Source organism: Notamacropus eugenii, chromosome 4 (assembly GCF_028372415.1).
Source record: "Notamacropus eugenii isolate mMacEug1 chromosome 4, mMacEug1.pri_v2, whole genome shotgun sequence".
Classification (NCBI taxonomy): domain Eukaryota; kingdom Metazoa; phylum Chordata; class Mammalia; order Diprotodontia; family Macropodidae; genus Notamacropus; species Notamacropus eugenii.
The window spans coordinates 61,878,409-62,141,214 of NC_092875.1; the positions used below are offsets into that span (position 1 = coordinate 61,878,409).

Genomic DNA, 262,806 nt, shown 5'->3' on the forward strand with positions numbered 1-262,806 from the left:
CTGTATGTAGCTTGCTTTGCATATATCTGTTTGCATGTTGTCTCACTGTTGGGTTATAAGCTCCTTAAGAACAGTATCCCCAGCACATTAACACAGTGCCTAGCACATAGTAGACCCTTAATAAATGTGTATTGATTGATTGATTAAAATAAGAAGAGGGCATAAACTCATGTTCGGGCTTTGTTTTGGAGTATTAACATCTCATCTCCTTACCTTCTGTGATCACATCACAGCGATTATATATACCAACTAATCTGGGGAATAAAATAAACTCCCTGCTTGTACGCTTCCCCGAATATAATTAAAGAAGGGCAAGAAACTTCAGAGGGCAATTCTGAAGCTGCCAAAGGAAGCAGTTCCAGTGAGGAATCAAATGATGAGTTATCAGAAAAGGTTGCAGTGGGTTCATTGGTGACTCACAAATCCATCTGAGTCAGGGGTGGGGAACCTTTGACCTCTAGGCTACACATGGCCCTCTATGTCCTCAAGTATGGCCCTCTGACTAAATCCAAACTTCACAGAACAAATCTTTTAGTTAAGGATTTTATTTATTAAGAATTTCTGGATTTTAAAAAGATATATACAGAACTGATGAAAGTTTAGACAGGTCACAGAGAATGAAGAGAAAGATTGGACTCAACTTTATAAAAATGGTGATAATTGACAAAAAAGAGAAGGCAAAGCTATCTGACCTTTGTTTTGTTTTTGTTTTCTCAGGCAAGAAAACTGATCATTGCCTTGGAAATGGGAGAACAACCTTGGCCAGCTGACTCATGAGAAGTAAGAGATGAGAAGGCACCTGGATGCCCAGGATGAATTCCCGTGGGGGAAGGATGAAACTATTTGGCCCTAGAAGGCCACAGTAAGAAGATGCAAGGAGGCAAATTTAAGCTTGATATCAAGAACTCCTCAACAATTAGAACTACCCCAAAGTGGAATGAGCTCCTTTGAGAAGTGGGGGGTTCCTGGCCACCCCCTCCCCCACCTCTCAGAGGGCTTCAAGGTGAGATTGTACAACCACTGATCAGGTAAGCTATAGTGGGAGTTCCTTTCATGTATGGGTTGGAGTATATGGGCCACTGAGGTCCCTTCCAATTATCATATTTCAAAATAATCAGTATCATTATTAACAATTTGATGCTTACTACGAGTAGCTCCTGATTTTGTCAAAGAAAGTTTTCATAATTTTGTTGGGGTAGGAAAGATGGATTACTTTGGGATTCTACATATTTTATAGGCCTTCAACCTCTTTTGTTTCTTATTCCTAAACCATACTTTGCAACATATTTTCTACCATCGTCTCCTATGTTCATCTTTTCACTGAAGTTATTTAGTATTGAAGCATATGATGATTTAATTTGGAGGGTCTTGGGCTGCTAGGTGGCACAATGGATAGAGTGCTAGGCCTAGAGTCACAAAGACTCAGTCTTCCTGAGACTTCCTGGCCTCAGACGCTCACTAGCTGTGTGACCCTGGGCAAGTCACTTAACTCTGTTTGCCTTAGTTTCCTTGTCTATCAAATGAGCTGGTGAAGGAAATGGCAAACCACTCCAGTATCTTGGCCAAGAAAACCTCAAATAGGGGTCAAGAAGAGCTGCATATGACAGAAAAACTACTGAACAACAATTGCACGTTTTGTTTTGTTTTTTTTAACATTTTTCTATATGGGTCCCAGAAACAGATGTCGGCATCTAAACTTCAAATATTCTCATCATGGTCTTTTTGCAGATAGTTACCAGGGGCATTGCAATTTGAGATGATCAAACATCCCGTGAAATTATATTTCTAGCTGCCAACTAACTCCTTTATTTTACTTTCCAAGGAAAGTCTGTGAGCCTGCCTTTCATTTAGCTGTGAATTTCTTTAGTCTTCTGGTTTCATTTATAGCAAGAATGCCAACCAAGGTTGACGAGATTCAGTCCCTCCAGGACTATGTTCACTTATAGGTCACTGGAGAAGGAACTCACATTTAGAATACCAATAGCTAAATAAATGTTTGTAGATGGGCCAAGAACCATGTACTTCTTAGATCCTTTGTTCCCCTTTCTATCACTTTTTCACTGTAACCCTAGATGCAGAAGGGGACCACACAGGACTAAGGGCAATTCTGTTTCGCGAGTTGCCAGGGCCAGCCTACTGGTGATGATCCCTTCTGAAGTGAATGAGGTTGATCCTTGGGAAAGTAGAAATAAATAGTGGTTGGGACCACACTCAAAGCGTTTTCACAATGGTTGAAGCTCAGAAATCTCACTTTTGATTGGCATAATCCTTGAGAAATCCGGGCCCTACTTTAACACAGTTTATTTGCCAACAGCTTCTCTTTCAGGAACTCTTCCTGGTCTCCTTGGTTCCTAATATCTTTTACTCATTAGCTCACACATAATACTTGGTACATGCTTCTGTGTACTTACCATGTACATATGTTTGTATTTCTTTGTAACCCTACTGTCAATATTTCCCAACTAAAATGAAGATCAAGAATAATCTCAGGGATGTCTCTTACAAAATCTCTTGGACTTGTGTACTGACCAGTTTAAAAATTCTACGGTTTATGCTTCTACTTGGGGTGTTTTATTTCCTAACCCTTAAAACTTTAGTTTTTGGCTCCTCTTTCTTCTCCAAAAGATCCTTCAGTCCCCATACAAAGACTTAGGCTAAAAAGACAGTAAATATGTGAAAAGTTTGACTTATACAAGATAGAAACTTTTGATACCTGAGTATATATAATCTACCAATAAAACTCCCACTATTTAGAGGCTGGTATAATACTTATAGTACTATCCTAAATGGTCTCTTTGAAGAAAAAGAAGCAACCTAAAAAAAGCCTTCACTCCTTACCTCCACAATTATCCCTTCCCCATTACAACTTTCACATCTCAATTTCAATATATCATGGGTCGGCATAAGAAATTAAATGGAAATTTTGAGGAAGTTGCAGAAGAAATGCAAAGGATAGCAGATGACACAAAAAGAGTTTAGAAACTCAAAAATTCAAACAATATATGTACAGTATTGTATAACATCAATGCCCCATAAAAGAAAAAGAAAAAATTTAGACGTTTTCTCTGGTATGAAGGGAAGGCCAAAAGATTTTATGCAAATTTTCTAGGTCATGAAGGGGGTAGTAGGGGATGGCACTGTGCCCCTAACCCCTCTCAATGTGGTAGGGATAACTGTATTTCCTTCCCTCTCACTTTCTTTTAAATTTTTTGCAAGCTGGTTTCCAACCTTCTCACTCAATTGGAATGTCTCTTTCCAAAGTTACAGATGCTCTCTTAATTCACCAAATCTCATAACATTGTGTCAGTCTCCATAGTTTTTGACCATCTTCTGCTTTTGACACTGTTGACCACCCTTTCTTCTTAGATGTTCCCTTCCCTCTGGGTTTCTATGACACTGGGATCTCTTATTTTCTTCCTACCTGAATGACCTCCCCTCTCATTCTCCCCCTCCCCCACCCAAGTCACTGTCCCAGGCTCTCTTCTAATTTCTCTCTATACTCTCTTACTTGGTGACCTCATCAGCTGTCATCTCTATACATATCCAGCTCTAATCTCTCTAATGAGTTCCAGTAAATGGCATTTTGAACAGGGATGTCCCACAGGCATCTCAAAAACTCAACATGTCCCAAACAGAATTCATTCTCCTTCCCCTTCCCCAAAGTTATCCTTCATAGGGGATTTTGGAAATCCTTTGGAAGATGCCACCATTCTTCTAGTCACATCTTTCCAGTGTTATCATTGATTTCTCATTTTCATTCTCAACTAAATCTTGTTATTTCTACCTCCACAATAGCTCTCATTCACCTTCTCTCCACTCACATGACTCCACCCTAGTTCAGGCCCTTTTCACTGCTGCAAAGACTTTCTCATTGGTCTCTCAGCCTTAAGTTTTCTGCATTCCAATCCATCCTCCACATAGTCACTGAGGTGATTTTCCTATAAAAAACCGTATCAGTTTCCTACTCAATAAATTCTAGTGACTGTTTTTATCACCTGTAGGATCATAAATAAAATCCTCTGCTTAGCTCTTAAAATGCTTCACAACTTGGCCCCTTCTGACCTTTCCAGAATGATTACACCTTGGTCCTCTCCATGATTCAAGGGCTCAGTAAAACTGGCCTTCTTGCTATTCGTCATAAATATTTTCATGTCCTTGTCTCCATTTTTGTCTTTGCACTGGTGATCCTCCATATCTAGAATTGTCCCCCTGCAGCTGAACCCTCTTCTATGGTGTCTTCCTCTTCCTGTAGAACGTGAGTTTCTTGAGATCAGGGACTGATTTCTTTTTTAGTCCGTATCTCTAGTCAATCAACCAGTCAACAGTTGGTCAGTAAACATTGATTAAGTATCTGCTATGTGCCAGGCACTGTGTTAAGAACTGGGAATATTAAAAAAAAAGTAAAAGAGACTTTGTAACCTCCCAATTTAATGGAGGAGAAAACAAGCAAACAGGAATAAAAACAAGCTAAAGACAGAAGAAATAGTAAATTATTAATAGAGGGAAGGCGCTGAAATTAAGGAGGGTTAGAGAAAAGCTTTCTGTAAAGATGGGATTTTAGTTAGGACTTCAATGAAGCCAGGAGGCAGAAATGAGGAGGGAGAGCATTCCAGGCCTGGGGGACAGCCAGAGAAAAGCCCTAGTTGTTTACTGATTTATTTTTTATTTAGTACAGTGCTTTGATATACAGTAAATGCTTAATCATTCCTTTTCAATTTGCTTCCATTCGTCATGTTCACCTCTTGGAGTTCTGGGTTTTCTTTAAGACATTTCATTTAAGACATTTAAGAACATTTCTGGAGCAGGTTTTTCTTTGTTCTCCCTGAGTCTACTGCCTCTCTCCAAGGATCATCCCATTTTTGTTTGTGCTTTGCATATACATAGATACGTGAGGCTAGTTTTCCCTGTTAGAATGTAGTTGGTTTCACTTCTATCAGAATCCACAGTCCCCATGTCCACAGTCAGTAGGTGCTGAATAGATGTTCGCTGACTGAGTGGTTGATCGGATTCCTGGAGAGTTACCCTTCTCCTTTCCTCATGGGATTCACAGTACTAGTGAAGGACAAAATCCAGGCTTCTTAGTTCTGGACCCTACTACGGTTCTCAGCTTTGCAGTTCCTTGCTTTCCTCAGATCCTACCCAAGCATATTATTATTATATAATATTATATAACTATATAATATTATGTACTATGTAAGTGCTATTAATATACAAAATAATAAATTAATAATTTTAATATTAACACATAAATTAACATGCAAAAATTCATAATAAACACATAAAGGCCATTATGATCATATAATGAACATTATTATAAATGCTTTTAATATTACTAATAATAGCATTTATGTAGCACTTTAAGGTTTGTAAAGTGCTTCATAAGTACTGTCTAACTTTATCTTTATAGCACTTTTGGAAGGTAGGTGTTATTCTTATTCCTATTTTCCAGATGAGGAAACAGAAGCAGACAGTTAAGTGACTTGTCCAGGGTCTAAATACCTGAGGCCAGATTCAAATTCAGGTGTTCTTGACTTTTAGGCTAGGACTCTTTCCAGAGTTATTTGACAGCACATTCTACATTGGAGGATGGTGAGTGAATAAGGTGCTATGAGATCCCATGAGGAAGAGATCAAAGGGAATGGGGCTTTTATGTAATTTTGTTTCAGGGCCCAGAAAGTTGGTCCCAGGCCCTTCAATATTTATTTCAGAAAGTATGTATGTGCAAGTAAATATATATATATATGCATACATATAACAAATATGTTAAATATATACTATATAATAAAATATAAATGCAAGAATGGTTTGCAAACCTTCAAGTGATATATGCGATTAACAATAATATAATAATAATAATATATATGTTATTAACAATGATAATAATAATAAACATATTGCTTCTCTCTTTGTAAAGTACTTTAGGGAAAAAAGAACCCATTTCTTGCTGTTCAGCTTTCAGGTGGTGAGTCTTGACAGCTGAGCCTTTAGCATTTAGTACAACTTGGGATACAAGAAGCTCATAACCCAAGCTACTCTTGGCTAGGCTGGTCCTAAGCATACAAGTGGACCATTTGTCACCAAGGGAACAAATGTTATTAAGTGTCTTCCATGTGCCAAGCACTGTACTAAGTGCTTTACAAATATTACCTCATTCGATCCTTACAAATAGGAGGTAGGTGCTATTACTGTCCTCTTTTTACATTTCGGGAAATGGAGGCAGGCACAGATTAAATGAACTGCCCAGGGTCACACAGCTAGTAAGAGTCTGAGGCCAGATTTGAACTCAAGTCTTTCTGGCTCCAGGCCTGGCACTCTATCCACTGCACCAGCTAACCATATTTAGACTCTCTTCAGTTTGGTAAGAACTTGTGATTTGCTAGCTTATCCACAGTCCTGCTTCAGTGTTGCAGCAGAGGAAGATCTTAGTGCAGAAGACTCAGGCAAATAAATAATTGATAATGAAACACATTCTAAACCAGGAGTAGGGAACCTCCTGGCCTCGAGGTTGCAGGTTCCTCACCCCTGTTAAACAGAGCAACTCTATCTATAGTATAAGGATTGGAAAAGATTTTACTAAGCACTTTGTATGTGCCAAGTGCTGTGAATATAAATAGAAAAGCAAGATGGTGCAGCAGCATGGCGGATGGGAAGGTCTAACAGTCATTGTAATACCCTTCCAGTGTGGATGACAAAGCCCTGAGGAATCCTAAAGGTGAAAGGGAAAGTCATATGGCAATATCTGAGGATCTGAAGGGCTTAGAGACAGGGCATATAGGGAGGCCCAGTGGTACACCATTTTATCAGATTATAGCTGGGAATTCCTTTGCTTGTCCAAGTGGTATGAGTGTCCAATTCTGACCAATGACTACTGGGAAGAAGTAGTGAGCGTGGCACTGTGTTACCTCCAATGGGAAGTCAGCATCCAACAGGGGGAGGGCACCTGGCACTTTGTGGGGATTGGGTAGAGGGAGCAGGGGGAAGTGGAAGAGAAGGGTCCCCCACTCCAGACCTATCCTTCTGAATCTGAAAAAGCCCATTGGGATCTGGGTAAATGCAGCAGTCAGGAAGGGACAGAGGAGGGCAAGGTCCTGAGGAGGTTGCCCATGGCAATCACATCAAAGGGAAGTCAGAGTAAATCCAATAAGAGAGGAAACTTGGAATATAGAAGGCCAGTTCAGGTGTTTCTGCCTTCATTAAATCTTTCAAGATTCCACCAGTGGAAGTCACTGTCCCTCCTCCAGTTTCCTTAGAGCATTCTCTCCCTATAGCCTTACTCATCTTATCCTTTTCAGATGCATGTTTTCATTGATGGGCAAAGAATATGGCCTAGAATGGGACAGGAAAAATAGTAATGAGAGGTGACCCAGCACTCCAGGGCTGTCCATTACTGCACACCTCTCCCTCTCACAAAGGTTTATCTTTTAAAAACAAAACAAATAAGCCCAAAACACCAGAATTCTCCTGATGACACTAGAGGGTTGTGAGCTATGGAATCCGAGGACTTCTGAAGCACTGACATTGTTGGTCCCTGGAAATGCTACCAGAAGGTCCATAGTGGTACAGATAGGGGGTGGGGATGGGTTGACTGCCCTACTGTGTATTACCAATGAGGAACTGCATACAAGGGACTAATGGGTGTCATAAAAGGAAGGTATGACTGGGAAAGGAGGTAGACTAGTCATGTCTCAATCAACAGCAAGAAAAAAACTTATTAAGCACCTACTATATATCGGACTATATGTCACTCAAAACAAAGTCACGTGCAAGTCATCATTTCTCTGATGTCATGGTCTTCAAAAATGGAGGAACACAACCTATATGTCAGGCACAATACTAAGGGGTACAAAGACAAATCCTTAGGGGTTTATGCCTATGTATGTAACAGGGCATGGCATGTACATAAGTAAGTACAGAATAAATATGAAGGCATATGATGCAGTTCTGAAGGCAGTTAGGTGGTGCTGTAGATAGAACCCTGGACTTGGAGTCAAGAAAACCTGAGTTCAAGGGTGGCTTCAGACATTTATTAGCTGTGTGACCTTGGGCAAATCACTTAACATCTATGTGCCTCAGTTTCCTCATCTGTAAAAAAGAAGCAATACTAGCACCTACCTCCTAGGATTGTGGTAAAGATTAAATGAAATACTTATTATTTTGGAAGGAAAGGGAGTAGTAACTTGGGGAATAGGAAGGTGGAGGGGGTGTAGTGAGGAAAGGTTTCCTGTAGAAGATGAAGTTCAAGCTGAGTTTTGAAGGGAACTAGAGATTCTAACAGGCACCAGTAAGAACGGGGAACATTCTAGGCTTTGAGGACAGTCTGTGCAAAACCCCAAAGAGAGGAGATAGATCATCTGTAGGCCACTAAAGCTAGCCCAAGGGTGGGGAACTTGGGGGCTTGAGGCCACATGTGGCCTTCTAGGTCCTCAAGAGCTCTTTGGCTGAATCCAAACTTCTCAGAAAAAATCCCCTTAATAAAAGGGCTTGTTCTGTAAAACTTGGACTCCGTCACAAGGCCACACCCGAGGACCTAGAAGGCCACATATGATCTCGAGGCCACAGGTTCCCCACCCCTGGGCTAGACCACAGAATAAGTGGGAGTGCCATACAATAAGGCTTGGAAGGTAGGGTGTGGCCAGCCTGTAAAGAGCTTTAAATACCAAACTGGATACACAATTTATTGTTCAGTCATTTTTGCAGTCATGTCTGACTCTTTATGAGCCTATTTGGAGTTTTCTTGGTAAAGATACTGGAGTGGTTTGCCATTTCCTTCTCTAGCTCATTTTACAGATGAGGAAACTGAGGCAAACAGCATTAAGTGACTTCCCCAGGATTTCACAGTTAGTAAGTATCTGAGGCCAGATTTGAACTCAAAGGGATGAGTCTTCCTGGTTCCAGGCATGGCACTTTATCCACTGCACCACCTAATTGTCCACATAGTTTATGTTTGACCCTTGAAATAATAAGGAACTCATAGAATTTATTGTTAGTATGGAGGGGATGTCATGGTCAATGTTACTACAACTTAGGAAAACCGTTTTGGCAGCTATGTGGAAGATGGACTCCAATTGGGGAGATTGGAGGCAAGGATGCCAGTTAGAAAGTGATTACAGTAGTGTAAGGCAGAGGTGATGAGGAGGATTTGAATTAGGCTTGAATCTAGGCAGAGAGAAGGGACAGATGTGACAGATGTTGGAGAGACAGAATGATTTGGCAACTGCTCAGACACATGGAGTAAGGGGTGAAGGAGGTATCAAGGAGGACGCCAAGGTTGAGAATCTGAGTGACCGGAAGGATGGTGGTGGTTTTGATAGTAGTAGGGAAGTACAGGAGAAAGATGAGTTTTAGAGGGAAGAAGAAGAAGAAGAAGAAGGAAGAGGAGGAGGAGGAGGAGGAGGAGGAGAATGGGGGGGAAGGGGTGACATGGTTAGATCAGCACTTGAGAAAGTTCAATTTGTTAGCTGAGAAGATAAAGGACTAGAGTGGGGAAAAACTTCAGGCAGGGAGACCAAGCAGCAGGCCCCTGAAATAGTCCAGAAGGGAGAGGATGAGGGCTCAAACAAGAAGGGCAGCAGCATCAGAAGAAAGAAAGGGCCATATATGAAAGATGTTACAGAAGTAAAACCAACACTTGGTGACAGATTAGTTATGGGGGGTGAGAGTGAGGAAATGAGGATGCCAATGAACTTGGGAGCCTGGGTAACTAGAAGGATGTGGTACCCTAGATAGTAAAAGGGAATTTTGGAAGTTGTGAGGAGGACTTTGAGAGGAAAATAATGAGCACAGTTTTGGACGTTTTGAGCTGGATGTCTCGGGGATATCCACTTTGAGAGGTCTGATAGGCAATTGGAGATGTAAGAATGGTGGTTGGGGCTGGATAAGGAGATCTAAGAATCTTCAGCATAGAGATAATAACTGAAACCTGGGAACTTAGGAGAGCATCAAGGGAGGTAGTATAGAAGGGGAAGAGAAGAGGGCTCTGGGCGACACCCACATTTAGCATATGTATCCTAGACTACGATCCAGAAAAGGAGAGACCAGAGAGGTAGGAGAAGAACCAGTACAGAAAAGCATCACAGAAACCCAGAGAGAAAAGGGTTTCAAGGAGAAGAGAGAGATTGATAGTATCAAAGGTAGCAGAGAGTTCAAAAAAGATGAGGACTGAAAAAAGGCCATTTCAGACATGGTTAGCAATTTTGGAGACAGCAGTTGTGATTAAATGATGTGATCTGAAACCAGATTGTAGAGATAAAGAGAGAGTGAGAAGAAAGAAGGTGGAGTTGCCTATAGTAAATGGCATGGGGTATTTTCCCAAGGAGGTTAGCCATAAAAGAGAGAAGAGAGATGGGACAGCTAGCAGGGATGGATGGATGAAGTGAGGTTTTTTTCTGGGAGAGGAGGTTAGATGGAGGAGACATCTGTAGGCAGTCGGGAAGGAACCTGTAGATAGGGAGAGACTGAGTTAAGGGAGAAGATGAGTATGGTGGAGAGGGCACATAGTAGGTGCTTAAAAATATTGATCAATTGATAGGAACACTTTTGAATGTGGAGAGGTTTGCCTTGGCATGGAGAAGGGCCAGCTCTTAAAGGGAGACAGGGCTTACAGGGGAGATAGTGGCACAAGGATAAGAGATGAGGAGGAGAGAAGAGAGAACTTTCAGTAAATCTCTCCATTTTTTCAGGAAAATAGGCAAAATTTTCAGCTGAGAGACTAGGGAGAGGGGCAGCCAGGGGAAGTCTGAGGAGGGATGAAAAGGTTTGGATGAGCCTCTGTGGAGAATGAGATAGTGAGCTAATTAGAGAAGTGTAAAAGGGTTTTCTAGCAGCAGTGCGGCTGTGTAAAATACATTTGTAATGGATGCAGACATCGCAGCTTCATGATTTTCTCCACCTTCATTCAGCAGCATATGTGCAGGATCTAAAGCAGAGGATAGTGGGAGTGATCCACTGCTGAGTCTTGGCAAGGCAAGATTGGCAATAAAATATGGGAAACAAGGGACTCAAGAGGACAGTGTGAAATTAAACTGGTGAGCAGGGCTTACCAAAGGGTCAAGATGAGGAAGGAGTGTGTAGTCAGCACAGGGTTGATGCCTAGGAAAGCACCGAGAGGATTGGGGTATTGGAGGTCACAGTGAGTGAAACCAAAGAACAGGGTTTGGGGTGACTGCATTAGCATCAATATCAAATCACAAAATATACAAAAAGGCATCCACGTAGAAGATGGCTAACTAGCATGAGAAGGTAGAGATGCACTGGAATCTGCTTTACTAGTGGGAATTCCCACATCAATGAGATCAGACCTTCCTTTCCATATCCAGGAGTCTTTGTGACCATGGCTTCTTTGTAACATACACTATATAATGGTATTATAGAAGCTTTGTGTTTGTGTATTATAGAAGAATTGTGTTTGGTTTTGGTTTGAATCTCCTTCTCTGGGCCTGGTATCTTATACAGAGTAAGTGCTAATTAATGATTCTTGAATTAAAGCAGAGCAGAGAAGGTTAAATTACAATGGTCCTTAAATAAAGGGCATAGAATGTCAGAGAAGAGAGGAAACTTAGAGGTCATCTAGTTCAGTCTCCTTAAATTATAGGTAAGTAAACAGAGGCTCAGAGAAAGTTAGACGGCTCAGACTCAGGATTGGAAGCTTGGCAGATCATGTTTAGAGCTGGAAAAAATTTTAGGAAATCACCTAATCCAATCATTTCATTTTACAGATGGGGAAACTAGGGTCCAGTGAAGGTATGTGAACTGCCCATGTTCACATGTTGTTGTTTTTTGTCCTTCCTTCTCAAAGAGGACAGAGATCTCAGGAAGATGATGTCATGACTTGCAAGTAGATTGGATTTAAGTGAGGCAGGGCTGTGCAAAGTCACCAGCCTCACTTTCTCCTCCAGAGCCATCAAGGTATAGATCAAGACAACTAGAGATGGTCCTGGCACAGTGGAAGACTTTGGCCTTTTTAAGGTAAGGTCTTTCTGAGTTGTCACGTTGACTGAGGCAATGCCCATTCAGTGATTAAGGCTAGGCAAGAGTCAAGGAATGACCCCTATCAGGTACCAAGCAATGACAGCTAACTGGTGCTTGGGCTAGGATCTAAGGTTGGCCAATTAATGAGAGCCAGAGTGAATTGGGTTTAAAGCATAATCTTAAGAGAAGAATCAAGCTAGGAAACCCCAAGACATTTTGCTAGATTTCAGCCATCAAAATTTACATTCCCTTGGGCAGAGTACCCAAAGGCAAGGATATGATACCATGTGTGGGCAAAGAGAAGGGAAGGGAAAGAAATGAAGGAAGGGACAAAGGAGGAAAGGAAAGGAAGAAGGAAAGGAAAGGAAAGGAAAGGAAAGGAAAGGAAAGGAAAGGAAAGGAAAGGAAAGGAAAGGAAAGGAAAGGAAAGGAAAGGAAAGGAAAGGAGTTGATCAACTGGAACTGGCCAGTTGAGTCCCCAGTGGGGTAGCTCAAGCTACTCATAGGTTGTTGTTTGTCCTTCATTCTCAAAGAGGACCAGGACTTCAGGGAGATGATGCTATGACTTGCAAGTGGATTGGATTTAAGCGAGGAAGGGCTGTGCAGTCATCAGCCTTTCTCCTCCAGACCTACCTGGGTCAAGATATAAATCAGGATGATTAGAGATGACCCTGTGCCCAGATCACATAGGTAGTAGCAACAACATCAGCTAGCATTTATATAGCACCTATTGTATGTCAGACATTGTACTCGACAAATATCTCATTTGATTCTCACAAAAACCCTGGAAGATAGGTGTTATTATTACTTCCATTTTACAAGTGAGGCAACTGAAGCAGATAGAGGTTAAGTGAATTGCCCAGGGCCACACAGATAGCAACAGTCAGAGACCAAGTTTGAACTCAGGTATTCCTGACTTCCTGTCCAGTGCTCTAACCATTGCATCACCTAGCTACAGTTTAAACTCAGTTTCTTTACCTCTAAATCTAGCTCTCTTTATACTATGGCATATTGGGTACCCAAGATCACATAAGAGCCAAGTCTCTGCCCAGTCAATCAGTCAACAAACATTTTTTAATTTAAGCACCTCCAATTGAGTTTACAAGGAAAGGTAAAAAACAAAACATCTCAACATTCTTTTTTTAATTTATTTTTTCCAATTACATGTAAAATCAATTTTTAACATTCACTTAAAATTTGTTTTTGAGTTCCAAATTCTCTCACTCCTTTTCCTCCCCCTTTCTTGAGAAGGAAAACAATTTGATATAGACTAACATATTTCTATATTAACCATGAGAACACAGACCAAAAACTACCCCCAAAATCAAGAAAAATAAAGTTAAAAAAAGTATGGTTTGACCTGCATTCAGACCCAGTCAGTTCTTTCTCTGGAGGCAGATAACATTTTTCATCACATGTCCTTTGGAATTGTGTTGGATAATTGTATTGCTGAGAATGGCTAAGTCATTCAGAATTGATCATTGCGCAGTGTTGCTGCTACTTTGTACAATGTTCTCCCAGTTCTTCTGGCTTCACTCAGCATCAGTTCATGCAAGTCTTTACAGGTTTTTCTGAAATCTGCCTGCTAGTCTTTTCTCATAGCATAATAGTATCCCATCACAATCAGTCATTTCCCAATTGATGGGCATCCCCTCAATTTCCAATTCTTGGCCATCACCAAAAGAACGGCTATAAATAGTTTTGTACGTGTCCTTTCCCTTTTTCTTTGTTCTCTTCGGATTACAGACCTAGTAGTGGTATTTCTGGGACAAACAGCCAAACATTTTTTGTGAACATTTCTGTATTGGCAGTTGTCACCTCCCTTTGACAAAAGTGGAGTGAAGGATGTCTGATGACCGAGAGTAGTGGTCTTCAGAGTGAGATGTGTGCCCTCCCCTCTGCAGAGTCTGTTAAGCCAAACCACTGGGATGGAGGAAGAAAATCTTCGAATGAAGATGAGCAGCCTAGAGGCTTACAGCCTTGTCCTGAAGCTGTTCTCTGGGTGTTCCCACACCTGTGCCCAACACAGGCTGTACTAGGGGCCATAAACATTGTTTAGGCACCTGCTTCGGGGCCAGGCAAAGACAGTCCCTCTCTGCCCTCAAGGTGCTTACAATGTAACGGGAGAAGACACCGCACAAAGGAAGCTGCAAGGGAAGACAAGATAGTAGAGGGCATCCAGCTGGATGGGTTGGATGGATGGTGGAGTCAAGACCTAGCGGTGTACGTGCCAGGGGAAATGAAGAGATGGCAGAGCTTCTGGGTCCTCTTGAAGCTGGTTCAGCAGGGCTCACTCCTCCCCTGTCCCCCACTTCAATAGAAGGACTGACTCCTTCTCTCCCAACCCCCATCAACAAGAAAAGACGCTTACACGATCCTAGCAGGACTTGGCCCAAGGCAAGCTGGCCAGCAGGGCAGCCCCATTCCTACCAAAAGGGCTGGTTCCATGGAAGAAAGCTGGATGAGGAGTATGAGGACCTGGGCTCAAATCCCGGCGAGGCTACTTATTAGCGACGTGACCTTGCACAAGTCACTTTACCTCCTCTGGATTTCAGTTCCTCATCTATATAATTCAGGGCTGGACTGGGCTGCCCCTAAGGTCTATGAGGTCTGCAGTTCATGGGATTATAGGCTGGTCGATTAGCCTTTACGGGTTTAAAAAGAGATGGTGAGAAGTAGCAGTCCAGGGGTGGGTACAAAGAACATAAGTTTGGAGTCGGAGGACTTAAATTCATGCCCCAGCTCTGATAATGACTTCCCTTCCTCTCTCCGGGTCTCAGCTTCCCCATCTGTAAAGTAAGAGGCTTGGACAAAACCGTCCCTAGGATGGTCCACTCTCCAGCTGTAAATCCTACGAACTGGTTTTTAGCTCCTGCCTTTGGTCTGGGCTTTCTGGCCCCGCCCCCAACTACACTTCACCTCCCCCTCCCCTTCCCCACTTCGAGTGCCCATCCCGCATCCTTCCCCGCCCTCTCTTCAGAATGGGCCCCTCCCCCGACCAATCAGAGATCGCGCTCCACCCTCCAGGGCGGTTCCCTTCGGGAACCAATCCCTGCTTCGGAGCCCGCTCCGGTCCAAACCGTCCAATCGCCCTGGGCAGCAGGGTGGGGGCCCCTCGGCGCCAGCCAACTGCCGTTCACGCCGGCGGCCGGCCGCGCTTGGGGGGCGGGGCGTGCGGCGGCGGCGGCAGCAGCGGCGGCGGCGCCAAGGAGGGCCGGGGGGAGGGAGGTAAACAAGATGGCGGCGGCGTGTCGGGTGCGGAAGGGGGAGGCGGCCGCTCGGACCTCTCTTAAGTGAGGCGGGGACGCCGGGGGAACCGAACCCGGGCGCCGGCCGCTCTCTCCTGCCTCCTTCTCCGCCTGCGTGCGCAGCGGGCCCGGTGCCGACTGGGCCGCGTTGGATGGGCCCGGGGCCGCCCGGCCTCCTCAGAGCTGCCCCGCGCGGGGCCCGGCTGTGGGGGAGCAGCGGCGGCGGCGGCCTGCGGTGCGGGACCCGCCCTCACCGAGCCCGGTCGGGAGAGGCAGCCGAGCCCCGGCCCGGCCCGGTCCCGGGCTGCCCGGGACTCGGAGGGTTGGGGGGAGGGGGCTGCTCTCCCGGGGGCCCCGAGGCCCCAGCCCCTTCCCCCCAGCCCCCCGCCCGTTACCTTCGGAGGGAGCGAGGGAGCAGCGACGACCCCCGCAGCCCCCTCTGCCGGGAGCCTCCCCGGGACGGGCGGAGGGGAGCCGGCAAGCGACAGCGCTTGGGATCCCGAGAGCAAAGGGAAGGGAGGGCGGGGGGAGGGGGGCGTGAGAACCCGCCTTTTAAGTTTACTTCCCCTCCCCAGCCCCGCGCCCCCAACTCTGTCTTTGTTTCAGGGTCGTGGGGTCAGTAGGTCGCCTTTAGCACCCCTACTTTGGTGGGGGTTGTTTGGCCCTCTCCTTCCCCCTTACCCTTTTTTTTTCCTTTGGAAGGAGTGGGGTACTCATCTCTACCTGTCACCTTTTTGGGGAGAGGGACCCAGAAAATTGGGATTGGGTTAGTTTGTTCCCATCCCGTTCCTCCCGGCTTTATTTATTAAAGGGAGGGATTTCCCCAGGAGCGGGTGGGTGGGAAGGAAAACTTGTCTGAGCTCTTTCCAGGAGCCCTTTGGTGGAGGCTCCCCAGGATCGGTGTCTTCACATTGACCTTTGGGGGGCTGGCAGTAGGGGACCTTTGGGGAGGGAAGCGGCAGGAGGGATCGGCAGACTCCGGGTGAAGGGATGCCCCCTGTGAAACCTTGATAAGTGTTGAGGGCTTTGAACTTTTGGCAGATAGAGGGGAGGAGCCTGTGTGTTTGTGTGTGTGAATGTGTTGGGGTGGGGGGAGTGGGACAAGAGATTGATATTCAGTAGAGGGAACCCTTTCAAGCAATCAAATTTCCACCACCAGTTTGTTTTCAAAGGGGGTCAAGTTTGGAATTCAAGGTGCAGATATCCTGTGAGCACGTTCGGACTGCTGATCCCAGTTTGTATTTGGGAGCCATGACACAAGGGTAATGGAAAGTCCTGAAAAGACTTCACTTTCCTTCTGTATTTGTCCAAGGGTCTAAAGTCCTAGAGAATGACCTAGCACTTAAGAACCCAACCTGGGCCTTTTTAGGGGCTGCAGTGAGTGAGGAGACCTGGCAGAGCCAAAGCAGTGAGACCGGGTCAAAAAACAAGCCAGGTGCCTGAGCAAAAGTTCTTGATGTTTTTTGTTTTTTTGTTTTTTTTTTTGCTTGAGAGCCAGGCACTTGGGGTGCATTAGACCCTTTTCAGGGACTACTGAATTACGTTAGTACAATCTTTGGAAGAGTTGGGTTTTTTTTTTCCTCTTCTGTTTTTGTTTTTTTTGTTTTGAGAAGAAAAGTTGAGAAAACCAAGAACTCAAGTTGGATTAAGGGATCCTGGTGTATCTAAGGGAGCCTGGTTAAGGAGTTTAATCCAGGATGGATTTGGCAGAACCACAGCAGTTGGGCATGTTTACAGAAAGTGAACTGATGTCTGTGGGTATGGACACATTTATCCACCGAATAGACTCCACCGAGGTCATCTACCAGCCAAGACGAAAAAGAGCCAAACTCATTGGCAAATACCTGATGGGGGATTTGTTGGGAGAAGGATCTTATGGGAAAGTGAAGGAGATGCTGGACTCTGAAACCCTATGCCGGAGAGCTGTGAAAATCCTTAAAAAGAAAAAGTTGCGAAGGATCCCCAATGGGGAGGCAAATGTTAAAAAGTAAGTATAATCTTTTTGCTCATTAGAAAAACAATGTAATTAGATCTCATCTTTTAAAATCTTTAAACTGGCAAGCAAATGAATGTCATATTCTAAAGGAAATGTTAGAAATTGCCTGTTCACTAACATCTTAGTCTCAGGTGGATGATAATCATACCCACTGAATGTTAAGCTGGTGAAGGCAATATTAGCAAAATACATATCAGTAGCCCAAACCTATAAATTGTTAACACCCTCTCCCATACTTATATCTGTTTGCTTTATCACGAAACTACTTGCTCTGTTGTCATGTGTCTGTCTACTCGATTTAAGTTTGCATTTCCACAGAATGTCCTTCTGAGCCACCAGTAGATATTTTGCATGACATGCTGCCAGTTACTGGGGCCAAGCAAGATTTGATTTGTTTATCCTGTTCAGAGGGGTTCCTGCTGTTGCCAAAATGAATTATTTGCACCAGCTTATCAGTCAGCAGGAAGGAAAACTTAGACCTCTCTAACTTGCTTATGATGTAACATAAGAAACATCAGTGACTGCAGATTCATGACCCCTGATGAGTTCTGTCTAGTGTTGGAGGTTGCCTGGAGTAAGAATTGTTCTCAGTTGGAAGGCAGAAGATTTAGGTTGTGGTTCTTCTGGCTCTGAGGCACTCAGTGGGAAAGTGACCTTGGGCAAGTCATGGCCCTACTTGGGGCCTGTTTCCCTTGTAAAATGAAGGGACTGAACTGGGTTAATTCTTAGGCCCCTTTCCTTTCTAACATTGTGAATTGCTGATTTCTAGTGGTTTTATATTTGGCTGCCTCTGCTATTTATGTACTGCGCACTGACCTCCTTCTGGAGATGACTTTATGAATCAGGCCCTGACCAGTAACTAAGGGTACCTTCCAACCTTGACAAAGTGGATGGGTAGGGTTAGTTATAGTAGGATAGCAGAATCAGTTAAGGAGCTGAGTTGAGTTGAGTTCATCATAAACTACTTGTTAATACAAAATAACCATTCATGTCATTATATCTACCCCATGTCATTCTGTGAATGGGATTCAGCACTTTCCCCTTTGCAGTGAGACTGGACACCAAAGAAAGGAAGGTAAACTTGGGTTGTGGCTTCTTAATGGAAACTCGTTTTGAAAGCGGAAGTATCTTCTTATTAGAAAGTGTCATAAATGAACCTCTGTGGCTCTTTGGGGATAGTATTTGGAAGGTAGGACTAGAGCGGGATAAAGTACATGGTCTAGTGGTAAGTGCACTGAATGAGGACTTGGGACACTGGAGTTCTGTTTCTGACCCTTCCACAGATCAGTAATGCGACCTTGACCAAGTTTCCCTGATCTGGGCTTCAGTTTCCTCACCTATAAAAGGAGGGTGTGGATTAGATAATTTCCAGCAGCCTTTACAGCTCTTAGCCTATGATATGATGCATGATGGGACAGACTGTGAAGTTGGTGTACTCATTTCCCCATATTTTGCCTAAGAAGGGTGCTCTGAAACTCTCTCTGCCTAATACCATACCATTTTCCCTTTGGTCTGGTTTTACTTTACTCTCTTTTACTTTGGGTTAGGTGGAACAGGATTGTAGTCTGTATCCAGGTTTGTGTCACTAATGTGAACTATAAGCCTGGACACATTGCTAGCTGTGATGTGGGCATTTCCACCTCACCACTGCTAAAGAGACAGTGTTTCCATTGGGCAGTGTCACAGGTTAATCCTTTGCCTAACCAGAACATTTGGGTTTAAAACTTAATCGTTTGAGTAATTTAATGATTCCTTGATGAGACCTTTAAATGTCTTAGTGCAGTTGGGCATTAGGTGAATACAGTCATTTTTCAAAGAACTGGAGAAGCAGTGAGGTGTAGCAGAGAGAACGCTGACCCTGGGAGTTAGGAGATTCAGCTTCAAGTCCCAGCCTTGCCATTTGTCATAGAATTTCATATTTGGAGGGGACCTCAGTGCTCTGGTTCAGCCTGTAGCCATTCCAAACAAAGGGACTCTGTGGGTTTTACCATTGACATTTGACAAATATTTACTGAGTACTTAGAGGTAGGCTGGTATAGAGGAGACAATGGGTTAGAGTGCCAGCTTAGCCAGGCACTGTAGCTGTGTGCCTTTGGGTAAATAACCTTTCTGAATCTCAATTTGTTCACTTAAAATGGAAATAACCCTTGCCCTGCCTATCTCATAGGATTGTGAAGATATATATGAAAACCCTGTCTAAATAGGAGCTAATATTACTCGGGTTTGGTATTACTAGTAGGTAGTTTTGCCCATTGTCCTCGGAACTGCCTGGCCCAATTACAAGCATTATCGGCATCCTGTTAAAGTTACATAGTTATGCATTTAGATTCTTCCTGAGAATAAACTTTTGAAGTCTATTAACTTGTATCAACAGAGTTGACTGGATTCCTAAGATAACAAGCATCAGAAACAACTCTCAGAGCTTTCTCTGATTGCCAAAGAAGTTCCTTCCACTAACTTTGAAAACTCTTTTTCAATGAAGAAAAGAGAGTTGATTAGGAGCAACTGTCCTTTTGTTGAAGGGTTGCAAGTAACTTTACATTTAGAGATCTCAGTTATATTTTTGTGAATGTTTTCCTTCCAGAAACACTATCCAAGACAGTAGACATTGTATGGTCTACACAGAATACACGTGTGGAATTAAGTATAATTTCTGAACTTTGTGGTCCTGTTGGATCTCAGCTGCCTTTACAAAAGAGCTAGTTAGTACTGGTGAATGTAGTACAGTGGAGACAAGTTGTTTTGGAATTGTATCACCTGCATTCCAGCCATAGGAGGCAGCTAGGTGGTTCAGTGAATAGAGAGCTAGGCCTGGAATCAGGAAGACCTGAGTTCAAATCCAGCCTCAGACACTCACTAGCTCTGTGATTCTGGGTAGGTAGCTTAACCTTAATTCACTGGAGAAGGAAATGGCAAACCTCTTCTGTATCTTTGCCAAGGAAACCCTGTGAAAGTGTGGTCCATGGGGTCACAAAGAGTGAGACATAACGGCATGATTGAATAACAGCGACAAAATACAGCCATGGCCCTCTTTACTGACTGTGACCTTGGACAAGGTACAGAGTCTGTCTGAGCCTCAGTTTGAAATCTGAGATCCTATGATCTTTCATCAATAACATAGCATTTCAGAGCTGAAAAAGGCAGTACAACATTCTAGGTTCCAGTCCTAACTGTGCCTCTGGTTATCTTTGTGACCTTGGGTAAATCAACCTCTTCTCCTCTGTTTCTTCACCCGTCAAATGAGAGCACTGAACTAGATGGTTGCTAAATCTCTTCCACTTCTTTGGTCTAGAACACATCTTGTCCAAAACTTCCTTGTTTTAAAGATGAGGAAACTGAGACCCCTAAAGGGGAAATGACTTGTCTTAGATCACATAGAGCAGCAGAGCCAGGGTTGGAGAACCAAGAACTGATTCCTATCCAGTGCTCTTTCTATTGAACCATATTGCTTCTCAGTTCATCAGTGTACTGTGCATTGAACTATGCATTCAGGTTTACAAACCAGGTTCCTGAGTGTCATGAATTTTCCCTAACCTTTGGCCTAAACCATCTGCATAGTGTCTGATTAAGAGCCCTAAGTTTGTTATAAATATTAGAAACTGCCACCTCCTTCTTCCTCTGACCAGCTGCTTGGCTGGCTGTGACTCATGCCCTCAGGTCTCAGGCCCCTTGTTGCCACACCCAACTGATGCTCTGAAGGAATCTAGTACTGAAAATTATTTTTCTCTTTGGTTCATATTGAGAAGGTACCAATTTTATTTTTTTAAACCAGTGTCTATGGCTTGATGTAAAATTTAGAGTTGATAACAACTTCTTATACTTCAGAGGGTCTTGTGATTTCATTGGCTTGGGTACCTCATACCTTAGATGGTTTCCATGAGTTGCTGTGGCCAAAGAAATTCCAACTAACTGGTAGGTCTTGAGATTGAGCCTCTCTGCACTTAGCCAGGCTGGGTGGTTTGGGGCTCCTTAGAGGATTCAGGGTCACCTCCATTTCCTCGAGTGGAAAAGAAGTTGGGTGTGATTCTTTAAATCATGAGTTTCTGGGTGAACTTGTTCTTTGAGTTTACGTCTAGTACGAACCAGCTGCAAGGAGAAAAGAACCTTTGTCTGTCAGAAGCTTAATAAACTAAACACTAATAGTGTTCTCTTTTAATTAAGTGTCAGGGACCTTTGGCGCAAGCCCCAAGAGCATTGTGCTGTACTTAAAATGTTCAGCATTTCTATTTTACTTGAATGTTTTGTCTTTCAAATACCTCAAAAATTATGTTCTTTAAAAAAGGTAATACAGGAGTTAACTTTATTTAGCCAATCAAGAAAACCCCTGTGACAGAATTGAGCTGTTCAGCAGTTCTCTTTCTTGCTGAGTAATTTGCTCCTCTCTGAAGCTAGCAGTGGCTTCCTGAGTAAGTGTGGTGTTAAATTTATTATCAGATTTTTAGAAGTCTTTACTTGACTGAATGTGGCAAAGTTGTAGAGATTTGAGCTCCCTATTCCTTTATGTGTGAAGCCAGGTACTATATTTGGATTGATTGGTGGATGCCTGAATTTGGATGTGAAATAGTCAGAATTTCCGCAAGTTGAGAACAAGAGCCTTGGACTTTGTCAGATTTGGTTTTTGTGAGGTGAGATATATCAAGTTCAGGGTGTTACTTGAGAATTACTCTTTCTCCCTGGGTGAGATCAGTATTTTGCTTTGAGAATACGAGCAGAATGTGGCCGGTTTGAATCCCTTCTGATACTAACCTGTTGCTGCCTTAGGAGTCTAGCTAGAATAAGGGTCTTGGATGTCTCTGGTTATTTCACTGTTTGTCTTGTCACTTCATTTGGCAGAAAGAAGGAATGATTTTGAAATAAAGATGTGACCTTAATGGACAGTGTGAGCTGGAGGAATGCAGGGAGGTGATTCATTAGTTTGTTCCAACACTTTCAAACTGGAAGAATTATTCTTGTAAGTAAATTGGAACAAGAATTCAAGTGTTTGCCACACTGTATGCTAAGCTTTGAAAGAGGGTTTCTCTTGAGGTCCAGGAGAGGAAGAACAATGGAAAGGAGAAGCTGCCCTTAGAAGAAATGTTTGAGGGAAAAGTACCAGGGACTTTGAATGACAGAAAAATGAATGTTGATTCAAAGATTGTTAAAGTCAGGTAGTTGGGACAGGAAAGGTCTGGAAGGGTGCCACTGTTCCAGTTCCTCTCCCTCACCCTAGTCATGTTATAGATGAGGAGACAGGTTAGGTGATTTTCCCAAGGTCCCATAGCTCCCTAGTGGAGGACCAGGCTTTATGTCAGTTAATAATCAAGACAGGAGTGGTCAAAAAACTGGAGGGGGAGAAAGTAGAAATCTTCATTATGGGGAGAGGGTCCTGTAGAAGAATAGAGTGACTTACGACTATAAGATTATCTCTTGGCAAACCCTTTACTCTTTTGGGGGGGGGGTAGGGGGGAAGGGTTGTATTTTTTTTTGTTTTAATGAACATAGCCCATCCACAAACTTGAACATTTTAGTAAAAAAAAAAAATACCAGCAAAAAAGAGAATGGCTTTTGAAACTTTCAACTTTTGTTATGTACAAGTTTTTAAAACTATATTAAATTTAACAGAATAGTAACAAAATTGCTCTGATTGTGTTCCATTCTGATTTCTTTTCTTTTGTGTATTTAAAAAAATTTGTTGTCCTTTGATTCGTTTTTTTCCTGTCTTTCACTTTCACGTGCAGCTCTCCCCTGTAACTGCCTCCCCTCATAACAAATATAGTGAAGTAAAATGCATCAACACTTTACTCTTGCGTCGCATAGTCCCCTGACGATCAGTGAATCTTGTTTTCCAGAAAATAAGGTATCGATAAACTGCTTATAGTGACTGATCAGGCTGTAATCTATAGACTGTGCAGTAAGTAGTAGCAAGTTGGCAATGCTCTAAGTGCTCTAGACCGACAGCCTCCCACCTCTGCTCTCCCTCTCCCTCCCCCAGGTCCTTAGACTTGAGTTATTTTAGGCAAGAGTTTGAGACACTCAGGCTGCATCTGTCTTCTAGCACCTGGCACACTACTTTAAGCACTTGGATACTTCAATGTTTGAGCAAATGATTAGTTGTTTTTTTTTTTTTTTCTGTATTCAGTTACATAGGTTCTGCGTACAGATTCTTGCTCACCTGCTTGTTGGATAACCTGAGGTCTAGTCCTGGCTCTCAGACTAGTTCTTTGTGTGATTTTGAACTGGTCATTTTTACCTCATCCGGGCTGTTTGCTTGTCTGTAAAAAGGTAGAGGTGGGGGAACTGTAGTATAGGGAAGGAAATAAGCATTTTAAAAATGCCTTCTATGTGCCAGGCACTGTGCTAACCACTCTACAAATATTGCCTCATTTGATCATTGATTTAGAGGACCTGTATAATCGCTTTTGGCTCTAAGATCTTAGGTTTCTAAGTTTTTAGTGGTTGGAGAATGCAGGGCATCGAGGTGATAAAAGAAGTTTAGCGTCAGTATTGTAGACTGCCTGCTATTCTTGGGGTATGATTTGAGGCTTGTTCTCAGACATACTAAGCTAGAATTTCCTCCAGGGCAATGTCAATGAGTCTTATCCTAAAGTCTTTCAGTTTTTCTCTGTTTTAGTTTGACAAGCTAATTATTTGTGCACCTATTTTCCACTCTTTTGCAAAGCTTGAACAACTTTTATGGCCCTAATCTTGTGGGATTTTTTGGTTAGTCAACCATTGATTCCATAGTCAACCAAACAGGCATTCTGCTTTCTTCTGAGCTTCGGAAGCAGCCAAAGTGAATGTTGTCATTACCAATCTCCACAGGAAAGAATGAAATAGGCAAGAAGTCTAATTTAGGTATTCATTGTGGAATAAATCTGTGTAGACTTGATGTTGTTCAGCCTCCCCATTCTGTCAGGTTTTACGTGTAGGTTCTAAGTACCGTTTCCTCCAATTTAAGAATCACTTCCTGTACTTCTGCATAATCCAGATGGTCTGAGTCCTCAGCACTGGGCTTTCTCTTCACAGATGTTTATTGATTTTCTTCTTTTCTAAACCAAAAAGCCACATGTAGTAAATCTTTATTAGGTCAATCCGATTATAGAAAATGTCCTTATATAAAAAAAGGAGGGGTATTAGGAGCTTAACTTTGAGGGAAGAGTTAGGTGCTTTTCTCTTGTATTTAGATGAATTCTTTTGGAAAAAAAATCCCTAAAAATTGACCATTATTGTATTCCTGGTAATTAATTTGTTCAGTCAGTCTTTTTGTAACGTATTTATATATTTGTTGTGTCTTCTGTGCTGGATTGTAAGCTCTGAGAGGACAGGGTCTAGGGCTTATTCATCAGGGGAGATCTGACACATAAACAAATATACAATAACCTATACCTCTGAAATAATAAAAGTGCAGAATAGAAAGTGATAGCTGCAGAAATTCAGAGAACTATTTGAAGTTAGAATCTATCAGTCAGTAAATATTTATTAAGTGTCTTCTGTGTGCCAGGCACTATGCTAACTGCTGGGGGTTAAAAAAAAGAGGCAAAAGACATCCCCTCCCCTCAAGGACTTCACAGCCTAATGGAGATAATGTGCAGATAAATATATACAAAGTAAGCTATGTATGGGATAAATAGGAGATAATTAACAGAGAGGAGGCATTGGAATTTTAAATTCTTTTTTCCACATAAATTTATTTGTTTTCAATTTTAACATTCACTTCCACGAAATTTGGAATTTCAGATTTCCTCCTCATCTCCCCACTACTCCCACCCCAGGACAACATGTATTCTGATTGCCCTTTCCTCCAGTCTGCCCTCCCTTCTATTTAGCCTACCCCCTCAATCCTCCCCCCACAATCCTCTTCCCCTCTATTTTCCTGTAGGGTAAAATAGATTTCTATACCCCATTAAGGCATTGGAATTAAGAGCAATTAGGGAAGGGTTTTTGTAGAAGATGGGATTTTAGTTGGGACTTAAAAGGAAGCCAGGAAGGTTAGTAGTCTGATTGGAGGTAGGGCATTCCAGGCATGAGGAACAACTGGAGAAAATGCCTGGCACCAAGAGATGTTCATGGAGCAGCCAGGAGGCCAGTGTGTAGAGGAGTGCGGTATAAGAAGACTGGAAAGGTAGGAGGGGGCTAGGTTATGAAGGACTTTGAATGCTGAACAGAGCATTTTGTATTTAATCCTGGATACAATAGGGAATCCCTGGAGTTTATTGAGTTAGAGAGGTGAACTGATCAGACCTGCACTTTAAGGAAATTACTTTAGTAATTAATAAATAGTAATAAAGGATGAACTGGAGTGGAAAGAGCCCTGAGGCCTGCAGACCCGTCTGCAGCCTCTTGCTATAGTCTAGGGTATAAGTGATGAGGTCTGCACTAGAGGGGTGACAGGGTCAGAGGAGAAAGGGGGTGTATTGAAGAGCTGTTACAAAGGTAAAATCGACAGTCTTTGACAACAGCTTGGTCATGGAGGGTGAGAGATAGTGAGCAGTCCAGCATGATTCCTAGGTTGTGAACCTGAAAGCCTGGGAGGATAGTTTTGTCCTTTACAGTAATAGGGAAGGTGTGAGGTGGTGGTGGTATGTGGGGGTGGGAAAATAGCAAATTCTGTTTTGGGCATATTGAGTTGAGATGTCTACTGAACATCTAGTTTGAGATGTGTGAAAGGCTGTTGAAATGCAAGATTAGAGGTTAGTGAGAGTTTGAGACAGGATAGGTAGATTTGAGAATCGTCAGCATAGAGATGGTAATCAAATTAGAGAAAGAAAAGATTATTAACAACTGAGGTGAGGAATCACAGAGATGGCATTAAGAACTGGATTTCACAAGCATCAAGCATTTGTTAAACATCTCTAATGTGCCAGGCAAGAGGGATACAGAGACACAAGAACTAACATTCCATTGTGGGGGTACAATCTATACACATGTAAGTATATGCAAAATATAATATGAGTAATATGAGGTAATTTATGGGGGGGAGGAGAATCAGAAATGTTTTCATGTAGGAGGTGGTACTTAAACTAGTTCTGAAGGAAGCTAAGGATGTAAAATGTTTTTCTCATTGATATCTCTTGATTTTACGTAATCTTCATTTCCAAATACATTTTCTACTAATCTTCCCATAGAGCCATCACTTATCACATAGAATAAAAAAAGAGGAAGAAAAAACCTGTTTAGCAAAACTAACAAACATCATTTGTATTTTTTAGTCTCCCATCTCTACAAAGAAAGGAAGGAGGCGCATTCTTATGTCTATTCTTTGGGGTTAAGTTTGACCATTACCTTTATTGTTTCTTATGGCATAGTAATAGTCTATTGTATTCTTGAACCCTAGTTTGCTTAGGCATTCCCTAGTTGTCAGGCATCTATTTCTAATTGCTCACAACTACAAAAAAGTATTACTCTTAAGTATTTTATAGTATATTGGACCCATATAATTTTGACCTTCTCGGTATGTATGCCTATTCATGAGTCAAAGGGTGTTACAATTTTAGTAACTTTCTTAGTATATTTCCAGTTTGAAGTTAAACTGCCTAAGTTGTAGAGGTAATACGTGTCAGGCATGAAAGGCATGGAGATTGGAAATAGAATGTCATGTGTGAGGAACAGCAAGAAGATGAGTTCGGCTGCAGCATACGATTTATAAAGACAAGTAATATGTAATAAGCTGTAAAATGTTGGAACCATGGCTTTAAATGCCAAACAGAAGAGGTTGTGTTTGATCTTAGAGGTAAGAGGGTACCACTGACATTTATTGATAATGTCTAATATTTATATGTTGTTTTGAGGTTTTCAAAGTACTTTATAAATAAATACTCTCTGAGTTTATCCTCACAACAACCCTGTGAGGTAGGTACTATTATTATCCTCATTTTTAGAGATGAGCAAATTGAGGCAGACTAGTTAAGTGAAATACCCAAGGTCATATGAAATGAAATATGAAATACCCAAACAAAGTAAGTGGCTGAGGCTAGATTTGAATTCAGGTTGTCTTGACTTTGGATCTGTCCCTCTCTCTACTTTACCACTTAGCTGCCTGTAGTTATTCAGTCATTCAAAAGCAGGGAAGTGACATGGTCAGACCTGTGCTGCGTATAGGGTGAGAGAAGACCATTGTATACATAGGAAAACTTTGAGCAAAGGGACATTGAGTATTTCAGCATTTCCACAAACTTTGATTAAGCTGCTCTTACTACACCAGATACTCAAGGAGGTAGGGAGCCCAGTAGGACCTATACCTTGTCCTCAAGGCATTTATAGTTTAGTAGAAAGAAGTGCAGGAGGAGAACATTACCATAATAACAGGTAACTTGGTTACATTAACTCTTGATTCCTGATATTTTCATTGGTCTAGTGACTTTGAATGTAGGCAAAGGAATTTAAACTTTATTTAGTAAGTAGGTAGCCACTGAAGATTTTTGATTAGAGGCATGACATGTTCTCACCTGTTTCTAAGGAAGGTCATTTAAAATTTTACCTGTTTAAGTAAATGTTTTATTGATAATTTTGTTTGACATCAATATTGCTCCCTAGTGTTTAACATGCCCACCTCCGAGCTTCTTTTAGAACCCTCCTGTAACAAAGAAGAATAATTCATTGCATCATATATTTAGGGCTAGAAGGAACCTAAGAGAACATTAAGCCCAACTTCCATGTTTTACAGGTGAGGAAATGGGTTCAGAACAGTGAGGGAACTTTCTCCAAGTCTCCCAAATAGCATGCAGAAGTTAGGGTTTGAACCCAGTTTTATGATACTAGATTTCAGTAGTCCTTCTTTCCACAGTGCACAGAAGAGTTCCATCTCCTCATTTAGCAAAGTAAAACAAACCAACATGTTGCCTGGTTGTGACAATATATGTCATTCTGTCCCTGGAGTCTCCCACCTTTCTGCAGAGAGGAGGAATTGCTGATGTTTCTCTATCAGTACTCTGAAGTCCAGATGAGGGTTAGAGTTCTTTTGCTTTCTTTTTACCTTGTGGTCATCCTAACATTGTTTAATCTTTCTCGATTGTTTGCTCTTTTGTGTCATTTTATAAAAGTCTTTTAAAGTTCTTTTTATTCCTTATAATTGTCATTTTAATTACACTATAGTATTCCATTAATATATCTTCATTTTAAAAAAGATTGGTGTAGAGCAACCATGAACAAAAGCTATCTCTCTAGTTATTCATCTTCCCTTTCTTCTGTAAGATGTTTTGTAGTTGTGTTTTTATAAATCCTGACTGTGTCTTTGTAGGTTAACTCCCAGATATTTTATGTATTTTGTACTTATTTTAAATGAAACTTCTTTGTCTCCATCTGCTGGATTTTAGTAGTAATATAAAGAAAGGCTGATGAATTTTATGAGTTAATTTCGTATCTTTCTATTTTACTGAAGTTACCCTTTTGATTAAATTTTTTGTTGAAAATCTGCAATTGTTTAAATCATATCATCTGCAAATAGTAATTCTGCTTCTTGTTTATGTATGTTTTATTCCTTCAATTTATTTTTTCTTGCCTTATAGCTAGCATTTCTAGGATTGTATTAAGTAATAGCAGTGACATCGGGCAAACTGCTTTAATTCTGATCTTCCTGGAAAAGCTTATAGAATAGTTCTAAGTTATGCTAACTCTTGGTTTTAGATAGTTTACCGGAGTAAGCAAAAGATTTATACCTATGCTTTTTAGTCATGTTTAAAAAAAAACAAACCTAAGTGAGTGCTGTATCTATTTGGACTTTCTCTGCATCTTTTGATATTTGTGATTTTGGTATTAATAGGATCTCTTATGCTGATAGTTTTTGCCTAGGCAAGTTCATTCTGGTAATTGCATAGTGGATGAATTAGTGAGGGGATAGACTGGAATTAGGGAGAACAGTTTAGGAAGCTCTTACAGTAGGCCTGTTGAGTTAAAACTGAGCAGTAGTTATATGAGAAGTAGATGAAAGTGAGCTGATATTGAGGTGGAACTGTCATCACTTAGAAGCCAATTGGTTGTGTGAGATGAGAGGGAAGGAGGGAGGGGTAAAGTGTGACTGAAATTTTGGACCTGATTGGGATGATGGCAGTGCACAAAAGAAAATAATTTTGGAGGAGGAGCCTGTTTAGGAGAAGAGATAATGAATTACACTTTGGACATATTGAATTTAAAATGCTGATGGGATATCCAAATGGATAAGGTTAGTGATAGAGAAACGACTAGAATGTAAATTCCTTGACGACAAGAAATATTTTCACATTTTATTTATATCTCCTGTGCTTAGGACAATGAATGCTTAAGAAATGGTTTTGGTTGATGGAATTGAAATTCATAAATTCATATTCTGTATATATTTAGGTTTGAGAGTCATCTATGCAAATATAGTAATTAAATTGAATGGCCTCTGAGATCCCTTCAAGATTTAAATCTATGATCTTAAACCTCACAGGATTGTTGATGAGATCAGCAAATAAGACAGAATAGAGAAAAAAAGAAAAGAAGGCCTAGGACAGTGCCTTAGGGTGGCCAAGAAGATTGAAAAGGAATTGGCCCTTTGGTGGGAAGAGAACTCAGAAAGAGAAGGATCATGGAAACCAGTAGGAAAGGGCAGTTTTTATTGGTATTAGACTACATAAATCATTCTCTGCTTATTTTTAATTCCATGAACACTCAGACAAAAGAAACAGCAGAATTATTATTAGTCACATTTTCAAAGATGAGCCCTTTGTCATTAAGTGAAATGGATTACTCTGTACATGTCCAAATCTACAGATATCTCCCATGATAGACTATATGCTCCTGGAAGGCAGGTACTATTTCATTTTTTGTCTTTGTATCTGGGGATTTTGCAGAACTTCAAGTTCAAAATGAATCTGTAGCATGCTGTGAGAACCAAGAAAGCTTAAGGCTTCATTAAGAGAAGTATAGTAACCAGAACTAGGAAGGTGACAGTCATACTGTACATAATAGTCATACATACACATCTGGCTTATTATGTTTAGTTCTGGCTGCCACAGTTTAAGTCAAAGATTGATAAACTTCAGAGTATCTAGAGGAGACCAACTAGGATGGTGAAGGAAAGGGCTTTTTGTCCATTTCATATGACAATTGGTTTAAGGAACTGAGGATGTTTACATTGGAGAAGGGATGCTTAAAATTACATGGTAACTGTGGGAGGGGAGATTAGTCTGTTGGGCTCCCAAGAGCAGAACCAGTGACACTTGGTAAATGTTTCAAAGGAGCAAATTTAAGTTTTAAAGTCTGGGAAAACCCTCCTCACAATCAGACCTGTCCAAAAGTGGAGTGGGCTTTCTCAAGAGTGGTGGAGTACAAGGAGGTCTGGTTATGATCATAATCTGCTGTCATTCCATTTCTTCCTTGCCCCTCCTAACCCTATTCTTCTTTCTTACCATGACCTCCAGTCACCCTTGGTCTTTTCTAAAGCCCCAACACCCTGGATTAGTCACATTTGCTTCTTCTGCTCCTACTCATGTGCTACTGAATAGAGCCCAAGAAAATCACACCAGGACGACTGGGTCCACTTCAGATTTGTTATTGAACCACAACTAGGCCCACAGTGCAGCAGAACAGTCCTGTTACTCTTCCTTCTCCCCACAGACCCTTCCAAACCTTTTCTTCTTACCTCCTTAGCTGTGAGCTTCTTCCTTGCCCTTTCTCCAGTTCTCAACACCCCTTCACTTCACCCCTCGTTTTCTTTAGTCTCTGGAGAGGTGACCCTTTTCACTAAGGCCAACCCCTGTCCATGAGTTCAATGAGCTCATCCCTTCCTGTCTTCCTTCTCCAACCATTTGTCCTGTCCCCACAATCCTTTCCCCTCTGTTTTTTCTTCTGTCATTCTCTATCCTTGACTCCTTACCTAGACCTACAAATATGTCTGTTTGTTCCATCCTGAAAAAAACCCTTGTAACGCCATAACCCCTTTAAGCTGTTGTCCTATCTCTCCTCCCTTTTACAGCCAAACTCTTTGAAAAAGTTATCTACACCCATTGCCTCTATTTACCTTATTTTCTTTCATTTTTCAACCTTTTGCTTCTGACAGCTCAACTGAAATTGCTCTCTCCAAAAGTACTAAATAACTCTTAATTGCCAAGTCTGATGGATGTTTCTCAGGCTTAATTCTTCATGATCCTTACAGCATTTGATGCTGTTGGTCATCCTCTCTTCCTAGATTTCCTTCTTTCTGGGTCTTGGACATTGTCCTCTTATGGAATTGCGCCTACCTGTCTGATTACTCTTATTTATTTCCCTTTGTGGAAGCATCGTCTAAAACATGCTTCTTGACTGTGTGTATTAAGTAAAACTCCATCCTAGCCTTTATCCTCTTCTCACTATACTCACTGTTCATGATCTTTCATTAGTTTCCATGGGTTCAGTTATTATTTTTATGCTGAGAAGTCCTGTAGTTATATATCTAGCATTATTTTCTTTCTCTTAAGGTCCTTAGGCACATCTCCAACAGTCTATTTGATATTTCAAACTGTGTGTCTTGTAAGCATCTAAAATTTAACCTATTCAAGACAGAATTCATTATTTTTTCTTCCTAACTACACATCTCTTCTGAATATTCTTATTTTTCTTCATTGTTCATAACCTTGTTCTTAGACTTGAGACATCACTCTTCTTCATCCCACAGAGCCAGTCAGTTATTATACCTTTTTTGGAGGGGTAGAAGGGAGAAGTCAAGGCAATTGGGGTTAAGTGACTTGCCCAAGGTCACACAGCTAGTAAGTGTGTCAAGTGTCTGAGGTGGGATTTGAACTCAGGTCCTCCTGACTCCAGGGCTAGTGCTCTACTCACTGGGCAACCTAGCTGCCCCTCAGTTATCTTTTCTTGTCTTTTGTATCTTCACAATATCTTTTGCATCCTTTTTGTAGTCACAGAACTACTACCCAGCTAAAGGCCTTCTTTCACTTAGACTATTGAAATAGCTTCATAATTTGTCTCTCTTCCTTAAGTCTTTCCCTTCTCCAGTCCATCCTACACAGAGTTGGCAGAGTGATTTTTACCGAAGTTCAGGTCTGATCGTGTTACTCTCCTATTCAGTAAATTCCAGTGGCTCCCTATTGCTTTTAAGCTCAAATGTAATTGACTCTGACTTTTAAAACCCTTTACACCCTGGCCTGAAATACCTCCGCAGTCTTATTACCCATTACTGCCCCCTAATTTTACCTACATTTATTTTGTATACACTTCTTTGTATACCTGTTCTCTTCTGACACAATGAAAGCTCTTTGAGTGCAGGAACGATTTCATTTTTCTCTATCCTCAGTGCCCAGAACAGTGCTTGGCACATAATAGGGACTTAATGTTTGCTGATTGTAGTTGAGAGATTTGTGTTATTTTGCTTTGCCTCAAGGAGAAGAAATAGGACTAGTGGGTGGCAAATTTTACCTCTCTATATAAGGAAAATTTCATAATAGAGCTGTTCAGAGGAGTGAGCTGCCTCCAAATGTAGTGAATTCCACATCACCGGTAATCTTAGAAAGAGGATGACCACTTCTCTGATATGTTATAGAGGTGAGTTATGCCCAGCTTTGTCTAGGTATCTTGTAAGCCCCCTTTCAACTTTGAGATTCTATGAAAAGTTGTGTTTTTATTTGCCTAGAATCATTGATTGAACATACCCAGTAAAGAGTGACAATCATTTGTTTTTGGCCTGTTTCAGGACAGAAAAATAATTGTTAGATAAAGGTTCCTAATTTCTACTTCACTGTTGTGTTTTTGGCAGTTTGAGTACTTCTTCTACCCACAGGATTGTAACTGTAGTAGAACTAAGATTTTTCTTGAAGTTCTGTGGACAACCTGGTAATAATTGACCCCCCTCAGTGTGGTTAGGCTGGTCCTGGGGTAGTAGATAGAATTATATTTTGGTGAGACAGTAGATAAAAACATGCATCCTAATGGCATAGCTGTGGAGAACATAGGACAAACTGTGTATTGCAGGGTGTCATTAGAAGAGACTTTTTGTAAAGGACCTATGACCTAAGGTCTTAGATTTGTTTAGCTATAATTTTTTTGTGCTAAATATTCATTATGGATAATTGTATAAAATTAGGAAGCTTAAAGAGATAAAATGATGGAAGAAAAGACTGATGAAAAGGATATTCCTTTCTTTAGCACTCTAGTTTCTCACAATGGAAGCACTTTCCATGAGTGCTTAAATCTTTTGCTTCAGTTCTATAATCTTTAATGATCACAGTAATAACTTAGTAATAGATAGACTTTTAGGCCAATGTTTAGAAAGACTTTTTTTAGTTCTAGTTTTTATGTTATAGCAGAAAGAGCACTTTGGGAATCAAGAATCTTTGGGTTTTAGTCCCAGCTTTGCTCTCATCATTTTTGTGACTTTGTGGGAATCACTACTTAGCTTTGGGCCTCAGTTTCCCCAGCTATAAAATTACAAGGTTGGACTAGATATTTTCTAGCTTTAAAATTCTGTGACTCACTGAAGATATCAAGAGGGATGAAAAGGAAAATTGAGGTTTTATAGAAATTACATGGTGCATCTCATTCTCTGAATATTGTATATCTAATTTTTTTTCCACTTTTTTTTACCTTAAAAATGTAGGGAAGAACAGTTAGCACTTGGAGAACTGGTATTTGTTTATACTTTTTTGAATAATAATTAGATAGTTTCTAAGCCAAATTTTATTCCTTGAATCCAGGTGTTATTCTACAATTGAGTGTTGTAAAATTGCTGGCAGAAAATGGGACACTGAATGTTTTTAAAAACAAAGACTGAATAAAGGACTACTTGCTCCAGATATTGTAGAAGGAATTCCATAAAGTAGACTCTTTGGAGGGAGAGAATGTTTGATTTTTGTCTTTATAATCCCAGTGTCTAATACAATACCTTGCATGTAGTAGGTCCTTAATATGTGATGAGGCAGCTTTAAGTCAGGAAGACTCATCCTTCTGAGTTCAAATTTGGCCTCAGACATTTGCCAGCTATGTGATCCTGGGCAAGTCACTTAACCCTATTTGTCTCAGTTTCCTTCTCTGTAAAATGAACTGGAGAAGGGAGTGGCAAACCTGTCCAGTGTCTTTGCCAAGAAAATCCCAAATGGAGTCACAAAGAGTTAGATATGACTTAAATGACTGAAGAATAACAACAATGAAATGTATGTTGACCTGAATTAAATCAGACAGGATTAGATGAAATCTAACATCCCTTTTAAAAAGATTAAATAATTGCGAGACCTGGCTTCTAGACCCTAGTGGTACCATTTATACTTATTAGGAAGGTTAAGCTTATCTGGTATCCATTTTATAGAGTATAAATTCCTCAAGAGGGCAGGGGACTGTTTTATGTGCTTAACACAGGGGCTAGGAAGCCCCTTAATAAATACTTGTTTTTGGATTGACCCATACTTTAGTATTCTGTGTAGGTCCCTGCTTATTATATTTGCTGGTGACAGCTACCATGATGAGAAGTTGAGTTAATCAGAAGTAGTTGAGAGTTGCAGGGAGTTAGATTTCAGTTCATTAATAAGAAGAACTTCCTCACACCTAGAACAGACCAGTTGTAATGTTGGCCCAGAAGGGGCTTGGGTCCCTGTCCATGGAAGTAGGTGAGCAGATACAGGATGCAAGGGGATTTTCAGGCCAGCAGCGGGAGGGTTTCAGATTTTGTGTGAGGCTGAACTAGATCACCCGTGGGTTCCATTCATCTCTTATTCATTGAAATAGAAGTAGTCTGGATGTTCAGTCACAGTTTATGCATGGGCAATAATGATTTTATGAAAGAAATAAAACCATTTTACTAAAATATACTCTTAACCCTCACAGTAAGAGTGCCAACCTCTAGGCATAAATTTATTATTCTTTCCATAGGATATGAGATTCAATAAGCATTTCTTAAGTACCTCTTTGTATAAAGGCACTGTGCTTGGGTCAAAATAAAAAAACAGATCCCTGCCCTCAAGGAATATGTATATCTATTCTCTGAGGAAGAGATACAGCATTTACACGGAAGAGCCAGTGTCAGATAATTTGAGCCTGGAAATAGGGAGATCATCACATGCTTCGCTGGGAGCTGATGATTCATGTGAAGCTTAAAGGAAGCAAAGATGAAAGGAGTGCACTTCCGGGATGGGTCACAGACTGAGCAAAGGCAAAGGAAGTGGGAGATGGAATGCCAGATTTGGGGATTAGCAAGCAGACCAGTTTGCTATGAGTCTGCTTGATGGGAAGTCAATCTGTCAAGTAAGGCTGGAGCTAGACTTTGAAGAGCTTTAAATGCCAAGTGGAGGAGTTTGTATTTTATTCTTCCCTTCATAGGGAAGTCACTAATGTTTTCTGAGTCCGGGAGTAGCATAGTTAGAGCTGTGCTTTAGCAGTACGATTTTGGCAGCTCAATGGTGGATGGGGATGGTGGTTAGAGTGTGTTTGGATAGAGGGCCTGAATGAAAAAAAGGAGAGGAAAAGGTGCCTGTGAGGGCTATGAATATAGACTTGGCAAGGCTTGGGCACTGATTAGACAGAAGGGTGTGAAGAGGAGCCAAGCATTAAGGGAATTTGCTCCCAGAAATAGAGGATGATTGGGGGCAAGGGCCCCAGCTGACTGGGCTATGCTAGAAATGCAGAATAAAAGAATCCCTACTTGCCAGGAGCTCATGCTCTAATGGGAGACAGTGAGGACTTAATATAAGTACATGAAAAACTAGAAAGAGAAGGAGCACAATGGAATGAGATAGTAGGTAGTCAGTGAAGAAGTGAAGGAGTCTTTATGTGAGGAGTGTTTGGGTGGATCCTAGAGGGAGTAGGGAAGGTATAAAATAAAATGGGGCTGAAAAGACTTGTTGGGGCAGGGTTGTGAAACGCTTTGGCTAAGGAGCTTATATTTTATCCTAGAGACAGGTTTATTGAGTGTTAACGTGTTCATTTTTGTTTGGATTGGTGATAGAGCTCAGGGGAGTGAAGTTGGATATATAATTTGATAGTTTTTTGCATAAAGGCACTTGAAGCTGGGGAGCTAATGAGAGCACTAAGTGGGTATTGAGAGAGAAAAAGGTTCAGGGCAACCTTGGGGGAACAACCATGGTTTAGGAGTAGAATAGAATAGAATAGAATCCCTTAAGGTCATCATGGATTTCTTAAAGACTTGTTCGTGCCTCAGAGTTGGAAGGGACCATAGAGGTCATCTAGTCCAATTAAATATTTTATGTCCTAGTTGACCTGATAGGATGGTTTGACCTAGCTCAAGATAAGTAGTTTTCCGGAGTAACATGCCACACAGTAGATGCCAAATGCGATGGTTATGAACAGGAGGAAGTGTGTTTTCCCCACCCTGTCTGCTTTTTATAGCTCAGTAAAGTAGTTGGAAAGTTTCTTGCCATCTCTCAGATATGGCTTAGATGGCTAGGGTTTGGTATTGATTGAGGCCTTGGATATTGTATCCATGAGTGCTGCCTTAAGTCTCCAGTGAAACTCAGAGCATTACCAAGATGCGATCTGCCTGTGACTTTTGGAGCTAGACTAGAAATGACAGCCCAGGTAAGTAGACATTTTAAACACTTTATAGTGCCTTAACACTGACTTTATTGATTTTTTTCTTTTATATCACATTTTCAAATATCTTCTCCTCACACCCCATAATGAGTTGTCTCTATAACAGAGAATTTAAAAAAAGGTGGAAAAGTGCAGTATCATGAATCAATCAGCATTTTCACTGACTCTCCCTCATCTTTAGTTAACTAAGAAAAGGTTTGTTTTAATTTTAACTGCATTGATTTTGTTTGTGGGAAAACTTTAATTTTATGTTATCAGAATTGTGCACTCTGTTTTTCATATGAGGCAGCTAGGTGACACAGTGGATACAGTGCTGACCTTGGAGTCAGGAGGACCTAAGTTCAAATCCGGTCTCAAGACACTTACTAGCTGGGTGACTCTGGGCAAGTCACTTAATCTAGTGTGTCTTGGTTTCCTCATATGTAAAATGAGCTGAAGAAGGAAATGAGGAACCATTCCATTATCTTTGCCAAGAAAACCCTAAATGGGGTCACAAAGAGTTGGACATGACCAATTGACTAAACAACAGCAAATCTTTTATGATTCTCTCTATCCTTTGGCCATAAACTCACCTGACATCCATAGTTGCTCACGGTATTGCCTTCCTTGCTCCTCTGATTTGTTTATGATGTGTGGCACCTTTTTTCTGAGTCATGTACCTAATTAAAGATTATTGTGGTAAGATGTCAGATCTTGATCTAAATCTAATTTTCCCCTGGATTGCTTTGCAGTTTTCTCGATGGTCTTTGTCTCACGATGACATTTAGTTGTTTAGTTCTTTTTTTCTTTGCCATTTACCTTTTTAGAGAGCAGATTTCCCCAAGTGACCCTATTCTTTTGTGCCTATCTTGTAAGCTACTAGCCTTGTCTCCTCTCATCAACTGGAATCCTATTAGACCTACACTAATGCCTCTTCAGTTGCTTTAGTCATTTAATCCACTTTAGTCTTTTGGTAATGATGACTATAATTAGAGCTGCTTGCACCACTCTTCAAAACTATCTTCCTGCAAACTAAATAGACCCTTCCCTTCATTATCTGGAGGTCACTTGAAAAGGGTACTGTTAAAGACTTAAGTCTTTCTGTGCTATCATGGCCATTACAATTTCTTGCCTATTCAGAAATCAAAAACTTCCTTTGATGAATTTATATGTAGTTGGCCTCCAGAGTCTCTGTTAGCTAGCTCTCCTTGGCATAAACTAATCAAATGTCATAGGGAATAGGAAGCCTGGGCTCTTTGAAGTGGGTACTTGTTCATCTGTTACTGTAGCTTAGTACTTTTAAGTGAAAATGGGTACCCAAGTCGTATTATTGGAGGGAAGAAATTGATCAGGATCTTGCTTCTCTTGTTTTGTAGTTTCTTTGTTGGTGAAGAGGTCTAGGCTAATGGGCTATCAAGGGTTCACTGTTAGAAGGTATGGTAGAGATCATCTAGCCATTCTTCTCCATTCATCATACAAGTAATGATGTATTTCAACAAAAATTTTGCTGGTTAGTCAATCAATAAATATTTATTAAGCTCCTATTATGTGAAGTCCTCCTAAGAGATGTGGATAGAACTTTGTATCAAAGGGAGCAGTGTAGTATAGTAGAAAGCTCAGGAAATGGACTCAGAAGACCTAGGTCAGAGTCATGGCTCTGCCTTGTGACTTAGAGCAGTTCCTATAACCTTTCATACAACAGTTGTCTGCCACCTTTGCTCCTACACATACCCTCCTGAATGAAGGTGGAGAAAATCACACAACAGTTCTGACTGGGTCCACTACAATTTATGTATCACAACCTCAGTTGGGCATTCAGTGCTACTAGGTAGTCCTTCTTTACCTCCTTTATCAATTCAGTCTCCACTCTCCACAATGGCTCAAACATTTTCACCCCTCCTGAAACCTTCCATGGTTCCCCCTTCCACCACACTCTTATCTGAGAAATATTTTTAAAACTGAGACCATTCACCGTGAGCTCCCTCTTCTCCCCCCATCCTCATCTCATTATCACTGAGATGCCTTCTGTCACTATTTCCTCCTTAACCCATTTCACATGAAGAAATGACCTTACTCCTTACCAAGATTGACTCCTTTGTTTACATAAGCAACCCCGTTGCATCCCGTCTCCTTTAATAGATTGTCCTTTCTGTTATCCTCACTCTCTCTTCCTGACTGCTGGCTCCTTCCCAAATGCCTACAAACATGTCTCCCTAATCCTCAGAAAACTCTCATTTGATCTTTCCATGCCTAGTAGCTATCATCCTGTATTTCTTCTGCCCTTTGTGGTTAAACTCCTTGAAAAAACTATTTACAATAGGTTCCTTCACTTTTTTCCCTCACTTTCTTAACCCCTTACAATCCAGCTTCCAGCTTCATTATTCCACTGAAATCGCTCTCCAAAGTTAGTAAATGTCTCTTAGTTACAAAGTCCAATGACCTTTTCTCAATCTGTATACTCCTTGACCTCTTTCCAGCCTTTGACACTGTTGATCACCCTTTTCTCCTTGATACTCTCTTTTCTCTGGGTTTTGAGGACATCACTCTCTCTTGGCTCTCTTCCTAACCTATTTTACTGTTCCTTCTCAGTCTCTTATGCTGGATCCTCGTTGAGATCATGCCCTCTAACTACAAGAGTCTCACAAAGTTCTTCTGTTCTGAGCCCTCTTTTTTTTCCTCTCTATATTCACTTGGTGATCTCTTCAGCTTCCATGGACTTATGCTGATGATTCTGACATTTACCTATTCTTCCCCAACTTCTCTGACCTGCAGTCTTGCATCTCCAAATGCTTTCGGATAGCTCAACATCTTGATATCAAGTAGACATCTTAAACTCAGTGTGTTCAAAACTGCACTCATTTCTTTCAAACTTTCTCTCAAAATCTTCCCTCCCTCCTAACTTCCCTATTACCGTAAAGGGCAGTCTCAGGCTTGAAACCTAGGTGTCATCCTTGGCTTCTCACTCTCTCCCCCACCCCCATTTCCAGCCTGTTATGAACGCCTATTGATTTCACGTTTCTCACATTTCTCTCATATGCCCCCTTCTCTTCTCTGACACTGTCACTACTCTAGTACAGACCCTCATCACCTCACCCCTGTCCTGAAATATCCTACAGGTGCATGTTCCTGCTTCAAGTCTCCTGACTCTAGTCTATCCTTCATTCAGCCACCAAAGTGATTTTCCTGCATCACAGGTCCAACCATATCACTCCTTTACCCAGTAAACTCCAGTGGCTCCTTGTCACCTTCAGAATCAAGTGCAAAATCCTTTGTTTGGTGTCCAAAGCCCTTCATAATGTAGTCCTCTCCTATCTTTCCAGTCTTCTTACACCTTACTTCCTGCCAAATACTCTTCAGTACAGTGACACTAGCTTCCTTTCTGTTTCTTGATCGAGACACTCCATTTCTCAGCTACTGGCATGTTCTCTAGCTGTCCTCTATGCCTGGAATGTTCTTCCTCCTCATCTCTACCTACTGTCTTCTTTGATTACCTTTTAAGTCACAACTGAAATCCCATGTTTTATAGGAAACCTTCCTCAGTTCTTAATGTTAGTGCATTTCCTCTTTTAATTATTTCCTATTTATCCTCTTTAGTTTGTTTGTTTAATTTTTTTTGTTGATGTTTCCCCCATTATACTGTTAGCTCCTTGAGGACAGGGACTGTTATTTGTCTTTCCTTGTACCCTCAAAGCTTAGCATAGTGCCTGGAACATAGCAGGCACTTGATAAGTGTTTGTTAAATGACTGGACCTCAGTTTTTCATCTGTAAAATGGGAATGGTACATGGAATATACCACTTAAAGGGATGGATTAGGATCAAATGAGATGATGCGTGTCATTGATGAGCTGTTATTAGATATTTAAGTAGTTAACTTAGCTTGGTGCTGTGGGTAGATCCCTGGGGAAATAGAGCAAAAGACCCCAGGAGTAAGAAGACCTGGGTTCTTCTATATTTTGCCGCTAACCACCAATGTACACTCCTTTTAAGTACTGGAGAAATAAATAGCCTGTCAATATTTGGTTGATCTTAGTGTGCTTATTTCTTAAATTAGTGGTTTATTATTAATTCAGTAGTAAACAGTACAACTGATTAAACATAATTTTCAACATTTAAATAAATTTTAGTACACAAAATGACTTTTATAGTCACTTCCCTCTCAGTTTTCAACAGTTTTTTTTGTCCACTTTTTTGTGGACATTTTTGGTCATCATTAGGATATGCTGGTTTTTTTGGTTCTGTTTTTTCACTTTGCATAATTTCATAAAGGTTTTTACAGATTTGTTTTCTTCACATCTGCTATTCTTAATTTCAGTTGCTCCTATTCTTTGCAATTATAAGTAATGTTGCTTTTAAATTTTTGAGCATACCTTTAAAACTGTCTGGTACTGGACAGAAGAAATTAGATGATTGAAGGAGGAAAGATGCTCAGGACATAATAAATTTCTACTCAGATAACACTTTCAGGGTATATTTCCACTGGAATTCCAATGGAATTATTGGGTCAGAGGTTATAATTATTTTCGTAACTTTTACTGTATATTGGCATGTCAGAAAGTTTCCAGTTCCATCAGATTTGAATGATTATAACCATTTCTTCCCAACAATTCCAGCATCGAGTTTCATTTTTAAAATTATTCTTTGCCATTTTGATGGATTTGAAATCAAAGTTCAGCATCCATTGATTTGCATCTCTTTGAATATTAATGAGGTTAAGTATTTTTTCAAACAATTATCAACCGTTTTCTTTTTTTCATTAAAATTTTTTCCCAATATATGTAACAATTTTTAATATTTAAAAAATATTGAGTTCCAAATTCTCCCCTTTCTTCCCTCCTCTACCCCATCATTGAGAAGGTAAGCAGTTTGATATAGGTTGTATACGTCTGGTCATGCAAAACATTTCCGTATTAGTCATGTTGTGAAAGAAAATACAGACCAAGAAAAGAAAAATCAAGTTTAAAAAAAATATGCTCTAATCTGCATTCAAACTCCATCAGTTCTTTCTCTGGAGGTTGATAGTGCTTTGAAATTGTCTTGGATCACTGTATAGCTGAGAAGAGCTAAGTCATTCACAGTTGGTCATTGTTACTGTGTACAATGTTCTCTTGGTTCTGCCCACTTCTCTTTGCCTCAGTTCATGTAAGCCTTTCCAGGTTCTTCTGAAAGCATCCTACTTGTTATTTCTTATAGCACAATAGTATTCCATCAGCATATACCACACTTGTTCCCTTTTTTGGAAATTATTCATGACCTTTGACCATTTGTTCATTTTATACCTTATAAATTTTTAACAGTTCCTCATGTAGTCTAGGTATTAATTTCTGTTTGTTGTAATTGCTATATTTTTCCCAATTTCTTATTTTTGTTCTAAATTTTTGGATTGTATAGAATTTTAAATTTTGGTGTGGTTGGGCATACTTTTCAAGTTTGTAATAATTTATGTTTGTTGAATTGGGAAAAAAGTCATATCCATTCCAGTTTAGAAAACTTCATTACTCAGTTTTCTTCCATTTTTGTAGGGTTAGAGAAATTTCTTATTCATTTGGAATTCACTGAGATATATAGTATGATATAGGTCTAAATGTCCAAATCCGTATCTAGTGTCCTTAAGTACATTTGTTTAGAAAAATTTTTTCTCAAGTTTTATTTTCTATAGATTTATTAATGACTGATCTTCTGTATATATTTGTATGTCTAGAGTATCTTTTCCCTTTCATTGATCTATTTCTCCTTTTTTGTCCTAATATCAAATGGTTTTTGTATTAATTACTTTGTATTTTGTGTTAAAGTCTTGAGTGTACAATATGGCCATCATCAGTTTTTATTTTTTTAAGTATTCTGCTTTTCTTTATCTCTCTTCCCTTTCCTGGTTAAACTCCTTGAGAAGAACATCCACAATTGGTGCCTCTATTTCCTTTCCTCTCATTAGTTTCTTAACTCTCTGCAGCCTGGCTTCTGACCTCATCTTTCAACCAAAACTGTCCTCTCCAGAGTAGCCAGTGATTTCTAATTTGTTAAGGGTAAGGCTTTTTCCTTAGTCTTCATCCTTCTTGACCCCTCTGCAGCCTTTGACATTGTTGACCACTTTCTGTTCTTGATATTCTCTTCTCTGGGTTTTTGTAACACTGCTCTTTTCTGATTCTCCTTTTTGTCTGACCACTCTTTGTCAAGCTTCTTTGCTGGATTTTCATACAGCTCATGTTGGATGTCCCTGTCCCTCCCATAAGGCTCTGTCCTGTTTCCTTTTTTACTCTGTGCTATTTCACTTGGTGATCTCATCATTTCCCATGGATTTAATTGTCTTCTTTGCAGATGATTCTCAGATCTACATATTCAACAATAATCTTTCTGCTGGGCAGCTAGGTGTGCAGTGAATAGAGTACTGGTGCTAGAAGTAGGAAGATCTGAGTTCAGATCTGACCTCATACACTTACTAGCTATGTGACCCTGGGCAACTCATTTAACCCTCTTTGCCTCAGTTTCCTCATCTGTAAAATGAGCTGGAGAAGGAAATGGTGAACCACTCCAGTATCTTTGCCAGGAAAACCCCAAATGGGGTCACAAAGAGTCAGACACAACTGAAATAACTCAACAACAACAACTCCTTTCTCTTGGCCTTTAATCTCACATTTCCAACCCCACTACTTGAAGATTTCCAGTGAAGGGAAGCATTTTACCTAGAGAAGCAGCCTATTCTGATTTGGACTCCAGTTTTTAGAAAGTTGTTCCGTTGGTCAAGCTGATGTGTACTATTTCCTGCTGTCTTTCATAAAACCTTCCATGATCCACTTCCTCACCCTCTGTCCTGTTGCTTTTCTTCCTTAAAACTCTTATAACCCTCTGATCTTCCCTGTGTACTTTATCTTGTTCTAATTTATATTTTATATACATATTTTTATCTTCCCTTGCTATATTGTAAACTAGCATAGGACCTTATACGCAGGTATGCCATATGTATTTTTTAATCAATTTGTGCAGAGTTTTTTGCTAAGATCTGAGGGAGATAAAAAGATAAATACATAGTCTTGTCCTCTATAATCTCTTAGGCAAGATAAAACAGACAAATATATGGTTTTTTTTGTTGTTGTTATTCAGTTGTTCTAGTTGTGTCTGGCTCTTTGTAACTGCATTTGGGATTTTCTTGGCAGAGATTCTGGGTTGAAAGTTACAGGGATTGGGGTGGGGGGAAGTGGATATACTTCATCCAGGAACAAGGTCAGAGTTGATTTGGTATTGGTTCCACAATTAGGGTTAGGGAGAAGGGAGGAAAGAATATATGCATAGTCCTGAGATGGTCAGAAAACTGGGGGTAATGGTTAGAGGAGGGAGTGAAGTGATACATAATGGTTCAAGAAAAGCCATGAGCAAGCAGGAGAAGAGGGCCTAGGGCAGGAATTTTTCCTTGAGACTCTGGAGTGGTCAGCTGTGGAGATGGTAGCCAGACAAGGAGGGAGAGATTGGAAGTAAGTAGAGGGAAGGTGTTGAGGACATTTTTCAGCACAGGGAGCAGCGTGAGCAAAGGAATAGAAGCAAGAAACAATACAGTGTGTTTAGGGGATACAGTAGTCTAGTGTGAAGAGGCTGGAAAAGGAGGTTGTGGCCAGATAGCAGAGCACACAAATGCTAGTCTAGGGAACTTGAGCTTTTGTCTTGTAGGCAATTGTAGATCATCCCAGAGTTTTGATCAGGAAGATGACAATCAGAGGTGTGTATCTGGGAGATGGATTTGGCAGCAATGAGGAACAGAGTTGGGGAAGGAAGAGAAATTCAAGACCAGGACACATGTTAGAATGATAATGTAATACTATTTTTTCCCCGGCTTCTGGGTATACTTTTTATTTTATTTCTTATTGATAAATTCTGTTTTGACTCCTTGATAACTTCTTAACAAACTTCTGATAATGCCTTGCTATAAAAAGCAACTTTTGCAAAACCTTGTAATATAACTATTGTGACTCACAGCAAATAAAACTTTGTTGTCATAGTTTATAGGGGGTTTTGAAAGAGTAGTTAACAATTATGTAGTGCTTTGAAGATTTAAAACTTATTCCTCACAACAGTCCTGTGAAGTATTGAAAGTAGTAGTATGCCCACTTTACAGAAGAGGAAACATGTTCAAAGTGAGTAAGTAACCCAGAGCTTGGAATTGGCAGAGTCACATTCAAGTCCACTTTCTCTGCTATCAAGGCTGCTCTTCTTCCAGACTAGTTCAAGAAAAAACCATTGTTGCTGTTTCCTTCTCTCCTTTCCTTTCCACTTAGAACAGACTCATATTTGCACTGCATTATCGTTGGGTTTCTTGAGAGGCTAAAGCAGTGGATCCTTTTTTTTTGGAGCTTCAAGGCAGTATTTGAGGATACTGGAGAAGCAGATCAGTTGTGGATGGCAATAGAGCAGGTGTTATGCTTCTTTTAAGACACATGTACTTGGAGGATGGGTAGGTACAGGGAAGATCAGAGTCACAGGATTTTAAGGATCCCTTTATCTAGTCCCACCCCTTTGTTTTACCAATGAAACTAAGGCCAAAGGAGTCATACTCATAATGACAGAACTGGAACTTGAACCCAGGTCTTTTGACTTCATATTCAGTATTCATTCTATTATACCGCATGGAAGCTCCCCTTCCATATTCTTGAAATAAAAAGCTTGTAAATTCTAAATATAACTCAGTAGCCTGTATGATCAAATTAATTATTTGGCCAGGGATTGACTAAGTTGGGACAGGCACAACCTTTTCCTCTTTACTTTGGGATGCAAAATAAACTTGTTTTTTTTTTTCTCTTAAGACCTGGGATTTAATCTTTACCTTAGACACTTTGTAGTTTCTTAAAGATCCAAAAAATTTGCCTCATATATATATGAACAGAAATTAATCTCTAATATTCCCTTTAGGCAGGCCCTTAATCCTCTGTCTGGAAACTACTTGAAAGGTACTTAGAAAATTGGGCCACATCTGGATTTCTGTGTTTCATTGTGGTGTCAAGCAGCCATTCATACTTGGGGTAGGGATTTAGATTAATTATCAGTTAGACAATCAACTAGTATTTATTAAGTGCTTACTATGTATTAGACACTGTGTTAAGTGCTGGAGATAAAAAGATAAAAACATGGTCCCTTTAGGAGATCTGTCCTTATTTCCTAGTTGGCATTAGTTTCTCCAATAACTGATCTTGTAAGACTTTTATTACTCTTATACATTTCTGTATAAGTATATTATTTGTCTGTAGGTAATTTAATTTAAGCTCCTCGAGGACAGGGACCTCATTTTATTTTTTTAGATAGATAATCCACTTACTAAAGCTTACTGCATGCAGGTACAGTGATAAAATTCCAGTATGAGCAAAAAAGACAGTCCCAACTAGCCAAGAACTTACTTTCTAAAGCAAGAAGGCAGTACATAAAGGGGAGCTAAAGAGGGTATGTGCCCATCTGGGGGGGGGCAGGCCAGTTGGTAAAGAAATTCATAGAAGAATGGGGAATGAAGTGAGAATGGCCTGGGCACCTCATGAAATGGTGGTCTGGGCCAGGACCCTCCACATGCCTAATCCTGAACCCTCCCAGACACTAAATAGGATTGCTGTGGTGGCTTTTTTTGAGATGCCTAAGCAAAGAGAGTCCAACTGAGTAAATGCCAGAGTAAAGCCCTTTGGTAGATATGGTCTTTGGAGCTGACAGAGGTCATTTGAAGAAAATACAAGGCAGCGAGTGACTTACTAGATGCAGGAGTTTCAAGGGAAAGTTATGCCAGCAATTTGAAATGTGTCTAGTCACTGACTGAATAGATGAAATGTGAAAAGTTTTTTTTTTTTAAATGAGCTATTAGAAATTAACCCATTCATATTTAAGAGAGTTTGTCATCTCTGTTGTTGATAAAGAGAATATTTTTGCAGGTGTAAAACCAGAAATCATTGAAGAATTGGAAAAAGAAGTAGAGATATTGGACCTCTCTGAGTCTTCTCTTCCTGATCTTATTAAAATGGGAGTTCTCTTACCCATCCTGCCTACTCCAAAGAAGTGGGGTGAGGATCCACTGGCTTGGGAAACACTATCGTGCTTTGTGGTTTTGGACAAGTTACTTTCCTTCTCTCAGTTTCAGTTTTCTCATCTTAGAATAAGAGGCTTTTCTAGCTTTGATGTTTCATGGTTCAGAAATGTGAAAGAATTCTGTAAATTTCTATGCAAGTTTGCAAGAACTAAGGGGAAACAATGTTCTTCAGGTGTTCGTGGCAGAAGATTAAAGCAAAAACTGTGTCTAAGTGGTGGCATATGTGAGCTGGATAGATAGAAGATGTCAGAGGTGAGGGATAACAAGTATGCAGCCTGGAAGACTGGAGCCTGGTGAGAATGTTTGTTTTTATAACTATGGGCACAGGTGCATTCCTCTCTTGTAAAACAGTAGAGTTAATTATCCCAGAAATGAAAGTGGCAGATAAGTTGAAATTCTGTCCTGGAAGTTCTGCAAGTTGGTAGGGTTATGAACATTTTATTAAGTTAAACATATGTGACAATTGAATGACCCATGGAAATTGAGAGCTAGAAAACCCATTCGTAGAAATGGATTGTCTTAAGACATGTTTATAGCTTTCATCTTAACTCATCCTTATTACCCTCTCAACAGAATTCTGGAACTCTCAAGCCAGAAGCGTCATCTAGTTCAGCTTCTTCAGTAATTAAAGTTAGATTGTGTGACTTTGTAGAATTTAGAGCACATGTGTTTGAATCCTGGCTTTGCACTTGATAACCTCTTTGTCCTTGGTTTGGCTGCATAAATTTTCTAGGGTCCTCTGTAAAGCTGGTGGTTTGGGCTAAATTCTCAGATCTAAACCTTGTCAATGCACTTGGAGAAATTAAAGCTTACAGAAGGCTGGTAACTCGATCAAAATCACATAGGAAATTAGGGGCATAACCAGAGCTAGAACCCCCAGGTCACCTGAATCTTCTCTAAGCCTTCTTCATAGAGTACACTTTAGTGTAAGAATTCAAGTTATATGTAATTTAGATTGTTACTTTAATGTTCTTGAATATCTGAATTATTTATAGGTATATTACTTTCTAGGGGTTAAGGAAAATCTCCTGAGCACCATTCTGTGGATTTTCCACCCAACCATTCCTGATTATTGTCTTGACCTTACCTGACCTGACTGCAAAGTTCAAAAGAATGGGTGAAATGGCTTCAGTGCCATAATTGCTGACAGTAATAATTCTGCTTCCTGTATGCTGATTGTTTATTATGTGGTGGGCATTGTGGATGAGGCAGGTAAAGAAAGAGATCTTGTTCCCAAAGGTGATATAATATAGTTATTAAGATAACTACAACGTAAACCAGACCAAAAATGCATGGGATGGATAGAAACAAGGTATTTTAAGAGATCTGAGGAGGGAGCAAGCTTGTCAGTTGGACTGCATCACTTTTAAGATCCTTTTCAGCTCTAGAAGAAAGCTGAATTATAATATTTAATTTCACTAACCTTATTGAGAGCTTTCCATATGAACATCTTTGTGTTTTAGAGTATGAGATAGCTTCTCTTTTGAGGATCTTGGAGTGATGTTGAGGAGGTGAGACTTAAACCATAAAATAATTAGAATGGTTTTGATTGGTATTTAATTAGATGCTAGATTTTGTAGTTTACAGCTACTCAGGGAAGGAAAGATTGGAGTAGAAATAGCATTTTTGAGTTAAAAAAGACCATAGAAATCTAGCCCAACCTGCTTATTTTACTGATGAGAAAATTGATGCACAGAGAAGGGACATAACTTGCCAGTCATCATGCATTTATTTTTATGGCAGAGGAGACCTATTTCATTTAATTATTTTGCCAGTTGCTAAGAAAACTTCTAGGTAAGGTTGGACTGTTAAATATAGGGGATGATACCAAGGACTTTTTATGGTAGTGTTTGTGTGGTTTGTTTTGACCTTATGGCAGATAGGTTTGTTGGTAGTTTTTTTTTGTTTTTGTTTTTTGGTGAGGCAATCAGAGTTGACTTACACAGTTAATAAGTGTCAGGTGTTTGAAGCTGAATTTGAACTCAGGTCTTCTATGGCCAGTGCTTTATCCACTACACCACTTAGCTGTCCCAGATAGATTCTTCCAAAGATAACACTTCCTGTTGCTTTCCTTAGCAAAGGAGTGACCTTATTTTAAAAGGTCATATTAAGCCACAGGTTTGAAAATGGTTGGCTTGGAATAAAAAGTGTCTTAGTGTCACTGTGATTTTCTTTCAGAGTTACCTATTGTCTTCATATTTCGGGACTTCAGGACCGTATCCTCTTCATGATTTATCTGAAGCTTCTCAAATAGCTTGCCAAGTGCATTGGGGAATAATGCTGTCATTGTGTCAGTTCTGGTTTGTGACTCTCATTCTCCTAGGACTCTCTAGCTTTGGGCTATGAGGAGTGTCCCTCCAGAAAGTAGGGCAGGCCCACCCTGCAAGCTGTTCATCACAAAACCTAAAAGGAGAAACTACTGTTATGTGACTTGAATTAGTTCAGAGTGCTTCACATACTTACCTATTCCTAGAGAATCCCAGAATTAGCATTCTTTGGAAGAGACTGTGCTACATGAACTGAATCCTCTGTACACAGGTGCTTGATAAATGTGTGAATGTGCAAGGTCAGAGCAGGAAAGTGTTTAGAACTCTCACCATACTCCTGGAAGGGCCATAGTAATTACCTAACCTTTTTGGAGTTTTGGGCCCCTGGGGCAGGCAGTCTAGGGAACCCTTCTCAGAATCTTATTTGTAAATATGTATAATAAAATACATAGGATTAAAAGGGACTAATTATATTGAAATACAGTTATCAAAATATTTTTAAAAATAAGTTCACAGATCCTTAATTCAGCTTCCTTATTTTATAGCTAAGGAAATAGACTTAGAGGGGGAAAATGACTTGTCTAAGGCTATCTGGTGTGTTAGTCACCCATAATTATTGACATGAAAGCTAAAATTCTTTCTTCCTTTCATATGGAAACCATTTGTTCTTCTTCTTGGACTTCCTAGTGGTGTTTGGGAGAAAAAGCCCATTTTAAAGCAGTTCAAAATTGGAAAGACTTTAAAGGTCATCCAGGACAACTTGCACCTGAATAAGAACCCCTTTAGTTTGGGGGAGTGCCCACTTTTTCACAAGGTGGCTTATTACACTTTTGAATAGTTTTCATCATTGAATTTTGCTTTTACATTAAGCCTGTTTTGCAACTTGCCAAGGCTCTACATATGAAAATCTGGTTGTAAGCCTGCCAGTCAAGTCAAAGGAGTGTTCAGTACCCCAGTTTAATCTAAAAATATCCCTGGCTTTGGCAGAATGAAAGGCCCTGAGAGTTGCCAGAGGGCTAGCTGGAAAAAGTGAGGTTTCAGTGAATAGGCCACTGTATCCTGGAGCATGGCAGTGCCACACTCAACTTAGAATGACACTTCTTCATGTTGGTACTTCACTGATAAGAGGTGGTCCCCTGGACATACTGTACATTCATTTAGTAACTTAACCTTAAGTATATGAGTTAATGTGTGAGTGATTGTAAGGGTTGTCATAATAATCTATTGAATTTTTATGGTCCTTTATGATTTTCAAAATGCTTTCATCATCTCATTTTATCCTTACTATAACTGTTTGTGATAAGTGAAGTCAGTGGTATAATCCTAGGTTTTTGTCAGTTCAATTTTGAAAAATTGTTAACCATTTATTGTATGTATGGGCACTGGGAATGAAAAGGTAAAAAAATAAAACCTTACCTCTCCTCAGGGATCTTATAATGTGAAAGGGGATGAAGCATGTCCAAGCAAATGTGCAGTAGGGTAGAATGAAGTGCTGTGAAAACTTGAGGAGGGAGAGATAACTTTCATTGGGGAGTGGGAGGGATTTGAGTATGAAAAAAGGGAAGAGTGAGCAATATTTCAGGGAGAACCTTAAAGGAAGGAAATTTACTTCAGTAGGTTTTCTGGGCAAACCACTCTAGTATCTCTGCCAAGAGAACTCCATAGTCAGTATGGTCCACAGGGTCATGAAGAGTCAAACAAGTGAACAAGTAGGTTTATGATAAACATGGAAAACAGGGTAAATGAGGCAAGGACAAGGGAATAAGCAGTACAATGAATGAATTCAGTGAATGAACATTTATCAGGCACTTACTATGTCCTAACAACTATGCTAAGATACAGGTAAAAAAGACTAGACAGTGTCTGCCCTCAAGGAATTTACAACTTATGAAAGAAAATTCAGCTTCTGAGTAGATGAAAAAGCCTAAAAATCCCAAGGGTGCAGCAGTCAGGCAGATGGCAGAGTCATCAAGTGTTTTCATACATATACGTACATATGTATATACATATATCATTAGTTCAGATGATGTTGTCAGAGGCCTTCACATTATAGAGATGGGGCTGGTAGTAAGGCCTGGAGGTCTTTTGTCTAACCCAGAAGAATACAGTTTTAGTGATTCCTGTCCCATCTGAGCTGTGTGAGTGAAAAGATTCTTGGGGTCTGGCCTTGGAAGGAGATTAAGAAGGAAGAGAGAGTTACTTCCATGAGTTCTGGGGTGATACGGAGGGAAGGGTGCCTCTAGTCTAGGATGGATTCTGATGTGGCTAGAAACAGAATAAAAGGTGAGAAGAGAAGAATGATCCTGGTGGTGACCAGGATGGAGGGCATGGAGTGGGACTAAGAGTAGTCTACTTTGTCTAGAATGTGTAAATGGTAAATTAGGTATAAACAGTCAGGCCAGGGTCAGGTTGTGGAAGTCTGTGAATGCCAGGATAAGAAGTTTAAACTTATGTAACTGAACACTTCTGAATAGAGGAGTGAAATTTTGATATGCTGTCCATAAGATTATTTGGACTGCAGTGTGCATGGGAGAAGGGGGTAGACTGGAGGTAAGAAGGCTTTTCTGATAGTCTTACAGTAGGTAAGAAGAGGAAAGGGCCAGAACAGAGTGGTTGCAGTCAGACATGAGAGGAAATGGGGTGTAAAATATGTTGGGGGGGCTGTAGGCAGTCATCTACTTTTTTTAAAGTGCCTGTTGTATGCCAGGTATGGTGTAAGCTTTGGGGATACAGAGAAAGGCAAACAACCATCCCTGCCCTCAAGATGCTCACAGTCTAGCAGGGGAGAGCAAACAAATATATACAAACTATATAAAGGATTAAATAGGAAATAAATAAAAGAGGGAAAGCATTATAATTAAGAGGAATTGGGAAAGTCTTCCAGTGAAAGATGAAGTTTTTATTGAGACAGGAAGCCAAGGAAGTCATTAGGTGGAGTTGAGGAGGAGGAGTATTCCAGGCATGGGAGAAAATGTCTGGAGCTGAGAGGTAGAGTGACTTGTTTGTGGAGTAACCAAGAGGGTAGCCTCACTGGATATAGATGGGATAAATTAGGGGTAGTCTTGGAAATCATTGAAGAGGATTGGGAAGCGCTTCCTACAGAAGGTGAGGCTTTAGCTGAGACTTGAAGGAAACTAGGAAAGCAGGAGGCAAAGATGAGGAGGGAGAGAGTAAAAATGTACTACGTAGAGAGATGGAGCGTTTTGTTTGAGGGATAACAAGGACGCTGGTGTCACTGGATCAGAGAGTATGTAGAGGAGAGTAAGGTGCCATATAAGGTAATAATGTTATGAAGGGCTTTGAATGCCCAGTGGGATTTTATATTGATCTGGCAGGTGGTAGGGAACTACTAGAGTTTCTTAGGTAGTGGGGGTGATAAGGTAAGATCTTTTAGGAAGATCACTCTGACAGGGTGGAGTGGGGAGAGAATTGTGTAGGGAGACCAGCCAGCAGGCTCTCGCAGTAATCCAGGTGTGAGGTGAGGAGGACTAGCACCAGGGAGATGGCAGAGAGAAGGGAGCGAGTGACCTGGAAGAGAAGATAACACCTAGGTTGGGAGCCTGGATGACAGGAAAATTGTGGTACCTTCCATGGTAATAGGGAAATAAGGAAGAAGGAAGGGTTTAGGAGGATACCTGTGGTAAGACTTGTCATGGAAATGTGAGGTGGAGGACAGGGAAGAACTGAAGATGATTCCTAGGTTATTAGTGTCTAGTTAACTGGAAAGAGAAATGAGGTCAGATTTGGGGAAGAAAATGAAAATCATGGAAACAGAATTTTACAGCTACAAGTAACTTTAGATCTAACCTCATCTATTACATGACCTTGGGCAGGTAATTTCCCCTCTTGGCCTTAATATTTTCACTTGTAAAATAAATAAATTGAATTAGGATGACGTCTGAGGGTGCTTCCACACCAAAGTTCTACATGGGACTTCCCTTTTGTCGCATGGCAGTCTGCCAAACAGTAGAACTTTTACTGAGCTTCTTGTATGTTGTACTTATGAACTATAGACTTGATAAATTGGAGATAACTAATGGGGAAGGCACTAGCATTAATCAGGATCAGGACATGCTTCTTGGAGAAGATGGGAATTTAGCTGGGACTTGAAGGGTGCCTGCCAGGGAAGCCAGGAAGGGAGATGAGAAGGCATAAGGGAAGCATTTCAAGCATAGGGGCAGCCAGTGAAAATGCACATAATGGATCAACATCCAGGTGGTCTATGTCATTGGGTTGCAAAGTAAATGGGAGTGAACAAGGTACAAAAATACTGGAGAGGTGTTTTTGTTGGGGGGGCTTTCTCCTTTCCTTCCCTTACCCTCCTCCCTACCTGCCTCCAGAGAGAGAAAAATCAACATCTCAGGGTCCTCCTTAACCTTTGTGCCTGTCCTCTGAGGTGATCTATAATTTATGTCTTGTTTGTGCATAGTTGTTTGCATATTGTTTCCTTCATTAGACTGGGAGCTCCTTGAGACAAGGGACTGGTTTTTCTCTCCCCCTAGCGCCCCATTTCTCTGTGTCTCCAAGACTTAGCATAGTCCCTGGAACACTTAAGAAGTCTGTTATTGTTGATTAGGGCACACTTCCCTCTGTTGCTGGGAAAGGTTCAATGACAATTTCTTGTCCTGCAGCTAGCAAATCCTCTCCCCTCCAAATTCCTGTGATTCATATTTGAAGCTGCTTGGGGAAAAACAAAAACAGTTCTCTTTCTTTGCTATCACTTCTATCTCCCTCATGGCCTCTGTACTTCCCTCCTACACCTTTGTGTCCTTATCCTATAGTACTCTCCAGAACTCCGTTTTTACTGTGAAGAAATAGCCCTTTGTATTAGACTTTGTCCTCTCTCATGTCTTCTGTCAGTTTGCAATCATGGAAACCTGACTTGTTCCAGAAGATGTGTTGTTGTTGGCCCTTCATGCTTGAAGAAGACCGGTGACATCATGATGTTGGGGTCAAGGTACAGTGTGTTTGACTGTGGCTGGTTAGTTCAGTATGAGCTTGGAAGGCTCTACAACAAGTTGGGTTCAAATAGTCTGTTTGAACATTTGGGATGGAGATGCCTCTTAATTTACTTAGTTCGTATTTCCTTGGTACTACTGAGATTGATTTGCTCATAATGCCTAGAGCCTTCTTTGATGTGGGTATGCTCTGCTGGGTGGTCCTTTGCCAGAGTGTCCCATGTCTCACAATTAATACTAAAGCTATGCAGAGAAACCTTGAGAGTGTCCTTGTACTGTTTCTCTGACTTCCATGTGAGCGCTTATCTTGTGTGGGTTTGCCATAATATAGTCTTTTAGGTTGATATATGTGTGGCATTTGTTCTACATGGTCAGCCCGTTGAAGTTGCAGTCTCTGCAGTAGAGTTTTGAATGCTTGATAGTTTAGCTCTAGAAGAGCTAAGGTGTCTAGGTGTCTAATGCCTTATCCTGTCAGGTAATCAGAGTCTTCCTACAACAATTCAAATGTTATCTCTGGGGAAATCGCCACCTCCAGTAGTGGATGTACTTCTCTTGTACCCCTTGATATGCTGAATTAAGAGGAAAATTAGAAGCACTCATTGGTCTTTACTGTCACTTGTATTAGGTTATAGATGTTAGAACTTTTGTGATCTTAGGAATCAATTATTCTAACATGTTTGTTTTACAATGAAAAACTTAAGGTTTACAGATGTTAAGCGATTTATCAAAGACCATGTTGTAGGTGACAGAGTTTGGATTTGATTCGAAGTCCTTACTGCACACCGAATTCTAGACCCCCACTCCCACCTCACCATCACTCAGGCACCTCTTTTCCTTGAAGTTTCACTCCATTCAGATGTATCACTCTGTCCAGATCCAGGTGAACGGTTATCTACAGCTGCCCAGGTTATTTGAGTGCCCTTTTGAAGGATTTCATATCTGGCTTCACAGTCTTCCCTCCCATCCCAGCCTCTGCCCTTATACTTGGGGGCTTCAGTATACATACGTGTCAGTATCCTCTCAGACAGTTTGACTTTCCAATTCCATTAACCTACTCAACTCCCATGGCCTGCACCTTTATTCTGCCTTGATAACATACTTACCCAGTCCGGAATGCTCAAGTTCCTCTGACTACTTTCCATGCTTCTATCTATCTAGCTGTCTATCTATCTGTCTGTCTGTCTGTCTGTCTATCTATCTAGCTGTCTATCTCAGTTTTTCACCCTTGATCTAGCTTTACTTTCTTGCCTTCATAATCTCAATTTTATTAGGAAAGGGGGAGGGAAACAAGCATTTATTAAGCATTTGCTATATGCCAGGCACTGTGGTAAGTGCTTTACAAATATTTCATTTAATCCTCACAACAATGCTGGGAGTTCTGTTACTATTCCCATTTTACAAATGAAGAAACTGAGGCAGATAGAGATTAAGTGACTTGTCCAGAGTCATCAGCTAGTAAATATCTAACAGTGGATTTGTACTCAGGTTTTCCTGACTCCAGGCCCAGCATTCTCTCTGTAGTATCACCTAGCTAACTATAAATCCCAAATTCAGAGTACTACTTCTGTCTGTCTACAGATCCTGGGGCTGTGTTGTTGAATACTTCTTGGGGATGCTTACTGGGTCCACTACAGATGTGCTGTCCACTTAGTAATTAAGCATTTATCAAACTACAACTATATGCCAGGGGTATTGTTAGGCAAAGAAAGGTGAAAAAAAAACCAACCCCTGCTCTCAGGGAGCTCACAATCTAAGGGGGAGACAACATGAAAAATACTATGTACCAAGAAGATGAAGACAGGATAGACAGGAGGTAATCAACAGAGAGAAGGCACTAGTGTTAAGGGGGATCAGGAAAGGCTTGTTGTAGAAGGTGGGGTTTTAGCTGAGAATTGAAGGATATCAGGGAAGTTCAGAGGCAGAGATGAGGAGGAAAAGCATTCTCAGGATTGGGGACAGCCAGCCAGTGAAAATGCCCAGAGTTGGGAGATGAGTATCTTTATTTGAGGAACAGCAGGGAGTACAGTGTCACTGGATTCCAGAGTATGTGAAGTAGAGTAAGAAATTAACAAGACTGGGAAGATAGCAACGTAAAGGGCTTTGAATGGCAAACAGGATTTTCCATATGTGATCTAGGAGATAATAGGGAGCTATTGGAGTTGATTAAAAACGAATGGTGATGACATGTTCAGACGTACTTTTTACGAAGAAGACTTTGGCAGTGGAGGATGGTCTGGAGTGTTTTAATAGTCTAGTATGAGGTAATGAGGGCTTTCATTAGGGTGGTGACAGTGCCATTGGAGAGAAGAGGGTGTATACAAGAGATGTTATGTAGGTAAAATTGACAGACCATTGCAACAGATATTGGATATATGAAGGTGACCCCATCCTCTTGTGTATATGTACTTTTACACAATTGTATTTTTTGAAATCATATTTTTTCCCCAATTACATGTCAATACAACTTTTAGCATTCATTTTCACAAGATTTTTGAGTTTCAAATTTTTCTCCTTCCCTCCCTCCCCTCTCTTTCTAAAATGGCAGGCAGTTTGATATAGGTTATACATGTACATATACAAATAGGTTATACATGATATACATTATCATATTAGTCACACTTGTGAAAAAAAGAAACAGATCAAAAGGAAAAAGCCACAAAAAAGAATAAAGTAAGTAAAAAGAGTATGTTTTGATCTATATTCAGAGTCCATCAATTTTTTATTTGGATGTGGATAGCATTTTCCTTCCTGAGTCCTTTGTACTTATCTTGAGTCATTGTGTTGCTGAAAAGAGCAGTCATTCATAGTTGATCATTACACAGTGTTGATTATACTGTATACAAATGTTTTCCTAGTTCTGCTCATTTTGCTTTGCATCATTTTTTTTAAGTTTTTCCAGATTTTTCTGAAATCTGCCTGTTCATTTCTTATTGCACTGAGTATTCCATTCCATTCATATATCACAGCATGTTCAGCCATTCCCCAGTTGATGGGCATCCCCTCAGTTTCAAATATTTTGCCACCACAAAAAGGGCTGCTATAAATGTTTTTGTACATGTAGGTCCTTTTCCCTTTTTTTGGTCTCTTTGGGATGCACATCTGGTAGTTGTATTGGTGAATCAAAGGGTATGCACATTTTTATGGCTCTTTGGGCATAGTTCCAAATTGCTCTCCAGAAAGGTTGGACTAATTCACAACTTTAGCAACAGTGCATGTGTCCTAGTTTTCCCACATCCTCTACAACATTTATAATTTTCCTTTTTTTGTCATATTAACCAATCTGATAGGTGTGAGGTGGTGCCTCATAGTTTTTTAATTTGCATTTCTTTAATCAAAAGTGATTTAGAATACTAATTCATATGCCTATAGATAGCTTTAATTTCTTCATCTGAAAATTGCCTGTTTATATCCTTTGACTATTTATGAATTGGGAAATGGCTTTTATTCTTATAAATTTGACTCAGTTCTCTATATATTTGAGAAATGAGGCTCTTATCAGAGACACTTACTGTAAAGATTATTTCCCAACTTACTGCTTTCCTTCTAATCTTGGTTGCATTGGATTTGTTTGTACAAAAGCCTTTTAATTTAATGTAACCAAAATTATTTTACATTTCGTAATGCTCTATTTCTTGTTTGGTCATGAATTCTTCCCTTCTTCCCAGATCTGACAGACTATGTCACTATCCTTTTATTCTTGCCCCCCCCAAAAGTAAAAAACTTGCCTTAAAACAAACAGATATCATCAAGTAAAACATTCATACCTTGATTGTATCTGAAAACGTCTCTTTCTTCATCTAGTCCAGCATGTGCCTGTTTTTGAGCTTTGTGAAAATTCCTGTTTGCTTAAAAAAACAGGATATATTAGAATAGCACAATGGTGCATGGTTTCAATGGGGTCTCTGACTTGTTTCATTCTTACTGCCCTTAACAAATGACATAGAATGTTATAGTTGAAAAGGACGTAGAATGTTGAATGTCTTAGCTGAATGGAGCTTTGATCATAGAATATTATAATGTTAGAGCTGGATGGTGATTGTTGTCCTTCCTTCTCAAAGAGGACCAAAATGACATCACCATGATAAAGTCAAGTTTCATTGTGTCCGACTGTGGTTGATCAGATCAATACAAGCTTGGAATGCTCTACCACAGATTGGGCACAGATAGTCTGTGTGAACATTTCCTTTATGCTGCCTCAATTTTGCTTTGCTCACAGAGCGCAGTACCTTTTCTGATGTGGGCACTTCATGCTGAGGGGTCCTGTGCTAGTGTCTCCCATGTTGTACAATCAGATCCAAAGTTCTTGAGAGAGACCTTAAGAGTGTCCTTGTATCGCTTCTTCTAACAGCCATGTGATCACCTCAGTGTCTGGTACCTTATCCTGCCAGGTGATCTTCAGAATCTTTCTAAGACAGTTCAAATGGAAACAGTTCAGTTTCCTTGTGTGGCGCTGGTAGACTGTCTGTGTTTCACAGGCATACAACAATGAGGTCAGCACAACAGCTCTGTAGACCTTCAGTTTGGTAGTCAGTCTAATACCTCTTCTTTCCCAAACTTTTCTTCGGAGCCTCCCAAACACTGAACTAGCTCTGGCAATGCATGCACCAACCTCATTGTCAATGTGTACATCCCTGGAAAGTACACTACCAAGGTAAGTGAACTTATCCACAGTATTCAGAACTTCTCCATTTGTTGTAACCGATGGTTCCACAGATGGATGGTATGTTGGTGGCTGATGGAGCACCTGTGTTTTCTTGTTGTTAATTATCAGGCCAAAATTAGCAGAGGGAACAGAGAATTGATCCATACTTTGTTGCATCTCAGCTTCAGAGGCTGCATTGATTGCACAATCATCTGCAAACAGAAAATCATGCACCAACACTCCCTCTACTTTGGTCTTGGCTTGTAGCCTTTTCAAATTGAAGACCCTACCATCAGTACAGTGGTTGACCTTGATGCCATGTTCATCCTCATTGAAAGCATTTGACAATGTGGCTATCCTGCAACAATCACAGGGGTGTCTCTCTTTTAGTCATTGCTGGCAAGATTCTTGCTAGAGTCCTCCTTAATAGGCTAATCTTTCCCCTGGACTGTGATCATCCACCTGAGAGCCAGTGTGGCTTCAGAAAGGGCTAAGGAACAGTTGATATGGAGTTTGCTGCCTGACAACTCCAGGAGAAAAGCCAGGAGCAGAATATACGCTACGTTTGTAGATCTGACCAAGGCCTTTGACACTGTTAGTCATGAAGGCTTACGGAAAATTATGTCAAAATTTGATTGCCAAGAGAAGTTCATCAGTGTTGTATATCAGTTTCATGACAGCATGCTTGCCCAGGTTCTGTATAGTGGACAATGCTCTTATGCCTTCCCAGTCACCAGTGGAGTGAAACAGGGCTGTGTGCTTACTCCCATGCTTTTAGAGCTGGATGGTACCTTAAATGAGAAGTAGGGTGGTAATAGTCAAAGAAAGATGTGTTTGGAGTTGAGAGAACTGAGTGCGGATCCTGGAGCCAGGACAGATAAGTTTTGTGATTTGGGCCAGTAGTTTCAGTGCACTCTCTTACTCTGTGTGCCACCTCTGGTTGTTATGGCTAGAGCACTTTTGCCACTTTAACCACTATATAAACCTGAACTGGTGTTACTGGATAACTTCTAGTGTAATCCTTCTCTTGTAAAGTACAAGGTGAAGCTGAAGCCCGTAGAAGTGAAGTGACTGGCCTAGGATTACACCATTCTCAAGCGATCTGATTGTCTCAGGAACCAAGAAACTTGTGTGTGCTGTACCATTTGATAGGAAGTTCTTGGTGTACACCTGCTTGATGCAGGAGCAGTCAGTCCTGCACTCGTTGCCACTTGGCTATAAAATACCCGGCATATTGCCAGTATTCTATAAATAATCACACAGTGCTTTGCTGGGAAACCGAGACATGAATATATATTTAACTCACTGAGTATTGAAATGGAGAACTTTATTTTTTTTCCTCGTTTTAAAAATTTATTTATTTTTAGTTTTCAGCATTCGTTTCCATAAGATTTTGAGTTCCAAATTTTCTTCCCATCTCTCTGCTCCCCCACACCGAAACACCATGCGTTCTTATTACCCTTCTATCTCCCTTCTATCACACCCCTCCCTTCCCTTCTCCCCATCTTCCCTCTTTTCTTCTAGGGCAAGATGGATTTCTATACCTCATTACCTGTATTTGTTATTTCCCAGTTGCATGCAAAAACAATTCTCAACATTTATTCCTTAAACTTTGAGTTCCAACTTCTCTCCCTTTCTCTCTCCTCACCCATCCTCAATGAGAAAGCAAGCAATTCAATATAGGCTATATATTTGTAGTTTTGCTAAAGACTTCCATAACAGTCATGTTGTGAAAGACTAATTATATTTCCCTCCATCCTATCCTGCCCTGTATCTATTCTGTTCTCTCTTTAGACCTTGTCTCTCGCCTAAAGTGATTACTTCTTATTACCCCTTCTTCCCTTTTGACCTCCCTTCTGTCATCTCCCCATGCTACTTATCCCCTTCTCCCCTACTTTCCTGTAGTATAAGATAGATTTTCATACCAAATTGAGTGTGCATGCTATTCCCTCCTTAAGCCAATTGTGATGAGAGTAAGCTTCACTTTTTCCCTCTCACCTTCTCCCTTTTCCCCTCCATTGGAAAAAGCTTTTTCTTGCCTCTTTTATGAGAGATAATTGCCCCATTCCATTTCTCCCTTTCTCCTCCCAATATATTCCTCTCTCACATCTTTATTTTATTTTTTTAGATATCATCCCTTCCTATTCAACTCACCCTGTGCCCTCTGTCTATATATATATAAAATCCCTTCAACTACCCAAATACTGAGAAAAGTCTCAAGAGTTACAAATATTATCGTTCCATGTAGGAATGTAAACAGTTCAACTTTAGTTGAGTCCCTTATGATTTCTCTTTCCTGTTTACCTTTTCATGCTTCTCTTGATTCTTGTGTTTGAAAGTCAGATTTTCTATTCAGCTCTGGTCTTTTCATCAAGAATGCTTGAAAGTCCTCTATTTCATTGAATTACCATTTTTTTTCCCCTGAAGTATTATACTTAGTTTTGCTGGGTAGGTGATTCTTGGTTTTAATCCTAGCTCCTTTGACTTCTGGAATATCATATTCCAAGCCCTTCAGTCCCTTAATGTAGAAGCTGCTAGATCTTGTGTTATCCTGATTGCATTTCCACAATACTCAAATTGTTTCTTTTTGGCTGCTTGCAGTATTTTCTCCTTGATCTGGGAGCTCTGGAATTTGGCTACAATATTCCTAGGAGTTTTTCTTCTTGGATCTCTTTCAGGAGGTGATTGGTGGATTCTTTCAATATTTATTTTACCCTCTGGTTCTAGAATATCAGAGCAGTTTTCCTTGATAATTTCATGAAAGATGGTATCTAGGCTCTTTTTTTTTGATCATGGCTTTCAGGCAGTCCCATAATTTTTAAATTTTCTCTCCTGGATCTATTTTCCAGGTCATTTGTTTTTCCAATGAGATATTTCACATTGCCTTCTATTTTTTCATTCTTTTGGTTTTGTTTTGTAATTTCTTGGTTTCTCATAAAGTCATTAGCTTCCATCTGCTCCATTCTAATTTTGAAAGAATTATTTTCTTTAGTGACCTTTTGAACCTCCTTTTTTATTTGGCTAATTTTGCTTTTTAAAGCATTCTTCTCCTCATTAGCTTTTTGGACCTCTTTTGCCATTTTAGTTAGTCTGTTTTTAAAGGTGTTATTTTCTTCAGCACTTTTTTGGGTCTCCTCTAGCAAGCTGTTGACTCACTTTTCATGATTTTCTTGCATCTCTCTCATTTCTCTTCCTAATTTTTCCTCCACCTCTCTTACTTGATTTTCAAAATCCTTTTTGACCTCTTCCATGGCCTGAGACCATTGAGTATTTATTTTGAAGGTTTTGGATGCAGAAAACTTGACTTTTATGTCTTTCTCTGATTGTAAGCATTGTTCTTCCTCATTTGAAAGGATGAAAGAAAATAACTGTTCATCAAGAAAGTAACCTTCTATAGTGTTATTTTTTTCCCCTTTTTTGGACATTTCCCCAGCCGGTTACTTGACTTTTGAGTGCTTTGTCAAGAGAAGGGTATACTTTGGGGACCTGTAAGTTCTCACTTCCCCCAAGGGGGCACAATCAAAGGAGAGGAATTTACTTCTTTCCTGGCCTGAGCTCTGGTCTGGGAGCTACCAAAGCTTTTCTGCCCAGGATCTGCAAGTAGAATTCCCTTTCCAGAACCTCCATCAGCTCCACCACACCAGCCAGCGCTCTTCCTCACCACAGGACTGCCATTCAGGCCTGAGACCCAGATCAGTGACTCAATTCCCCCAGGGACTTTAGGCTGAAGGCTCCAAAAATGGACACTGCTTCTTCTGCTGCCACTGCCTGGGGCTGGAGGTAGGGGAGGACCCTGCTCCCTTCTCACCCAAGTGAAAAAACTTTCTCACTGACCTTTGAAGCTGTCTTTGGTATTTGTGAGTTGAGGGGGTCTGAGAACTGCAGCTGCTGCTGGAAATTCTGCCCTGCTCAGGTCTTGTTCCTGCCTGCGCGGCCAAGACTGGACTGGGCTCTGTGGGCTGCGCTCTGCTCCACAGGATAGACCTTTCTTGTTGGCCTTCCAGGATACCTTGGGCTGGAAATCTCTTTCACTCTGTTGTTTTGTGGCTTCTGCTGCTCTAGAATTTGTTTAGAATCATTTAAACTCTAAATGAGGTATTTTTCAGTTTTTCTTTTTTCAAGTATTACCTCCAAAATACCTTTATCTAGGCAGTGGATACAGTAAGTTATTTCATAAATGGAAGGGAAGGAGGCCCTTGGGGAGGAGATTATAGCAATGTTTAGGGTAATAGTGTGGTTTCAGCTTTAAAAAAACCACCAACATAAGACTAGGAATTAGGAGATATTTTGTAACTGAATAAGTCACTTCCTTTCTCTCTCTGCTTCCATTTCCTCTTCTGCCTAGTGAAAAAGTTTGGCCTAGATTGTGTGTACCACCCATTACAAGCCCAGATATTCTGTAATAGTTAAAATTCTAATTTCTGAGAAAGATGATTGTCCATACCTCTTACATGTTCAGTGTTTGAACATAATTTAACAGGAAGTACCTAATATTATCCTGAGCAGACAGCCCTTTGGGATGGAGATGTACGTGGGTGTTGTGGTGATGATACGTCTATCAGCTGTAAGCAGGCTCTATAAACTCTGTACTTCCTCCTTTCCTTTTATGGAGATGGTTTAGTGCAATGAGTTGTTCTTGTTTAGAAGCTTCACACTATGCTTTCACTGAGGATGACTTTCTGTTATAATAGCCCACTTTTCCTGTTTTTTTCTTGTCAGTCTTCCATTACCTTCCACGTAGTACTCACAGAATATATTTGTTCATGCCTGCTTTTCAGTCACTTGACAAACGTTATGTTTATGAGACATAAATTATGAGTCCCTGTTTTAGGCTCTGGAGGAGGTACAAAGAGGAGCTGTTCTTACTTGGAGCTCCCAGTCTAGCAGGATTGAAAAAACATATAGAAATATTTATAATATAAAATATGATGAATACATTGGAGTAACTGTTGAAAGTTTGAAAGAGGAGAGTTTGCAGATACCTTCTACATGGGTGATTAAAGAGGCTTTGTGGAAGAGGTGGCTTTGAACCTGTGATTCTTGTAGGTCCTTCCCTTCCTCAGCAGTATAGATCATAACCTATACATGCCTTCTTATCCCATATGCTTCTTGTTCAAGTATTTCTTTAAATCTGCCCTGTAGCATGCAGACTGTGTAGGTATTCTGTGGCTTCCTTACATGTTATTCCATTGCCCTTTTGGTCACCTGCAGTTGGGATTCTTCTGCGATAGATTTGACTAATTACTCCTCAGGCTGTGGCAGGCTGATTCCCTGCTTTTTTCCCTTATCTCTATGGTTTAGTCAAAAATCCTTTCCCTATTCTATCTTTTCTTGTAGTCTTACCTCTCGTGTATCTACCATAATCATATTCCTCCACAAGCCACATCCTTCTTTACCTGTTGATTCCATTGAGCTCTCTAAAACTCTTATGCTATTATTAATAAATCCCCTTTTCTCTTAGATCATTTTAGTCTCTTGCATCTTTTTACATGGATTGAAACCTGGCTGACGACAGAAGACACTGACCTCCGTTTCTTATACAGAGTGCCTCTCTTATGCCTCCAAAAGTTCTGAACTAGACTGAGAAGTTAGGCCTACTTTTAAAATTCAGTTTTTTCCAATGGGCAGAAATCTAGTTTCTCTTCTTCACATCTCCCCCCTTTCCCCAATGGAAAAAACAAAAGGAATAAAAGTACTTGTAACAAATATTAATAGTCAACAAAAACAGATTTCTATAGTGGGCATGTTCAAAAACTATGTCTCACTTCTTTATTAGGAGGTAGGTAGCATGTCTCATCATTAGTTCCCTGGAATCATGGTTGGTTATTAATGTTGATCAGAGTTCCTGAGTCTTTCAGAGGTGATTTTTTCAAATTACTTTTTTCATTTACCAGACTTTTTCTCCTTCCCTCCTCCCCCACCACTGAAGAAAAAGAAAACCAAAATTCTTATACAAATATGAATAGACAAGCAAAATTGGTACTTAATGACCCCATATTATTTATTCTTCAAAAATACACGATTTATTCTGCATTTTTAGTCCACCTCTCTTGTCAGTCAATAAGTAGTAGTCTTGGTCTAATAAAATCTTGAATGATCACTGTGTTGATAAGAATGACTCTAAAATCTTTCAACATTGTTAGTTTACACAGGGTTGTTGTTATATTATAAATTGTTCTCTAGCTTCTGCTCACTTCAAAATTGATTCTCTTCTGCACCAACCACCAACATTTTCTATGACTGCTTAAGTCAAGTTTCTTTGGGCTAAGTTCATAGGTTCAGAAGTTGTTTCCCTCTTTGAGATAAGTTTAAAAGTTCAGTTTCTCTATACATCAGAAGTATCACAGGCCTGGGAAATAATATGATTTTCTGGAAATCGGGAATGTGGGACTAGCAGCAACTTCTCTTACCGTCTTGCTGGGAAATTTTCATTGTTTTATTCCACCTGCAAGAATGACTAAAGGTGTACAGAACAGATTTCCTTTAATTGTACAAAGGTAGCTAGTGGTATAGATATGAAAGATTGCTTTTAATTAGAATGATTTATAGAGAAATTTATCCTGCCAGGTGATCTTCAGAAATCTTCCTAAGACAATTCAAATGGAAGCGATTCAGTTTTCTGGCATAGTGCTGGTATACTGTCCAACAACACATCAGCAACAATGAGGTCAGCACAACAGCTCTGTAGACCTTCAGTCAGGTAGTCAATCTGATACCACTTTTCTTCCAGACTTTCCTTTGAAGCCTCGCAAACATTGAGCTAGCATTAGCAATGCATGCTTCAACCTCATTATCGGTGTACTACATCCCTAGAAAATTATGGGGAAATTCAAGAGCTCCTAAATGAAAAAACTAGAACTCCACAGGGTTTACCAGCAGGATAATTCATCCATCTCTAAGAAGGCAGCATTTATTTCCTTCAAAAGTAAAGTACAAGGGAAACTTAGAGAGATGCAGAATTTTTGGTTCTGGAAGAAGTTATTTGAAATTCAGTTTTATGCTGATAGTAATGATCCAAAGCATTTTTATGATGCGCTGAAGGCTATTTATGGACCAAAGACCTATAATGTATCTCAGCTATTCAGTGCTGATGGAGCCACATTGATTCGTGATAATAACTTGAATCTAGAGAGATGGATTGAACCAGGGGTAGAGAACATGTGGCCCTCTAGGTCCTCAAGTACAGCCCTTTGACTGAACCCAAACTTTACAAAACAAATTCCCTTAATTAAAGAATTTATTCTGTAAAACTTGGACTCAGTCAGGAGACTTCATCCAAGGATCTAGAGGACCACATGTAGCCTGGAGGCCACAGGTTCCCCACCTCTGGACACTTCCGTAGTGTTCTCAATAGAACTGTCATCAATTAATGCTGAAGTCATTGACCATTTACCTCAGGTTGAAGTCAGTCCCTTCCTAGCTGAAGTTCTAACTGAAGAGGAGGTTTTGAGTACTATTAGGCTCCTTTCTTGTGGCAAAGCACGTGGTTCTGATTCTGTTCCAGCTGAGATTTGCAAAGTGGGGGAGTCCATTGCTCATACAAAAGTTGACTGAAATTTTCCCACTTGTATGAAAAGAGGAGGTTTTCCCCCAGGAGTTCAAGGATGCCTCCATTGTCCATCTCTATAAAGGTAAATGAATAGATTGCCCTTTCCTTGTCACTGCTGGCAGGATTTTTTCCAGAGTCCCCCTTGATAGGCTGATCCTTCACCTGGAAGATGGTCGTCTACCTGAGAGCTAGTGTGGTTTTAGAAAGGGCTGAGGAACAACTGATATAGCGATTTATTGTGAACTTTAATATTAGCAAGCCTGAGTGTTCTAATAAACAAAGACATACAAAAATAGAGGGTTCTATGTGAAACCGAATTTTTATTAACATACAGGGTTTTAAAAATCTGTATTAAATTTAGTAATTTATAATTTATAATATATAATTTATAATTCTTCATAGATTTCATTTTATTTCCTTTCTGTGTGCCTTTTCCCTGGCTCCTTGCACTCTCCACTTACCTCTGCCTCTTAGAATCCCTGGTCTCCTTTAACATTCAGCTCAGTTGTGATCTTTTACATAAGGTCTTTACTGTTCTCCCAGCCTTTATTATCCTCCCAGTACACACACACACACACACACACACACATGACACACACACACTCACACACTCACACTCACACACTCACACTCACACACTCTTACACACTTTTCCTGATTAAACGTAAGCCAGTTAATAACCACTGTTTGAATGAAGCTCAGGTCACAGGCTGTTTGACTTCTGTCTTTATATTCCTGGCACATAGTAGATACTTAATAAATGACTGGAGATTGATTGCTTGATTGATCAGTATCTTCATTCTACTGCAGTTGTATGACTCAGGAGTAGTTACCTTCTTGAGCAGTTCCCCATAAGTACTCTCTATGATCCATGACCGAAGAGAGATATCTGTGTCAAGATTGGAAACTTAGGTTGGGCCAACATATGGCACATTTTGAATGCTGAAATAAGGAGTTTTGTGTGCCATAAAGCTTTTGATTCAAGGGAGTGATATGGTCAGGGTTGAATCCAAGGGAGATTAATGTGGCAGTGTGTGTAGAGTGCATTGTAGTGGGAGACTAGAGCTGGGATACCAGTTAGGAGGTTACTAGGTTACTAAAACTAGGATCACTGGCTCCAGAAGAAAATCAGAGGAAGTGATTCATGAGATAATAGGGAGAGTGAATCTAAGATTTGATGACTGGATGTTGGGTTGAGGGGTGGGTAGATTGAGAAAAGGTCAGAAGATAACCCCTGAGCATGAGTACCTGAGAGAATGGTGGTCAAATTTTAGAGGAAAAGTAATGATTTCAGTTTTATACATGGAATTACATGTTATTAATATTGTTGCTCTGATGTTGCTGACTGGGAATGGTATTGAATTATCTTTTCCCTTTCTGCTTTCTACCTAGCTAGTGCTTTCATCCTTACCCAGAGGAAGTAAGCACTGCTAATGATGTGATAAAAATAAGAATAGCCTACATTTTCATCATGCTTTATGCTTCATAGACTTTTTCCCCAAAAAAGAAACTGTTATTTTCTGTTAATGACATTCTTTTTTCATGTTTCCTGTATTTTATTTTTTATGATAAGGTTTCCTTACAAATTTTGTTTGTACTAAGTTCTTACTTGCTCATAATTGAATCCCCTACAATATATAATCCTCCAAACCAGTTAAGTCAAAACAACATAAAAGTGATTATGACTGATAATATATGTAGAACCTTTTACTCTGTTAGTTTTCTGCTTATTAAAAATTATAAGTTAGCACCAATATTCTTCTGATCTTTGCTACCCTTTTAAATTATCTTCATTTATATCATTGTAGTTAATTATGAGTATTGTCTATTTGGTTCATGTTACATTGCTGAATTCAGATCTTTAAATATTTATTTGAATTCATATTTATTGTTATGGTTTGGTAATTTATTAAATTAATATACAATTTTGTTCAATCATTCCTTAGTCCTTGGGCACATAATTTATTTCTATCTTGTTGCCATTACAAACCGTACTACTTTGGATGTTTTCATACAGGTAGTCCTTTTTTTTTTTTTTATTGTTATTCATAACCTCTTTGGGAAATAAACCCAGTGGGACTACCGAACCTAAAGATAGATACAATGTTATAATTTCATTTGCCAGTTGCAAGTTGTTTTCCAAAATGTCTTGACCAATTCAAAATATCAATCAAATAATAATAAATCAAACCAGTGGTAGTGATTTAGTTTCCTGGAATTCTCATGAAAATATTCACTTCTTTTTTATCCTTGCCAATTTAATCGGTCTAGGTTTGAGATACTTTAATTTGCAATTCCTCTGATGGTTAGTGGTTTTGAAACACATTTTTAGGTAGTCATTGGTTGTTTCTTTTGAGAACTGTTTTTTTTACATCCTTTGACCAAACTACTTGGAATAACCATCTACTAAGGAGTGAAGAAGCTGTGATCTGTGTCAGTGGAGTATAGTTAGACCACACCAGTAGAATCTTGAATCCTTGTAGAAATAATATTGCAATCAACTTATTTAGTAGAGGGGTGTGATAGCTATCAATTTGGATTAACTAGCTCACTTTTATAATACAGTGCTTCATAGAAATTTTTATTTTCTTCTACACTTAATTCGCTTCTTTTGGATATTTTAATTAACCACATTTTCATTTTAAAAATGAGAATGTTTTAAAATTTGCTTTGTTTTGTCAGTAAAAAATATGTTTGGTAAATGCACTTAATGATTTTGCAGAAAACACTGCAATGTAAAGAAAAATTTTGATAACATGAGTTTCGTTAACAAATCACTAAAAGTAAGTCCAAATGAGAATTAACTGTCATCCTTCCTTTCATTTGTGCTGGCTTTGGTAAAATGAGGTTCATGAATTCTTGATTCAGCAGTAGAGTTTTTGGTCAGTAATGATTTTGCTATTTTGTCTCCTCAAATTTGCAAGTTTTACCCAATTATTTAGAATTTGCATTGGTACTAAAAATAATTTCTTGAGGACCCAAACCACAGCAAATAGACATTGATTGTGGGTTGACCAAGACAGATCCCATAGAATGAGAACTGACCTGGACTTAGAAGCTGCTCTAATCCAATTTATCCCTGAACAAGAAGTTTTTTTTCAGGATCCCTAAGTAACACAGAACTGTCCAGCTTTTGTTTAAAGACTTCTATTATCTCCTGTGGTATCCCATCCCATTTCACTTTTCAATAGCTCTGATTTGGGGAAGTTTTCTTACTACATTAACTTATGATCTGCCTCACTGCAACTTGTTTCCACTACTCCTCATTCTTTTATCTTGGGTGCGGCAGAACAAGCTTAATCAATTCTTCTACATGATGACCTTTCCAATACTTCATTTTCCCTTAAATCTTCTCTTCTCCAGACTATACCTCCCCAGTTCATTCACTGTTCTGTAGCATATCAGTATCCTCCTTAAAATGTGGCATCAAGAACTGAACGCAACATTGTACATGTAGTCTTAGCAGGGCAGGCTACAGTGGCACTCTCATATCTCTGGATCATGAAAAATGGGAGACGTACCACAGAACCAGAGAAGGACAGTCTGATTTTTGAAGAAAAACAAAAGAGAAAAGAGTATACAAACTATATATCATGTCTCTCAAGAACACATTAACTTTTTTCTCTGCCATACAGTATTGAATTCTAGTTAGGGGAGTACTGGTAAATGTTTAACAGCTGACTCTGGAAAAAAAAAGTATGAATTAAAAAAATTTAAATGTACACATATTTTTAAGCTTAATCTTCCTTATTAACATTTTTTTCATTAGCTTCTTAAGCCTAGAAAACCAACAAAACAATAACTCAAACCCCGATTTGCAATATTTCCTGGTTTCTGAGTAATACGTGCTCACACTGAAAATTTAACTGCTGGTTCTCAGGAACCAGCTCAAATTGGCTTTAGCATATCCCTGATTTCAGTCCACTAAAACTATCTGCAAGATAGCGTAATTTTTCGTTATCTGAGTCATTGATAAAAATGTTAAAAAGTATAAGACCTAGAACAAGTCCTTGAGACACTCCACTAGACACCTCTTTCTTAGTTGACATTGAGTCATTAGTTTCTGATTTTTGGGTCTGGACATTCAGCCATTCTAGAACTTACCCAGCTGTGCAGTCATCTAGCCCATATCTCTCCATCTTATGCACAAGAAAAATATGAGAAACTCTGATATAATTTGCTAAAATCTGAATAAAGTGTAGTATTCTCTTAATCTATGAGTTTAATATCTCTGTCAGAGAAGGAGAAACCATTCTGATTCTTTATTATTACTACTTGCTTTTCTAAATTTTAATTCAATTTCAATGTTTAAGTTTGTTCTGGAGATTTGCCAGAAATTCTTCAAGCTCACTGGCCATTAATTTGTAGACTGTTCCCTTTTTTCTTGGAAAATCGGGATGTTTATCTTTTTATAATTCTATGCCACTCCTCTCATTTTTCATGTTCTTTGAATATGGCTTATAGTGACTTGTCATTCACCTTCATTAGTTCTCTAAGGACCATGGATTTTACTTCATCTGGATTTAGTGATTTGAAATCAAAAGCAATTAAGTTTCTCTACTTAACTTGGGTTTAAATTTCCCACTGCTTTTTTTTTGTTCTCTTTTCAGTTTCTTCTTAGTAGAGAAAACAAAATAAAAGATGAGTAGTTTTACCTTCCTTCCATCTCTCTGTTATATCATCTTCCTATCCATTCAGAGCAATGATCCTATTCCTGGATCTTATTCTTTTCCCTAACATAGGTTTTAAAAATTCTTTTGATATTGCCTTTAACATTCTTTGCCAACCTTACTCAGCTCATTCTGACCTCTTATACTCTTAACACTATCCTTATGGTACCATATTATATTTTAAAATTCATATTCCATTACCTGCCCTAATTTCAATTAGTCAGAAAGCATTCATTAAATTTATACTTTGTGTTAAGAGCTGAGGATACAGATACAAAAAATGAAACAATACCACCTCTCAAGGAGTTTACGTTCTTAAAGGAGAGACAAGTGTGTGTGTGTGTGTGTGTGTGTGTGTGTGTGTGTGTGTATACATATCTAGAATAAATAAAAATTGATGAATACAAATAAATACAAAATAGTTAAATACCAGGCAGTTTGGAGAAAAGGATACTAGCAAAACAAACCATAACATAACATAAGAGAAAATATTCTGCTTCATTCTGCATTCCAATTCCATAGTTCTTTCTCTGGACGTGGATGGCATTTTGCCTCAAAAGTCCTTTGGGAATGTTTTAGGTCCTTGCATTGCTGTGAAGGGCTAAGTCTGCCAGAAAAATTTCTTGCACACTGTGGTTGTTACTGTGTGCAATGTTCTCCTTGTTCTGCTCCTTTCATTCAGTATCAGTTCATATAAGTCCCTCCAGGCCTCTCTGAAGTCTTCCTATTCATCATTTCTTATAGCACAATAGTATTCCATTATATTCATATACCACAACTTGCTCAGCCATTCCCCAATTGATGAACATCCCCTCCACTTCCAGTTCTTGGCCACCACAAAGAGAGCTGCTGTAAATATTTTTGTACATATGGGACCCTTTCCCATTTTTATGATCTCTTTGAGATACAGTCCTAGAAGTGATATTGCTGGGTCAAAGGGTATGCGCAGTTTCGTAACCCTTTGGGCATAGTTTCAAATTGCTCTCCAGAAAGGTTGGATCAGCTCACAGCTCCACTAACAATGAATTAGTGTTCCAACTCTCCCACATCTTCTGTAACATTTATCATCTTCCTGTTTTGTCATGTTAGCCAATCTGATAGGACTTGGTGCTGCTGTGCTTTAGATGATGATTCTGGTTAGCTTGTCTAGGGTGCAAGAGTCCATGGCAATTCAGACACTGAGTTGCTAGAGCTGCCAAGTTAGGGCTAGGGACTAAGCCTATGATTCCATTGTTCTTGAACTTCAGATTAAGAAAACTTATTCTACTAGTACAAGTTGGCATCTTCTTTGCAACTTACTTTCTACAGTGGCCTAGGACACTTTGAGGTTAAGTCACTTGCACAGAGTCATCTAGCCAATATGTGTCAGTTATGGGACTTAAAACCAGGTCTTCCTATCTTCTGGGCCTACATTCTATGCATTGTAACATACTGCCTTTCACAGCTCAAATACTGGGTGTGTGTGTGTTGGGGGGGAGAGACAGGGAAGTGGGAAGAGGGGGATGGGATAGAAAGTTCAGGCAGAGAGATGAAAGGCTTGGAGAGAAGCATAGAAGGTTTATTCATATTGTGAGTAAGAATCTTTACCCCTTTGGGGGGCTTTTTAAAAAATAAAAACAAAGTTTTATATCAAACTTGGCATCTTCTGTACATGTCATTTTATGATCTAAGTTTATTGTACATCTGTCTTGAGCTTTTGACAACCTTTCTACCCCTGTTCTTCATTGGAATGGTTTTTCTTCATACCTTCAGAATTTCATTTCTGAGAGTTTTCTCTCCCCCTTAGATGGACTTTTCTAGTCAGTTGATTGTCTTTTGTTACTGGGCAGATTTTGTGATAGATTCTGAACTATTCAAAAGACTGATTTCAGCCCATCTCCAGTGGTGCTCAGCCATGGCTGATACCCACTGTATTTGGCTAATATAGATAGCAAAGCAGTGGGATTTGTTGAGGGTCTTATCTGTTATGATAGCTTTGCTTCTGTGGGGCACAGCTTTCGACATTTGATTTGAAGGACTTTGAGTTTTTATGTATCCTTCAGAGTGCTAAGCACTATATGTAGCTCTAGATGTTGATTATTTGCTAGAACTATTTGTACTTAATATTGTTTTTTAAATAAAGAAAATAAAAAAGTTATACTTCAATTTGCACTGAATTCATGAGTTCTCTATCTGGGGGTGGCTAGATAGGTGGATTTGTCATGAATCCTTGTCTTGATCAGAGTAGCTAAGTTTTTCACAGCTGATCATCATTACAGTATTGCTGTTACTGTGTACAATGACTTCCTGGTTCTGCTCACTTCATTCTGCATCAGTTCATATAAGTCTTCCCAGGTTTTTCCAAATTCATCCCCTTCATCATTTCTTACAGCACAGTAGCATTCCATCACAATCATATTGCAACAACTTGTTCAGCCATTTGCCAGTTAGTGGGCTGCCTAATATTAAAAAGCAATAAGTAAAGCTTCAGAACTCTCCTGTGTTTGGAGAGGGAGGAGACTGAGGCTAAATTCATACCAGTGGCCTGAGATGTAGTGGCATATTCTAGTATACCAGTCCCTTAAGAGAGGTGAAAAGAGGATTCAGCTTGGTAGAATCCAAAGTGGTTGAGATTTGAGTCTATAAAGCTGGGTTTAAAGCCAACTTGTGCTTCTTACAGGCTAATCACTTTGATTTGCTGAGCTTCTTGTTCATCTAAGGGAGAAGTAAAAGGGATTACACACATGCAGTATGATCAGTGAGGTGATGCTTATGGCTTTTTATACAACACACACACACATACTTATAACTGACAGCATGAATTCTAAGGTTCTTTACAGTAACACATCAGTGACTTCCCTTTTTGTTCCAAGTTGCTAATGAGTGGTGAACTAGGAAAAAAACTTCCCCTGAAATCAGTGAGTTAATCAACCTAATATTTGCTCAGTGAATAGAGCACTGGGCTTAGAATCTGAAAGACCTGAATTGAAATTCAGTTCAGACATTTATCAACTGTGTAAAATCCCAGGCTAGTCACTTAACCTTTGCCTCAGTTTTCTCATATGTAGAACAGAGTAATAACAGCACTTCCCTCCCAGGATTGTTTGTGAGGATCAAATGAAATATTTGTAAAGCACTTAGTGGTCCATACTGAATGCTATATAGATGCTTATTCCCTCCCCTCTTCCCCATTTATTAAGTACCTACTGTGTGCTAGGCACTGTGCTTGCTAAGCACTGGTTGGTTGTTGTCCTTTGTTTTCGAAGAGGACCAAAATGACATCACCATGATAAAGTGAAATTTCAGTGCGTCCTACTATGGTTGATCAGACCAATATGAGCTCAGAATGCTCTTCCACAGGTTGGGCACAGATAGTCTGTGTGAAAATTTGGAGTGGATACTCCTAATTTGCTCATCCTACATTTACTTTGTGCTGTCTCAATTCTGCTTTGCTCATAGAGCACAGCACCCTTTCTGATGTGGGCACCCCATGCTGAGCAGTCCTGTGCCAGTGTCTCCCATGTTGCACAGTCATATCCAAAGTTCTTGAGAGTATCCTTGTATCGTTTCTTCTGACCATCATGTGATCGCCTGCCCCATGTGAGTTCTCCATAAAATAGTCTTTTTGGCAAGCATGTATTTTGTATTGGAACAACATGGCCAGCCCATCTGAGTTGTGCTCTCTGAAGCATAGAGTTTGAGTGCTTGGCAGTTCAGCTCAAGCAAGGACTTCAGTGTCTGGTACCTTATACTTAGGAAGATTCTCAAAATCATCCTAAGACAGTTCAAGTGGAAATGATTCAGTTTCCTTGCATGGCACTAGTAGCCTGTCCGTGTTTCACAGGCATACAGCAATGAGGTCAGCACAGCAGCTCTGTAGACCTTCAGTTTGGTAGTCAGTCTAATACCTCTTCTCTCCCAAACTTTTCTTCGGAGCCTCCCAGACACCGAACTAGCTCTGGCAAGGTATGCGTCAACCTACACTACAAAGGTAAGTGAACTTATCCACAGTATTCAGAACTTCTCCATTTGTTGTAACTGATGGTTCCACAGATGGATGGTATGTTGGTGGCTGATGGAGCACCTGTGTTTTCTTGTTGTTAATTATCAGACCAAAATTAGCAGAGGGAACAGAGAATTGATCCATACTTTGTTGCATCTCAGCTTCAGAGGCTGCATTGATTGCACAATCATCTGCAAACAGAAAATCATGCACCAACACTCCCTCTACTTTGGTCTTGGTTTGTAGCCTTTTCAAATTGAAGACCCTACCATCAGTACAGTGGTTGACCTTGATGCCATGTTCATCCTCATTGAAAACATCTGACAACATGGCTGAAAACACCATGCTAAAAAGCATGGGAGCAAGCACACAGCCCTGTTTCACTCCATTGGTGACTGGGAAGGCACAAGAGCATTGTCCACTATCCAGAACCCAGGCAAATGTCATCATGAAATTGACATACAATACTGATGAACTTGGGGCAACCAAATTTTGACATAATTTTCCGTAAGCCCTCACGACTGACAGTATCAGTGGCCTTGGTCAGATCTACAAACATTGCATACAGACCTTTATGTTCTGCTTCTGACATTTCTCCTGGAGTTGTTGGGCAGCAATATCATATCAGCTGTTTCTTGGCCCTTTCTGAAGCCACACTGGTTCTCAGGTATATGACCATCTTCCAGGTGAAGGATCAGCCTATTAAGGAGGATTCTAGCAAGAATTTTGCCAGCAATGACTAAGAGAGAGACCCCCTGTGATTGCTGCACTTGTCCTACATGAGGGTTTTTAAGCACTAGGGTTATAAAGAAAGGTAAAAGATATCTCTGCTTTCAGAGAATTTACAGTCTAATGGGGGAGACAGTATGCATATAACAAGCTTTATGCAAGATAAAATGGAGATAATTAACATTCTGAGGAAAGCCAGTAACATTTAGGGGTATTAGGACAGGCTTCTTTCACAAAATAATGCTTTGGCTGAGAATATGAAGAAAGCCAGGGAAGTTGGGAGGTAGAGATGTGGTGGGAAAGAATTCCAGGCACGAGGGACAGCCATTGAAAATGCCAAGCATCAGAATATGGAGTATCTTGTTCAAGGAACTGCATGGAGGCTAGCCAGTTTCACTGGATGGCAGATTACATAGAGGTAATGTATAAGAAGACTGGGACAGTAGAAAGCAGTCAGGCTGTGAAGAGACTAAAAGCCAAACAGAAGGTTTTATAGTTGTTCTTGGAGGCAATGGGAATTGCCTGAATGGGGGTAGGAAATAAGGGGTGGATAATGTAGTCAACAGTATGTCAGACTTGTAGAGGATGTACTAGAGCAGAGAATTGGAGAATGTCTTTTTAACATATAGGTTGGGTTCTCTGACTTCTTTTCTAAAAAGCATCCAACTGTGTTTTCTGCCTAAGGGGACAGTTAAATTTGCCCACATTTAAATGAGAAATTAGTAGTTAGGGGAAAATTGTTCTCTTCTTTCTGAGTAGCTAGTTTAATATTTGTTTCACAAATACCTTCATGAAACTTAGATTAAAACAGACAGAAGTGATCCTTGTATTCCCATCCTTCACCCCACCCCAAGCAATCAAAAGCAGCCAGGAATGAATTTCATCTATCTGTTTTGATTATTTGAAATTAAAGAAGAGCTGTATGCACAAAAATTATTATAGTAAAAGTGAATCTAGCTTGTAAACCAGTTTTCATTTTTAGTCATTTAGCTTCATAGTGATACTACCTGGAGTTTAGCTTTTAGGTTGGATCAGAATGGCTGAACTCTCCCTGCACCCCAGGCCCTAGTATCATTTTTTCAGAATTTGGATAGCAGTGAAATAATGAATAAATGAATAAAACTTCATTTACTGAGAAGATTTTACCACATTTCTGCAACTGGATCTTGAACATAAAATATCAGAGCTGGAAGAGATCTTAAGACTGCAATTCACTTTTTTTTGTCATTTTGATAGTTTCCAGAGTCTTTTTCTTATGACAATCCTGCCTGTAGCTAAGGTCAGTGTTGTTTTGTTACGTTTAATGTTTATAATTTTTTCAATTGCATGTAAACAAAAATTTTTAACATTCATTTTAAAAAATTTTACTGTACCACCTAACTGCCCCTGATGATCCATGCGCAGTCATGCAAAGCATTTTCATGTTAGCCATGTTGCAAAAGAAAACAGACCAAAAAATAAAAATTAAGAAAAATAAAAACGTATGCTTCAATCTATATTTAGAATCTATCAGTTCTTTCTCTGGAAGTGGATAGCATTTTTCATAAGTCACATGGCATAGTATTGCTGTTACTGTGTGCAGTGTTCTCCTGGTTCTGCTCACTTCACTTCGCATCAGTTCATGTAAGCTTTCCTAGATTTTTTTTTTAAACCATCCAGCTCATCATCATATTTTCTCAAAATCTTACTATTACAGCTTGTTTAGCCATTCCCCAGTTGATGGGCATCCCCTCAATTTCCACTTTGTCACCACTAGAAGAGCTTCTGTCAATATTTTTGTACATATAGGTCCTTTTTTTTTTCTTTGCTGTTGTTGAGGTACCAACCTAAGTAGTGGTATTGCTTAGTCAGAGGGTATAGATGGGTTTATAGCATTTTGGGTATAGTTCTAAGTTGCTCTCCAGAATGATTGGGTACAACTGCACCAGCAATATATCACAATAATGTGATAATTAATATCACATTAACCAATGTGATAGGTGTGAGGTAGTACTTCAGAACTATTTTAATTTGCATTTCTCTATTCAGTAGTGATTTAGAGCATTTTTTCATGTGACTATAGAAAGCTTTGATTTTTTCCTCTGAAAACTTTTTTTCATATCCTTTGACCATTTATCAATTGAGGGAATGACTCATTCTTTTAGATTTGACTCAATATCAGATAAATTTGCTATAAAACTTTTCCCCCCAGTTTTCTGCTTTCCTTCTAATCTTGGCTGCATTGGTTTTGTTTGTGGAAAAACTTTTTAATTTGTTGTAATCGAAAGTATTCATTTTACATCCTATAATGCTCTCTATCTCTTATTTGGTCATAAATTCTTCCTTTATCCATAAATCTGACAGGTAAAATTTTCCATATTCTTCTAATTTGCTTATGATATCACCTTTTTTTGTTGAAACCATGTACCCATTTTGACCTTATCTTGCTAAATGCTGTGAAGTTCTGGTCTATACCTAATTTCTGCCAAACTTCTTTCTAATTTTCACAGCAATTTTTGTCAGATAGTAATTTCTTGTCCCAAATCTTGGATCTTAGCATTTATCAAACACTAAATTACTATGATCATTTACTACTGTATATTGTGTAACTATATATTCCACTGATCCACCATTCTTCTTCTTAGCCAGTATCACATTGTTTTGCTGATTACTGCTTTGTAATACATTTTGAAATCTGGTCCTACTAAACCACCTTCTTTTATGTTCCCCTCCCACCAGTCCCCCACCCTCAGTGATTCTCTTGATATTCTTGACTTTTTCTTTTTCCAGATGATTTTTGTTAATTTTTTTATACCCTTACAAAATATTTGATTGGTATGGCAGTGAATAAGTAAATTATTTTAGGTAGAATTGTCATTTTTATTATATTGACTTAGCCTACCCATGAACAATTAATATTTCTCCTGTTTACATCTGACTTTATTTCTGTGAAAAGTGTTTTGTAATTATGTTCATATAATTCCTGAATTTGTCTTGGCAAGTGGACTCGCAAATTTTTATGTTGTCTGCAATTATTTTAAGTGGAATTTCTCTTTCTATTTCTTCCTGCTGGATCTTGTTGGTAATATATAGAAATGCTGATGTCTTACATGAGTAGGTCATTGTTAGCCCCATTCTACAGAGAATCAAAACCAGAGTTTAAAGTGATTCCCTGATTCTCACAATCAGTCACAGCTAGGAAGTAGAAACTATAGAGAAACTACAGAGAATGTCAGAGTTGGAAAACTTAGATGTCATTTGAGGAGCCCTCAAGAAGACAAGTGATTTGCCCAGTGTTCTTTTGTTTGTGGCAGAAATGGCACTTGAGCCTGGGCCCTTTGAACCCTTAATCAGTTCTCTTTCCACTATTTATGTTGGCTTCCATCCTTATGCTGTCCTGTCTAGTGCTGTCTAATGCTAAATTAATGTCACTTTGTAGGTAATGATGATTGGTTTATGGGTCAGATTTTAGTTTATTTTCAGTTAAAAATAAATTCTGTTAATTGATCTTTTATTCCCTCTGGTCTTTATCATTATTAATTTTAGCTTTTTTTCCTGGTAGTAGGAGGGGCTCGGGGAAGCATGTTGAAGGTTGTTTGTATTATATATGAAAACACAGTTAGTGTTGAATTTAAACTTGTAGGCAAATTGTCCCCCTTGCAAAGCCTTTATTTGGTGGTTCTGAGTGTACCCCACCAGGGGCAAGAATTTTGTATCGGGATCATGGCATCATTGCACTATGGCTGTTGGAGGGCCAACAATAGCTTTGACTTTTCTCTCTTCCCCTGCCTGTAGTTTTTCTCCCCTAATCTTATACTAGTGCATTGGAATACAAATCCCAGAAGGATTAACTTACTGCACAGCATTATTTGAGGAGGTAAACCTTGTGTGCCAATGATCCTGGTAAGTATTTGGAGGTTATGATCTTTGGCTAGATGATCAAAGTCACACTCCAGTTGTTGGCACGCTGGTCAGATTTAGAGCCTCCATAGGGGATAGAGCAGATGTTGGCCTTAATTCAAAAATAAATTAATAAATAATTTTTCAAAAAAGCAACTCGAAAGTGCAGTCTCAGCTTTAACAAATTATCTTTCTTGTTCAGTAATATGGGCCCTAACAACTTCTTTCCTTCCATTTTTCTTCTAGGGAAATTCAGCTACTGAGGAGGTTACGGCACAGAAACGTCATACAGCTGGTGGATGTATTGTATAATGAAGAGAAGCAGAAAATATATCCTTTGGGGCCTTTGTTGTACCCCGATGTGCTTTGGCAGTGAAGGTTGGCATATTTCTTAAATGTCTGTTATCATAAACACATATAGTACTTCAAAATCCACAAAGCTAAGATGGGTAGATGTGACTAGAAAGCCATTCACATGAAAGGGATCTGGGAACTCAAGTGTCTCAAGACCAGTCAGTTTTATGTCATAACTACCAATGATTCACACTTCCTGCAGTACTTTCAGGTTTCCAAGATACTTTTCTATGAATCAGTAAGTGATGCAGACATTATCTCCATTTAATGTTTGAGGAAACTGAGGTACCAAAAAGTTAAATGACTTAGTGTCATGCAACTACCAGTCATGGGCTATGAATAGATTCCCTGAGTCCAGGCTAATGTTCTTTCTACTACATCATACAGCCATGGAATCACAATCCTAGTATACTCTACTTTGTCCCTATCTAGAGTGTTGGGCTTCCTTTGTCATACTGCTTCTTGTCATGGACATCAACAAGCTGGAATGCATCCAGGTAGGGCAGATAGTATTGTGTGGGGACTTTAAATTAGTTACTATGAGAGCAGATGGAAGGAATCTGGGATTTGTTTTTAGCTTGAGGAATAATAGAAGATCTAGGTGTGTGTGCGTATGCATTAGTGATGACATGATGATACCTGTCTTCGTTTGAAGAGTTATTATACAGAAGAGCAGACTTTTCATTTGTGGATCTGAAGGGCAAAACTTGGGCCAATAGATAGAAGATACAAGGGGGCAGATTTTGTTTCAGTATCAGTAATTTTATGATAGCTGAAGGTGCCGGACAAAGAACTGGAGAGACTTAGTAGCTCTTTGGGTTTTCCTTCACTGAAAGTGTTGAAGCAGAAGTTGGATGAGCACAGTTCAGAGATTCGGAAGGGGAGTAGACAGTTGGACTAGAACAAAGGTTCTTAACTGGCTTCCACACACTTGTGTTTAAAAAATATTTTGATAACTCTTGCAAAATAATTGGTTTCCTTTGTAGATTTGTTTTATGCATTTAAAAACATTATTCTGAGGCTTTATTAGACATGATGCAAAAAAGGTTAAAAGCTTCTGGCCTAGAGATTTCCCAGAAGACCTTTTTCATCTTAAGATCTTGTAATTCTTGTTCCCAAATTCCTGTTACAGTGAATTGACTTTCAGAATTCTTTAATGGGCAGATTTACCTTACATCTCAAGTGTGTTGGCTTGACATTGGAAAGTTGATTTGCCTGTGTCCAGATTTCTGATGATTTCAAAACTTAGTTTACTTAGAACCATTTGTGAAAAGTACTGTTTTTTCAGACATTATTTTTAATGATTTGGAATAGCAGTGTTAAACTCAAAAAGGAAGGGGAAGAGGCACTAAACCATGGACTCCATAAAGACTTAGAAAACCACATATTAACATTATCTATGTTCTATTCTTTTTAATTCATTTTGTTAGTTATTTCCTGGTTACATTTGAATCTGTTGACCTATTTTATACCTCTGGTTTCTAATACTGCCTTTGTAAAAAGCTATAAAAGACTCGTTGCTATGACCCTACTTGTTATAAACAACTACTGCCATCAGTTTTCTCTCCTGATTATGGGACTATTCTATTCTGGACTGTTTATAAGTCAAAACATGTCCTGAGAGTCTCTTCCTTCTCTCTAAACCAGTTATCATGCAGTGGCTCACTGAGGACCTTGTTTTTGTTTGTAATTCACAGGAATGTCTCCTGCGATGTTGCTTTCAATGGCCTCTGGCCCAGAAAAGACCTTGGCAGTTAGAAACATGTCATTCCCCTAAAATGTACAACCTTGCTTTTCAAGTTTAAATTGTTTCTTTTCAGAAAGGGAATCTGGGTATTTTTTGAAATTGTGCCCTCCTATAGGCAAATAGTTCTTTCTTTAATCATTGTTTTTTGTTCTGTAATGATTCTTTCATTTTTCAGCAAATTGTGTAGTTTTATAAATGGCCATACCATCCCAAATATTTGAAAATATATTTTAGTGAAATGACTTGTGTGCAGTGGTAGCAATTTTTTTTCCTGATTCTTCTGCATCTCTGGACTCAGTGCTTGACTAGGCACTTCAGTAATGCTGGGTTCTCTGGAGTATGATCTTTGACGACTCCTCCTTTGTTCCTGCTTGTCTACCAAGGGCTCATTCTTTGCTGCTGTTTGGCAGAGAAGCTATGATTTTTAAGCTGAATTGGTCTTTGCATCCAGATTTAGCCTTATGAGGGAACAGTGGTAAGTAAGGAGATGGGCAAATGGCATCTTTCTGGATAATACTTATTTTGAGTTGTTAATAGAACTTCAGGGACATCAGAATCACAATGGCGCAATGTTTGGGCCTTAGGTTTAACTTATTTGGCTTTATGGCACTTTTAGTTTTTGAAACTTAGGATTTTTATTTAGTCAGAGAATTCTAGAATTTGAGCTGAAAGACACCTTTGAGGTTTTCTGGGTCAAGCCTATGACTGAAACCTGAATGCCTTCTAGATATTTTTTTGGTCTCTATCCAGAAACAGAGTTTTAGAGCTAGAAAGGAACCCTAGAGCTAAACTAATTCAATTCCCTGTTCTATAGATGAGAAAACAGAACCAGAGAAGGTTCTAAAATCACCCACTTATTTCACTGATGTTCTGCATCTTGAGCTAGATTTCCTGACTGTAGTGTTCTGTTCTTTTGATTCCATATGATGCCTCCAGTCTATTTCTGATTAGCCACAATGCAGACTCTTCATTTTGTAGAACCTGCAACAAACTTCCTATCTTCCAGATTTTACTCTCTGCCCTTCCTCCCAGCCCAAGGCCTTGTGTTTCTTCATCTTCCCCTTACTGATATGTGCTAAGAGAATACAAATTAAATTTTTAAATTTGTTTTTAGTTTTCAACATTCACTTTTGTAAGATTTTGAGTTCTAAATTTTCCCCCTCTCACTCCTCTCACCCCTCATCAAGGTGGCTTGCAATCTGATATAGGCTGTACATGTACAATCATGTTAAACATATTTCCTGTTGTAAAAGAAGAATCAGAAGAAAAGGGAAGAACTATGAGAAAGAAAAAAACAAAAAAAAGAAAATAGTATGCTTCAATCTGTATTCAGACTCCATATCACTGGATATGAATAGCATTTTCCATCATGAGTCTTTTGGAATTGTCGTAGAAAGATCATTGTATTGCTGAGAAGAGCTAAATCTAAGAAAGTCAGTCATCACACAGAGTTGCTGTTACTGTATACAAATGTTCTCCTGGTTCTGCTCCTATTTGCCTATAGGAGGGCAGAATTTCAAAAAATGCCCAGATTCCCTTTCTGAAAGGAAACAATTCACTCAGCAACAGTTCATGCAAATCTTTCCAGGTTTTTCTGAAATACTCTTGTTCACCATTTCTTATGGAACACTAGTATTCTGTTGCATTCATATACCACAACTTGTTTAGCCATTTCTCAATTGATGGGCATCCTCTAAATTTCCTGTTCTTTGTCACCAGAAAAAGAGCTGCTATAAATATTTTTCTAGAAAGGGTCCTTTTCCCTTTTTTATGGTCTGTTTGGGATACAGATCTAGTGGTGGTATTGCTGGATCAAAGGGTATTCACAGTTTTATGGCCCTTTAGGTGTAATTCCAAATTGCTCTCCAGAATGGTTGAATCAGTTCGTAATTCCACCAGCAATGCATTAGTGTTCCAATTTTCCCACATTTTCTCCAACATTTATTACTTTACTGTTTTGTCATGGTAGCCAATCTGATAGGTGTGATGTGGTACCTCAAAGTTCTTTTAATTCACATTTCTCTAATCAGTAGTGATTTAGAGCATTTTTTTATATGACTATATGTAACTTTTATTTCTTTGTATGAAAATCGCCTGTTCATATCCTTAGATAATTTATCAGTTGGGAAATGGCTTGTATTCTTATAAATTTGACTCAGTTCTCTATATATTTTAGAAATGAGACCTTTGTCAGAGATACTGGTTGTAGAAATTGTTTCCTAGATTTTTGTTTCCCTTCTAATCCTGGTTGCATTGACTTTGTGCAAAACCTTTTAATTTAATGTAATCAAGATTATCCATTTTGTATTTCATAATACTCTCTATCTCTTGTTTGGTCATAAATTCTTCTGTTTTCCATACATCTGATAGGTAAACTTTTCCTTGCTCTCCTAAATTGCTTATGTTTATGTTTAAATCATGTACCCACTTTGACCTTATCTTGATATACAGTGTAAGATGTTGATCTATGCCTAGTTTCTAACATACTATTTTTCCAGTTTTCCCAACAGTTTTTGTCAGATAGTGAGTTCTTATCCCAGAAGCTGAAATCTTTGGGTTTATCAAACAGTAGATTACTATAGTCATTGACTACTATGTCTTGTGTACTAACCTATTCACTTATCCACTATTCCATTTCTTAGCCAGTAACAAGTAGTTTTGATGATTACTTCTTTATAATGCAGTTTTAGATGTGGTACAGCTCGGTCACCTTCCCTTTCATTTCTTTTCATTAATTCGCTAGATATTCTGGACCTTTGTTTTTCCAAATGAATTTTGTTATTAATTTTTTTACCTCTATAAAGTAATTTTTGGTAGTTTGATTGGTATGGCACTAAATAAGTAAATTAATTCAGGTATAGTTGTCATTTTTATTATATTAGCTCAGCTGACCCATGAACAATTGATACTTTTCTAATTATTTGGATCTATTTGTGTGAAAAGTATTTTGTAATTGTGCTCATAGAGTTCATGAGATTGTCTTGGCAGGCAGACTCCCAAATATTTTATATAATACAAACTAATTTTAACATTCCTTTAAGTCAGAACAACAGCAAAAATTAATGACATCTACCTGCAAGAATTATAAAAACTGTTTCTAAAACCAAATATAAGCATTTTAAAATTATTTACTATTTTGTATTATCTGTACTGTTGGTCTTCTCCGCAAGAGTGGATTACTGATATCTAACTTTAAATATGGCCTTCCTAGGCCTTCTATTACTTTGCTTTTAAAACAGCATAAATAAACTGCATTATCTTTACTATTTTAGAATGCAAAAACTCTGAACTATTATCAGATTCTGTCTTGAGAATTTTATTTCTAAATCTCTTGATGCCATCTTGTGCATGTTTTCTCCTCTTATAGAGAAGATATCTACTCACTCATTTGCTCTCTGAGTTAAGGGAATATGTCTCTTAGAAAGAACAAATAGTAATGCTTTTCAGTGATTTGGAGGCCAGAGGAGTAGATGATGCTGTTGAGTTAGTTATTCCTGGTGGTTCCTTGTAAACGTAATATCATATACTTCAACTGTCCATTGTGTTAGGTGGTAGGGGTGGAAAGTGAGGTGGTGCAGTGGATAGAGCACCAGTGCAGGAGTCAGGAGGACCTGAGTTCAAATCTCACCTCAGACACTTGACACTCACTAGCTGTGTGACCTTGGGCAAGTCACTTAACCCCAATTGCCTCATCCTAGGTCATCTCCAGTCATCCTGATGAATATCTGGTCACTGGATTCAGATGGCTCTGGAGGAGAAGTGAGGCTGGTGACCTGCACAGCCCTCCCTCACTCAACAAAGTCAAGTTCAAGTCATGTCATTATTTCTCTGATGGCATGTCTTCTTCGTCAACGAAGGACGAACACACACACAATCAAAGGGGTGGAAAGGTAATATGAAAAACAAGCCTTACTGCTAAGGAACTGACATTCTACTGAGAGACAGGATAAAAAAAATGTTAACACATAAGTGTATGTATGATCATATGTAATAGTAGTCACCACTAACAACTGTCAGAAAATAGGAAAAGATCCCCAGGGGAAGAGGCCTATGAGCTTATCCTTAAAGGAAGCCAGGGTTTCTAGGAAATTTGAAGTGAGCTGCTTTTGATCTTATACTTGAGCCAGTAGTGGTGAGAAGAGCAAATTATAGAAGTTAAATTATAAAACTGATGCCCAGTTGACTTGGGTTTTACTGGCTCCTCTTCTTTCCTCTCCTCTCCTCAAACCTTAAACCTACTGCACTTCGAAACTGGGTTCCACTAGGGCCCTGCCTGAGGGCTCCTCTGAACCCTCCTAGCTTCAGAGTGATTATCAATAATCCACTCAGCCTGATGTCTTTCTTTTTTCTTGACCTCATTAAAGGGGCCATGCCCTGGCTACTTCTTAAACAGGCCTGTTCAATGAATAGGCATCGCCTTGTCACCTAAAGGGCCCAAGGTCTCCCAGTGCATCCTGGGTCATCTCCAGTCATCCTGAGGAGTATCAGGTCTCTGAATTCAGATGGCTCTGGAGGAGAAGTGAGGCTGGTGATTTGCACAGCCCTCCCTCATTCAAAACAAAGTCAAGTGCAAGTCATGTCATCATTTCTCTGATGGCATGGTCTTCTTCGACAAAGAAAGACAATCCTATGGGTAGATGCATCTTGCTGAATGCTAGCTGGGTAGAAGGATATGCATTTTTCAGTCTCTTCTTTAAAAGGACCGGTCTTTGTTTTTTTTCTTCATTTGCAGGACCAATACAATTCAGTAAGTCAATTAAACATTTATTAAGCACCTGCTAAGGGCTCTACACTATACTAAGCATCAGGGATACAATTAATAAAAAAGAAACATGGCCTCTGCCCTTAAGGAGTTTACAATCTAAAGCAAGAGATAGCATACAAAAATAGTCAGGAAAGGAGGGCAAGATGGGAATCCAGGGGGTACCCAGTGCAGGGACATCTTGTTCTGTGGAGTTGAAAACAGGCAGGACATCAGATGCCATGTGGAATGAGCTGAGTCCAGTTTCTTCCTTCCACAAAGGAAGGCATTGGAAGGAGTTTGGTACTCTGTACTCTATCCCTCCAGCCAGAAGGGAGAGGAGGCTGAGGAAGGTAGAGTCAGTCAAGAGTTGAGTTAGCAGCATGGTGCTAAGTTTAAAAATGATAAGCTGAGAGGGACATCTTGTTCCATGGAGTTGAAACGAGGTAGAACAGCAGACTCAGAGTGGTGTGATCAACTTTTGTTTTTTTAAGGCCTTGTTCTTTAAAAGGTCTCAGACTTTCTCTAGGAAGAAATGTTGGTATATGTTGTATTTAAGTAGAACCATTACATGTATATTTTTAAATTTCACATAGCATGCAAGTGGTTAATCTAATCCTGTTTGGAATTGACATGAAGTTGGGGAGATGTTGTATCCTTGCAATGTCCTTACTTTTGGTGGCAACTTCCTATAGTCAAAAGGTTTGTAAGCTTAATACCAGATCTATTCAATTATAGATTATGGATAGGGGAACATCTGAGGTTGTCTAAAATTAAGCTGTTAGGCATAGGACTTTAGACCACCAGCATTAAGTTAGGGTCTTTAATTCTTAGTAATACTGTGGTGACAATTACGTCAAGAGCTTGTGAAGTTAGCAACATAAATTTTATCTGTGTCTCAGTTGGTTAATGTCTTTTAAAAAAAAAATTCTTTTGTGGTCCATATTGTAAATGCTTTAAGAAGATGTATCACCTAAATTTCACATAGCACTTTTCTTTCAACCATCCTGTGAAGTATGTAGTACAAGTAAAATCCTCGTTTGTGGTTGAAGAAATTAAGGCTTGACCATTCCCATATAGGTTCCAAGATTCAAACGCAGGCTTCCTGACTCCACAGTTTTTTTTTAAGTATTTCTATTTCTTGTGGAGAAGATGGAAAGATATTGACTAGATGGTAATGCAGTTGGATGGATTCAGAACTAGCTGGATGGCCAGATTCAGAGGGGTTGTTAATAGTTCAGTGTCAGTGTGACAGATGTGGAAGGGCACTTGGCCCTAAGTTGTTGATTATTATCACTAACTTGGATAAAGCGCAGATGGTGTACTCATTACATTTGAAGATTTCATAAAACTGAAAGGGATAGCTAACACACTGAATGACAAAACTAGAGTTCCATAAGTTCTGTGCAGGAGATTATTGGGATAAATCTGAGTATTTGTTAAGAATAATTCTTAAGTCTGGCATTTGGGTACAAAAAAACCCAGCACAAATTTGAGGACAACATGGATTGAAAAACGATTTGGGGTTTTTAGTGGACCCACATCGTCGGCATGAATAAGCAGTGTGATGTGGTGGCCACAAAAACTATCTGCATTAAGGAGAGACTTGGCTTCCAGGAATATGCCCTTTTCAGATCTCATTTGTAGTGTCATCTTCAGTTCTGGGTACCACATATTAATTCCCCTTCTTCTCCTCCATCGTAAAAACTCTTTCTTGCCTCTTTTATATGAGATGATTTGCTACATTCTATCTCTCCCTGTCTCTTTCTCCTAGTACATTCCTTTCAACACTTAATTTTCATTTTTAGATATCATCCCTTTATATTCAGCTTGCCCTGTGCCTGCTTTCTCTCTCTCTCTCTCTCTCTCTCTCTCTCTTCCTCCATAAATACATACATATATATATATATATATATATACACATACACTTATACATATATTCCCTCCAACTATTCTAATGACCTAGAAATATCATCTTTCTGCATAGAAATATAAACAGTTCAACTTTAATAAAGTCTTTTATGGTTTTTCTTTCCTGTTTACCTTTTCATATTTCTCCTTATTCTTGTATTTGAAAGTCAAATTTTCTATTCAGCTCTGGTCTTTTTGTTAAGAATGCTTGGAAGTAGTCTGTTTCACTGAAGTTCCATTTTTTCTCCCTGAAGTATGACTCAGTTTTGCTGGGTAGATGATTCTTGGTTTTAATCCTATCTCCTTTGACCTCTGGAATATCATTCCAGGCCTTCTGATCCCTTAGTGTAGATGCTGCTAAATCATGTGTTATACTGATTGTGTTTCCACAATACTTGAATTGTTTCTTTCTGGCTGCTTCTAATATTTTCTCCTTGACCTGGGAACTCTGGCATTTGGCTCCAATATTCCTAGTTTTCCTTTTGGGATCTCTTTCAGGAGGTGATTAATGGATTCTTTCCATTTCTATTTTACCCTCTGGTTCTAGACTATCAGCGCAGTTTTCCTTGATAATTTCTTGAAAGTTGATGTCTAGGCTCTTTTTTGGATTATGGCTTTTCAGGTACACCAGTATTTTAAATTATCTCTCCTGGATCTGTTTTCCAGGTCAGTTGTTTTTCCAATGAGATACTTTACATTATCTTCTGTTTTTTTCATTCTTTTGGTTCTATTTTATGATTTCTTGATTTCTCGTAAAGTCATTAACTTCTGTTTCCTCCATTCTGATTTTTACAGAATTATTTTCTCCAGTGAACTTTTGAACCTCTTTTTCCATTTGGCCCATTTTGTGTTTTAAGGCATTCTTTTCCTCGTTGGCTTTTTGGACCTCTTTTGCCTTTTGGGTTAGTCTAATTTTAAAGATGTTATTTTCTTCAGCATTTTTGGGGGTCTCCTTTAGCAAGCTGTTGACTCATTTTTTATGATTTTCTTGTATCAATCTCATTTTTCTTCCCAATTTTTCCTCTATTTCTCTTACTTGATTTTCAAAATTATTTTTGAGGTCTTCCATGGTCTGAAAGCAATTCATATTTTTCTTGGAGGCTTTGGATGCAGGAACTTTGACTTCGTTATCTTCTGCTTGTATGTTTTGATCTTCCTCATCACCAATGACATAAGAAGATACCTCTTCACTAAGAAAGTAAGAATCCATAGTTTGTTTTTTTCCCCTGTTTGCTCATTTTCCCAGCCAATTAGTTGACTTTTCAGCTCTTTGTTAAAGTGTAGGATTCCAGAAAGAGCCCCTGCTTCAGCAGTGGCTGCTGCCTCCCTGCAGTTGGGGGCAGACCATGCTCCCCTCTCAGCCAGGTGAGAGACCCTTCCCACTGACTTTCGAAGCTATCTTTGGCATTTGTGGGCTCAGAATTCTGGAAACCACAGCAGTCATCAATGATTCAGTTCCCTAAGGCCTGCTCCAGCATGGCCGATGCCAAACTGCACTCTGCTCCCAGCCCAGTGCAATAGACCCTTCCAGATTTTCTTGGACTGGAAATTTGCTTCAGTCTGTCCTTTTGTGGCTTCTACTACTCGAATTTGTTTAGAGTCATTTTCTATAGGTCTTTTGAGGAATTTAGGGGGAGAACTCTAACAGGTTACTGCTTTTATTCTGCCATCTTGGCTCTGCTCCCCTCTTCTGTTTCTTTATTGTTATGTGACCTTGGAGAAGTCACTTAGCTCCTTTAGTATACAAGGTCAGTTTGTCACTACAAATTTTTTGTTTCCTGGAACTTCTTGCCACAAAATCATAGACAAATGGAAGGAATTACCATACTAGGAGTTCCTCCTATGCTGATGAAATATGTTCTTTTGAGTATGGTCATTACTGTGTGCAAAACAGTGTGCCACAATGTTAGGTAAATTATAGTCCCCATTCTCAAAGTATGGATGGTACAGAATGACTGGGACTTGTTGTCAGCTTACTTTTAGCCAGTTTCATTCTCTAATAACAATAGAGACTTCCTTTCTCATCAGAGAGCCTTTTTCAAAAAATTTGGGCATTCTTTACCTGCAATTGTAGTAAACTATTGGACCATTTTTTCAAGTTAGTGTCATAAAGTCACATGACATGCTTGCTAGGTTTTGCTAAACACTAATAAGTATTTCTGTGAAGAAGGCTTTTTTGATAGCTACACTTTTTTTTGTTTATGCATCTTACTTAGTAAAAGTCAATAGTCAAAGCACTAAGTTTGTAAATTATGAGCTCTGATATTATATTGCTGTAGAAGAGACACAGAATTCCAACAAAACACCTTCTGTTCCAGTATTTCAGAGACAGATCCTGTGTCATTAAAGAATGGACCAAATAGCAATTTGTTCTTACTCTGATTTCTATGGATTAAAGTAGGAACATGCTGTTCAGTTTAGAGGAACATTTGGAGAACTTGGTTCTTCACCATTTCCTTGAGTGAAGTTTGGCCCTAGTGGTTATTTACTAGTTCTTCAGCCTTTTCTTTGGGAATCCACTGACTTTGGGGGGTGTTCAAGGGTCAGATTCAAAAGAGCTGGTCATAGGAGCAGTGGTCAAGCCACTCCTGTTTTGTCTGTCATGGCGTGTTTCTTGTGCACCCTTGATGTTGCCTAATGATGACTGCTTTCTTCTGTGACCACCTAAGCAAAAATCACCCTTGACAGTTTCACCACAGTTTGCTATCAGGTTTAAAAGGCCGTAGTTTACAAAAACAACCTTTTTGTCTCCTTTGGAAAAGGGAATGCCTGTCCTCTCTTTTATTCTTTTGCATTTAGGGCCCTTGAGTGGTTTCCTTGTTCATTTTTGCAGGTTTCCTCAGTACAGTGAGATGGAATTCATCAGTACTTGGAAACTCAAATTCATTTAAAGTAGCTGAGTGCTTTTTTATTAACTCTTTACCTATTAAAGGTTTTAATTCCATTATATAATATTTGTTCTTTTTCAGTAGAGAAGGTAAAAATAATATATATTTATACAAATTTCTGGATGGTAAAGTCATGTCTAATTTTTAAGTTAAACTAGTATGTATTGGAATCTATGCCTTACATTTTGAGGATGACAGGATACGGTGAGACCTTAAAAGTCATCCATTATACCTTGTCCTTACCATATTCTTTACTATATAGTACTGTATGTAGATACTGTATGTAGATCTACTATGTAGATGTCCTTATAGTGGTTGTTGAGGTATCTCTGGGAGCTTGTTTCTTCTGTTATTCTTCATTTTTTCATAGTCTTTTTTACTGCCTGGAGTCAGTTTGTCTGGGACATCTAAAACTTGTAGCAGAATCCTGATGAAGAAACTTCATACCAGCAAGACAGCTGGTTTTCCTTAGGCACAGCCTGGTTTTGTTTTGTTTTGTTTTTAATAATTTATATCTGTTCACATAAAATGGACTCAGTTCCTTCTTGATAATGATGACTTCCATACATGGTTTTATCTGTTGTGTTCATCCCCAACCAATGTCCAGGCTCATTGACCTCTAGGAGGTAACTGAGAAAAGGGGGATGGGGGAGGATGTTCTAGGCCTAGTGAACAACCTTGGAGTGGGAGGATTGGGCCTCAAATCCTGATGCTCCTACTGCCTGAATGACAGTAGGCAAGTTGCTTAGCCTTTCTGGGCCTTTGGTCACAACAGTTTCTTTGTCTTTAAAATGAGTGAGTTGAATTAGATTTTCTAAGGTTCCTTCTACTTTCATATCTCTGAAATGTAACAGTCCATGAATTTGATGTTTGAATACCATTTACTTTGACCCTAAGAGCAAAAGGAACACTGAAGTTTAGAGTTAAGAGGAAAATAGTATCTGGCAAATAACCTTCATGTGGGTAATTCTCATTAAAAAAAAACTTAATGCAAGGGAAGCTATAGTGTTTTGTACATTTTGGCAGTAGATATTTGTGACAGGCAGGCTTGGGCACAGGGGATGTTACTTCCTGCTTGATAACTATGAGGCAAGCTTTTTGGCATGTGTGCTAATCTGTAAGGCACTCTGAGATGGATTATGTAATTTTAATCTGGCATTTTACCAGGATGTGGGTCTAAACCCTGAAATGTTTAATAATCAGTAAACAGGACCTTTGTTTTTATTTTTTTTCTCTATTACATGTAAAAAACAATTTTTAACATTAATTTTTTAAAATTTTGATTTCTAAATTCTCTTTCCCTCTCTACCCAACACTTCCTTGAGAAGACAAGCAATTTGCTAAAAATTATACATGTGCAGTCATGCAAAACGTATTTATATATAATCCATGTTGCAAAAAGAAAACAAAGCAAAAAAAAAAACTCAAGAGAAATAAAGAAAATTTAAAAAGCATGCTTTGATCTTCATTCAGACTCCATCAGTTCTTTGGAAATGGATAGCATTTTTCATCATAAGTCCTATGGAATTGTCTTGGGTCACTGTATTGCTGGGAATAGCTAAGTCATTCACAGATAATTATTGTACAGTATCACTGTTATTGTGGTTCTGTTCACTTCACTTTTTATGAGTTCATATAAGTCTTCCCATATTTTTCAAACAGAACCTTTGTAAAGACATGTATCACTCCTGCTTAGAGCTGCTGAGAGTTCGTTTTCCCTACAAGGAAGAAATTGGGAGTGTCTGTATTCTTCTTCTGATCCAAGGAAAACAGTTCTGATATTTGACTTTTCTTCTTATTGAAGCTGACTGTTTTTGGCTCCCTCAATTCTCACCTGTGTTGATTTGAAATAGAAGGAATATGTGCTTCTTTTCAGCATGGCTGCCAAAGAAGCATATGCTCTCTTTAGTCTAGAACACTGTCTTCTGTCCAGACTCCATCTGGAATACGGTGTTCAGTTTGGAGCACCACATTTTATTTTAAAACAATTCTAATTAATTCAAATTTAGCTTTTTCCCCCTTTGACCACCCTTCTTTGTTTCCATATGTTTTATTGATGCTTTATGTCTCCCCTCTCCAGATCGAAGCTATACTTTTTTTTTTTTTAGAATCCAGGAAAATTCTCATTTTATTTTAGTCCATCATTCTATGTTCTTAGTGAACAGGTCTCTCCCTAATGGAGAGAACACATTCTCAGACAAATGCAACGCTTTTTATGCTATTCCCAATTTGAATTTCCCTCCTTGCTCTCCATTGGCTGCATATAGCCTCCTGAACCTTCTGCTTCATGCTCTTCTCTCTGATAGATTCCCTTCAAACAACTCATTAAGCATACATACAAACTTCTGACCTTTTACCTGATCAGAAACTTGGTTCTACTAGGGTGCAATTCTGATTAGAACCAGTAACCTCTGGGTTACATTCTGCTATTACTCAAAGCGGGGAAGAGTTTTAATCCTGTGGAAACAGAATTCTTCCTTTTGTTTCCCACAAATCTCCCCCTTTTCTTTTATTCAGATTTTGTTTCCACATCTTTAATACTCCCTTAGTCTCTTTCTCATATGAATTCTTCTCCTTATCTGTCTCCTCTTCAAGTAAATAAGGGAAGGGAAGGAGAAGTTGATTGACACATTGACAAATTACAAGGGGGCAGTCTCCTTTTATAAATAAATACAGAGACCCAAAAGAAAAAGGTAAATCAATGAATTGTCCATTTAGAAATGTCATCGCATACAGCAGTCATCTGACAGAGTTTTCTGGTCTGGATGCTTGTTCAAGCTATTTGAAGCTATACTTTTCACAAAGAAAAAGAATTTTCTCCATTCTCTTCACAACTTGCCTTTAACCTACATTTCTGGGTTTTTTATACACTACTTCCCTTCATATGCTATCTTGCAATCAAACTTAAAAGCCTTCTTTCTGTTTCTCAGAGAAAATATTCCATCTCTCAACTAGCATGGGGAGATGGAAATTTCAGGGAGACAGATTTTAGCCCAGTGTAAGTGAGAATTTTCTAGCCAAGCTGCTCAACAATGGAATGGTCTGCTTTGTGGAGAAAGGAAGTGTGTTCTTGTCTTTAGACATATCTCAAGGAGGGATTGAATACTCATCCTATAGGAATGCCATACAGATGGTTCCAGAACAGAGTTATCCTATTATTGACCTGGTTGGAGCAGAAGCAGGAATATAGAAGATAAACTTGGTTTCAGACATTAAGAATTTGAGGTATTAATGGGACATCTAGGTGGAAATGTCCTGTAGTCATTTGGAAATGAAAGTCTGGAATTCAAAAGAAAAGATCAGGACTAGAGAAATAAATGGTAGAAGCATTTCTATAGAGGTCATAGTTGAAGCAGAGGGAATGAACAAGATTGGCCAAGAAAACGGTATTTTAATGGATCTAGGATCTCATAAAAGTGATATTCTCTCCAATCACAATCCATCCAGGACTTTCCATCTTAAGCAGTTTTTAACTGTGCCCTTCACCACTGAGGGTCACTCAGTGTGCTAGAGGCATTCTTCATTTTCTGACATCACACAGATGCTAATGGAGCATATGAACTATACATCAGAAATTCCATGCTGTCTTATGTAATTAGCCTTTTTTTTTTTCCATTCTTACTTTTTTTGGTTGGCATACGTTATGCCACTTCTTCAAAATAACTTATTTGTGATGTGTTGCAACCTGCTCACATCATCATGGGCTTTTTCATTGCGCTTTGGTTGTTCCTCACTCTCAGTTCTTTGGAATCTGTAGCAGTGATTCTCAAACTTTTGGGGCTCAGGATGTAGGTGACGCAGTAGCACGAAGCAGGATCCAGGAAGGTGAGAGTTTAAATGTGACCTCAGACACTTAATAGCTGTGTCTTAGCAAAGCTGATCAAGTTGCTTGTCCTTTGGCTGCCGTAGCCTCTTCATTGTTTTAGGAGGCATTACAGCTTATAATCTTTCACAATTCTCCAGAAATTTTGCGATTTGTGTTCCAGACTGGTGTTGCTCTTGATTGCCATATCTCTCACTTGATAAAAAAAAAAGTAAGGTTATTTCTGACCAAGGTAGTTTCTTAGCTCTTTGGGTCTTCTCATTATGGTAGCTGATTTTCATCAGTAAAACTTCTGTAAGAAATTATTTTAATTGAAATTTTATATAGGTCAGGTTGGAATTGCTACAATTGCATGCCCTATCTTTTTTCACCGGTAGGCTTGCTACTTGGTGATGAATTCTCTGACTGTGGCAACCCATGAAACAAAGATGAATACAAAGTGGCTTTCAGTCACTTTCACCCAGCTCTGCTTCTGCTATGACAGTGGCAAAATGATGAGAAAGGTATTAAAAAGCGCTAAAATCACTAAATTTATTTTTGTAATTGAGTGTACTTTATTATTTTGTGTGTGTGTTAGTTTACTCTTCTTATTTTTTTAATAATTATTTTGTTTTTGGTGTTCTATAATCACTTCCATATATCTTAGATTTTTTTCCCTTCCCTTTCCCTCCTTCATCCCTCCCTCCCCACTTCCTCCCTTAGACAGCTTGCAATCTTATATGGTTTCTATACTTACATTCTTATTAAGCACATTTTCACATTAGTCATGTTGCATAAAGGAATTAAAGTGAATGGGGAAAACCATGAGAAAAAAACAAATCAAAACATAACACAAGAGAAAATATTCTGCTTCATTCTGCATTCCAATTCCATAGTTCTTTCTCTGGGTTATGGATGGCATTTTGCCTCAAGAGTCCTTTGGGAATGTTTTTTAGGTCCTTACATTGCTGTGAAGGGCTAAGTCTGCCAGAAAAATTTCTTGCACACTGTGGTTGTTGCTGTGTTCTCCTTGTTCTGCTCCTTTCACTCAGCATCAATTCATATAAGTCCTTCCAGGTCTCTCTGAAGTCTTCCTGTTATAAAAAATGATGATTTTTTTAATAGCTCAATAGTATTCCATTATATTCATATACCAGAACTTGCTCAGCCATTCCCCAATTAATGAACATCCCCTCCACTTCCAGTTCTTGGCCACCACAAAGAGCTGCTGTAAATATTTTTGTACATGTGGGACCCTTTCCCATTTTTATGATCTCTTTGAGATACAGTCCTAGAAGTGATATTGCTGGGTCAAAGGGTATGCACATTTTTGTAGCCCTTTGGGCATAGTTCCAAATTGCTCTCCAGAATGGTTGGATCAGCTCACAGCCCCACCAACAATGAAGTAGTGTTCCAGTTCTCCCACATCTTCTCCAACAGCAAGGAATAGTGTCAGATTTATGGAGAATAGAGAAATGTTTGACTAAATAAAACCACTAAATTTTTAAAGATGGTTAATAACCTTAGCTCTTAGAGTTAATAATTGTTAGTACTGTAGTCTTAAACTTAGTTCTAAATATGAGATTCATGTCTAGGGACAACTGAGTAGACATACTACTGGAGGAACTGAGTCATAACAATCTTGACATTCTCACTAAAAACAAAAATAGAAAAAAAAGAAGGAAATGTTATTTTTAAAAAAGGCTTGTTCACAGATTTTCTTTGAAGAGGTAAAGAAGTTGGCCAGGTTGGTTTCTTAGTGGGGAATAGGAAAGGCATTTATAGAGCATCTCCTATGTGCTAGGCACTGTGCTAAGCACTTTACAAATATTATCTCATTTGATCCTCACAACAGCCCTGCAAGGTAGGTGCTGTTATTATTCCCATTTTACAGTAGAGGAAATGAAGCAAACGGGTTAAATGACTTGCCCAGTGTTGCACAGCTGGTAAGTATCTGAAGTTAGATTTGAACTCATGTCTTCCTAACTCCCTGCCTAGTGCTCTGTCCACTGCACCACTAGCTACTTCCATATTATGTATCTAAAGACAATAAGAAACATCCTTTTATCAGACATTTTATCATCTTGTCTTGTGCTTGTGATAAGTATTAGCTAAAAGATCACTGTGAAAATATTTGAACTTATTTACCAACATTTTTTGTAGATGTAAAGAAACTTTAATGAAGAATGCAGTGAGACCTTCCAGATAAAAATAAAGATATACTTTGTATTCTTTAACTTCAGTATGAAGGTGGGAATAGGTAAAGATGGTAAGAAATATATTTAAAAACATAGATCAGGAGTTAAGAATTGAATGAGGACAATGACCTGTAAAAGTTTCATTCCTCCAAGTCATGAATACTTTAGTGATTTGTATTTTCAAGGTGCTGAACATAGTAAGCATCAGTCAGCATCACAAAAATGAAAATGATTTTATTTTAATATATAGAAAACTACTTGTTACTCACTTTGTAGTCTTTCTTGAATCAACTGCCTGTATCACACTACTGACTTCTTAAAGCAAAGATCAAAATTAGTACAAAGGTAGGAAAAATAAAAAATGGAAAGAGAATGTTGCATGCAGTTGTTCATCTGAGATGACCTATTTTAATAAGTTATTGATCAAATATAGGAGAGAAGAAGAGGTATGGACACAGACTGCAATTATTTCATGTAGAATTTTAACTAATGTAAATTAGTTGCCATAATGAGGAGGCTAAAAAATCCTAAACTTTTCTTAGCAGTCTTTTAATTGATTTATAAACATGTTTGTAAACTCTTACGAGGATAGGTGATGTAGGATGATGAGCAGAATCTCCTCATGAAACAGAAGCAATGGAGGTTAAAATCATTTTAAAGCAAGCTTGGTGAGAGATGTGACTAAGCAAAGTTATTATAATGGAATTCAAGGATGAAAAGAGAAGGATAACAGAGAAGAAAGTTGGAAACGTCCTACAAAGATTGTTATAAATAACTGTTTTCATCATTAAGGGTAATAAAGTCAAACATCATAGTCCTAGATATGTTTATAGAGGAGATACATTCTCGAGGTGACACAGTAGTAAGGACATTAAGGGATCAATACACATGAAGGAGAAAATAACAAAGGCATGGAAAAAAATCTGGCACATTATTAATACCAAAGAATGGCAACCTAAAGAACATCACTTACCACTCATCTATACGGCTGCCTTTAACATTTCTGTGAGGACAGTCTATAAACGTATCAAGGACATTCCCAGAGGGGATATGAGTAGGAAACAGGCTTTCAGAAGCAATATTCCCCAGTAGACCACATATTTATCACTAAACAGCTAACTGAAAGATATAGGAAATAGAAGATTTCACTATCTTTTTTGTATTGATTGTAAATAAGCATTTGATTGAGTAGAACAAAATACATTTTAAGGTTCCCCCCTAACAGGGTATATGACAGATAATGTTATTTGACAACTCTCTAAACATTAATGTCAAGGGAGGATTGAGATAGGGAGGCAGTATGTGAACAATTAAAAGGTTTTTGGCGGGGGGATGGAGGCAAGATGGGGGAATAGAAGCAGGGACCTGCTTGAACTCTCCCACCAAACTCCTCAAAAAACCTGTAAAAAATGACTAAACAAATTCTGGAGCAATAAAAACCACAAAATGACAGACTGAACCAAATGTCCAGCCCAAGAAAATCTGGAAGGTCAACAGGAAGGGTCTGTTGCAGCAGCCTGGGGGCAGAACACAATTTGGCATGGGCCATGCCAGTTTGGACAAAACTGAAGCAGGCCTTAGGAGACTGAACCACTGATGACTGCTGTGATTTCCAGAATTTTCAACCCACAGATGCCAAAGACAGCTTCCAAGTTCAGTGGGAATGGTCTTTCACCTAGCTGAGTAGGGAGTGTGGTCTTGCCCTAGCCCCAGGGAGGTGGCAGCCTCTGCTGAAGCAGAGGCTCTTTCTGGAGCCTTGCACTTAACAAAGAGCTCAAAAGTCAAGTAATTGACTGGGAAAATGAGCCAACATGGGGAAAAGAAACAGATTATAGATTCTTACTTTCTTGGTGAAGAGATATCTTGTTACATCATTGGTGATAAGGAAATCAAAACATACAACCTGAAGAAGATAACAAAGCCAAAGCTCCTGCATCCAAAGCCTCCAAGAAAAATAGTAATTGCCCTCATGTCATGAAAGAGCTCAAAGAAGATTTTGAAAATCAAGTAACAGAAGTAGAAGACAAATTGGAAAGAAAAATGAGAGTGATGCAAGAAAATCATGAAAAACAAGTCAACAACTTGGTAAAGGAAACCCAAAAAAATGCTGAAGAAAATAACTTTTATTTTTTTTTTGAAATTGATTAGTTTTCAGTTTTTAACAATCACTTCCATAAGTCTTGAATTTTCTCCCCTTCCCCGCCCCTCTCTCCCCAAGATAGCATACAAACTTATATGGGTTCTACACATACATTCTTATTATACACCTTTTCATATTAGTCATGTAGCATAGAAGAATTAAAATGAATTGGAGAAACCATGAGAAAAAAACAAAAGAAAATATCATACCGGAGAAAGTAGTCTGCTTCAGCCTGCATTTGAATTCCATAGTTCTTTGTCTGGATGTGGATGGCATTTGGCCTCAGGGGTCTTTTGAGAATGTTTTAGATCCTTGCGTTACTGTAAAGGCCTAAGTCTATCAGAAACAGTCCTTGCATGCTATGGCTGTTACTATGTAAATGTTCTCCTGGTTCTGCTCATTTCACTCGCATCAGTTTACGTAAGTCCTTCCAGGCCTCTCTGAAGTCCTCCTATTCATCATTTATTGTAGCACAATAGTATTCCATTACATTCATACCACAACTTGCTCAGCCATTCCCCAATTGATGAACATCCCCTCAGTTTCCAGTTCTTGGCCACCACAAAGAGAGCTGCTATAAATATTTTTGAACATGTGGGACCCTTTCCCATTTTTATGATCTCTTTGGGATACAGTCCTAGAAGTGATATTCTTGGATCAAAAGGTATATATTTTTTTCTAGCACTTTGGGCATAGTTCCAAATTGCTCTCCAGAATGATTGGATCAGCTCATAGCTCCACCAACAATGAATTAGTGTCCCAACTCTCCCACATCTTCTCCACCATTTATCATCTCCTGTTTTGTCATGTTAGCCAGTCTGATAGCTGTGTTGTGGCACCTCGCAGTTGTTTTGATTTGCATCTCTAATCAATAGTGATTTAGAGCATTTTTTATATGACTGTCAATACCTTTAATTTCTTCCTCTGAAAACTGCCTTTTCATATTCTTTGATCATTTATCAATTGTGGAATGACTTATGTTCTTGTAAATTTGACTCAGTTATTTATATATTTTAGAGATGCAGAAAAACTTTTGACAAAATACAGTGCCCATTCCTATTGAAAACACTGGAATGCATAGGAATAAATGGAGCCTTCCTTAAAATAATAAGCAGCATCTACCTAAAACCATCAGCAAGCATTAGATGCAGTGAGGAGAAACTAGATGCATTTCCAGTAAGATCAGGGGTGAAACAAGGATGTTCACTATCCCATTGCTATTCAATGTGGTACTAGAAAGAAGAAACTAAGTTATCACTCTTTGCAGATAATATGATGATATACTTAGAGATTCCTAGAGAATCAAGCAAACAGCTACTTGAAATAATAAACAACTTTGTCAGAGTTGCAGGTTAAAAAATAAACCCACATAAATCATCTGCATTTCTGTATATTACTAACATAACCCAGCAGCAAGAGATAGAAAGAGAAATCACATTTACAGCTACAGTAGACACTATAAAATATCTGGGAGTCTACCTGCCAAAACAAACCAGGGACTATGTGAACACAATTACAAAACACTTTTTGCACAAATAAAGTCAGATCTAAGTAAGGGGAAAAACATCAGTTACTTGTGGGTAGGACAAGCTAATATAATGAAAATGACAATTTTACCTAAATTAATTTAGTTTTTCAGCGCCATGCCATTTTCTTCAGCATTTTTTGGGTCTTCTTTAGCAAGGTGTTGACCTGCTTTTCATGCTTTTTTTGCATCTCTCTCATTTCTCTTCCCAGTTATTCCTCTACCTCTCTTACTTGATTTTCAAAATTCTTTTTGAGCTCTTCCATGGTCTGAGACCATTGAATATTTATTTTGGATGTTTGGGATACAGAAGCCTTGACTTTTATGTCTTTTCCTGATGGTAAACATTATTCTTCCTCATCCAAAAGGATGGGAGGAGATATCTGTTCATCAAGAAAGTAACCTTCTATGGTCTTATTTTTTTCCCCTTTTTTGGGCATTTTCCCAACCAGTTGCTTGGCTTTTGGGTCCTTTCTCAAGAGTAGGGTATACTCTGGGGACCTGTAAGATATCAGTTTCTCCAAGGTAGCACAATCAAGCGTGTACTGGTCTGGGCGCAGGGAAGGATTTTTGTGCCCAAAATCTTAGCAGAGTTTCCTTTCCACAGGCACCTGACCTCCAGTTCCACCAAGCTAGCACTGGGGGGGGTGGGGTGGGGGGGTGGGATTCAGTCAAGCTATGGGGGCAGGGCCACGATTCAGTGTGAGACAAAGACCAGCTCCCTCAGTGCCCCCAGGGGTTTTTATGATCCAGCAATGGTCTCAGGCTGCCTTGAGATCTGCTGCTGCCTGCCCGATGTGGCCTCTGTGGGCTGCTGCCTGAGGCCAGAGCTATGAGAAGGCCCTTCTCCCTTCCTGGCCAGCTGAAAAAAACCCTGTCACTGACCTTTGGCACCTGTGGGTTGAGGGACCTGCGGACCCACTGTTACTGGGACTGGAGATTCCGCCCCGAGGGCTGTTCACAAACTGCGTGGCCAAGGCTGGGCTGGGGTCTGTGCCCCGTGCTTGGCTCCGCGTCCAGTGCAACCGACCTTTCCTGTGGGCCTTTCAGGTCACCCTGGGCTGGAAATCTCCTGTACTCTGTTGTTCTCCACTTCTGCTGCTTCATAATTTGTTGAGAGTCCCTCTCTACAGGTATTTTATGGGCTGTGTGGGGAAAGCCTGCATTTTTTTGTCTTTCTACTCCACCATCTTGGCTCCACCCCCTATTCAGTGCCATACCAATCAAACTACTAGAAAATTATTTTCTAGAGCTAGAAAAAATATCTAAATTCATCTGGGAGAACAAAAGGCCCAGAATATCCAGGGAATTAATGAAAAGAAATGCTAGGCAAAGTGGCCTGGTCCTACCAGATTGTAAATTGTATTAGAAAGCAGCAGTCATCAAAACCACTTGGTACTGGGCAAGAAATAGAGGGGTAGACCAATGAAATAGGTTAGGTACTCAAGACACAGTAGTCGATGAATATAGTAGTCTACTGTTTGATAAACCCAAGGACCCCAGTTTCTGGTATAAGAACTCACTGTTTGACAAAATCTGCTGGGAAAACTGAATAACAATGTGACGGAAACTGGGCATAGGCCAATGCCTGACATCGTACACAAGAATAAAGTCCAAATAGATACGTGACCTAGGTATAAAGGCTGATACTATAAGCAAATTAGGAGAACAAGGAGTAGTTTGTTTATCAGATTTATGGAGAAATTTATGACCAAACAAGAGATAGAGAACGTTATAAAGTGCAAAATGAAAAATTTTGATTATATTAAATTGAAAAGTTTTTGCACGAACAAACCCAGTGCAACCAATATTAGGAAGGAAGCAGAAAAGTGGGAAAGAATTTTTGCAACTAGTGTCTGTGTAAAATAACACCTTTAAAATTAGACTAACCCAAATGGCAAAAGAGGTCCAAAAAGCCAATGAAGAGAAGAATGCCTTAAAAAGCAGAATAGGCCAAATAGAAAAAGCTCACTGAAGAAAATAATTCCTTAAAAATTAGAATGGAGCAAATGGAATGACTTTACAAGAAATCATAAAACAGAACCAAAAGAATGAAAAAATAGAAGACAATGTGAAGTATCTCATTGGAAAAACAATTGACTTGGAAAATGGATCCAGGAGAGATAATTTAAAAATTATTGATGTACCTGAAAGCCATGATCCAAAAAAGAACCTAGACATCATCTTTCAAGAAATTATCGGGGGGCAGAGCCAAGGTGGCAGAGTAGAAGGGTGGACCTGCTCTAGCTCTACTCCCATAACCCATAAAATACCTGTAAAAAATGACTCTAAATAAATTCTAGAGCAGCAGAAGCCACAAAATGACAGAATGAAAGGGAATTCCAGCCCAAGGCAGCCTGAAAGGCTGACAGGAAAGGTCTATCACACCAGGCTCAGAGCGGAGTGCAGCCCAGCCTTGGCCTTGCAGCATAGCAGGGACCAGACTGGAGCTGTCTTCAGAGTGTGGAATCATGGCAGCAGCTGCAGTTCCCAAATTTCTAAATCCAGACTCCAAAGACAGCTTCAAAAGTCAGTGAGAAAGCTTTTTCACCTGGGTGAGAAAGGAGCAGGATCTGACCCTAGCCCTGCCCCCACAATGGCAGCAGGGAATAGAGCCCTCGACCTAAAGACCCTAGGGGAATCAAGCCACTGATCTGCATCTCAGGCCTGAGTGGTGGTCCTGGGGTGACGAAGAGTGCTGGTGTAATGGAGCTGGTGGAGGCTCTGGAGAGGGAATGCTACTCACAGATCCTGGGCAGACTGGAGCGCAGGCCAGGAGAGGAGTAAACTTCCCTCCCTTGATTGTGTCACCTTGGAGGAACTGAGAATTTACAGGTCCCTAAAGTATACCCTCCATTTGACAAAGGACTGAAAAGTCAAGTAACTGGCAGGGGAAATGCCCCAAGTGGGGAAAAAAAAGAAGACTATAGAAGGTTACTTTCTTGGTGAACAGCTATTTTCTTCCATCCTTTCAAATGAGGAAGAACAAAGCATACCATTAGAGGAAGACATAGAAGTCAAGGCTTCTGCATCCAAAACCTCCAAAAAAAAAAAAAATGCTCTCAGGCCATGGAAGAGCTCAAAAAGGCTTTTGAAAATCAAGTAAGTGAAGTGGAGGAAAAATTGGGAAGAGAAATGAGAGCAATGCAAGAAAATTGTGAAAAGTGAGTCAATAGCTAGCTAAAGGAGACCCCAAAAAAATGCTGAAGAAAATAGCACCTTTAAAAATAGACTAATTCAAATGGCAAAAGAGGTCCGAAAAGCCAATGAGGAGAAGAATACTTTCAAAAGCAGAACGGGCCAAATAGAAAAGGAGGTTCAAAAGCTCACTGAAGAAAATAGTTCTTTAAAAATTAGAATGGAGCATTTGGAAGCTAATGGCTTTATGAGAAACCAAGAAATTACACAACAAAACCAAAAGAATGAAAAAATAGAAGACAGTGTGAAATATCTCATTGGAAAAACAAGTGACCTGGAAAATAGATCCAGAAGAGACAATTTGAAAATTATGGGACTACCTGAAAACCATGATCAAAAAAGAGCCTAGATGTTATCTTTCATGAAATTATCAAGAAAAACTGCCCTGATACTCTAGAACCAGAGGCTAAAATAAATATTGAAAGAATCCACCAATCATCTCCTGAAAAAGATCTGAAAAGATAAACTCTTAAGAATATTGTAGCCAAATTCCAGAATTCCCAGGTCAAGGAGAAAATATTCCAAGCAGCTAGAAAGAAACAATTTGAGTATTGTGGAAATACAATCAGGATAACACAAGATCTAGCAGCTTCTACATTAAGTGACTGAAGGGCGTGGCATATGATATTCCAGAAGTCAAAGGAAATAGGATTGAAACCAAAGATTACCTACGTAGCAAAACTGAGTATCATACTTCAGGGGGAAAAATGAAACTTCAGTGAAATAGAGGACTTCTAAGCATTCTTGGTGAAAAGACCAGAGCAGAATAGAAAATTTGACTTTCAAATGCAAGAATCCATAGATGCATGAGAAGGTAAACAGGAAAGAGGAACCACAAATTGAACTGTTTACATTCCTACATGGAAAAATGATATTTGTAACTCATGAGATCTTTCTCAGTATTAGGATAGTTGGAGGAAATGTATGTGTGTGTGTAAATATATATATATATGTGTGTGTGTATGTATAAATATGTATATGTGTACATATATGGGGGGGGGCTCTGGGTGAGCTGAATAAGAAGGGATTATATCAAAAAAGCAAAATTAATTGTTGAGAGGAATGTATTAGGAGAAAGAGACAGGGGGAGGTAGAATGTAGTAAATCATCTGACGTAAAAGAGGCAAGAAAGAGCTTTTACACTGGAGGGGAAGATGAGAGGGAATAAGTGAACCTTCCTTTCAGTGGATTTGGCTTCAGGAGGGAATAACATACACACTCAATTGGGTGTGGAAGTTTATCTTACCCTACAGGAAAGCAGGGGGAAGGGGTAAGAGTGCAGGGAATAATAGAAGGGATGGCAGATTGGGGGAAGAAGTAATTGGAAGCAAACACTTTGGTAGAGGGATGGGTAAAAGGAGAGAATAGAATAAATGGGGGGTGGGACAGGATAAAGGGAAATACAGTCTTTCACAACATGACTTGTTATAGAAGTGTTTTGCATGACTACACCTCAGTGGTAGTGGATGGGGAGGGGGGAGGGATGAGTGTGGAACTCAGAGCTTTAAATATGAATGTTAAAAATTGTTTTTACATGCAAGAATAAGCTGTATAGGCAGTGGGGTATAGAAATCTGTCTTGTCCTACAGGGAAATAGAAGGTAAGGAGATGGGAATAGGGGTCTGTGATAGAAGGGAGGACAGATTGGAGGAAAGGGCAATCAAAATGCTGCTGTCCTGTGATGAGGGAAGCGGAGTTATGGGGACAAATTTGAAATTCACAATTTTGTGGAAGTGGATGTTGAAAATGAAAAAAAAATTTTTTTAAAGTTTTTGGCCCCCATCAAAGAGGAGATCCAGCATGGAGTCCAAGTTAAAAAACGGCTTTCTCATGGATAGTGAGATCTTCCAGAACTCCTTTTTGCAGGTGACATCTTGTTGATTGAATTAAGCTCTTGAAGAGACTTAATAATAACTCGAGAGTTTGGTTTGACCATCTACACAGGAAAAACTAAATAGATGGAAAATCTATGAAACTTATTCATCAGTATATGTACCTGAGAGAGTGTAAATAGACTATAAGTCAGGCCTACAATTAAGTGGAAGGAGAAGAGTGGGCTGGATTGCCTTTGGCATTCACAGTTCTTCTTTAATAACAGAAAGCACACAAACTTTCTACTGTCTCTCTCTTTTGTCAAGTGATCCGCCCATCATTCTTGTTGATCATATTCTTCTCTGACACCCTTTCCATCAATTCTCTTTAATAGCTCCTTATTTGTTATGCATTAAGCCTGTTTAAATCCATTGTGCATCTCTCCATTTTCCTTTGAATAATACTATTTTTCTTTTTCACTTGGAGAGAAATGAAGACATGTAAGGTGGGTGTGAGTAAGCTGTGTGATCACTAAAGATGATGTGTGTCTTTACAGTGTTAATAGAAAATGAGGAATGTCCCAGCAAGTTAGATGGATCTGCTATGCTGAACTTTTGGGAGGAGGTCGAGGAGAAGGGTCACATAGGATGGGGAGATTTGGATGTGTTGTCATCTGCATCATTGTAGCAAACATTGATGAAGTCATAGCTCTATTAGAATAACTACCTTTCTCTTGCTTCTCCCCCAACCCATTCCCCATTTAAAAAATTCTAGCTCTATTTTTTCATTTTCACATTTTCTCTGACAAGTTTAGTCAGTGGTCTGATTGTACAGAGATAGATGATTTGGGAATGACTTCCATATGGGTAAAGGAATTGTTTTTTATCTGCAAATTTAAATCTGTTTAATTCCAAAAGTTGTTTGTTGTTTATCATGTGCATTGCCCCTAACTACTTTTCTTGAAGAGAGCATTTATAACATATAGATAGCAGGCTTATGCATGATTATCAAGCTTTCAAATTCAGTTATTCCTGATCCATAGTTTCTGACTTAATTTTGCTTTCCTCCTTTTTGTCCAACTTTACATTGAAGTTACATGTAAAATTATATGTTAATTTAACTTAGGGGAACTTATCAAGTTTTTTGTAAAATTTCTTTATTTCTTCATTCTCTACAGTAGATGTTGAACTTTTTGCAAATGTTTCTGAGTATGGCAAGACAAAATATCCAGATGTTTGGTAAAGTGACATTTCTGTTGCCTTTGTATGTACTATTAAACTTCAGCTGTTTTTCAAGGAGTATCAGGAACCATGTTTCCATTTAGCTGTATGAACTTCCTTTTGTCTTATTTCTAATATAGAGAGAACATCAAGACTGATATAATTCAGTTCCTTCTGTAGTATTTTTTGTAGAAGTATTAGAAAAAAACTCTAACAGTCCTGGTTCTCCTTTCTATTCCTGACACTGCAGAAGTGACTTGCATACAGCTTTGTATTTGTCTTTCTTCCATAGGTTGCAGTGTCCAAAGAATTTATCCCCAAGTGGCCAACTTATCAGGGATGAGCTAGGCTTCTTTTTGCAAAGCAGTCTATGGAAGAGTTTCTAGCATGGTAGAGAAATCCTGCTACCACTCCACCACAATGAGGCTTTGGCATGTAACGTGGTAGAGAGGGACAAGGCATAGACACAAAGGCACCAAGGGTGGGTTATTTAGAGAAGAGGAGCAGTCAAGAAAAGGAACAGAGCTGAAGTAGGAGGGAGGAATCAAAAGTTGCAGAAATAAGGCCAAAAAAAAAAATAGCAGGTTTTAGTTTTTATGTCCCTGCCCTTAGTACAGTTCACATAGTAAGCACTTAGTAAAGGCTGGTTGATTGGATTTGGCACTTAAGAGGCCACTGTGACTTTGGAGCAGACTCATTAGAGTACATGTGTATATAACTGCATGTGGTTGAGAGAGTCAGTAGAGAGGACATGAAGGTATTGGATATTGAACAGCTTTCTGAAGCTTAACAGTGAAGGGGAGCCACTGGGACAGTAGCTGGATTACCAAGAGAGGTTAAGGGAAAGCTTTTCAGTGTCAGAAAGACAATTCAGTTGAAGATACATGAGAGAAGGCATTACTTGGGAGGGAAGGATCCTCGGAAGAAGCTGTAGAGGATTGGAAACACTTATGTTTTCTTTAGTTGTATTAAAGAAATTTGAATAAGAATTTCTAAGAGATTAGTGAAAGAACAAAAATTCAGTTCTCCTTAGGAGTCCTTGGAGCTAAAATATACCACCATCCCCTCCAGGTGCTTACAGCCTGGGGTTGGTTTGATCTTTTCCCCTTTGTTTTCTTTAACTATGTCCCCACGTATATGGTGATGGAGTACTGTGTGTGTGGGATGCAGGAGATGCTGGACAGCGTTCCAGAGAAAAGATTTCCAGTCTTTCAGGCTCACGGGTAAGTCTGATTTCAATCTCTCTATACCTTGTTGATACTGTTTTTCTGAATTACCTTGACTTTGGCATGTCAGTGAGGCTTCTTGAAGACCAAATTTCCAAGAAGCACATCCTGATCTGGCTATACTTAGTAGGGAGGAATCCCTTCAAGCAAGACCATCTCTTCATTACTGTCCTTGGACCAGGGCTGTAGATTCTCTCAAAGCATCTACTTGTGTCTATTTGTCCTGGAATTCTGGCTATGTTAATTTTTATGTGATATAGTGAGAAGAGCACTGGATTCTGGACTATTTAGAGTAAGAGGACCCAAATTTGAGTCCTAGCTCTACCACCAGATAGCCATGTCTTGGGCAAGTCAACTAAGTCTCAGTTTCCACATCTGTAAAATGAAGTAGCTATACCACATGATTTCACTTGTTCTACTCCTCCCTGTATATGTGTTCTATCCCTCTCAGGAGGCAGGGATAGAAATTCTTGGCTTATTGTGAAGCCCCATCCCCTGCCAAGTTCACCCCATATACTACCCTTTCCTGGGAGGGCAAAGAAAAACTTCATCCTGACACCAATGGGACTTTCCTTCCCTGGTGTTTCTTCATGTAGCTACAATAATCCAGAATAAGAGGAAACTATTTCCATCAAGACCTTCAGTTCAGGCAGCAGCTCTTAGGAATTTAAGAGTCTCACTGATGCAATACTGACCTTTTGACTGGAGGGGTGGCACCAGGAGAATTAAACTTGAACAAAAGATTACAGCACAGACAGTCCCCTTGCTCCCCCCAGTTTTGCTCTAGAACGTGATGGATTGCACTGTCCATGTGTGTGCCCTTTGGCTTCTGCAACCGTAATCCTTGGTATCCTTAGCCTTTGGCAGAGTAATTCTAGGGGAAAAACACCAGTTTCCTTTAATTTTGTGTAAAAGCAAAGGAAAGTCATCATAGGCACATGCCTATGAGAAAAGAAAGGGCAATTGTGGGGGAAATGTTAAAAGCAAGGAGATACTCCCTTTTCTCCTGGGAAACAGAAACCTGTTGACTTTTAGTCCTACTTCTGTATTTCCTAGGGCTATCAACAAAGCCTTCTTCCAGTGTTCTGACTCTAGTACATGAAGTCCTGAAAGAGTTGAAGCAAATGCAGCCTTTAACATAACCATTCCTACCCATTTTCGTCTTTGTTCAAGAAGTTGATGGTTGATAGAGTATTAGCACTAACCTCTCTCCAAGAATGCCTCCTGCTGTCCAGTTTACAGCAGCATCTCCAAGACTGGCCTCTTCCTTATACCCATCTTCTTCCTCTGACAGGAAGTTGGTGAACTTTCTAGGGAACTTCCTGTGACTCACTGTGGGAAGCTGGACTAGAGCCACCTGAGCTTCTTCAAAGCCCCTTGGCAGGGGAATTGTGACCTTAGGCTTTGCCAGGGAAGTCCTTGAGCTTAGGGACTCTCTGAAAACTGACCCCTAGGAAGTTAGAGCCCCCAAGGAGAAAATGACCAATGATGGACTTTGTATTCCCCCAAAATTCTCAGCCATAGAACCTAGGCCAGTTTTATTCTTTTTTGTTCTTTGTGTTTACTATAACCCTACTTGATTTATTGTTTGCTGTTAAAACCCTGTGTGTGCATGCGTGCGCGCGCGCACACACACACACGCACACGCTTGGGCCATGGGGCTTGCGGTTAGACAGAGTCCCTTAAGCGTATTTGGCATAGGAGAGGGAGGAATGGAGATGCTTAGATATTTAGAAGATTTTATTTTCCTTTGTACTTATCAAGGCCAAAGTAGAAAGTGGCTAAATGAGTGTGTACCATTAAAATTTTTTTTTTAGTGAACAAAGAGGTGTTTCCTTACCCCCCCTACTACCACTCATTTTATAGTCATTAGGTATAGACCATGGGCACTAGAAAGGACTATAGGACATAGAACATCAGAGCTGGGAAGTTTCTTCCAAATCATCAGGGTCAACTCCCTTGTTCAGAAGGAGCTCATAGATTTGTAGAATTTGGAACTAGAAGAAACCTTAAAGTTCCTTCACTCTAAGCCCATCATTTTGCAGGTGAAGAAACTGAGGAATTTACCTAAGGTCACACAGAGAGTTAGTTGCAGAAATAGGACTAAAATCCAAGTCTCTTAACTCCCAGTCTAAAATCTGAGATATGAGCATTTGCTCTCTGAAGGTGGCGCAGCTGATTGGCATCAAAGCCAAGGTTGGAGCCCCAGTTTTCATTAATTTCTATTCAGTTTTCCATGAATGTATATGTTCATCCTTCGTTGCCAAAGAAGACCATGCCATCAGAGAAATAATGACATGACTTACACTTGACTTTGTTTTGAGTGAGGGAGGGCTGTGCAGGTCACCAACTTCACTATTCCTCTAGAGCCATCTGAATCCAGTGACCAGATATTCATCAGGATGACTGAAGATGACCTAGGATGAGGCAGTTGGGGTTAAGTGACTTGCCCAAGGTCACACAGCTAGTGAGTGTCAAGTGTCTGAGGTGAGATTTGAACTCACATCCTCCTCACTTCTGCACTGGTGCTCTATCCACTGCACCACCTAGCTACCCTCAGTATTCCATAACACAAGTGTATATAATTGGGGGTCAGATGGGTCTGTTTAACCTTGATCTGAATGTACTTCATTTCCCTGATGCCCTTGTATTCTTTCTGTGCTTTTCATTCTTGCAGGTACTTTTGCCAGCTTATAGATGGGTTAGAATACTTGCATAGCCAAGGAATTGTCCACAAAGATATAAAACCAGGGAACCTGCTACTTACAACCAATGGGACGCTAAAAATATCTGACTTAGGAGTAGCAGAGGTAAGTGTGTGTGTGTGTGTGTGTGTGTGTGTGTGTGTGTGTGTGTGTGTTTCTTTTTGATCTGGTGCCTCCAGGCCTATCCCCATAGAAAGTGGTACCTTTCCCATCACAGTTGTAAAGGTGGTATGCCAGAACCATGTTACTTTGTGAGGAGCTGATTTCTTCTTTTTTTGCTGTTTTCTGGTATAGGCATTGCATCCTTTTGCAGAAGATGATACGTGCAGAACGAGCCAAGGGTCACCAGCATTCCAGCCACCAGAAATAGCCAATGGTTTAGACACCTTTTCCGGCTTCAAAGTGGACATTTGGTCAGCTGGGGTCACGCTGTAAGTGACTTAAGCTTCCCATCACCCAGATAGCAGAAGAGTTCAAACAAGATTGGATGATAGCCTGCCAGGAATGCCATGGAGGGGCTCCCTGCATTGAGTGAGAGGGTGGATCCCATGCCCTTGGAGACTCCCTTCAGCTCAGAGATTGAGCCCATGAACTCAACGTGCTGTTTCTGATAGGAAAATAGGAGGGAGAATTAAAGAAAGGCTGGGAGGACAATTGGCAAGCAAGGAGCTCTCACGTTTGGGCCTCAGAGGATGTAGGGCTGGATGGACCTTTCAGAGTTCGTCCTAGGAGATCTTGTGGACTGTGAGGAGCTAGAGATTCGGAATGTTAAGTTAAAAGTATCTTTCAGATATAGAGAAAAAGGACCTTAGAAATCAAGTTCAACACTCTTATTTAACAGAAGGCCAGATTGAGGCCCAGAAGAGGTGAAGGCACTTACTTGCCCAAGGTAACCCAGCAAACTTGTGGGAAAAGGTGGGATACCTATAAAGGGCCAGGGTCCTCTTTGTGAAGTGTTCTGTTCAAAGAGCAGCTACATTGTATCAAGCATATATATCAGTTGCCCCTACCTCCTTCCCAAGCATTTGATCCTCAGGCCCAGTTAGTCTCATTTGAAGGTGTCCAGTTTGTAGAATGCTGGCTGTGCAATTGGGCCTTGAAGCCTGAGACAGGCTATTGCCTTTCTCATCCCCAGCCAGTACAAGTAAAATGATTAAAGAAGCCTTATCAATATGTTTCACACCCAGCTGAGAAATAAACTAGCTCCTACTTAGGCTTATCAACACAACACACACCACACATCTCTTTATTTAATGTCTGTAGCCCAAAAACCCTGACTGCTTTTTTCACTAACTCAGATGGTGACAGTTGGATAACCAAGACGCACCTTGTTATACTATAATCACTGGGAACTTTAGATTCATTCATACAAGGGCTGGATGAAGAAATCAGATAAGGTGGTAAGGTGTGAAATGAGGGATCTTTGGAACCAGAAGAAACCTTAGAAATCATCCCTCACTTTACATAGAAGAAAAAGGTCTTAAGGTCATATCTATGTCCTTTGCCTCTAAATCTTGTTCTCTTTCCACTGTACCCAAGGGAATTAACCACACTAGTGTGTTACCTTCCGAATTGTCCTTTTGAAGTCCTCAAACTGTGATTCATCCATATCGAGTCATTGTGACTGCTTGAATTTGTGTGTATGATGAGAGAACCTGGTGATATTTGTTGTTATTTTGTTGAGTTATGTGCAACTCGTGAAACCATAGCGTGCCAACATTGGCCATGAAATTTTCTTGGCAGAAATATGGGAATTGTGCGCTATTTCCTTCTCCAGTGGATGAAGGCAAACAAAGGTTAAGTGACTTGCCCAGGGTCACACAGCTAGCTGTTGTCTTAGGTCAAATTTGAACTCAGGTCTTCCTGATTCCAGGTCTAGTGCTCTATTCACTGAGCCACCTAGCTGCCTCTGACTTTTCTAGAAACTACTTATAACTGGCTCCCAAGAGAGTACTGTACTAGTAACAAAGTTATGATGGACAAACATAGATTAAATTCAGAGACTCACTTTGCACTGTCTGCATGTTCCCTAGGGCTTAAAGGATATCAAGGTATTTATTCCTTCAACAGTCATTAGTATTTACTTGTTTTCAAAACACTGTGCTTTTTGCAGGGTGGAAAATCAGTATAGGAATAAGATATTATAGTCTCACACACACATTATACATATACATTATATAGATAACATCTCTGTGTTTGTATAATTTCTATTTAAGTGCATAGGAGGCATACAAGTGCTGTGAGACTGGATTAGGGAGAAATTGAATTCTGTCGCGGGTAAATCAGGGAATGCTTCATAGAAGAGCTGGCACTTTAACAGAATTTTGATGAATGGTTGGAGGGTAGCATTCAAGACATGAGAAACAAATGTGCAATCCAGCAAGCATTTATTTAGCACCTACAGTGTACAAAACGTGCTAGATGCCTGGAATGCAAAAACACAAATACCCTGGAGCTCACATTCTACTTGGAAGACCAATATGTAAACATATAGTGAGATATGTCATCACTTAAGGGGAGGCTCTTAATAATTAGGCTGCCCATAGGAGATGATACATAAGTTCAGCCTTGAAGGAAGGTAGGGGATTTAAAGGTGGAGGTAAGATAGAAATGTTTCCCTAGATCCCATATGCAAAGACTCAGTGCTAGGAAGATGGATTACAGATTTCATTGGATGGCCAATGAGCCCATTTGACTGAAACACAGAATGTGTAAAGTGAAGAGTTCAAATGAAATCTTGAAAGGTAGGCTTCACCCATGTTGTAAAGGGCTTTCAATGCCAAGCAAAGGAGTTTGTTTTTTATTTTAGAGATCATAGGGAACTGTTGAAGGTTCTTGAGCATGAGTGACATCATCTGTGCTTTTTAATATAAAGACTATTTTGAAAGCTCTGTGGTGAATGAATTGAAGAGGGGAGAGACTCCCAGCAGCCTATTGTAATAATGTAGATGTAGCAGAAATAAGGGCTTGAACTGAGGTGGTAACCATGTGAGTGGAGAAAAGGTGATGAATGTGAATATGTTAAAGACAATTTGAGTTGGGAAAATATGAGACATATTTAGTTTGATGGCAGCTGCTTAGTTTTCACATAATGAAGGGAGAAGTAATATATGAGATAAGACTGGAAAGGTAGGTTTATGGTTAGTTATTGAGAACCTTGAATGCTGGGCTAAAGTGCTCTCAGCTTTATTTGATAGGCATTGGTGAGTCTTTGAAGATCTGTGCTGTAGAATTAGTCCCTTAGATCTATGTAAGTTTGTATTAGCAGGACTAATGAGTCAGGGCAGCATAAGGTGAATTGGTTTGGGAGAAGAAGATCTAAGGAGGAGAACAGTTAAAGAGGTATTGTAATAAAATAGGTGAGTATATGTACCATAGGAGGCTGTGGCCGAGAGCCGCACAGTATGGGAGGGAACAAGAATGGGTTTTGTTTGAGTGCATTGAGGGAAATAACCACACAAATGGGGCCATGAATCATATGTAGAAGTAATGAGGGCCTGAATTACAGTAAAGCAGGGACTCATGGTGGTGATGATGACAAAAATAATAGCAGCAAACATTAACAGAGCACTTTAGGTTTGTACAGTGCTTTACTCTATCTCTATAAATATTTTATCCTCATAGATAGTGACTGGGAGGTAGTTGCGATTAGCCCCATTTTACAGATTAGAAAACTAAGACTGAGGGAAATTGATTGACTTGCCCAGGATCACACAGCTAGTAAGTATCTGAGGCTAGATTTGCACTTAGATCTTCCTGAGTGTACCACCTAGTCACTCATGTAAACAATATGGAAGCAATGAGGTAGAGGCTTGGTTGGACAAAGTGCCAGAGAGGTGAGTGGGAAAAGAGAGCTTAACCTGAAGTCTGAATTTGTTCAATGACTTTATTACTTTATATTTAATTTCTTTTGTAGCCCTTTGTGTTTTATGGTATGCATTTAAAAACATTATTCCAAACAAGGATTCATAGTCTTCACAGAACTACCAGCAGGGGTCCAAGGAAGCAAAAAAATACTAACAACCTTTAGAAAATTCCTAGGGCAGGGAAAGGATTATACTTGGGAATTTCACCAGAAAACTTATGTTTTTCTCCCTGTCTTTCTTTCCTTTCAACTCAAGATACAACATTACAACAGGTCTTTACCCATTTGAAGGGGACAACATCTATAAATTATTTGAAAACATCGGGAAAGGAGACTATACGATTCCCGGGGATTGTGGTCCTCCACTCTCTGACCTGCTGAAAGGTAAGGAGACCTGAGATAATGGTGGCTGGGGGACTCCTCTGGAATTATTCTTACCACATTAGCCTTTGACTATACTTTGAGTGAAACAACTCTGGGAGAGGAGAAACCAAACTTTTTGACTTGGCAACTTTATTCAAATGCTCTCTTCCAGGGCCTCACTATGAAAGTGACCTAGGAGTCTCAAAGGCCTAGACCAAGGGGAGTGCAAATTCTGACTTTGAGTACGAGCCTTGTACCATATTGTGGGTCTGTGTGTGGTCTAAGACCAAGGCTAGGTAAGATTGGAGGGACACATCACCAGAATGTTGGCTGTTAAACTTGAGAAGACTCCTTACTGAGGCACCAACAAAGTCAGAGATCCTTGAAATAAGCCAGAGATCCTGACTGATGCTAAGACATTCAAAAAATGGGGTAACTATTCTTAAAATTTGAGAAGAACAAATAGGCAGGGAACTTGAATAGTTCTTCAAAAATTTCTCAACTTTTCCAGGGCTTCTACCTAAGGTGGTGCCAAGAGTTTCCAATCCAGTTCATTTAGTTTCTGCCACCTTCTTGCTGTGATAAGACTTTCTATTTCTATTTCTATTTCTTTCTATTTCTATTTCTATTTCTCACTAAGCTCAGCACCCAACTGTTTTTAGTCCTTTGTCTTCTTATCATAAATACTATATTTTAGGCTCAAACGATAAGAGCCCCTTTACCAAGTCCCAGAAATCATCAGTGCTTTCTTTGGTTACTTCAGAAATTCCTAACGGTCTTTGGAGATGAATGTATACAGAGAATTAGTTTAGGGTCATCTAGAAACATTGCATTCCACTGGAAGGCACTTTCTGGGTCACCTTCTTTGAGACTGGAGGAAATTTTCTGCCTTTAAGTATCATTTACGCCATGCTGGCAACTAGACTTAAGCTTGAGAGTTTCACTGGCCTCTTAGGGGGAAAGTATAAGGCAAAAATAAGAGCCTTTTCAATTGGCTTGGTCAGGATAAGAATAATTAGGGAAGGAAGAAATTGAGAAGGAGCAGCAAAGGCTCTGACACACATTCACTGAATGACCTTGGACAAGTCCCTTCCCCTCTCTTGACATTAGTTTTCTTCTCTAAAATATAGTTTTGGTTATGCTGAATTTTAAAAAGGACATTGACAAACTGGAACATGTCTGAAAGGGTGACCAAGTTGGAGAGAAGATTGAGAACTATGTCCTATAAGAACTGGTTGAAGTACCTTGAATGATTAACCTGAAAAAGAGAGGATTGCCTTCTTCAGATGTTTGAAGGTCTGTGTTGTATAAGAGGATTTAGCCTCGTTCCATTTAACTATAGAGCAGAGGAGTCATACATGCAGCCTGTTACAAACCAGATTCAAATGTAATTGGGAAATGAAGAATGAAAATATGGTAGAACCTAGATGATGGTAATATGTGGTTTTCTGTTTGAGTTTGACACCCCTGCTCTAGAAGACAGAACCAGAAGCAGAGGGTAGCAGTTGTAGAAAAGAAGATTTGGGCTTGAGATAAAGAAAAACTTTTAGCCATCCAAACTCTGTGGTGCTATGACTTAGAATTGTACAGAGTGAAATGGTCACCTTCAGGAAGGGGGAAGGGAGGAAGACAAGCATTTCTTAAGCGCCGATGTGTCAGCCTCTGTGCTAAAGTGCTTTATGTTGCCTTCGATCCACACAACAGTCTGTGAGATAGGTGCTGTTATAGGTGTTACTGTTATTTGATAGTTGAGAAAACAGAGGTTGATGGAATTTAAGTGACTTGCTAGTGTCTGCTGCAGAATTTTTGTATTTAAGTCTTTTTTCCCCTCCCTTCCCCTTATTCCCTCCTCCCTCCCTGAGACGGCATACAATCTTATATAGCTTCTACACGTACATTCCTATTAAATAAATGTTGCATAGAAGAATTAAGCTGAATGGGAGAAACCATAAAACAAAATAGAACCTAATACAAAAGAAAATGATCTGTTTCTATTTGCTATCCAATTCCATTATTTAGGTCTTTCTTCCTCCAGTCCTCCTACACTCCCTAACTGGTGTGGTGCCTTCCCCATAGCAAGGCTGGTTGACTGCTTAGTGGTGCTGTTTCAGAGCGACTTAGCTGCCTTCTGGGGCCCTGCCCACTCTGGGACTCTGGGCTACATTTTATCTCAAAGCCCATGTTGGGGAAACAGGAGCAGAAGGGCTGGCTCCTTGAAGGAGTGACTTCTCTTCAGCCTCGACCCCTACTTTGGTTATATTGTTCAGCCTTCACTTGGAATTTTTTTACTCATTGTAAACTCTTTATTTGGATTCTGTAACTTGATATAATAAGTATTGAGTGTGACCTATCAGGGTAATAATGCACTATACCAGGCCTCAGTTAAACACAAATTGTTTTTCTTTCTTTTTTGTTGTTATTCTTGATATTCATCACCAACCTCAGATCATTCTGAGCTTTCATACTTCTGACCCTAATCTTATAGGTCTGTTAGTACTTGGTGTTCCTTACTGGTCTTTAGGTATCATCTTCTTCTATGCCCATCTTTTGAAAATTTCAGTTGGTTGATGAGTTCTCAGTGTGTCTCCATCAGTCTCTTTAGGTTGCTCTCCCTTTTGTTCTTTACTTCAGTCATTTATGTCTTCAGAATGTCATTCTTGAGAACTTCCCTGTCCTTTTGGCCTGGTTTCCCATGTAGACTTTTGAAAGAAGATGGTTCTACTTAGCCTTTCTAGACTCTTTGAAAACTACTTTTCCCAAATCTAGGGTTCCTTCCAACTAAGCTCAGCTTTTCTCTTCTTCTCTATCAAGAGGCCCTCTTACGATGGAATGGTCACTTCCCCCCAGACACCCATTATTTTAACTTCAGCAAACAATTCCTACTTTTTGGTTCAGAGAAGCATCTCTCTCAGTGATTCTTCCTCCTCCTGAAAAAAAAGGCATTCCATTATCCCGTTGTGTAATTTAACTTTATCTCAGATGTTTGCACACTATTGAGAAGACAAATGAGGAATAGTAGGACTTAGTTCTTAGTGAGTGATTAGAGATTTGTTTGTTTGGGAGGGAGGGGTTCTTTTACACATAATACTACGGACTCTTTCTCTGAAGATCAAGGAAAAAATATTTTTTAATTTGGTTCCTGTTCAGCGAAGAGAAATCATATGCAGTAAGGGTTGTTTTTTTGTTCCAGGGCAGTCCAACAATTCTTTAAGATTTTGGCTAGATGTCACAGGATGCATGAGGGGTGTTTGGGGAAGAAAAATGAAGTACTTGAGTCAGTCCTAGTTAAGGAAATACCACACACACACACATTCTCTCTCTCTCTCTCTCTCTCTCTCTCTCTCTCTCTCTCTCTCTCACCCTTTGGAAGTCTCGTGTGTTTCTGCTGTTCTTCTTTTCCCCTACTTAAGGAACATAAGATTGAATCGTGCATTAGATAAACATTTGCACCGTGCTTTCGTTAGGGTGGATTCGATGATACATAAAACCTTTCCCCTCAACAAGTAAAAGTTGTAAGACATGTGCATGGATACGTTTTGGAATGTAAAATGCTGAAGAAAAATTGAGAGTTATAAATAATAGTCATACCTGACATTTGTATAGCACTTTAAAATTTGCAAAAGATTTTGCCCATTAACTAATTTTGAGCCTCACAATAATCCTGTGAGGTAGGTACTGCAAGGACTGTTATTCCCATTTTATAGATGAGAAAATCTAGATTCTAGTGACATAAGAGTCTGAGATAGAATAGAAACCCTGATCTTCCTGACTTCAAGCCTAGTACTTGTTTTGTCACCATGTGATGGACAGAAAAGCCTAGGCTCTGGTGTGCAGTGGAAAGAATACCAGAGAATTAAAGGGCCTCACTTTACCTCCTTTGCTAGTCTACTATATCTGGGTGATTGCGTAAGTCATTTAACTTCTTGTCTGAGGGATCTGATGTACGTTCTCTTTCTAAATCCTATGATATAAAACTTCGGAGGCAGCAAATAATTTAGCATGGCTGGAATTAGAGTATATGTGCTGAGAAGAGAATAGTGGGAGATCCAAGTCCAGATTTCTAAACTGGCATCACATTGTGGAGAAAGGCTACTTTATTCCTGGAGAAAGACTATTTTGCTTTTCAGGCCTTAAAATCTAGCGTTCAGCAAGAAATTAGGATCCCATTGAACTCAACTAAATCAAGGGCTTATATGCTCCTTAGTAGCTCTGAGGAGAGCAGAGTTGGTTTTGCAAGTGTTTTAACCTAATCTTTTCTCTGTTGCATGTCCAGAAGGGTGCAGTAGGTGGTGCTCTCTGCACTTACTATCAATTCCCCAGGATTTCCCAAAGGGATATTCCAGGGAAGTTTGGCCTGTGGCAGATGGTACTTTTCCTCCCATGATTTAGCTGTGCTTTTACAAACTGACCTCCTTCATCCCCAGCATGCCTAGCCACCAAGTGGTTAATTCAGTACCTTTTCAGGTTCTTTGGCAAAAATTTCTAGCTTTCCTTTGGCAAGCCTGAACTATTTCATAAATAGTTGCATGAGCCTATGCCAGAAATAGCTCTGTGCTGGGTTATCGACCAAAACATTGCTGGCAGAGAGAAGAATATAATTTAAGTCTCTAAGATAATGGCCAGTTTCATAGTCCATATAACATCAGTGATGAGTGTGCACAATTTGTGGGAGCAGTTTTCCTGAACATGGAAATTGTTTATATTCCTTGAATATATGTCAAATGATAGATATTCAAAAGCAAAAATTTATTAATTTTTGTACTTAGCACTGAAGAGGTACAAAATTAAAGAAAACTTAGTTCATGCACTCCAGCAGGTTTCAGTGGAGTAGTGGAGATACGATATGTGATACACATGTCAATGCATAAGGGGACTAGAAAGTTCTTTGAGATCAAATAAAGAAGAGAACATTTCTGACTTGAAGGATCTAGGAAGTTTTCCTGGAAGAAGAGGTATTTGATATGGTCCTTGACTAAAGGATGAATTGGGGAAAAGTGAATTCCAAGCCGTGGAAACAGCTTGAGCAGATGTGATAAAGTTAAGGATGTTGTCAGGAGAAGGTGTGGAATGCAGTTTTTCTTCAATATAGAATAAGTAGGTGAAGGACAGTAGTAGAAATTACAGCTAGAAATATAGGTTGGACTTAGATTATAGAGAGACTAAGGAGTTTGGACTTGATTTGGTAGGCAGTGGGGAACCATTGAGGGTCCTGGAGCTATAGAATGATAGAATTAAATCTATTCATTAGGAGGATCAATACGAAAGTGGTGTGTAAGATGGGATGAAGGCTAGGAGATCACTTAGGCTATTTGGCTGAGTAGATTAGAGTCTGAATTAAGGTGTGGTAGTACAAATGCTAAGAAAGGGATGGATTCAGATGAAGAGAAAAGGAGCCAAAGATGACTCCGAGCGAGCGAACTGACTAGAGGAATGGAAATGTTGCTTCCCTTGATGCAGAATACCATTGCTTCTTTGCCTATTTTTATGGAAAAACTAGTAAATGGTGCTGAATTGTTTAATGCTCAAGAACTGAGAATATTGAATTGAGTAAGAGCTCCCCACCCCTGTAAGGTAGGTTCCAAAAAAATTCTTAAGAGTAACAAGACAAAAGATGACTTTGTCGCCCTTAACTGATATTTCAACACTCTTACAGCTATTAACTGTAAGCTAATCAATCGTTAGAGAATAAACATGTCAGCCTATCCTAGAAATTTGGGCTAGGCCTATATAGCATATGGAGCCGTGTCCACACAAGGGATTATTTGCCCTTGATCCCAAACTTGGAGTTAGAAGTGTTTCTATTTTGCTTGTTTGGGTCTATTTTCTTACCAATTTTTTATTCCAAAGATCACCTAGTTTTTAGCTGCTACTCCTCACAAACTAGAGGAAATGGCAGGATTTTCTATTTTCTCCTTTGTGCTCTTGTTGCCTCTTTTGACCTTTACCACTTTAATGGTCTCTTCTTGTTAGGTTGTTACTCCAGAACACTTGGCAGGCCCCTCCAAAATTACAGACCTATTTCCAAGATAACTTCTGAAAAAATTTGGTATGTCTTCTGCATGCTAATAGCTGGCTTCTGATCTCAGTTCCAAAGAATCAACTTCACTTAGCAACTTAAACTTAGATTTACAAGTTCTACTGGTCAGTGGAATTGAACTCAGTAAATCTCCAGTCCTCTACCTCCTCCTAAACCCTTGCTTCTGCTTTGTACCAGAATGAGTTCTGAGGTATGGAGGGGCCTTCTTCTCTGCCAACTGCGTGAAGTTATGCTTATCTTTACTTGTTCCTTTGCTCGAAGTTTCCTGGCATGACAAAGGAAGTTTGGCCCTGCTCTTCTAGCAGTGCTATGAGCAGTGGGGCTACAGTCCAATTTCTGAGAAAATTTTTCAGTGGTACTTTTAAAAATTTTTAGTTACTGATTTCTCTCTTTGTACTCTTTACCTCTCTCTCTCTGCCCCCCTCCTCCACATTTCCTTTAATCCCATTCTAGATTTTTCATTGATTTTAAAGATGGCCCTACCCCAGCCCCCTGCCTTTTCTGTAAAGCCCTGCTTCCCTCGTTCTCTTGAGGTGTGCTATAGGTATGAATTTATAGAAAGAGGTAAAATGTCCTGTGGTGAAAGGAACTGAGTGAGTTACTAAGTGGTCTTACCCCTGTTGAGAGGGAAGGGGAAAAATACTTCCCTCCTCACCCCTTCTTAAAGAGGTAGCAGCAGCAGGAACCTCAGAAGAGATGGCCTGGTGAAGTTAGATAAAGCTTGGAATTGTTCTTGGAATCTGATAAAAGTCTGTAGTATTGGGGTGGAGCAGAGAACTGCATTCATCAACGTTTCTGTTGCCTAACTTGGGGGGCATGTCTGTAGGTGTCCATTATTAGTGTATTTTTCCTTCAGAAACTCCCAGTTGAGTCAAATTCCTTTAGAAGCATCTCAGGCTAGGAGGGAGATTTGTTTTCTTTTAGGGCAGAACTCTGAAGTAGTCAAAAACACTATATCTCCCTCTAGCTCCCCCAGAATTCCTCAGGGTATAAAGGGATACTATTCCAAATGCTAAAGGCTTAGTCTGATATATTGTCATGGTGAGGTTCAGGGACACTTGATTTTCAAAGGTCATGACAGTGGAGCTCAAGCGGTGCCTGGTCCTCTGAAGTTGCATAGGCTTTGAACATGGGTCCAGTGATGGACTCTGTGTTGTCCAAGGACCCACCAAGCATATTCAGAAGGGTTCATCACCAATTGATAACAGGGCAATGAATCTTTGAACCATAACAACTTCTAGACTGTCTCTTGACTTTTAGAGAGGTGATGAGCTGCGTCACTGGAAAGAATAACTGCCCTAAAGAAACCACAGATGCTTAAATAGAAAGACTTCAGCAAAGCGTAGCAGAAAGAATCCTGGATCTGGAATCAAAACCTGGGTTTTAATTGTATTGGCTTTGCTGTTATCTAATTGTATGACCTGGGAAAGTCACTTTAATTCATTCAAAAATCATTGTTTAAGCATGTAGCAGATACTGTATTTAAGATTTACTTCTGTGTGTGCATGTTGTTCATCCAGTCCCTCCCAGCCCATAGAATATAAGCCCCTGAGGGCAGGGGCAGTTTTATTTCTGATTCCCTAGCTACTGAGCAGTATACTTTACTACTGAAAAGAGTACAGAGTATTTCTCCAAAGTCTGTCACACAAGTATTATCTCCTCTCTGACAGGTGAGGCTCCTGAATCTCAGAAAACAGATACTTGCACAACAGATATCAGAGTCAACCTACAGACCCAGGTTTTCTGCTGTTTCTCTGGGGCGCTTGCCACCAACCTCCATTTTTTCTCAGCTCTTGTCTCTACTCCCTGGCAGTGAGCTCACCTCCACATGGTATTTGAATCTCATGGAGTTGTTTAAACTCTTGGCAAACTATTAAAATATTGTGCTCAATTGGTCCCTGTAACTTTCCCTTTTAATCCCCAGTGCCACTAAAAAACTTCAACTTTGAAGACTGCATCTCCTTGTTTTGCTTCCAGAATTGTTTTACATTGTCTGAGAACAATGCCTTCCCTCTGTGTACCAGAGCTATACATAGCTGATGCTATTAATCTCACTCTCATAAAATTCAGGATTATTTCCTTCTCTTTACCAGCTCCTCTGCCTCACGTCCCGGCATTGTCTACGGTAATTTGCTAAAATTCAAAGTTCACAAACATACCCAAAATGAACATTTCCAGACATAAAGTAAATGAGAAAAAAGAGGTGTTTTTTTTTTAAAGAGGACTTTAAAAGTATTTATTATGTAGAGCTCATTTTAAAACAAAAAGTATTTATAATAAATTCAACAATTCTTTTCCAAGTTGTCCTGCTTGTCTTTGTGTCTTTTGAAGGGTTCTTTGGTACATTTAAGTCCCTTCACTTCCCTAGGGTTCGTTTTCCCCACCCTTAGGATGAGGGGTTATTATCTCTCTAGTTCCTACCATTCTGTTTCTCTGGCCATCTCTGACTTTTAGAATTGGGTGGGTGAGGCAGCCCAGATGGGCCAAGGGTTATCCTGCCCTGCAGGCATTTCTGCTTACTTGTGGTCTATTAGAAACCAGTTCATAGTCTTTTAGGCACTTGCTTTTGCTGTCAGTGAGAATCATTGCAGAATAAGGCAGTTTTTTTTTCTCCTTGGTTTCTGAAGCCCTTCAACCCACCTCTGACACTATTTTGTTGTTGGTTTTGTCAGTCCTTGAAGGAGGCATCAGTGATGGCAGGCAATTGGTTCATTGAGGCTGGTGGGAGAGGACTACCTTTCTCCTCTCTGTGTTGCTCCTCCAAATACTAAGAAGTCTGGCCAAGACCGTGGCCAGATTCTGCCTCAAGGCTATGCAAGAAGTCATCCTGTTCCCCTTCTGGGATGCCTTAGAACAGCCAGGTTTGCTTTTTTTTTTTGCAGGGGGTGGAGGGAAGGAAGTGAAAACAAATAAGTATTTTCTAAAAATATCTGAGTTTGCTCCCCTAAATCGTTACCAGCCTATATCAGTCAATAAATCAGCATTTATTAAGCATCTGCCATGTACCAAGTACTATGTTAGATTCTGGGAATACAAAGTTCAAAACCAACTGCCCCTGCCTTCAAGGAACTTAGATTCTTTTGGTTGGAAATGACATATAAATAGAAAAATATGTGCAAGGGAAATACAAGGTAATTGGTTCAGAGGGAGGCCCTAAATCTTCCTGAAGGTTTCAAGAAAGGCCTTATGCAGAAAATAGAACTGGAAGACCAATTGTGAGAACCAGAGTTGGGAGAGGAGAGGGGAGCCTGTGGAAAGGTGACCAGATGGAAAGGGATGTTGTATATGAAGGGGAATAATGGCTTAGTCTGCAGCTGTCTTATTAGAAGCCAGGAGGGGGCGCCACAGTGCACAGCATGCTGGGCCTCTAGTCAGGGTGAGCTCAAATCCATCCTTAGACACTCACTACCCTTGGCATGTAACTCAACCTCTGTCTCTGTTTCCTCACCCGATAATGGGGGTAGTGAGAATTCAATAAATAATATTTTGGGAAACATTTAGCACAATACCTGGCACATAGTGGGAGTTGAGGAAATACTTATTTTCTTCTTCTGTTATGAAGCACTTTCCAAACCAAACAGAGGAATTTGTATTCTATTCCAAAGGGAAAGGAGAGGCACTGGAGTTTTTTGAGCAGAGAAGTAGTGCAGTCAGATGTGTGCTTCAGGAATATTCATCTATGTGGAGGGTAGGTTGGATTGCAGGGAGACTGATTTAGGAGGTGGTGGTTGTCTGAGCAAGAAGTAAGGAGAGCCGTGTGAGTGGGACGTGAGAAATGTGGTGCAGGGAGAATCAACAAAACCTGGCAACTTAGTGGGTCTGCGGTGTGAGGATCAGTGGAGGTTTTCTGAAGATTGTTCCAAAGTTGTAAACCTGGGCAAACGAGAAGGATTGGAGGTGCCCTTATGGGAAAAGAGAAGCTCAAAATGGGGTAGGCTGGGGAGGGGAGGGGACATAGGGAGTTCTGCTTTGAACCTGTTCAGTTTGAGATGCCGTAGAGTGCATCTAGTTCAAAATGCCCAAGAGGTGGTGAGTCTTGTGGGCCTGGGGTTCAGGAAAGAGACTAGGACTGGATCTGTACATCTGGAAGTTCTGGCATAGAGATAATGATGAAACATGGGAAGCTGAAAACGTATAGAAAGAAATGAGCCCAGGACAGAATTTTGTAGTATACACACAACCAGAGAGTGCAGGAGGAAAGATAGACTCTGTCCTTTAGCTAGTTTGCAGGAGAGGGGTTTGTACTAATTTTGGGATACAATATGCTTTAATAATAATGAGAATGTTAATTTCTGTAGCAAAACCTTTAAGATTTTGTTGGCTGTTTTTCAATTATGTCCAACTCTTTGTGACCCTGTTTGGGGTTTTCTTGGCAAAGATACTGGAGTAGTTTGCCATTTCCTTCTCCAACTCATTTTACAGATGAGGAACTAAGACAGAGAGGGTTGAGTGACTTGCCCAGGATCATACAAGCTAGTAAGTGTCTGAGGCCAGATTTGAACTCAGGAAAACTTCAGGCCTGGCATTCTATCTACTGCACCATGCGGGTACTCCTAGAAACTTTAAAGTTTACAACGTGCATTTCCTGCAGTGAATGAATGAATAAATGACATCATTTATTAGTCAACAAGCATTTCCCAGGGGATAAAAGTATTAAAAAGAGAAGACAACATATAAGAGATTGTTGGTCTAGGGAATCAGTTGGTGAGTTGATGTGTAGGATAGTCAGTTGTTTCTACTTGCAGAAGTGGAAAGTAGGGAGAGGGATGAACATGCTCATAGCAAACCAGCAATGTCGTCTAGGTGGACCGCTGGATGAGATGTTGAAGTAAAGCATGGTATGGTGTCTGCAACCAGTTAGTAAATACAGTGGGATAAGTGATGTAAGCTGCACTCAACTCAATTAAGAATAAATGCCCATGAGAGGTACTCCAGAGATGAGTAGATTAGCATCTGGAGGACTAGAGGCAGGGTTTCTTGAGGTCCAGAGTGTATGCAGAGGGTAAAAGTAGGGAGAGTCATGGCAGTCATGGTCTGGGTGGAGGACTTGATAGCTGACTATTATGTAGTGATGAAATATGTGACCCCGAGTGGTCGGTGTTATCCTTGATTGACAAGAGAAAACTTGGGTCCAAAGATTTACACAAAGTCATATAGGTATTTAATGACAGAACTAGGACTAAAACCCAGGGTCCTGACATCACATAAGTGTTCAGCTCAGATATCACCTTCTCCATCAGGGTCCAGTTCTGCCCTCTATTGTTGAATACCCAGAGCTAAGAATGGCTGGACTGGGCCTGTGGGCCATGATTTGCCAGTCTGTTTTCCACATGAATCCTCCTGTAGTCTTCTCCTTTCTGCCACCTATTGTAAAGTAACTTCCTCTACAAATTAACCTTGCTGTCTGTTCTTGTCTGTACAAGTATCCCCATTAGACTGAGTGCCATTAGGGCAGGGCTGTTTTACTTTTGCCTTTGTATATCCAGCATCTGGCAGAGTATCTGACACAAAGCAGACACTTAATCAATACTTGTTGATTCATTCTTTCCTCTAAATTTTGGTTAATCAATAAAGAACTTTCTCAGTAGGTCCTTGAATTTTATACCAACTTAAGGGAAACACATCTAAATTTAGACCTGGCAGAGACCCTAGAGGCCATCAGATTAACACCTCCCCCTCCCCAACAGAAAAGGATGTTAGGGCTGGTTGTTGTTATGTTTGTCCTTTATTCTCCAAGAGGACCATGACATCAAGATGATGCCATGACTTGCAGTTGACTTTGATTTGAGTGAGGCGGGGCTGTGCAAGGTCACCAGCCTCACTTTCTCCTCCAGAGCCATCTGGGTCCAGTGGCCTTATATTCATCAGGATGGCTGGAGATGGCCCAGGATGCACTGAAAAGTTAAGGCAGACAGATGTGTGGAATGGTTTGCCTAGAGTCACATGTCTGAAACAAGATTCAACCTGGGTCTTACTGATGCCCAAGTCTAAAGTAATCGTAATCGCAGCTTCTATATTGCTTTAAGGTATGCAAAGCACTTTACCTATATTATTTGATCCTCACAAAAACCTTCTGAGATAGGTGTTGTTACTGTTCTCATTTTACAGATGAGGATACTGAGGCTGAGAGATGACAAGTCACTCACCTAGAGACACAGAACTAGTAAATGTTAGAGGCAGAAGTTGGAATCAGGTTTTCCTCACTTAGCCCCCTTCGATGACTCCCTGAAACACAGCAGGAATCCTATGGAACCTTGGAACTTCCCATTTAGACGTTAGAACTGTGATGGATCTTAGAGATGCACTAGAGTCTAGACCATCAGGGATGGTGTCATGGAAAATACAGACAGTTCTAGCTTCATGGAAATTTGCATTATGCATATGTGACGGCCAGCAGCCAGCTGAAGTGCAAGTACAGCCTGGGGCTAAGATCCTTTTTCCAGGTGTTGAAGTCATCAAAGGGGTAGGACCATAGAAAGCCCCTTAAGGGTGGGGGGAGGTCCAAGAAAGGAGCCACTTACAGTAAGTGAAAACTGACTGTACAGAGGATTACAAAGAAAGCCAATTATATTCAATATAGTTACGAAAATATTTAGAGTTCCAAGTTGGCCTCCCTTATTCCTCCTCCCCCTCCATCTCTCCAGAGACCCCAGGATAAGATCTTGTATCTAGTCCAAGCTTCTTGTTTTGCAGAGGAGGAAACTGAGGCTGAGAGAGCCTAAGTTACATACCCAAAGTCATACTGGCAGAGTTACTGGTAGAGTAACTGGTAGAGTTACTGGAATCTGATTCCAGATTCTAGGTTCCTTTATCTCAGTGGAACAGTAACTCCTACATGTAGACAAGTCCCTTAACCTCCCTCAGATCCAGCTTCTCCATTGGTAACATTGAAATAATACTTGTGTTCCCTTCCTTGCCGAATTGTTATTTGGAAAACATTTTGTAAACCTTAAAGCACCATATAGAGTGTCCCGAAAGTTTTAGTGTACTAAAATTACGACTTTGGGGACACCCTGTATAAGTGGTAATTGTTATTGCTGTAGTGATCTATAATCTGATTTCATGGGTATCCCTTCTAATGGTCTAGTTCACTATACATACATCCAGTCTCATGCTATATAATTGTCATCTGTAATCTTTCTGTAAATTCTCCAAATTGGATCCCCTCAACATCTTGGAGAACTTTTATCTATGGGTTCAGTGTATTCTGTGGATGCAATTGTTATTAGCAAATTTGGGGGAAAGGGTATAGTTTTTAGCCTACAGAATCCTAGTCTAGCAAAAGGGTCCTTTCCTGAAGGGCCCCTTTAGGAATCCAAATGCAAAACTGTCTTTGGTAGAAGCAACTACATTTGTGATGTTAAGTCAAACTTGGGTCAGTTTGCCACTGCCTGACAAATTGCTGCCTTCTTGAAAGTAACCATATGTAAAATTGATTCTCTGATAAATGATCTTTCTAGTTTGCTCCAAAGTGTACAGTCAAGAAGCACAGGTTTACCTTTCTTATTGGATCATTATCATATCTCTGCACTACCTTTTCCTGGTCGTTATCTGACATGCATCTAGCCAATCCAATGTAGTGAGGGACTTGGGGGAGAAATCTTGCAATATAGTGGTGGAGTTTTCCTTTATCACCTGGCCTTTTAGTAGGATAGGTCAAGATGGAAGTTATAGAGCATCAAGGGGGAATCCTATCTGCTTACTATTGGACTACAGCTGATTGTGTGTCTATTGTAAAGGGAGGAGATGAAGTTGAATGAAACTTTAGTTTTAAATAACTTAGTTTAGGCTTGTTATTGTCATGAGAACCACAAAATGGGGTGGAAGAAACCTATTTCCCCCTCCCCCACCATAATTTAGATGAAGTTAAATAAACTCCATGAAGGTTGAGAAGAACATAGGTTTAGTCTTATTTGGGTTCTTTACAGTAGAGCCCTGCACATAGTAGACATCAATAAATGTTTGTTGAACTGAATTGAGTTTAATTCACATGTTACATAAGGTGTCCAGCAGGTGGCAAGAGGGCCCATGGAGTAGTGATGCTTCTTACCTGTGAGTTTGAGAGCCAGGAAGATGGGAATTCTTGAGATATAAAACTGCATTATGATGATCATGCTAATGTAAGCTTCAAAAGATCTATGAGCTCATCCACTTTGCATCCTCCCTCTGCCCTTTCACATCTTAGTAGACAATTCCTGAGTCACTATGGCCGACCTTCTGGTGATGAGCCTTTTTGAACAAATCAGTCCTTCAATTAATGAAGCATTTATTAAGCACCTATGGGCCAGACATTGTACTAGCCCCTAGCATGGAATCTGGCACATAGATTTAAAAAATTAAAAAATAGATATCAAAGTCCTTGCCCTCAAGGAGCTTGTATTCTGTCGGTGGAAAGCAATACTATCCTTCTGGGAGGAAGCATTAGTGTAATGGGAAAAGCCTAAGTTTTGGAGTTGGAGGAGCCATAGGTCCTCAAACTCTGGCTCTGCCATACAACCTATTTAACCTTGGAGAGGTCCTTTTTCTCCTCTGGACTAAGTCCTTTCTATTTCTAAATCTATTTGAGGGAGACTTGGTGTTCTCAGAGGATTACAGAAGACATTAAAAATAAAATACACTGTGGTTAGAGAGAAGACTACAAACTAGGAAAATAAGAACAGCTTCTTGGAAGGAGATACATGGTAGCATTTGCCCTGAACCTCCTTGGGGCAAGAGGCAGAAGTATTCAGGATGGGATATAGAATGCCAGGCACAACCAAGGGACTCCTTAGTCATTGTCTTCTTCCAGAAAGCAGAGTTTGTCTTTGGGTTTGTACATTGGACTTTTCCAATTTGTAGGATCTGTCAGCACTTGTGCTCCCCTGGCATAGCCTTCAAGAACTCTCTAGGCCACAGTAAAGTATAAGAATGGGACCAGTGGAAGAACCATGACAGTAGCTTAGATTTATAGAGCATGTCACAGTTTTTGAGCATTTTAAGTAAATTATCTCATTTGATCCTCATTAGAACACTGTGAAATTGTTAATGAAGCTTCTTGATAGATGATGACACTGGGCCTGTAAGGGGTTAAATAATCTGCCCAGGATCACACAGGGCATCCTTGGCTGAGCCAGAGCCCAGTTCTCCTGGCTCCTTGCCCAGGGCCTTTTCAACTACAGAATGCTGCTTTTGCTAATTACTGGGCTGCTTCATCAGCACTTTGGGGGTTGAGAAGGGAAGAAATGAGGAAAGCATATTTGGGATTCTTTTTTCTTCACTTCAGATTTACAACTTAATGGTTTTTTCCCCCATTTCCAGGCATGCTTGAATATGAACCATCCAAGAGATTTTCAATACAGCAGATACGGCAGCACAAGTGAGTGTTCCTGCAAATTTGAGCTTTCTCCCAGGCTCCTCTGCTCGGTAATTGACCATGAACATGGAGAAGTTCCTCAGTCAGCTTTCTCTTTCTCTTAATAGTACCTTCGGATGAGATGTATATGTCATTCCCATTCTTACCCTTCGTTCTCTTTCCCATTTTTTATTTTATCTATTTATATGGGGCTTTCTACTGGTTATTTTAAATTTCTAACTAGAAAATGTCAAGTGGAGTGATGATAGCTGACATCTATATGGCACTTGATGTTTAAAAAGTACTTTACAAAATACATTATCCATACCTCACTTTTTCCTTACATCAGCCTTGTATAAGGGATCTAACATAAGCAGTAGCCCAATTTTACAGATGTGGAAACAGGCTCAGGGTTGGGGTGGGGACATAAAGAGACTTGCCTGAGGTCATATAGCTAGTGAGTGATAGATTTGGGACTTGAACCCAGGTCATAATGCATACAGTATTATAACTGGAAGAGAATGCAGAACATGGAGCAATAGGTAGATGTTGGCAGAAAGGTAGTTTTTAGCTCAACATAACAGAAAATTTCCTACCAAGGAGAGCAGGCCCAGAGGGGAAGGTCTGGCCAAGGAGGTAGTGGATTCTGAGTCATGGATGACTTTCAGATGGAAGCAAAATAACACTGCTCCTTGTCAGGGTGTTTCAGAGATGATCCCTTCAGAGGGGCCTGTGCCTTCCAGACCTTGAGATTCTGGGAATGTGAAATATCTTGAGTTGAAAGAGATGCCAGGCAAGGACCATACAAGTCAGAAGAATGCCTAGTGATCATTTTACCAACTCCTGTAGTTGACCAAGGTCCAAGGTCACATAGGTAATTCATAGCATGGTAAAAAATTGAATCAAGTCAGGGCATTGAGACTTCCAAGTCCATTGCTGTGTGGGATAGAAATGATTTTGAATAAGGATCATGATAGGGGAAGGAGGGTATGAGAGAGAAGAAAATAAGGCTTACAGATTTAATGTTACCAAGTACTTAGATTTATCTGACATCTCCCATTCCCGTCTTTAGTGGTCATGAGGGAAGGAGAGTTTTAATATCAAAACAAAGTCAGAAAAGGATTGTTTTAGCAGCAAGGGAAATTTCTGTTAAGAGGAGGCTGAATTTTACCACTTGTGCTTTTTAGTATGATCAGTCAAAATGAATAGTTAGGGAGAAGTAGACTAGAGTAGAATATTTCATAGGTCACACTACTCCTGAGTGGACATTGGTCTTTACTTAATCCCATACTACTTGTCCAACTGTTTCTTAGCTTTTTTAGTTGAATTCCCATTCACATTCTCCTCCTGACCTTTGATGTTCCCTAAATTCTTCTCCTAGAACATCTTTCTGGTTTATCTATCCGTGATCTCCTCAGCTTCTGTGATTTCAGTTCTCATCTTTTGGCAGATGACTTCAGGATCTATATAGCTAACGCTAATATCATAAACTCCTTTTTTCTCCTTGGGTTTTCCATTAGCATCTCTAATTCAGCATGTCCCCACTCTGTCCCTCTCCTCAAACTATAACAACAAACTCTCTGGCCTTCCTCCAGAGTGTCCTATGTCTGTTGCAGCTGCCACCATCTTTCTGGTCAGCAAGCTCCCCAACTTATGGACACATTATTCGTGACTCTTCCCTCCCCCAGATCAAATCAGTTTGCCGAGTCTCATCAGTCCCCTTGCACACTACCCCTTATTTCTCTTCTTCGTTCGGATGGCCAGTGCACTAGTTCAGACCTTCAGCACTTCTCTTTCTTGCGAATTATTGCAACAGCTTGCTCATTTGTTTCTTTACTTCTAACTTCTCTCTCCAATCCATCTTCCACACAACTTCTAAGATTGCTGTCTTTCTAAAACCTAAATATCATCATGTCACTCCCCGCTTCGAAAATTTTTACATGCTACCTGCTACCTCTAGCATAAACTAAAAACTGCCCAACTTGGCATGTAAAGCCTTTCATCACCTGGCTCCAGTCTACCTTTCTAGACATTTCATTTCACCCATCTTCATAACTTTATGTTCTAAACAGATGGACCAATTTGTTATTTCCAGGACTGGGCCTTGGCTTGTATCCCTGGAATGCCATCCTTTCTTATCTCCACCTCTTCGAGTTCTAACTTCCTTCAAGGCTTCTTTGCAGCTCCAGGGATTCTCAATTAGCTGCTCCCCCTGCCTGAAATGACCTCCCTCTTCATCTCTACCTGCTACCTTTCCTAACTTCCTTCAAGTCTCAGGAAAAATCCCACCTTCTTATAGGAAGCCTTTCCCAAACTCTCTTAATTCTAGTGCCTTTTGTCTGTTAATTATTTCTTTGTTATTCTCTGTGTAGCTTGTTCATATATAGTTGTTTGCTTCTCCCTCATTAGATTGTGAACTCCTTGAGGACAGTAGCTATCTTTTGCCTTTCCTTGTATCCCTAGAACTTACCCAGTGCTTGGAACATAGTAGGTATGCTCCATAAATGCTTATTAACTCAGTGAATGGCCCAGCCCACATGCTGCCACCTTCTGTAGTAAACTCTCTGATCCTCCCTGTTGCTTCCTCAAGATTATCTTGCATTAACACTTTGATAACTACATTCCAATGTAATTGGTGTCCTTTGTAATCTTTTTTATTTTATGCATTTCCGAACAGTATTCTGAGAAAGGGGTCCATGGGCTTCACCAGATCTCTGAAAGGATCATAACACAAAAAAGTGTAGAAGCTTGATTTAACCCTTTTACAGATAAGGAAATTGATAGAAGTTTTAAGCACCTACTGTGTGCCTGGCAGTGCTCTAAGTGCTAGGAATACAAGTGTACAGATGCCCAGTTCTTATGGACCTACGTTTTAGTAGGGGAGGCAGCGAGCACATACATAACAAGTATATAAAGGGAATATAAAACAAGTCAGCACACATCTACACAAAGCAGTCACATATCTGGTAGTTTAGAGGTCGGGCACTAGCAGCTGGGGTGGGGGTATAAGAAAGACTGCATTCAGAAGATGATGCTTGAAAGAGAGGGTCTCTGTGAGGTAGACCCGTGGAGGGAGTGAATTTCCAGCATCTCAGCTAGTGCAAAAGCAGAGGAGGGAGAAGATGGCTGTACTGTGAGGGAAGAGCAGAGCTGAGACTGAATTAACTGGATCCCCGCCTGCTGGAGAGGAAGGACTATCTATTGAAGCTGCAGAGACCAGCCAGGGCCAGGTTGTGTCAGTGAGGAAGGGGGACAGGGGAGAGTTCGAAAGCCAAACACACAAGTTTCTGTTGGATCCTAGAAGCCAGAGGAAACCCCTGGAATTGAGTGAGATGGAGAGATTCCTGGTCAGAGCTTCCCTTAAGGAAAACAGAGGTCTGGAGAGCTTAAATGAGCCTGCTCAAGATCTTCTAGGCTTCAGGCAGGGCAGCCTGGGGTGGAAACGAGGCCTAATGACTCCTGGTTTTAGAAGTTGGTTCAGTGAGCTGCTCTGCCCCTCAGCAGGGCTTCTTTTCATGACCCACCTCTTATAAAACATGGAGACACACTTAGCTAGTCTGGTCTGGGGGTGACAGATGGGAAGAACTTATCAGATCTGCACCCCAGAGCATCTTTAGCCTGGTGCAACTGCCTGAGTTTGTGTTCTTCTAGCACATGTGAGGCGTAGGAGAGGAGAGAAAACTGAGGCACAAAACAGGGAATGATTTTGCAAAGAGTCATTGATTGAACCAGAATCATGGAGAACTTAATTTCTGACTCAACATTTTGGTTGACTGGAGCAGCATGAAGCGGGCAAAAGTAATGGACAGCACAGGGTGGGAAGCCCCACTTTGGGAGCTAGGTAAGCCCCTGGTGTGTGGCTCAGCCAGACTGCCTGTTGGGGGACAAGGCTTCCCAGAAGCACAGCTGCATCCCTTGTCACGCATGTATTTGCCTCTAGAAGTTTGAGTGCTCCTTTGAGGAGTTCAGCCTCATAATCTCTTGGAAATCATCCCTCCTGGCACTCATCTTCTGTTGTCCCAGCCTCTTCTTTCCTTCCCTGTTTTTGGTCTGGCTTCAGTTCAAAATAGGTTACATAATTTCCGAGTGTGTCACTGTAAAGCCATTGGCTTTGGTCCAACCCCAGAGTATTGTCTTGTTTGAAGATCCCCTTCCCCAGTATTCTCTTTTGCCCTTTGTACCCTGTAGGCCCAGTGACTGTCTCCAGGGGAGCAGGCCTGGCCTGCTGAGGGGTGACAGAGTGATGGGAAGGCAGTGCAGTACTCTAGAAGAAATGGACTAGATTTTGGAGTCTCGAGGTCTGGATTCAAATCCTAACTCTTCCATTTTACTAACTCGAAAAGCATCTCTCTGCAGCTTATTTCTGGGTTTGGACTGAATTACCCAGAGGTCTTTTTTAGCTCTTCTATGAACCCAAGAGCCTATGAACAAAGAAAATAAGTATTTGCTGTCTCCTCCCTTTCCTTTCATTTTCTCCATCAAGATAAGTAGATCATTTTAAAATCATGATACCGAGCTAAAAAGGATCTTGGAGGCCATCTAGTCTAACACGTGAGGAAACTAAGACTGGGGAGGGGGGGTGACTTGCCCTGAATCATGTGATAAGGAGCTGGATACTTGAGCAGAGATCAGAATTGAAGCTTGAGTCTTCTTGTTACAATTGTAGTATTCTTTCCATTACACAATTCTGCCAACCCTTCATAAAGGAATCATCCAGCTTTTACTTGAAGACTTCCAGGGATGGGGAGCTCACTCCACTTCTAGGCAGCCCATTTCACTGTTGTGAATTTCTGATCGTTTTTCTGTGTATTAAGCTGAAATCTGACTCCTTGTAACAATTGCTCCACTGGACCTGAGCAGAATGAGTTTAATCCTTTCCATATGGCAGCTCTTTACATCCTTGAAGACAGCAATTGGGACACTCCCTCCCCACCAGGCTTCTCTTCAGGCTAAACATCCTTAGTTCTTTCACCCGATCCACATGTAGAATACAGACTCCAGGCTCCTAGAACATCACTCTGGGGCTCACTGAGTTTGGAGCAGGTGGTTGGGGAGATAGGGCACAGTTCTGGCAGCTGGGATAGAAGTTATGCAGTTCATATTTTCGTTTATTAGTCATCCGGCTTATTTACCTGGGAGAAAAAAAGTCTATGACTTTGATTCCAACATCTCTTTTCTCCTCCTGCCTGATAGCAAAAAAATTTTTGCATCAACATTTCCCAGCCAGGGCCTCAGAGTCTGTACAGATAGACAGAGGTTGCAGGAGAGTGCAAACAGAGATGCTGGCCCTGGGGACTGGAAAGTTCACGTGTTTAGAAGGACAGGATCTCTTGCCTCTTCATTGGGCACAGCTGCTGCTGCAGCAGAAACTGCTTTTCCTACCAGTACATCTCCTTTATGAGACTGAGGTAGCCAGGAAAGTGGCCTGTGCCTCCTGGATTGGCAGAAGTGGGCTTTAGGGCACCTCTCTCCTCCCTCAGTATCATGTCCGATTTGGCCACGGTAAATGGCAAAGGTCTCTTGCTTTGGCCTTGCCCCCTTCACTAAGCTCCTCTGTTCTCTTTCATGTTAGCTCACAAGAACAGATGTGAGGCCCTGACATTTGTCTTGGAAATAGGGTGGGCTTCACCTTATATAGATGCAAATCTGTGACCCTCTCCTTGATCACAGTTCCCAGATCCTCTGCTGCCTCTTTGTGCTTTAGATTGGCAGCTTTGGAGAGTGAATTCCCCCTGGGATGCAGTTGGGGTAAGCTTGCTTGCAGATAAGAGAGCAAACATTGGCCAGCTTGCTCCTTTTAAGGAAAAGGTAAATCTACCCGTGATCCTCCAGTGAGCGATCACTCGAGTCCTCCTTTTTTAGCTTTGGCTGGATTTTGAATAGGAAAGCCTAGCAGGTCTAGACAACGTTGCTTTAGCCCTCAAAGCACCAAAGTTAATGGTTTTGTTTGAAACGGGTTGCATGAGAAAAAGGCTCAGATTCCTAAAATCCTTTATTTTACTTTAAGAATTCACCAGCACCAGAAGGCCCATGTGCAGAGATGTAAATCCCTTATCTGACCTGCCTTCCAGCCATGAGCGGTTCAGCCTTCTGCCCCCTGAAGGGCTAGAGAGTTGTCTAATGATACAGCAGCCTACAGCCTGAAGTGGGCCCCACATGCTGAGTATTTTGACTTCCCTGAGGTCAGACACCTTTCTGGGGTCTCCCAGTGGAAAAAAAGTTGTAAAGAGATAGTATATGGCTCCACCACAGCAATGACAGCCCCTCTTTCCTCTGCTGGGCCTTGTCAGCCAAGGGGCAGCTGCTGCCGTGGGGAACTTTGCTTCCATGACTCTCCTGGAACACTTGAAAGAAAATTGAAAGTGATGAGGGTGAGGCTGAATCCACCATCAGTCCCTGTTTCCAAGACGACGGTTTTGCCTTTGTCTCCTTTATTTTCTCAGTCACAGACAGGCACGATTGTGCTGTTTGCTGTCTGTGAAGCTGGGGGAAGGGATGACCCAGTGGTCCTCACACTCCTAATTATACTTGTTGGGCTCTAAGTCTTAAAAAGACTTTGTCCACCTGTGCCCCCCACACACACTAGGAAAGATTGGGGCTCACCTGAAATCAAAGGTGCACCCCTCCCCTCGCCTTAGCAGTTGCTTCTGCTTGTCTGTGATCAAATGCCTGGTGTTCTTGGAGCAAACTGTATATCTGTTGAGGAACCCAACCTTCAGCTCTTCATTCGTTAAATAAGAAAGGAAGTGTAATGATTTCTAAGGTCATTTTCAGTTCCAAATCTATCATTTCTTCATGTATTGGGAGGAGGGGAGGGTGTGTGTGTGTGTCTGTCTGTCTGTGTCTGTGTGTGTGTCTGTGTGTGTGTGTGTGTGTGTGTGTGTGTATGTGTGTGTGAGATCTTTGAATGCCTTTTACCTTCTCACATCCTATGCCCTTTGGTAAATGAATTCTGTCTATGACCTTGGGGTAGATCCTGCTAAGGGAGCAGCCGGAAAGCAGTTGCTGAAGTTTCAATGATAGATTTCCTAACAGCTGAGGCTAGGAGTAGGGGTGGCAAAGGGTGGGAGGAGGGGTGAACTGTAGCCTTTGTTTGATGTTAATATAACCCAGTGACTCAGAGGCTTTACTTAGGAAAACCATGAAGGGGATTGGGGGGGGGCCCAGGACTGTAAGGGTAGTCCACTTAGTTTGGTCAGCCTGATGCTGAAGACAAGGCCTTAGGTGGCTCACAGAGGGCCAGGAACCTCCCTGTTTATTAGGGGTACAGTCTGGCATGCAGCTAAAGGTCTGCTTTCTGTAGGATTGCTAGATTAATAGTCCTTCCCCCACTTGGAAGTAACAACAGCCCCAAACACTGTAGCCACTACTCTGGTGACTTTTTTTCTCCTCAATGGAGGAGCAAGTGTGACTTAAAAGAAATAAGGAAGTTCTGATGTTAAAAAGAATAAGGGTTTGATTTATAATAATTTTATGAGCTGCCAGATGAAAAGTGCTCATTAAATGCTGATTTCTCTTGCCATTCCTGCCTCCCTGGCAGGATTTCATTTCTTGTTATCTGGAAGGTTTTTCAGTTCCTATGACTCTTTGAACAAAGGTGCCCCGTGGATGGTTGAGCCACCAGTCTGTCTGGGTGCCATTTCATTTAATTGACTTTGTAGAGTGGTAGGAGTTCCTGGGCCTGTGTGTAACACCTTTCTTCCCACCCTTGTGGTCCCTTTTTCCATTTCTTTCAGCCTACCCAACCATGTGGCTAAAGGGTTAATTTTAGTAAAAATCACTTTATTTAATACTTCATGAATAGTACAGTGGGAAATAAGTGTAGTCAAGAGACATGTGATTCCAGTCTATCAACTAAATATGCGGAAGTCATTTTCCAATTTGAGCTTCAGTTTCTCCTAAGGTAAAATAAGAATGTACGAGCCCTTCCAGCTCTAACATTCTGGGTTCCAGTGGCCCTCTGAGCTCTGACTGTTTTAAGGAGCTTTCTCCCAAGGGCATTCTGTGATTTCTCCTTAACTCTTAGTTGTCTCTTCATCTTGCTGCAAGGCTTTGTGACAGGTGAGGTTTTGGGAGTTAAGAGAGATTGATCTCTTTCCTCTTTTTCAAGAGTGACCCTCACATGAGTGTTGTGTGCACTGTACCCTCCCCTTTTCATTCTCCCTGACCTGCTCAAGTCCTTTGCCAGCCACTCATCAATTCCCACAGCTTTGCCTGCAGTGAGTTCTGTGTAAGCTTTGACTTCAGCAGGGAACGCTTTTTTCAACACTTGAAAACTTGAAGATATGAGATTATAATTTTGTCAGTGTGTAAGCTCTTTAAGCCTCTTCTAACAAGATAACAAATTGAAGTTTTGGGTCAGAAAATTGCCTTCTGGAGACTGATGTAAGAATCTTCTTCCTTTGTACAGCCCCCTCCAGTTACCCTGGTAGAGGAGGGCTATGGTTTGACTATAAACTTGGGAATCTGGCTTACCTGATGGAAATCACATAAGGGAACTCTGCCTACTCCAGAGCTCAGCTTTTCTATGGCACCACTAAGGGCTTGTGTCCAATCTCCAAGAAGCTAATGGCCCTTGGAGGCAAAAAAGAAACTACTTGAAATCACCCTGTACAGCTCCGAGGCTGCTCTCCATTGAGGACTGGTAGTGGGAAACAGGCAGATTTTTCCAGTTGGTCACTTTCTCTTGATTTACTTGAGTGAATGCTAATGGACCATTTTGAATGAACCAAGGGCCTTGTTTCTATGGTACCTGTCACCATGGTATCCAGCAAGGTGCCATGGTATCTAGGTGAGCTGATAAGTTAAGCTTGTTAAGCAGAAAGGCAGATATGGAAGGAAACAGGCTGTGCGCCCTTTCTTCTCTCCAGAGGCCTGACTGGGACCTTGGAGGTTGGTACAGAGGAAAGAAGGGTTGGCTTACTCAGAGAGGACTCCCTGAGGATAGCTTTTAGGGCATGCAAGCTATATTTCTCCCAAAATCCTAAGGCCTCAGGAAGCTTTTTCCTGACACTGAGTCTACAGCTTGCTTTAGGTCATTGGCACTTTAGGTCAACGCACAGCTTCCCGATAAATACCACTATAGATGCCAGGTGTTTAAATCTCCTCTTTTAGTCTTGAGAACATCCCTCCTACTGGCCTCTTTGTAGTTAATTAAATCCCCCTCTTGGTCAGTGGTGTCTTCATTAACATAAATACATATGGAATATTTGAGCTCTCCCTGAAGAGGACATGAATGAATGATTTCAGCAGCCCAGATGGCTCTGTACAGGCCGATGATTAACTGGCCTGCTTAAACCAGACAGGAAGGTAAGCCAGAGAAATGGGTCAGCTCCCATATCATAGGATCCCTGCCCTCTGTTAGTTCCCTGGCTAACCCCTGGGAGTCTCTGTCCAGCCAACTCCCTCCATTACTGTAGTCAGTTTCACTCACTGTCTCTAAAGGAAGAAATGACATGCAGTTTTTAAAAGGAAAAAAAATCTGGCTTCCTCTTTTCAGGGCTTCAGGACCAGGAAATTAATTGTACAGATAATAATTGAAATTCCTGTTTTCAGAGAACTCTCAACAAGTTTATGAAGTCAGTATTGTGGAGATTATCCCCATTTTGTCAGGGTCTTGGGGGGGTTTGTTTCCAGTCAGGTCTGATTCTTCATGGCCCCATTTGGGGTTTTCTTGGAGTGGTTTGCCATTTCTTCTCCAGCTGATTTTACAGAAGACAAAACTGAAGCAAACAGGGTTGAGTGACTTGCCCAGGGTCACACATAGGTAGCACATCTCTGAGACTGGATTTGAACTCAGGAAGATGCGTCTTCCTGATTCCAGGCCCAGCACTCAATCTACTTGACTGGGTCCACTGTAATGTTGGATAACTTCAACGGGCCTCTTAACCTCTATAAGGCAGTCCTTTTATACCTCCCCAGTTAACTCACTCCCTCACCACAATTATACCAAACTTTATCATCTCCCTTAAAACCTCCCTTGCTTCCTCTCCCTCACCCACTTAGCTGAGAATCTTGCCTCATGTTTTTCCTGAAAAAGTTGAGGCCGTTTGCGAAAAGCTCCCTTTTGTCCACTGGTCCTCATCTCGTATTACCTAGATACCTTCTGCTACCATTTCTTCTCCCAATCAAGAGAAATCCTTCCATCCCCGAATAGCTAATCTTTAATCTCTCCCTGTTTATTGGCTGCTTCTCTATTACCTACAAACCTGCTTGCGTCTACCTTAGCCTCAAAAAACCGCTTACTTGATCTGCTGCCTCTATCTGTTGTCTCATTTCTCTCTTCCCTTTTGTGGCTAAACTCTTTCCCAAGGTCATCTAAAAGAGGTGCCTCTACGTCCTTTCATTCGCTTCTTAACATTCTACAGTCTGCCTTCTGATGTCATCCAACTGAAACTGGTCTCTCCAAAGTTAGTAATAATCTTTTAATTGCCAGAATTCAATGGCCTCTTCTCAGTCCTTATCCTTCTTCACCGCTCACTCTATCAGTCTTTGATACTGTCACTTATCCTCTTCTCCTTGATACTGTCATTCCTCTAGATTTTCCTGTGATACTACTCTTTCCCAATCTCCTCTTACCTATCTGACCTCTCCTGCTCAGCCTCCTTTGCTGAATCTTCATCCAGCAAAATTCATATCCACTAATCAAAGGAGTCTTTCACAGGGCTTTGTCCAAGGCTTTAGGAACAGATAGGTGGTACAGTGAATGGCGTACATGTTTTGGAACCAAAAAGATTCGTTTTCCTGAGTTCAAATTTGGCCTCAGACACTTATTGGCTGTTTGATCGTGGACAAGTCACTTAACCCTGTTTGCCTCAGTTTCTGCATCTATAAAATGAACTGGAAAAGGAAATGGCAAAGCACTCTAGCATCTGTGCCAAGATCCCAAATGGTGTCCCAAAGAGTCAGCAACTGAAAATGACTGAGCAACTGTTTTCTTTGGTAATCTCATCAGCCCTCATGGATTCAGTTATCATCTCCATGTAGACATTCTTAAATCTATTTATCCAGCCCTAACCTCTCTGCTCACCTCCAGTCTCACATCTCCAACTACCTTTGAGACACCTTTAGACATACAGATATATTGTAGACATCTTAAACTCAACATGTCCGAAACAGAACTCATTATCTTTTTCTCAAAGTGCTCCCTCTGTCCAGTCTTCTAGTTACTGTTCAAGGCATCATCCATCTTCCCAGCCCCCCAAGTTCACATTCTAGTTGTCATCCTCAACTACATACTCTCACCCCTCCCCTCCCCTAATATCCAATCTGTGGCTAAGACCTGTCAATTTTATCTTTGTAACATTTCTTTCATTTAACAATGACACCATCCTGATCCAATCCTTTATCAGCTTGTGCCTGAAATATTGCAATATCCTACAGGTTGATCTACCTACCAGAAGACTCTCCCTCTTCCAATCCATCCTCCACTCAGCTGGCAAGGTGATCTTAAATCAAGATCTGCTAGAGCTTGATCTCTCTCTTTCTCTCAGTACTCTCCAGAGGCTCCCTAATCACCTACAGGATGAAATATGAAATCCTCGGCATGGAGTCCCCCCACATTCCTTTCCCCTCCCCTAGAGTTCTCACACCTCACACTCTCCTGATCCCTCTTGATTCTGTTCTCTTCCCTCTGTTGATTGTCTCCAATTTATAATGTATATATTGTGTTTGGACATAATTGTTAGCATATTGTCTCCTCCATTAGATTGTGACCTCCTTAAGAACAGAGACTGTCTTTTGTATCCCCAGTGCGTACCACTGTGCCTGGCATGTAGTAGATAAAGTTTAATGTTTATTGACTAACTGACCACCCATTCCAAGTACTTATTAAGGTAGAAGTTGGGCTAGATGAAATCTGAGGTCCCTTATAGCTCTGAAATTCTCACTTTTGACTTTCTACTTCTTTTCATTGTTCTATATTGCAGCTCTTAACATATCACTCCGTACAGTATCTTTTTATTCCCTGGGAAGTAACAGTTCTGGACAAGCAGGTAGAACAGATGTTGCCATATTATTCTCATTTTATAGATTAAGGGAACAGAACGGTTTGCTCTAATTCACACAGCAATGGCAGAGCCTAGTAGTGGAAACCTTCCCTCCCCAACTCACAATTCAGTGTTTTTTTGAGCATTTTAGACAATTCTAGGACTTGTAAGGTTAGATCCTACATGCCGAAGAGTGTGGTTTGAGCCCTTTGTTCACCAGTAGCTAAACATAGAGGAACAGGTGGAGCAAGCATTGAATATTGTAAAGAGATACTACCCTTTGGCGTCTGGGAGTACCTGACATGATCGAAGACCACCAGACTCTTGATCAGATGAAAACCCATATTGTTCATATCCTTGACTGGAAGACGGGAAGTTAGAATCACATATCATAGGATATGTTAAATAGTAGTGGAACTCCAGGGAGATCAGGAGGAGGAAGAACAGGGAATAAAATGGCTGCCACTATCTAGCCAAGTGTGGCTGTATAAGGAGAAAAAACCATTCCACTTAATAGACAGTCAAGCATCACTCCACTCAGAGGCTCCATTAAAATTCAGAAAATTACAGCTCTCATTTGTGTTATCCTTCTCTCACAATGATCTTGTAAGGTAGGTAGCAGCAGTTGTATTATTATTAGGCGTATTTTACATATTAAATACCTCAACCTTATAGAGGGTTAGTGACTTAAATACTAGAGCTAGGATTGAAATCTTAGGTTTTCTGAGTCTCTTTTCACTGTTCTACAGCATCCATCTTAAAGTGATACAAACAGATGTTTTGACTCAGTGAGGCCCCATTCTGTCCTCATTTGTCAGTCAGTAAACATTTATTAAACACCTACTATATTAAGAGCTGGGGATACAAAAAGAGACAAAAGATGGTCCCTACCCTCAAGGAGCTCACAATCTAATGGGGAAGACCACAAGCAAACAAATATGTATGAATGAGGTATATACAGGATAAATGAGAAATAATTAACAAAGGGAAAAGACTAGAATTAAAAGGAATTGGAAAACACTTCATGTAAAAGGTGGGATTTTTGTTGGCACTCAAAGCAAGCCAGGAAAGCCAAGAAGCAGATAGAAAAAGAGAGAGTATTCCAGGTGTGGAGACAGCCAGAGAACATCCCTGGGGCCAAGAGATGGAGTGTCTTATACCTTGAAGAGGCAGGAGCCCTTGTGTCACTGGATCAAAGAATATATAGCAAAGAGAAAGGTTTAAGAAGTCTGGAAAGGTAGAAGGGGATGAGGTTATGAAGGTCTTTCAATGCTGAACAGAGAATTTTGTATTTGATCTTGGAGATGATAAGAGCCACTGGAATTTATTGAGTAGGTGACTGACAAGGTCAGACCTGCACTTTAGGGAAAACCACTTTGTTGAGTGAATGAACTAGAGTGGAGAGAGACTTAAGGCAGGCCAACTCATCAGCAGGCTATTACAATATCTCAGACTTCAAGTGATGAGGGGCCTGCACCAGAATGATTGTAGAAATCAGAGGAGAGAAGGGAGCATATTGGAGAAAGGTTTCAAAGGGTGAAATTTGCAGGCATTGGTAACAGCTTGGATATGAGGTGTGAGCGATAGGAGTACAGAAGTCCTCAAGCCTGAGGCAGAATGGTATTGCCTTCTACAGTAATTAAGAAACAGGAGTTTGAGAGAAAACAGGTTTAGGGGAAAAGTAATAAGTTCAATCTTGGACATGTTGAGTTTAAGATGTTCACTGGACGTCTAGTTTGAGATATCTGAAAGGCAATTGGAGCTTCAAGTTTGGAGGTCAGCAGAGTTTGAGGCAGGCTTGGTAGATTTGAAAATGATGAGCATAGAGATGGTAATTAAATCATCCTTTTGAAAGCTGGCCTGGTCCTCCCTCTCACATCTCAATGTTATAAGTGTCTACTAAAGTGGTCAAAGGAGGTGCTTACAAAATAACACAAGTATATACTGAAATATAGAAAATATTCCTCATAATTTTGAGAGTTGAGAGGGCCCTGTGATTTCATTAGTATAGGAAACTTCCTCATCAATGCAAATTGGCACTGGCTGTGCATCTTACATTTTTGAAGAGTTGCTTTGGACATTCACCATAATAATAGCTCCCATTTCTTTGAGGTTTGCAAGGGACTTTCCACACAAGAACCCGATGAAATAGATAGTGCCAGTATTCTATCTGCTTTACTGATAAAACTATTCAGTTTTCAAGAGCCTTACCTATGATCACACAGCTGGGAAGTATTGGTGCTGCGGCTCTGTCCCAGGTTTTATTGACTCATCTCCCTTGTGCCTCATTTCAGGGTGACTGGATGCCTCTTCTCAGCTGCTTATTAGTGAGAGCTTTCGGTCTTATGAAGACCCAGCTGCTCCAGAACGGGAGGAGGGGTGGGGCTTGAAGTAAGGTTCCTTATTCACTGACACCTTTCCTTCTGTGGATCTGTTCCTAACGAATCATTGAGTTTAACTCACTAAGTTCCATTTTGCTTCAGTGGGGCTTATTACAAATTAGGGTGCCTTAAGAGTGCCTAATGTTAACCAACACTGGAACCTCATTCCATTCTATATTTGTAGCTGGAAGGACTCTTAGAGATCTAGTCTAGTTTCTTTCCCTGTTTGCTCAGTATTGTCCTAAGTGTGCTACAGTGGCCTCTCCCCTCTACCTGACCCCCTCACCACTCCAGTACTGTGGGGAGACTCCAGGGAGTCAGGTCTATATGTGCTGAATTTATTTGTTCTGATTTTCAGGCAGGGCTTAGAGAACTTTGGCTTTTCAGTGTTCATACATCCAACTGCTGAGAGAGATAGGAGAGCAGGAATTCCTTCTTTCCCCTGCTTGAAAGCCTTTGGTTCTAAAAGCAAGCATGGTAGGAGGAGACAGGACAGTTTAAAACCAGCTCCTTTTTCATAGCGTACTGAGACTGTCTCCACCAGCAGCTCGAGAAATGGCATCAAGTATTAGATGGGGATAATGGCCACCCCACTGAGTTTACCAGAATTGATCATTTCTTGGGCTCTTGCAGCTGGTTTCGTAAGAAACACCCCCAGGCAGAGGCCTTGGTCCCCATTCCTCCCAGCCCGGAAACCAAGGACAGGTGGCGAAGTATGACAGTGGTGCCTTATCTGGAGGATCTGCATGGCTACAATGAGGAAGAGGACGATGACCTCTTTGACATTGAGGATGACATCATCTACACTCAGGATTTCACAGTACCAGGTAAGCTGGGGATTGGGAAGAAGGCTCAAAAATCATTCCAGGAAAAGCCTTGGGAAGGATTTCAGATTGGAAACGACTGGAGCAGAAAGAGCGCTGGATTTGGAGTCAGACAGCTGACTGGATTCCAGTCCTCACTGCTGCTTCCCAGCTACGTGACCTTGGGGGACATGCTTACCTTCTCTCTGTGCTTCAATTCCCTATTCTACAAAATTGGGCTAATCGTATCTGCACTACCTTCTGCACTGTGCCTTGGGAGGCACAAGTGAGACAATGGATATAAAGTACTTTGTAAGCAGTAAGCACAATGTAAGTATCCCCAGCTAGTCTTTATTAAGTAAGAATGCATAATACTTAAGAGTTATTCCTCTTATTTGGTATAGTGGGTAGCCATCCCCATGCTTTTGAAGTTACCCAAGATAAGGCAGCTTTAGTGAACAACTCTTCTGCTTAGTAGCTGACAGATTTTATAGTCTTTAGGCCCTCAGTCACGTGGTCTTTCCTGTTTAAGGCCCCTCTTGGTTCCCTAACAGCCCATGAAGTCAGAGAAGGCATTTGTCAAAGATGAGTTTGCCAGGCATTGCTGACTCCTAAGGGACCTAGTTGTTTAGTACACTTCAATCCCCTGACTCTGGGGCATGAAGCCAAGTTTGTCTTCACTATTCAGAGAGCTTGCCCCATCCTCCCCCCAATTAATGAGAAATTGGTAGTTATCTTTTGAGTCATCTTGGTAGTTTTCTGTTCAGCTTTTTAGTCTAGCCCTGCTTTAATTTCTGTACTATTTCCTCTCTCAAGATATTTTCTCACTACTTTTCATAAAAACACACACACATATGCATGCACGTAAGCAATTATTCCCCCTTCCCCATTTGAATTCTCTCTGATAGGCAAGGAAGAATCATAAGATCATGGGGGAAATGGGAATAAATTAATTCAGAAGACTGCTAACTTATCAGCTATCTTACCCCAGAATTGATCATTCATGGATCACCAAACTTATTCCAGAACTGCTTCCCTCCCAACTAGTTACCTGCCTCTCCTCAGTGATGAACAGTAAAAAAGAATTTGCAGCTGCAGAGAGACTGTTCTGAGAGTTTCTTTTTGGAATTACCAGTCATATTGTTTCTAGACAAATAGAGGCCATAGTGTGAATTTCAGGCCGCTTCCCACCCAGGAAGCCCCTGTTACCCAAGGGAAAGGAGAGGGAGGTGTCATTTACATTGTCACATTTCCTGGTTAATGGGGATATATTCAGTTGGGAGCCACTTTCAGTACTTGGAAGGGTGATAGACAAATGACTGGTCTCAGAGCCCTTCTGATGTTTTCCTGGTTAGTGTGGGGAGTGACATTGTATTCTGGAAAGAGTCCTGGGATTTGAGTCAGAAGACCTAGAATCGTTGCTTCATTTCTGTGTGACCCTGGGCAAGTCCCCTCACCTCTCTGAGCAGCAGTTGAGTCAGATGTGAAGAGTCGTAGGATCTTAGATTTAGAGTTAGACAGTTCCTTAGAGAGAACACCCAACCCTTTTATTTTGTCAGTGAGAAAACTGAGGCGCCAGGAGGTTAAGTTACTTATCTGAGGTCACTCAGCTAGTGTGCCTCATGGGTGGGATTTGAAGTCAGGTCCTCTGACTCCTTCCACTTCCCTTTTCACAGAGTGGTTATGCACAAAGTGCATAATAAACTTTTAAAAACTGTGGGTATGTTTGCTATCACTTCAGGAATCTGTAATTATTATCTGCAAGGTCCTTCTTCTGTCCCTGCAAACCATACCACTCCTGAAGCTAATGACCTTCAAGAGGTTGCTGAGGTCAAAGAATTAGACATCTTTTGACCAATGTATGGTCATGAACCTCTCTGACTTTTCTTGGCAATCACACTGCCCATCCCTCAACTAGACTCAGAACCTTGCCTCTCTCTTACCAAAGCTTGTGCTTCACTTACTTGGCCTAGAAGTACCTAGAGCCACTTCATAGACATTAGTAATTATCAATAATATTTCAAGGATCTCTGTTTATCACAGATAATCCATATATTGCCAACATGGATTATAACTCTCTACAATTTAGAGATGGGTTTTGGAGAGCTGTAGTCAAAAATCACCGTGCAGCCAACCTTCTATATGCAGGTTTTACTGTCTTTAGGCTGTTCTTTGGAAGACATCTATCAGATTAATAACAGTCATAATAACTGTGCTCTGAATTTCCTAGAGCTTAACTAAAGTCCTCCTCTGATGTTTCATGGCAGTATGGAAGTGAACCTGGATTCTAGAAGAGCGCATACGCTTTGTCAGGTCCTACCCATTTTGAACCTGGCGACAGATTTGTGTTGGTCATTTGTGGAGTAACCTGGACACATTTGGGAGGCTGATCACAGGAAGGTTGGCCCCAGGCAGTGGCTAGTCATGGGGATTCATGGAATCGACTTACTTGAGTCATAGAAGTGTCAGGCTCTGCCTCAGCAGAAAGAGTCCCAAACCTGATGAAATACATTATGGGTCTTTTGAAGTATTCTCAGAAGACTTCAGTTCAACTACAGTCTTGCACTGCAGCAACTCAGTTCTTTTCTCTCCATTTGCTCTCTGGATAGCTAGCAGAGTAAAATCTGGCATGCTTGGGTAAGAACCTGGGACCTGTGTGGATCGTTGATGGGGACGCTGACATCCTTTTAACTTGAAGGCTAGAATTCTGCCTTTCTCAGAAGTGCAGTGGTTTTCATGGTTTCCAAAGAGTGCTCTGCTATTAATGAAGGCAGTGCATCAAGTTTTAAGCTGATAGCTGGGAATATGTGCATAGAATTAATTTTTTTTAATAGAGGAAAGATAAAGAAATCCTTCGTGATAGATAAAAGTTTTTAAGGGAGCATAACCATTTGAAGTTTGGCTAAGATGAATACAAACTGATTCCTATTTTAAAGTAGCTCATTAAAATTGGTAGAGACTCAGCATTGAGAAGTAAGTTTAAACTTTCCCAAGGGGTCATTCAAACCCATTTAGTGCCCTTCTCTGGATAAAAGCTGAATTATTCAAACTACCTGTCTTCCCCCTCTCTCCCTGCTTCTGCAGGAGTATATCCTCCCTGAAATAGGAGAAAGGAGTACTATAAACAGGTGCGTTGGAACCAAGCCCATATGATCTTGGAGAATTCAGTGTAGGAGTACAAAGATGTGAAAAGATCATTGATTGTCATCTTTACCCCTTTATCTCCTGATCACCTGAGGCCACAGGTGCTCATGGCCCATCATGACACAGTTTGGGGAAACCATTTCCTTTCTAACCAACCTCTCCTTTTTGCTTCCCTGTGTATTTCCTAGGTGACGAGGAGACCTCTGAGACAGGGCTTAGAGAGGAGAGAGCAGAACAGAAGAGTGAACACTCAGAATTTTCTGGAGAGGAAGTTCAGCCACCAGACGACAGTCTAATGAGAGAGGAGGCAGAGTCTTAGAATAGTTGCGCAAGCTACCGTGGAAGCCCAATATTGGGGGAAAGCAGCTTGTGCCATGTGGTCAGCCCGGGGTTTGAGTGTCACCAAGCGAGCAGAACGTCTAAGGGTGGGGAAGGGTCTTCTGTTCTCTCGACCGCTACCTACCCACCGACGTCAGGGTTTCTTCCCATAGTGACATGGTTTTTTCTTTTCAAATTCTGTTGGGTATCTTTTTTGTTTTTGTTTTAAATAGACCAGTCACTTGAGTAAGCATGCTGGCCAGGGTGTTTGACAGGATGCCAGGAGCTTTCTCAGACAGTACTTCAAGCAATAAGTTGGAAGACATACAGTTGTTTTTTTTCTTTTCTTACGATTCCTAGCCCCTCTTTAAGATATATTCATGGTTGCTACAGTCTGAGGAAAGTATTATTTTTGTTGACAGTCAATATTTCAGGTATTTGAAGAATGGACTAGAAACAGCATTCCCTGTGATGCAAGGGAAGAGGGCAGACGAGGGCTTCTTTTTGGGATGCTTAGATTTTGTTCTTTTTACAGGAAGAAATTGCTTTTGTTAGGTTCCCCTTGCCTAAGTGGCATCACTCTGGTCAGAGCCAAATGTTCCAAAACTGGCTAATTCCTCACAATGCTGGCATCCACTCTGAGTTGGGTTTCCCATCCCCCTGCCCACTTTAGCATGGGCCCCTATGATATGGGCTATCTACCATGTCTTTATACTTTCCAGGCCCCAGAAAAACCTTCCTTTACTTAATGTTAAAAATTAATGGGTTTTTTTTTCCCTGTAATGGTGTTTCTTCAATTCAGTTATAAAAAGTTATAGACCACTCTGTGTGTGGAGATCAGTGATTGGCACATCCACCCTCAAGACCCCAGAGCTCAAGCTCATAAGCTAGACAGGTACCACATTGCCTCCTGGGGGGTGAAATTATAACTAAGCCTTTAAGAAACTGACAGGATTGGGGACAACATGCATAGCCCCAACCACTGCTCTTGGTATATTTCTTCACTCTCTAATAGTCTTTTAGATTGATAGCCCTTCTCCATTTCTGCAGTAGTTGTGACCCTGGACCCTGGACTGTTGCTATTTCCTCCTCTGTGGGCCTAGGTCTAGAAAGAGACTTTTGCTTTACCTCACCTGGAACAGAGGTGATGCTTGCCACAAAAAATTTTACAAGTGACCCAAGTTTGAATCCTGGCTATCTTACTGGCTCTGCAGCTTTGGACCAGTCCCTTCCTTGTTCTGGGTCTCTGTTTCCTATGTTTTTTCCTTCTCATTCTTAATGCTGTAATTTAACAGTGAACTGAAGGAAAATGGATAAAATACAACTTGAAAGTACAGAAGTCTTAAGATACAGTCAGTTCTGCTCTAACATGTGTTTCAAAAATGTGAATTTGTTCCAACATAATTGATTTATTAAGGAACACTTTGAGCATAACATGAATTTCAAGTTTGCTTCTGCATGATTTCTTCCATAAGAAACAGTGAAAATGGCACCACTTCACAATAATTCTCAAGCTGCAGTCCCTCCCCAGCATCCACAAGTAAACTTTAGTTCTTTGTCAAGGTGTAAAGTGCCATCTTAAATGTTTCTTGGAGTTGGAATTAAGCACAGAGAGAGCTGATCCATACCACCGTTACCCCTTTACACCACTGAGGCTACTCTAGCCCTAAGCTGCAGACTGGACCATTGTCTGTTGGAGTATTTATGTATTTCTGGCCCATTTAACATGTATAAAACTGTGTTACTATGTTTTTATTAGGATCCCACCTTTTTTTTTAATGTGTTACTGAAGAAGCTTTTGAACATTTTGCCCCAGTCCCATTTACCCCAGAAATTCTGTGGTTTTATTGCTCAGTTTTGCCTAGAGAAGAACTGTGTATATCTGTGAGCTAGCAGCAGAGAGCCAGTATCACTTCTTGGTCTGACTTGGGCCCTGCTCCCTTTCCATCCAAATACCATCTAGCATTTCTCTATAGATAGTGACATGTTTCCCTAGGTCATAGAATCTCAAAGCTGAAAGGGTCATAAGATATTATGTAGTCCAGCTAATACTTACACAGGAGTCCCTTCAATATCATCCCTGACTTAAAGACAAGCCCTCCTCCCAATAACTTCTAATGTGTGCTGTATGATGTCATATGGAGAAGCGTTAGGGTTATATCCAGACCGCCCAAAGGTATGATCCTTTCTCAGAAAGTTGACATCCCAGGAAATGTGAAGGAAGAGACCAATGGTGCAAAGAAGCTACTCACATTTTTTTCTTTCCGTATCCCCCAGAAAGAGGATGTTTTCTTATCATGTGATTTTTCTCCCCTCTCAGTTTTTGAAAAAAACAAGACAGAGACAGGGAATTGACTGAAAGAGCAAAGCAGAAATTCTACATGAAGGAGTGACAGGCATATAGGAGATGGAAGGGATGTTTGGAATCCATAAGTATCATTTTCATGCTGCCTGTGTCTTCCCTCTCTTACCATAAGGATGAGAAGAGAAAGAAATTGAGGCAGTTTTTAGCTTTCATACCTTCCTGCAAGCCTGATAAAACGAAGACAGCATTTAATAAGGGGACGATTTGGAGTCAGATCCTAGGTTCAAATCCCAGGTTCTCTGCTTATTACCTATGCAACCTTGAGCAAGTCCCCTTTTATATCTCAGGACTTCATTTCCCTACTACACAGCATTAAGAAATTAGGTATTTCAGCTCTAAATCCTATGATCTCTTAAAATTAGAGTATAAATCTATCTTCTCTTTACCTGTCCTTTCCCCTGCTGATCCCTTCCTGAGCATTAGGGGGTGAGAGTGGTGTGGGAAGAGAAGCCAAAACGAAATTCTTTAGTCTGTATGTCAGTTCTTCCTCTGTCCATTGGTTTCTGCTGCTCAGAGATGAATGAAGGGGATAAACCAACTGAAGCATCAAGTTTGTACATCTGCAAGTATTTATTAAGCACTTACTGTGTGCCCAGCATGGTACTCAGGGCTGGGAACACAAAAGCAAAAACACAGTCCTGGCCTTCCAAGGAGCACACACTGTGATGGAGAAGACAACGTACACACAGCCAGGTTCTCCCTGACTCTGCCTGGCCTTGACACAAGGGTACAGAGATGTTCCCAGCGACCATTTCAGAATCTGATTCCTGTAATCCCATGCAGGCATGCTACTTCCCCTCACAGTTGTGTTTGCTTGGTTCTACAAGTTTCAGTGGTTGCCATACTAGTCATTTGGTGAGCACTCATCAGCCTCTTGTCTGTACGTCATCATCTCTCCTCTTCCCACACAGCTTCTCCCCTCACATTCCTCCCTGCCTCCCCCCACCAAAACCTTCCAAATGCCAGTCTCGCTTCATAACAAGGTTAGTATGGAAACTGTCTGGTTAATTTGAGCTTCCTACTTTGGCTTCAGAGTCTCGTCCTCAGCTTTCTAGGGTTAGAAACTCAGTTTTGTCTTTTCATGTGGTAAAAGCAAAACAAAACAAAAAACGTATTCACCCTGAGCCAATTGGAGAGACTGATTTGTGAAACACGATACCTCTTTGCTGATTCATGAGATGGACCTGGCTAGCAGGTCTCCCTGGGGATGATGATGTTCATGAGCCACTTCTAGGCAGATGTCAACTTGGGGAACCAAGTAGTAGATCCAAGAGTGGTTTAATTACAAAATGAGAGTAAAGGGTTTGAGCCCACATCAGAGACTTGGGACCAAATTGGAGTAGCCACCAGCCTAGCATGAGATATCTGGTATCAGAGAGCTGCTGCTTTCAATTTGTGGGAACTTGAGCAAATTGTTTCTGTTTTCCTCAACTGTAAAGAAGACTTTGACTTGATCACTAAACTCCCTTCTAGTTTTCAGTGTTATGATCAGTTACATCTGTCCACAGCATATTGTAGAATGAGTTCTTTGGAGGAAGATTTCCTTCAACTAGATAACTTACCTTACCTTGGAATAGAGGCTTTTGGCTTCCACTAAATACTCTATTCAGTTTTATGCCTTTCCCCTGATTTCTGCTGGCCATTCTAGAATCCATGTTGCTTTGGGGCTTGGAACCCTCTGTCCACTGACCCCATTAGACACTCTAACTAGATCCCATCTAAAACTGCTACCACAGGATTTTTGGGTTGGGTTGGTGGCAATGATGACTCTAAGTCCTCTTGCTCCCAACTGTGAGACGTATTAGAGCTCATTGGCTGCTAGTTAGAAGGGCAGAAAGTGAGAAACAGGGTAGGAGGAGAAAGCCCTTGATACTATCGTACTCATAAAAGGAGGCAGTGTACTAGTGAGGAAGTCTTTCCAACTGGAAGTCAGTAAACCTCAGTTTTAATTAGGCAATATCCAATTAAAGCAACTCTAAGGTTTTACTTCACACCTAGCAAATTGGCAAAAATGACAAAAAACAGAAATAGTCAATGTTGAAGGGTTGTAGGAAGACAGACACTAATACACGGTTGGTGGAGTTAGGAATCAGTCCAACAATTTTGAATCATGAGAAATGTCACCCTTTTCCAGTTATATCTTTCTCCCAATTTCTGATGCCATATTACTCTGGGATTTGGAACTCTTCATCCGCAGACTGTAAGTTCTAACACTTTGACCCAGAGATGCCCAGAGATGGGAATATACCCCAAGAGGTCAAAGGAAGACATCTTATTATAACAAAATAATGCCACAGAACTGTGAAAATAGTAGGTGCCCATCATTTGAGGAATAGCTGAACAAATTCTGGTATTTTAACGTAGTAGAATTTTATTGCACTGTAAGAAATCAACTAGTATTTATTCAGCACCTACTATGTGCCAGAGATTACGTTAAATCCTGGGACTACAAAGAATGGCAAAAAATAAAAATAAAAACAATGTCTGCTTTCAAGGAACTCCTAGTCCCACATAAATGATGAATATTAAGATTGAATGAATGAATATTATTAACATTGGATGATGTCCATAAACTAATATGAAGTGAAGATAGAACCAGGAAAATAATAGACACAGTGACTCCATCAGTGTTAATGCAAAAATCACAGAAAGCTGAACACTCTCTTTAATGACCACTTTTGACCATGGAGAAGACAAGAAAATACCTGAACTGGTGGGAAGGGGGCTATGAAGCAAATGTTGCAAATGCTATCATGATGTATCAGTTTTAACAGTCTTTATCATTTTAAGGGAAAGGCCCTTTGGATGGGTTGCTGTATAGAGAAAATCCAGGAGCCAATGTGATGTGAAAATAAAAAACATTAAGAATACTTAGTTAAAAAATGATAGTCTGGTAGTAGAAAGAACACTGAATTTGAAGCTCAAGGACCTGAATCCAGATCTGTGCCTTTAGTCAAATCACTGACTCTCACAGACTCACTTTCCTTATCTATCAAATGAGAGGGCTGTCATAGATGATCTAAGGTTCTGTCATAAGTTTCATGATCCTGATCCGTTAACTAGCTCCTCCTTCCCCTCTCTTCTCTTTCTCATGCAAAAAAACCACAACTGTTCCTGTCCTCATGGAGCTTACCTTCTAAACTTTTATCTCATTTTCCTCATAAGAAAGGAGGTAAATAATGCCTTCCTCATAAGGAATAAATGAAATACATGTGAAGGACCTTTGCAAAATTTGTGCCATGAGAACCTGAAATATAAACTGGTCAGGGAGAAGCACAGATGACAGTACCTTTTTTTTTTAACTTGGCTGACAGAAGTCTTCAGCTTTCTATTTATATATTACGTCTGTGACAGGTTTTTAGTCTCATACTGGCTTCTCCCTGCTTCCACCCAGAATTCTTGGGAAATACTTAGGAAATGTAAAATAATCATATTAGCCTAAGTGAAATACAATTAGGAATGTAAATTCACTTCCTAGCAACATCTAATGTATCCCACAGCCCAGTAGACATCATTTGCCGAATATATTACTCCTCTCTTCCCTGAATGCAGGGAGTTGAGAATTGATTACATGAGGAGGTTTGGCACAGAAACACAGTTGAAGAGTTGGAAGGGATCTGAGAGATGCTGAAATTCAACTCCTAGCTGACACCATTTTACACTCTTCAACCTCTACGTGAGCCAGCCATTCTGGTCATGACACTGCCTTTAAGGCATGGATAATGAGAGCCAGCATGGCACATAGGACACCAGAGTTGGAGTTTAGTAAGATGTGAATATAAATCTCACCTGAGATATTTAATAGCCATGTGACCTTCTAACCTCTCTGGTCTCATTTTCCTCATCTGTAAAATGAAGGAGGTGGACTATGTGACCTCTACTGTCCCAGCTCTGAATCTGATTTTTCTGATCTTAAGGTATCTGATCCTATTTTTAGGCAGCTCTTAATTATATTAACCCTCTGCCTCCCTATGCCTTCTGCCCATTGCTGCTCCTCCTTTACTCTGTGAACAGGCAGATTGAACCCTGAGGAAGACATCCAAAATTGTACGAGTACTCAGAATCTTCTAAGGCTCATTTGAAGGAGCTTGGAATATTTAACATGGAGGAGAAGGAAGATGTAATGATTGCTGTCTTCAGATATTTGAAGAGCTGTCATGATAAGAAGGGATTAGACTTATTTTGATAGCACCTAGAATGCAGAACAAGAAAAAAAAAAGGATAAGTTTCAGGGAGGTAGATTTAGTATCAGTGAAAGGAAGGAGCACCTAACTGTTACAACTATTCTGTTCAGCAAGCATTAAATACCTAAGACATGAATGCACTGTGCTGGGCTCTAGAGATAAAAAGAAAAATATAAAAAATGCTCCCTGTCCTCAAGATGCTTATCTGTACACAAGTAAAGGCACATTTTTAAAGTGATTTTAACAACTAGAGGCTTCCAGAGAACCTTGTTGTAGGAAGTGGCACCTGACATGCTAAGAAGGAAGATGGAGTGTTTTGTTTGTGGGAAAACAAAGTGGCCAATGGACCTGAACCAAATTAAGAGTATATGGTATGTATAAGGTGTAAAAAGATCGGGGATGAGAAGGGTGGAGATGGTGGTAACAGGTTGTAAAGGGCTTTGAATACCACACTGAGGATTTTGTATTCAAGAGGTGATAGGGAACCACTGGAATTCATCCTCCTCATAGAAGGAAGACATAAACCTGCACTTTAGGAAAATAACTTTGGTAGCTGAATGAAGGATAAAATGCAGTGGGGAGAGACTTGAGGCAGGCAGACTCGCCAGTGCATCACCTGTTGCGATGTGATGAAGGCCTGCACCAGAGAGATAGCAGTTTCAGAAGGGAGAAGGGGGCATATTGCAAAAGTGAAGTTGGCAGGCCTTGGCAATAGATTGGATATGAGCAGTAGGACATAGAGTGGAGCCAAAGGATAACACCTAGGTTTGCTGACATCTAGGTTGGGAGCCTGAGAAACTTTGCAGTTGTTGTTGCCCCGGACAATAATAGGGAAGTTTTGGAGGGAGGGGAGTGTAGAAGGAAAGATGAGTTCAGTTTGAGATATGCTAAGTTGAAGATATCTCTGGGACATCCAGTTCAAGATGTCCATTAGACAGAGATGCAAGACTGGAGGTCAGCAGAGAGGTTAGGGCAGGATAGGTAGATCTGAGAATCATCAGTATAGAGATGGTCCTTAAATCCTTGGGTGCTAATAGCACCAAAGAAGGTGGTCCAGAGGGTGAAGAGAAGAGAGCCTTGGACAGAGTCCTGTGGGACTGCCAGTTTGCAGGCATGACCTGGATGAAGATGCAGCAAAGAAACCTGAGGCAATATCACATAAGAAGAAGTCAGCTGTGGTTCCAGAAACAGAGAGATGAGACTATCAGGAACAAGAGGATGCTTTAGAGACAGATGTAGGTTGAGTGAACCTTGAGGCGTGAAGGCGGTTTAGGGGGACAGCCTGGGAGTCAGAATGAGGTACAGGTATACCAACTCCCCCGAGTTGGGGAGAGTAAGTGAAAGTGCAGCCTGGGAGGGAATCTGTGTCATCAATGAGATTCAGAAAATGGGAGAAGTGAGAAAGGAAAAAAAGACGAAAGCAAGGTTGTTGCTTCTGGAGCCAACATTCCAGGGAAAACAGTGGAAGAGGTGGGTGGGTTTAGCATGGACCATGGAGGGTAGCAAGTTTGTGAGGGATGGAGGGGGACTGGAAAGGCCCAGAATCACTAGGATGGGGAGGGCACAACCAGGTTTGTTAATTCTTGAGGAAAGATTTTAGATTGATTTTCAATGTCCATATGAATTTGGCCTCGAGGTGGACAGTCCTAGACTTCCCTAGTCTGGGAAGCAGTACTTGAATCTGTAGGAATGGCGTTATTTACTCACCCTCCCCCTAAGTCAGGAAACCCCAGCTCCAATAGGATAGCCTTTCTCTTCCAGTGGGAGACTTCAGACCAGGCAGAAGGTTAAGTGCCCTCTCCCCTCACTACAAAGGCTGGAAACATCCCAGTGGACTGGCATCTTCTTCCCTTACCTTAAAGGCAGGAGATACAGGTCAAGGTGTCATGGGTTCCCCTCTCTTCACCACAGAAGCATTTCCTTGCCTGTGTTGCCCTCATCTTCTCCACAGCTTTACCAGCTTCTTGCCCACTGCCCAAGCATCCTCTCAAGAAGTTTGTTAGTCATTTTTATTCTGTTTCTTCTAGTGTAAGTCATTCTCCTTTGCAGAGAGAACAGAACTAAACTAAGAACTGAGCAGCTTTCCCCCTCTCTTTTGTCAGTTACCATTGTCCCATCTACCCCAAGCAAAGGTCCTGTCCTTTGAGCCTCGTTTTGTGGCCTTGCTCAGCCCATTGGAGCTTTAGCATCCTTGACACTACTCCACATTCTTCTATTCATCTTCTCTTACTTTAGCTTGCTTCCATACTCCACACATTTTTTAATGTTAGGTGGTGAGAGTTCTCTTTATATTCACACTGATCTCTTCAGACTAATCCCATTTTCGTCATTACTGGAATTATTTTCTTTGTATCTTCATTCAAAATTTCTTCCTTGAGCATCTCTCATCCTTCTTGCTCCGACTTCCCCAGAAATAGTTTCCCACAGGAGATCCTACCTAGTCTTTCCTCTGGACCCAATGAAATATTTTTTTCCCAAAATATTTTTTCCCAAATGTGCCCTAGGGCACATTTCAGACTATGTCCAAATTTCCTCTCCATCATAAACTCTTGGATGGATGAAGTGATCCCATCCTTCCTAAAGTTCCCATCATTTCTACCCCAGCAACGGATTCTGTGTGAAGGAAAATGAAATCCAATGTAGAATACCCTGATGATTCATCAGATAGTCATTAGCTGCTCTGCTTAGATGGAGAGAAAATTCTAGGATATGTATCTGGATAGTTGAAGTCCCTGTTACTAACATGAGGATAGCATAGCTGGCACAGTGAATAAAGTCTTGGAGTCAAGAAGACCTGAGTTCAAATCCAGCCTCAGACACTTACTGTCTGTGTCCACTTCACCCTGTTTGCCTTAGTTTCCTCATCTGTAAAATGAGCTGGAGCAGGAGATGGAAAATCACTTCAGTATGTTTACCAAGAAAACACCAGATGGAGTCATGAAGAGTCAGACATGACTGAAAATGATAGAACAACATTGCTAATATATCTCATGGCTCAGGGCCACAGTTCTGTGATTCTATTCTGTGACCTTGAGCAAATCCCTTCAACCTCTGAACCCAATTTATTCATCTATAAAATGAGGGATTTGGATCACACAGCCTGGAACTTTTTGGTTCTGGCAATACAACTGGTTCCTGTGCGACCTGATGGTACAATTGTTCTGCAAGAATATCATAAGATATTTTCTCTTTAAACACAACTCCGTTTTCTTCTTGACTGAAATACTTTGTTTTTCCCTCATTTGAATTTCATTCTTTTTTTTTAATTTTTTTAATTTAAATTTAAGTTTTCAACATACATTTCCACAAAATGTTGGGTTCCAAATTTTCTCCCCTCCGTCCATCCCAAAACGCTGAGCATTCTAATTACCCCTATCACCAGTCTGCCCTCCCTTCTAACATCCCTCCCTTCCCTTATCATCATCTTCTCTTTTGTCCTGTAGGGCAAGATAACTTTCTATACCCCATTACCTGCATTTCTTATCTCCTAGTTGCAAGAACAATACTCAACAGTTGTTCCTAAAACTTTGAGTTCCAACTTCACTTCATCCGTCCCTCCCCAGTCATTCCTTTTGGGAAAGCAAGCAATTCAATATAGGCTATATCTGTGTAGTTTTGTAAATGACTTCCATAATAATCGTGTTGTGTAAGACTAACTATATTTCCCTCCATCCTATCCTGCCCCCCATTTCTTCTATTCTCTCTTTTGATCCTATCCCTCCCCAAGAGTGTTGACTTCTAATTGCTCCCTTCTCCCAGTGCCCTCCCTTCCATCATCCTCCTGACCCTGCGTATCCCCTTCTTCCCCACTTTCCTGTATTGTAAGATAGGTTTTCATACCAAAATGAGTGTGCATTTTATTCCTTCTTTTAGTTAAATGTGATGAGAGTAAGCTTCATGTTTTTTCTCTCACCTCCCCCTTTTTTCCGTCCACTGAAAAGTCTTTTACTTGCCTCTTTTATGAGAGATAATTTGCCCCATTTCATTTCTCCCTTTCTCCTCCCAATATATTTCTCTCTCACTGCTTAATTTCATTTTTTTAAGATTTGATCCCATCCTATTCAATTCACCGTGTGTGTGTGTGTGTGTGTGTGTGTGTGTGTGTGTGTGTGTGTGTGTGTGTGTGTGTGTGTGTGTGTGTGTGTGTGTGTGTGTGTGTGTGTGTGTGTGTGTGTGTGTGTGTGTGTGTGTGTGTGTGTGTAATCCCACCAACTACCCAGATACTGAAAAATGTTTCAAGAGTTACAAATATTGTCTTTCCATGTAGGAATGTAAATAGTTCAACTTTAGTAAGTCCCTTATGATTTCTCTTTACTGTTTACCTTTTCATGCTTCTCTTGATTCTTGTGTTTGAAAGTCAAATTTTCTTTTCAGCAAGAATGTTTGAAAGTCCTCTATTTCATTGGAAGACCATTTTTTCCCCAGAAGTGTTATACTCAGTTTTGCTGGGTAGGTGATTCTTGGTTTTAGCCCTAGTTCCTTTGACTTCTGGAATATCATATTCCATGCTTGAATTGTTTCTTTCTAGCTGCCTGCAATATTTTCTCCTTGACCTGGGAACTCTGGAATTTGGCCACAATGTTCTTAGGAGTTTCTCTTTTTGGATCTCTTTTAGGACGTGATTGGTGGATTCTTTCAATATTTATTTTGCCCCCTGGTTCTAGAATATCAGGGCAGTTTTCCTTGATAACTTCATGAAAGATGATGTCTAGGCTCTTTTTTTGATCAAGGCTTTCAGGTAGTCCCATAATTTTTAAATTGTCTCTCCTGGATCTGTTTTCCAGGTCAGTTGTTTTTCCAGTGAGATACTTCATATTATGTTCCATTTTTTCATTCTTTTGGTTTTGTTTTGTGATTTCTTGGTTTCTCATAAAGTCATTAGCCTCCATCTGTGCCATTCTAATTTTGAAAGAACAATTTTCTTTTGAACCTCCTTTTCCATTTGGCTAACTCTGCTTTTGAAAGCATTCTTCTCCTCATTGGCTTTTTGAGCCTCTTTTGCCAATTGAGTTAGCCTATTTTTAAAGGTGTGATTTTCTTCAGCATTTTTTGGGGTCTCCTTTAGCAAGGTGTTGACTTGCTTTTCATGTTTTTCTTGCATCTCTCTCATTTCTCTTCCCAGTTTTTCCTCCACTTCTCTTACTTGATTTTCAAAATCCTTTTTGAGCTCTTCCATGGCCTGAGGCCATTGAATATTTATTTTGGAAGTTTGGGATACAGAAGCCTTGACTTTTATGTCTTTCCCTGATGGTAAGCATTGTTCTTCCTCATCCAAAAGGATGGGAGAAGATATCTGTTCACCAAGAAAGTAACCTTCTATAGTCTTATTTTTTTTTTTCCCTTTTTTGAGCATTTTCCAAACCAGTTACTTGACTTTTGGGTCCTTTGTCAAGAGCAGGGTATACTCTGGGAATCTGTGCGATCTCAGTTCCTCCAAGGTGGCACAATCAAGTGTGTACACCGGTCTGGGATTAGGGAGAGATTTTTGTGCCCAGAATCTTAGAAGTTTCCTCTCCACAGGCACCTGACCTCCAGTTTGGCTAACCCAGCACTGGGGGGCTGGGATTCAGTCAAGCTGTGGGGGCAGGGCCGCCATTCAGTTCGAGACAAAGACCAGCTCCCTCAGGGCTGAGGTAATAATTAGCTCCTCAGTGGCCCCAGGGGTTTTACGAGCCAACAGTGGATTCAGGCTGCTGTAGGGGCTGAGGTGGGAACTGTTGCCGCCTGCCCGATGTGGCCTCTGTGGCTGCTGCCTGAGGCTGGAGCTATGGGAAGGCCCTTCTCCCTTCCTGGCCAGCTGAAGAAACCCCATCACTGACCTTTGGTGCCTACGGGTTGAGGAATCTTCAATGGGCTGCTACTGTGACTGGAGATTCCACCTCCGAGGTGTCCTCCTCCCAGAGCCAAGGCTGGGCTGGGCTCCACTCCATGTCCAGTGCAACAGACGTTTCCCGTGGGCTTTTCAGGTCACCCTGAGCTGGAAATCTCCACTCTGTTGTTCTCCACTTCTGCTGCTCCAAAATTTTTTGAGAGTCCCTCTCCACAGGTATTTTATGGGCTGTGTGAGGAGACCCTGTGTATGTATGTCTTTCTACTCTGCCATCTTGGCTCCGCCCCCTGAATTTCATTCTTGAGAACTTCTGTCCCTCCTTGCCTACTTTGCCCTATAAAATTTTTAGTCAGTTGATCCAGTTAAAATTGTAAAGAACAGGAGAAGGAAGTCAGTTGTTGGAAGACAAAGTTTGTTGTTTTTTTTTCAAATATTCTTACATCCTAAAATATAAATCTCAGACTGTACCTGTTTTTCCTCTTTTCTGTAGTGAGTATTATGGTGGTGTCGTGTCCTCCCAAAGTTCCCAGTCATTTTTCTTTCACCATTATTTTCTTCTTCTTGTGTGGCACAGCTAGACTTGGAATTGGGATTGACCTGGGTTTAAATACTGACACTGGCACTTATGATAACACTGTGGACAAGCCACTTAATCTCTGGTCCTGTTTCCTCATGGTTTCCTTCGTGATACCTGTAAGTACTTAGCTCAGAAGGGTTGTTTGTGGATCAGATGGCTTCTCCTATGTGCCTGGGCACAGTGCTACATCCTGAGGATCCAGTAATACAAACAGAATAGAAATAGTGCCTGTCCTTAGGGAACTTAGAGATAGATTCATTGTCACTACTCCATCCTAGCTCTATGCCAGACTTCGTTCCTGTGGCTGGAATGCCTCCTCATCTTCTGGAATCTATTTCCATGTTATTATGGAAGAGTCTTGCCCCTATGGAACTTGGACTGGTTGCTCTTTGAGGGTGCTTTCAGCACTGAGAGTCTGTGGTTCTCTAAGTGTAATTCTCCTTCCCCATGACATCCTTCAGATATTTAAAGAAAGTGCTGTTGTGCCCCCCTCTGTTAGGCTCTCCATTCTAAGCATCCCAACGCTTTCATCTGTGATCCTCACATGTCATGGCTTCACATCTCCCTCCTTGGATTCTGTTTGCTTCCTAAAATGTTGGGCCCCAAGTTGAACATAATAGTTAACCACGGAGGAGGTCTCACAAGGAGGGAAAAAGCACCAATGCCCCCCACTCAGAGTGGGGACACAGAACCCTGGACCTAGAGTCAGGAAAATATAACACCAAATCTGACCTCAAACATGGTGACCCTGGACACCTTCACTTAACCTCTGTCTGCCGTAGTTTCCTCATCTATAACAAACAGGGATAGTAATTGGTACCCACTTTCCAGGAGTGTTCAGTGAGGATAAAATGAGATATTTTTAAAGTTCTTTGCAAACCTTAACTCACTACCATAAATGCCATTTATAGCATTAAGCATATCTTTGAATTAATTTAATTGATAGCATTTAATAGCTATTATATTATTATCAACTATTATATAGCAGAATTATTAGCTATTAGTAAGTCTATGAATTGCTGTTGCTCAGTCGTGTCTGATTCTTTGTGACCCCATTTGGGTTTTACTTGGCAAAAATACTGGAGTGGTTTGTTATCTCTTTCTTCTCCTCATTTTACAGATAAGGAAAGTGAGGCAAACAGGTTAAGTTTGTAACTCTTGCCCAAGGTCACGTAGCTAGTGAGTATCTAGGCTCACATTTGAACTCAGGCCTCGTGCTCTAACTACGCTACTACCTTGCTGCTCTCCTTAATGAATACAGCCTAGGATTATATGGCAGAGAAGCATGACCTAAAGGACAGAGAAACAGTCTCAGCTTCAAGTCTTGCCTTTGACACATAATGGTTGGATGATCCTGGACAAGTGATTTAACCTCTCTGTCCCCTTGGCAGCTCTTTCACAGTATAAATTGCAAACCCATCGCCAGTCCGTGCTTCCTCCCCAGGAGCTCCTTGATTCAATAAAATCTCAGGTCCATTCAAGCAAAATGAGTAAATAAATATACTGAATTAATTTTTTGACCTCCGTGTACATCCACATTGCTCCCTGAGGGCCTCCCCATCAGAATTGAAGCTCCTACTCACTGGAGCTCTTCTTTCAACCTCTGATCCAGCAGGTGCCACCTGCCCCTCATCACCTAAGCAGGAGGATTGGAGGGGGCTGTCAAGAGCCCTGAACTTGAAGTGAGGAGACCTGACCCTTTTTTTTTCTGGTCCTGGTTTTGCTTCTTATTCCCTGTGTAGCCTGAAGCTGACCTCTTACTTTCTCAGGATCTCAATCTTCTCATTTATAAATTTTCTGAATTTCTCTGTTTGTCAGTTTCCAGAGGTTTTTCCTTACCACAAAACTCGCAAGAAATTTGTATTTTTTTTTTCTATTTTACAGAGAGGAAACTGAGGTATGGAGAGGTTGTGATTTGCCCAGGGTCACACAACTAGGAAGTGGCAAGTCAGTGACTCAGTGGCCTATAAGATGCTTTCAATGAGAGGGCCCAGAAACTGAGGCTGAGATGGCCCATCAGCCTGCTGAGCTCCCCAGGGTCTCCCTGGGGTTTGAGGCGCTGCTCCTCCACTTCCTGGCTGTTTGCACATGAATGAGCCTCCAGGGCTAACATGTACATGTTACTTTCCCCACTGAAGGGTATGCTCCTTGAAAGCAGGGACTGTTTGATTTTTCATCTTTATTTCCTCTGCCTCTCCAGGAGTTCATGGCACATTATAATTACCTCATCAGTGCTGATTGATGGATTAATTGATAATGTATCCCTTCCCAGGGCTGGGATAATGTATCCCAGCACCAAAGTCAAGGCCAGAGAAAGGGCAGTGACTTATCAAGTCCTTTAGCAAACCACAGGAAGAGAGCAATAGCACCCAGACCTAACGTTTATCCAGCAGCTTCTGTGTGCCAGGCCCTGCGCTGAGCATTGGGGATACAAAAAGCAACAAGTGCCCTCCAGGGACTCGCAATCTACTGGTACAGGTGTGGTCCATGGATTCATCAGGAATTAGGAGACTTGGATTCAAGCCACAGGAATATCCCCAGCTGTATGACCCTCAGGAAATTAGTTAATCTCTCTGGCCTCAGACTCATCCCTTTTTTTTTTTTTTTAAAATGAGGGAATTGGCCTAAATGCTCTACAAGGTGCTCTTGGCTTTAAATCATAACATCAGAAGTCTGGAGCTGGATGCATTTCAGAGGCCACTGAATTGAACCCTCTCATTTTATAAATGAGGAATCTGAGACTGAGAAAATCAAGGGAGTTGCTTAAGGTCACGTGGATAGTGGGCATCAGAATTTGTGCCTGTGTCCATTGACCTTAAGTCATTTAACCTTACCCGAGTCTTCATTTTATCTACTGGTAAATTAAAATAGTAATATTTGTCCCTACTGCTTTATAGCTGTTGTTTTGTAAAATTTAAGGAGCTAGAGAAACTGAGGCACTGTGATTTACTTACCAGATGCAGCACTGGGCATAGTGGATAGACTGCTGGGCCTGGAGTCAGGAGAGCCTGAGTTCAAATGTGGTCTTAGTTGCTTACTGGCTATGTAGACCCTCAGCAAGTCACTTAACCGTTGCCTCCCTCAGTTTCCTCATCTGTAAAATGGGGATCATAATAATGCCTAACTCCAGGGTTGTTGTGAAGGTCAAACGAGATAAAGTTTGAAAAGATGCTCTATGAATAGCAGCTGTTAGCAATAGTAGTAATAGTATTAAAATAATACAGAATCCCCAGGATTGGGCTTTGAGTGGAGGGCTGGCCAAAGACGTCGTCATTGGTACCCAAACCAGTAATTGAACCAACTGATGAAGGCTCTGGCTTCCTTTTAAAAGAAGCTACTACGATGCTGCCCTCCTGGGGAAGGAGAGACCATTTGTCAGAGGGCTAGGGAGAGCCCATGTGGGGAGGAGAATATTAATGATTAAGCCTCCCCTCCCAGGGAAGAAGAACAAACTGTCAGGGGTGCCTCGAGATTTGGTGAATAAACCAAAATTAAGGGGCACCTTGCTGTGGGAATCGTTTATCCTCCCTCCTCAGCCAGCCCCCTGGCAGTGCTGGAGCTGCTCAGCTCTGCAGGCCTCCAACAGGAAAAGATTCCATTAAAATAACTTGCAAATGGTTTTGATCAATTGAGCAGTGAGGATAGGGAATGAGTCACCGGCAGAGGTGGGAGCTCTGTGTGTGTGTATGTATTTAATATTTCAAGCCTCCATGAATTCTTCTGTGTGGATATGGCGTCAACACAGAATGCAGCTCCCACGCACACACCTCAGCAAGGGGGTGGGGCAGGGGCTTCGTGAGGTGCTTTGAATGAATTTCACAGAGGATGGTAGAAAAGGCACTGGGAGTCACTGTGAGGAGACCCTGGGATCTAACCTGGGCTCTATCTAATTACTGTGTGCCTTTGGGAAGTACACCAATCCAGCTGAACCTTGCTGCCCACAGTAGGAGAAGGGGAGGGTAATCCTGGCCCTCCCTGGGACACAGGGTTTTGAGTGTGGAGCAAAAGCATTTGGTAAACTTAAAGGACCATAATTATTTTTAGCTCGGTTGATCCCTATAAGGAGACATCCAGTTTGGAAGGACTAGCTTGTGTTTCTCCAGCATGTGCCTTTGAGGTCATCTCCACACCACAGTAAAGAAGAGTGGGTCATTAGTGCACAGGAAGGATCATATGTATGGGTATGCACAGACATGTTCTTTTCATTCATTTTGACCCTTTTTAAAAAATCATCAAAAGTTATTTGTTTTCTATTACCATCATTTCCAAACACATCCCTCTTCGTTCACCTACCCAAAAGGAAAGGGGAAAAAATGTTTTCAGCCGTTGCACAACCCTGGCTGATTCATCAGCTGCCCCTGGTGGCACACACCTGTTCTGACAGTGTATGCAGTATTCTGTACCCATAGTCCATCAGCTCACCTAAAAAGGGAGACAAGTACATCTTCCCATCTCCTCTTTAGGGCCATGCTTGACCATTATAATTAGGCAGTGTCCAGTTTCATTTTGTTGTTGTTTTCATTTAAATTGTAGTCAATGGACTTCAAATCTTACATTAATCAGAGGTGTAAAGTACTCAGGCTGAAAGGACGTTTAAAGAGGTAGTGAGTTTTCTGTCACTGGAAATATTTGTACAGAGGTTATTTGTCATGGACACTGTATTAAGGAGTCATTCTTCAGGAAGGACTGGACTGCAGAATTCACTGCTTAGAAAGAAGAGATAGATGGTGAGCCTGACTTGCCTCGACCCCAGGAGTGGCCCTGTGACAGGGAAGCGCTCTGGAAATTGGAGAGGGCAGGGAGAAAGGCTTACTGGCTACTGGGAGATGAGTTCTAGCTTTGACCATGTCTCTGTGGGGCTTAGATTTTTCATCTCTAATGTGAGTGACTTGGATGTTACGCTCTCAGAGGTCCTTTCAGGCCCAGCATTGTGTGACTCCATCTAGACCTGGGTTAGAGCCCCAGCTCTTGTACTAATTGACCTATGCCTCCATCAAGTAACTTCTTTTTACAAGTTGGCCTTGGAGTCAGGAGAACTGAGGAAGGAAGCTCAACTTCGTGTCTGCTTGGTTCCCGGCTTGCTCCTCCCAGTTACTTCCTACCTTGCAAATGAAAAATGAACGCAGCCCTGTCCTGGCACTGTGACCAAGAGGTCACTGGACAGAGAATGAGGAATCCCTGAGTTCAAGCCTGGCTCCTCCACACATCCCTTCTTCCTCTCTAGGTTTCTGTTCCCTCTAAGTACAGAGCAGACAGTCTCTAAAGCCCCCTTCTCACCCTGCAATTCCCAGATTCTGTGGAAGCCAACAGCTGCTGGGCCTGGGGGAGAGCCCCCTCATAAATTAGCACTATAATCCATAGCCCTTTTCTCAATCAGGCAGACTGCCCCACCACACTTCAAAGCAAAACAAAAGCTTCCAGGTTTTGCGTCTTTTCCTTCTCTTTCCCTGACTCGTGTTTGGGAGGGGAGCCAGGAGAGAGCAGGAAAATTGGGAGCATTAAAAATCCTGAAACTAAAAATAAAGGGTGTCGAGTATTTACTAAGGTGGCTTTTTATAGCAGATGATCCTTTACGTGCAAGCAGACGTGTGCTTTGAAGCTGGTGAATCAGGCCATCTTGAAGCCCTTTATGTAAGAAGAGGTCCTATTTTGAACAGCTTTTGTGTTGAGAGGAATCTTTGAGCAGGGTGACTGGGGAGAAAGCAAGGGGCGGTGGGGGCCAGCTGACGTCCGTCCCTGAGCAGCAGCTAGGCCGCAGGCAGCCACAGCAGGGATGGGTGTGGGCTGCTGGTCTTTAGCAACATGCCGCCCTTAATGGAGAGGCAGGATAGTGACAATTTTAATAGATAAGGCACAACGGGTCACAGGCTCCAGTGTGGGCTGCAGTGACGGGTGCAGAAAGCCTATTTTCAGTGTTAAATTCTTTGTTTTCATTAATTGAGCCTGGTCCGCTCTCACCGGGGAGGACTGAGCTGATGAAACTGGCTCTTTTCTTGCTTCTCACTTCTTGTTTCCTTTCCCAGAAAGGGTTCCTGGAATCAACGTCATCATAAAAGCCCCTATTTCTGGAGCCCTTTGCAGTATAAAAGATTAAAAAAAAGAACTTGGCTCATATACAGTAACCTTGTGGGGTAGGTAATGGATGGCGTCTGTATAGATCTGTATCACTATATCTATAGATTTTTTTTTTACTTAACGAATCCCAGAGCTTACATGAGCAGAGAAGTCAGTTACTGTGGCTGAAAAGTAGTTTAAGGATTTTAGGCATGAGCTTGGGCAAGTCCCTTCCCCCATAAGCCTGAGTTTCCTCATCCACACAGTGGGGATAGTGAATATTCATAAAACCATTGAAGAGGACTCAAAGGTCACCATTTGCAATCCCCTCATTTTTCAGATGGAGAAATTAAACCCCAGAGGGTAAATCACCCAAGATCACGTAGACAACATTTGAACCCAAGTTCCAATTTGCCCATCTCTTTCTGCTATGCCGCACATAGGTTGCACTTTCAACAATTGCACAGTGGGAAGAGAAGAGGACTTTGCAAACTTTAAACTACTATAAAAGGTGTGATTCTCAGCATGTTACATATGGGTCATCTCGTAACAAGTTGCCAAGAACAATTGGGAACCTGCTTTACTGGAGTACAGCAAGCATACAGCAAGACATTACTCTGCCTTGGGAATGGAGTATTCATTCTGCCCATTTTATAGATAAGACAAATGAAGCTACGAGAGCAGCACATTTGCTCAGAGTCCCTTGGCCTGGCAAGTTATGGATGTGGAAGCTGGGATGTGCGATTGCGTCTTGAATGGCCAATTTAGGGCTACCATGTCAGTACCCCACTGCCTCGACGGTGTCTGGGATGACTGTTCATGTTGCAGAAGAGCAGCCTGCAAGGGACTCTGGTCTTGGGGTCTCACACTCCCTGTCCTCTCTACTCGCCACCTCTAGTTCTGTCTCCATGATGGCTCTCCTGCTTTTGAGGCAGGTCATATTGTAAAAGATGAAATGTCCCACCCAGAGACCTCATGCAATTTTTAGGCAATAAAACCCTGGGTTATAGACAATAGAAAGAGTATGAAACATTAGTTTCCATGGGCCTTTGCTCAAACTGGGGAGTAAGTGCAGGGCAAGAAACTTGGGTGCTAGAGAAAGAAGCTCTCTCTAGGATAATTACATGGAAAAGACAGAAAGTAAGGCAGTTGTGAGAATTAAAGACAGAGCCATAAGTCATGGAGCTGTGAGGGCCCTTAGAGCACAGGATGGCAGAGCTGGGAAAGGCCTTTCAGATTTTACTCTTATTGACACTCTACCATTACAAACTTTTTCCCTTTTTTCTCAACCCAGACACCATCTCCCAAATTTAGTCCTGTGAGGTTTGAGACTCCCCCACCCCCAAAAGGAGCTCCCTTTGATGCCATCCACTTTTAGCCTCTAGTTCTTACACTGTTAATCTTCCACTCTCTCAAATGCATCTTCAATCCTTGTGAACCCTTCTTCCCCCACCCCCATCTTCTTTGACCTGGAGTGCTAGAAACCCTACTTGATACCTAGCAATTCTGTGGCCCTGGACCTCATTCAGCTTCTCTGAGCCTCAGTTTCCTCACCTGTTAAATCAGGATGATGATTATGACCCCCTACCTCACAGGCTTATTCTTAGGAGACTGTATGTCAGGATGCCATAACTCAGCAGATTCATATTATTGTTCTAGCTAATACCAACTCAGTTCAACTCAGCTGTCACTGACTAAGCAGTTGCCTACTTGCCACTTCCCTTCTTACCCACTTACATTTCAACCCATTGCATGCATAGGAGCATAGATTGAGAGCTGAAAGGGACCTCAGAGGCCAGCTAGGCTAATCCTCTCATTTTACAGATGAGGAAACTGAGGTTGTAACATCCCAAGGTAACCCAGGTAGTTTGTGATTCCAGATGGACTAGTCAATCAGCAAGCATTTATTAAGCATCTCCTGTGTATGAAGCAATGTACTAAGCACCAGGAATTCAAAGAAAGGCAAAAATAGCCCCTGCTCTCAAGGAACTTTGATCCTAAGGAGGAGACAACAGTCTTGTAATCGGGTAAAGTACTAGAGACTTGTGGAGTCAATGAAACAGCTTTAAAGAAGAACTTTCCAGCAGGAGGGTAACCTGAGTAGAGGCTTAAAATAAGCCAGATTCTAAGAAAGGGAGGTGAAGAATCAGAGCGTGCACGCAGAGAGCACACAGAGATGGGAGAGAGTGTTGTGAGTGAGTGAGGAGCATCAGGTTGGCCAATATGACTGAATTTTAGAGTTCTTTGGAAGAGAATCAAGCAGAAGAAGCCTGAAATGGCTGGAAGAGGCCAAGCTGTCATTTTAAGTGCCAAATCAAGGGCTCTGTATTTGATCCTGGAGGTCATAAGGAGCCACTGCAGTCTGTTGAGTAGAACTGTGACATTAGCACCCCTGTGTTTTATTTAGTAAGATCACTCAGAGGGGCAGCTAGGTGGTATGATAGATAGAGCACCTGCTCTGGATTCAGGGGGACCTGAGTTTAAATCTGGTCTCACAATAGCTGTTTGACCCTGAGTGAGTTACTTAATCCCTGATTGCCTCAAAAAAAAAAATCACTTTGAGAGCTAGGTGGAAATTGGGGGGGGGGGTGAGATTGTGGGTGAGGGAGTGGAGAGATTAGATTGCAAAAAGACTTGAGACAGGAAAACCCCAGTATAGGCAAGAGGTGGTGAGGGCATGAATTAGGGTGGTAGTTATATGAGTTGACAGAAGAGGACATATACGAGAGAGATGTTGGGAAGGTAGAACAACAAGGTTTAGCAACTGATTGGCCATGTGGGGAGGATGAGCATGAGGAGTTCAAGATGACCACCAAGATTGACTGGAAGGATGGTAGTACATCCCACTGTGATGGGAGAGTTTGAGGGGAAAGACAGTGAGTTCTGTTTTGGACTTAGCAAGTTTGTGATGACTACAGGACATCCATTTTTAAATGTCTATTAGGCAGTTGGGACTGACACCCAGGAGAGGTGCAGGGCTGGATGTATAGATCTGGCAATCATTGGCTCAAAGTCGACAATTGACCCTTCGGGGGGCTGATGAGGACACTAAGTAAGAGAGTATAAAGGAAAGAGAAGAGAGCCCAGGACACCCATCCTTGGGGACATCCCCCGTTAATAGGGGTAACAATATAGCAGCAGAGACAGAGGAGTGAGTAGACAAGTAGGGGAGTCCCAGGAGAGAGGGTTTTCAACTCATGAAAACCCAGCACGAAGAGGGTGATCAGCAGAGAAGATGAGGATTGAGAAAACACCAACGGATTTGACAATTAAGACTGGCAAATTCAGAAAGAGGAATTTTGGATCAGAAGAGTATGAGAAGAGAGGAAGTATAGATACTGACTCTCAGAGGCTTTCTCTTTTCCACTGACCCCATGCTGCTTCCTCTCCAAACTCCACCGTTCCATTGGAATTGCTTTCCCTGAGGTCACCAACCTCCTTTATCAAATCCATAACCGTTCTTAGTCTAAAACATCCTTGAGCTTTCTGTGACCTTGAACTCCCTGTTCACTGGGTAATCCCTTCTCCTTCTGCTTAAAGCACACAATGCTGTCCTAGGTGATCTCCTCTCCCTAACCTTTTAGGCTAGCCTAGCCCAGTGGGCTCTGGCTTTGGAGTCAGAGAACCAACCTGGGCTTGCTTCCTTGTCCTGTAGTGACTTCAGTGAGGTCCCTCTTCTATAAAATGAGGAGGATGAACTTTATCTTTAAATTCAGTTCACTTCCAGCCTAAAATCTCCTCTGTCTTTATCCTTTTCCAATTCATTTAAAGTAGGTATTCCCCAAAGACCTAGTCTTACCCGTCTTCTTTCTCTCTACATTCTCACCTGTGGCAATCTCATCTACTCACAGGCAGTCAGTATACTCTGTGTATGTATGTGTGTCAGAGACAGAGAGGAAGAAAAACGGACAGAAAGAGAGATACAAAGACAGAGAGAGAGAAGGAGTAGTAGAGAAGGAAAAAGAGAAGAGAACAGAACAGAGAGAGAGATTCTTCTGTCATTTATGGTCGTAGAGCATTGCCAAGGGTGAAGGCAGGTCAACTAGTGTCCTAGTCAGCTGGTTTTTAAGATTATCTTGGTAACTGTATTTCAACATAATTGATTTGCTTTGTAATCCTATGTATTTTGTGCCTTTAAAAACGTTATTCTGAGCAGGGGTCCATATGCTTCTCCAAAAAAACCAAGAAGCCTTGGGTTAGAGGAAGTGAGAGGTTAAATGTCTGTGGCCTTGTCCCACAGCTAGCATGGGTCAGAAGCAGGACTTTGAACCCAGACTTGCCTGGCTTCAAGGCCAGCTCTCACTCCACTATGCTGCTCCGTCTCTCAGTTCTTACTTCATTTTCTGATTTAAATAAAAATAAAGAGAGGTCTGGCCCCCAAATCTCTCAGGTGTCTTAGGATCTTGAAAAGCTGCCTCCATGCTACAAGGATTCTGCCATCAGAAAGCCACAGAACCCAGACTGTAGCCTTGAAGGGCATAGAGATAAAGTTTCTGCTTCTGTGGCACGGTGAGCTGGGGGCTCTATCAGCTGATCTAACCAGGTTTTAGAGAGGTCTCAACAGAGACCCTCACAGCTACCATAGACTCCAGTTGGCCTGTTTCTGTGACATACTCAACTTTGCACAGGTTGGGTCTTGGGGCTCGGAATTTCATAAGCTGGTAACCTCTTGAGCAGCTCCATTGGACTATAAAAGATCTAAATTCTTATGTTCTATTGTTGGTTAGTCATTTTTCAGTTGTGTCCAACTCTTCATGATCCCTTTTGGGATTTTCTTGGCAAAAATACTGGTGTGGTTTGCCATTTCGTTGTCCAGGTCATTTTATAGATGAGAAAACTGAGGCGAACAGGGTGAAGTGAGTTGCCCAGGGTACGTGTCTGAGGCCAGATTTGAACTCAAGAAGATGAGTCTTCCTTACTCCAGGTCCAGCATTCTATGCATTATGGTGCCATCTACGCCCCCTGTTCTGTCCTTACCCAGTTAGGCATTTCAGACCTTGTACCTGACCTATTTGTGGACATAGTTCATGATTGTGAAATATCCCATTAGAAGCCTCAGGCCAGGCAGCTGAGAGAATTGCTGGTGGTGTAGACCCTGACCAATCAGGAAGGCCTGAGTGGAATTCTCCCCTTTGGCCAGATTTAACATGTGAATGTTACAGGCATGGCAGCCATAGAATGTGTTCGATAAAGTATTGCAGGTGGTAAATGAGTTTCTGTACCAAAAAACCTATCATCATGCAAACCACTAAATTTTCTCATTACGTGTATCACCAGTGGGGCTATTAGCTCAGAAAGATTCCATTCATCCAAAGCTCAGTGGAGCAGGGGGACAATGGATGGACTGTACTCTCCGTCCTCTTGCTGACTGTTTCTTGTCTTCTTATTCTGTCCTAGACCAGACACTAAACACTGGTGGTTGATGGGCAAAGGTTGAAAAAAACTAAGGGGTCCTTCCCAGGACTATAGCATAGAGAGGCTTTTTTGTGTCCTAGCCCCTTTTGATGGTCTGGTGAAGGCCATGGACTGATTCTCACAGCAAAGAGATGCCGTGGCTGTCCCCTGTGTCTAGAGCCTTTCCTCCACTCCACCAGCTGACCTCCCTAGCTTCCTTTAAGGCCCAACTTAAATCCCACCTTTTACTGGAAACCTTTCCCAACCCCTCTTCATTCTAGTGCCTTTCCTCTGTTAATGATTTCCTGTTTATCTGGTATTATAGCTTGTTTGTGTATGTTTGTTTGCTTGTGGTTTGTATAGCGGTTTGGTTGTGATTGAAAGCTTCTTGAGGACAGGGACCATCTTTTGCCTCCTTTTGTGTCTTCATCTCTTATCACGGTGCCTGTAAATAGTAGCTCCTTAAGAAGTGTTTATTAATTGAAGTGGGTAGAATGCTGGGCCTGGGGTCAGGAATATCTGAGTCCAAATCCTGCCTCAGGAACTTAGTAACTGTGTGACCCTCTGTTTGCCTCTGCTTTCTCAGCTGTAACATGGAGGTAATAACAGTGCCTATTTTGCAGAGTTGTTATGAGAATCACATAAGATGATATTTGTAAGTAGCTAAGCACAGTGCCTGGTACATAGGTACATTGGTAAATGCTTCCTTCCCTCTCCAGATCGTGTTCTTAAATGCCTAAAATACATAGGAAACCAATTTTAGTGAAACAGTTATCAAAATACTTACCAATACTTAACAATTTCCTGGGCCCCCTAGCATAGTAGGCTCCGTACTGTGTTCAGGGAAAGGAGGACAATGTCCCATGGTCTCTTCTAGATCACTCCATCCCAGGCAGGGCTATCATGCCATGACTGTGTTCTAGACTCAAGGAAACCTAGTGATCATGACAAGGTCAGACAACCTCTGGCTTCACGTGGCTGCCCAGGGTAAATTAGGCCCAAAAGATCCTGTTGATGAGCTTCTGTCCTTGTGAAGATACCAAGATGGAGACCCAGATGAGCACATTGACAGGAGTATTCAGGAGAGGCTCCTTCACACAGCCACCAAAAGGCAACACCTTCCAACAGCCTCCAAGCTCTGACTTTGCCAAACCAAGTCCAGTCCTTTGGGTCAGGGGCTCAGGAGGAGACTGGAGTCCCTCACTCAGTGCCCAGCACATAACTGGGGCTTACTAAGTGCTGGGTGATTGATTCATGGGCTGTTTCTATGCCTAGAGCTCTTCATGCTTTATAAAATGCTTTGTAAATCAGTCAACAAGAAAAAGGCAATCCACCTCCCGAGAAGGAACTGATGAACTCCGAGTGCAAATTATTCTCACTTTTCTTGACTTTTCTCTGCATTTTTAATGATGGAAATAGAATATGGAAATATGTTTTTGCATGATTTCACAGGCATTTTTGATATATTGCTTCTCACTGAGTAAGAGAGGGAGGGAGAGAATTTGGAACTCAAAATTTAAATTAAAAAAAGAACCTGAATATTAAAAATAAAAAAAATTTATATATCAAAGATAAATCAATCAACAAGCATTTATTAAGTGCTTACTATAGACCAGGTACTGCACGAAGCCCTGGGGACACAAAGAAAAGTCAGAAACAGCCCCTACCCTCAGTCAGCTTCCAGTCTAAAGAGGTCAGTGACAAGATAAATCCAGATTAGGAGGAAGGGGCACCATGTAGGCAGGGGGCTCCTGCATTTGTTAGACCAATTAACTAGGAGTGCTGGGAGTCCCAGGATGGAGACCCCACAGGGAGTTATACCATTCAGGAAACGCTTGACTTATTTTTTTTTTAATTCTGAACTTAACACGCACCAAATAAAATGAGCATTTCCCCATACAGAGTAGAATAAAGAAAGGGGGTTGTGTGCGAAAACAGAAACGTCTTCTTATCGAGCTGTCTTCCTTTCTTAGGTCCAGGCTGTCCCAAAAGTCATAGTGCAGTTTAAACTACGAAAGCCTAAACCTGCACTAAGACTTTGGGAAAGCCCACATATGTGACAGATTTATCATGTAACTTTCAAATTCCTGCTTGTCCATGATTCTTTCTGACATTCATTCTGTTCTTTTTTGTATGTTTCAGTGACTCTCTCTCTCTCTCTTTTTTTTTTTTGCAAACTTGTCCCTGCCCCCTTCTCTCTTTTACCTCTACCTCCCAAAAAAAGCCCCAAACATGTGTGTATATACACATACATAAACACACATATGTAAACCCCTCGTAGGCAGCTAGCTGACACAGTGCATAGAGAGATGGACCTGGGGTCAAAAAGACCTGAATTCAAATCCTGTCTCTGGCACTTCTTTAGCTGTGTGACCCTGGGCAGATCATTTAACCTCTGCCTCATTTTCCTCATCTGTAAAATGGTCATGATAATAGTATCCATGTTCCAGGGTGGTTGTGAGAATCAAATGAGCTTACATATGTACACTGCTTTGTGAACCTCAGAGCAATATATAAATGCTAGCCATATACATACATAGATAGATGTGTATTACTTGAATCTATATATATGTACACGAATGCATACAGAAAGAGTACATAGTCAAGCAAAGGGGCAGCCAAGTGACTCAGTGGATAGAGCGCTTGGCCTAGAGTCAGGAAGACCTGAATTCAAATCCAGCCTCAGACACTTAATAGCTGTGTGACCCTGGGCAAGCCACTTAACTTTATTTGCCTCAGTTTCCTCATCTTTAAAATGACCTGGAGAAGAAAATGGCAAACCGCACCAATATCTTTTCCAGGTAAACCCCAAATAGGGTCATGAAGAATCAAACATAACTGAAAAATAAATAATGACAAGTCAAGCAAAACTAATTCTTCCCACATTGACTGTGTCCAAAAATTAATTCCTTATCCTTTTTCCCATTTGTCAGGAGGTGAGTAGCCTGCTTCATCACTGGTTCTCTGAAGTCATGACTGGCCATTGGGTTCTTAAGTCTTCCTTTCAAAGGTCTTTTTCTTTATTGTTATTTGGTAAATGGGTCTCTCCATTTTACTTCTTTCACTCTCAATATATAGCCAGTCACAAGTTAGTGTGACTTAACAAATGACCCCTGGCTCTGGTATTCAGAATCCTAGTATGTCTATTTCCACTGGATTAGAATCAGTGGCCATATTTCCCATAGTTCTGTCTTCCGATGGCTCCAGTTTGAATTTGTGGGACCACTTGAAGGATTTATCATTCACACACACACATCAGGACCTTGCTGTGTGTCAGTCTTCCCAGGTTTCTCAGAGTCCATCCCTTGCATCATTTTTCAGGATGTTTCGCCATTCCCCATTGGATGGCAGCTTCTTCAGTTTCCAAGATTTTTTTGTGATAACAGGAAGAGGCGTTATTAATATTTGTGTGCATAGGATTCCTTTTTCTCTTTGAGATCTAGTAATGATATTGCTGGGTTAAAAAGTATCCCAATTTCAGGGCTTCTTGGGCACAATTAAATTGCTTTCCAGAATTGTTGGACCAATCCACAGTTCTCTTTGAGGTACAGTAATGTTCCTCTCCTCCCACTGCCCCTCCCAGCAATTGTCATTTTCCTTTTTTATCATCTTTGCCAGTCTGATGGGTGTGAAGCAGAACCTCAAAATTGTTTTAATTTGCATTTCTCTAATTATTAGCTATTTGGAACATTTCTTCATAGAAATGTTGATCTCTTGGATTTTTTTGACTACTAATCATTCATATCCTTTGGATGGTCAGGGAAATGGAGGGTAGTAGGAACAGAGTCAGGCCTTGAAGGGTTGTTAGGTTTGGGGGTGAACTGAGAGAAGGAAATGATGTGAACAAGGTCTCCAGGACTGAAATAATAATAGTGTGTTCGTATGGAGCAGCACAGTCTGTACAGCCTTGGCTCAACATCCCTGGGAAGAAGGTGGTGCCAGTATTATCATCCACATTTTATAGAGGAAGCAAGGAAAACCTAAATAATCAAAGCGGCTTAGCCAAGGTCAAGCATCTAATAAGCATCAGAATTTAGTATAATGGAAAGAACACTCCTTTGGGAGCCAAAACTTGGGTTCAGATTCTGCACCTAGTCCTCACTATCTGTGTTCCCTTGAGCAAGTGAGTCACTTCATGTCCCTGGGCATCAGTTTCTCTCTCTATAAAAAGGGAAGGAGTCTCTTAGGACTAAAAGGTATATATACATATATGTGATCTATATGTATCTATATAAAAGATGTAAACTATTTGACTTCCAGGGTTCCTTCCAGTACTATACCCAGGCTCCTATGATCCCAGGTCTGACTTCCAAATTCTCCTTTTTTTTGTTACTATGACATGAATGTGATATGGGTCTGGAAGTGGTGAGACCAGCCTGGCTGATATTTGGGAGGGTGGTGAAGGTGGTCTGCTAGGGTTCCTGTCCATTCATCAGCTTCTTCTTGTAATCTCCTGAAATGAGAGTATATGTATGCCTCAATTTTACCAAGCCAGGCAATGTGCCTATATGGACTGAGCAACCCAGACCTCACTCTCTTAGCCTATGGGCCACTCATGAACACAGATGATGCTTCCCCTCCTGCCCCTGGAGAAAGGGGCCCCAAGCCCTGAGCAGAAGGTCTGACAAGGGGGGCTCTGACAACCCCCCTCCTTCTCCAACCAAAGCTCTGCTATGACTAACAAAAGTTTGTCATGTGACTGGAGGTGGGTGCCAAGCCTGCCTCAGTGGGGGCGAGCTCTCCCTCCCTCAAGGCACGTGTGTGAGTGACAGTCACGGGGAGCTGGGGGTGGGGGTCCTTGTCTTGTGTGACAGAATCCCAGTCAAGCTGCTTCCTAGAATCCACCAACTTCCTTAGCCAGCTCAGGACTCCATGCAAGTGCTCTAAAGACAAACACTTTACTTTTCTCCCCTCAGGATCCCTCCACCCCCAGCTCAGCTGAGCATGGTTGATAGCAGGTATCTGGGAAAGAGCACTGGATTTGGAGGCAGGTGGCAAAATCTGAATGCCAGCTTGGCTCTTCAGCTTCTCTGTGGCCTGGGGCAAGTCTCCTTACTTCCCTAAGCATCAGTTTCTTCACTCTTTATTTCTGACCCGGCCTTGATCTGAGTCTAGGGCCATGAGTCTCCCTCACCCCCAATCCGCACTCAGAGCCTCAGAGATTTCTTTGTGGCTAGATGGTTTGCTTCCTACCACTTAATAAGGTATTTGGTGATGGCATGAATGCCTGGGGAGGTTGGGTAATGTCAAAAAAAAAAAAGCATTGGAGGTAGACCAGAAGATCTCTAAAGCCCCTTTTATCTTTTAATCCTATGAGACTGAGATAACTAGACAGTGGAAGACATGAGTTCAAATCCACCCTCAGATACTTATTTAATCGAAATCTGCTTCAACTTCCTCATCTAAAAAATGAATTGGAAAAGGACATGGCAAACCACTCTAGTATCTTTGCCAAGAAAACCCCAGATGGGGTCACAAAGAATCAGACATGAGTGAAATGACTGAACACCACCAAGGCAATATGTGGCCTGCTAGGATCCCTATATATGGCTTAGTGCCCCCCCCCCTTTTATTTGAATTTGATACTACTGATATAGGGAACCCTTCGGTGAGGAATTTCCTGCTAATGCAGATCAGCAGCTTCTCTGAAGCTTAGTTTTAGAGTTGATTAGACACTGAGAGGTTAAAAGACTTACCCAGGGTCATCTTGTCAGTCTGTATTAGAAACATGACATGAACCCAGCTCTTCCTGCTTTTGAGAATAGCTTTCTAGGGGTAACCAGGTGGTACAATGGATAGAGCACTGGCCTTGGAGTCAGGAGGACCTGGGGGCGAGCTCTCCGGCGAGGACCTGGGTTCAGATCTGGCCTCAGACACTTAACTAGCTGTGTGACCCTGGGCAAGTCACTTAACTCTAATTGCCTCCAAAACAAAGGAGAATAGCCTTCAAGCCAGTATGCTGTAGTACCTCTCAAATGACTGCATAAGTGGTCATAATAATGTTTATTTACATAGTAAAGTCTAAATTCCTGAGGACAAGGATTGTCTCACTTTTGTCTTGTAGCACTTAGGACACAAAGTCTTGGCATATAGCCATCATTTAATAAATACTGATTGATTGTTTTAAGCTCAAAGCATTATTTTTTTTTGTACAAGCAGCCTTGAGAGGTGGGTCTGATAAGTATGATTCTTCCCCTTTTACAGATGAGAAAACCAAGGCCCAGAGTGGTTAACTGAGATGAGAGGCATGATCATTATTCTTTGCACTTCAGAATTAGAGCTGGAAAGAAGCTCTAATGAGGTCCAGAGGCTCACTGACAGATTCTCCCCAAATCTGGGGGCTTAGAGCAAAGAAACTGGTCCCTTCCTGTAATATATAAACTGCCACAACTGAATACACAAACTCCTGGCTTGGGTGGGCAGTCCATAACACACCCCCTTCTCTGCGTTTGCCCCACCCTCTGAACAGATTGGTGCCAGGCAGGGGAGCCACCTTTTCTCATTGGGAAGGTCCCCGGGACATTGATCATCCCTGAAGATCCCAGGATGATACAGATGGACTCTCCTTGCAGCCCTGAGCTCCTCTAGGCTCTTGGTGACTCATCCATCAAGGACCTGGGGAGCATGACATGCTTCTAAAATTTAAAATTACCTGGGGGCAGAGTCCCAGGATCTGAAGCAACCAGCAAAGAGAAATTTTCTCTTCCTGCCCCTCATTGTTTCCAAAACTCCAGCCTTTCTTCCTTTCCCCTTGTACTCCCTGACCAGTGGCTTCAAACTAGAAAGAGAGGCACCCACCCCCCTCCCCCACCCAGAAACCCCTCTCCAAGGCCCTTGGCTAGGCCTAGAATCAGGAAGTTGTTGTTTAGTCATTTTTCAGTTGTGTCTGACTCTTTGTTGACCCCATTTGGGGCTTTCTTGGCAAAGATACTGGAGTGATTTGCGGTGCCCTACTCCAGCTCATTTTCCAGATATGAGGAACTGAGGCAAGCAGGGTTAAGTGACTTGCCCAGGGTGGCCCGGCTAGTAAGTATCTGAGGCCAGTTTTGGATTGAAGTCTTCTGACTCTATGCCCGACACTCTGTTCACTGCCACCTAGCTGCCCTGAATCAGGAAGACCTCATTTCAAGTTCTGTTTCAGATCCTACTAGCTGTGTGACGCTTGGCAAGTCACTCATCTCTGCCTCAGTTTCCTCAACTGTAAAGAAAAAGAATAAAAGCAGCCTACCTCCCAAGGTGGTTGAGAAGATCAAATGAGATATTTGTAAAGTGCCTACCACTCAATGGGTGCTTCTTTATTTCTTCCTTCCCCTTTTCCAAAGTCCTTGGCTCGTGTCCATCTATGATTTTTATCTCCTCCTCTGAGTCTCATTCTTTCCTGATCTCTATCTCTCTGAGTCCAGGCTCACCCCAGTGCCCAAGAAGGTCAGTCATGGCTGATTGCCTTGCTCTCTGGGTTGTTGGATGGTTGAATGAACGAATGAATGAGGTCTGAGCTGGGGAAGTAACCAGGGAAAAGCTCATCCTGGTGTCAAGAGAGCATTCAATTAGGGGTCAGGAGACATGGATTCAAGTTTCTCTTATTTACTGTGTGACCTCGGAGTGACTGAATCCCTCTGGGCAGATCCTAGCCTACTCCTGGTGCCTCTGGGTGTGACCCTTCAGCACAGAAGAGAAGGTGGGCAGTGAAGATTACAACCCACGGCTGTTATTTGTGTTTGTTGTTTTACCGGTGGCTGCATTCCTGGTGATTCGGAAAGCAGTGACCGGGGAAATGCAGAAGCAGGTCACAGATTAAGAATTGGCAGAAGTCCTGGAGGCCAGTCTCCTCATATTACAGAAGAGCAAACCCTAGCACTGAGCTTAAGGGACCTGCCCAACATTGCATGGGCAGTAGGGGAGCAGACGCATTGTGCTAAGCTGGGGGGGGGAAGGGATAAAAGACAGACCCCACCCTAAAAGAGCTCACAGTTGAGGGAGACAACATGCAGACAACTGGGTATAAATACGTCATAGACAGGAAATGTTGGAGGAAAGGCATTAGGTATGAAGAGAGACTGGGAAAGGCTTCCTCTTGAAGGTGGGGTTTTCCTTGGGCCTTGAAGCAGGAATGAAGAGGGGGAAAGTTTCAGACCTGGGCAACAGCCAGCAAAAATGCCTGGAGCCCAGAGATGGAGGGTCTTCTGAGAGGAGGCCAGAGTCACAAAGAGATTGTACATGGTGAGGTGGAAGGTGGATCTTCCAGACCAGGAAGGTAGGACGGGGCAGGTTTTGAAGAGCTTTGAACACCAGGCAGAGATGTGTTTGATCTTAGAGGCATGAGGGAACCTTTGGAGTTTATTGAGTAGGGAGGTGGGAGGGAGGGTTGTCACTCCAATACCTTTGCCAAGAAAACCCTAAATGGGGTCACAAAGAGTTGGGCAAGACTGAAATCACTGAACTTTTGTCACAATAATAGGGAGCCACCAGTATTTATTGAATAGGGGAGTGACATTCAGTCGTTCAGTTAATAAACATTTGTTAAGCACCCACTACGTGTCAGATATTGACATGGTCAGACATGCACGTTAGGAAAATCACTTTGATAGCCAAAGGATAGACTGTATCATTGAGGGATGACGTACAGCAGGTATGAGGTAATGAGGACCTGCATCAAGGAGGGGACATTGTCATTGTCAAAGGATAGAAGCTGTTATGAAGATAAAATCAACAGGCCTTGGCAACATCTTGTATACAGGGCTCAAAGAGGGAGATAATGAGGAATCCAGGAGGACTCAGGAATGTCCAGCCTGAGTACCTGGGAGAATGCTGGTGCCCTCTACCGTAATAGGGAAGGTGGAGGCAGAGGGAGGGTTTGGACAGTGAATTCAGGCTGACACTGAACTCCTGTTTGGACACGTTGAGTTTAAGATGTCGAGACTTGCAGTTGAAGATGTCCAGTAGACCGCTGGAGACAGGGGAAGGGTGGGGGCTGGAGGTCAGAAGAATCATCTGCCTAGGGATGATAATTGAATCCATGACAGCCAATGAGATCAGAGCTGTACTTTGTGATAGGAAAAAACTGGAAGCGAAACCAGTGTCCATTGATTGGGGAGTGACTGGACAAACTGGTACATGAGTGTACTAGAGTATTCCTGGGCTGTAAGAAAGGGAAAAAAATAAGAGGAATGATGGTAATCACAACCATCCTTGATGTAGTGACTTAAAGTTTGCAAAGCACTGTTCCCCAGGTTATGTCCTTGGATCCTCACAGTAAGCGGGGTGGGGCCAAGAGGCAGTGGGGATCAATATTCCCATTTTGCAGATGAGGAAAGCCATTGAACTCCAAAGGATCTTGATCCTGGAGAGCTAATGAGGAAACTCACCTTCCTCCTCTCCTTGGAGAGGTGGGATGTGCAGCATTCTTGTAGGTGTGTGTGTTGGCTTTGCCTGAATCATAGAATCAGAAATCTGAAGACCATTAAATGGGTCTCTCTCATTTTACAGATGATGTTTTTCCTTGGCAGTTAGGTGGTGCAGTGGGGCAAGCCTCAGACCCAAAGCAGGAACATCTGAATTCAAATCTAGTCTCATTATTTACCATGGATCCTGGGCAAGTTACTCCATCCCAGTCAGCTTCAATTTCCTCTGCTATAAAATGGGGATAATAATCTCACCTAGGGCAGCTAGGTGGCACAACAGATAGATTACAGAGCCTGGAGTTAGAAAGACGTATTTTCCTGAGTTTGGATCTGGCCTCAGACACTTACTACTAGCTGTGTGACCCTGGGCAAGTCACTTCACCCTGTGTGTCTGTTTCCTCATCTGTCAAATGAGGTGAAGGAAATGGTAAATCTCCCAATATCTTTGCCAAGAAAACTCAAAAAAGGACTCACAAGGAGTAAAAAAAACTTTCCCAATGTTTCTGTTGTCAGGTTCATATGAAATATTTGTACCGAGGTTACCACAGTGCTTAGCATACAGTTGATGTTTAATTAATGCTTGTTTCCTTCCTCCTCCTTTCCTTTGTGAGAAAGAGGGGTTGAGTGTAGGCTGAATGTTGAGGGACTGATGTAAAATATTAAAAAATACAATAAAATCCCAAGATGAATAAAACTTATGTGGAGATTGATTTCTGAGGCCCAGAGAAAGTGACTTGCTCAGGGTCATACCGCTACTTGAAGTTTGATCGCAGGTCTCCCCAACCCTTGCTTTCCTGGACCATCCCTGGCTGTGAGGTCCCCTTTGACAGATATCCCTTCCCTCTCTGCCAGTGGGTCATGCTATGTTTTCATCTTCTTGCATTCTTCCTTACCATCCCTTCTCTCCAGCTCTAGTCACCTCCTCCTCAGTTGGGTAACACTGAGGTTTACAAAACACCTCAGACACATGATCTCATTAGCTTCTCATAACAGCCCAGTCAGATCATCTGGGCACGATTATGCCCATTTTCCCGATGAGGTAACTCAGCATCACTGGAGACTTGCCCCTGGTCATACTGCTTGTTGAATGTGCCAGGTGGGATTCACGGCCAGCTCATTCTTGGGTTTAGCCTCCTGGAAGAAGAGGTCTGACCATCCTCTTCCCCCTGCTCTGTTCCCCTTCCAGGACAAGTCCCCGAGGAGGAGGCTGGACAAAATGGACAGAACCGTGGGAGCCGGGGTCCCCCCAAGATGGTGTGCATGAACGGCACCGAGACAGCGCAGCTGAGCACCAAAGCCAAAGCTGAGCGGAGGGTCAGCGCCTCCTCCAACCCCTCTCGCAAGGCCTCCTCTGCCAGCAGCAAGATCCGCCGGCTGTCAGCTTGCAAGCAGCAGTGACCTTCCTCTACCCCGGGGCTGGGGCCTGGATAGGTAAGCCAGGTGGGCCCAGCTCCTCCTGGGAGGGCGTGGCTCTGAGGCCTCTCTCAAGCTAACCACCCTGTCTGCTTCCCTTCTCCCTCAGCGAGAGTCCTGACCCTCTGTGAGTAGGTAGAATTGGCTACACTGAGCCACATCCAGGCCCTGCAGGCATCCCTTTGCAGAGGAGACACAAGTAGACATTTGCTGAAGGGGGATGTGGTTAGAAGGAAAGGCCGGAAGATGCCAGATGGGGCTAGCTTCGGGCAGTCTGGAAAGGAATGGAGGTGAATCTCTTGTTCTTCAGTGTCCAGGGGCAGCTCCTACCAGGAGGGACCCTCTGGGGGCAGATGAGCTTAGCTGTCTGTCACCCCTACCCTCCTTGCTTGGGGATAGTTGTCAGCTCCCAGTAGGGAAACCAGGCCTGGAAGACCCTCTTCTTGCCCCTCTCCTCGATCCTGTGGCCCCTGTCCCCAGTGCCCACCCCCACTCCAGTCTAGGAGCTGCTTTTGTACCCATTGATGATGACTGTGCCTTGCTGTGTGGGTGGGAGACTGGGGGGGAGGGGATTGGGAAGGAGGCTGGGGGTGGATGACAGAGTACCAGCCGTCTAATCACAGCCTGAGTGTTTATTGCTGCTTCTTGCCTGCTCTCCTGTGTCCCTGCAGCAGGGGCCAGGCTGACTCATCCTGGACAATGGCACTGACTGCCCAGCTTCCCCCACCCATCAGGGTTTTGAAGTGATGTTGACCCAACCCCAAAAAATAGATAGTTTGTAGAGGAAACTGGCACTGTGACATTCTGTGTTCTAAGGGCCCTCCCAGCTCTGAAATACTGGGTTCTCCATCTCATCTCCTCTGACACTCAATGTCACCTGCATGCTCCTTCTCCCCCACTCCCCTCCCCACAGGGTAGATAATGTCTTTCCAGGCCAGAGTTGGAGGCCCTTGGTTGGAAGAGACTTGCAGAAGGGCCCTGCCTGGTCTGAATTTTGCCTCTCTCCTCATCTCCTCAGTCCCTGGGAGTGGGTTTTTCTGGCTAGGCGCCTGGCTAGAGGGCCACCCAGAAAACCTTTGCATGTCTGTGACCAAAGCTCCAGCAGCCATTCAAAGGGAATCTTGTGTACCCAGTTCTGGGCATGGGGACTCAGCTGCACTCTCCAAGAAGCAGGCAGCCCAGGGGCTTCTGGGAAGTCCACCATTTCCCCCCCCCCCCCCTTTCCAGCTTCCCAGAAAGCCCTCAATTCTGTTCCTCCTGAGATCCTTCTGGTCACATTCCTGGCTGATTGTTCCTCCAGAACCCCCAACCCCCTTTTTTGTCCCTTCCTGGGCTGGAAGGCACAGTACTCCTGCTTCCAGAGCACGTCCTCCATCCATGGATCAGTGACTCATCCCTCCTCCTCCTCCCCTGGCCCCCTGGCCTCTCTCTCCCAACATCCGCCCCCTCCCTGCTCAGCAGCCTCCCAGAGCTTAGCAGCTCTTCTCTTCTGGAATCAGAACCAGCTAGGTAGGATGAGAAAGTGCCGTAGCACCCACCCACCCCCACCCCCATTGCATCTCCCACTCCATTTCAGTGAGCTGAAGGATTTCATGTTTAATTCATAGATCTGCAGTGAGTCACCCCCTCAGACAATCAAAGATGTCAGCAGGAACCTGGGACCACATCACCCCATCTCCATCACCACCCTGCTCTTTTGTCTCCTACCCTTGATCCTGGTCAGGCTGGGCTGCTCATAGAGGGAGCTGATGTTTTTGAAGGAGCCAGACATGCTCCCCACCTGATGTCTCGAGCCAGGAGCAGCCAGCCAGGGCCTGTCAGAATCAGAATTTGGAAGTCAGAAGGTCCTTCACTGGCCTTCTAGTTCCACTCATATACCTGAAAAAGAATTCCCACCATAACACTATAAGACAGGAGTCATCCAGCCTCAGCTTGAGGACCTCCAAGATGGCAAACTCACCATCTTTGAGACACCCCATGGAACTTTGGAAGAGTGCTAAGTTGTTTCGTTTTTCTCCCTTAATTTGAGACCTAAGGTATAAAACACTTCCTTATTCTCTGAGTCTCAATTTCCTAAGGTGAAAATGAAAGACTGGACCAAATAATCTTCCAGGGTCCCTTTCTGAAGCTCAAAGGGGCCCCTATGGCCACCCAAAAAAGAATTTTTTTTAAGCTTCAGAACAAAGGACCAAACAGTGAGAGGTCTAAATAGGTCTTTCTAAGAGATGCTTGTTTTCTCCAGAGGTCCTGAATACCAAAATCTTGGCTTTATGGAAGGGATAGCTGCCGGGGGGGGGGGGGGGGGGGGGGGGGCGGGTGCTGAATCAGGAGTCGAGATTACCAGGGCTGGAGTGAGAATCAGATGACCTGGGTTTGAATCCCACCTTCCCCACTCAGATGTGTCCCCTCAGTTTCCTCTTCTGTAAAATGAGAGATTTGGAATCTTCAGTCCTCTAAAGCACGGCTCTTGAACGTGCAGCCCAAACCAAATTAAGAGAACTGGGAAATATCTAACAAAATAACTGGAAATACAACGAAACATCAAGAATCTGACATTTTAAATCTGAGTCAGTTCGAAGTCTGCAGGAATCCTTGTGTACAGAGGAGCGGTGCCCACTTTGACCCTTTTTCTGGTTCTCTGTTTCCTCTGACTGTCAAAGATAATGACGGTAACGCTGTCTTGGGCTCCCATGTGCGATGCAGGCAGATGTAGTAGCGGCCCCAGTCAGGGCCGACTGTGTGGCTGGTGCTTCTCCAAGGGCCCGCTTTAACTTCTCCATTCGTCTCTTCCTCAGCATCCTGTCTTGGGGGCTCCGTGGGCCAGTGAAGCATCCCCAGGCCATTTGTTGTCTGCGTCTCCTCTTCTCACCATGGACACCTCCCTCACCCAGCCCTTTCGCTCCGATCCCAATCAGTTCCCAGACTTGAGGAGAGGACAAACTGCAGGTTGCTCGGGCCCAGGAGGAGGGCGGATGGGCCCTGGACGCAGGCCTTTCCAGATGTTCCCCTCTCCCAGCTGCATCCCCCCACACACCCACTGGAACAGCGCCTTTTGCCAATCACCCCATCCCCAATTCAGCATCTCCATCCTGCACTGCTCCCCCTTCCCCAAGGTGACGGGAGGAGAAGCGTCAGGAAGGAATTCTGGGAGAGAAGCAGAGATGGCTTTTCTCTCTGCTCCTGTCTGTCCGTCCTGCCTGAGTGTCTTTCCATCCTGTTTTCTACCAGCCAAGTTCAGCTATCCAGTGAGAGTGTGCCCTGCCCTGCCCTTCCAAAGGTGGACAACTTCTGTGCAAAGCCATCATAATGCACTTTATGTTTTAAACTACTGGTATCTATTTTCCCCCCTTATTTTTGTTTTTACTTTGCGATATATTAGAGATTCTCCCACACATTGTGATGTTTAAACAAATCACAAAACAGAAACAGGTATTACAGAAACGAACCTCTCCTATTAAAACAACAAACTGCGTTGCATGCTGTACAGGGCTAAGAGAGGGAGGCTTTGAGTGGCTACCTTTTTTTTTTTTTTTTAAGAAAAAATAAAACAGAGGTGGATTTGAGCTGTGGTCATCAGAGCTGTCTGGAAATTCTTGAAAGGGGTCTGTGGGGCAGACCTGTTATCTATCTCTTCTTATGTCCTAAGGTCTAATGGAGCAAAAGAGCTTCTAAGTCACAAAACCCAGGCTCGAAGCTTCACTTTGCTACTTCCTTGCAGTGTGACTTTGGACAAGTCCCTTCCCTTCCCTGGACTTCAGTTTTCTCCTTTGTATAACTGGGTTGGACTGGTTCCATTCTAGCCTTATTAATTCTGTTGGGGGGGCAAATCTTATCAGGACAATACTTTTTCCTGGCGTAATGTTCACAATGCATCTTAGGGAATTATTGGGGAATGTTGGAGAGCCAGAGAGACCTTCCCCCCTACTTCAGTTGAGTTATACGTGAAAGAACCGCTACCACACTGCTGAATAAATGGGGGGAACAGTGGGGTGGGGTAATGAGATGACTGTCTTTAAGATCTTAGAACCAGAACTGCTTGCTCAAGAGAACAAGCCTGCTCTGTGTGGCCCTGAAGACCTGGGCTCCATGGAGTGACCGGGAAGCTTGGTTTCCTTTCAAATAAATAAAGACTTTCTAATAGATCAGTTGTGCAACAGAAGGAGCTGCTTAAGGGAGAGAATGTTTCCAAGACTTAGGATTTCCTTGAGGCCCCAAATGTGCTGGCTTAAGACACCGAAAGCCCCAGTTCTCCAGCATCTTCCCCAGGCAGGGTTCTTGCTCATAGCAACCAAGTTCCAGAACTTTTTACCCCCTTGGTGGGGGAAAGAAACATTTCTTTCACATGGTGTGAGTTAACTGCCGACCTCATCATAAGCTTCTTCCATGGAGTCAGAAAATGGGGGTAAGACACGGCATTTGGGTGGGATGACCCTCCAGCTCCCAATCCTATCAGAGAAGAGACAGGGGCACCAGCTGGAGATCCCTGGTGCTGAGGGAAAGGCCTTTCCCCCCAGTTTCCTGTGGCCATTTCTAGACAATACTCTGTGTGTAATACACCACAACGCCAGCCCTGACAGCCAGCTAATGGCGTCTGTGACTCTCCCACTCTCCTTTTACTTTCTCCCCATTACCTGTATAGCACAGAAGCGACAACCCTGAAGATCAGTGTATAGTGATCTTTTTAATAAACTCAATTGAAAAAATTCCAGCATTCGACTCAAGCGCACAAATAGGCCCAAAGCACTGGTGGGGAGGGGATGGTGGTGAATGGAACTTCAGACAGCTAGATTGTAGGCTGCCTGGCACAAGCTTAGAAAATCTCTTATCCTCATTGTGTTTACTTAGGTTTTTTTTAAAAAAACGAACAGGGCTTACTTCTCCAGTGCTTTGGCCGACAGAGACTCACAAACGGTTACAGAGGAAGAAGAAACAGTGGGACCTGCAGAATGTCTGTTCACATGCAGAAACTGAAGCAGGAGGAGGAAGGACAGGGCTCAGACGGGACTGGGCCCCCGGCCCCAAAGCGGGAGTCTGACAGATAACAGGGTTACGGTTCTTGGTTCTGTTTTCCATGAAAAACACAAACCTGGCGCCTGGGCCAGGGAAGGGAGAGGGCGGCTAGGAAGCAGTAATAATGATAAATAATAATTTAACACAACAACAACAAAGAACTAAGTTCGTTCGGCTGGGAGGGGGGCAGAGGCCTGAGACCCTCCCACGGGCCCTGGGGCCCAGGACGGGCACTGCGGGTCAGGCAGCGCCCCCGCCCGCACCTGGAGCCCCGCAGGGCGGGCTCCTCCGGCCAGTTTGGGGAGGGAAGAAGCAGCAGCAGGTCTGTCCACAGGACCTTTTCCTTGGACTGTTGGGAAGGGGTTGGCGAGTGAGAAAGGAGCAGCTGTTCTCCGCGAGCCTCACATCTCTCAGGGCAGGAGGGGGCAGGCGGCTGGAGCCCCCTTAATTTCTTGGGGGGAGCTAGGAGCCAGGTCCTGGCCAGCGACCCTCGGAGGAAAGGCCAGGGGCCCCTTAGCCAGGGCAGAGGGAGGCTGCCACCTCTGCGCACGCCAGGCCACGGGGGCTCACGGAGGGCTTGGACCAGGAGGCCTGGCTGTGCCCCTGGCTGGCTGTGGGTGGCTCCTCAGGACGGGGCCAGGCCCCGGGCCTCCCAGGCCGTTCCAGCGCTTTCTAACACTCCGTTTTGGCAAAGGGGGCAGAATTGGCACGGCAGGGGGGCGGGGCCGAATCAGCCCAGCAGGGCCCTTCTGCTTGTAGAGGGGCCGGTCTGGGGGGGAGGGGACCCTAGCACTGGCTGGGGAGGGGGGCGCTTGGGGGAGGGAGAGGGGTTAGCAGCAACCCGCAGCTCCAGGCCCAGGCCCCGGCCCCGCGGAAGGCCCCGGGGGCGGGTTCTGGGCTGGGCTTCGGTCCCAGCAGCGATACGGCAGCGACGGGAACCCCGGCGCACCGGGGGGCCGCGGGACAGTGGGGGAGGGGGATGTTATTGCTTGTCCCCAAAAAGAAAGAAGCGAATGGAGCGGGCAGGGGGAGGGGGGAGTAGACGGGGCGGCTACACCGGGAACACGCCGTGAGGTAAACGCTTGGCCTCGGCTAGCTCACCCGGGGCCTGGCCGGGCCGGGCCCCTCGGGCCTCCGAGCCGCCTCCTGAGCACCGGCCTCCACGGGCCCCAGGCCCGCCCCGCTCCGCCTGCCGTGCGGCCTGGGGGGGCCGGCCTGCGCCTTCCCCCTTTGCCGCCGCGGGGGGCCCGGGCGGGAGAGGGGCTCGCGCCCCGGGGAGGGGGGCCCCAGGCCGCTGGGGTCCGGAGCCCCGGCAGGCGCGGACGCCCCTGGTCCGTCCTCGTGCTCCCTACGCCGGGCTGGGGTCCGGGGACGTGGGCGCGGCGGCCGCCACCACCGGGGCGGGGCCGTGGGCGGCGGGGGGCTCGGCGCCGTCCCCGGGCCTCCGCCGCCAGCCCGGGAAGAGGCGGTCCTCTAGCCCCGCGGCCACCTTGTCCGCCAGCAGCAGCTCGGGGCCTCCCGGGGCGTCGGACTCCTCCTCGGCTATGGCCTGGATCGGCGCGGGCGGGGAGCGCGAGCGCGCGCGGCCCGGGCCCGGCCCGCCCGCCGCCTCCTCACCGCCCGAGCTCACGATGCGGGGCAGCGAGCCGTGGAGGCTGCGGGCCTCGGGGGGCCCGCTGTCTCCGCGCCGCAAGGGGGCGCGCGGCCGCTCGGGCGCGGCGGCCACGTGGGGCGCGGGCGGCGGCTGCAGCGGGGACGGGGGCCCCGGCGGCGGGACGTGCGAGGGCGCGGCTCGGGCGCCGGGGTCGCTGTGCTGCCGCGTCCTCTGCCATTGCTTGCGCGCGTGAGCCCGGGAGCGGTGGCGAGGCCGCGGACCCTCGTCGAACTGCGGGTCATGGCGCACGAACTCGTGGAAGAGCGCGTCGGTCTTCTCGTCGATGCTGTAGTCGCGCCGGGGCAGCGGGCCGAGGCCGAGGCCGGGGCTGGCCCCGGGCCCGACGGCAGCGGCAGCGGCAGCGGCGGCGGGGCCGGAGGGGGCGCCGAGGAGCAGCTGCCCGTGCGGGGGCCAGGCCCGCAGCCGCAGCAGCCCCTGCGCGCTCCGCAGCTCCGCCTCGGCCTCCGCCTCGGGCTCGGCCTCGGCCGCCGCCAGCGCGGCCTCGAAGCTGTCGAACACGGTGCCCGTGCGGCCGGCGCTCGTGAAGCAGAAGCGCTTCTCGGACGCCGTGGCCGGGGCGGCCTCGTCGCCGGCGCGCCCCGGGCCCTCGATGGAGGCGTAGCCGCTATCCATCTGCAGCAGTTTGCGGGGCCCCGCCTCGCCCCCTTCCCCGGGCCCGGGCCGATCCGCCTGCGCCTCCGCCTGCGCTTCCCGCTCCGCTTCCGCCTCACCCGGCTCGTGCGGCGGCAGGAGGGGCCCCCCGGGGCCGGCCGAGCCCGCGCTGTCCCCGCTCCGGACCGAGTCCTGGTCGTTGCCGCTGCTCTGGTCGGACGCGGCGGCGTGCAGCTCCAGCGAGGCCCGCAGGCTCCAGATGTCCCGATACACGGCCTGCTGCTGCTGCTGCTGCTGGTGCTGCTGCTGCTGAACCCCGTTACTGCTGCTGCCGCTGCTTCGATCCTGGGGGGACTCGGGGCCCGCGCCCCCTGCCGCCACCGCCGCTGCTGCCGCTGCTGCCACTGCTGCTGCTGCTGCTGCTGCTGCTGCCGCCGCTGCTGGCCCCTCCGTCTCCGGGGGCTCTAGCCTGCAACACAGCCCGGGCTGTTAGGGGCCGCCAGGTAGGCTCCTCTCCGGCCGGCCCTCCGCGCCTCTGGCCCCGCGCGGCCGGCTCTCCCCGAGTGCTCCGGGGCCGGGCCTCCTGCAGAGGGGCCCCCCAGGAACCCGCCCCGAGCCCCTGCCCGTGCGGAGACCCGGGCCCGGAGTGTGAGCGACCGGCCCACGGCCTCACACGCGCACTCACACTCCCGCAGACACACGGACACGCGCGCACACTCAGACACACGCACAAACACTCACGCAGACAGTCACACGCACACAGACACGCACAGACACGCAGACACAGTCACACGCACACAGACACATGCACACATGCAGACACACACGCACACAGTCACACGCACAGACGCAGATACAGTCACGCACAAACACAGTCACGCAGACAGACACATGCAGACACACGCACAGACATGCAGACACACGCAGACACAGTCGCACACGCACTCGCACAGACACGCAGACAGTCACACGCACACACAGACACGCAGACACAGTCACACGCACACACGCACACAGTCACACACACTCACGCAGACACAGTCACAGACACACACACCCACACAGACACAGTCGCACACACGCACAGACACACGCAGACACGCACACAGTCACACACACTCACGCAGACACAGTCGCACACACGCACAGACACACGCAGACACAGTCGCACACACAGACACACACTCACGCAGACACAGTCGCACACACGCACAGACACGCAGACACAGTCACACGCACACACGCACACAGTCACACACACTCACGCAGACACAGTCACAGACACACACACCCACACAGACACAGTCGCACACACGCACAGACACACGCAGACACGCACACAGTCACACACACTCACGCAGACACAGTCGCACACACGCACAGACACACGCAGACACAGTCGCACACACAGACACACACTCACGCAGACACAGTCGCACACACGCACAGACACGCAGACACAGTCACACGCACACACACAGACACGCAGACACACACGCACACAGTCACTCACGCAGACACAGTCACAGACACACACCCACACAGACACAGTCGCACACACGCACAGACACACGCAGACACAGTCGCACGCACCAACACTCACGCAGACAGACACGCAGACACAGTCACGCACACACACACACACAGACACACACACGCTAGTGATCACGTAGCACTCAGAGGCTTGTTAAACACCTTCCGTTGGCACCTCCTTGACTTCCCCAGACAGCTGCCCTTTTCTGGCCGGCTGACTAAGGCAGAGGCCATGGAACAGCTGCCTAGGGTCCCCCAGCTCTCTAGTGTCTAGAATTCAAACTCAGGTCTTCCTGATTCCCAAGTCCAAACGAAAATAAAACACAGCACACCTCCCCTACTGCTCCCTGAATTCCACCATCAGAGTCCTTCCTTTGGAATAAAACATCCTTCTCTGGTCTTTTTAAAAGGCAGCATCCCCGGGCAGGACTACATTTCTGATTGCTTTCCTGAAAAGAAAGGAAGCAACAGAAACGGGGAGACCCCAGGAGAAGGCAAGGCCAGAGTGGCATTTCAGAAGCCAGTTTGATCTGCCGGGTGACCCTGGGCAAGTCTCTTCCCCTCTTTCCCTCTTCCCCTCAAAAAGCCTCTGCTTTTTGACATGCAAAAGGAGACAAGAATAGTTAAAAAAAAGAAAAGAAAAGACCTCAGACTGAAAGGACCCTGGAGTTCATCTCACCCAACTCCTGGCATTTTACAGATAGGGAAACCAAGCCCCCTGCCCCCAGGGGACTCCAGCCCAGGTCCCCTGCATCCACATCTGGCACGTGTGTTTCTCTGCAGTCCTCTTTTACCAGAAAGCAAGAACAGGACTTTAAAAAGGGAGCCACCTTTCTGTGAATTGGCCACCCTGGGCAAGCTGGTAAAGTCTATGAATCCTTTCTCAAAATACTAGCTTTAATGCCTAAAATAAAATTCATAGGATTGCAAAGGAAACCAGTTACACTGAAATACAGTTATCAGCATTTTAAGGGTTCCAAATTCACAGACCCCAAGAAACCATGGACGCTCGGGTTTAGAACCCCTGGACTAGGGAGTCTTGGGGACTTTTGTAGCTCTGGTCTGCCTGGAGTTCTCCACCACTGTCTTGCTAAGGGCCAACCCTAAAGTCAGGTTTTTCATTCACGTCTAGTCACCGAGGACGGGCCCCAGGCACCCAGAGGTGCACTCAGCGCAGCAGCTTCTTTGTACATGCTCTGCATTCTTGGCCCTGCCTCTCCTCTAAAGCCCCCTTTCTCCATCTCTGCCTCCACCTCCTTAACTGGGTGATGGCCTAGGAACAGGCTGGAAGGTGAGGCTGGCAGGGAGGGCCCAGGGCTGCCCAGTGCCATCAGCCTCCTTAGTGACGCCTCTCACCCCACCTCCCTTTCCAGCAGCTTACTTTGGAAGCACATTCAGTCAGTAAGCATTTATTAGGCACTGGTTGGGTGCCAGGCACTGACACAGAGACCAAAGTATAACACTCCCTGTCCTCAAGAAGCTGACTCTCAGTCTAGGAGAGATAGCCCATACACTTGTCTACAAAATTAATACAAGCTACTTTGGGGTGGGGGGGTGCTTTGTGTGGAAGGTGCTGCATGAGCTGAATTTTTAGTTAATTGAGAGATTCTTCAGGGAAGAGGGAGTGCATTCCAGGCATGTACTCCAGCCAGGAGAAAGGCACAGTGGTGGGAAATGAAGGGTTACAAGGGCAGCAGTTTGTCCAATTTGGCTGCACAGAGTGCAGGAAGGAAGTAAGGGATGACCAGGCTGGAAAGACAGGGGCTGGGTCGTGAAGGGCTAATCCTGGGAGCCACTGAGAGCTATATCTGGTCTTGAAGAAAATTACTTTCCTAACTGTGTGAAAGGAATTTAAATGGGAAGAAAGGAGCCCAACAAAGGCTGTCAGGCTGAGAGAAGAGGGAAAAGGGCCCTGTGATGGTAGGGCAGCATCTGAGGAGGTAGGCAGGAGTGTGGCAGAGGGAGAGAGGCTAGGCACAGAAATCAGGGGGAGGGAGATGATGGGAGGATGGGGTTACCCCCAGGAGAAGGGTGGGGCCAGCTCCCTTGTGACCCAGGCCACTCCCCAACCTCATTCACGTTTGTAATGTGAAAGAGTTGAACTGAATGGTGCTTAAGGTCACTTCGAGCGCTAGAACACTGATCCTATGTGCCCATCCAAGCATCTTGCCTTTGGCAGGAAGGACAGCCTAGTTAAAGGGCCATAAAGCTGGCAGGATACAGTGGAGACAGCCTGGTACTGCCTTAGTTTCCCTGTCTTGTCACATTTTAGAGGCTAGACTATCACTCCCAGCTCTGACATTATAGAATTCCCAGCAGGATCCTAGAAGTGTGCTGGAGGTAGCTACCCCTTCAAAAGGGGAAGGGGGCAGGAGGGACCACAGAAAGGAGTGAGTAGGCGATACAGCCATGAGCTTCCCAGTGTCCCCCCATGATTCAGACAAGGCTTCTCTTCCTTCTTGCTCCCTACCCCAAAGCCCTGCCACCTTAGTACAGCAGTGGGACAGAATCTAGGAGGCTGAGGTGGTAGGGGGAGGGAAGCCAGGGTGTGAGCTTCCCCATAAGTGTTGCTTTGAGGGAGCTGCCCCACTGACTTCCACCCTGGAAGTTGGGAGATAACAAGCAGGATGTCCACCAAGCTGGACAATGCCAACCCACATCCCACACTGGCCCAGACCAGTCATAGAGGATCTGTGTGGGAAGGGACCTCTTGACATCTAGTCTAGGAGTTCTTTACCCCTTTTGGCTTACCATGGGGAAACCCATGGATTGGACCCCTTCTCAGAACAAGGTTTTTAAATGCATAAAATGAAATACACAGGGTTGCAAAATCAAATTATGTCAAAGTACAATCAGTATATTTTTGAAAACACAGACCACAGGTTAAGAACCCCTGGGCTAGTCCAGCATGTTGCTTTTGTAGATGGGCAGGCAAGCCCAGGGAAGGGAAGGATTACCTAACTGGTCAGTTAGTGGCAGAACCAAGCTGTGAACCCAGGCCCCTCCACTGGACCATCCTATAGTCCACCTTCTCTGGCCCAGCAGTCCCTGAGGCCCTGAAAACAACCCAGTCAGTTACTGAGAAATAGCCCATGTGTCAGTGGTGTGGGGAACACCCCTCCTTTTCTCCTTGTGGGAGCCAGGGGTTTCATAGGGGTCCCCCCACATCCACCAACCATCACCTCTTATCTACTGAAGAATACCTGCCGAGAGTAGGTGGAGGGCTGGTGGGGCCAGCCGGAGGTTGGAAGGCCACGTCGTCCGTGTGGGCAATATACTGGATGATGTCAGTCTGGTGGGGGTCTCGGTCCTCCTGCTCCATGCTTTCACTAGCCGCCCTCTGCCGCTGAAACTGATGGCGCTTGGGAGAACCTGCAGATAGAAAGGGGGCACACCACTGTAGATGCCTTGCCTGCCATCAAGGCAGAAAGACAAAGTGGATGAGAGGCGGCAGCATGGCGCAGGAGAGAGAGCTCAGCCCCTGGAGCAGCCAGGTCAAGGGCATTCAGGGGCGGGAGGCCCAGCTCTGAATCCTCACCCAGACACACGCTAGCTGTGGGGCCACAGCTCTCTTGGTCTCAGTTTTCTTATCGGTAAAATAATCATACTAAATCATCTCCCTGCTTACAGCCTTGTTTCACAGAAAGGGCTTCATCTGCCTGTGTAATGGACATGGTCACCCTCTTCCTGATAGGTATCTGTGTGACTGAAAGCATTTCATAAACCCTCAGGTTCCTTGTTTGCAAAAGCAGAGTATTGGACTACATGCTCCCTTCCGGCTTTGAATCTATGGAGAGAGAGGGTGGAGTGTCGGGGCTGTGTCTCACATGGGTTACAGAGAAATAAAAACCCTCAGCCTGCCTTCCAAAACCTTACTCTCTAGCTGGAAACGCCATGAACTAACTTGGACCATGGCATAGGCTAAGTGACTGTCTGGAGAGTCCAGAGGCAGAGAAGGAACGCACCACTCCCGGCAGTAAGGGCGGACGGACGTGGAGAGGAGATGGGGAGTGGTGCCCCAGGCCAGAGGCCAGAACAAGAAGGTTGTAGGAGGCCGGCCCCCAGAGAGGCCATCTCCACAGCCTCACCTTTTGGAAAGGGAGAAAACTGAGGCCCAGAGAAGTGACTTGGCCAAGGGAGGATTTTAACCCAGGTCCGGGAAGGTGACAGCATGATTTGGTGTCGGGGAGCCAGCTGTCACAGCTTTAGAGGAAGGAGAAGGGGTGAGAGGTCAAATCGGGCCTCTGATATCTACCGGCTTAACCTCTCAGTCCTCGGGCAGCGAAGCAATGACTTGCAGAGAAGTTATAGATCTGCATTAGCAGAGACACTTTCCCCTGGGAGCTCCCCAGACCTGTGAAGTCAAAGGGCCAGACATCCCCTGACGCCTGTGCGCGGAGGGCAAAGGGAAGAGACTCAGGGGAGCTGATGGGGGGAGGGGGGGAGGCTGGAGAATCCTCTGCCCCTGAATCAGTGCCTCAGGCAAACCCAGACAACTTGCGGGGCCTGGGATGCTGCAGCCAGCGGGGGGGAGGGCTGGGCCCAGAGCTAATGCAGACTGGTTCTCTTGCTGCGGGGCCAGAAAGGAGGGGGCAGGACGGTGCAATTACCCGGCAAACAGGTTCTGTGCAGTTTCTACAACTATATTTGGCTCTAATCACTTCCAGGAATCAAACAAGTGCTTGTGTGAGCTCTTGAGCGACTCTCTCTGCAGCTCCTCCCCCTGAGCTCTGCCAGGCTGGGCTGTCTAGGGCAGCCGCTGCCCGCCTGGAGGGTGGGCAGCCAGGGGAGCAGGGGGCAGCGCAGCCCCTCCGTGCCCTGTCCCACTGACTCTGGATCCTCTCACCCTTCAATGACACAGGATGAAATGGAGCCATAGGCCCACAGGCACCCACACAGAATAGTGACATCTTAGCACCGGGGGCCCCTGGGAGCCTGACACATTGTCTGTTAGGGCACACACACACACCCTCCTTCTTCCATCAACCCTGTGCCTTCAAACCCACATGTTCTCTCTTCTCTCAGTCTCCTTCTCATTCACACACACGCACGCACGCACGCACGCACGCACGCATATTCCTCCAGTTCTCTGCCTTTATATTGCTTCTGCATTTTCAAGACTAAATCCCCCGGAAATTAAACCCTGCTGCAGCTCCCCAGTCACCCTGGCCTTCTCCCTCCCCTTATTGTTTTGACAGTTGGTCCAGAACAGCTTTGTTTTCAAGGCCACCAGCTTCCCCAACATCGCCCAAGGCTGAGGATCCAGCACCACATCGAACCAGACGCGAACAACTCAGGACCTACCCCCTGCCCATCTCATTGAGGCCTCTCAGAAGAAAAGTTCAGCAGCACTTCAGCTACAGTTATGGCTTTAAGAGTACCATTTAATTAAATAATGCCAGCCATTACTAAAAAAAAAAATCACTATGATGTTTTCCTGATTTGGGCCAGAGATGGGGAGGGAGGGAAGGTTGGAGAGAATATGGAGGTGATTCTGGGCAGGGTACAGGGTACACCAGCCTAGTAGGGTAAGTCAAACTGTAGGAATAAATATTCAGGTGGCTTTAAATAGAACGTCAGAGCTGGCAGGAATAGAATGTCAGAGCGGATGGGGGGGGTCCTTAGAGCACAGAATGTCAGAGCTGATGGGGGGGTCCTTAGAGCACAGAATGTCAGGGCTGATGGGGGTGGTCCTTAGAGCACAGAATGTCAGAGCTGATGTGGGGGGTCCTTAGAGCACAGAATGTCAGAGCTGATGGGGGGGTCCTTAGAGCACAGAATGTCAGAGCTGATGGGGGGGTCCTTAGAGCACAGAATGTCAGGGCTGAGAGGGGGGGTCCTTAGAGCACAGAATGTCAGAGCTGATGGGGGGGTCCTTAGAGCACAGAATGTCAGGGCTGAGAGGGGGGGTCCTTAGAGCACAGAATGTCAGAGCTGATGGGGGTGGTCCTTAGAGCACAGAATGTCAGAGCTGATGGGGGTGGTCCTTAGAGCACAGAATGTCAGAGCTGATGGGGGGGTCCTTAGAGCACAGAATGTCAGGGCTGATGGGGGTGGTCCTTAGAGCACAGAATGTCAGAGCTGATGGGGGGGTCCTTAGAGCACAGAATGTCAGAGCTGATGGGGGGGTCCTTAGAGCACAGAATGTCAGAGCTGATGGGGGGGTCCTTAGAGCACAGAATGTCAGGGCTGAGAGGGGGGGTCCTTAGAGCACAGAATGTCAGAGCTGATGGGGGGGTCCTTAGAGCACAGAATGTCAGGGCTGAGAGGGGGGGGTCCTTAGAGCACAGAATGTCAGAGCTGATGGGGGGGTCCTTAGAGCACAGAATGTCAGAGCTGATGGGGGTGGTCCTTAGAGCACAGAATGTCAGAGCTGATGGGGGGGTCCTTAGAGCACAGAATGTCAGGGCTGATGGGGGTGGTCCTTAGAGCACAGAATGTCAGAGCTGATGGGGGGGTCCTTAGAGCACAGAATGTCAGGGCTGATGGGGGTGGTCCTTAGAGCACAGAATGTCAGAGCGGATGGGGGGGTCCTTAGAGCACAGAATGTCAGAGCTGATGGGGGGGTCCTTAGAGCACAGAATGTCAGAGCGGATGGGGGGGTCCTTAGAGCACAGAATGTCAGGGCTCAGAGGGGGTTGCCTGAGAACAGGAAATGTTAGAGATGGGGATGGGGCAGGGTGCTTAGAGCAAGTCAGCCCCTCGAGGACCCTCAGACAATAGAATGTCAGGCATGGGAAGACTGTTAGAACACCCAGTGTCAGGAGGGAAGGCCTTCATGGTCCAGCTGCCTCCCTTGCAAACAAAGCTGAGGCCCAGAGGAATGAAGACACTTGCCCAGAGTCACCCTGTGAGGCAGTGTGGAGGCCAGAGAATAGGTGACCTCTGGCTTTCCATGGCAGCCTCTTCTCTCCGGGACTTAGGCCTGGGACATGAATGAGTCTTGTGTTTTTAACCTGTAGAAGGTGGCTTTTTGCTTTCTTGGGCTATGGAGTCTTGTCAGAAGAGACACCCTCAGTGTGTGCTGGGCACCATAAGAGTCTCTTCTGGCCCCTGGTGGGTGGGTGGGGCAGGGCCGCTTTAAGGTTCACAAAGACACCTTGCAAACATTCCCTCATTTTTTTCCTTGGCAATAAACCAGTACAAGGCAGAACTCTGCCTCAGTTCTCTCACCCCTAAATCCAGCTGCCATTTGGTCTCATTGAGGATGAGAAACTGAGGTCTTCCCTGTCCCAAGCCTGGGCAAGGGGGCATCTCACTTCCACCTTTAGGAAACTGAGGCCCAGAGAAGGTTAAGAAGACAATCACAGTCCCACAGCAAGTTAAAAAGCCAGAGTTGCCACCCACCTGAGCATGCACATTCACACATGCATACACCTGGACAGGGCCAGAATTGGAAGTCTATTTTACATCTGGGGAACTTGAAACGGAGCAGGGTGAGTTGGGAACAGAGGCGAGACTGTAGCCTGTCCCAGTTCGGTTCCCATCTAGTGTTGGGTTTCTCCTGACAGTGTCCATGCACTCCTTGGAATGGCTCACAAATGATCCCTGAGCTGCTTCCAGACGCCAGGGATGGATGTAGGAGAGAGAAGTGGCCAGCCAACAGAGGGAAGAGATAGTGGCTTTTACTGCAGAAAGCAGCAAAGCATCAGGCGGGTTCAACTCCCTTCCCCACCTGCCAGGCGTCTGTCCACTCCAACAATGACAAGCAAGGCCTGGCCCTTTTCCTCGGTTCTAGGTGTGCTCAATCTGGATTCCATTTGAATGTAGCCCCAGACCTTAGCTGCGTGGCCTTGGAGCAAGTCACGTAAGCTCTCCAAGCCTCAGTTTCCTCATCCATAAAATGGGTAAAACAACATCTGCTCACTCCACTTTGTGGGGCTTCTGAGAGGAAAATGCCCCACAGCACCTTGAATCACAACATAATTGGAAATACAATTACCAGAGGCCATGTAATATGGGTGAGCTGACCATGGAATGGGGCAAAACCTAGAAACACCAGCTGCCTCTACTCAGTCCATTGTGCCTGAGATTCTGTCCTTCCTCAAGGGAGGGGTTGGACTGATCCCTCCAATGCCAGCCTCTGGCCTCCAAGCCCTTCCTAGTAATAACAATAGCAGCAGAAATTCATATAGGGACCTAATACATTGACAAAGCTCTTACTTTACACACATTATCTCATCTGACCCTCACAACTACCACAGAAGAGGGCTACGATGGATATTAGCCTCATTTTACATATGGGGAAAATGAGGATCAAAAAAGCTTAAGGGGCGGGCAAATCACAAATTAATAAGTGCAGGAGGCAGAATTCTGTTCCAACTCTCATAGGACACTCCACTGGGACATCCAAGTCACTTAACTTCTGTCTCAGTTTCCTCATCTGTAAAATAGAGATAATGAAACTGCCCATAGGAGACAAAAATCAGTTGCAAATATTCAAGTGTTACTATCCCTTAGTACCCAGTTGGGGAATCTTTCTGCCTTCTAGGAATCGGTCTCTGGACACTATCATGACTTCCCACCCCACAGAGGCATAGGTTCCATCTACATTTATGCCTCTTGTACAAGGCATCAGAACTGCTTGGAATTCATTCTCTTAGAGCTATAGCTTCTGAGCTACGCATTTGGCCTCCACAGAACCAGGCTGGTGCCCTCTGTTACCAAGAACTGATATAGTAAGCTACCTGTCACTGGAGGGATTCAACCAGGCTGCTGATGCAAAGCTCTACCCAGCCCTGACAGACCTGTTTCTGAGATGCTCCAGTTCACAACTGAACAAATACTGATTGTGTGCCTACTACACACAGACCCTTTTGGCTAACATCTCCCAGCCCCTGAACAGAGAAGGAAAGTGTCTTCCCCAGTAATGCAGCTGCAGAAAGAGAACCGTCTGAGTTAGCGTTCCTGCCCATGGACCGTCCTCCACTGCCAAACCCCAAAGCATCCTCAGACTTCTTAAAAGCATTATCATCTACATCTTTCACTGGGTTTTCACAGTAGCCCTGTGAGGTTCAGATGAGGGATTAGTCTTTTCATAGCACAAATGAAGAAATAGGCCCAGAAAGGTTAAATGACTTGCCCAGGGTTATCCCACAAGCTAGCAACAGTGATGGAATCCCCTCTTAATTAACTGGTGCTCTTTTTCCACCAAGCCCCCCAAAGCTATTGTTTTGGGGTCTGACCCCTGTAAGCCAGAGCCTGAGTTTCAGAGAACTCAGGCAGGCATGGTTCCAACCCTAGGACCTACTTATCAATCCAAGCAAAATAAGGCCTTGGCCACTTACCCCTGGTGTCCAAACTGGAAGCCCTGTGACTGGCCTCAAGTTTCCATTTCTTCATCTTGAAGTAGGGGCTGGCCCCCTCAAGGCTGGCATGTCGCCGGAGTCGAGTGAAGAACTGCAGGACGGTGCCCGAGCCTGGAGCTGGCCCGACCTCGCCTGTCTTGCCCCCCACTGCACCTGCCACAGAGCTCCTGGCACCGGCATCAAGCTGTGAGAGGTTGGAGAGGCAGGCAAGGGTCAGGGCAAGCAGAGCAGAGGGACAGGCTGCCAGTGCCCCAGGTAACCCAGTCCAGCTGAATTCCATCTCCCCCCAGCTGTTCACACCAAACACCTGTATGGGTATCAGTGTGAACATACCTCACACCTGGACATGCAGGTGGAGGCCCAGATACTCACAAACATTCATTCACCGCTTTTCGTACACACACACACACACACACACACACACACACTCACACACACATCTGGAGAGATGAATACACACTTCAGCACCTGGATACCCAGGCATATACCTGCACAGATACCTGGAGAGGCACCACGTGTGTGCGTGTGTGCACATATGCACACACACGCATGTGCGCACACACACACATAAGCTATGCAGGTGCGTTGGGGCTCGGGCAGAGGGCACTGGGGTAGAGATCTCAATGGAAAGGTAGTAATCTAGGGACTACATATGCTGATACCTTCTTGTTCCTAACATATCCTCTCCCTAGGTCCCCTCAAGGAGATACCTCTGGGTCCCTGTCTGACCCTAAGCCTAAATTGGATTTACTGGGGGTAAAGATGAAGGGGAACAGTGATATTAAAAAAAAAACAAACAAACTTCAGAAGAGAGGCAGAATCCCTGAATGAGGCATTCAGATCCTTTGCTTCTAGTCTAAGCTCTGTGTGCTCTCCAGTAGTTACCTCCCTACTTTGGGCCTCAGTTTATTCTTCTGCTAAATGGGGATAATTATACTTACTCTGTCTCCCCCCCACCCCCAAGCACTAAATTCCTTCTTACTAATTTCATGATTAATCCTAATGGCCTGATTTTTATTATTTTTTTTAAAGCAGATCTAACCTCCTAGAAATCTCTGGGTAGTATGGTTGGAATGATCGACAAACCTAGGCTCTCCACTTGAAATCACAAGTCCAGTCTCTAGGCTGATTCCTAACTAACTAATGGCTAAAAGGGAGAAACCCTCCCCAGTTTTTCCATACTCTGGCTTCTCTCTCTCTGCCCCCACCACTGCCCGTGCCTGTCCAGGTTCAGGTGTGGAGGGAGGGGCACAGGAAATACCTCTCCTGCCCCCAAGTCACCATATTTTCTCCACAATAATCCCAGCAGGGAGAGATAACAGGTTGTCTCCAGTTAATAGAAAGAGAAACTGACCATCACAGGGGTCATCGAGGGACTGGGGCCCTCAGTCAGTCATCGAACTAGAGTCAAAATTTAAACTTAGGTCTCTCTTGGACGCTAGGTCCACCTCTCTTTCTGCTGTACCACACTGATGCTAAGGTGCGCATTCCTCAACTAAGTCTAAGCCAGGTTGAAGAGTCAGGATCCTGTAGGTGCAGATGGGGAAACTGAGGCACCGAGAAGAAAAGTGACTTTTCCAAGATCACACAGAAGGTCAATGGGATTGAAGCCCAGATGTCCTAGCTTCCAGGCTTCTTTCTACTTTAGGAAGAGAATCCAGATGTTCTGGGAGCTCCTTAGAGTAAGTATCTTTATCAGGAGAGGAAGGGAGGGGAGGGCAATGGACAGGGGTGAGATTTTTTTTTTTAACACTTTCCCTCCCTCTTCCCGGTTCTGAAGTAGTTGCAGGGATGAGCCTCTGTTCCTCTGGCCGGGGCCTTCTGGGCCGCTTACCGACGTGCCCTCCCCAGAGTCGGTGGACGAGGACGGGCTGGCCTCCGCGAAGCTGGCTGCGTCCACGGTGGAGTTGTAGGGGTCCCCTGGCAGGGCGGAGCTGGGGCACATGGAGTGGCCGGCGAGGGCCTTCGGGGCTGGGCTGCTGACCCGGGGCTGCAGGATAGAGCCGGGGTTGGGGTGGGGTTGGGTGGGGAGGGGGGAGTGACAAGGTCAAAGGGCAAAGGAGAGGTGGAGGGATGTGATGGAGGGAATGGGCACTAGCTCTCCTCTCTCTCTCTCTCTCTCTCTCTCTCTCTCTCTCTCTCTCTCTCTCTCTCTCTCTCTCTCTCTCTCTCTCTCTCTCTCTGTCTTTCATGGAGTTTACACTACCAGTTCTGGCACACTGAAACTCCTGGCCCTGCTTGGAGGGACTTTCTCTTCTTTCTCTTCTTTCTCTCATATGTTGATTTCCTGAGAAGTTCCCCACCCTTGCCCTCCTGCCCAGTGTCTAGGCTTTGTGCCCATGGGCCCAAAGCAGCCAAGGGAAGCCCTGCAGAGATAGGGAAACCCTGTCCTGGGTACGCTATGCAGCAGGGACACCAGGGAACTCACCTGGAAGATGGAGAGGCTGGTCTTGGAAGCAGAGACCAGACGGGGAGTCATGGCGACACTGTTCTCACTGGAATCACACTCGTGGATGGTGACAATCTTCAATGGGGGCAGGTGAAGGTGGGTGAGTCGGGCGTTCTTGAGGTGGTGAAAGTCACCCTCTGTCAGCGTATACCTATGAGGGGCATAGGAGCGTGTGACCTGCATGCTCAGGACAGGTCTCAGTCTTCCCCCCCAGCACAGCCTCCCAGACCCTCTGCCACTCACTGAGGGCACAAGGGACTTCCCCAGGCAGTTTCCAAAAGAAGATTGTGAGCTATCGATATCTATATTAAAGAATGTTCCAAATCACGAATAATAAGAAAAGAAAATTAAAACAATTGAGGCTTCATGATACGCCCATCAAATTGGCAAAGGTAACAAGGGTAAACAATGGCATATTTTGGAGGAGCTGTGGAAAGGCAGAGGGATTCAATGTCCTGCCTTTTCGTTGGAGCAGTGAGTTGGTCCAATCATTCTGGAAGGCATTTGCACTTAAACTTTTAAAAAAAGTCATTAAACTGCACACACACACACACACACACACACGTCCCTTTTGACCCAGCGATACTACTGCCAGGGATACTACTACCATGGAGGTCAAAGACGGGGTAAAGCTTCCTATTTATACAAAAATATTTATAGAATCACTTTTTGTAGTAATAAAAAAACTGGAAGGAAACATTCCCCACTGACTAGGGAATAGTTGGGAAAAAACAACTATGGTATATGAATAAAAGAGAATATTATTTTGCAATAAGAAGCAATGAATATAAAGAATTTGGAGAAACGTTGCAGGGGTGGGTAATGAACTGACACATTGCAAAGTAAACAGAACCAGGAATACTATTTATACAATACTCTAAAGCAGGGGTTCTCATCTCTACGTCCTAGGTCTCTTGGGCAGTCAGTCTGGGGAAGCCTATGGACCCCTCATCAGAATAAGGCCTTTAAATGCATAATATAAAACACAACTTTCTAAATATTAAAAAAAAAAAAGTTCAAGGACCCTAGGTCAAGAATCCCAGCTGTAAAGAAAAAATCACTTTTTAATTTAAGATTTAAGATCTCCAATCCACACATTGATATCAGACACCATGATACCACAATATCATGCCTCCTTCCTCTTGATAGAAAAGTGGTGGACAACAGGTGCAGAATGGGGCATACAGTTTCACACATGACCAGTGTGCTTAACTGTATTTGTTACAAGGGAGGTTCTTCTTAGGTGGAAAATGACAGTACTATTAAAAAAAAAAAAAACCACAACACAGCATCATTAAAACGTGTAAAACAACAATGAGAAAGGAACACTCGAGAGGTTCTAAGGGCCCCTCCATTCTGACACTCTATGAGTCTGAAAGTGGAGCAGGGATTATTGGACCCACTGGACAGATGACAAAACTGAGTCCCAGAGAAGCGAGAGGCCCATGCAGCAAGATCCACCGATGGATTTGGAGTTAAAGGGCTTGTGTTCGAATTTCAGCTCTTCCACTAATAAGCGGAAGGTCACTCAAGGTCACTCATGTGACCTTGTTGGGTCAGTATTCTGGGCCTCATATGTTAAATGATGGGAATTAGACTCCCTAGATTCCCTGTTGTTCAGTTGTGTCCAACTTTCTGTAACCCCATTTCTGGGGTTTTCTCGGCAAAGATACTGAAGTGGTTTCCTGTTTCCTTCTCTAACCCATTTTACAGACGAGGAAACTGAGGCAAACAAGGGTGAAGTGACTTGGCCAAGGTCACACAGCTAGTAAGTAGCTGAGGCCAGATCTGAACTCAGGAAAATAGCTTTCTTGACTCCAGGCCTGGAACTCTATTCATTTCTGTGTTAGTTAAGTTTGGTGCCAACTCTGAAGTCAACTAACAGGAAGCAATAGCAGAAATAGATTCTAGGACCCTCCTGTGAGCAGCTGACCTCTCTCTCCCCATGGCCCAGTGGAAGTTAGCACTGCCCCAAGATCTGGGGTTCCATCTATAGCTAAAAATGTAAAGAAGGTCTCCTGGGATCCTTGAAATGCATAAACAAGGCCATGGTCTTGGGTGCTGAGAGAGGGGTACGGGGCAGCAGAATGGAGGTCATGCAGCCCAAGTACATGAGATTTAGAACTAGAGGAGACATTTGGTATCACCCAGACCAGCTCCCTCTTTTTTAGAAGAAGAAAACGGTCCCAGAGATGGGGCAAGCCTTCCCTGACATCACACAGGTAGGTCATAAGCCGAAGAACCCAATTCTCCTGACTCCAAATCCCATATTTATCCACAACCTCATTTCCTCCATTCCCTTCTCCCTCTCTTGTCCCCACCAGCTCCCTGTAAGGTGAAGGGAAGAGAGGGCATGTACCCTAACCCCAGCGTGCCCAGGAGATGGGAACAGTAGAGGAGAAAGCATCAGACTTGGCGTCAGAAAGTCTACTTTGTGACTGGGAGTCAGCGGCTCACTCTCTGAGCCTCAGTTTCACCCCCTGTAAAATGGGGAGAACACATTTTTCCCATAGGGCCCTGAGTAAATGTAAGCCCTCGAGATTATTACCTCCTCCCTTTCTCTTGGGCCTTCTTGCTCTGCTCAAACAGGGCTGCCTCATTGAAGGAGACCCTGCGGCCGGTGGAGCTGGTGGCCAGAAAGCGCTCAGTGTCCACGTCTCGGTAACTGGAAGATGACAGGCATTCTGGGTCGTCCACTTTGATGGTGATGTCTGTGGGGACAGGAGGCTGTTAGGTGAGAGCTCCAGGAAAGACCTCTGACCCTCATCCTACCGCAAACTTCCCTTTCTCTCGTTCCTCCCCTGCACCAGGCCTGACCACCTCAAATGATTGCCATGGTAACCTGGGAGCTGAGGACTCTCCGGAGGCTGCACACACAGACGCCTGCCAGGGCTATGTGGGCTAGGGGAAGCAAGGGGCTGGGGGCGGCCCCTGGATAAGCCTCCAAAGGGGGCTCTTACCTTGAGCAGGCTGGGAGTCATCCAGGTAGGTGGTAGTGGTTTTCTCTGGGTCATCGCTGGCTCTGGAGTTGGGCAGCAAAGGGGGAAACAGAGGAGCAGATGCTGAAATCCCTAATGAGGACCATTAGCACCCTCCCCCACCCCTCTGGCTTTGCAGCTGCTTCCCTGCCCCCCAACCCCTTCCCAGAAGGGAAGGCAGGCAAAGGAGAGAACAGACGGAGCTGGGAAGGAGAGATGACAACAGACCTAGCATGTCACTCTCACGTTGACAAAGGGCTTTCCCCACCACTGGCCTGGAGGGGAACCAAGCCATATCATCCCCAGTTTGGCAGGTGAGGAAACTCAGGGCATTTCTCTAACAGGACCACAAAGGCATAAGGATGCTGGTCCCGCCTGCAGCACTGTGGCCCTCTCTTGGGGGGTAGGAGGTCCCGGGGCCGAGCAGGGCCCTCCTACCTGGAGTACCTGCGGTGGGCATCCCAGCAGCGCCGGCAGAGGATCAGGGCTCCTGACAACACCACCAGGGTCCCCCCAATGAAGACAGAAAGCAGGACGAGCAGCAGCCCAGAGCCATCCTGGGGGCTGACCGACCCAGACACTGTCTGCAAACACACAAGCAGTACAGAGGACATCAGCTGGGACCTCCCTCCACGTCTCTGGGCCCTCCTCCCCTCCACCACCAGCTCACTCACCGTGGGACTGGCAGTGATATTGTCCCATGGAGTTAAGTCATCGCTCATGGTCTAGCCCGGCTGGAGAGAACTCCTGGAAGGGAAGGCGGGATGAGGGCCACAGTGGAGGGAGGGAGGGAGGGAGAGAGGAGGCGGGCGCTCAGTCACAGCCCCTCCCTGAGAGCTGACTCCCCCTGACTCCCCCGCCCCCACACCCCCAGCCTCTTCCCTCCAGCTCCCAGGAGGCTCTGTGCTCATTCCCACAGCCCTGAATGGGATCAGAAGCATCTCAAAGGATAATGGAGAGGCGGCCAGAAGGGTAAGTCCAATGCCCAGTGCACCAGGCTCCAGAGCTGATCTTCCATTCCCCTTCCATTGCAACCCCCCTTCTGCTTTGGCTGAGGAAGCAGCAGCTCCCGGCCAAGTGCCTTCTCCTCCCCCAGCTGCAGGGACACGGGGGTAGGGGGAGGGAAATGCTGGGGCACCCCCGGATCAGGGGGTCACTGAGCTGTCACAGGGCAGATGGGTGTGTGGTGCATGTGGGAAAGGGGTGGCTTGAAGAGACAGTGTTTGGGAAGCCAGACCTGGGCTCCTCCCTCCCCAACTTGATAATGACAATAATGTAGGGTTCTTAGGACTACCACCCAGGAGTGCAGTGAGGAAAAAAGACCCATCTCACAGAGGGAGAAAATGAGACTCATTAAAATGAAACAACTTGCCCACAGTCACAAAACAAGGCTCAGGGGCAGGATCCCATTTTCAGGATGTGAAAACTGAGTTTCAGAGACATGGAAAGAACTTCCTAAGATCCTCAGTTTGGACCTAGAAAAGACCTTAGAGGTCACTGATTCCAGCCCCTTCATTTTACAGATGAGCAAAGTGAGGTACAGAGATGTTAAGTGACTCCCCCAATCATGCAGCTGGAATCTGAGGCCAGATTTGAACCCAAGTCCTGCCTCCAAGTCCAGTGCCCTATCCTTAGCGCTACAGTATTATTCCTCAAAGTAACACAGTTAACATCACATGTGGGACATAGTCTTTGGGCCCCTAATTCTAAGTCCAGGAAACAGTATTCTCTCCTCTCTCCCCACAGAAGCTCACGTTTACGTAGCACTTTACCAGATGGGGGTTGGAGGAGGGGCTCCCCAGAGAACTGTCCGGCTGTGTGAGACGGGGAAACGACAGGTCCAGTTCCTTGGCCAGAGTGAGGGAGGGGCTCAAAGCACTCTCTGAGGATGGGAACTTAGAGGTCATTTGGCCTAAGCCCCTCATCTTATGGACAAGGAAACTGAGGCCCAGTAGGGATAAAGTCACCTGCGTAGTAAATGACAATGGCAGGTTTCAAATCCAGGTCTTAAATTCAAGGTTCTTTTCATGCCAGTGATTAGAACAGTGCCTGGCACATAGTAGGCTCTTAATAAATGTTCATTGAATTGAATTGATTTCCTCCCTTTCAGCTTCTATCTGCTCATAAAAACCACTTCCCCTTCATTAAAAAATAAAATATTAATTTTAAAAAATCCACTTTCCCCCACCAGCCCCCCTTAAAAGGCAAGGTTTAGCCCATGAGGAATAAGAAGCAAAAACATTTTAATTCAATAATTTAAATCCCAGTTTCTCCTTCTCCCCAGCCCTAGTCCCCCCCCTCCCCAGATATCCTACTTCATTTGACAAGAAGGGACTTTCCCAAAGTCACAAAGTAAATAAGTAAGTCTGGGATGACCCCAGGGAGGGCTCTTAGTGCCTGAGCCTGAGCCACCACCTCACCACACCCACTAAGAAGAAGGGAAAAGCCCTCCTCCCCACGCCCCCCACAAGGAAGCCCCAGGGAGCAAGGCTGGCACTGGGCCCCAGAGAGGGAGTCCTGCCTGAGCAAGGCTTGTGGAGGCCTATCTCAGTGAACAAAGTGGGTGCTGGGGGCCCTGGGCAAGTCCCCAGAGACAGCTACCACTTCCAGGTGGGCCCCCCACCAGGAGCACTTCAATTAGAGATGTCCAACTGGGGCAGGGTGGGAGGGAGCCAGAAGATGCCTTTTGCCCCATGCCCCCCCCAAATTCCAGGATGGGGGTCACAAGTGGCTTTGCAAAGGTTGGAGGGGGAAGAGACAGGAAGGACTGGGACTCCCAGGGTCAGGGGCCTCAAGCACCCCCACCCACCCACCCCGGGGGTGGGAAAGGGAGAAGAATGCAGCAACTGTTCCAGCCCTGAAGAATCTAGTTCCCATGGCAACAGGACTGGGGAACAAGACTGCTCCTGCCGAGGGTGGGGGAGGGCGGAGGAGGGGGGGGTTGCCAGGGAGGCTGGGGTTTGTTGTGCTGCCTCCTGGGACCCGGGCACCAGGCAAAGCGGATGGCCCCAGGGATCTGGGGAAGCAGGCTAGGCTGAAAGATGGGCTGGTCACGGATGGGGGTGGGGAGAGGGGGGAACAGAGCCCAGCAGAGGAGAAAAGGCACTGGATTTATACTCAGACTTTACCAGTGACTCACTTTCAAATCTTGGGCCCTCCTCTGAACCTCAGTTTCCTCATCTGTTAAATGGAAGTGCAGGGGGAAGGGTAAGGAGAGACTGAACTAGGTGTTTTCCAAGGTCCTATCAGCTCTCAAGCCTCTACTCCTATAAAGATGGGACTGGAGGGATCAGTGGCCTAAGGAAAGGTCCTGGGTTCTCCTAAAAGAAGCTGAATTTCCATCTACAGGTAAGACCAGTTCTGGGCTTCAAGAGCAGAGGCCCTAAAGAAAGTCATCAGACAAGCCCTGGCTAAGGGTTGGCAACAACCCCTACCCCCAGGACAGTGTCCTCCTTCAACATTCACACCTGGAAGATTCTGTGTCCACCTTCCTCAGGACTAGGACCCAAGACTCTGCCCCTTACCAGCTATAGAACTGTGGGCTGGGAGACTTCCCCTTTCCAAACCTAGGTCCTTCATCTGTGTTTTTCTGTACTCTGGAAGATGGCTAGAAAACTCAAATGAATACCTCTGAAGGAGATTTGTATCTATAAAGGGTTATGGAAATATGCCTTGAAATTCTACTATATATTGGATGAAGGCCCTCATTGCCTCAGCTACCAAAGCACTAGTACTGAGAGATAGTCCTGGAGCTGCTTCTCCCTCACAAGATGGGGTTGGGGAAGGGGGCAGGGGGAGAGACAGACAAACTGAAGAGGAAATCCTGATGTGATGCCCAGAAGTGCCCTGGACAGCTCAAGGAATGTTAAGTGCTGGTTCCTGACTCAGCCACTAACTAGTCATTTGACCTTGGTCAAGTCCATTCTGAGCCTCAGTTTACTCATCTATAAAATGAGAGAATTTGGCAAGGTGCACTCTAAACTCCTTCTCAGCTTTGAGAACTGGTGCTCTAAGATTCCTCCCGGTTCTGACATCCTGGGTTCTAAGGGCCCTCCTAACCCTGATATCTTGTGTTCTAAGGGCCCTCCCAGCTCTGACATTCTGTATTCTAAGGGCCCTCCTACCTCTTGACTTTCTGTATTCTAAGGTCTCTTCCACCTCTGACAGTCTGTGTTCCAAGATCCCTCCCAGCTCTGACATTTTGTGTTCTAAAGGCCCTCCCAGCTCTGACACCCTATGCTCTAAGCTCCCTCCAAGCTCTGAGATCCTATGCTCTAAGCTCCCTCCCAGCTCTGGCATTCTATGATCTGAGGGCCCTCCCAGCTCTGATGTTCTGTGTTCTAAGGGCCCTCCCAGCTCTGACATTCTATGTTCTAAGCTCCCTCCCAGCTCTGGCATTCTGTGTTCTGAGGGCCCTCCTTCTTCTGATATTCTAAGAGAACTAATTAACTCTTACGGCCTTGCCCTCCCTTTCCTACTCTAATCTCCAGTTTAGGGAATGGTCTTTAGTTCATCACATTACCCTTCTATCACCTTTCTTGTGTTCCTAGCACCCCTGACCGTGGGAGAGAGGCATGAATTTAACATAAGTTCTTTAAGATCTTTATATGTCCAGGAAACTGAGGAAAGTTAACTGACATACCAGGGAAGTAAAACCTGTAACTCCACCCTCTTCAGCTGAGAGGTCAAACCTGTATCTGAAGAGGGATGAGCAGAGATCCAGGGATAGAGAGGGGGTGAGTTTATGTGAGTACACACACACACACACACACACACACACACACACACACACACACACACACACACAAAACCACACAACCACAGTAATCCCAGGCACAGCTGCCCACCTGGATCAGAGGATTATCCACCAAGAGCTGGGGGAATAGATAGATAGGCAGGGCCAGGTCTTCAATATCTGGGACACTCCCATTCCCCTACAAGCCTGACATTTAGTCTCCAGCCCACATATATTAGAAGTCTCTTCCTCTAGTCCTAGAGGACTTGGAGGAGATACCTAACATCTGAAAAGTCCAGTTCTAGACTGAAAGTCCAGCCCCACCCTCACTTCCCAAAAAACTAACAAATGAAAAATATTTGAGATTTCTAGGGTTCCAGCTGCTGCTGCTAATGCCTCAATCTGGCTCTGCCAAAAGGTCAGATCCCTCAATATCTTCCAGTGGTCTGAGGTCCCCAAGATGGACCTGAATCTCTAGGAGCCCAGGCTTCCTCTCCCTCTTTGCTGGGGCTGATCCTTATCCCTTTTCACAGAAAAAGGACCTATCTCTTCCTGCACCTAAAGCAGAAACTCTACCACCCAGGGAAGGCAGATCTGGGTTGGTGAGTTCATCCAATTATATCACAGACAATTTCAGAGTTGAAAGAGATCTCCATGACCATCTAGACCAACCCATATCATTTCCTGGCCTAGAAAAAAAATGCTGGATGTATTCTTTCACTCCTTGCCCCTTAAGACCCCAGAAAGAAGTTACTTAGCTCTGCCCTTCTATGCCCACCTCAGATGTCCAGTACCTTCCCTTCACCTCAGGACAGGACCAGTCATAGAGTTTCCGGTTTCAACTAGCCACTCTGTATCAGGAGTTTTGGCTTCCCAGTGCCCAGAAGGGGCATGGAGAGAGAATGCCATCTGGAAATAGTTTGGAATCCTTGGGAGGGCTTTCTTTGGGGAGTGCCATGCTCCCTCCCCACTACCGTGGATGCAGCAAAAGCTAGATGGGGTGGGATCTGCAAAGTCTAGGCCCACTTTCTAGACTATGAAATCCAAGGGAGCTCAAGAAAAAGCTAAAGAGGGAGCCCCAGATACAGAGATGGGGATGCCTTCCTATCATACCAAGTTCTGGGGGCCTCCCTGCTCCCCCTTCAAGAAAGTTTACTCCTAAAATTAAGATGTTAGACATAAGTCATAACTGGGAGGGATCTTAGGGATTACTTATTAAGAACCCTTCATTGTAGAGATGAGGAAACTGAGTCCTAGACACAAGAAAAGATTTCTCCAAGGTCACAGAGCTGTCAGTAACTTGTCAGGGGCTAAAACCCAAGTCTTCTGACTCAACCTAAGATTAGCTCTGTCTACACCATGGAGAGCTCCTGAAGGCCAGTCCTGGAATTCTTGATCTCTTCACTCTAAGCCCCCTTCCCACTGATGCTTAAGGAAGGAGGCCAAGCTGGGGTGAAATCACCCAGTTTCTCTCGTGGAAACAAGTGGGTCAATGCGCTGAAGTGGATGTAGGTTAGGAAATGAGTTCAGGTTGCCGCACACGCTTACACACACACACACACACACACACACACACACACGCACACGGAGCCCTCAGAGACATAAAGGGGGGAGATGAGAGCCAAGGGGTACCCGGGATCGGGTTCTCTGCTCCCGGCTCTGCTCAGGCCTCAGCCTGGATTCCCTCTGCACGCCCCGACAGTGGGCAGGAAAGGAAGGGCTGGGAATCCGGAGCTGTCCCCGGGCTGGGGGCCCCAGCTCGAGCCCGAGATCCCAAAGTGCCAGCCGCTCTCGGGGAGCCGGCGATCCTCGGAGTGCCGGGGCTCAGGGCTGGGCCAGACCCGCCCGCCTGTCTGCTCGCGAGCCCCCTGGGCCGCCTTCCCAGGAGCCAGGACCGGCGCTGGGCTGGGCTGGGCTGGGGCCGGCAGGCCGGGCGGGCGGCCGGGCGCACTCACCTCCTCGGTCGCGGGGCGCGCGGGCCATGGACTGGGCGCAGCCCGGCGCTCGCTCCCTGCTGGGCTCCGCTGGGCTCGGCTCGACTCGGCTAGCTCCGCTGCCCGGCGCCTGGGTAGCGATTTAAAAGGCGGAGAATTTATGAATGAAACCTTTGAGTTTCAGTCCCACCCACCCCCGCACCCGAGGGGAGGGGACGGGAAGGGGGAGGAGGTGGGGGGGCCCTCCGGAGGGAGCCAGGGAGCAGCACGTGATCAGAATCCCGCGCTCGCGCGCGCCCTCCCCGCGCGCCCCCACGTTCCCTCCCTCTTTCTGGCGCACCGGGAGGGGCGGAGCATTGGGAATCTGGGAGCAGAGACCACCCCTCGCCCGCCCCCGGTGTCTTGCAGCCCCGGGCAGGCTGTGTGCTTTGGGGTCTGACCGCAGCGCAGACGCCCACCTCCACACCCAGACTTCGCCAAAAGCCTGCAGGCTCAACCCACCTCCCCGAGCTTCCCCACGCCCACGTTAACACCTTCTAAGCCAACCTTTCTGGAGGGTGGAATCCCGCCCCTGCCCCCCTCCCCGACACCTGTAATCCTCCCTCACCCAGAGTGTCAGGGTTTCCTAGGGGTCAGCGTGGTGGAGTGGGTCAAGGAATCCTGGGAGCCTCAAGACCCGGAGCCTAGCTCTGGCCCTGCCACCAAATTTGCTGTATGACCTTGGTCAAGTCGTGTTCCTTCTCACACACTCAACTCTGGAAAAGGAAAGAATGAGCCTTAATGATCTCTCTAAGAGCCCTGACTTTTTTGTTCTGGCTTAATAATGGCCTTTCCTCTCCCATCCATCCACACAGCTACCGAAATGAGATTCCTAAAGTGGGGTCTGACTATGTCACTCTCCTACTCAAGAAGGTTCAGGGGATCCCTAGTGTCTTCATGTTAGATTACAAACCCTTCAGCTTGGCATTTAGAGACCTTCCCTATCTGGTCCCAATGTGCCTTTCCATAGTTACTACATTTCATTCCCATTCATATGCTCTTGTGTTCCAGACTCATGGGCTCCCCAAGCTAGGCGATCATCTCCCACCTCCCATATCTTTGCACAAGGCTGAAATATTCTGAAGAATATCCTTGAAAACCAAGGCTGGGATCCAAAGCTATCTCCTACCGGAAGCTTTTCCTTTTCCTCCCAGGTTACCTGGTCTTTATTTATCCATCCCTATGTGGTATTTGACCAATTTAAGATTTTTGAAAAAAAGAATATTTTTCTGTCTGGGCTTGTTTGTTTTGGACCCCCAGCACACACCTAGCACAGTGCCTCGAAAACAGCAGGAAATTCACAAATTCTCACTGAGTTGAATTCTGAGTGGTGTGATTGCTATACTCACGGAAGCCATCTTCTTGTGAAAGAGAGACTGACATTTCATAGGAACGTAGCTCTAGAGTAGGATAACTGCTCAGAGGCCAGGTAGTCAACTCCCTCATTTTACTGGTAATAGCCAGCACTCATATAGGAGATCTCAAAAGCCTTAATGCAGTTTTAAGCTATCAAAGCTTGATAGAGGTTATATATGTATGTATATATAGTATATACATATACACACATATATACATTTATACACACATAAGCACACACAGTGTCCCAAAAGTCTTAGCTATTCAATTTCTAATATAGTCATATATATGTATGTGTATGTATATATATACATACACATACATACATACATACACACACCTATAGCTATATAAGGTATCCCTAAAGTCTTAGTGTGGTTTTTAAGCAATTAAAGCTTCTATATGAAGCCTAATAGACAATATATTGGTATATACAACGTGTCCCAAAAGTTTTGGTGCAGTATTAAGCTCTAATAGCTTGAAACTGAATAAAGTTTTAAACTTAAATAACAAACATTTTAAATTTTAATAGCTTAAAACCTCGTTAGGACTTCTGGGACACCATATATATGTTTATATTATATATATAATGTGTGTATGTATATACACATATATGTATATATATGCCTTAATAGCTTAAAACTGCACTTTTGGACAGCATGTATAACACCTTAATAAAAAACAAAAAACCTGCCACGATCTCATAGAATCTCATTCAATCCTCACAACAACCTATCTCTGATGTAGATACTATTACGCCCATTTTACAGAAGAGGAAACTGAGGTTGTCCGAGGAAGGACTGAAGTCAGGTCTCCCTGCCTTCAAGATCTTTCCCTGCCTCCATTCAAGTTGAAGGAACTGAGGAAGATTAAGGGACTTCCTCCTCACAAATAGTAAGAAGGTAGAAGTAAGAGAGGGAGATTTTGCCTAGATTCCAGGAAAAGTTTCCTGCCAGTGACAGCTGTCCCAAAGTGGAAGCAGCCGTCGGGGGATTCAGTGAGTTCCCCTTCACTGGAGGCTAAAGGAGCCCCAGCTGGGGATGCTGCCTGTCAGGTAGAGATCGCTCTAGGGGACCTCTGAGGTTGCTCACTAAGAGATCTGCCTCTCTCCTGGGAATTCCAGCTCTGCTGTAGAAGTTCTGACCCAGAAATTGTAAACACTTGGAGGGCCGAGACTGAGAGAGGTGGCGGGGAGGGGCGGGGGGTCCTGAGAGAGCTGGTAAAGGGTGAAGGAAAGAGTCTGCCTTCTCCCACTCCCACCGCAGGCCCCTCAGGAGGCATGGTCCGAGTACAAAGGTGATGAACACCCTCCTGACCTATTAACCTGGGAGTACCTTGGGGGCCAGGACTCAGTTTTATTCCTAGCTTGCTTCACCCCTCCCCCATTCCTTCAGGTTGCAGAACTGCACGCCTGAGAAAGGGGCTTTGAGATCATCGATGTCATTGCAGAGAGGCGCAGAAAACGGGGGCGGGGGCTGTCAAGCTGGTGACAGAGGGCAGGGGGTGACAGGCCCTGGCTGCCACAACCCAGCTGCTTCCCGACCCATGATGGGGCTCTGCCAGCACCCGGGTCCTTCAGGACTAGTCCAGGAGGCTGGCGGATTATCCGCGGGTGGAGCAGAGAGACTGGGGTGCAGGGGCGGGGTTGTGACGTCTGGCGCTGGACCGCAGGGGACAGAGATAAGTGGGGGCGGAGCCCCGAGTCAATGACGTCAGCGGATCCTCCCCGGCTGTCCGCGCGCAACCTTGCGTCATCAGGGACCAGCGGGGGGCCGGGGGCGCTCGCGCGTGTGCGCAGGGCTCTGGGGCCAGGTTTGCTGGCGGGGGCGTGCTCGTGTGTGTGTGCGTGTGTGCATGCATGCGTTTTCTCGCTCCTTATTCCTTCCTCTCCATCTTCCCCCCTCTCCCTTTTCCTCTGTCCGCTCCCTCACCGTCTCTCGGAAGGAGGCAGGCTGCGGGGCCAGGTTGGCCCGGGTTTTAGCCAGGTACCGGGAGGAGGGTTTCCCTGGTCGCACTTCTCAGTCGGGTGGGAGAGGGGGAGAGGCTGCAAACGTCCCCAGCGTGTTGATTTGAACCGTCCTCATCCAGGGTCGTTCCGCCCAAACGGACCTAGGATCATCCAACCGTTTCATTTGACATTTAGGGAAACTGAGCCCCAAAGGAAAGGGAGGCGAATGCCGGAGAACACCTGAGAGTGGGTGGCAGAATGGCACCCTGGGCTCCGATTTGCTTTTTTAGAGTTCGGGTGGGCATGATGTCTCCCTGCATGACCACGCCGCTTATTTTCCCACCTCTCACTGGATCTTAGACCTAGAGTTGGCAGGTACTTTAGGAGTCATCGCGTCTAAGCCCCTCATTCGACATGGAAAGAAACGAGACTTGTCCAAGGCCACAGGGATAGCGGAAAGCAGGGGTGGGATTTAAACTTCGGATACTTTCCTCATTTTTCTCTAGGTAAGACTGGGTAAAGATACCCAGTAATGAGCTCCCCGCCCCAGGGCCTATTGTCCCACACAGTCACGATCCCGTCTTCATTTTAGGCTCTTACCTTTGCCAATGAGGCAGAGATAATAGCCCCGACTTTCTTGATTTGCTAATCTCGGGGGAGTAATTTCTCCCTCCCTAAACCTCACTTTTCGCATTTATTTTCCCCTGAAAAGGTTATTGCTAAATAATGGCCCTTCCAGCTCTTAATATCAAATGTTCTAAGGTTTGGGATTTTGGTTTCTGGCTTTCTCAACTCTGCCACTCCATCTTCTTACCATAAGATCTTTCCCTGCTCTGGCATCCTGAGTTCTAAGGGCCCTCCCTGCTCTGACACACTGTGTTCTAAGGATCCCCCCATCTCTGACAGTCTGTGTTCTAAGGGCATCCTCTGGTCTTTAAATCTGGACTGGTACCTTAGCTATTTCCCGAGCCCCATCTTTGGTAGGGTGGTGCCCTCTGCTGGTGTCAGAGAATTTTCTACCTCTGGAGTGAAAAAGCTTGATTTCCTCACTCCTGCTTTGAAGCACCAGGAGAGGAACTAGGACATTGGGCACATTGATGAAGATTTTCTGCTCCCAAATATTCCAGCAGACCAGTGCCTAAAACCCCACTGTGAGAAATTTTCACCCTCAGGTTAGAGCTTGTCCATTCCCAGAATCTGGGTCATGTCACCATAAAGTGTCAGATGGTGTCTATGAAGAGCCCTGGGCATGGAGCAAGGATGCCCAAGTTCCAATTCCATATCTACCCTTTACTATATGTGAGGTTTTAGGTAAGTGACTCCCCCACTCTGAGCCTCAGTTTCCTCATCTGCAAAATTTTGGAATTAAACTAGATAAATTTTAAGCTCTGACATTCACTGTCCTAAGCCCTTTCCCCCCAGTTCTGAGATTGTTTTCTATGGTCTCTCTAAGCCACAATATTATATGTTCTAAGATACCTTCTGTGACATTCTGTGTTCTAAGGACCCTTGCCTCAGCTCTGATAATATTCTAAGCACCCTTCCAGCTCTGATATTCTGTATTCTAAGGACTCTCCCAGATCTCACACTCTGTGATTCTTTGGGGACTCAAAATATCTTCCTCTTGGTTCTCCTTGACAGTATCATGAATTGTTGGAGTAAAAAAAAAATCATCTTGTACAGAATCTCTAGAAGACCTATACACTCCTTGCCCTGACAGAGCCCCCAGTCTAGTAAGAGAGACCAGAATCTGAGAAACTAACCCTAAAATTCAGTATTATATGATATATGTAATGTAAAGCACTTCCAAAAAGGGTCTGAGGGTCAGCCAACCCAGGACATGCAGGGAAGACTTCCTGGAGGAAGTGTCTTTGGAGTTGGGTTATAAAGCCCATCAAAAGAAGAGAAGGAAAAAAGGCAAGTTCGGGAGTCTTCATGTTTTGGGACCTGGAATCACTGGTTTTGTCGGAGCATAGACAAACATACCTGCTAATATGATTTGGGACCAAACAAGCCATAATAGCTGACTATGGAGCAGGGTTTGTGTCCTGGACCCTTTTAGCAGTCAATCCTGGGAAGCCCAGGGATCTCTTCTTAGAATAAAATTTTTAGATGCATAAAATAAAATATGTAAGATTCCAAAGGAAACGAACTGTGTTGAAATGTAGTTACCAATACATAGATAGATGTGTATATGTGTGTATATGCATATAGTTGTACATGGATACACATATGTATATGTATATAAAGTTTGCAGATCCCAGATTACAAATCCCTGACTTCAAGATTTAATGTTTCCATTTACAACTCTATGAGATAGTTTGGTACTACAGGATCTTGGAGGTTGATACTAGGTGGCCAACGTGGAAGACTTCTTTGGCTTGTTCTGCTCCTTAGATTCTTATTAACTCATTATTTTCCCCCGTAAACCCTTCCCCCCTTCCTAACTTCCCTGTTACTTTTGAGACCACCATCCTCCCAGTCACCCAAGCTCAAAATCTAGATGTCACCCTCAATACTTCACTATCTATCACTACCCCAAATCCAATCTGTTTTCAAAGCCTGTTGATTTTACCTTCATAACATTGTTCAAATAAGCATCCTTCTCTTCTCTGATGCTGCTATCACCTTGATATAGCCCTCATCCCCTCACTCTTAGACTATTCCAATAGCCTCCTAGCTGGTCTTCCTGCCTGAAGTCTCTCCCCACTCCAGCATAGTCCCCATTCAAATATCAAATGAGTCTTCCTAAAATGCAATTTTGACCATGTCACTCTGCTCAATAAACTCTAGTATCTCTCTATCACTTCTAGGATCAAATATAAAACCTTCTGTTTGGCATTCAGAGACTTTTATAGTCTGCACATCACCCACACACACTTTTTCAGACTTCTTTCACCTTATACAGACTCTTCAATCCAGTGACAATAGCCTAATTCCCGTTCCTAATACAAGTCATTTCCATCCCATGATTTTTCATTGGCTGTCACTTATTCCTAGAAGGCTTTCTCTACTCATCTCTACCTGTTTGCTTCTTTGGCTTCATTCAAATTCCAGCTACAGTCCTACCTTCTACAAGAAACCTTGCCCGGTCCTCTTTAATGATAGCCCCTTTCCTCTACTGATTATCTCCAATTTATTCTGTTGACAGATATCTTGTTTGTACTTGGTTTTTTTGCATGTTGTCTCCCCCTATAGACTATGAGCTCCTTGAGAGCAGTGACTGTCATGCTTTTCTTTGTATCCCTAGCCCTTAGCCTGGCACACACAGGCACTTAAATGCTGGCTGGTATGCTGATTGACTTTCCAACACTCAAGAGACAAAAGTTCACGAATACTCCATTTGAAGACCTCTAGTGAGAGCAAATCCACTACCTCCTACCCCAAGGTAGCCTGTTCTATTTCTGGCTACCTTTAATGGTCTGCCTCTTAACATTTACTGCCCAGTGCTTTGAACTCTGAGCTCTGGCCCTTCTGATCCCAAGCAGCACAAATCTAAGTCCTCTTCCTTGAAACAGCTCTTCAAGTACTTGAAGACAGGTAGCATGTCCTCTTAAGCCTGGCACATAGTAGCTGTTTAATAAATGCTTATTGACTGGCTAACCAACTTACACTTTCTTTTCTCCGGGGTAAAAATCCCCATTTCCTTCAAACAATCGAGGGATAGTCTCAAAACCTATCCTACTTGGGTCATCCTCCTCTAGATGCTTTCCATCTTATTGATGTCCTTCTTCAACTGAACTCAACATTGTACCCTAGATGTGTTCAGACCAGACCAGCATAGAAAGAGATTAATCTCTTGAGTCTTGGACTGTTTTCTCTGTCATTAATCAGGGGTTTATTCAGCTCACTAAAACCCCCATATCCTTTTCAGACAAACTGAGGTCTAGTCTCATCTTATTCTTGTGAATTTTGTTTTGTTGTTTTTGAGACTGGATCTTGCCCAACCTGGAAATGCAGCAGTCACTCATGGACCCCATACTGATGCTGACTGGCAAGGAAGCTTTACCCTGCTCCATTTCCAATCAGGCATGCTTTCTGGGGTGCCCATTCAGGCAGTCTGGTGGTCCTGCCCTCTTGGGTGGGGGCAGTTGGAGGCTCACCATATTGGTGCCTAACTTAGTGTTGACACTACTGAAACTCAAAATTCCTGAGCTCAAGTAATCCACCAGACTCACCCTCTTGGCAACCCCCCCCCCCCCCAACATGCCTAGTTGTGAAGGCATTTTTGTTGTTTGTTTTTAAAATCAAGTGAAAGACTTTACATTAAAAATTTTTGTCAATTAATTGTTTTTCAATTTCTCTCTTTGTCATCTTCCCACTCATGGGGGGTGGTGGTGGTAAAAATCCATTTTAACAAATATACATAGTCAAGGAAAACAAATTTCCACACTGGTCATATCCAAAAACTCTATGTCTCATTTTGCATCTTGAATCCAACCCTCCTCTGTCAGGAAATGGGTAGAATGCTTTATCATTAGCCCTCTGGATTCATGACTGGAAATTAATGAGAGTTCTTAAGGTTTTCAAAGTTATTTAATACTTTAAATTTCAATGTCCTTATTACATTTCAGCTTATAATAATACAGCATAGAAGAGTGGATAAAGAAAGGGCCAGCCTTGGAATTAGCCCTGGGATCCTGTCCTGCCACTGACACATAGCAGTTGTATGATCATGGACAACTCACTGTATTAGCAACCACACTAGCACAGAGGGTGGGTGCTAGCACAGCTTCTTTGATCTGCTTTTTTAAAGGAAAGACAGCTTCAAAGGGGTCAACAATCTTACTTTAATTAAACAATGCAGACAGATAAGCAGAAAGAAGTGAGTATCCAAGAAAGAATTTAACAGACAGGGCTCCAACTGTCTAAACAGAATAATACAACCACCTACATATACCACCAGACTGAAAGAGCACCAACATCTGAGTAGTGAGGGAAAGCGAGACTCTTAACCAAATGGCTACCCAGAGTTCAGTTCAGGAAATCAAAAGGTCCTTCTCATGAGAAAGCCCTCAAAGCAAAATGCCAACCTCCCAGAATGTATAACAAAGATTCAGCCCCTGACTGGCTCCCAGCCCAAAGGCACAATCTGTGACCCAGAAAAACTGTGAATTATCAGGGTTCAAAGGAGATTACTCCTTCAGATGTTTAAAATTTAGTCTGAGTGTGGGAAACTGAAATCCGAAAAGAAAACAACAAAAATCCCACCTTGCTTGAACTTACACTCACCTAACCTCTCAATGCCCTAACCAACTGTCTGAGACTATAAATTACAGAAGAGTTGTAGATTTTTGTTGGTGGAAGGAATTTTATTTGTGGAAGAAGCACCAGGAGTTTCCTGCACAGATAAAATCAGAGCAGGATCCTCTCTTCACCCTCCCAGCCCATCTTTTTAAGTTAGACCTCAATGTTTTTGTCACTCCTTTTTGGATCCTATTGTCCATTCTTAGCTATTCCTCCGCTGGTTGTCCCATCTCTGTTATCTGCAACCTGATAAACAGGCCATTTAGCCTTAAGGTATCCAAGTCATTGATAAAAAGTATTAAACAGGATGGGACCCAGTACAGATCCATGAGGCACTCCACTAGAGACCTCTTTCTGAGATGACATCAACAATTAATGGCTGCCTTTGGGTCCAGTCACTCTACTGGATCCAAATCTACATAATTTTACTATCAGAGAGCCTTCATCCTTTCACATTTTTGAAAGGTTAACATGAGAAACTTTGTTCAAACACTTTGCTAAAATCTAACCAGATTATATCCATAAACATTACTGAATTTCCATTGCTCCTAGTTATGTCCTCTGAGGGCAAAAGGAACAAATTACCCCGCTTCCACATGGCAACTCTTCACAAATAGTCATTATTATTCCCACTTTACAGATTAACAAACTGAGGGTCAGAGAAACAACTCAGTGTCACAACCAGGATTTAAACCCAGGTTTTCCTGGCATCGGGCCTAGCACTCTAGCCATTATACCACAATGTATAGGACCATGAATGCCCTGAAGTAGATTAATCTGAACTTTGGCTGAAGATTTTCAAATAGAATAGCTGATACGCTCTAGTCAATGAATGATTATTTTGGCAACTTTGTAACTTTAAGCAAATCTTTTTCTCTCTGGGCTTGTTTCCCCATCTACAAAATGAAGAATCCCTCCTGGAAGCTGGCAGGAGGGGTCATGTGGTTTGGAAAGACTCTTACATTTAGAATGGGAGGATTCAGGTTTGAATATTGTCAATGTTGCTTTCAGCCTCAGTGACTATGGACAAGTCTTTCCTCTTCCCTACTCTTCAATATCCTTTTCCATAAAATGTGGAGGTTGGAGCTTTTTAGCACGATGTTTTCAACAATGTTGTCAGGTGCCTTCAATGAGGTACAGTATTCAATGAGGATGAGTACAGTATTAAGGTCAGTTACTTTGATGATGGAGAATTATCTAACTTGAAAAGGCTACAAGCCAAGACTAAAGTAGAGGGAGAGTTGGTGCATGCTTTTGTTTGCAGATGAATGTGCACTCAATGAAGCCTCTGAAGCTGAGATCCAATAAAGTATGGATCAATTCTCTGCTGCTTGTGCTAATTTTGGCCTAACAATTAACACCAAGAAAACACAGGTGCTCCATCAGCCAGAGCCACACCATTCGTATATGGAGCTGTTGGTTATAGCAAATGGAGAAGTTTTGAACATTATGGATAAGTTCACTTACTATGGCAGTATATTTTCCAGGGATGTACACATAGATGTTGAGCTTTATGTACACGTTGCCAGAGCTATCTCAGTGTTTGGAAGCCTCTGAAGGAAAGTGTGGGGAAAAAAGGGTCATGGGCTGCCTACCAAACTGAAGCTCTACAGAGCCACTATGCTGACCTCATTGCTGTATGCCTGTGACATTTGGACAGTCTACCAGCACCATGCCAGAAAACTCAATTGTTTCCATTTGAATTATCTTAGGAAGATTCTGAAGATCACCTGGCGGGATAAGGTACCAGACCAGAAAAGGTCCTTTCTTGACCTAAATTGCCAAGCATTCAAATCTATTGCAGAAAGTGCAGCTCAGATGGGCTGCCAAATATATACTTGCCTAAAAAACTATTTTATGGAGAACTCACATGAGGCAATACTCACGTGGTGATCAGAAGAATCGATACAGAGGGTGGAGCCAAGATGGCCAAGTAAAAGCAAGGACTCACCTAAGCTCTCCCCCAAATGCCTCCAAATACCTTTAATTAATGACTTCAAACAAACTCTAGAGCAACAAATCCCACAAAAAGATGGAGTGAAACAATTTTCCGGCTCAAAAGAACTCCTAAGTTTGGCAGGAAAGGTCTGTTGCACTAGGGTGAGAGTGCAGACCATGCCAAGGCAGACCTGGCCCCAGCAAACTAGGAGTGGACTTGGAGGCAGCTGAATCAGTGGAAGAAGTGGCAGTCTCCAGACCTCTCAGCCCACAGACACCAAAGTCAGCTTAGAAGGTTGACAAGAAAGGTCTGTTGCACTTGGGTGAGAGAGGAACACAGCTGTGGCACAGGCCACACCAGTATAGGTTTCGCCACAGCAAACCAGAAGCAGGCCTTGGGAGTGACTGAATCAGCAGTGGCAGCTTCTGGAGCTCAGTCGACAGACGGTAGAGGGGTCAAACAACTTGTCAGAAGGCGATTACAGGGGTCTCTTTGCTAGCACTAAGGCAGGACTCTGTTGCTTTGCCCATACTTGGATATGGGTTACAGTCCTGGGTGAAAAATTCCAAGGAGCAGAGGAGCACTAGCACATCAGAGCTTGTGACTATAGCAGAACAGGGACCTTCCTCACAGTTCCAGGGCAGAAAAGACTGCTTGTGATCACTCACAGACCAGAGCACAGGCCAGGAGAGGAGTAAACATCTGTCCTTAGATCGTATCACCTTGGAAGAACTGAAAACTTACAGGTCCCTAGAAGTATCTCTCAAAATAGCTACACAAAACCCCTGCAGCTTGGAATAGTTCACCCTCCACCCTAGAAGCAAAGCCCTATTTTATTTTATTTTTATATTTTTATTATTATTATTATTTTTTAATGTTTAACAATCACTGCCATAAAATTAAGATTTTATCCCCCCCACACCTAACCCCCGCTACCTCTCTCCCTCCCCACGACCACACACAATTCTGTATAGGTTCTACATTTCCTACTGAGTACATTTTCACTATAGTCATGCTATGTAGTCGAACTAAAATAAATGGAAGAAATCATATAACAAATCAAAACATGATACACAAAAACACACACAAACATGATCTGCTACATTCTGTGAATGACTTCCATATTTCTTTCTCTGAGTGTGGAAGGCATTTTGCCTTAGAAAACCACCATTGGGATTTTTTTTTTTAATAAGTTCTTATGTTATTACAAAATTCCAAGTCTACCAGAAAAAACTCTCACACACTGTGGTCCTTGCTGTGCACAAAGTTCTCCTGGTTCTGCTCCTTTCGCTCAGCATTAGATCATATAAGTCTTTCCAGGCTTCTCTGAAGTCTTCCTGTTCATCATTTATTGTAGCACAATAATATTCCATTACATTCATATACCATAATTTATTCAGCCATTCCCCAATTGATGGACATCCCCTTGACTTCCAGTTTTTAGCAACTACAACGAGTGCTGCTATAAATATTTTTGTACATGTGGGACCCTTTCCCATTTTTATGATCTCTTGGGGATATAGTCCTAGTAGCGATATTGCTGGGTCAAAGGGTATGCACATTTTTGTAGCCCTTTGGGCATAGTTCCAAATTGCTCTCCAGAATGGTTGGATGACCTCGCAGCTCCACCAACAATGAATTAGTGTTCCAACTCTCCCACATCCTCTCCAGCATTTATCATTTTCTTGTTCTGTCATGTCTGCCAGTCTTATAGGTGTGATGTGGTATCTCAGAGTTGTTTTGATTTGCATCTCTCTAATCAACAGTGATTTAGAGCATTTTTTCATATGATTATAGATATCTTTAATTTCTTCTTCCGAAAATTGCCTGTTCATATCCTTTGATCATTTATCAATTGGGGAAGCAAAGCCCTATTTTATCAGGCTGGGAAAATGAGCAAACAACAGAAAAAAATCAGATCATAGGAGGTTACTATGGTGACAAGAAAGATCAAAACACACACTCAAAAGAAGACATCAAAGTCAAAGCTCCTCCATCCAAAGCCTCCAAGAAAAATATGAATTGGTCTCAGGCCATGGAAGAGCTCAAAAAGGATTCTGAAAATCAAGTAAGAGAGGTCGAGTAAAAATTGGGAAAAGAAATGTGAGTGATGCAAGGAAATAATGAAAAGTGAGTAAACCACTTGGTAAAGGAGATACACAAAAAAATACAGAAGAAAATAACAGACTGGGCCATATGGTAAAAAGAGGTACAAGAAGTCAGTGAGGAGAAAATGTCTTAAAAAGCAGAATTGGACAAATGGGGGGAAGCACAAAAATTCACTGGAAAAGAAATTTATAAAATGTAAAATTGGCCAAATGGAAAAGGAAGTACAAAAACTCACTGAAGAAAATAATTCTTTAAAAATTAGAATTGAACAAGTAGAAGCTAATGACTTTATAGGAAATCAAGAAACAAAACAAAAGAATGAAAAATAGAAGGCAATGTGAAATATCTCATTGGAAAAACAACTGACCTGGAAAATAGATCCAGGAGAGATAATTTAAAAATTATTTGACTACCTGAAAGCCATGATCAAAAAACGAACCTAGATATCATCTTCTAAGAAATCTTCATGGAAAACATTCTAAGAACCAGAGAGTAAAATAGAAACTGAAAGAATCCAGTGACCACCTCCTAAAAGATATCCCAAAATGAAAACTCCCCAGAAGGTTATAGCCAAATTCCAGAGCTCTCAAGTCAAGGAGAAAATATTGCAAGCAACCAGAAAGAAACAACTCAAGTATCATGGAGCCACAGTCAGGATAACACAATATTTAGTAGCTTCTACATTAAAGCATCAGAGGGCTTGGAATATGATATTCTGGAGGGCAAAGAAGCTAGGATTACAACCAAGAATCACCTACTCAGCAAAATTCAGTATAATGCTTCAGGGGAAAAAATGGATATTTAATGAAATAGAGGACTTTCAAGCATTCCTGATGAAAAAACTAGAGCTGAATAGGAAATCTGACTTGCATTTGAAAATTTGAGACTCAAGGTAAAGAGGAAAGGGAAATTATAAGGGACTTAATAAGGTTAAAGTGTTTATACTCCTACAAGATAAGATACTACTTAAAACCCAAAAGAAGTCTCTAATTATTAGGGCAGTTAGAAAGAGTATATATAGGCAGAGGACACAGGTGTGAGTTGAATATGAAGGGATGATATCTAAAAAAATAAAATTAAGGGGGTGAGAAAGAAGAATGTACTGGGAGAAAAGGAAAGGGAGAGATGGGGTAAATTACCTCACACAAAAGAAGCAAGAAAAAGCTTTTCCAGTGGAATGGAAGAGGGGGAAGTGATGAGAGTGAGTGAACCTTACTGTCACCAGATTTGGCTCAAAGAAGGAATATAACATATACCCTCAACTGGGTATGGAAATCTATCTTACCCAACAGGTAAATAGGAGGGGAAGGGGATAAGAGAAGAGGGTGGGATGATAGAAGGGAGGGCAGATTGAGGGAGGAGGTAATCAGAAGCAAAACACTTTTGAGGAAGAACAGAGTGAAAAAAAGAGAATAGAATAAAGGCTGTGGGAGGAATAGGAAGGAGGAAAAGACAGTTAGCAATAATAACTGAAAAAAATTTTTGAAGCAAGTTTCTCTGACAAAGGCTTCATTTCTCAAACATATAGAGAACTGAGTCCAATTTAGAGCCATTCCCCTAATGATAAATGATCAAAAAATATGAACAGTTTTCAGATGAAGTAATCAAAGCTATCTATAGCCATATGAAAAAATTCTATAACTCACTATTGATTGGAGAAATGCAAATTAAAACAATTCTGAGGTACTACCTCATACCTATTCAATCGGCTAATAGGACAGTAAAAGAAAATGACAAATGGTGGAAGGAATGTGGGGAAAATGAAACATTAATGCACTGTTGGTGGAGTTGTGAACTGATTCAACCATTCTGCAGAGCAATTTGGAACTGTGCCCGAAGAGCTACAAAACCATTTGACCTAGCAATAACACTACTAGATGTGTATCGCAAAAGAGATTTTAAAAAAAGGAAAAGGAAAAAGCCTACATGTACAAAAATACTTATAGCAGCTCTTTTCTGGTGGCAAAGAATTGGAAATTGAGGGGATGCCTATCCAGGAATAGCTGAACAAATTGTGGCGTGTGATTATGATGGAATACTGCTGTGGTGAGAGAAATGAGGAGCAGGATGCTCTCAGAAAAACCTGGAAAGACTCACATGTGGCGATGCAAAGGGAAATGCACTGTGTACAAAGTATAGAGCAATATTGTAACATAATCAGCTGTGAATGACTTGGCTAGTCTCAGCAATACAACAATCCAAGACAGCTCTGAAGGATTTATCGATTGTTGCTCCTGAATTAATATTGCTGAATTGGTAAGATGCCATGGAAAGAACCCTTGGAGTCAGGAGACCAGGGCTTTTGTCCAGCTTTGGTTCTGACAAGCTATGGGGAGTCCCTTCCCCTTCCCCTCCCCTCCCTCCCCCATGCCCTTGGTTTCCTTATTCACAAGAAAAGATTTTGAAATCCCCTTCAGCTCTAAATCCCATGAATCTTTTATGTCTCTGTGCCTCAGTTTCTCCCTTTGTAAAAAGTAGGGGTTGGAGAATATGATCTCTAAGGTCCTTTCCAGCTCCCGTCACTCTTCTAGACTCAGTTTCCTCATCTGTAAAAAGGGAAGATTGGGCTAACTGGCCGCTTGGATCCTTCCAGCCACTGCTAGCTTTTCCCTTCTGAGGTTTCTCCAAGTCCTGCCCTTCTCCATTCTCTCCACGATCCCAAGATCTGAGGCAATGGAAGTTTGTCTGAACTGATGCGGGGCCATGTGGCCAACCCAGCGCGACCCCTTACAGGACAGTCCTGTTCATGGGAAGCGTCCAGCGCTCTGCTCAGAGTGACCGCGAAGCCTCGTGGATGCAGGACTCCGCCACCGGGCAGGTCCAACGGGTCCACTGTATTCTGCTTGGCTATACTGATTTGTTAAAAAGCGGAGTTTCGATGCAGAGGTGGGGATGGGGGTGAGCTCGGCAGTGGCAGCGATACAGAAGGGAAAGAAAGAGTACTAACAAGACATGTGCAACGTTCATCTTCAGACCTTCAACTGAGTCATTTCCTCATGCTGAAGCCAGAGGTCTTCAGGAGTTGCCTGAGGGAGAACTACGACTCCCGACAGCCCGTGCGGTAGCGTCGTGACTTCTGCGCCCAGGTCGCCCCCGTGGCCTGCTGGGAGCGGTAGTCCGCGTCGCCTTTCCCAGGCTCCCCTGCGCAGCCCGCCTCTCCGTCCTTGGCCCGGCTGCCCGGTCCCCTTCTCCCGCTACCCGGCCTGTAGTCCCCCGTCGCTGCCACCATGCTGCCCACCACACTGCTCCGCCGCTGCGGCCTCCGCCTGCTGCGCCAAGCCCGGCTCCCGGCCCCTCCGGCCCGCGCCTACGCCGAGGCCGCCCCGGCCGCCGCCGCCGCCGCCGTCCCCGGCCAGATGTCCTTCACCTTCGCCTCCCCGACGCAGGTGCGGCCTCCGGGCCAGCCGGGGCGGGGGACCTGGGGGGCTCACCCCGGGGGGGCCGCGGGCGGGAGGGGGGCGGCTCTAGGCGCGAGGGGGCCGCCCAGTCTCGACCTTCGGAGGACCTCCGCGTGGGCGGGGGCGCCCCGGGACACGACCTTTCCCCTCTCTGGGCCTCCTTCCGGTGCTGTAAAGTGGGCGACTCGGGCTAAATCCCCGAGCCCCCCAGGGGGTGTCCCCCCTAACATCCTGGGCCCTAGGGCCTCCGCCCCAGCTCTGGTGTTCTGGGTTCTTGGGACTCTCCCTAGCTCTGATGTTCTGGGTTCTAGGTCCCCCAGCTCTGGTGTTCTGGATTCTACCCCCCCCCCCCCCCGCCCCCAGCTCTGACATCCCATGTTCTAAGGGCTCTCCCAGCTCTAACTTTCCATGTGCTAAGAGCCCTCCAAGCTCTGACGTTCCACATTTGTGGATAGGGATTGAGCCAGATTCTGTGCTTTTATTGGTCTAGCTTGAGGAAACTCCCTCTGCCAGTGTAGGTCAGGGTCCTCTCTGTCCCTTTGAAGGAGCTGCCTGGAGCACTGGGGTCCTGTAGCCATTGTTAGTCAGAGACAGAACTTGAACCCACGTCTTCCGGCTTCAGGGCCAGCTCTCTGGCCACTACCTGGGGCTGCCTCTGCTCTGCCTTCCAGAGCATAAGATTGTGCACCTCCCCCCAATTTATAACAAAGCAGAAATAGCAGTTGCTTGGACAGAAGGTCATTCCATGCGGGGCCCAGTCTTTCACCTGGGTGTTGTGAACAAATCACTGCACTTTTCTGACCTTCAGTCTTCTCCTCTGTGTGGTGGGTATAACAGTACTTGTACCATCCAGCTCCTCGGGTCCTGAGGAAAGTGAGTTCCTGTCTGGGCTGTCACCTGTTCTCCTCATCCTTTTAGGAGGGGGTGCTCCTCCTAGGGTTTGAGCAAGACAAGAAAAAGCCAGGAGCATTCCCTCATTTCTCTCATACGGTCAAGGCCGACCACTGAGCCTTTGCCCTCCCCTTGACTCTCCAGGTGTATTTCAACGAGGCCAACGTGAAGCAGGTGGATGTCCCAACCCTGAGTGGAGCCTTTGGGATCCTCGCTGCCCACGTCCCCACCCTGCAGGTGCTGAAGCCTGGTGTGGTGACTGTGTATGCTGAGGATGGCACCACCACCAAGTATTTTGGTATGTGTATATATGAGGGCACTTTGAGGTCTTTATCAGCTTTGAAAAATAAGACTTTTTTTTAATCAAGTGTGGGAAAGAACATTGGAGTTGGAGTCAGGAAAACGGAGTTTTAGTCCTGTCTGGCTCTGTCGCCAACTCCATATGTTATCTAGGAAAGTGATGTCAGACTCAGAGTGACCCGGGGACCGCTAGTCCATGGCTTAGTCTTAATGCAATATTAGCTTTGTTTTGTTTTATTTTATTTTTATCTCAATAAATACTTCCCAATTACGTTTTGATCTGGTTTAGGTCACTTAGGGCCCAAGGGCCTTGTGTCTGACACATAGACTTGCTCTGCCCGGCCCCAAAGGGCAGAGCCAGGAACATCAGAGAGGCAGATTTATGCCCAGCGTCAGGAAGAACCCCCTAGCCTACATGATATGAGCTGCTACCAGAGGCATGGGGGAGGGGGGGGTGCAGTCCTGCTTTTTGGAGGGCTTCCAGGAAGGGCTGGTCAAGAGCTTCCGAAAATGATGTAGGGACAGAGGTAGCTCTTTGGTTCGGGGATGGGTTGGGCTAGAGAGCTTCTGGGGTCCATTCCAACCCTGGATCCTCTGGTGTGTGACACTTGCCTTCAGTTCTCAGTGGGCATCGAGGTGGCACAGTGGGTAGACTGTGGGGCCTGAATCCAGGAGGACCACAGTCCAAATCTGGCTTCAGACACTTACTAGCTGGGTGACCTTGGACAAGTCACTTGACCCTGTTTGTTTCAGTCCCTCATCTATAAAATGAAGGAAATGGCAAACTACTACAGTATCACTGCCAAGAAAATCTCAAATGGGGTCACACAAAGAGTGGGGCACAACTGCACAACAAATAATGTGGTTCCTCAGTTTCCCTCTTTGTAAAATGACTGGGTTGGAACTAGGACAATTCAAAGAACTCGCTGTGGTTAGAAACAAAGGTGCTTTTAGCTCTAACATTCTTAGAAAACACACACACACAGCATCCCCCAATTTGACAATAAGAGGCCAGACCTTAAAGTCCTCTCTAGAAGGACTGTCAAGAGCTAGGTCTTGCGTAGAAGGCTCACCTTCATGACACGTGCACACACACACGCACGCACACACACACACACACGCACACACACACACACACACATACACATACACACACACACAGTCAAGGAAGAGATAAGCGCAAATCAAACCTTAGACACATTACTATATGACCCTGGACAAATCATTTAACTTTCTGCCTCAGTTTCCTCATCTGTAAAATGGGGGTAATAATAGCACCTATACCTGGAGTTGTTATGAGGATAAAATGAGACAATGTTTATCTTTGCAGACCTGAAAGTGCTATATAAATGCTAGCAGTGGTTCATTTGCCACTGCAGCCTCCCCAGAAGGGCTCCCCAGTACCTTGGAGAACTCAGAAGGCTGATTCCAGCACCAGGCTTCCCCAGGTCCCCTCTCCTGCCCTCTGCTTTGGTCAAACCGTCTCTGGTCACTGTGCCCAGATCTGGGATTTGGGAAGCCCGGTGACAGACTCAGCTGTGTTCTGAGGAAGAGGGCCTGGAGACCAGTGAAAGCACCAGGACTCCTCAGCTGGGAGAAAGGGCTTTGGGAGACACAGGAGCTGGCTTTGCATTTGTAGCTTGTCTTGCCCAGAGTTGGGGGTGGGACCCAGGGAATGGAGCCACCCCGAGGAGGCATGGGATCCCTGTCACAGTAGGTGTTCGGGTCCCTGGCTGACCATTAAACAGAGATATGTTGAGGAGATTCCTGTTCAGCTGGGGGTTGCTGAGGCCCTTCTTTCTCAGAAGCCCCCGTTCTGAGCCAGCTCCTCCCCATCATGCCTCATTGGGCCCCTGTGCTCTGCTTCTCCCCCAGTTAGCAGTGGTTCTGTCACGGTGAATGCTGATTCCTCAGTGCAGCTGCTGGCGGAAGAAGCCGTGGCTCTGGACATGTTGGACCTGGCGGTGAGTCCCATTCCCCTCCCTGAGAGGATCCGCCCCAGGTGGCAGGCCCCTCACTGAAAAGAACCTTTGTCAGTCAGGCTCTCCACCCCTTCCATTTCTCAGCAGTCTTTGTCTCTGTCTGTCTGTCTCTCTTTCTCCAGGGCTTTATACCCACATTTGTAGGGAAAAGGGGGTAAGCGAGGGCCCATTTGTACTTCTTGAGGAGCTCATAGTCTAAGAGATGAGGAAAGCCATGGACAAACATCTGCACTGTAGGCATGATAGAGATGTTGTGATGTAGTGGGAAAGAGAACTGACCTTCTTTTCACAAGATCTGGCTTCTAATGGTCTACCCTTTGATTTTCTGCCACTGTGATACCCTCTTGAAAACTTAGTCTTATATGTGCACACCCTGCCTTACTGGCTGGTTATGAGGAGAGTGTTGTATAAGCGTGAACTTTTACTATCTTCTCTAGAGATGGGAATTTCTGTCATCAGATGAGGAGACAGGTCTGGAGCTGGAGGGTGGAGGGAGGAAGGCTGTGTGGAAAAGGGGCTACTATGGAGGCATGTTTAAGGTATGATGAGTCATCCAGTCTCATGTGAACAGTTGAGGGGTTGGTATGTGAGGTGAGAATGAAAGGACAGGAAGAAGATTGTGAGAATCACATGCCAGGCAGGGCAGTTGGCCTATTCTGCTGGGGGCCATGGGGAGCTCTGGACAGGGTTGGGGTACGTCAGATATATGAACAAAGCTGAGATTTAGAGAAGATGGTTCTGGCCACCTACGTTGGGGTGATGGTCAGAGGCTTTGCCTCCTGCTCCCACCATAAGCCTCTTGAGGCCAAGCACTGTCTCTTTCCATCTTTGTCATCTCCATCTGTACCCAGCATTAGACCTTGCAAATAGCAGATGTGTCATAAAGGTTCACTGAATGGAGACATCACCTGGGCACATGTTCATAACGCTCTAGGAGGCCCTGGCATGAGTCCCCTGCACCCTCCCCTCTTAGCCTCGATCCCCAATGGTGTTGAGGCCACCCCACCTGGGATCTGCAGGAGCAGCTGCAGCTTCTCCCCACCACCCCCGCATCCAGGTAACCCATCAACACCTACCTGGCAACGGGGCCTGGCTGACTCACCCACAGAGCAGACACCTGGCTCCTGCTTCTTGGAGTTCTTTGTCTCCTCCATGGAGGCCTGACTGCCTCTCTCTTTCCTGGCTTGGGGATGCTGGACGCCTTTTTGAGGCAAGCCTTGTACTCTTATCCTGGTCCAGCTTTCCTGCTTTGAACTCTGGCTCCCCGGGTGGATCCCAGGAGGCTGATCTAGCACCAGCCTTCTTTTCTGACGTGATAATTCAGTCCATCAGCAAGCATTGACCTGCCATGGGCTAGGCATTGTGCTAGGTGCTACAAAGGATGAAATAGTCCCTACTTAGAAAAATTTGCCTTCAGTTAGGAAGATTTTACACATACATATGAGGAAATACGGAGGTGGGGGGGTGACTCAGGAACCAGAAACGGCCTCATGGAGAAGTTAAGAGTGCCCTTGGAGCAAGGGGATCCAGGAGGCAGGAGGGAAGGGAGAGGGGAGTGCATTGTGAGCGGGGGCACAGCCAGGACAATGGCTTGGAGGCCAGATGGATGATCATATGTGAAGAGTAGTGAGGAGGCTGTTGAGAGAGTGAATGAGTGAATGGGAGCAGTGGGAGGCAGGCCTAGACCAAGTTGTAAAGAATTTCCGGTGCCCAGCAGGTGTTTGTATCTTGTCCTAGGGACAGGATGGGGAACCAGGGTTCAGTCACTCTCCCAACCCAAGTGGGACCCCCACCCACCCACTGGACCCACACCCATACAGCCCTCTCCTGTGCTCCATGAAAATGTGTCACCTATCCTCACTATGGGTGACACCTCCCTGCCCTGCTCCTACTGGTGGGGCCAGCCGTCCCAGAACATCATTTTTTTTTTTCACCCATAGTCCTCTTGTTTTCTTGTGGTTTGATTCTCAGGCTGCCAGATCCAACCTGGAAAAGGCACACTCAGACCTGTCAGGGGCAACAGACGAGGCAGCCCGGGCTGAGGTTCAGATCCGGATAGAAGCCAACGAAGCTATCGTGAAAGCGCTGGAATCATGAGCTGGGGTGAGCAGCTCGCAAGGCAGGAACAGGCCCTGGGTGGGGAAGAAGCCAGTCCTGGGAGGCTGATGGGCTCACTGAGGAGAGGAGATGTCCCAAAGGTAATGAGCTTCCTGTGACTGGAGGTGTTCAAGCAGAGAGGTTATCTGTGTTCCTAATGCCACTTGAGGGGATTCTTTTGCCAGGTCAGATTTGAGACCACGGGCTGGACTGGGGAGAATGTTTCAGATCTGAGCTCTGCTACCAACCTTAAGCCTCTCTGGGCATCAGTTTTTTATTCTCTCCAAGGTCCCTCCTGCTTAGAAGGAGAGGCTGATTCTGAGAAACAGATGGGAACCTGGCTTCGCCATTGGGGGCAGTGGCCACAGGGGGGCAGTACAAAGCAGTTCATGATGGCTGTGCTAGAGGACAGTGGAGGGAGTTCTGGCCTTTCCCAAGGAGACAATTTCTTAACTCCCGGAGTACCTAGCACAGTTCTCTGCACCCAGGAGGCCCTTCATAAATATTTGTTGAGGGAATGGTTGGTGCAGGGGACCACTGACTCCAGTCTTCTCATTTTACAGATGAGTAAACTGAGTCCCAGAGAGTGACTTGGCCAGTCACACAGATAGGAAGTGTTGAGCTTGGAGGGGGATATGGTTGTCCTCCCCTCCAGTCAGGGATCTTTTCCTGGACCCCAGAAGTGTAGCCTCTTGGCTCCTAGCCCCAAGCCCTCAGAGCTACATGAAGTTGCCACTTGGTTTAGAACCTAAAGTAATGCTTTTCTCCTCACCCTCAGAAGGGACCTTGGAAGTTAGAGGACTTTGAGGGCTGGTTAATCTGTCTGGGGAAGTTACCAGCTGTGACATTTGCAGGAGGGAGAGAGGGAGAAGGCTTGGACTCTACCTCCCACCACCAGTCCCTGTTGTTAATATTGCCTGCTCCACTTCGCATAGGAACCGAACCCTTGGAGTCATCCAGAGATGGTGTGACCGTTCTACTCCATGGCAATCACCCTGAGCTGAGGAGACCAGGACATAGCCAGGAAGGAAGAGGATACCTATCCCTCAATCCCCCTTTCTGCCTACCCCCCTGCCCTCCACCCCCAGATTAAAAACCACAAGACTTCTGGACTTTTTATTTGGCAGTGTCATTCCAAGTCAAGCCCAGCCTCTTTTTTTTCCTCTTATTTTCTGGGAGGGTGGGGCGAGGGAAAAGCTGGGCCCCCAGGGGGGAAGGGGGGAAGTCCAGCTCCTAGCCTAGTTTCTTCTGCCTTAGCCCCTCCCCTGCCTCCAGCTCCAGCCTCAGTCTGCCGGAAGGTCAGGGAATGGGGACTGGATTCCCTGTGCTCCCCACCAGGGAGTAATTCAGGAAAGGGACCTGCCCCCCTCCCTTCCCCTCCTCTGCTCCACATACCCCCAGTTGTGTTTTACTGTTTATTACCTTTGCCCTTACGGCATGAGTGGAGAAATCAGCAGACTGTGGAGCAGAGAGAACATTGGCTTCCAGGGTCATAGGCCCCTAGTAATAGCAGAGCTGGAGGGGACCTTAGCAATCTTCTAGTCTGCCCTCCCAAACAGCGCAGTAATTCTTCCTGAGGCCTCCCTGGCATCTTCAGTTCCACCAGTGTTGGGGAGCTTACTACTTCCCCCAAACCCTGCATTACCTCATTCCTAGCTCTACCCTCTGGGACCAAGTAGAGCTATCTGCTCCCTGTGACAAATGTTCCTCTAGATAACTGGAGACAATCACCAGAACAGTTCCCAGTGCCTGAAGAGCAGCTCCTGTGACATGGGTGCCCTTCCTTAGGGGTGGGGAAGGGGCAGAGCAATCCCCACCTCTCTCACCTGTTATTTTTAGGCCTTCACCTTATGTGGCCTTTGGGAGAGGTGTCCAGTCCTTTCCTGTCCGTCCCAGCTGAGAGCAGGTGCCACTTGTTTATTCCCGCCACCCCTCCCCCCCCCCATCATCCCCAAGCAGAGCTGACCTGCCTGCTGTTCCCTTATTGGAAGCTGAAGACTTGACCTTAGGTCCTGATTGGGAGGCAGGCTGGCCACTCACTGGGCACCTTGCACTCCAGGGCCTCAGCATTCCCACTGGAAGAGCTAGAAGAAATTGCAGAGATTCTCTAGTCAGCTTGTAGAACACCTGGACAAGGAGTTGTACCAAGGCTGACAGACTTTTGGAAGACCCCAGGAAGCCTTGGGCTCCTGCCCCATGGTCCAGACTCGTCTACCTTGTGTCCTGGCCTTGCAGGCTGGTCGGAGGGTACACAGAGGCTTGGCTTCCTCTTCCTGCAGTTTCCTAAGTCTATGAACTTGAAACTGAATTTTGTGATGCCGCATTTCATCACCCTTGGCCATCCCGGCTTTGACATTCTGTGTTCTAAGGTCCTCAGATTTGGCGTTTTCTGAAGGAATTATGGTGTAATGGAGGTGGCCCCAGACCCAAGAGTCCAGAATTCTAATCCCAACACTACCCTCCTATCCTCCTAACATGACTTGGGGCACTGTTAATGTGGGCTACAAGTTCAAGGTCCTACGGTTCCTATGAGGATCAAAGGAGATGCTGTTTGTACAGAAGAACCCTTGGCAACCTCATGACTATCAGTGTAAGTTATAACAATGACCGCTTTTATTATCCCATGCCTCTGCTCCTCCATCCTTCCTGACCTACCTGGGGCAGTGGACACAGCTGGCTCTTAGAGCCCATAATTCTTGATTAAGAGCTAGAAGTGACCTTTGACATCCTAATCTGACATCATCCACTGCTGCCCCTCCCCCCATTTTACAGGTGAGAAAACAGGCTGACTTGAAATGATTTGCCCCCATTAGAAGAGACCTTAGAACCCAATGTCACCTGGAAGGGACCTCAAAGCCTAGTCCAAAAGAGGAGACAAGAGGCCCTGGGAGGGGAAGTAATTTGCTCAATCCGGAAAGGACCTCATGAGATTGACTATTCCAGTTGGGTGGGATCTTTGAGGTCACTTAGCCCAACCCCTTTCAGAGATGAGGAAACAGGTCTAGAGAGGCTAAGTCACAGTAAGTAGGCAGCCCAGCTTCCCAGGCCTACTCCCCCTTGATGTCTTCCCTGTGGTTGAGGTGCAAGGAAGAAAGATGGCCTGACAGAACTAGTTAGGAGCAAAAGAGAGAGGGCAAGCTGTCTCAGGAAGACCCTGCTTCCAGTCAGTCAGCAGGAGACCCATCTGAGGGTGCAGCCTACTCTGAGCTACCCCACAAGCCTTGCTCTTGCAACTGGTGAAGGACAAGTTCCCAAATGGAGAGACCCTGATGTTCTTTCTCCACAAGTTTGTCTTTAACCAGCAACTTAATGATTAACTAGTAAGATGTGTGACTGGTTGAAAGGGTCCCAGGTGCCTGCAGGGGTCCTGGGCCCAGGCATGCTGGCCTCTCACCAGAATTAAGCTGTTCCTCTTCTGGCCCAAAGGAAGGTCAAAGACCTCAAGCTCCACCATTTGCTTAGCACATTCCACTTTACAGAAGTGTTTTGTGTCTGTTTCCACTTTGCTTGGGCCCTATGAGGGAGACTAGGCAGGAACTATGAGCTGGGTCCTCCAGAGCAGGAAGCAGACCAGAGAGGAAGTGACTGGTTCCCAGTCACCGAGTGAGTAAGAGGTAGACCTGGGATTTGGGAACCAAGGACTCTGACCTCAAGCCCAGGCTCCCTCCATGACAAGTTGGGGATGCTTGGGGACTTCCCCTTGGAGCACTGAAGCCAGTTTTTTGATGATCGTTTTTCTCCTGAGGCTATAGTCAAAGTGGTCTACCAGTTCAAATAGGAGTTAGTAGGGCTTGGCAGGTCAGAAGAGGAGAGCAAATTTGTGCTTGGGTTGCTAGAGAAGGCCTTAGGTCTCTTAGAATAGTCGTAGTAGAAGTCTCACTGCTAACAGAATCCTGGTCAGACCCTATCTGGAGAGGTATATGCAGTTCTAAAGGGCCCCATTTTTAGCTGGAGAATTTTCATAGAAGGGCAACCAAAATGGTGAAGAAGCTGGAGAACACCCCACTGCATGATGACCCCCTGAAGAACATGGGTCCTTCCTCCTGGAGGAGAAATAGGGGCAGGACCAGTTCCATGTGCTTAGGGCACCTGGAAGGGGGATTAGATTCATCCTTCAGAACGGTCCTAAGGTACAGGGGAGGCAGATTTCTTCTGATTCGTGTGAGGTGAAAAGTTGTAAACCATGAGAACCATTCAGAATGGAATGAATGAGCTTCGCACCACTGGAGGGAGGCCTGACAAGCATGTTTTGCTGGAGGGCTGGTGAGGGTCCGGATTAGATGCCCCCTGAGGTCTTTTCTGACTCTGAGAGTCCAGGGAGTTGTTTCCACCCCAGGAGAGGAGATTTAACTTAATTTTGGAGGCAGACTGTCTGCCCGAGCACATGATGTACCCTCTAAACTTCAAATGGCTGTCTGGGCCAATGTGCTCTTGGTCACAGTGGGAGGTCCTGTGTGGTTCCACGCATCCCCACTGGCTGGGTCACAGGACCAAGCCCAGGTTGGCTTGGAGTCTGGCAGGTAGGAAGAGCTCTACATGTTGGTTACCTAGTATTTTATATTAAGCACCTACTAAATGCTGGGCCCCATACTAAATACTGGGGATACAAAGGAAGGCAAGCTCACAGCTTAATGGGGGACCCAAGGTGGCACCTTCCACTTAGCCCATGTTTATTGGATACAACAAACACCTATGTCACAAAAACAGCTGACAATTTCCATAGGACTATGGACTGCAGAGTCCATAGGACTATGCACTTTACACATAGCTGCTCATTTAAACCTGACAAGGACCCAAAGAGGTAGGTATCTCCATTTTACAGATGAGGAGACTGAGGCAGATTAAGTGACTTACCCCAGGGTAATATGGCTAGGAAGTATCTGAGGTTATTTTGGAACTTGGACTTTTCTGACTCCAGACCCGGCGTTCTATCCACTTCACCATCTGTCTGCTAGGTGTTTTAGGCTCCTAAGTTGCAATATTAAATGCATTTCAATTTGGTAGCTCATTTGTGCAGTCCAGTTAAGGAAAAAGGCACAACTGAATTGAACCTGATTTCACTGGCATAAGGAACTCCCAGAGGAGGAAAATACCTCTACCAGTGCTGGTTAGTCCCTTTTCTGCTTAGAGAATTTGTCTTGAACCCTGAGAGATTAATTTACACAAAGTCAAAAGCAGGATGAAAACCTAGGTTTTGCCCACTGCAACCTGTTGTCTCTTCCAAATAACGATGGTATAGAAAAGCTGACATACAGGAAGTACAATAAAGAATATTCCAGTAGGTCTGGGAGAATGTCTTGAGCCAGGACACTAGGGAGACTGCTTCAAGGAGGAGGCTGGCATTAAAAGCCAACAAGGCATCCCCCAGGTAACAAGGAGCAGGGGGCACCTTCCAAGGAAATGCATGGAACAAATGCATGGAGGTCAGAGGACACAGGGAGTGTGACAGCTGCAGCGAGTTTCTCAGAACAGAGTCCGATGAGTCACAGCTGGGACGAGGGGGAGAGGCACCAGCTTGTGGAGAGCCTTGAATGCCAGGCAGAGGAAATTGGACTTGACTCAGCAGACAAGGAACCACAGAGGATTTAAAGCAGAGTCAAGGATTTGGTCAGTTCTGCAGAGGAAGAGAGAGAAGTAGAGGAGATGGTACAGAGGTGGGTTAGCCAGGACCTGGTAACTAATTGACTATGAGAAATGAGGGAGAAAGAACAGAAAAAACACATATTTTGGACATGGGAACTTGGTAGCAGAAATAGAGAGGAAGAGGTTTGGATTTAGCAATCCATCACCAAGCCCAGGGATTCACCTACACTGAAAAGACAGTGGGTGAATAGGAGAATACATGCTAATACATCCTCCAGTCATCTTCCTTGTGACTCCAGGAAGCAGAGAATGTCTGGGAAATGGAGAGCCAGGGAGATTCATTTGCTAAAGGTCACATAGGCAGGAAACATCAGAGGTGAGATTTGAACCCAAACCCTCTGACTCTGGAGCCAGGGCTCTTTTCACAAGGGCAGCGCTGCTACCCCTGGGTAATCCCACTCCACTACTAAAGTTCCTGTTACCATGTCTAAGTCTTCAAGAGTTACCTCTCTCCCACAGAGGTAAGGACAGGTTGGATCACTCCATCTTCCACTATCGGGCTGTCCTTGTAACCCATTCCCTCCCCTTGACCTCTGCCATCCAGCCTGGGTTTCTGGCTGCAACTCCCCTCTCACAGCCCCCATCCTGGTAAAACCCTTCCCTGATGTCTCATCTGGAAGTGGAAGTTCTATAGAATTCCCAAGCTTTGGAAGCCACCTAGACCAGCCCATTCCTGAGCAAGAATCCCCCCTCCAATGCACCAGGTCATCCATCCTTGGCCTGAAGAACCATAGTGGAGGGTAACTCACTACCTCCTGTGGCAGCTTCTTTTCTCTCCTAGAAAGCTGCAATTACTAGGAATATTTTCCTGACATGGATCCTAAAGGAGTAGGGTTAAGGAGAGGGAGAATGAGTTCCATTACAGAAGTGCTGATTTTTGGTGGGATATTCAGAAGTGGTGATAAAGACCCAGAACAGGAGTAAATGGGACTGCTAGGGAAAATGATACACAGAGGGGAAGGAGCCAAGGACAGACCTTGGGGCACCATTGCTAATAAGAGGTTAGGAAGAGGGGGCAGCTAGGTGACACAGGCCTTGGAGTCAGGAGGACCTGAGTTCAAATCCAGCCTCAGACACTTACGAGCTGTGTGACCTTGGGCAAGTCATTTAACCCTGACTGCCTTAAAAAAAAAAAAAAGATGTTAGGAAGAAGATGAGAAGCCAATTTAGGAGAGAGAAAAGTCAAACCAAGAATATGGTGGTTGTTCCCTTGAAAGGGGAGAATGGTGCCCAACCATGTCAAAAGCTACAAAGAAGATCCAGGAGAGAGAAGAGGGGGAAGCTGCTAGATTTAGCAATTAAGCCATTGATGACCTTAAAGAAAGCAATTTCAGCAAAGGAAAGCTGGGCCAGGAGTGAGATTGCAAAGGAGTGAGAAGAGCATGGAAGGTAGGGATGTGACACCTTTCTCAGGAAGCTGGGCAGGGGAGAGGAGGGAGTGAGGATGGTAGCTGGATGGGCTACGTTGGTCAAGGGAAGGCTTTTTAGAATTGGAAGAGCCATTGGGTGGAGTGGTGAAGGCCTGCAGTCCCTGCTGCTGGGAAGGCTGGGGCTTTGGAGCCATTGATTCTGGAATACTGAGCTGTCATTTGGCTAAAGCCAATCAGGCATCCAAATGGAGACCTACATAGGTATGGTAAACCTTTGGGAGCCCCAGGAGGGCTGAACCAACCCAGGGAAGACAATGGGATGGGCAATCCTGGGCCCATCCAGAGTGGAACTGGGTTGATGAGTGGATGATGCCCCAGGGCAAAAAAGAAAGGAAGACAGGAGAGGAAAGAAAGGAGGGAGGGAAGGAAGGAAGGAAAAAGGAAAGGAAGGAGAGAGGGAAAGAAGGAGGAAGGGAGGGATGATGGGAAGATAAGTCTGGGCAGGCCAGTGTATCCATAAGCAAATAGGAAAGCAAGGGAGAAGCTGAGGAGGTGGGAGAGGGACCAAGTGCGCCTTTGAGGAGGTGGCAGGCAAGGTAGGCAAGGTGCCTAGAGGGGGCTTCTCTGGCCAGTACTTTGTAAAAGCAACAAGATCTAGAGGGTTGCGATAAAATGTCTGTAAAGTACTTTGCAAACCTTATAAACACCAGTCACTGTAGTTATTAGTGTAACTACACCTTAGAAAAGCTGTGTGGCAGAATGGATAGGAAGCCCTGAATGCAGTTCCTGCTACTGAACTAGACTGTGGTTGTGATGGCCAAGAACCTGTCCTCTAAGCCTCTGTGGCCACTCCCTGAAGGGCTGAGATCTGGATGTGTGGAGGGGGTTTCCACAGGAGGAATTCCCAGCACTCCAGAAATCTCCAGAAAAAAAAGTCAGGACACCTCCTTTGTGGTCCCAGAGGAGGCTGAGAGAGGGAGCCATAATCAGTCAATCAGTCAGCTGAGTATTGGGGCTACAAAGAAAGGAAAATATAAGGCCAAGCAGAATAAAAGTCAGAGGTGAAGGTGAGCAAAGGGAGTTCACGAAGGATGGGTGGGGGGTGGAGATTAGGTGGGGAACAGGGAGGTGAGAGATGCTTTCCCTCCTACACTAGGCCCTGCCCGAAAATGAATTTATAATCTAGCAAAACACCTACTACGTGCACCTTAATGTCAGGCATAAGAGAAGACAATTTGGTCCCTCCTCCACCCAAAAAAGCTCACACCCCTGAGCCCACATCCTCCAGCCCACTCCCTCCAATAGGCAGGGCACTTAATTCCTAATTGTTCTGTGTGGGGGTGGCTGCTCTGGAGCCAGCTGGCCTAGGGGGTGGGGGGAACTTCTGGCCTTCGGCTCCTCTGCATCCCCCTCACCCTAGGGCTACGAATTGTGGGAGCTCAGCAAAGACCCCTGGATGGGGAAGTGGAGGCTAGGCTTCGGGAAGATGGCCAGGGCCCCTCACCTTGGTAGAAAGCAGCCTTGGTTTAGTCCTCAAGAGACTCTGATCTTGGATAGTTCCCAGCCCTTCTCTGCCTCCACTGCACAAAGGAAGAACTTGAACAGTCTTCTTGCACCTGTTTTTAGTGCAGGGCGTGGAAAGAACTTGGGACTTGGAGTAAGGGCCCAGGGCTCACATTCTGACTTTTCCTAGCCAGGCCTCAGTTTCTTCATCTGTACAACTTCCAGGTCAACAGTAGTGCTGGATGGTATAAAGAGGGTGGTAGATAACAGTGGAAAGATTATCGGATTTGGGGTTAGTAAGACCTACTTATTCAACACCAACTACCAAATGATTACTTTAGAAAGCTAGAAAAAAATAATCACAAAATTCATCTCATCCAGGGGTCCTTAACCTGTGAGTCCATGTACTTGTTTTTAAAAATATTTTGAAAACTGTATTTTGATAGAATTGGTCTCTTTTGGAATCTTCTGTATTTAATTTTATAAAAAATTTTTTGAGGCAATCTAGGTTAAGTGACTTGCCCAGGATCACAGGGCTAGTAAGTGTCAAATGTCTTAGGCAGGAATTGAACCCAGGTCCTCCTTAGACTTGGGCAGGTACTCTATCCACTGTACCACCTAGTTGCTCCAATTCTATATATTTTAAATACATGATTTGGGGAAGGGGGCCATGGACTTCACACCTCACAAACAAGGTAAAGAACTCAATCTGGAGGAGCAAATGATCAAGATTCCCAAGAAGGGGAATTGATAGACCTTGGGTTCAAAACCTGCCACAGCTACTCACCAACCCTTGTGACTGAGTCCTTCTCCAGCCCTCAGTCTTCTCATCTGTACAGAAGGAGATTGGACCAGGTAACCTGGAGGCTAGGCCCCTGCCCCACATCTACAGGTCCATCCTTTAGTTCCTTCTAGACTGATCTCCTAGGAGTGTTAGGTTGATGATTCAGAATCTTCTGGATGGCTCTGGGAGAAGGTGGAGGCTATACTAGGGCTTGGGTCCAGGTGGCCCTGGAGGTGAGGGGGCCTCCCACTCCCCACAGAGGTGACAGTGCCAGGCTGGAAGCCTAGCAGGAATGAGGTGGCCCTGGGCCAGGTTCCCAGGGAGGCAGCACGCCAGACGGTCACTATGGTGATGAGCCACTTTGCCAGGGCAGAGGCCCCGCCCCAGGATGGCAGGCAAAGGGGGAGATAGGAGGGAGAGTGCCCTGGCTGGCCTTAGCCTTGGGGAAAGGTGACCTCACCCAGAGAGCCACGGAAGCCTGGGTCCTTGCCATCCCAGGAGGGGATGCTGGCTCAGAAGGTGGTGGGATGCTCCAGGAGGCAGGATCTAAAGTGACAAGCATGCCCCAGATCGTAATGTAGTTCTTCACAGCAGCCTGCAGTGGAACGGGACTGAGCTGGAGTCAGGCAACCCAAGTTTGAATCTTTCCCCAGCCAAGATTCTAGCTGCTGAGCTCAGACGACATTGTCTTTTACTCTGCATCCAGCTCCCTGATACTGTCATGTTTGGCAAGCTTCTCCCCCACTTTGTTTGTTTGTCAGATGGGGGGAGAGCTGGTCTATCTAGTTTACTGTCCCTTCTAGCATGAAGTCCAATGACCCAAGAATCAAGGATTCCAGGGTCTTTTGCTGCCTGAGAAAGGAGAGCCAAGGATTTTAGCTGCAGGCAGGCCCTGGGAGCTAGGCAGCTCTAGACAGGCTTCCCCACAAGAGTCTGTGACCCAGTCCTTTCCTCCAGGAGAATTTACTGCACTTCCAGTCCCTTCCCCCCAGAGACTCCCTTGTTCTGATTCCAGAAGAACCCAGTCCTTTTCTCAGGGGGTTATTATGCCTCATGTCCCCCATTATCACTTCCACATACCCCCTTTTCAAGACAAGAGAGCCTGACACCAACGTCTTGGGTACCTGCCTCCCTCCCAGGACACTAATGATAAGGGATGCATTTGGGGTCCCAGAAAAATCTGGATCCGAAGTTGGGAGGGACTGGGGCTCCCATACTGCCCCTAACTGATAAGACGTCGGGACTTCACTGAAGTTTTCTGAGCCTCAGTCTTTCCCTCTGAACAGTGGGATGATAGCAGGCTTTGCAAACACTGAAGGCACTTTGGATGCCAATGTCAGTTACTGTTCTGGAGAAACCCTGGCACTGCTAGGACTCCTTATGCTGTTTACAAAGCACTTTCCCCACAACCCTGTGAGCTAGGACTTGAGCACCGGTCACGGTCTCAGAAGTCCGGGGCTCAAATCAGCGCTCGGCCACTTCCTTCTTTCCTCTCTCCGCGGCCCCTCTGCAAAAGGAAAGGTTCGGACCCGATCATCATCGGGTTCCTTTAAATTCTCGATCCCGTGTGAGCCTGAAGAATGGCAGAACTGAGGGGATTTGCCCAAGGCACACTTATAGAGTTTCGGAAGCCTGCTGTCTGCAATCCACCGTGGGCACCACACTGCCCACTGCCAGGAGTCAGGGAGATCTGGGGGTGGGGAGTTAAAGAACTGGCAGATCCGCAGTCCCTCCCCCAGAGAGGTTCAGCCTCGGGGCGGCACACAGTGGGCTCTTTTCTCGGAGCTGTCGGTGTCTTTCCAGGCTGGGCCCCCTGCCCTATCCTCCGCTCCCTTCCCTTCCCACCGCCCCCTCCCAGAGCAAGCAGCCCCTGCCCAGCTTGGCCCTGCCCGGGCGGGCCTGGAAGCTGGAGGGTAATGACAGGGTGCGCCCAGGCTGGGGGCGGAGGGGATGAAGAGATGCAGGCGCCACCCAGAGCACGCGGGGAGGGGGAAGGGACCCATAGCCAAGGCAGGGGGGGGTCCCTCCCCCCCCCAGCCCCGCCCGGGATCTGGGGCCTGGGCTGCTGTCCCCTGCAGGACCCGCCCCCGATCCCCTCAACCCCTCCCTCATTAAAGGACTGGGCTGCCAGTCTGGGCTACAAACTTTGGCGGGGTCCCCGGGCCAGCCCACGTGGTTTGGTGGAGGGGGCGATTCCAGGGCTTGGCGGAGGGGAATAGCCCAATCTCGGAGGGCTCCCTGACTGACGCGGCCAGGTGTCCCCTCCCTCCTGCAGCCCGTCCCACGGAGCTATCCCCGAGCCTCGGGCCAGCTAGTAGTGAGAGGAGGAGGAGGGGATGTGGGTGTGGATGTGAGGGTGGGTTCGGGTGACGCTGGCAGGGGCAGCCCGGGGCCTGGGCTCTGGTCCTCTGGGGAGCTCTTGGGCACGTGTCCGTGGGAATGTGCCTGGAGCCAGGGAGCTGGCCAGATGTGGGAGGGATTGGGAGCGAGCGCAGCTGGGCCAGTGTGCTGAGTGCACATGGCCACATGGGAGGGGGGTGCAAATGTGTCTGGGGGTGCAGATGTTGGGCGTCTGGATCTGCAGTCATCATAGGAGGAGCAGACATTTAGGGCACTTCTAGGTTAGCCAGGATCTCTGGGCACGCAGTATTTCATCTCACAACCAACCCAGTGAGGGGCAGCCGGTGATATCATTACCCCCATTGTACAGATGAGAAAAGTGAGACTCAGTTGGAAGTGGGATTCCAACCAAAGCCTCCTCTGACTCCAAAGCCAAATTTCCATTCTGCCAAAACAGTCTCTGCATGCCTGTGTCTGTATGCATTTGGGTCTGTGTGTTGTTTTTGTGTTTCTGGGCTTGTGGGTGTTCTGGGACATCTTCCCTAGTCATGGCTTCAGGAAGCGCAATGGCCATTTTTTCTCTGCCCCCTCGTGCTCCCACAGCACCCTGGATGTACCCTGGTCTGTGTCTCAAGGCCTCACCTGGGGTTCCCAAGGCTAGGCTGGGCCAGGCTGGGCCAGGCAGGTCAGGGCCAGGCTGGGCAGCCCACTGGAGGCCGCCCCTGGGGAGTGGTATGGGCCCCTTGCCCGCCCCACCAGTCTACCCCTCCCTCACCTGCCCTGCCCATCCTGTCCAGGCATGTCTGTCTCCAGGCTTCCATCAGCTCCATTCAGGGACTCCCACCTGCTGGCGGCCCCTTCTGGCTCCCCATCCCTGTCCCCACAAGCCCTGCTCACCTGGGGCTCTGGAATCCAGCCCCGCTGAGCCCAAACTTTTGGGGGCTCTCCATCTCCCCCACCACACCCAAACACACACACAGAGGCCTTCTCCAAGCAGATGGTGTTCCTGCCTCCCTCCCACAGTCTGCAAAGAGCCTGGAAGTCAGGAGCCCTGGGCTGGAGTCATGGTGGCCTTTGTACTTCTCTCTGCCCACTCCACCTTGGCCCCTCCTTCTCTACCAAAGAGTTGGGAAATCAGAAAAGGGAGGCCACTGAGGGAGATGACTGGGAGACATAAAATCCATGCCTGCCCTTTAGGGGAGGTGACTATGCCAAGGACTCTTTGGGGTGGCTCAGATCTGCCACTGGTTCGATGTAGGGCTCAGTCTCCTCCTGTGTATCATGGCTGGGGGGCAGGGGGCACCTCTTTGGTGCCCCTTAGGTCTGTGGGTGGAGAGGTTAAGCAGGCCTAATGGAGTCATATTGAATTGGGGAACAAGGGACCTGAGTTCAAATCTTTCCTTATCAATGCTAAGTACCTGTGTGGCCTTGGCCTTGACCTCAGGTTCTATAAAAAAATAAAGGGTGCGGGGAGGGACTGAACTAGTTGGTCTCTAGGGGCCTTTTCTGCTTTGACATTCTATTGTCCCTCCAGTGACTTCTTGTCTTTCCTCCCCTCTCCACCCTATTCTGGATCTCCCCGGTCCTCTGGGTTCCAGCCCCTCAGCCTGTTGGAGAGAAATGAGCTGTTTCCCTGGAAAAAGCTGAGAAAGGGTCCATGCCCTCAGGAAGGGCCCTTTGGCCTGGGGCAGGACAGAGTCTGACTCCTGCCCCTCCCCACACACTCCAGCAGGCCCTGCCCTGGGCCCACTCAAGCTTGGGGCCTTCCTAAAGCAGCCGGGCCCGCCCAGGACCAACACCCTGCTCCTCTCCCTGCCTCCCAGCTCTATAGAAAGTCTGAGCTGGGAGGGCCGAAAGAAGATAGCGTGTCTCAGCTAGGAGGGACCTTCCAACAGAAAATCAATCAGTTAGCAAGTATTAAGAGCCTACTCTGTGCGGTGCATGGTGCTAGGTGTTGGGGACACAAGGCCAAAGTTGAAAAGAATCCTACTCTCAAGGAGTAAAGAGATGACAAGGACATTTGAAATATATCAAATACAAACACAAAGTTAAGAATTCCAAGTATATACAAAGTAGGTTGGGAGGGAGGCCACTAGAAGGTAGGGAAGTCCGGAAATGCTTCTTGAAGAAGGTAGTGCCAGAAGAGAACTCTGTGAATATCAGAGCTAGGAGAACCCTTAGAACACAGGATGTCAGAGCTGGGAGGGCCCTTAGAACACAGGATGTCAGAGCTGGGAGGATCCTTGGAACGCAAAAGTTTCAAGCTGGGAAAGAGATCTTAGAGCTCATCTAGTGCAATTCCCTTGTTTTACAATGGGGGAATCTGAGGTCTAAAGAGGGAGGCCCTTTCTAGAGAGATGGAAGTGACTTGCTCAAAACCTCCCAGTCTGGGACCCAAGCCTGGGTTTTCTGATTTCCAGCCTGTGTTCTTTCTAACTATATCTCAAACCTTCAGGCAAACCCGTCTACCTGAACAATCAATCCATTCCATCTAGTCTCCAACAGACTGACCCCTCGGACATCCCAACTCTAGCACTAATCTTCTATCTCTCCCTATCTCCTGGTTCCTTCTCTGCTGCCTACAAACATACCTCAGTCTTCCTTATTCTTAAAAAAACTTTCACCAGATGCTTCCATCCCTGACATTATCCAATATCTCTTTATCTATCCTTTATCTCCCTCTATCTTCTCTATCTTTAGCCCTTTATGGCTAACCTGGAGAAGGTCATTAACAATGCATGCCTCCATTTTCTCTTCTTAACCTCCTACAATCCAGCTTCCTACCTCATCAGTCCACCAATACTGCTCTCTTTCTGTAGTTACCAGTGGTGTCCTGCCTGGTGGCCAAATGCAGCAGACTTCTCCTCCTCTTCATTCTTGACCTCCTTTCTGCAGCCTTTGACACTGTTGGTCACCTGCTTCTCTATAAATTTTCATGAAATCGTTCTTTCCTGATTCTCTTCCTACCTGTCTGACTGCTCCTCCTCTGTCTCCTTTGCTGGATCCTCCTCCAGATCAAGCCCTGTAACCATAGGTGTTCTACTCTGACCTGTCTTCTCTTCTCCCTCTAATCTACTTAGTCATTTTATCAGTTCCTGTGGATTAATTTTAATCTCTATGGAGATGATTCTCAAAGTTACCTCACCGCCCTAACCTCTCTGCTGATCTCTAGAATAACATCTCCAGCTCCCTTGCAGATATCTCAACATCTGGATGTTCAGTGCACAGCCTAAACTTAACACATCCAAAGGCAGACTCATTATAGAGGACACCACCATCCTGCCTGTCCCTCAGGCTTGAAATCTCCGAGTCATCCTTGGATCCTCACTCCCTCTCACCCTCAATATCCAAGCCGTTGCCAAGGCCTATATTGATTTCACTTTGCAGTTATCTCGCCAATATGCCCCCTTTTCTCCTCTGATACTGCCTCTGGCATAGACCCTCATCACTCCACACCTGGATTATTGCAATGACCTGCTGTGGGTCTGCCTGCCTCAAGTATCTCCCCACCTCAGTCCATTCAGAGGACAAAGTGACTTTCCTAAAGTATAAGTCTGATCATATCACACGTAAACCTCCATAGCCCCCCCAATAACACACACACACACACACACACACACACACACACACACACACTCACACACTCCTCTGCTTGATGTTCTAAGCCAGGGTGGAAAACCTAAGGCCTTGAGGCTACATGTAGCCCTCTAAGCCCTTTGACCAGGTCCAAACTTCACAGAACAAATCCCCTTGGATTTAGTCAAAGGGCCACACTTAAGGATCTAGAGGGCCACATGGGGCCTTGAGGTTCCCCACCCCTGTTCTAAGCCTGTCATAACCTACCTTCCCAGTATTCTTATATACCTTAGTCCCCACTATATACTCTTCCATCCAACAATATTAACCTCCTAGCTATTTCACAGACCAAACACTCCTCATCTCTCAGCTCCCTGCCATTTTGTCCCTCTGTCTCCAATGCCTGGAATCTTCTCTTTCCTCATCTCCACCTCCTGGCTTCCCTGAAGTCACAGCTACAATTCTACCTTCTACAGGACATTTTTCCCAATCTCTCTTATTCTAGAGTCTTTCCTCTTTTAATTATTTCCTATGTTGTTATTATATGTTATATTCTGGATATAGCCTATTTGTACATATTTGCCGGTTACCTCTCCCCCTTCCCCCATTGGATCATAAGCCCTTTGAGCCAAGGGATTGTCTTTTGCCTCTTTTAAAATGGTTTTAGGAGCAGGTTCTGGCAAAACAGGAAGTTTGGTCTTATTCAGCTGAACTGACAATCACTCAGAGTGGGGGGGGGGGGTGTCCTGGAGATTGATGAAGTCAATTGGTGACTCATTTCCCCCATCCCCATGGGTTACCCCTGTGTATCACCACTAGTCTTGTGAACAATGGGAGGTGAGAGAGAGAGACCATAGGCCTTAGAGACAGGAAGGACCTTAGTGGCCACCTGGGCCAACACCCCTTTGTTTTCAGCTGGGGAAACTGAGGCCAGGAGAGAGAAAAGGACTTATTTGCCCAAGTTCACACAAATAGTAAATGGCAGACCTGGCATAAGGACCCAGTCCTAGATGATAGAGTCTCCTTGGAGGCCACCTAGTTCAACTCCTCTCATCTTATAGATGAAAGAATTGAACCTCATGGAGACTGTGAATTGTTCAAAGACATAGAGGTAGCAAGCACGCATCCAAAGTGGGATTTGAACCCAGGAAACTCCAGGATCTGGGGTTACAAAGAGTCAGACACAACTGAAAGCCACTGAACCCCAAAACATCTGCCTCCAAATCCAGTGTCCTTGTCACTAGACCTCACCTAGGGGCTTGCTTTCTCTCCCCTCCTGAGATGGAACAGAAAAAATCAAGTCAATTTAACTAGAATTTACGTTTTTTCATCAAATGCATGTAAAAATAATTTTTAACGTTTAAAAAATTTTTTGAGTTCCAAATTCTCTCCCTCCCTCTCCACCTTTGAGAAGACAAGCACTTTGATATAGATTTTATATGCTGTTCAGTTGTTTCAGTCATATCTGACTTTTCATGACTCCATTTGGGGTTTTCTTGGCAAAGATACTGGAGTGGTTTGTAGTTTCCTTCTTCAGATCATTTTACAGATGAGGAAACTGAGGTAAACAGGGTTAAATGATTTGCCCTGGGTCCCATAACTAGTAAGTATCTGAGGCCAGAGTTGAACTCAGGTCTTCTTGACTCCAGACCTGGCACCCTACTCATTGGGCCACCTAACTACCCAAGATGATACCTGTGCAGCCATGCAAAACATATTTCCATATTAGCCATGTTACAAAAGAAAAGACAGACTGAAAAAAGTAAAAAACTAGGCTTCAATCTACATTCAGATTCCATTATTTCTTTCTCTCTAGGCAGAAAGCATTTTTCATCCTGAATCTTTTGGAATTGTTTTGGAACTCTGTATTGCTGAGAATGTCACTTACATTTGATGATCCTGTTACTTCATGCACTTCTCCCAGTTCTGCTCACTTCCCTTTGCATCAGTTCATGTAAGTTTTTCCAGGTTTTTTTTTTTTTTGCTCATCCTTTCTTACAGTACAATAGTATTCCATCACAATCATCTACTTCAACTTGTTCAGTCATTCTCTAATTAATGGGCACCTCCTTGATGTCTCATTCTTTGCCACCACAAGAAGAACTGCTATTGATATTTTTGTACACACAGGTCCTTTTCTTTTCTCTTTGATCTCTTTTTCTAGGACACAGACAGATCTAGATTAACTAGCATTCAATGAACATACACCAAGTGCCAGGCACTGTGCTAAGCTCTGGGGATACAAGAAAGGCAAAAGATAGTTCTCTCCCCTGCGAAGACATTACACATAAGATAGCACAAGCTAAATTGGAGATAATCAACCTAGGGAAGGTAGCAGCAATAAGGACAACCAGGAAAGACTTCCTGCAGAAGGTAGGAGAATAACCATAGGGCATATTTCCATGTCAGTTAAAGATTCACAAAGCACTGTACAGGTGTTATCTCATATCTTCACAACAACCCTGCAGAGGTAAGTGCTGTTATTATCCCTGTTTTACAGATGAGGAAACTGAGAATGAAAGAGGTCACCCAGCTAAGTATGTGTCTGAGGCAGGGATCGATTGAAAGCAGGTCTTCCAGACTCCAGATCCAGTCCCTAATGGAAGCTGGGGAGCCAGAAGAGGGAACTGAGGAGGGAGAGCATTCCCAGCGTAGGGGGCAGTGGAGAGATGAAGTGTCCTGTTTGAGGAAAGGCAAGGAGACCATTGTCACTGAATGAGGACAAGTACAGAAGACTTGGAAAGCAGAAAGGACCTTCAAAGCAGAACAGAGAATTTTGTACTGGATTTTGAGGGTAATGAATAGTCATCAGAATTCATTGAGTAGATGGTGTAATAACATCAACTCTTGGGTTTAAGATTCTCTGGCAGCTGAATGGAGGCTGAGCTGGAGTGGGGGAGAGACTTGAGGCAGGCTATTACAATGATCCAAGTGTGAGGTGATGAGGGTCTGGACCAGGGTGGGGGCAGAGTCAGAGGCAAGAAGGGGCCATATGCTAAGGATGTTGTGAAGGTAGAATGGGTAGACCTTGGCCACAGATTGATAATGAAGGGTGAGCTAGATGAGGAGGCAGGGATGATGCCTACATGGTAAACCAGGATGACTGGTGATGGTTGTGCCCTCCACAGTCATAGGGAAGTTAGGAAGAAAGAAGGGTTTGGGGGGAAAGATAATGAGTTAATGAGCAGGTAACGAGTGGAACAAACCAAGCAGCCCACACCACCTGGTCCCCTCAGCGATCTCCCATCCTGGACCCATTGGCAGAGCTGCCCCCCAAAGTCCTCCCCAGCTCCCTCCTTTCTACAGGAGAATTTTTAGGGAGAGGAGGAGCCTCAGTAGGGGCAGTGCAGAAAGTCTGGGGCTCAGGCAGTTCTCTCCCTCCTCCCGTCATTTAGAGGGGTGGGGATAGAGTATCAGTATCTGGCCCTGGAAAGGAGTGCCTGAAGCCTGGAATGACACAGGACACAGGTCAGAGCTGGGAGGGCCCTTAGAACCCAGGATGTCAGAGCTGGGCGGGTTCTTAGCACATTGAAGGTCAGAGCTGGGAAAGACCTCAGAACACAGAAGGTCAGGGCTGGGAAGGACCTGAAAACACAGAATGTCAGGGAAGGACCTTAGGACGCTGAAGGTCAGGGCTGGGAAGAGCCTTAGGACACAATATCAGAGTTTGAGAGGACATTAGCATATAGGAAGGCAGAGTTAGGAGAGGCCTTGGTAATCATCCCATTCCCTCTATACTGATTAGAAAACTGAGGTCCTGACAGGGGAAGGAAGTCATTCACAGTCCCAGAGCTAGTTAGTAGCTCAGCTGGGATTAGAACCCAGGTCTCCTGACTCCTATTTAAATGCCCTTTTCATTAATCTTCATTGGTTTGTCTTCAACCCCCATCCCTCTTACCCTCCCTCCCCCAACACATGTGTCTTGGAGAGGAGGGAGGGTGTAGATGGTCAGGATGCATTCCTGACTGTGGGCCAAAGAGGACAAGGGGGAAACCCTGAAGGAGAAAGGGGGGAGGAGGGGAGATGCCTGTGGGGTGAGTGTGTGACCGTGCCTCCATGGATGATTGGGTGTCTGGGTGGCCCTATGTGTGTGACTGTGTGCACCTCTCCATTCCACCCCAGGCCCCTGAGTCAGGCCCATCATATGGGCTTGCCTCACCTAGCTGAGCTGAGGTGGAGGGGCGCCAAAGGAGCCACCTCCTTTGCCCACTCATCCCTTGGGGTTCCAATTCCACTCCTCTCATTTCTAACATGCTGAAAGAGTTACCAAATCTTTTTCTCCCAGTTCCCCCTTGAGGGAGACTGTGATAAGTATGATTATTATTTCCGTAAGGAAACTGAGGTTGAGTGTACTTCAGGAAGTTATTCAAGTTACCCAGGTAAGGTAGTAAATGGACAGAAATCAGGATCTGAACCCAAGTCTTTTGACTCTACGTCCGTAGCTCTTTCCTCAACAACATACCAAGAAATGGTGGGAGAATAAAGCTTAGCCTCTATCCCAGACCTTTCAAGGGCCTCTCCTCTTCCTTGGCCTCCATCAGAAATTCCAGACCATTCCTCAGCTCCTACAGGAAGGGATAATCAATCAAAATCCTGCCCCCCCCCCAATTCCATAATTTTGGGTTAGGACACCAGAGGGGAAAGAAGGGATCTTTACCCTCTGTGATTCTCATGCCTCCTCATGCCCTCAGTGTGAACTGGGGGTGCCTTGATCAGTCCCCTAAGTCATTCTACCCCTTCCTCCAGCCCCTAGAATGCCCCTGCCCCTCCCCCTTAGCTCAGAGACCTGAGCTCTGGGTATTTATAGAACTGAGGCTATCAGTGTGAACTGGGGGTGCCTTGATCAGCCTCTAAGCCATCCACCCCCTCCTTCAGCCCCCAGAATGCCCCCTGCCCCTCCCCCTCAGCCCAGAGACATTCCCAGGGACCTGAGTTCTGGATATTTATAGAACTGAGGCCATCCATGGGATGGGGGCCATAGTAGGGATGGGGGAAGGGGAGTCACCTGCCCCTCTAGCCCAAGCTGGAAAAGAGAATGTCACAGAACACACCCCCTCTTCCACCCAAGCCCATTCTTGAGTCATTGAACCAAACTCAGATCCAACATTTATCCTAAACTTAACTTTACCCCCTAAACAGTTACAGTTAACACTAAATATTCTCCCTAAACATTTACCTTGCTTGATCTTGCTAAATCAAACCCTGAAGATTAACTCTAAACCTAATTCCAACTCCTAATCCTAACTCTGACTCTCCTTCTAACCCTTACACTGGTACTGACCCCAAATAAGAATTCCCAATTCTGATATTACCCCAATTCCCCTGACTTGGAACCCAGGTCCTAAGCCACTTTAGCCTTGATTATACCTTTCCTCCTTGCCAAGTAGGAGAGGGAACCCTGAGGTGTCAAAGGCCGCCCCCCACCCCCAGTTCTAGACTGAGATCCCAGACGCCTGAGTCTGGCTTCTTCAGATAAATCTTGGCATTTTCCACTGCTTCAGTACTGGCCCTGCCAGTTTGACTCAGGGCAGATATCTGCCAGCCCCATTTGTCCTGTGTTAGCCTAAGGGCATCTCCAGCTACTGGTACTACAGGGCTCATGGATCCCCTGCCTGTTTCAGACCTGGCCAAAGCGTGTGTGTGTGTGTGTGTGTGTGTGTGTGTGTGTGTGTGTGTGTGTGTGTGTGTGTGTGTGTGTGTAGAGGCAGGGGAGACAGACAGAATGTATAAAATACCTAACTCCCCAAGATTCCCTCACAAGATCAGAGACTTTAGAATTCTTTGGTTCAGTCATTTCAGTCATATCTGACTCTGTCTGACTCCATACAGGATTTTCTTGTCAAAGATGTTGGAATGGTTTGCTATTTCTTTCTTTAAGACATTTTACAGATGAGGAAACTGAGGCAGAGTTAAGTGACTTGCCCAGGGTTACACAACTAGTAAATGTCTGAAGCCAGATTTGAACTCAGGTCTTCCTGATTCCAGGCTGGGCATTTTATTCACTAAGTCACCCAGCTGCCCCCCTTAAGTGACAGCATTAACATCATGTAGTCTACCCCTCACCCCCATTTTACAGGTCTGCAATTATGCTCCTTGTTCCCAGTTTCTCCCCTCTCCAATTGAGCCTTCACTCATGTCAAAATTCTTCCTGAAAGTATCTGACCCCATCACTTCCCTGTATTCAACATTCAGTGGCTTCCTATTATTGCCTGCTGTCCCCTCTCCTCCTCTGTTGGGACTGAATCCAGAGAGGGTGGAGGCCACTAGTTCAGGCTTTCACTTTCTGCAAGAAGCTCTTTCAGTCCCCCTTAATGTTAGCACCCTCCCCCTGAGATGGCTTCCATATACACAGTGTGTATCTAGTTTATACATAGTCACAAATTTGTGGGTTATCTCCTGCAAGGTTTCCGAAGGCAGCCACTATCTCTGGCTCTTCTTTGTGTACCCAGAGCTCAGTACAGTGCCTAACATATAGTTAATAAACCCTGGCCAATTTACCGATAGATTCATTGATTGAAGGGCCCCAGAGTTCTCTCAGACCTATTATTCCCCTCAGGCATGCAGGAGGGTGGGTTCCCAATAGGAGAATTCAGCGTAGATGGAGAGGCCAGGGGAAAATGGTTCAGTGGGAGTGGTGAGGCAGGCAGGGTGGGGTGGGATGAGATCCCTTCAGTTCCTCAGAGCTCCAAAGGGTCTCCTCTGCTCACTGAGGATTCAAGGTCCTTCCTGGTGAGTGGAATGTCAAGTCTCATCCACAAAGAGTATTTATTAAGAAATTAATGTACCAAGTGCTGGACTCCCTGTTATTCAGACGGTGAAACTGATGCACCAGAACTGTGTTGGAAAATAGTAGGGGATCCTAGAGTTAGAAATGTCCAAAAAGAATGAGGTACCTCAGAAGAAAGTGAACCCCCTTTTGTTGGAGGCCTTCAAGCAAAGGCATCCCCTTTATCACCTCATTTGAGGTGTTCTTGGCAAAGATAACTGGTGTGGTTTGCCATGTCCCTCTCCAGCTCATTTTACAGATGAGGACACTGAGTGAAGGGACTTGCCCAGCATCACAGTTAGGAAATGTCTGAAGTCACATTTGAATTCAGGACTTCCTAACTCCAGGCATCACATAGACTTAATAAATGCTTGTTGACATAATTTGTACCTCTCACCCTAGAACAGTAATCAAATCAATTCCACCACTGCTTTTGGAGAGGGCCTGAGTGATAATTAACTCCCCAACCCCAGGGACTTCCTCGATCAGACTTCCCTGCCTTCACCACAGTCCCCTGTCCCTATATACGTTGTATCCTCTATTAGGATGTAAGTTTCTAGAGGTCAGGCACTGTCTTGCTTTTGAGTATTCCTGGGTTTGGTCCATCATAAGTGCTTTAAAAATGGCTTCCATTCACTGATTTTTTTCATCCAACTAGAGGCTTCCCAGTGGAGTGTCAAGAGCCCAGTTTGAGGTGGGGCAGCAGCCCGGCTCCAAGACTAATCTCCTCTCACCCAGGAACCACCATGGTACAGGAACCACCATGGTACAAGCAGGTTCTCCATCCCATCTCCTAGGGACTAAAACAAGAGCTTCGCATTGAGTCTCCTGCATGGCTCTCCCCTCCATAAGCCATTCTCCACTCAGTTTCTGAAGTGATCCAGTCCTTCAACTCTCCATAATCCCTTGCAAATCTGACAACAGCAGAGCCTCCTTACTCAAGAAACTTCAGTGGCTCCCGATTACCTCCAGGACATTTAAAGTGCATCATTACCCTTCCCAGTCTTCATATGCTCCATGAATTTGATGATCCAATAACACAGGTCTCTTTGCTACTCTTTTTTTTTTTAATTTTATTTATTTATTTTTTAAATGTTCTATAATCACTACCATAAAACTTGGATTTTTACCCCACACACCTACCCCCCACCACTCCCCTCCCTCCCCGAGACAGCATACAATTCTATATTGGATCTACACATACTTTCCTGTTGAATACGTTTTCACTATAGTCATGCTATGTAGACAAACTAAAATAAATGGAAGAAATCATATAACAAATCAAAACATAATACACACAGACACACAAACATGATCTGCTACATTCTGCGAATGAATTATTTCTCTGAGTATGGAAGGCATTTTGCCTTAGAAAACCACTGGGAATTTTTTTTTTTTAAGTTCTTGCGTTATTACGAAGTTCCAAGTCTACCAGAAAAAACTCTCGCACACTGTGGTCATTGCTGTGCACAAAGTTCTCCTGGTTCTGCTCCTTTCACTCAGCATCAGGTCGTATAAGTCCTTCCAGGCCTCCCTGAAGTCTTCCTGTTCATCATTTCTTATGGCGCAATAGTACTCCATTACATTCATATACCATATGCTACTCTTTTTCAAACATGATAATTCATCTCAAATTTTTGTGCCTTTCCACAGGTTGTCCCCATTGCCTGGAATGCCCTCCCTCCTTCATCTCTGATTACTAGTTTCCCTGGCTTCTTCAAAAATCAAAGGAAATCCCACCTTCTGCAAGGGGCCATTCTGTGTCCCACCTGGTGCCTGCCCTAAGAGACTTTTGTTCAATCACGCCCCACTCTTTGTGACCTTATCTGGGGGTTTTCTTGGCAAAAATAACTGTAGTGGTTTGCCATTTCCTTCTCTAGCTCATTTTACAAATGAGGAAACTGAGGCAAAAAGGGTTAAGTGACTTGTTTAGGGTAATACAGTTAGGAAATTTCTGAGGTCACATTTGAACTCATGACAAAGAGTCTTCCTGGCTCTAGGTCCCGAGCTCTGTTCTAGGTGCCCCTCCCTCAGAGATTGCTGCCCATTTATACCTTCTGAGATTACCTCCTAACTGCATGTACTTAGTTATCTACCCCCAACTTCTTGAGGGTAGGGACCATATTTTTTGCCTTTGTATTCCTGTGCTTAGCACATAGTAGGTGCTTAATACATGCCTCTTGGCTCTAGTGGATTTCTTTTCTTCTATCAGAACCAGTTTTCCCATTTTTTAAAATTGGGGAGCAAAGTCCTGGAACTTGTCTTGCCATGCATGGAGGTATAGCAAAGAAAGGCTCTAGAAATGGGAGAAGTCCATTCCACAAATCCCCATCAGCCACTTCTGTCCACCATGGCCAGCCCCATATAAAGCAAAGTGGGCAGACTCCAAACATAGAGGATGCCCCTGCTCTCAGTGCACTGTCTGGCCTGCCACAGAGGCAGCCAAAGTCCTGGTCCAAAGACCTAGACTCTAATCCCATGGCTAACATTTTCCAGCCTTGTGGTCTTGGGCCAATCATTGGTGACAAGGGAGACAAGAGATAATATATGCAGGAGTCCTTTCTCTTCATGACTGAAAAGAACAACAGAGAGGCCAACTTTTTCCCTAAGGTCCTTCGTATTAAGCTTCCCTGTTAGGCCCTTCTGTGGCAGAGAAACAGCACAAGCTTGAAGGTCAATTCTGGGTTCGGGAGGAGGAACGGAGGGAGGGAGGGAGGGAGGGAGAGAGGGAAGTATGAAGGTGGGTGGAGATGATAAAGCGGGAAGGGTGGGGGGCCCTGGGAGAGGCTGGAACAGGGGAGGGGAGGCTGATAGGGAGAAGCAGCCTTTAGATACTGGCTGCCTCCCCTCTCTATCCCACCTCCCCCCAGGCCTGAGCTCAGCTCCCAGAATAACCCAACCTCACACCAACCCCTCCAGGGAGAGAAGGAGAATCTAAGATACCCAGACAATCTGATGGAAGGCCATGACAAGAAAGATGCCTGGCTTTGAATCTAGAACAGGGAGAATTCTGATTTCCAATGGGGGGACGGGGGAGTTGGAAGGAAAGGAGGGAGGGGAAAGGGGAGAAAAGAAATAACATCATTATAGGATTTATAGCTAGATAGCACCTTAGAGATCTATTAGTCCAATCCTGTCGTTCCAGATTTGGAAAGCGAGTCCCAGGGAGGGGAAGGGATTCGTCCAAGATCACACGTTTAGTATTAGAGTCAGCACTGAAAAACCGGGCCTTCTCCTAATTGCCAGTCCAGGACGCTTTCCATTCAATGAGATTCATCTGTAGATCTCTAAAAGCCCTTACAGCCTGGCTACTCTAGCTTCTTTATGTATCAGATCAGGAAACTGAGGCCCAGAGAGAAGGGACTTGTCCAAGGTCACACAGGCAAATCCGTGGTAAAAACCAGACCAGAACCAGCATCTCCGAATCTGACTGACTGGTCAGATTCCCAAGGACCCATGATGAAAAATGCTAGCCACCTCCAGAGAGAGAACTAATCCACTCTGAATCTAGATCGAAGCATACCTTTGACTTTTAAATTTTTCTTGTTTTATTTTTTTGTCTGTTTTCTTTTGCAACGTGGCTAATAGAGAAATATGTTTTGCATGACTTCACATGTATAATCGACATCGAATTGATTGCCTTCTCAAGGAGAGGGGAAGAGAGAGAGGGAATAGGAGAATTTGGAGCTCCAAATTTAGAAAAAATGGTTAAAAATTTTGGCATGTAATTGTGGAATACTTAACACAATAAATAAAAAAATATGTAAAAATAATCAACCAACCAATAAACGTTTATTAAGGGCCTGCCTGAGGGTGGGGAACCTGCAGCCTCGAAGCCACATTTGGCTCTTTAGGTCCTCAAGTGTGGCCCTCTGACTGAATCCGACCTTCTCAGAACAAATCCCCTTTATAAAAGGATTTGTTCTGTAAAACTTGGACTCAGTCAAAAGGCAGCCCCTGAGGACTTAGAAGGCCTCACGTGGCCTGGAGGCTAATAGTTCCCCACCCCCGGGCCTACTGTGTGTCCAGCTACGCTCAGAGAACTGGGTGTACAAATGCAAATAAAAACAAAGACAGTCCCTGCTCTCAAGGGGCTCACAATTTGATGGGAGAAAGAAGCTGAGAAGATCGGGGCAGGGGAAGATGATACCCAATGGAGGGGGTAAGATGGAGAATGCCAGAGAATTCTCAAAGCATTATAGTTGATGGGAAATTGGGAGAAAAACTGCTGAGTCCCCTCTTTAAAATGTGAATCACACAATGGCAGACCTGGGAAGGTCTGGAAAGGAGACTGAGGCCCAGAGAGGGAAGGGCACTGGAACAAGGTCAAATCATCATTCAAGGGTGGAGCTTGAACTCCCCAGCCCAGAGCTGGGTCTCCTGACTCCCTGGCATTCAGGCACAGGGGAAACAGCTAGGCTTAATGGGCATCAGTCCAAATCCTGTCTGCAGCAGCCTATCTGTATGACCTTGGGATCGGGTCTCTTCCTCTTTCCCCGACTCAGTTTTCCCATGTGTAAAATGAAAGGTTTAGACTCCAACCTACCTTGCAAGTCTGAACTCTATGATCCAGCCCTGGGTCATTCTCTGGGCACCTCTGCATGGTTGTTTAGTAAGCTCCCATGCTCCCATCAGCCCCTGGGCTGTTACAGAAAGGGAAAGAAACACAGCCTCTTTTCCCCAACCCCTGACACCCCAAGGACAAGGTCACCTTTAGGCAGGGGCAGATTCTGGGATTCCTAGTATCCAGCCTAAGCCCAGATAGGGAAGGGACAAGAAGATAGGGAAATACAAGGCCATTAAAACTCTAGCCCAGAATAGAAACACAGAGATAGGAGACCTGGAAAACGTGAGAACGTAGACACAAGACCTGGAAACACAGAGAAAGGGAGACCAAGATATAGAAGTACAAATAAGGAAACACATCTGGATACCTAGAGACACAAAGACTCGGGGACAGGAAAGGCAGGGGGCCAGAGGGCAGATAGGGAAGCCAGGCCCTCAGCCCTGGG

The 262,806-nt window shown here is 43.7% G+C and overlaps 3 protein-coding genes and 1 long non-coding RNA gene across 6 annotated transcripts; 2 read left to right on the plus strand and 2 right to left on the minus strand.

Moving 5' to 3' along the window:
• The first annotated feature begins 16,083 nt into the window (after window positions 1-16,083).
• STK11 (serine/threonine kinase 11) lies at window positions 16,084-187,856 on the plus strand. Of its 3 annotated transcripts, XR_011965506.1 has the most exons (11): window positions 16,084-17,202; window positions 79,626-79,709; window positions 108,049-108,138; window positions 110,819-110,951; window positions 111,141-111,277; window positions 114,968-115,095; window positions 130,409-130,466; window positions 145,444-145,637; window positions 184,067-184,311; window positions 184,403-184,583; window positions 187,089-187,856. XR_011965506.1 is itself a non-coding variant. In XM_072601371.1 (10 exons), exons 1-9 carry the CDS (start codon window positions 16,913-16,915, stop codon window positions 184,276-184,278), a joined length of 1,326 nt encoding a protein of 441 aa, XP_072457472.1. In that variant the 5' UTR covers window positions 16,084-16,912; the 3' UTR covers window positions 184,279-184,311; window positions 187,089-187,856. The 3 variants fall into 3 exon arrangements, 2 of the variants coding, with proteins under 2 accessions (XP_072457472.1, XP_072457473.1); XM_072601371.1 differs by lacking the exon at window positions 184,403-184,583; XM_072601372.1 differs by lacking the exons at window positions 184,067-184,311; window positions 184,403-184,583; window positions 187,089-187,856 and adding an exon at window positions 148,946-149,897.
• A 1,099-nt stretch (window positions 187,857-188,955) lies between these two features.
• On the minus strand, window positions 188,956-214,760 carry CBARP (CACN subunit beta associated regulatory protein). The gene is made up of 10 exons (XM_072601370.1): window positions 214,528-214,760; window positions 208,512-208,584; window positions 208,276-208,421; window positions 207,820-207,881; window positions 207,408-207,570; window positions 204,839-205,010; window positions 204,245-204,400; window positions 202,390-202,594; window positions 196,306-196,474; window positions 188,956-192,038 (listed from the first exon to the last, which is right to left on the minus strand). Exons 2-10 carry the CDS (start codon window positions 208,557-208,559, stop codon window positions 190,652-190,654), a joined length of 2,508 nt encoding a protein of 835 aa, XP_072457471.1. The 5' UTR covers window positions 208,560-208,584; window positions 214,528-214,760; the 3' UTR covers window positions 188,956-190,651.
• Window positions 214,761-230,263: 15,503 nt separating this feature from the next.
• Window positions 230,264-236,924, plus strand: ATP5F1D (ATP synthase F1 subunit delta). Its single transcript, XM_072601374.1, has 5 exons — window positions 230,264-230,530; window positions 231,578-231,731; window positions 233,609-233,697; window positions 235,687-235,818; window positions 236,748-236,924. Exons 1-4 carry the CDS (start codon window positions 230,372-230,374, stop codon window positions 235,810-235,812), a joined length of 528 nt encoding a protein of 175 aa, XP_072457475.1. The 5' UTR covers window positions 230,264-230,371; the 3' UTR covers window positions 235,813-235,818; window positions 236,748-236,924.
• Window positions 236,925-239,082: 2,158 nt separating this feature from the next.
• Window positions 239,083-245,424, minus strand: LOC140499667 (uncharacterized). The gene is made up of 3 exons (XR_011965507.1): window positions 245,116-245,424; window positions 244,330-244,566; window positions 239,083-241,426 (listed from the first exon to the last, which is right to left on the minus strand). It is a non-coding gene; the product is annotated as an uncharacterized lncRNA (long non-coding RNA).
• Between the last annotated feature and the right edge of the window lie 17,382 nt (window positions 245,425-262,806).

Coding starts and splice junctions, on each gene's coding strand:
- CBARP (XM_072601370.1), bottom strand. CDS start 208,559: ATGAGCGATGACTTAACTCCATGGGACAATATCACTGCCAGTCCCACG. Junction 205,011..207,407: donor GCCCAAGAGAAAGGGAGGAG/GTAATAATCTCG, acceptor TGCCCCTCATAG/GTATACGCTGACAGAGGGTG. Junction 204,401..204,838: donor CCAGCCTCTCCATCTTCCAG/GTGAGTTCCCTG, acceptor TCTATCCTGCAG/CCCCGGGTCAGCAGCCCAGC.
- STK11 (XM_072601371.1), top strand. CDS start 16,913: ATGGATTTGGCAGAACCACAGCAGTTGGGCATGTTTACAGAAAGTGAA. Junction 108,139..110,818: donor CCAGTCTTTCAGGCTCACGG/GTAAGTCTGATT, acceptor TCATTCTTGCAG/GTACTTTTGCCAGCTTATAG. Junction 130,467..145,443: donor CAGCAGATACGGCAGCACAA/GTGAGTGTTCCT, acceptor GGGCTCTTGCAG/CTGGTTTCGTAAGAAACACC.
- ATP5F1D (XM_072601374.1), top strand. CDS start 230,372: ATGCTGCCCACCACACTGCTCCGCCGCTGCGGCCTCCGCCTGCTGCGC. Junction 231,732..233,608: donor CACCACCACCAAGTATTTTG/GTATGTGTATAT, acceptor CTTCTCCCCCAG/TTAGCAGTGGTTCTGTCACG. Junction 233,698..235,686: donor TGGACATGTTGGACCTGGCG/GTGAGTCCCATT, acceptor TTTGATTCTCAG/GCTGCCAGATCCAACCTGGA.